The 272,264-nt window shown below is 38.9% G+C and overlaps 3 protein-coding genes across 4 annotated transcripts; 1 reads left to right on the plus strand and 2 right to left on the minus strand.

Annotated features, from left to right (window-relative positions):
* Positions 1-2,709: 2,709 nt before the first annotated feature.
* On the minus strand, positions 2,710-180,147 carry LOC124165309 (beta-1,3-galactosyltransferase 1-like). Of its 2 annotated transcripts, none has more exons than XM_046542662.1 (3): positions 176,246-180,147; positions 15,239-15,407; positions 2,710-7,471 (listed from the first exon to the last, which is right to left on the minus strand). In XM_046542662.1, exons 1-3 carry the CDS (start codon positions 176,360-176,362, stop codon positions 6,354-6,356), a joined length of 1,404 nt encoding a protein of 467 aa, XP_046398618.1. In that variant the 5' UTR covers positions 176,363-180,147; the 3' UTR covers positions 2,710-6,353. The 2 variants fall into 2 exon arrangements, with proteins under 2 accessions (XP_046398618.1, XP_046398620.1); XM_046542664.1 differs by lacking the exon at positions 176,246-180,147 and adding an exon at positions 16,425-16,651.
* On the plus strand, positions 90,410-98,363 carry LOC124165308. The gene is made up of 12 exons (XM_046542661.1): positions 90,410-90,667; positions 91,529-91,607; positions 93,198-93,322; positions 93,428-93,515; positions 93,871-93,989; positions 94,158-94,303; positions 94,498-94,564; positions 96,205-96,361; positions 97,120-97,319; positions 97,425-97,566; positions 97,678-97,814; positions 97,979-98,363. The coding sequence occupies exons 2-12, from the start codon at positions 91,538-91,540 to the stop codon at positions 98,324-98,326; spliced, it is 1,599 nt and encodes a 532-aa protein (XP_046398617.1). The 5' UTR covers positions 90,410-90,667; positions 91,529-91,537; the 3' UTR covers positions 98,327-98,363.
* Positions 180,148-268,373: 88,226 nt separating the features above from the next.
* On the minus strand, positions 268,374-271,547 carry LOC124165036 (larval cuticle protein A2B-like). Its single transcript, XM_046542274.1, has 2 exons — positions 271,482-271,547; positions 268,374-268,913 (listed from the first exon to the last, which is right to left on the minus strand). Exons 1-2 carry the CDS (start codon positions 271,491-271,493, stop codon positions 268,374-268,376), a joined length of 552 nt encoding a protein of 183 aa, XP_046398230.1. The 5' UTR covers positions 271,494-271,547.
* Between the last annotated feature and the right edge of the window lie 717 nt (positions 271,548-272,264).

The following is a 272,264-nucleotide window of genomic DNA, read 5'->3' on the forward strand; positions in this document are numbered from 1 at the left end:
AAAAATTATTTACTTTAAATTAATACTAAGTCTACCCCCAACATTATGTGAGATGTGGAGTACTGTTATTACAGTCTTTTCCTCCAAAACAAACAAAATGAGGGAATCTACAAACAAATCCATTAAAATGATTTACTTAAGCAATATAGTTGGTGGTTTTCAGCTATACCTAGTGGAATTTGTGGAAAATTTTAAATGAATAACTTAAAAACAAAGAAAATAAAACAATATAAGGATTTAGATGTCTGGGTCAAGCTGTCGAGGGTAAGGATAGTTAATGAAAGAGAGTAGAATACAAATAGAAATTTGAAGTGCATAAGAAGTTCCTAGGTCAATTATAACAGGAGATCCTATCACCATTTCCCTTACGAAATCATAACAAACCAGCATGATGTATGGCATCTCAAGAGTATGAATTGCTTCATTGAAAAAAACTTCCATGTAATGCAATCATTGAAGACTCTACAATACTGATTTGAGAAAGACTGATTGACAACTTTAGCAGCACAATAATCGAGGGTAATAAATCCAATTCAGAATTCAGTAAGATTGGGAAATACCTCCTAAAAACAAGGCACCCAAGAAGAGTTTTGAGGAGCAATCAGAAGCAGATCTACCAAAAGGGGAATTATTGCCCCACCTTCCCTCTCCCAAAAATAAATTATATCAGCACATTCCAAACTCCCTATTCTCCAAAACATCTGGTACATAGAAGACATTAGTTCCAATAGCTGAGATTTGAAGTGGGCTTGCTTCTCCTCTGTGCATCAAATGCCCATCCATTTATTCATTAAACATATGGTAGATAACTATGTGGCTCACACTCTGACCTTGATCAGAACTAATTATCCAAGAATCAAATAGATTTACCTTTTCACATGCCTTCACCTCTGAAGAAGCTCTGATTTAAAGGTGTAGTGCTTGAAATTTGTGGGAAGTTAAGGCTTTACATAATATAATTCTGAAGAAACTCTGAACAGAAAAATGAAACTTCACGATAAAACGCATCAACATCAACGTTGGTAAGGACACCTTGAGTTGACACCATGGTTGCTAACAACAAAGAATAAATGTAGAAAGGGAAGTAAATTTATCCTTAAAATTTGAACTCAAAACATTTCCATCATTATTCACTTGAGCCCTGGGTAAATAACTTTTTAAGTACCAACAGAAACACATGTGTAATTCAGACAAAGTAAGCACTTAATCACATAACAACAGCAATTTCTTTAGGAAATAACATAACACGATGAATTACATCCAACACAACACCCATAAATAGAAAGGAACTCGTGCGAGATCGAGGGTGAGATCTGTTCACGTCAAGAGAGCAAGAGATTTACAGAGTAACTTAAAAACAACTACAGCTTACATTAATTGTTAATGCACAAGTGTTTGACTTTCCAGATTAATAACGTCAGCAGTTATGATTTACAAGAAAAAGCGATCTTGGCCAGATGATGATTAGTCTTTTGAGTATGCTCACTGTCTAATGAGCATTTCAGTGTAAGAATTCATTCATGAAATTTAACCCATCTTTATTCCAATTAATTCACCAATGCATTGAATCAAATCAACTGATTTTGCAAAAAATCCACAGAGAAAAAATCATTCGCCTTGACTGGGATATGAACCCTGACCTCCCTATTTCCAAAGTGCTTTCTTTAGCCAGTTAAGCTACTGAGGCGTCATTCTCCCCTGTGAAAATTTGTGGACTATAGCAGACAAGGTTTTTTTCAAAACTGATTTTGGCGCTACTTGGTCGAATTATGTCAGTTGAAAATAAGTCACAAAAGACATTCCATCCCCATCAAGTGCCATCAAATTTAAAGGAGGATACCATTAACAACAACATCCTCCAGCAGCAAACATCCAATCAATGAAATGATATCAAATCATCAGAGGCAGCCTGAACATCATTGGAAGGCAACTTTCACGAGGCATCATTAGCTATGGGATCAAATTATTATACAAAACATACAGTATATGTCTGAATATAGTCCCCCCTTTTTTTCCAAAAATGCCCGTGGTAAAAGTTAAGGGGGGACTATATTCAAACGGACTACATATATTCAAACGCATTTTTTAACTTTTCCCAAAAATGAAGCCTCAAAATTAGGGGGGGGGGGGGAAATATATTCAGAGGGGGACTATATTCGGAGAAATACGGTATGTTTGATATAATAATTTGATCCCATAGCTAATGATGCCTCGTGAAAGTTGACTTCCGATGATATTCAGGCTACCTCTGATGATTTGATATCTTTTCATTGAGTGGAGTTCGGAGAATGTCCCAGGATTTGAAAAAATCACCTATTACTCATTAGCTGGCAGCAAGTAGCTCAGTAGTACTTTTTAGCACAAAATGTGATGGAAAAATCAGAGAGAAAATTATAAAGGAATAATAATTATTGAACTCACATTTTACGGTCATGTACATGTGCCATTCAATTTCACTCATCTCTGACAAGAGATGATTATAAGGTAAGTCAAGAAAAATAAACTTTCATGATGCAATAATTTAAAAATCAACAACTTTTTTGAACACAGTAATGGGTACTATAAAAAATAGCATGTATTAAAACAATTAATGGCACCTAATTACATATTAGGCTACACAATGGAAAAAGTCATGGGAGTTTTACAGGTACTTTCAAAACACATGGACTTTTGTTTGGCAAATCCTTGTGGAGATTTTTTGTGGCACAGACAATTTCCATGCCCCACAAATAATTCATTCACCTTTGTTTAGAAACCCCAATCGAAAGAACATGTGGCAATGCACAGATAAAGACACAAAATCAGTAAATGACAGAATGTTTTAAAGATTTGAATAGCATATCCAAACATACATTTCAAGCACATTACGAGGCCAAATGAAATTATTTAAATATGGGATTCACGATCACAAAGGCGTTTCACAAAAACAACTGAGAGAGGTGGATGAGTGAAACATTTTAAGCAATCGAATGCCTTTCCATCTTCACAATCACTGGAGCTTCGCATATTTTACCATCAATTTAAAAGTTCACTTATAATCCAAAAGAAAATGCTGGTTATGAATTCAAAAAGTCCTCCAAGGTGAACTAATAGAGAATTTGGATTTCTGGTTTACCATGAATGTTTAGGTGCCTTCACTTAGAAAATATACCAAACAACAGTATAGAATGTGAGAGATAAAAAAAAAACAAATATAGTCATTAACCAATGTATCAATGAAGGTATGATACTGTTCTGCACTTATGCATTTCAAAGATCTGTAAAAATTGGTTAATGCGAGTAAAAAAAAGCATTTATGTCTGGCTGTTCAACTCTTCAGTGGGCGTGTGGGACAAATGGGTGGCCCACACTGTTTCATTCGAGTGAAGTTTTTCTAACGATGGCATAATATACATGTGATTTTCAGTAGCTGGACATTATTTACTCCTCAAAAACCTTACACAATTGCTTGCAAGTAATCGGCACAAGATTAGCTATAAATAGCACTCAAATGGAAGCAGGTGGGATTGGGCAACGAACGTACGTGGCACACGCGCCCGTGTGACATTTTTCTGTCAGCGTCACTAGCTGTGCTGCAAATTTAGCATGACATTTGTCTCCTTTGACGTGTAAACAAAATTCGGCACGTTTACCTTCCTCTCAAGGGTACCTGGTGATAAAAAGTTCACTAAACAGTAAACAAGGTCCAAATTTATAATTTTTTTACAAAATGTTGAAAGCTTAGGGTCATAAAAAAATTGATTTTGGGCCACCATTGTCGCCCATGTGTCCAACTGCAAAACAAAATTAAACGTGTCCACTGAAGGGTTAAGACCAGGATACCCAATACGTACATACATTAACACAGACCAGCTTGCGTGTGAATGCATGAACGTGGGAATGAACAAAAAATACAACCAGTTCTAATTCGGCTCATGTATTTCTCAAACTGATTGTTGACGACTTGACATGTATTTCTGTTCTAGTGCTGATAACAAAAACCGTCATGCCAATGCACATGAACTCACAGAGGTTTATGTAACAGGCCAATCGAATCCAAAACAACACAAAAGCCCTGTTCATTAGAAGTGTTATGAACCATTTATCTGAGCAGAGATTAGCCCCTCCATGCAATGATTTTGGAATCTATGATTGAACGAGACAGATGGAAGGGGTAGAATTAAGACACAGCCACCACTCATGTAACATCTCCTTGAAGGAATTTCCCATCTGGTTTTCTAATGGCTCACAGAGAGGAAGCCCAAATGATTATTTTCTCATTGATTAAAATCTAATGCATTCCTAAAATTCCTGTAACATTTCCAAAATAGGTCAGCATTTTGAAAAAAAATCATGCTGCAATGCCGAAAAGATAGTTTACTAAAAGAATTTCATGAATGGATGGTAAAGATAAGTTACATTGAAAAAACGAAGCTTCCTTAATCCGACATACTCTCATAAGTTTAAAATAATAAAATGTGAAAGTTGCCATGCACTTTTCATGAGTTGGTGATGTCATTAGATTGCTGGTTCATATTTCACGAAGAGAGAACTGCTCATTGAGTGAAAGAATCACTCATTAAACAACAAAGAACCACACAATGCGGATGAGAAAGGCTAATGAGTGATTTGGACACTATGACTTGCTCAACAGTGATGACATCAACCTACAAATCTGCGAGAGGGTTATTATGGATGTAGCTTTTTTACCGCAAATAGCTCAAGAAGTAAGCAATGGATTAAAAAAGGAAAAATTTGGTTTCCCTCATTTTCTTATCACCATCTCCATTGACCATTCCTAAAATTAGTGAAAGAGCCCATTATCATTTGGCATTAGTGGAAGATATTTCTCATGATTTCCCCTAGAGTCAATTTCTTCCTTCCCCTTATCATGCAGGGGGAATGTTCTGTCACTTAATCATTCTGTAAACAATACTGACATCACAGATGAATGCATAATTCAAAGTAATTATGAATAACATATGAAATGATAAATTAAACCTTGATCAGTATTTGTGATCACTTGACTAGGCAAATCTTTTTTTTGCAGGGTTCTTAACAATATCAATTTTAAGTTATTCATCTCAGAAGAACCAGAGAAAAACAATCATGGATCAGTCCTGATATACATTTGAGTGAGAAGGGTCAACATGGACAATGATTTTAAATTATAGTTACAACAAAAGGAATTCCCAAACAACTTGATTTATGAGAAAGGAACCATCACAAGTGATTGCAAGGTAGGTACATTCATTTGCCTATAAACCTGAATAAAATCTATGCACAAGGGCATGACTGTCTATCACAACAAAGGCAAAACATGAACAAATATAATTTTTCTCATGACTGCTTCAACAGCTTGCATAACCATCAAAAACATGGCCAAGGCTGAATATTTATTCTACAAAGTGCATTACTTTCTTCACCTTCATAATTTTGCTGTGGATTTTGAGACTGATGATTCAAATTCATAAAAAATGCTTACAATCCAAGACCAGCATCATCAAGCTATCAAATTTCCACCTCTGACCCTGATTGCCTAGTTAGCGCACCGTCTACTATCTCCAAAGCTAAATATTAACAAGGGTAATAGAACGCTTGGCAATACCCGAAGGAGAATTTTTGCTTACAAGAGTCTGCGTATATACGGTCATTTATGACTTTTTGTTATTCAAGCATTCATGTGCCTTGGATTGGAAAATAAGTGCTGAGATAAATGGCATTAATTGCATGTAATAAGAGTTAGTAACTCCCGAGTAACAAGGGAGTTATCGGCAGAAAGGCAGCCTTGATAAGTGTAGGCATGCGTTATCACTAAACATGGTAGGAAATACATGGGAATGAAGAAATCTTGGTGTGTATTTAAATAAGTGAAAAATATACAAATACACAATCACACTTGACAGCACTCCATTTCATGGAGCTTCCTTCATCTCTCTCCTTCTCAACAAAATTGGCAACATCATTCTTTTTTGACTCATGGCACCAAATGACTTGGCTAGCCTGCCTGGCAACTGACTTGGAAGCCCAAACATCAAGCGCTGGCATACCTTGGAGTTGGGCATGATTAAGTTGACAGCCAAAACAGGCAAAGGGAACTCAATGCAGTCCCCTCAATGGAACCACTTAAGATATCACTTTTTACTCAAGACAAATAAAATTAAGGGCATGCACTTATATGCAAGGGCATACTTGGAAATACTTATTTTGATAAGTGAGATCTCAGGAGCGAATGGCATCACACAAAAAACCATCCGTGTAAACCCGCACGGGGTAGCTATTTACCCATTCAGTGGAAGCCGTCAGGGTGCTGCACCAAAGACAGCAAAACATTCGCCAAATCAAAATCGAACGAACTTCAGACGATTCCATTCTCAGCCACAGGAACCCGATCTCCGCCTCGGAGCTCCTGGTCGGCCAGTAGATGGAGACGACGGAGGAGGGGATGTCACGGGACAACGGAGGGTGGGAGACTTTATTCTGGACCACACCAACCTCAGCTCGGAGGCATCCAAGCGATGCGCAGTGAAGCTGTTACGATAGCCACACGGATCGTCAATCCTTCTCCTCTGATAGCTGAAGGCAGGGTGGTCCCTGGGATGGAGACCAGAGGCCCGTGCACACATACCCGTCACAAACACATCCTCGAGATGGAAGAGGGGAGTTGAGAGAGCTGAAGAAAGAAGTCTCCTCGCCACCGAACGAGACATGATGTACCCTGTTCCGGATAAGTAGTCCGGGTACACACGGCCTGAGTACATGTATCTGGGAGCGTACCACTTGGACCGCGTGCTCGAAATGGGCCTCGCACCACATATGAGGGTCCCCTCCAACAGCGTATCCTCAGCGTCAAAGGGCATGACACGGATTGCCCGAGATTGGCCACGCGCTTGGCCCCCCTCGGTCCCGCCTAACCTCCGTCTCCTCTGCCACTTCCTCCTCTGACGCACCCTCTCCCGTAGGTGTGCCACAATCGCACCCACGTTCACAAACATGTCGTCGTCAGTCTTCATGATGTAATGGGCTACGGGGCAATGCTGTGCCGTCCACTTGAGCAGCATCACCGACTTGAGAGTGAGGTTGTTGTACGTGTCCACGAAACCTTCCTGGATGATGTCTCCGTGGAGGCGACTCTCTTCTGCGACCCTGCTCTGGAGGGCCGCCACCGAGTGTTCGTAACCACCCTCTTCGTCATCGTCTTGGGGAGGGGGAGGGTGACCGAGGAGGAACGCAACACGTGCCGTCGGCAGCGCTGCTTCCAAAGCCCACGTTTCACGGATGGACTGCCTGGCTTCAAAGTTCGACACAGCAGAGCACACAATGACCAGAAGTAACAAACCGTCCTCGTCTCCGTCTTTCTCTGCCTTCCCAGGGTGCTGTGTGATGGGCAAGGTGCATATGTTGGGGGCTGGAATGATGGCTGTTTCATTGTCTGGCTGGACATACACCCGCAGGTCACGAGTCGTGTTGAGGCTCCACCCAAATATTGGAGCTGGAAATGGTGCAAAAATTACCATTAATTCCTTTAAGTTTTACATAAGTCTAATATTCAAATTGATTTACCAAGCTAAAAGAAAAGTCTATAGTATTTTATATACAAATCTAGTAATAGCATACAGGGTATTGACGTTTATCAATGTATAATAACTTGGTAAAAGAAAACTAATTTTCATATTTCAAAGAACCCAAAACATCTTTCATATAGAAAGAACTAGAGCCATCTGAAGAAAAAAAAATACTTTCAATTTCATTTAAAAAAATATTTCATTTCAATACTTCAATAAAAATTAATTAGCTAATAAAAGTTTCCAATATATCACATTTTTCATCAGCCATGACAAGCAACACAGCTGCAAATCACATCTTGAAAAAATTTCACGGCAAGCCCAAGAAGTTCTATTTATGATAAATGACTAATGGAAAAAAAGCACAAAACTATACTCTTCAACACAAATGACCTCGATTCCACTTGTACAAGCACTAAGCTTCAGCAGCTAATTAGAAATATTTTTACTGGAGAAAAAAAAATTACCTACCCAGCAAGAAATGGCAAGTGATTTAATTCCAATTGAGAATGCAAGTGCTTCACACCAAATGTAAAATAATTAAACCTCCATGACCTCACCTGGTTTAGGCTATTCTTCATTTTAATACCAAGATATTCATTTCTGCAAACATTCACCTATTGCAGCAAATGATTTTACGCTCAGTTTTGAATTTTTAATGGCTAAGTAAGAGATACATTTTTCATAAGAATCTTTCATCTTTCTATTAGATTAATTACAGAATTGTTTTTTTCCTGATTGAATTGCATATGATAATAATAAATAAATAATAAAGTAATAAATGATATTGCGTAATAATGTAAGTAACTAGTTGAATAATTTTTGTACTTATTTTGTACGTGCTTACCAGGCAATTTTTATTTTAACGAATATTATTTTAATTCTACTATTTTCATTCATGTAAAATGGTGTGACCAAGGATTAATGAATATATCAGATTTTTAAAATTAAAAATAGTATTCTAATAATAGTTACTGAATACAATGGTAAATGTTTACAAACAAGACTGATTTAACTGTTATAGGAATTTAAAATATTTTCAAAGCAAAATAGGAAGCAAAAGGTTTTCGTACACTATTAATAGACTAGCATTTTAACTTATAAATTTTCTACATGATTAATCTTTCAGCAATGATTCTCTCCCAGAAATCATGACACCTCACTGGCAATCAAAATAATGATGAGTTACAAGTAGATTAAGATGGTAGGATAGCTATTTGAAACATGGATAAACATTTAACTCATCCTGAAGAAAACAACATGGCACACAGATAAAACAAGTCATAAATCTTCAACTAAACATACTTGACAGAAGTATAGATTTACAAGGATAGAAAAATAATTTTTCTACAAAAAACACAGCAAATAACAATCTACCGAAATTTCACCACTGAGTAAAAACTTTTTACTATTACAGCATTAACACATTCAATGAGGGATCAAATGCATAATTTTTCCTCCATATTCAGACAAATTTTATTATTTATTTTTTTAAATTTGGGTAATTGGTAGAGAGGGCACAAGAGCAGTCCTGGAAAAATAAAATGTACATACTCAACTGTTGCTGAAGAGAAAAAGGTACTACATCAACATCAGAGAATTCTCAGTACGGTGACATAGTTGGACAAGAAATTCTGGCTGCCTAACACAAAATCATATGATGCAGGACAGTTAAAGTTCTCTAATTTTGGGAGTTATCTTTTCTGAGGCCAAAACAGACTGCACAACATGAAAGAAGGTAGCTAACAATGGATACGGAGGCTCTCAATGGGAATGCATCAAATGGTAAGATGATTTCTGAGATACACGGAATGGATGAAGCTAAAAATTTAAAATGAAATAATCGTTAATTAATGAACTCTTCATGTTGGTATAAACACTGAAAACATGAAGTGACACAGTCCACACTGAATGTGTTAAGTAGAAAGACGAAAGGCATGCAAATAATAACATCTTTCACGTTTTAGCAATTTGAGAATGATAATTACAAACACCAAGATAGAAAGTCAGCTAAACAAATTGTACATTACTTTAGATTCATAAGTTCAATCAAAATGAGAACATTCCACTGCAAAGGCATACCCAAGTGACGTTCAAGATTTCCTCCATCACTCAAAGCTCACGGCATAAGTAAACATCTACATGCCCACTGCAAATGCACACCTATAAACCATTCATACATAATATATATGACGGTAATTCTACCAAACGCTTAAAAAAAATGGAACTACAAGAAATTTAAAACATAAATGACAATAAGGTCCAAGTTTCAAATCTAGAGAGTCTGTAGTCAGGATTTAGGCCATATGTACACTTTCAAGTGAAACGGAGCAATGCAGGATTTCAGTACACATATATATCGTACGCAGGAACGTATTTCTCAAACAAAACACTCTAGCATGCTAAGGAGTCTTGCCCAATAAATACCTACTTTTCCGAGAGTTCTTGTTGAAATGAAACACTGCAACAGAAAGCAAGCATAAAATCTGAACTTCAGCAATTTGAGGAAATTCAAGTAAATCATGAAAACAATCTTTGAGCTTTTGTACCAACCACATGCAAAGGCTATGACCACAGAGTAGGCAACTATGTATGTCTTACGACTAACCCGGTTGAATTATGAACTCTAGTCAATTCCTGACAGGCAAAACGCGCATGGTAATGATGTAGTGTCGATGGCACTTGAGACAGTGGCGGCTAGTGCCAAATGTGCTGCTCCCTCCTTTCCTAATCCCCTCCTCTATCAAAATGAGTGCAAATTAAAATTTTCTCACTCATTTGCAATAAATGAAGAAACCAATAGCAATCAGGTTAAAGTATATCAAGACTAGCCACGGTGATAACTTATACAGGAGTCACCTGCAATGCACAATCGTGCGAAAGATCCACAGAGACAAAATCATCCGCCTTGACCGGGATTCGAACCCGGATCCCCCAATTTCCAGTTGAGTGCTTTAGACAGCTAAGCTACCTAGGTGTCATTCTTCCTTGTGGATATTTTTGGACACTACCGGACGAGGTGATGCTGGACTGCTGAGCATATGATGCCACAAGCAGTCCAAATCGTGCGCACAGCGCCACAGCCGGAGAGCAGGCCCATAGTCAAACTAGTCAAGAGCGAACACTTCTACGTGTTTTATGTCCGCAAATATCCACAGGGAAGAATGACGCCTCGGTGGCTTAACTGGCTAAAGCACTTGGCTGGAAATCGGGGGATCTGGGTTCGAGTCCCGGTCAAGGCGGATGATTTTTTCTCTGTGGATCTTTTGCACAAAAGCAATCAATCTTTCCTGCTAACGAATGTACCAACCACCTTGGCACTGGAGACGCCGTTTCCTTTTCAATAGAGAGCACTGCCAGTACAATTAGCCATTCCTCTGGCATGACAGTCTGCAGGGTCTGCAGAAAGGTCCACTTGGGTGATGAAAAACAACTCCATGGTTTAGGTTCTTGGATCTGTCAGCGTTTAATGCCTTTCTTTGAAGGTCATCTCAGATCTGTATTAAAGTTTGCCACTTTCATGCATTAGTATGCATGTAAAAAATAACATTCTTCAGTACACATCAAATGACCTAAACCACGGCCACAACACTAGAACTTGTAAAGAACAGCATCAAAACTTTATCAGGACTCAAAATACAGCCCTAGGTCCTAAACCTGATGGTTTTTAATGGGCTGCCTCCAGAGGTGAACAATGAGAGTAGGACTTCGGTCTTTAAGAAGAAACTACTGAAGTTCCTGAAAAAAAATCTATTTTATTCGGTTAATGATCTTCTGCATTTGTAACACATAATTTAGATATTCCAATTTAATTTTTATTGATTATGTACCTAAATTGAAGTGTCCTATATTTGTATTTTGTGCACAACCTACAGATCTCTGGACAAATAAAAAATATTATTACTAATGCTGTGGCATCTCAGGGAATCCTACATCATGGACCATCAATCATACAGCATAAGTCTTGAGGGATGGAACCAATATTCTCAGTCATATTACTTATTCTGTTGACTTCATGGATGAAAGTTAAAAAAGCAGATTTAAATTTCACAACAGCAACAGTTTTTGATTGCAACTGACGGTAGAGGATATCCACACACAGCATTAATTCAAGGAAAAATTTTAGCCAAAAGATGAATTCCTCATATTTTGAAGTCTGCTAAAGCTCCTTTTCTTAAAGAAAACATTCATTTGACGGTTTTTCTCCATGTTCAACATGAAATCAAACGAGTCTCTAATTTCATGTATGATGTCAACGTTGCATTACTTGATGTAATGCAGTAACATAGCCAGGATTTTGAATTGGGGGGAAGGGGGGGGGGGGAGTTAACTGGAGATTTTGGGGCTCTTCCGGGGTGTATGGAAAACACCCCAGGGCAAAGCGGCATTTTTGGCACTTCTTTTTAAGGCTCAGGAGGGGTTATAACCCAGATCCCCCTCCCCTCCATGGCTAAGCCATTGATGTTATGCACCTGGTTGAGATTCTCTGAGTAAATAGTATAAATAGTCAATATGTTTTACTGTGAGGTCACGGGTTTTGGCTATAAATAAATGAAACATCAGCTACCTTACTTCCATAATTAAAATGCATACAATTCAAGAACTTTCAATTGAATACTATTTGAAACCACTGTATTATAGATCGTTGACGGAAGTTATTTTTTCACAGGTAAAAATAATGCATGCTCAATATTGGCCCAAGAGAACTAAGTCACTAATAATGCCATAGCTATTTACTGTTGCCTACTATAGGGTTAATCCATCATGCAATGACACTTGCACCAGGCCATGGTTGTGAATATAAGACACCACATTGATCCACACAACAAATAACTAACTGCAATTAACTTTCTGTGTGACCAAACAGCAAGTTTAAAAAGTGCTGTCCCCCAGTGGCGAAAATGAATGCATATTCCAAGCTATGGCTATGCCGAGAGGTAGCCCTATCCAATGCACAGCACACTGTTTACCATGTGCAAAACTGCGTTTTATACCCGTTTTAGGAGAATCACAGCAAATTTTTGCTAGTTGAGAACTAGGCAGCACACATTGCTGAGTGTATTGTGTGATACTTCTCGCCCAAAGGGGAATTCTTAAGACTTTGATCCATGTACCATGCATCATTATTCACTCCAATTGAATTAAGAAGGATGCGGTTAGTCTTATTTAAATTATTTAATGCACTACAGCTCTTCAGCACACAAGCACCAGCCGCCACTGACTTTAGATGCTCCTCTCCTTAACCAAATACAATATATAATAGCTTTCTTTCTCCTAAACCATCCATATTAAGAAAGCAAAATTATTGCAGCAAATGATTAATGAACAGACATTGCCTAATTTCTACAGTAACAGTAAGGCATAGTAAAAATAACATAAAAATAGGTAAAGACTGCATACGAAAATAAGATGCCAGAATTTAGTTCTCAGTTTTCTGGCCAAAAATATGAGAACATCTGATCGTAACTTACCCCAGCCTCAGGAGAAGTCTTATTAAACCAACCTAGGAGTCAAAGCTTGGCAGCTTGAAATAAGCCATGAGATGAAGTTAATGCCATCCATGAAAGTTTTAAAGTGAAAACCTTTTTGTGTTCATTAAATTTTACTGGAGACACAAAAAATTATTATTCTTTTTTCTTTTTCTAGCCTTGTTTGTCAGCCCTAAAAGAAGCTTGGTAGAATTTTCCATTTACCAAAATACCAGGGTAATAAAGCAACAATAAAAATAATGTGAGATAGAGTATTCCAAATAGCCATTTAGAATGGGCTTCATGCACCAGGAAAAATATTCTGCAAGATTTATTTCCTTCGAGTAACAACCAAGTCTAGATAAAAGAAAGAAGGAGTTTTATCGTTGTATAAATTTGAAATCGCCATACATGAAGAAACTTTTTTTTGTAAAATAACAGGCTATTAAATGAAGTAATTTAAAATATGTATTCCCAAATATCGCGAATCAAAAGAGCTGGAAACAATCAATAATGGAATAATTCTAGATAATTACTCGGATGGATTCTCCTGAATGAGAGCATAAAAAAACCACAGACAAATACGAAAATAAAGATGGCTTATGGCTGCCAGAAAACTCTAATGATGCTTATAACTTAAATTTTGTGATAGAGAACATTTTAAAGTGTCATTAAAATGAAAATATGATCAAGAATAATGGTATAAAAACATTGAAATCAGCATGAACTCTTAAAGACCTGATAGGTGAATCCATGTAATCCCATAAAACACTCGCCAATATAAATATTCATAAAATTTCAAAACCATGAAACCAATTATTTATATTTTCTTCTCTGATGAAAGTATAAGAAGCAAAAAAAATACTGACAGCTACATAATTCAACTAATACAAAATTTCTGTCCTAAGTTGCTAAATGGCATTTCTGATAAACTCCTTTAGTGGTCGTTGCAGTACATCAACTGAATAAATCTTGTCATCCTTTCTGCAACATACCTTCCAATTGAAGAAATAACATTTCTTAACTTAATCTAGCTTTCTTTTCATCTCAACTTGCTCCACTGATTTATTTTTCTTTAAGTTTGATTCGTTCAATAAGGGTTTTCATGTGACTGTATTTCATAAGGCAAGAGATTAGCTCTCTTGAGCATCATATTAAGCTTCTTTTTGATTATTTAATGATTTTTATAAGTACAGATGCTAAAATTAGCTTTGAAGTTAATTACATACATATGCATAATTGAACCCTTATCCCTCCAGTGCAGGATCAAGGGCAATTTGTGCGTAGAACTTGCATGACCTAATTAAATGTGCTAGATCATTGATTTAATGGATAAAACAATGTTAGAATAAAAGGGTCCAAAGCAAGGGTGGATCCCGAATTTATTTCAGGGGGGGGTGGCCACAAGGGTCAAACAGGCAAACGGTCTTCTCTTATTTGAAATTTAAAATAGCAAACGTACTACAATTACTGTACGAAATGTTCTCTTTATTTTAATAAGAAAGTTATTAATGAGACATTAAATGATTGAGGCTGCAAAATACAAAAAATAAAATGAACGCAATTATAATGGTATTCAAAATCTTGTCTATTGTATAAACATCTTGGGGGGCAGGTCCCCCCCCAAATCTGCCTATTGTACGAAAGACTACTTTTGGATACAAATTCAGTATATCTTTACATTGTATTGTTTTGATGATTAAGAAGATTTCTTAATTCAAAAGTCACCCCTGACAAATGAAAACGAATGAATTTAACTACGACATCTCAAACAAATTTGAAGCTGATGAACAGACTCATAGAATGAGAATTCCCTAAATATATATGCTAATTATGTCAAACCAAGTGCACATGCTCCTCACTATTCATGGATCTCACAGTAGCTGCAAATTTTATCATATCTAACAAATTACACTAAAACAGTCAACTTTGTTGCATGCGAAAGAATGCATGCTGAATTAAATATTCCACAAGTCGCCATGGAAAAAGAGGACCGATGAGATTACACATACTTCAGGAATTTCTCACCACTAACATGAAAATTAATCAAATAATGTTACATCCTAATATTCATGAAAACACGTAAACAGATAAGCAGACTAAAGCTCACCAACTGATTTCAAGAACTGGAAAAAGACATTGACGCAAATAAAAACAACCACTCTATTATAGCAAAATGAAGATATTTAAGAATAATAAAGAAATAAATAAGAAACAATGGATTACCCTCTCGAACTTGAACTTGGTTGTACGCTGGCAGATAGAGCATGAGCAAAAAGAAGAGGACCAAGAAACAGAAGGCGAAGCAGCGAAGGTATTTCCGGGTGTGATGTCCAACTGAACCGGGACCTCCTCCCTCCCCATCGTCGCTGTCTTCATCGTAGCCCTTATCCATCTGAGAAAGGAGAGGGAGAAGAAATAGGTAAGAATAATTAAGCGAAACAAGTAATGAGACAATTGAACATGGATGAAAAAAAACAGACATGGAAAATGATACTGGAGATCAGCGTTTTTAGGCGACGTTAATTGTTTACACACAGTCACAAATAAACTGTAATTCAAAAATTTAAAGCGCTACACTGAAAAATATTCCAGGAGACAATTATTTTGGGCATATAGATTTCAATATCGTATTTTTGATTTAACAGTAGCTCATGATCAATCATTGCCACCGGAACGAAAACATACCAATCCAGGAGCAATAGGACATGAAACAAGTGGTGACAGCACTAGGAGGAAGATTCCGAGATCTGCACATATTAAGGATTGATGTCCAGAATGAAAAAAAACATTAGACAAGACAGAGCTAACTTTGTATCTAAGGAATGCATACATAAATGAATAACTCGACAACATTCATTCAACTCATATAATGCTTATCCTCCCGATAGAGCTGTGAATGCAAAGTGATGAGAAAAACGTTAACTTAATCCATTGCAACGCTTCGGAAATAAGACTGATGAAAGGTACTCTAACATGAAAAAAGACGCTGCAGCTATCTGTTGTAAGCATGCACATAACAGCTGGACTGGAGGAAATTAAAAATCCATTACATGCAAACTAGAATCGTGAATTGTATTCGCATGACACTTCGGCTCTGAAATTTCACTGCTAGCAACATGAAAGTAACAATTTCCTTGACCTAGAGCAAAGGGATTCTCATGAAATCACCAGCCAAAGTAGGCAGAGTGGAAAATTCTCAAGCGCACAGTCTCTGAATCACTACCGTTTAGAAAGACGAAACAATAACGCAACAAGGCGACAGCCGAGCCGCACAAATGATGCCCGCAAGCAGGCGATAGCAGCCACAGCTAGTAAAACGGATTTCACATTTCATTAGCCATTATATGATGTAAAATTCCATTCTCTACCAAATTGTCACACTATTGCTCCAAGTATCAGGGACACTCACCCAAAACAATGACGGATGGACCATTTGAAAATTGCTCTTGATTAGGCCGGAGTAGCTCGCTGTTTCTTCCGTCCCAACCCCCTCTCCACATCCATGGGACATTTGTAAGCTTTAGAAACACATTATTCACACCCTTAATATCTGACCTCCCCATTAATCCGATGATCAGCGTACCGGTGCCATCGTACGCCAACATCCCCCTGATGTTTTAACGCCATCTTGAGCGGGGAAGTATGCGTGCCATCTGCTGGCTGAAAATCCAACTATCACATCGAGCAACGAAAGAACGAAAGCAGTTTTATCTCTCCCGCTAAAATCAAAATGTATGAACTTTTCCTAGAATGACTTTCTGCCAATAATAATTTATGTCACTGATACAGCTTAAAGCAGTGGCTCGGTTTCATAAGAGAACCTAAAGCACAGTGGCATTGCCAAGGAGTGGGGGTCCGGACCACCCCCGAAATATATAAACACAATCATTTTCCTTCATAAAAGAAAACAAAATATTGAAAAATAATGAATTTACTAAATATTTCTTTTACAAATAAATATTTTCGATTATGAAAACTGTTGAAATTAGTTTGAAACCCTCTAATTAGTACTATGTTATTAAAAAATTTCCCCCCCTGGTTTTGGATCCCCCCGAACGAAATTCCCGGCTACGCCACTGCTAGATCAGTTGCACGTAGTTACAGAATTGTTTAAAGCACGGGGAGTTTCTAGCACAGTGACAGCTTTTACGTTTATCATCGTGTATCCATTACGAAAATAACGCCTACCAACGGAAGAAGTAGAGACGCTATTAAATATTATATATAAATATATTAAAAATTAATAATAAAAAATAAAGGGCTTCATAGTTTTCCGACTGATTTCATAAGACAAACTCCATTAAACTAGGATATCTTACCAATTGTCGCTAGAAATCATATTTATAAAAGAATAAAATCTTCGTGATCTCGAAAAAAAGAACTCCTCGTTATTAATGATTTACATGAATGTTTAATGATTTAAAAATGGCTAGCAGGCCCTCCGGCGTTGCTCGGGAAGGATAGCACCTACCCAGAGAAGAGGGAAACTTGGAATTCATTGTCACATGGCAGGATTTAAAAAAACCGGGGTGGAAAAAGTTTGAAAAACAGGGTACGAATTTGGGGGTTTTAAACTAATTTTAACAATTTCATTTATCAAATTTATCTTTTGCAAATTCGTAATTTTTCAATATTTCGTTTTCTTTTATGAAGGAAAGAAATTGTGCTTTTACATTTGGGGGGGGGGGAGAAGGGGACGGACCCCCTGGACCTCCCCCTCGCTACGCCAATGATCAGCTGATATCCTGCTCCAAAACATCGATCATTATGTGTGTCCGTGCGTGCAAAGACCAAAAACGTCTTGTGAGCACACACCATAGCAAAAAGGTTTGCACCAAGAGAATTAATGATTAAGTACATAATCCTTTGACTTATGTTTTCCCTATGAGCGTAGTGTCGAGATTTATGCCTACACGGCAGGATGACTAACCACAGAAGTTGCATGACATGACGTAACAAACGGTAATGAGGAAAACTCACAGAAGACTCGTAGGATACAAACAGATATAGCATCAGGGGCTTTGGAAACATGAGGTGCACCTACGATCTAACTTTGGTAGCAATCCGTCCAGCCGTATGGAAATGCGTAGCGGACAAACAAATAAGTGGAAGAATTCGAAATGAGGCGCTACCGAAGAATGATGAAGATAAAATAGATCGACCGAGCAATTAATGCGGAAGTGTTACGAGGAGTGGGAGAAAAGAGAAGTGTTGTGAAAACCTCAAGGAGAAGACAGGACAACTTAGTTGGCCATATAACGAGGAAAGATGGCCTGATGGAAACAGGTGGAAGGGAAGAAGGGCAAGGGAAGGCCCCGAATGATTTGCAAAGGCAGGTAGGTAATGAAGGATGTATGTATTAGAGAAGAAATACGTCGTACGGCTAGCGGATAGGAGAGAGAGAAATGGAGAGCTGCGTCAAACCAATATTACGATTGTTGACTTGTGATGATGTTCATATCGACAGCTCCTAGCAGTAAAGTCGTATCTCTGAAAATCATTCCATTCAGGCGAATTTATACTGCCAGTCCAGAAAATCTTGTCGGCATACCAGTCCACAAAGCTGTATCTCAAAAAATCAGTCCAGACGGCCGTAACTCGACCAATTATTTATTTTTCGTTTTGAAATATCGATTTGCATGATTTTTTCTAATTGTACACACTTTATGAAAAAAAACAAAATTTTCGTGTCTTATATCTAAATGTATTCTTTCTTCTCGGTTTTATAAGACTTTTCCACAAAAAGGAGTCAAGTTTTACTTGCGAAACTTGCATTCGGTGAACTGTTAGAATATTGAGATGAAACACTAAAAGACTTTTTCATAAAATATTTATTTTAACAAAAAATGAATGAAAATCGAGTTGAATAAACGAAAATTGAATTATTGACCGAGATACGGCTTTGCGGGCTGGTATTCTGACGTACAATTTTATGGACAAAATTTCAGTTACGATTGATGACATGTTTTTTTGATTAAATTGACTGCACTCAAATTTTACACTCAAGATTTTCTGGACTAGACACTAAAGATGCTCCCGAATGAAATGATTTCTTGAGGTACCTCCTTATGTCACGGCTAGGAGCGGTCGATACGTATTTATCGTACATGCTTTATCGATATTTAAACGGTCAATTTATCAAGTAGAACTCTTTCGAGTTTCCACCCGAAGGTCGGATTGCATAAATGAGCTTTGAAGGAGTGCCAAACTCTTCATATTCCCATTAAAACAAAGAGTATTTAACTTTCTCCGGCCTGATCTACTGCTCTACATTTTATACTATACATTTATTTATTATAACCGTCCGATTCAGTTAGAAATGGGTAGCAATATTAAAATTTATCGAGTGTTACTACAGGCATTTCCCAAATATCTTGATTTATTCCATCTTTTTTTCTCAATGACGCAACACGTGCAAAACATCTTCGTGGGACTTAGGGTAGAGCTCAGCTAGTACAAAGTGTGTGACTTCATTTCCAGAATAGGAGGGCAAGTCTTACCTTCGCCGAGACAGCGAGTTAGGTCTGCTACGACGGGCGAAGATATTAAGCATTATTTTCTAGATTACACGACGCAGAATGCTACTCTCCGACCAGGCATGAAAATTTTCGCCACGAAACAAAGAGCATCATGAAAGAACCTTGGTTGCATGCGCTTCCCAAACACGTCGGTTACAATGGGGGGTTGGGATCGAACGTTCGGCAGCATCACTACGTCAGGGAAACATGCAGTTAATTAACTGCACGTTGGAACGTGGTCAGCCGCGCGAATAATGCCGTCGGTGTCACGAGGGAAGGGACACACGTGTGAAGATCCACGGCGTGTGGAGTAATGAGGAGCGAAGTCACACTACATGCACGCCGCACCTAGATCACGTGCAAGCCTCCTTTAAGCCTGAATCACTCGATCACTTTTCCCGTCGAGAAAAGCGATCGCTCTAGTGATCATTTTTCTGAATCACTCGGTCCCTCCCGCCGTCGCCTTTCGCATCACTTTCAATATCACAGCTCGTTGTTATGGGACCCGCATCACGGAAATATACAGCGTGTTTGCTTATCTATGTCGTTCCCACGATTGTCAAACGTTGCGCTGCAATCGCTCCATGCGGTCATGCGTTCCGATTGGCTGATATGGGATTTTAGTGACGGTTTTAGCGACGGAAAAAGCGACCGGACGAGTAATGAAAAATAGCGATGGGAATTCTCATCGCGATCGCTATTGCGAAACACTATTGCCGGCGACGATCATTTGCGAGTGATCACTTTTCGCGACGAAAAAAATGACCGTGTGATTCAGGCTTTAAACACGCATCAGCCCAGGAATATCGTAAATCTCCTCAGACGTCCAGATCAGCCGATGCTTGTGGCGAGATGCATTTAAGCCTGAACCACACAATAATTATTTTCCATCCCATCCGAGCGATAGCTCCAATGACGGTGGAAAAATTACCGCTTCAAGCAATAATTTCCCTCAATGGCTCCACGGATGGAAATACCATCCCTTTCTCCCTCACTCGGCAGGTCCCTTTTTGCGTCGCTGAAACAATCGCTAGTGCCGTCTTTCAGCCAACAGAACGAACGGCCCTAAACAGCTCGCTTAGCAACGCCTCGCTTGTATTTTAATTGAACGGTAGATGTAAATATAGAAAGTGACGGAATAAGCGATGGAAAAAGGGACGCTGGGAATGATTGAATTATGTGATTCAGAAAATGATGGGCCGAGCGAACACTCTTTTGGTCACTAAAAACCTATCGTTGGAGGAAACCCTCTGAGGGAAGGAGAATGTGATTGCGTGATTTAGGTTGTAGTTTGTTGAGGCATGTATACGAGCTCCTAAAACCCCAACGGATAATGGCCATTTATTTGCCTTACTCACCAAAGCTAAGTGAATTGCAACACCCTCCAAGTGGAAATCTTTGTGCGATAGGTTATAGGTGGCGAGTAGATACGTTTTAGAAAGAAACATTCACAGAAGAATTGGAACTGCAGATTTGATTCCTAAAATCGGTTTTCGTCTTCGATGGAGCAGTACATTACCTCTTATAGTAATATCGATTTTGAAAACTGAACGCATGTGAGGCAGAATGGATGGCCTCATTCCATCGCGTTTTTGCTTTAATCATGACTCAATCTTCCTTTCATTGTTTACATCTGTATGCTTCCAAGTATTGTGTGACTCACCCCATTGTGCGAGAAAAGCCCATAGGAGAAATTTAAAGATACAAGTAAACATTGACTAACTTGCCGGGAAATGATAACGATCGTACAGAATATGGTCGCCACATTAAGACCTGAGACCTCACCGCTACTATCTGTTCCATGCCACCTCGAAACCACCAACGAATAGTAGTTTTCAAAACTTCCGACGAAGAAACGACAAAATTGTCCAAAGTGGGAGAAAAAACAATGGGATATTAGGTTCAATATAGACGCGAGGATCCTCAACAGAGGTTATTTTGTCCAATTATATCTCCCGTCAATTAAGGCACCAACACTCATGACTTGAAGAAATTTTCGAGGAACAGAAAAAAGCCTTACTTCCATACAGTGGCGTAACTATGGGGGGATGAGGGGGATGTATCTCCCCCCCCCCCCAAATCTTCAGAGAAATCAAAAAAATATTTAAAAATGTTGTCTGTATTTGGTAAATAATAACTGCCTCAGCTTGAAATTAAATTTTAAGTGCCAAAATGATGTGAAATGTATTTTCAGGCATTTTATTTTTCAAAAAATTTCCTGAATTACCCGTTTCCAGGGGAGTAGCCCCAACACCCCCCAAATCATATTTTTATTTACGGCACCGCTTCCATACATAAAAGGAGTCATGGATAACATAATCGATAAGTCCTTCTCATCGACTTCTACAAACAAAAGTTAAAACAAAAAATTAAAAAAATAGCAAATGGGGTTATTACTTTTAAGTATTCAAAACAGCACGTACTGATGCTATAAATTCACCATAATAAAATACGTCAGTAAAAATAATAATAAATAAGAGTAATAAAAAGACGTCAAATACTGTACCGCTGCTACCGTGATTGAAGAGATTGCTGTCACATAACTTTATGTGAAACTATACTCGTGTTTATGAGAGACATTAACGTAAAAAGTTATTTTAGAAAATTTAATTAATTTTATTTACGTAGTCTACAGGTAAATTAGGTTATTTTATTTAAGTCGAATGACTCTGAGAAGATCTTAGTAAAAAAGCAGTAGAATTTACTTTTTTGGCTAGAATGGTTATTAATACAATCAAGGATTCCCAAAAGAGGCAAGGAAGTATGCAAGTTACCATTGGGGTTACCAGTTACCAAGTTACTAGATACCAACTTAATTTCCATAATGAAAGGGGATAATATTCCTAACTAACGATCATTTTTATCATACTCCCAAGAATTAAAATGAATATCTCAAAATCAAATACAAACTTTAGTTTGGATATTGTAGTCTTGGCATTCTTTAATTTTAGAATTTATTATTAATTTTACTGTACCGTCAACAAGACTTTGATAAGAAATATAGCATTACTCCTGGGCCATTTCCCTGAGTGGGCAGTTCTACCATAAATGTGAATGAATGCATAAAAAAGCATTTTGAGTATTTTCTTCGACTTACATTATTAAAACGATAATCTGTTAAGTAAAGCCCTCGTAGCGTTCCAGCCACCCCGAATATTCGATCGTGCCCTGTCGCAATGCTCCGTTCGTTGAGTCACGATGTTCGATGACACATTATCGTCGAAATCGATCCGGGAAATTGAGGAGCTGTGCGGGAAGTACCAAGAAGTTTCATTCAACATGTTTAACGTACAGAATTTCCACGAGGTATCGCCTCCATCATTTAATTTAAAAGGTGACTTGTTTAGCTACGTTAGTTTAGTTAGTGAAGTTATAAGATCGAAGTATATCAGAAAATTAAACCATGGTACCTTAGGAACGGAAACTTTTTATGACCTAATTCAGAAAAATTCCTTGGTATGATTTGGTATTTTACCGCACGGTAGTATCGAGGCCATCTATGAAGAGACAATTGAACCCTCAACGCATCATCGCCTTTCACTTTGTTTTATTAGCTGACGATTTAAGGATTTTTTCCGCAAAATTCTACACAATTCTAATAAATAAATTGTTTCCAGAAACCATCGAGATAAGTCCTTCTCATTTTCTTCTACAAACAGAAGTTTGTTTTGTAATTGTTCATAATTGTTTTAAGAAATCGCTTTATAAACTTTTTGTTCAAAAAATCGATTCAAAAACACACGCATTGTATTTTCTACATTATGGCCACATTTTGGAACTTGTGATTTTGAGCATAATAAGATATAATCTACGAGAGCCAGACATTTTCTCGACGACATGAGGCATGTGTCAGTTCTGTTAGATGGTGCAGTCTACGTGGACCATCCCCATTGATAGATGGCCCATAGAGAAGTGAGGCATACATTTATGGCCACGAAAAATCCAAAACATGCCATTATAAATGCACAAACTACAAGAAGATTGGGCATTCCATGCAACATTCTCTGGAAATTGCGTATTTTGTACATCCTGTCTAAGCATCAAAGGGCGTTTCCTCTGCATACTCTCCCGCCAAAATCATGATAAAATCTAAGCGGCCTGATAGCGCAACTGGTAGAGCACTCGACCGGTCATCGAGAGGTTCTGGGTTTGCATCCCAGTAAGGCCACATTTTTGCTCTTTGACTTCTGGCCTTTTCCATATACCATAGCACCGTTACCCTCGCCTTATCTAATATGCATTCTTACCCCTTTCTTTCTTTCTTATCCTATGTATTTATTAGTAAATAGTATATTTGTTAGCGAATTAATGCAAAATTTTAACAATATTTTCATGACAAAAGAGTGTTTCAACCAGAGGGTTGGTTGGGGTGGGCGAGGATAGAGCCGAAACAGTGTGAACTTCACACCTTTAAGGTGGGGGAGCTAGGCCCTTTCCCTCTTCGAGGATTCTCATTCGGGATGTCCGAGGGCTTCGAACTTGGGTCCCGTAAGACCACAGGACATGACGATCATCCTCCTAAGACTTAAAGGAGACAATTTTTAAAATATAGCAACTCAATTTTTATGTACAACGGAAGTCCTTGTTATAATTTTAGCTTAAATTCATGCCGTATCCATTTCTTCTATGTAGTATATCAAAGAGGATGTCTGTTTGTCTGTCCACTATGCATTTCCATACGACATTACGGATATACACCAAAGTTAGTACATAGGGTCATCTCATGCTCCAAAAGCCCGCGATGCTATTTATAGTTGTGTCCGACATGTCCTTCGCGTGGTTTTCTCATTACAGTTTGTTACGTAACATCATACATCTTCCGTGGACATCCTGCCGGATAGGCACCCCCAATTGACAGGAAAAAACCTGGGGAAACATAAATGAAAGGATACTTATGTACACCTATCAATCCTTATGGAGGGAACCTTTTTCCTAGTGATGTATGATCTTAGGTTTTCCCGGCGTATGAAGTGCAGAAAAGTTTCTCGGGTTTTCCACCGGTTAATGTTCTCCATGTCTCCCTTGACGTTTCGAGCTGCGACTTGCTGTTCGTACTCAGGGGATCTTCTGATCTTCAGGAGACACGTCGCGAGACTTGGATAACATTAACCGGTGGAAAACCCGAAAAACTTTTCTGCACTTTTTTCTAGTGCATGCGTTCACACGAGGTGTTTGGTCTACGCGCGTACGGACACTCGTAACGATCAATGTTGAGGAGCGGGATATAAACTGATCCCGTGCGCTGTACACGGAAATAGTTTTTTTTCCATTGTTTGATGCAACATATGTATACAATCATTACGGATGCGTGAAAATCGCAAATGCGATATAGATGCGATGTGCGCGAATAAATGCGACGTATAGATGCCATGACTGGACTTTTATGATGTTTTTACGCAAATTTGCTCTTTCGACGGCAAAATTCGTACATTTTGTGCCGAGCGCAGTTTAAATGCTCCGCCGACACTCACCGCTTAAAGCATGGCGAAGTGAGCGAATGGCCAGCTGCTAGTTGGCTGGGACACTACGTGACTGCGAACTACAAGTGGGCGCGGGCAAGCTACACCTTTGTTATTGTTCTACAACATAATTATTTAAAATATTCTGTATTTTGTAATATTAATGTGTTCCACTACATTTTATCGTCATCTACCTCATTATGAAAATAAAAAATAGGCGCTACAAAATTCGATAAACTGTTATTGAAAGTTCGATAAAATAAAAATGAAAGTGCGATTGTCACGTATCTCTAATCATCATCATACCTGCTTTGTTTCTTTTCATAAAAATCGTGCCATGTGACCATGAATTCCAAGTTCCAAAATTCCCACTCTTCTGCGGGTACTATACTTCCCGAGAAACGCCGGGGGCCAGCTAGTTGATAATAAAAACAAAAAAATTAATGAAAGAATGAATATTGAATGGGAGGTGCGGTTGCCTAGTAGTTAGAGAGCTTGGCTGCTAATCGATGGGCCCCGGGTTCAAATCCCGGTCGTGTCCATTGGAAACCCTAAATTCAATCCCAAGAGTGTGCGATGGATGAAGGAAAGGAACCCAACCTACACGATATATATGTTGTCACACGCCTGTGAGGTTAGTCCGGGTTGAGCTCTATTCTCGCCTATCCAAACTAATCTTCGGGTTGAATCACAGAATAACAATCAAATTTTTTCCTTTTATCTTGACCTCATTTAATTAATGATAAAATAATTCTTGGAGTACAGGTCAAATGTATATGATGCTAAAAAGTTGCTAGCCAACGCTTCAGTTTATTAAAAACTATCACCAGCGCTGCGAATGAAAACATGAGAACGATATAAAATACAATGATAGACAATATTTTTACATACATAAAGGTTACGAAAGATGTAAAGATTCCTGCACTTTTTTCTTGTACATGCGTTCACACGAGGTGTTAGGTCAACGTGCTTAAAAAAATACTTTCGTAACATTTATTTATGTAAAAATATTGTATATCATTGTATTTCATATTGTTCTCATGTTTTCATTCACAGCCCTGATGATAGTTTTAAATAAACTGAAACGTCGGCTAACAACTTTTTTGCATCATTTATATTTGACCTATGCTCCAAGAATTAATTTATCGAGAATGATAATGATATGTACGAACGTAAAACATTTTATTCAACAAAGTACGTACACGAAATGCATTTATTTCGCGTTTCAGCTACGATTAAAACTTGATGGGAACAATTGAATCGAGCAATTGAGTTGCGTGGAAATGTCATCAGACGGACGAATACTCTCTCTCGCCGTGTTTAATAGCCTTCGACATCCTTTCCTCCGATATCGATGTTTTCGGCGAGAGTGCGGGATGCACCGTCAGTTGTTTTCTCTAACGTGCACCGCATTTTCAATGGGCGCGCGAATGGATTTCCCGTGAGCCTCTTCAGAAGATGAGAGAGTGGAAAAAAAGAAAAGAAAGAGTATTCTTAGGAATCCCATTCATTCCAAAGTCTCCTCGAAGGCGCGATAATTTATTGAGTCGCGATGCTTTCACTGCTGGGGTTTGCACTTCTCTTTTCCCCCTCATTATCACCCAATTACGCAGTGAGGCAGTTTAAGCAGAGCACACAAAAAACACGCCTCCTCATCTTGGTTATTAAGTAACTACCCTCAAAAGTCCCTACAAAGAAAAAAAAACTAGCAATAAATATGAATTAGGATTAACGAAAAATTAGCTTCATATCTTTGGGGCTAGTTTTGGGTCCACAGAAAATATTAGCGTGGACCGGACGCCATCTTCAGTATTACAACAGCAAAACGCCGAACATAATGTACTGTAACACACTGTAATGTAATTGTACAACACAATCCCGTCTTGCGGTAATCCGGCACGCCCAGTAATCCGCCATCACTACTACTTAAAATCATGCCATCATTCTAAAATAAAAGATTTTTCAATTAGAGTACTCTTCTCCACCTTGCATAAACCGTCTTAACGCATGAGCCTTGGTTTACCATCATCCTCAAAGCACATCATTTGTCATATTCTACGAATATACATTATTATAAAAGTCGTTACTATCGCATCGTTTACATCCACATATTCGAACTGCATATTTTCATCGTTTTTAGAGGGAGTAGGTTACGCGATAGAAAATAAATACACGAAACGTGGTTCGTCCACAACATTTCATTTCTTATAAAATGAAATATGCTATTCAAGATAACGCCTGTTTACGCGATACGTAGACCTGTATAAGTGAATGTGTAAATGCAGATCCGCGCGAATTCCTATCTTCGCCAGTTTTCGGAATTCAAACGCGTAATTTCGAATAAGAGCATTTTCAAGGATCCCCTAAAAAACTGAAAAAATAAACTAATAATACGATCAAGTTAAATGTTTCTTTCATAGTATTTTTATCATTGAACACCACTGGTTTCGCCCGCTGTGGCATCGTCATAGATTTACAATACTGAGATAATATAAAAAAATATAGCGGATAGAACAAAGATATTTTTAATATTCAACAATGCACACTTTATATGAAGTATCACCTAAAAACAATTGATTTCGATAATTATCTCAATAACACATACACTGGCGTATCAAGTAACTCTTCTATAAGTTTTTTTCTGCGTCTTAACCCCCTTCTAATCGTATGTTTTTAATTTAGGAGTCATAATTATTTTCAATGAAAAAAATGTGCAAAAAATATCAAAATCTTAAAAAATACAAAATCTATGTAATTCGCTCTCCAATTTCAAATGAAATTTGAAAAAATGAAAAAAAAAAGAAATTCAAAAGAAAATTACCAGAATGGTAACGCAACAAATAAAAAAATGGAACATATATCCGTTGGTGTTCAATGTTAAAAATACTATGGAAGAAACATTTTATTTTATTGTGTCATTATTTTTTTTCATTTTTACGGGACCCTTGACAACGCTCTTACAGGTCAAATTCTCAATTGAAAATTTTTATTCTTTTACATTAACTCTGAACTTAGTAAAAAAATTTATATTTAAGTTTCTCTTTCTCACAAACATCGCCATTTAAATTCACGTACCTTTCTTAACAGTCTGGTTGGGATGAGTTTTGGGCTTTTGTCGCGAGATTTATTTCGACGGATAAAACTCGTATGTTCAATCGAAGCCATCTGGATGAAATACGTTATTTTTTCGCTAGTGGAATACCTAACTGAACCCAGGCTTCATCTCTCTGCGCCAACATCCGAATTCCTTATCGCCCCACACTCCTTACCCAAGTGAAGAAGACATTTGGTCTCCGTGAGTGCTGGGCAATTAAATCCAGGAAGGAATGGCTTCGCTTCGGCTCAGAGAGCGGACGTGGCGGAGTGCACCACCGCAATAAAATTAAGTGATAACAACCCGTAACGTGCGCGGTGTTTCTGGGAAAGTTGCTGCCATTGAGGGCGGCGGGCGATCTGAGCGCCGCAAGGAGGGAAGCGGACACAAAGTGTACCATTTGACCACCGCACCCTTTTAAGCTAATTAGTACAATTAAGAAGACGCACCACATCCCCCCCCCCCATCGCTCGTGTTTTGTCTTTTTTTTCTTCGCAACGAAACAAAAAAAAACTTACGTAATTAACTTGAAATTTTCAGGGCATGCAGAGTTTGATATATATGTTTTGTGGCACGATATGGTGAAAATTATTAATGTTGTTTACATAAGAGAGTGAAAAATTATTCCATCGAATTCGCTCAACACACGGCGCGTTCAATTGTACTGTAATACTCGGTGTGCGCTTGAGATCGTTGCATAACACAAATAAACGTGTCGCGCTTGTGAATAAAGCACGTGGAAAAAATGTGCAATATCTTATTAAAACAAATAAATTGAAAGATTTTTTCAAAATTTGCCTGCATCTCAAACATTAATGAGTTTACACTTTATAAAAAAGTAAGGAGAACATTTTAATTTAGATACGAAATACCAAAATGTTTATAAGGATCTACCCTATGAAAGAAATATGAAATTTTAAAGATGATTGCGCAAGTTATGTGGCCTCTTGAGGGATGGGCTTTCTTCACCTGTCAAGAGACTTAATTTCTTTGATAGGATCGCCTCCGGGGAGGGAGGGGGTGGAGATGGCTGTCGCACCTATGAAAGTTGTGGAGGTTAAAAAAGTGAAATTCATACCACTCACTACGTGAGTCGACCCCCCGAAGGGACCCTGAAGATACGTATAGCTAACCACGGGTTTACAACACATGAGAGAGTTATTTTCCCAGGGCCACCTCACATTGCGAGGTCTTGCGGTTACAAACCAAGCGCTCCAACCAATACTACGCTCCTCTCACTGATTGAAAATGGACGATAAGTGACGCACGCCCACTAAAAATAGTTCCCTAGAAGAATACGCACATAATGTTTATAGAGGAGGGGGAAAATAATCTGTTAATTGCGTAACGTTTTCTAACCGAAGATTAATAGGAGCGCCCTGCCGAGATCAAGAATAGGGTAGTTTCCTTCATCAAAGAAAACGAAAGGCATTGTTTGCGATTCGTTACCCACCATTAGTGGATTCATAATATACAATTTTTTTGGTTTTAGCAATACCGGTTTAGACGAATGGCAATAGTCAATTTTATCCTCATTTGAAAAAGTCCAGATTGGCGCCCATTCGATGCCACTCCACGTGACGTCACAGGGACCTAGTTTCTATACGAGAAGATAGGAGTTATACATCATCTGAGATTACCAATTCATGCATGAGGCACAGATCTCAGGGAAACATCTCTTAATAATCACCTATAAAAATTGCCTAAGGTCGGAAAGTTTCCTTCGTTTGATAGGATATTAATAATCCTTATTTACACCAAGCGCTACCTGCTTGCAGGGTACTCTACGCTACCGCCATGCTCGGCAGCAAGCAGCCTGCATCGTAGCGGCGTTCATAGCCTCGCACCCAGGTGGCCTTACACTGCAGCAGCCAGACATCACACGGGTTTTTCCCAGCATTCATACATAGCCGTCGCGTTTTCGCGCGCTTGAAAATTTTCACTTTTCATTTAATCGCGAAGAATAGATATCGTCAGTTAAAAATCTAAAAGCGTGAAATACTTACTCCAGGAGTAATAATCTTTCGAATTAGGCAATAAAAAAATAATGGGAAACCACCCTATTGTTTCCTCCGGTGGGCGGCAGAAATGAGGAGAAACTTCACGAAAGACAAACAAAACTAAAGATCAACCAGGCAATTCATTTCCATAAAGCTCAACTACGAGCAGAACAAACCGACGTACGAGAATGACGACCCTTACGTTTGACAAATGGTAAAACTCGGCCGATCGTTGTGTCATTGTGGGCGAGTACAAAAACGCAAGGGTGCAACGCCAGACGGGCGAACGAGGAGGAGGGGAGGTTGGTTCTCCCTTTGAGTCATGAGGAGAGGGGAAATTAGGGGGTGAGAGGTTTCGTGGCTGTGGAGTGAGGGGGTAGGGAGCTTTTGCAGAGCCCTGGAGAAACTAGTATTCAGCAAGAGCACTGATGATACTATTGCATCAAAATATTTTCTGCCACCAATAAAATTTCAGCTGGAGGATCCAAAAATTTCGTCCATCTTCAGACACATATCGTAGAAGGTCCCACCTTGACCTGTCATTCTACAGAATTTTTTCCCATTTCAAATAAAATACAATTTCATACATGTAACGCTTCAAATGAATTATTTGATATCCATTAAGTGCCCACCGAATCCATAAAAAACTTTTTTTTTAAAGTCCTTTGAAAAAAAAACAGAATTTCGGTCGAAAATGATCAATCTCCTTGTAAGAATGTTCTATCATCACATACATCCATTTCCTATGAGATGACAAACCAGCCAAAATGAGTTTCGATCCAACGACTTCTAATTTAGCGAGCGCGGACGTTACTTCGCCTTATCCGAGGCCGGTATTCATTACTCCCTCTAATGGTTAGTGATTCCAGACTTAAATTGGAAAAAATAAACGCAAAAATACGGGAGTAAATCAATCACGGGAGCGGGGTTGACAGCGTAAGTCATGCGAAAGAAACGTCACAAATAACATTATAAATATTTTTTCCTGATGGATACGAACGCATTCACACCCATATAATGCAATAAAATTATAGTTTTCCAATGAAATATTGGACTTCACGCTACACCGCTTAAGCATCGCCATATTGTGTGCTAGAGTTACGTCAATAAATGACGATCAATAGGAAATATCAACCGGAAAAATTGGATCAAATGAAAAAAAAAACCTACTCTCACCCTTGAAGATTTTTACTACGAGAAAAATATCTTCTAACTCTAACTCACTCACTCACGCAGTAGTTCAATCCGAATCTTGTTATAGAAGGTGAGGGAGGGGCTTACCCCAAACTAAGTCGGAAACGTTTGAATTTTACTCAAACATGTTGGTCGGGGACGAGTTCCTCTCCCTGTTCACGCCGCAGTGCGAGTTTTCATGTTACGCTAATTGGGTCACGTGATTAGTCCATTAATATTTCACAAGCCATTTATGCCGCAACGATAATGATTACATGTCACCACGAACGAACAAAAAAACGAAAGTGACAATTAAAACACGCAAACAAACAAATGAAAGACGAGGAAACGGACGGATAGGTGGTGTAGTAATATCGGCGTGAGTTTAGGCGAATGAGCAAAGACTTTCCGAGCAAAGGCGACAGTTTCTAGTGTATTCATAACTTCATAACTGCAAACGTATAAGTAGGTACTACATGAAATGACCATGAATTCTACGAGCGGATTCCTTTACTAAGCATATAAATAAAAACTAATGTACGTGAATTACATAAACTATCGACAACCGCAAGAACAACTTTAGGGACAAAGTTTTAATATATTCCAGAAACACGTATTAGGCACTATAAGGTTTGGATAGTTATGAGAAAAAAATGCGGTTGCTTTCGCGAACAAAACTTACAATATCTGCTTTTGACACAAATCAGGCGAACACTTTCCAAAAAGATCGGATTAGAGATTAGAGTATTAACCACCTGCTAATTTTACTTCATCCCCATAATTTCAAGGGTAATATCCTAAAAAACTATGCATAACACTTTCCTAGACAATGTTATTTACACAGCGACCAGCACCAGTAAGGTAATTTTAGGATGGCCTTAGCATAGACTTGGCGACTCAGCCCAACAGTTGTTTTCACAATCTTTGAGCAAATAAGAAGAGCTCAGAAAATTCAACAGTGGAAGCATTCGAGATGAGGTGCTACCAAAGAATGGTAAAGGTAAAGTGGATGGACCGTGTCAATAATACGGAAGTGCTAAGAAGAGTGGGAGAAAAGAGACGTCTTCTAAAAACCGCTAAGGAGAAGACGGAACAACAACATTTTCAAAATTGAAAATGGAACCAGCTCCGATTATGCTAATATTCGTCGTGTTTTACCTCGTTTTTAGATATTCCTGGTTGGACAGCATTTTGAAGCCAATGTCCGCAAAAGCATTTATTTGATGGTAGCATTCGAAATGTGGTGCTACCGAAGAATGAAAGATAAAATGGATCGACTGAGTAAGTCATGAGGAAGTGCTAAGAAGAGTGGGAGAAAAAGAAGTCTTCTGAAAATCGCTAAGGAGAAGACATGGCCACATAATGAGACATGATGGCCTGATGAAAACAATCGTAGAAGGACAGGTGGAAGGGAAGAAGGGCAAGGGACGGCCCCGAATGAGTTACATAGGACAAAGGGTTATGAAGGATGTGAAAGAGAAGAAATATATAACTATGAAAAGGCTAGCGGATAGGAGAAAGGAATGGAGTGCTGCGTCAAACCAATCGTAGGATTGATGGCAAACGATGATGATTAGAGCACTTATAACTCACAATAGTGGATAGAAAGGTCAACGAATCAATCGGCCTATAGATTGGCCACAACGAATTAAAGAAAAGCCCATGTCACAAAAAAATGATTTGCATTACACAGAAAATTTAGATGAAACTGATTGATTTTTAATGAATTCGTTCATGCCCATATATCATGTGTTCCCACACAGTTAGTCAGTCAGAACCCTGTCAGTAATTCGTAGTAAACCTATATATCAGAAGGCTGATATGGCCATCAGGGAGTTATAACAATCATTTTATTTCTGTGAACAGCGTAAGATAAGGGCAGACGAAGCGATGGAGTGTCCGAAAACACACGCATCGCCAACTGCACCACTCCGCGGAAGCCAACATTTGAACGGCTTTTCATTAATTTATTTTAATTCTCATGTTACAATCAGGCGATAGACTACTTGTTGAAACATGCATCGAATGAATAAATAAATGGCCGTCACCTAGAGATAAATAACGACCCTTCTGAGGCATAAACTCATGTATTCGAGTAAATTGGTTTAGCTGATGTCACGGGGAGAAAGGAAGAAAAAAATCCTGGGAACAAGCCAGCCGTACATACAGATTATTTTATTTGTTTCGATTGCGAGTACAAATCCATGCAGTCCGACCGTTCAATGAAAATTGGAGGTGACACGTCAGAACAATTGATCACGGAGGCAATCGAGGGATTCCAAGATAACTCTGGAATCGGAAAATGCGTACGAAATTCGAATCGAGGGATTGTGGGGGGGGGGTGGAGGGGTTGAAACCGAGACCTACGCATGTCCGGTAAAGGATTAAACAACGACATGAAATACAGCTTAATTCCAGGCGTACGTTATAAATGGAAATAAAAACATGGAGAGGATGCTGTGTTTCAAGTTTCCTATTTCAATCCCGGAGGCCAAACCTCTTATTTATGATTGTTTTCAATTTGTAACCGATGTCGCGACCCATCGCTGAATTACAACGCGAAACAATTTTAGGATTACGTTTTTAACCCCGAATCAAAACAGCACCATTCATTACATCACTGACGGATTGGGCGATGTTTTTCATGCCACCAAAAATTGTTTGAAGCAGCCGAGATAGTACGAAGTATTTAAAAGTAGGAGAAATTCTTTAAAATGGGCTTATGAGGAGGAAAATATCAATTACGAAGAAATTCGTGTAAATTCGGGGCTTTAACGAGTCCGATAGATGAGAGGAAAAAAATACATGCACAGATTTTCCTGGTAGCGTAATCCAACTATAATGGAAGGGTACTAGACAACTTGATCTTTGATAAGCAACATAGGCCTGGCTATTTTGCACTACTTCATATAATGTTTCTTCGATTATTTTAGAGCTTGCTGTAATAAGAATTGCTTAGACCATTTCACATTGATCAAGAACGGGAACAAGAGCTATCTGAGGATAAGAAATTGCACTGTGGAGTAAAATCCGATAGAAAAAAGACCGGGAAGAAAACGAGTAAAAAATAAATCTGCATAAATCGCAGACAATGCCCATTTAAAGAGTTTCACTAGCATTTACACTGGAGTTATCGCGGCAGATAATTTAACGCCCTCGCTTGAGTACCGAACTCACAAAGACGTGGACAACGGCATCGACCCGGGGGTTAAAACATGGAAGCTTGCAGTTTTAAGTGCCTCGATAATAAGGTTGGTAAGTGCTCGACGATTTTCCGCGAAATTACCCTGATTTTACGAGCCGGGTTTTCAGCTGCCCCGACATTATGGAATTTGCCTCAAGACTAAATATCCATCATATCTCTTTCCCATTTTCAAACCAAAATCAGACTTTGATTCTAGAATCAACTATTATTGGCCCTTCCCACCTCCTACGCCGTATACCTCGGACAAATACTCATGTTAAATCGTTTCTTATCTCTATTTGCAATCTCTGGAATTCCGTCGTTATCCATAAAAGTATCTTCTTCTCTGTCCATTGTGAAAGAAAAAAATATTCAATCATTCTAATATTTCATCATTCAACCTCAATTTATTTTTATGGTATATTATTAAAAATCATCTGAGAAATTTTTATCTGAAATGTCTCTTCCTCCTGATTAACACTGTTTGTCCTCATTATGCACTTTTGCTGTCATTTACGTTTCCATTCACTTGTAGCGTAATATTTTTACTTCTTATTGCCGATAGAATTGTGCCGGGTATACTTTTTGCTGTTTGAGCAAGTGCCTATTTTCCCGATTTTGTAACATTACTGGCCATCACATATAAAATACAAATGCCGCCTCCAGGATCTCAACCTCCTTCACTAGGCTCCCGGCCCCCGAATGAACCTATCCTAGTTGTGAGCGCCAGAAGAACAAATTTGTTGGAGACAGCGTCCGTATTTTGCTTCGTGGGAGGAGGAGGGCTGCCAGCCTTCATGCCTACGGAGCGAATTGTTTACTAACAATTTCAAAATTGACCTCTAAGCATTAAAAAACGAAAAACTGAGATAAAATATAACTATATATACTCTGATTATAATTACTTAAGTGTCGAGACCTCAAATACTGAATTGAGAGGATGGTCTCGATCTGCTTTCACTCTTAAAAGTGGTTTCACATGCCGCCACTCGCGTCACTGACGGGCCGAATTTCACGGAGATGTATGATAGGATTTCAACCGGAAATAATGTTCGTGATCGTGACGTATCAAATTCTTGACGTTTCAATTGGCGATGCAAAAATGCCGATCAAAATTAAAAAAAAAATTGCCGATTTTTCGAACAATCGATTTTTTATCGAAATGAAAAGATTTTTCAACAAATAAATCAAATTTGAACCAAATGATCGAATAATCAAAAAATATACGGTTTTTTAATTAACCCATTAATGCCCAGAAGATTTTTTTCTAAAAATTTTACTTTTTTTGCTTAAATTATGATTACACATCATACCTGATGCGGGAAAAAATATTTTAAAAAATCTCTAACATTTGCATAGTACTTAATCCTACACGTATCTTAAGATACATCTGGGCTCTTAAGGGGTCAAAAATGCACATTATCATTTAATTGTGTTAATGCTTGTTTTTGCTATATTATTCATTACCCATGCCTTCATCAGTAGTTTTTAATACTTGAATTTGTATTATTATGCATCAAATAATATAATTTTTAGTATTATTATAGTATTATAACGTGAACAATTTACATTTGCATTTTTAAATTTTACAGCAGTGTGATACTGTATCCGAGTTTTTTATACCGTAACCATCCCTGTACAACTGATACATCCAAGTCTCATCTAAAATATTTGAACCACCATTTTTATTCCTGATTGTTGTCCGGTAATTTGCCAGGAATTGATCACACATGTCCACTCCACCCATGTGAGAATTGTAGTCCGCGATTGCCACTTGCATTTCGGAAACAGAATAACAAACAGGAGTTTTCATTTTTTATGCATGCTAATAGTAATCACTTCTGATATGAATAAGTTGTCAGCAAATATGTTTGTACCTAGTGGTAATTTTCACTCATCCACTAGTCCTAAAATTACATCTCCTTGACCAAGATCTGTTCTCTGAAGGTTGGCTACAGCATGATAGAGGGTGACTTGATTCGAAAATATACCATAATTTTAACCATAATCTTACTCGTTTCCCTCTAATACATTGCTTGCAGCCATATCTACCATAGTAGAGGTTAATTTATTCATCCACCAAACAATATTCTCCAGCGCTTACAATTTTGAAAGTCTAGTTCAAAACCTCAAACTAAGGTTGAACTTTATATAGCCTATCCTTGCCATCATTCTTCCCATTATAATAATTATCTGCCAGATGCAGAAACCTTAACATTTCTTCAAACCTGTTCCTTCGCATTCACTGAGAAAGTATTTCGATGGTGCAGTCTGGAGATGACCTCCGATAAAGCCATCAACTAAGTAGACGGTGACCTGAGAGAGGCAATATTCCAAACACTTCATAAATCACTTCGATTTGTACGTACGAAGAATGTACCAACATTTTTAACAATTGTTCATAAAATTTGTCTTGAATTATTTCTGCTGACAGCGCTGATGTTAGAGCTATTTCAGATTTGTTTCACCTCTGCTCCATCACTAAGGTACGTCTTCTCTTCTCAGCGGTAAATGGGAGCCCCTATGCTGTTTTCTTGACTTATGTAGCAAGGGGTGTGCAACAAAAGTAACAAAAAAGTATTTACAGAATAGACGGTTGAAAAGTCTTTAAAGCGCAGATTCCTCCTTATGTCAGGTATATCTTTCGGAGATTCGAACTTGAATACAAAGTACAGAGTTTTTGGTGATGGAGCGTAGTACAAAGTTTCCTTATCAATGTTCACCAAGTTACTTATTTCGTACACTGATTTCCGGCTTGCAAATAGGATATTATTGCCAGGGGAAAGTTGAACGAGAAACAAAGTAATCAATCCATTCCACCGTCGGCGATACAGAATACAAGTAATGCCATGACAGTGGCAGATACATATGGGGGGCGAAGGGGGAGCGCGCCCCCCTCTTACGTGGCCGCCCGCATTGCCTAACAGGGCAGAACCAAAATTGTAACTCTTTCATATCATAAGATGGCATTGCCTTCTATATATAATAATTATATAATATATATAATAATAATAATGTCTTGTTTATAATCATTTTAAATAAAACTTTCCTAAACTTTGCACGTGACTTGATTATTTTTCATTACGATACAAGTAAAGATAGCTCAAGATATCTTTTGTGCCCCCCTTGAATTCTTTTCTGTATCCGCAACTTTGCCAGGATAGGCAACTTGATATTGCGAGTATTTGCATTTCAAGAAATCCAATACGGACTCATTTTCTGCTTCCAATGAAGGTACTTCATCACAATTCAAATGAGGATACACAACAATTCTGAGAAAATTCCTATTTTGCTGTATTTACCTAATTGTTCAATATTATACTTCATGAAATGGCAGGAATATAAAACTGTCTTCGATCTATCACATAATTAGGTTTAAAAAATTTTTACTTGTTCATCAATCAATAAATAGAATGAAACATACCTATAAGTCAAAACTTGACTTTTTGGTGCCACAAGTGCCCAGACGTATCTTTAGATACGTCAAAACTTTATTGATTAGTTTTGTTATGAGCTTGAAAGAAAAATGAATCTCTTTAAAAAGATAATATTCCTTATACATTTAAAATAAAACAGGTCAAAACTGGATTCAGATAACTCAATGGTTTATGTGAAAATTTAATTTTCACATGACCATAATATAGCGATTTCTGAGTAGTTCATGACCAGTCATGTGTAAGTAAGCATAACAATTGCTAATATTGGCTTAAATAATCTAAATCACTTGTATACCATTTGAAGACTTTATTCTGTCATATTGCGTAAAGAAATCGCATTAACAACAAACCACAGAGTATTTAGGAATTTTTAAAGTGTGACGTATCTAAAGATACGTCTGGGCATTAATGGGTTAATTGCATTTCGCACAAAACCATGTTTGTCATTAATTCGAATGGCACTCAAAAAAGAAAAAATTGATAAGTACAAAAAAATCCCAATAAATTTAACCGGAATACATGATTGAATTATTAGAAGTAAAATTTTATAAATGTTCGCAGGTTAAAATATTGGGATCACCGCTTGCAATCATTCGACTCCGCCAAAATGTTTAAGGAAGATCAACTGATTGGGATGCTGGATAGAGGACCTGTCTTAACCAATTTTACCGGCCTTAGAGAAAAGTCTATCACTCGGGACGGATGACGCTATCATAGGCCGGTAGAGACGCTGCTGAAATCAAACGAAATTGTCAAGATCGAAGTCGAAAAATCGAGTTTGGATCGAAACTCGAAGATCATCTCTCGATCTCGAGTTCCTCGTTCTTTGACTGATTAAACTCGATTTTTCCACTGCTAGTTTCAATGCAATTATTCGCGATTGTAAATATTATACAGCAAATATGGGATATTAATGGGTATCTCTGTTCTGTTCCCCGCGTGGCGGACATTTTTGGAAACGGACTGCTATGTGCCCGAAGTGGCAGCAAACATTAATCTTCAATAGGACGGACCGGTACCCCCTCCATTATGTAATCCACTTGGTCGCAACTATGGTCCTTAATAAATTGTCAGTGTTGTAGGTACCGAGTGTATTTTATTTTTCTAGTTTTAAGCGTAGGCTTAGCGCTACTCACCTCTAGATAGCTGCGCCACTCTGAGGTATGCTGGATTCATCGCAAATCCGATCAATTCCCCACCATTTCCGATGCAGGTAAGTTCTAAAAATGGCTTTAAAGAAAAGCCTCCGATTCATTTTTTTGATCGGAACTACTTGCGGTCATGCAACCGCGAAATATCTCCACGGATGGAGTCCACGCGGTGAGGGGAAAACAAATGGGATCGATTTGATTTCTCATTTCGGGCCAACACAAAAATATTCATGCTTATCGCAGCGACCTTCCCAGAAGAATCGCAGCCTCAAAACGGCAGCATAAAATTTTTCAGTGACGTCCCTTTTTTTAACGCCCAAAAATATATGCCTGATATATATAAAGAATATACAATATAGGAAGTACATATTTTCAAAGCCTCGTTGATTTAAGAAAATAAACTACTGACCGTTATCGATATCGCACGGAACAAAATCATAAGGAAAAAAAGTATGGCAAGACGTGAGAAAGAAGATAGGATTATCCTTGAGCAAAAAAAGTTAAGGCAGAAGAAATTATGAGCTACGTACATGACAAAGGGAAAATAAACTGTAGAAAAAACCTAACGTAAAAAAGAATGCTATTGGCACTAACCGATTGCTTTCTCATTTCGGGCAAGCACAAAAATATTCATGTTCCATGCCTATCAGAGGGATCTTTCCAAAAAGATCGCAGCCTCAAAACGAAAGCTAATGGTGAGGCGATTCTTCGTCATCTTCTGGGGGTGACATGATTACATTGGTCCGTACCAGTGAAGATGGCAGTTCACGTGAACGATGCTTCTATTGCAATGAGCCCTAAGCAATGGGATATAAGTGGATAAGGTGTATTGCGTGCCTTCGCTGTACTCATTAACTTTGCGCTGAATGAGACGGCAAATCCTATAAAACCTATGCAATCCGTCGTGATTTTTGTAGTCAGCCCTAAGTTATGATCTAATATTCTATCATTTGTTTATTTGTTTTGCATTCATCACATATATAACGTGACTTAAGGGAATGCTCTTAAAAGTTTTCGTCTTGGAGGGTTTAACCCAAATTTATTTTTACTTGAAAGTAGTTTTGTTTAAAGATTGAGTTTTTACCTATGCTACATACATTTTCTTTATGAAACATTTAAATTAAATTTAAAATTTACTAAGCATAACAAATATTGATTTCCATTTCTCACGTGTTTCGCTACTGTTTGCACCAATTTAAATTGTGTTCTTTGGTACAATAGGTAGTGTTCCGAGGTATATGAACATGATGTAGCTATGAAATATTTCAAACACTTTTAGAAGTTTTTATTAGATCCATTATTAGTAAAGATAAAAGTCATCATCATCTTGTGGTGTTCTGCCCGTCGGCAGGTCCCCCGCGCCAATGCTGTCTCCATTCCCTCCTGTCTCCGGCCATCTCCTTGAAGTCTCGGTATCTTCCAATTTTTATGTTGTCAATGAACTTCAGCCTTCTCCTTCCCCTTCTTCTGACCCCTTCCACCGATCCCTCCAAAGCTACTTTCAAAATTCCATTCCCTCTCATCAAATGTCCCAGCCAGTTTCCCTTCCTTTGATTTATTTTGTCCATCAACGTTCTTTTCTGATCTATCCTATTTAACACTCGCTCCGTCGCTAACTCGCTCTCGCTAACTCGATCCGTCCACCGTATTCCCTCCATCTTCCTCCAAACACACATCTCAAACGCCCCAATCCTGTCCCTGTCTCTCTTCCCCATCGTCCAAGTCTCATCCATCCATACATAAACACACTCCACACATAGCATTTCACCAATCACTTCCTCAATTTTAATTCCAGTGCCTTGCTACACAAGGCTCTCTTCTTCTTCTTCTTCTTGAAAACTTCTTTCGCCATTCCTATCCTTCTTTTTATTTCTCCTATACTTTTCCAGATAAAATATAAAAAACGATAGATAGATAGATTTTTTAAGATAAAAGTTATGTGAAGTAATTCTAATGGATAAATTCTAAATTGCTACTATTAGACTGGATCTTCAGTAAATATATTTTGCTTTATAAAAAAAAGTTGAAAAATAGTTCCGTGGCACAACAACGTCCCCTACTTCTAATGGAGGAGACAGTACGCCGCGCGAGAAAAACAATTCTTAAAAAAAAACAATTCGTGTCTCAACAATTTCTTAAAATCTATTTATGACTAGCCACTATTTTTTAAATTTATTTTATTGAAATAGTAGGTGTGTCTACATTATAAAATAAAAGTTTTGGCCAATAATGATATTTAGTATTTGAGGAAAAATGATTGAAATTATTTATATATATATAAGCATGAAAATAATAGAAAATGACATTGAATGAATTTTTACACATGTATTGTCTTGCACAAAGTCTTAGCTTTCAAACAAGCCATAAACTATGGCTCTACTACTATTTGGTGGTAAAGGAATCATGTGGTTCGAGGCACTATTTTTTTTGCAAGAATGCAAACTTTATTTTCGAAAAAATATCTCGCAGTATTAGGTTTGAGGTGGATATAGACCCATTATAGAAGTTTCTTCGAAGTCTGAGAGCCCAAAGGAGAAAAGTACGTTGATTTGAGGTGGAATGACCCATATGGCAGCTGTCCTTCATTCGCGCTGCTGAACCAGTTTGGCTGGCGTCAATCCCCAACTCATCCGCTTTGCTCTGAGATGCCTGGCGTCTTGTTACTCAGTCTGAGACATATACCAACTCCTTCTTTCCAAAAATAATTATTGTTTTCAAAGCCAATTCGTTGCCCGGGGTTACTTTTTCGCCTCTCATGTCGAAAAAATTAAGAATGAGAATTAAAATTCATACTTTTGACGTAAATATTTTATCGGTTGATACCTAGGTCTCCGGGATTTGCTGTCTAGAGCCCCAATCACTACTACTACACTTGTCGAAACTTTAATTATTGTGAGCCGGACTCATCGATAGCAATTTCTTTTAATTACAGCTCAAACCGCCCATCAAATGTGAAATAGGTTACAGGATAATTAATAAATATGATTGTTTCTATATTCGAGGAACTATTTTCCTTGATACTGGTCAATGAAGAGATAGATTTCAGCTTTTCTCAACTAACGATAGTCCTGAGGAGAGATACTCCATTTTAAGACATGGCAACAAGCACGGAGGCAGCTAGTTCAGCTACATTTCGTATTCATCAACCGACCCTTTGTAACTCCCTAAATCGCGGCGAGAACATCCTCACATTCTCCAAGGCATTTTGTCAACGACCGAAAATGTCACCAAAGGGATTACACCAAACATTTGGAAATTATTCCATAGATTATTTCTTGTAAAAAATAATGCAAACTTGAAAAATAACGAATTCGAGCTTCGCAAGCTGCAGGCAATTTTGACACCGAAATTTTGAAAAAAGGGAAAGAAAATTGCGTGTACCAACACGCGATTGCAATGAAAAATTATCACGCTGATCGACATGACTTTGCGGACAACGAGGACCTTTTACCCTACCAGCTGGATTACAATTTAGAAAAAATAATTTTTTTAGTGAAGTCATTGGCTCTTTCTGATCTGATCTAATCTTTCTGATCTGAGTTACATCACTGTTGAATAGTCTCATGCGCTGCTACGGAAAAATATAGAAGCTATTTTTCATTAGAAACCGCAACACTCTTATGATAACGATGCTTAAGAGTGCTAGAAAAATGTTCCGGCATCATTTATTGGGTGACCGTGTTGGCACTGCAACCAACGCAATTATTTCATCAAAATTCAGCCAGAAGTCGGATAATTATATAGCGTCCAATAATAATTAATAACATATAATTATAAAATGTGCATTAATAATCATAATAAGTGAACAATCCTGATATTGAATACATCAAGGATGTAATCCTATTACTTGTTTCATGCATTACTAAGATAGGTTTGACGCAGCACTCCATTCCTTTCTCCTATCCGCTAGCCTTTTCATAGTTATATATTTCTTCTCTTTCACATCCTTCATAACCCTTTGTCCTGTGTAACTCATTCGGGGCCGTCCCTTGCCCTTTTTCCTTCCACCTGTCCTTCTACGATTGTTTTCATCAGGCCATCATGTCTCATTATGTGGCCATGTCTTCTCCTTAGCGATTTTCAGAAGACTTCTTTTTCTCCCACTCTTCTTAGCACTTCCTCATGACTTACTCAGTCGATCCATTTTATCTTTCATTCTGCGGTAGCACCACATTTCGAATGCTACCATCAAATAAATGCTTTTGCGGACATTGGCTTCAAAATTCTGTCCAACCAGGAATACCTAAAAACGAGGCAAAACACGACGGATATTTGCATAATCGGAGCTGGTTCTATTTTCAAATTTGAAAATGCTAATAATATGGCCGCGAAATTGAATGGTCCGAGTTCCATTCCCGTTCATGGTGATAATTTTCAATGGGTTACGACAGTTCTTCCACCAATACACACCTTCCTAGAATTAATTTACGCATACATTAAGCGTTTTTTCCTTGTTTCCGTGTTTCTCCTTCTGCATGCAATACATTTGTATTTGCGACACGGTTGCGTCAATAGTGAAAAAGTTGTGGCGCACTTTAGATTATGGACTATTAATTAGGTACCTGGGAAAAATTCGCCACGACATAAGGTTATTGGCGTAAATTGTACTAACAGTTCTGGGAAAAACGATATTATTCATGGATGTGGAATTGCAGAATAAAGAGAGGATTACTTGTTTTCTCCGAAACCTCTATGCTGTATTTTCACTCGTGGATACCGTCCTGATAACTTGTAATTCCTGGGAACATTCAATTCCAATAATAGTTAATAAATAGAAGAAAAAAATTATAACAAGCAAAGACACTTGAGTAGATCTTTACAAAAAATTCTTTTTCGAAAATTTACGATTTTGACGATTTACAGTTTCGAATAAAGTGGAAAAATGTAGCCTTTTCTTATTCACGAACACCGATAAGGAAACTTACACACACTATGATAAAACCAAAAGGTTGGTTTTGGATGGGTAATGGTAGAGCTCACTCAAGAGTAAACCACAGGGGTATGAATTTCACGCTCTGAGGATACAGGGAACGATTACTTGCAGGGTTTTGGTTCGGGACACACACACACAAAATATTATTCAAAGTAATTTGAATTTAATTCCATTTCGGTAAGGTGAGCCGGTGTTACAAGGTGTATCGCCGTGGGCGATATCTTATGCATCTCTGGGGTTATGTATTCGCCGCGCCTGGCACGTTCTCTCCCTCCCATGGAAATACGCCTGAGTCGGGAGTGCCCCATACCAACCCACTTTTCGGAGGAAACGAGGGCGGGCGAAATAATTTTATAACCGCCCTCCTGTGTGTGTGTGTGTGTGTGTCTCCTGCCTCCGCTTGCCAACCTTTAACCTTTCGGACGCCGACACCGCCGCCTTCGTTTCCTTGTGGTTCCGTCCCCTAGCACAGGGGGCGCAGGGGGGGAGAGGGTTACGGCTTGGCTCCCAGCATGCACTACGTATAAAGAGGCGAGGGATGAAAGTGGGGTGGAAGTGCTGGTCGTCACGCAATGCGGGGTGAAACGCAGGGAGGCGGTGGGAGAGGGGAGGAGGGGTTAGGGGAAGGGGTAAGGGGATGGTAGGGGGAGGAGGGTGACATAGAAAAGCAGGGGTTGAGAGAGGATCGGAAATGCTGAAGTAACTGAATAACCGATAACGATTACATCTTCTGAAAATTTCCAGTTTAATCGGTATATCTAAGAAATTATTTTTTCAATAAAAATGAAATTTTGCAGTTTTGGTCCTTTATACATAAAGAACATACAGCGGAAAATTGTGTTCCATCTGCAATTTTCACCAAAAAAGGAGGAGTGATTAGCTCCGTGGTACAAACAATCATGGGAGCATAATGTTAAACAGTGTTTTAAAATTTTCAAATTTGATGCAGAAAGAAAAATAGAGACGCGTCTTTCTCCGTTTTTTATTATCAGTTTTTTTACTATCCGTTACCTGGTCCTAGAGCTGTTCTAGACGAAACATCGACATGCTTTTGTAAGCCCTTTTCCAGATAAGCTGATGAAGTCACAGACTCATTCCGATCGGTTAACCGCTTCTCCTCAGCATCGCGCGTCCGTCTCGCGTATCTCGTTACATCGATCACAAGGAACCGCCAAAGATTGAGTCTCTCAGAACAAGTTCATCAACTCTCATGATCACACCAACTCTGGAAAAGTGGGCAGTGGCAACTTTTTCCTTTTTACTTTATCTATTGCCACACCATCGAAAAAAGCGCAAGTTGGCCTTCACATCGGGGTTTTCATAACAATTAAACGCACATCAACATCCAATAGGGGAAACCTAAACAGTAGGACGGATCGGAAAAATAGTTTTTTTTTCAATTCCATCTGGCCTAAGTATAATCAAATTATCATGATTATCGTCATCCACGGCAGCAGTGGAGACAACTGTTGCAATATTAAAAAAGATCTAAAATCAATTATCTCCCGAGTTTTCCATTCACTTCCGAGGAAAATCATGCGAGCCAAATCTCATTTTTTTTAAATCACAGCAATCGCAATTCAATTGTCAGCTTTCAATTTCTGGCCGGCATGATTCAATGTAAGACCGACAACGTATTTATTTGGCTTGTATTGCGATGGCTAAAGTAAAGTAATCTTGAACAGTTCTTAAAATTAAATGCACAAATTACTCAACGCGTTGAGGGCGTAATCTTTCAGCAACTAGGCGAAAATGTACACTTTGATAGCAAAACGCTTAAACTCACAGTTAAAATAGCCGGCTTCGGAGAAAACAAATTCTACTCGATTATTAATCAATATAGCGGTAAAAACAAATGAAATGAAAGAGCTCGTTCACAAATTAAAATCGTAAGCCGCAAAGAACTTCGTACGCAGCAAATGGCTTCGTAATTTAAAATAAGCTTAGTTTACCCGAATGCGTGAAGATGATACAGGGCTTCGCGAATCTGTATTCGAGGTAGGATTGGGTATCACTAATTTTGCTGCAGATATTTCACCCAATCATTGTTCTTCCCGCGGAAATCGCAGACAAGTGACGGATGGTGCAGCATTCGGCGAACCAGCGAGCCTGTCTATTTTGAAACGGCGAAAATTGAAATTAGCGTTTCGGGAAGCAGAGTTCGGTGTAGTTTAGCAGTACATGCATATTTTTTTTTGCTTTAGGCGACTTATCAAACGTCTAGCCTAACACTGCTACAGCGCTGCAGAATTTTTATCCATAAACTAAACGTATGACTCACAACCCATTAACACTAGGACTGCCGATGAAGTCATTTTGACTCCTCACGATTTTTATTTCTCTGCCATTACTAAAATTTTCCGAATTCCGGCCTGAAATTCCATGACTTTTATTCATTTATGACACAAAATGAGGCTTTGCGATTAAAAAAGTTCAAGAAAATAAAATAGTACACGTTTTTCAAAATTTACCTTTGACTACCAAAGGGAGTCATTTTGACTCCCTAATATATTTGGCTTGTCTTTTCACCGAATAGTAATATTTGTTCTAGTGTTTATTTCTTCTTATGTTAATAATTAATTTAAGTCAATCGATGGCTTAAATATATAATTATTTCGCTTTTTGGCCAATATTTGGGAGACTTTGAAGGCATTTCTAATTTTACGGATGCGTGTTTGGAACTACAAACCATGTGAAAGTCCGGGTATTATTTTACCTTGCGATAGAGTGGTGGATATGCAATTCATTCGTATAGATTTTATCCATAATCTATACGTATGAAACACAACCCATCAACGCTTAAAAAAACCGACTCACAACAGCTACTTAAGGCCTGGCGAAATATGGGACGGTGTGAGGCCACAGAGCGCCTTGCAACCAAGATTCGTACACCTACCATTTAAAACGAAATACTTAATAAAAAAGTAATAATTAGTAGGATATCACAACTCAAGAGTAAAATTACGTATTTAATGAGATGGCATCAAGGTACTACTCTGAGATTTACCGTGAAGTTGGCCTAACAATACCATCTATACCTGGAAATTAATTGGGACCAATATTTCACCAATAACAATAGTTTAAAATACTACAGCAAATAGCAAATTAATCAAGTAGTACTGTTTACATGATCGACGTATTTCGCACAAAACAATGACAAGTCACTTCCAGGAGAATTCCAGAAAACATCGCACGGCTGAGTTGGGTGAGTGAGTCCTTGCCTTCCGCGTGCAAAATGATTGACGTTCAGATTTCTATGAAGCAGACGGACAATATGGTGTCTCCAACCCTTTCATCGGATCCATTCGAGGGAAGAAAAATATTTTCGAAATCGCGGAGCTCATGAAAAAGGGGAAAAATACAGATGAATAAAAAAAAGATGGAATGAGAAAAAACGAAAACCCATCCGCGGGAAATAAAAAAACCACGAGGAAAAACGATCGGAAGATAAAAAAATAAGGAGAAGGGGTTTATCCGCAGACAATATCCCTTCACTGGCATAAAAATAACATTCGAGGAGGAAATAACGCCATCTCCTGGAAGAAGTTGGAAACATACCATAAGAATATGAAAACCTGTGTAATGTAAGAATCTTTATCTCGTCCATATATGTGGTCCGATGGGTGATTGTAAATCTCAAAGGTGTGTTAAGAAAATAACGGGAATTTTATTTTTTTAAAAATATGTATTTATTTATTCATCTGAATTAATGTTGTCGCCAAAAATAGTCCCCATTAGATATTATGCACTTGTACCTCCACTTCTTCCAATGCTCGAAACACTTTTCGAACTCCATCTTCGTGATAGCCTTTAGATCTGTCAGCCATTTCTTTTTTTGCTATCTAAGCTCGTAAAACGACGGTATCTTGCGGTTCTATTTAGTTTTGGAAAGAGGAAAAAGTAACACGGAGACATGTCTGGCGAATACGGAGTCTGGGACATGGTTACAGTATTGTTTATGGCCCAAAATTCACGAACAAAGCAATTACGAGCGAACCGAAAATCGCCGCAATCATAAAAACACGTCTAACCTTAATGGCTGCCACATTCAAAGTAAACAATGAACACGACTGGAAATTGTATCATTCTTCGAGTATGCCATCATAATGAAGCAATTTTGACAATGGGACTCTCCAAACTAGCGATAAAATAAAAAACATTAGCTCCCATTAATTTCTGAACCCATCTCGTACTACTCAACCGTTCACAACGTTAGACTGCAGTGTTACTTTTATATTTGCTGAAATGCGAGTATATTTGAAGTACCGCTTCAATATAATATGCATCTAATCGACATATTTACGCTGAAATGTCGCACGATGAATTCCCACACCGAAGCCTGTCGTTATCTATGAAACAATCCTCTTTTATTTTAAAAGAAAAACTATTTGATTAGTACCTCAGTCAGCACATACGTAAACCAATTAAATTTGTTTTTGTGGTGAGTTATTATAAATTATCTGGTAAATTTCTGCATGAATTTCACTGATCCCTTGATGGCACGTCGAGGTGGACGATGAAAATGATCGTGATAGTGAAATCTTTCTTTCAAACTAGCCAGAAAAACGATCTGTTAAATTTCAATCGCAATGCGGATGGCCGTCATTTCCCTCAGCATTGCGGATTGATTTTTAGAATGGGTTTATAAATGGACAATCGTATCTTCGCTCCTTCCGGGTCTTCATAAACCTTCGGAAGGAGGACACTGACATAAGAATCGAGACAATAAGAAGAATCCCCGTGACGTCCGCCGCGAGGAGCAGCGAGGCCATAAATTGACCACTCAAAAGGGTCACACGATGCAGCCGCCACCGATTCCTGCCAGGTCCAATCAAGGAGCTGGATTCCTTCTCCCCAACGCGTCCACAACTTCCCAATTCCCCAGCGCCGATTTCGGCGATGTAGAGAAATGAAAACAAATGAAGAACAATCGGCATCGATTCCCTTCTATTCTCCCTCTCTCCTTCATTTCTCTTCCCTCTTCGCCCCCCCCCAAACATCCTTTCACGTGCTTTCTCCTCCCTTGTTTTCCTGACGAATTCGTTTATCAATAGAATGTATGAAACGAGTAACGTAATATGCTGTCACGCTCACGAGTACAAAGTTATTTACACAAAGGATGAAATACGCCATTAATTAAAATCATTTAGCTCAGCCGGGATTCGAACTCGGATCTTCCGATTGTCGTTCAGATATGCCACTAGCTTCACAACCAAGCCAGCAACTTGTCCGGTAAAACCCAGCCTGAGATCCGCCTTAAAAGAAAATTGCTTGTGGTGAAACTGGTATATCTGACCAGCAATCGAGAATCAGGTTCGAATCCCGGAAAAGCTTTACGATTTTTCCATGGCGAATTTCATCGTGGGTATATATAGCACTTAAAATTTATGCTTAGATATTGAAATATTCAGGGTGTGTAAAATTCCTCAATAATTGACTAAATCTCAAAGATATAAATTCAAGTGCAAAAAAATAGGAAAAGCGGGCATTCTACGCAAAGAAGAAGAATGCACGAACAGCTGAGAATACAAGCATGGCAGCAAGGAAAGAATTCACCAGATGATGAATACGCACAGCGTGTTTCTCTATAGAGGCGAGTCTTGGACGTTGATAAGTGCAGAGAAGTCAAGAGTGGAAGCATTCGAAATGAGGTGCAACCGAAGAATGATGAAGATAAAATGGATCCGATCGTGTTAGTAAAGAGAAAGTGAAGAAAAAGGACAGGAGAAAAGAGATGTCTTCTGAAACCTTTATGCAGAAGGCGGTACAAATTAACTAACCACATGATGTAAATAGTGTTATAAAGGATTTAAAAGTGAATAAATACTTCGCTATGAAAAGGCTATCGGATACAGTGGCGGATGCAGACAGGGAGCGCAGGGGTGCGCGCCACATCTTGTGGGACCGCCCATTTTGCCAAACATTGCAGAACCACAATTGTAACTTTTTCATACCATAAGATGGCATTGTCTTGTATTTTTACATAATCACTTTAATTAAAAACTTCTTAAAATTTGCTTTTGACTTGATTATATTTGATCACGATAAAAGTCAAGGTAACTCAAGGTATTTTTTGCGCCCCCCCACCTGAGTTTTTTCTGTACCGCTACTGATCGGATAGGAGAGGGAAATGGAGAACTGCGTCAAACCAATCCCAGGTTTGACGTGCGATGATGATGGAAAGTTCCAAATTGAGATTCAAGCAAATGCTGAGACTGGTGCACATATATACCACTTCGAGCCCTCACGAATATATTTACCCTTTGACAGGCCTACCTACTTAAAAGGCAACTTGAGCTGACGTACATTGGGTCGACGATCGCTGCAGCCTACGTCACGCGGTCCGGCTCGTAAAATAGCGAAGAGACGAATCAATCACGCCAAAGCGAAGACGGCGACACGCGGGAGTGAAAACGAAGTCATTTGATGGCGAGGGGTGGAGTGGGGTGGTGGGGGGGGGGGGGGGGGGGGGGGGTAGACCACGGTCGTCGCCATGGGATCATCATCATTAATCCCCACTTTGAAATCTCAACGGACGACAGTTGTCCAATGCACAGACGGAGTGAGTGGCGCCATCTCCCGACCAAATTTCCAAATTCCCTCCCCTCCACATAATGCCATTATGTTTATGCTCCCCTCGTACACGATCCAGGGGCGGTCTGGGGTGATTGGGGGCCCTCGGTTGGGACTTATTATGAGCCCCCCCCCCTCCCCGGAAAATTTGAGGAAACCGCATGCCCGGATATGGATTTTGACGCTATTCCGGCTCTTAAAAACTAGATAAAAGTTATGAAAAAAATAATACTTCACAGTTTATAAACTGTAATAATGTATTATTGGTTCTATTAACTATTTAGCGAATTTCCTCCATGTGATCGCACTGTAATCTAAAAAATATCTAAATGACCTTTTCGAATGAGCGTGAGGTTCCCTTTTAATCTTCTAACGCCTTTATTTAATTTATTTTTATATTATATTTTTGGTATGTTGTAAATAAAGCCACAAATGAAAACGTAGAACTCTATAATTAAAAAAACAACTTTGGTTCTAGGATTCTTATTCTTTTTTTTAACACCTTTCATATAACTACTCTTCACAATGGACGCGAGCGTTGTGGGGCCCCCCTAAGCTTGGGGCCCTCGGCGATCGCCGACCTGGCAAGACCGCCCCTCACACGATCCGAGGCATTCCAGTGCTTTGATGAGTAAGGCTCCAAAACATAGAAATCTGTTGAGATTATAATTTAAAATTTTACATTAAGAACTTACCACTGATATGCTTTTTGAACTTCAGCTACTGAATGTGAAATAATTCAAAAATTGAAAAGTAAGTAAATAAATATTCCGAAAGCATTGTTGCATCATCGATTGTCATCAATCGTAAGATTGGTTTGACGCAGCTCCACATTCGATTCTCCCATCGGCTAATATTTTCATACCTAAAAAATTCTTCTGTTTTAAATCCTTCATCACCGCTCTACGAAAATAGTATGCATACCTCTACTATACTTCCCTTCCACCTGTACTTCGACGAAAATTCAATTACACCCTCATTTCACATAATTTCCACTCACGCTCTGATTTTTATGCTTTCTTAGTGGTTGTGTGTTCTGTGTGGGGGCCCTGTATGCTTTCCTCTGTGGTTCATTATTATCTGCTTTTCCTCCTTATCGTATCCTTTCTCTTTCATCGTGGCAATAATAGTGAAGGCATGAACCTGAATCTTGCAGCGTTGGAGGGGGTCCGAAATATTACCATTTTATTTGTAAATTGGATAACCCAGGGGGGATAACCCCCTAGTCCCTCTTTGGAACCACCCCTGGTTTTTACCAATTTCAACTGTATTTTCATTGAAGCTACCCATCACATTGTTTTCTGTAACGCTGTAATGATATAGCCATGACCTATACCGTTCAACAATGGGCATTTCGTATTTAAGTGGTACTTCTTGCATTTTGCTTGTGTAGTTCTGTAGACAAATAATTTTTTGGACACGATGCCTAAAGTGTGCCATCTTGATATTTTGTATGCGTGTAGTAAAAAGTATGAGCAATAACATATATTTTTATAAGAAAAATTGAAGAGGGGTGTTTAGAGATATTCAAGGTCAAAGGTCAAGGTCAATGACCTCGAGTATTGAAATTATTATAAATAGGCCATGTTGTATATCAATGTAAAGCCCTATATATAACCTTTCCAAAAAACATAAGTTTCATTTTTATACCTTTAATAGAACCGGAATTATAGTCATTTGCTTTTAGAGAGACACACTGAAATTTCGACAAATTCACAACATTTGCGGAGCTGTAACTTTTGTCAAATCATCATATACCTCTACAAATTGGTGTTTTTCCATCACTTACCAGTACCATTGAATATACCAAATTTGAAAGAAATCTGAGGTGGTCGGGTGGAAAATGTCACTTTTCTGTGTTGAATTGACGTGGACAATGGACATGGCCATCAAAAAAATGCCATCAATAGGGACAAAGGCCTCGATTTAAGCAATAAATGGAAGAGCATAACCACTACATAAGAAAACAACACCAATACAGAAAAAAACCAATCAGGGCCCGCTTGAACTTCATTCGAGGGTATAAATACCGACAAGAACTTGGCTCCTCGTATTACCCCTGAAGACGACGATAGCGCCGTTGAAACGTTGGCACAACACAGACAAATCGACACCCGCAGGAAAAAAAACCGAGAACTATTCCTGCAGACCATACGCCGGAAAAAACTTCAATTCTACATGAAAAACTTTCCTCGGTGTTTTCTCAGGCACGATTTTTATATAATTGCAACAATTCAATCTAAATGCTGAAAGGGGTCTACAGCAAGCTACTGGAAAATTTCAACTTGATACCGTTAGTTATTTGAGAACGGAATGAGAAAAAATGCGACCGAATAATGTATGAAAATGGGAAGCAAGATTTTCTCTTTTGTGATTTACAAGTTTTCCGCGACGGACGTTTGTAGAGGGCAGGTTCTGTTTGTCCGAGCTGATTATTTTTCTTGCGACGCAAAGGCATGTATATTTACTTTAGGGACTTCGCCCCAGGCGACGGAAAGTTTTGAATGCAAACATGTGCGCAACAACAGATACGAACACCGCGGTAAAGTCTGACGGCTCACCCCACCACTCTAAAGCCAAAGTACTCGATAAGGACCCCTCTTCCAATATTCAATGTAAAAGTGAATCATTTACTCGTAAGGATCCTTACAATCAACCTCCCATCTCTTCATCAATGGTTCCATTTAGGAAGTGACCTCAGTCTAGTGCTATCATTTTTTTTTAAATTATTTGACTGATGTAAATGGCAGATGACTACCTACCTCCATTCTCACGGACATTTCCATAGAACAATAAATATTGTAATGAAACAATTCATCAGATGCTACGTATGGAGAATGTTTTTCTATGGAAGCGAGGCTTGGACGTTGACAGGCGCAGAGAAGTCAAGATGGAAGCATTCGAAATGTGGTGCTACCAAAGAATGATGACGATAAAAACGATAGACCGTGTAAGTAATGAGGAAGTGCTGAGAAGAGTGGGAGAAAAGAGAAGTATTCTAAAAACCTTAAGAAGAAGACGTGGCAACTTAGTTGTCCACATTATGAGGCATGATGCCTCGATAAAAACAATCGTAGAAAGACAGGTGGAAGGGAATAAGGGCAAGGGACGGCCCTGAATGAGTTACGCAGGACATTTGAGTTACATGTAAAGGATGTTAAAGAGAAGAAATACAACAATGTGGAAAGATAAGCCGACGGAATGGTGGAATGGAGTTCCTTAGGACGGATTATTGATTAAGATGCAAAAGAGAAGGAATACGTCACTATGGAAAGGAGAGCGGGTAGGAGAGCTTCGTCAAACCAATCTCAGAATTGCTGACTTTCGATGGTGAAACAGTTTTGTCGCCCTCACTTTCGTTCTCCCCATTTTCATCATTCAAGGCAATGTACCGGTCAAGGTGAGTTTACGTGGAACATTTCACCAACCGGGCAACGCCAGGGGATGCGGCAGCGGTGTGGGGAGGCCACGGGAGCAGTCACCCTACCAACACTTCAAGAGGGTTTATCCCCCCGGAATCGTTTTCATGTAACCTCCTCGCTACTTAAATTAAGCCTCATTTATGATGACATGTCTACGTATCTTTTTTCTGTCCACTTTGAAACGCATTTAGTTGCAAAGGAAAAATAACTCCTACATTTCAATATTTGCGTGATTACAAGATACAAGATTTGCGTGGTATATTACCGAATTAATGAGGTTTTCTTTGGGTCAAGGAACACCTCTCACTTACGGAAACATTTTCTAGGGCCGTCAAGTGAGAGCCCCCCCCCCCCTCATAGACCAAATCCACGGCATCACAGAGTCCCCAAAGCCGCAATATTTAAGCGTCGCACTCGAGCAATGAAACCCCCCCTCGTGTGTTTACACTCACGGATGGAAATGATGGCGGCGATAATGGAGCATAATACACCTCGGCGAGGGCGACACGACGACTGCAGCTGATCGTCTCGACGCGGGCACGGCTTGTCACGCAGAGTGTGACTCTCTCGTGAGTCACGCCACGTTATAGTTAGCGAGTGAGGAGGCCACGACAACGAAACGACGAATGGAGCTGATATTTCGATTTATCTTTCTCTATACCATTCATGGACAAAGCATAAAAAATCGACCCAACATTTTAGCATTCAAAGCTGATTCGCAATTTTTTAAAACATTACTAAGTATTTCCAAAGAGTGGATTCGGGAGATGCGGGTTTGAATTCCGATCACGGTAAATGATATTTCCACAGTGGGATTTTCGAACTTAACGTATTCTTGCGGCTGAAACCAGTTAATGTACAATATTTCATTAAGGCACCCCCCTGGATAGACCGCGGATATTTCCTTGAATAAAACAAAACAGCCATATCAAAACCGTTACTGGGTAAACCTTTTTGAAGACGAAATCAGATCGAGGTTGACTTGGAGACCCCTAAGAGAGGACAGTTAATATCTATATTTTTAATTCGGTAATTCGCTCGACAAATGATAACGAAAACTGTAGACGCAATATGAATGAGGCAGGGCAAAAGACAGTCATGAAATATTCTTTCTGTGTTAAGATAAGATCGTCTTCAGGTCAGAAGTGACTTCGGCCCTGATCTTCTGTGTCGTCACCGATGGACAACGCAACGCGGAGGAACGCCCGAAAGCCGAGGCTCGTATACATTTTATTGTTTAATTCGGCGTTCAAGTAAACTCATCTTTCATTGGGATTTCCCGTAGAAGTGATCGGTTTTGCGATAGCTGAATAATATGTGTGCTTATCTGGGGGAATTATTCAGCCTGGTTTCAGAATCTAATATTTCCTCCCGGTTTTTTTATAGGAAACATTATGGAAATTCGGGGGGAGACTTGGGTTGTGTCCCGGAAGTTGCGTTTGTCCGCACGGGCATTGTACACATACAGGCGTCGGCAACTTCATTTTCCCACGTCACGGAGTACTCTTTCCCATGTTTAGATCATCCCCTCCCCCTGTTGACCAATCAAGTGGCGGGGACGGAAAGGGGAACACAGGGGGGCCTCGGGTCCCCCCGAAATGAGGGATTAAATTATTCTGGTAATAATTGTTCCAACTGTTGGACCTTAATTTTCTTAATTCACCATCAATTTAAATTGTCTGCCCTTCAACCAAATTTGTTTCCAAACGGCTGAGTTACGTTAAATCTTCAAATCGTTCTGCATGTTTTCGAATTGATATATATCGTTTCTAAATATTTTCAGGTATCCAAAAAGGAAAGAAAATATTATTGAAAAAGGCAGACGATTTATATTTATTTTTTTTACAAGGATAACCTTGCCTCGATTCTTTTTTTGACTTCTATGTTCATAAAGAGAGTGACGCGGCGGCGAATGGTTGGCTACGATGCCCAAATTGACGGTCTCTCCGAATTCTGCAAATGAAAACGAGGGTGCTCTGTTAATCCCTTTCGTGCAGTTTTGTACGAGAGGCGGCTAATATGCGTGGCGTGGAAGTTTCGCACTATTATTACGATGGGTCCTCTCAATAATGGGGGATACACTGAGGGGTTGGGGGTGATGTGAGTAAATTATTGAAAATGCGGTGATGAGGGGGTTCCGAGCGGGCGCGCTTTAAGCATGGCGTCGAATGTTTATTCACCCCCCCGCCCGAAATTTCCAGTTGGCCTGGACGGGGGTTGATAAGTTAGTCATAAGATTTGGGAGTAGTCTAGACAGCCATCTATCTCTCTCTCTCTTCATATTGAATGCGTTTATGGAACGGCGGTAAGGAAATCCCTCGAGGTAGAGAGAGCCGCGTGCAGCGAACGCAGCGAGAACGCTATTAATATTTTCGCTCCACCACTACCTGTCCCCCCCTGCCATCAACTCGCTCCGTCTTTATGTCGCGAATTTTAAACACCCCCTCCCTCCCCTTGACTACATTCGTGTGCGTCGTAGATTCGTTTCCAGACAAGTGGTACATTCACCTCTTTTTTTGTTTGAAGGAAACTTAATGCAGGTAATTCAAAATTTCTCCTCTTGATGCAAGGAGAAATATGGCTGATGTTATTTTTTTCTTAAATATTTTTGACTGGGGCAGTTGACTGTAGCCATCTCTTAAGCTTAATGAACAATTTTGTCCCTACCCGTAGAAATAGACACACTCCACTTTGTAGACGCAAATTCGGTAGGGTGGACGTCATGCGGTTCAAGCCACTTAACACCAGAATGCCGGAAGGGTGTCATTTTGCCACCCAAGTTAATATAGACCTATTAAGTTGCAGATTATATTCTTCATAGTCTCTACTGCTAATGTGCCAATTTCATCGCAATATTTGCTTTTGTTTCAATATATTTTCAAAAATAAATTATTTTAAGAGATTATCATTGAAGAAAAAAATATTATCCAAAAGAAATTATTCCTTTGGACTTCGGCATCCATCGAAAAATGCGCTGGAAGGTATAAGGACGCACCTAAGTAATAAATTGAGTACTTTTTTTTAATAAGTATTTATTGTTTACATACAAATAATTACATTTTATAAGCAAAAAACACCTAAAATTTATATGACAGAAAAAATTTTGTCGCTTTTTTCATTACTATTATTGTTGATTTTTTAACAGTTATTCGTATCCGAATGTGGAAATTTGTTTTAAAAGATGCAAAATTGCAAACAACAAAATCAGTTACGAGTATTTAACTACTAAATGTTCAAAAGAAAACACAAAAAATTTTAATAACACCAAAAGAAATCGAATACTTTTTAGCACAGACCTACAGAGAGCTTTATCTAAAAAGCAGATTCTTTAGATTTCTGGTATTTCCGCTGTTTTCGCCGCACATGGGCCAAATCTGTGCAAACTTTTTACGCCGCTAACAAAACCAACAGTTATTTTTTATTTGCATTTAATTTTTATTCGATAGTCTCCATTCAGTTCTGGATCTCGCTCTTCACACCCTTTCGAAGGTTGAAAAATATTTATGGACGCAAGCTCTTCTGCTCACTTGCAAAAACGTCTTTGGTCATTTTTGTGAAGTTGTTTCCTTACATATTTTTCAGACGTTTATAGCGGCAAAGTCAAGAGTATTCTGGGAAAAAAGGAACAAACGAAGAGGCGGCCATTGCCTTGTGCCAGTTCTGACCGAATACTCTTGACCCCATCCCCATCTGATCAATAATATCAACTCCAAGCTTTGTCTAATTATAACACCATATAAAGTTTCTGGTGATAACTTAAAGTTTTCACAAATGTCAACAAGAGGGTGAAGAGATATCAGAACATAAACACATTTTGTCGGTTTGCCCTGATAAACGGTTAGTGTTACGTCAGCATTTCTGTATAATTTAGTTTAATAAAAGTATTCCAGAGAAGCTTTTATTTCTTCAGGGATTTCCATCCATCCCTTATTTAGGGTTTTCAAAAGGCTTTTGCACTTTTCTGTGAGCAAATCCAGCAAAAGCGATGTGAGATAATTGCCAATAGTGACATTATGCCCTTGCTCAAGTAGGGCTGCATAAGTTTCAATATAACATGATCTGAAACGCGGTCGCCAGCTTGACGAGATTCGTCCTTGCCAAGTTAAGAACATTGCTTATCATATATTTACTGTCCTCATCTACCGCAAGCCAGTATTTTTGCCTATATTTATCAAGCTTAGATCTATGCCATGAACTGCGTCAATGGGCATCTAGCTTTGCAGGGAAACAGCTGTTCGTCAATGGTTACGTTTGACCCAGGCTATGATTCCATAGCATGGCCATCTCCCTCTGTGGCAGGATCCTGAACAAGAAGGTGACGTCGCGTCGCTTTGAAGTCTGGCCATCTCCCCTTCCACGTAGGCGCACACCCTCAGTGTCAGATGTCAGTGTTCAGATCCAGGTTCGTCTACAAACACAATGATGAACGCATTGCTAATACCGTACATAGTAGCAGATACAGCGACTCAATTGTATATTCGTATTGTAAAATAAATATGTGTATCTTTCGTAATTAAATTGCAAAAATGAAATATACAAAACATTGACGCTGACTGTGCTTACTATTTTCATCGCTTTCGGATGGACCTAACAGCAGCTACGACGAAACCCAACCTTGCGATGACTGGTTGGTTGGCTCATCAGACCCTATCTCCAACAAGTCTTCAGGAATATCTTTTAACACTGCAATAAATAATGTTCCAGTGTAACACGTCTATGCAGTGTCATTATTAAGATCGAGCAGCCAACGCAAGTGGAGTAGCTCGTCTCGACAAGTCACGATACGCTAGCGAGCCAGCCCGCCAAATTCCGGTCCAGACAGCGAGCCTGGCAGCCGAACAAAGAGGCTCACAGAAGCCGACTACATCGTCACGCGTGACTACAACTATGCTTCTTACGGAAAATAAGTGTCGCAGCGTAACAACTGGCTGGTTTTAAGTCCAATCATTCGCAAAATATTCTTAACTCACGGGAGGCAATGTATTATACTGTAAATTTTCGAAAAAATAGAAAAACCGATATTTATTTAAATTATGTAAAACAGTAAAAATCATGTAGGTAATATAATATACTGAAATATACAATACTATACATGAAGGTACTATATATTAAGGTAATATTCTATACTACTTCACAAATGATGATCAAACCGCATCCCACGAGAAACCTAAACCGCAGGAAGATATGATAAAATATAAAGGGTGTCAGGTTGACACCCTCCGCCATTCAAGGTAAATTTGAATTTTTGAGACAAAAAAATTGATGAGTGTACCCATAACACTGTCGTTTTGTTAAGTCCTAAAAATGAATAAATTTCACGAAAGATTTTTTTCTACGACACTATTTAAAGGCCAGCTCCGAAAAAATGCACGCGCAGGCTGTCAAAGGGACACCTTTCGGCATTCGAGTGCTAACCGAATGATACGCGCGGCTAATGTCTTTCTAGAGAATAATCAATGTAGCGATATCTTTTGTGATTCGTGGAGAAGTTTTCAGAGTAGACTACTTACTTATCTTTACTCATGATATAGTATCTTTGTTTAGTTATTTCCTTTATTTTATTATACCACTATTTTAATGTACTCTGTACTTGATTTTATTATGAAACTTATAATTGGGGATGCTTGTTTATTGTTTAATAAATAATAATTATTATAAGAACCATCCCTTTCCGCTCTGCAGGGATAATAGGTCGCCGAAACCTTTCCATTTACCATTGCCTCTAATACGCATGTGGAATATACTTTTTCTCGCAGATTTAATTTGCACCAGCTAGCACAACTTCGGAGTAGGTTCTTGACTGGAGTGTGCAACTGGGGATCTTGTTGGGGCGATATTAGGATATGTCCACTTGCCACGATTATTCCGATTTGTTCCTTTGATTTTTACCACGCAGATATAGGTCATCAATGTGGTCCTATGTTCAATTTCCTTTTACTAGTGGCCCACTGTTGCAATTGTTCCACAGATATCTTTCAGATGAGGTTTTCAATTTTTACCTTGATTACCGAGTTGAACCATAAAGTACCCAAGGTATGCCCTGCTTATAAAGTCAGTGGCAGTTTTTCTGTTTTCTTCAAACGTGCTTTCCCCACAAAAGTTAGAATACAACTGTGTAGCAATCCTGAGATGCCTGCGGTGCATCCAAATGTAATCCTTTAAGTACCTCCTCCTCTGCGTGATTGAACATGTAATTTTATCCAGCTTTATTCAAAGATAAAACATACGCGGAGTATTTTAATTAATTTATGTGTCAGGAAAATCATCATGGATTGGTGGTTGCGGCTACAATTCATTCCACACTCTCTCCGCACCCACAAAACATGCGTCGAATGCCGGTTGCACCAGTATCGATCGCTCGATCGAAGAAACGTCGAAGAATTCGGCATCGAAAATTCGGCGGATAATCTTAGTTAATTTAAACAGAGGAAGCCCTCAAAATACTCATATTTTAAGTTCTGTGATGCACACCAATGCCACCCATTATTAAAAAGAGTACATGAAGAAATTCTGGCACGCCATTTACGAAAACTAATTACCTTACGCTATTTTTTCTTATTTTTTTTATAAAAAATATTTAATGAATGTTAAAAGCTTTAATCATAGTAATATATTTGACGTAAAGGGAATGTAAGCAGGAATCTACGCCAAAATAATGTAATTAAAATATGTTAGTGGGTGTTTATGCTGTCATTCCCTAAATATCTAATCTACATTCTACCTCGCAAGCCGCCTAAAAGGCGTGTGGTAGGGGGTGTTTGTACACCAACCATTTACTAAATACCAAATAATTTGTATATTATGAATACACTAATGGTGGGTAACGAATCGCAATCAATGCCTTTGGTTTTCTTTGATGAAGGGAACTACCCTATTTGAGTGGAGTTATATGTTTGAAAAAGAGTTTTTTTTCGCCAACTATGCGAATTTATCTTTGCGGGCGTAGTTTTTAAAACGACAAATTGGTCGCCAAAAGAGACTTATTTCCACCGGTCGAGTGATGCGTTTTCTTAAAGGGTTCGACGATATGAAATCACTACATTATTAGTCGTGAACCATAGCAATAGCGGTTTAGTCTCTTGGAAAAGCAGGTGACCCTCATTCACACCAGGGCGAGATGAGAACCATTGAGATGTATTCTCCCCCATTTACGAGGGTCCTACCTGCGCTGCGCTGTTCGCACGATAGAATTCATCGAGGAATAATTCATGGCGCGTTCCACTTCTGAATGACCCTGGCGGTGTCGGCTTCTCGCGCTGGAGGGTGGGATGGACTTCACGTCTTCATCCTGGATTATATGGCAATCTATTTTGTCGGTTGACGGAATACTTTCTGTCAGTAAAATCCTTTATGTAAGTTTGTGAATTTTTCATTAGCTTAATATGGTTCCCTTATGAAACACCCTCAAATGGCTGAGGACAGGAGCATATAGTAAGGGAGGTGTTGAGTCGAAGAAATGAGAAATAGTAAATATGACCCCAATATTGAAGTAGCGCGCCACGGAGTGGAGCACACGACACAGCTTTTGGTCATTGGCCCATGTGATTTCAGAGTTCAAGGTGAAGCCTTTGGATGCCAACGTATGGAGTTTTCCCAATTCATCAAATATATAGGTCATTTATTTGTTCTAGTTGTGCCGTTTATTGGAGATATTTATCTTAAAATTTTGCTTCCGAAATTGATGACCAGGGTGTTATTTTCGATCACAAGTTCTCTTTCGTTCCGCACCTCAGTAAAATAAAATCAAACGCCATAACATTCCTGAGAGTTCTTCACAGATTCACCGGTGACATTGATCCTATTGCCATGAAATTCATATTCACTGACTGCGTTCTCCCAATCCTCGTATGTTGCTCCGATATTCTGTACATCGTCTGAGATTACCAATGCATGCATGAGACACAGAGCTGAGGGTAACATCTCCTAATAATCACCTGTTAAAATTGCCTGTGATCGGAAAGTTTCCTTCGTTTGATAGGGTATTAATAATCCTTATTTAAGCCAAACGCTACCTGCTAGCAGGCCACTCGGCTACCTGCAAGCAGCCTGCATCGTAGCGGCGTTCACATCCTCGCACCAAGGTGGCCTCACGCGGCGGCAGCTGGAACCAGAATGACGTCACACGGGCTTTTCCCAGAATTCATACTTATTCGCGCGCTTGAAAATTTTCACTTTTCATTTAATCGCGAAAAATAGATATCGTCATTAAAAAATCTAAAAGCGTGGAATACGCACTCCAGGAGTAATAATATTTCGATTTGGGCAACAAAAAATAATAGGAAACCACCGTGTTCTCGAACGCGCTGGTAATTTCTTCATTTCATGTGACCAATACAACGTTCATATCTTCGGTACTTCTTCAAGATCTAAAATAATGTCTGCCCCTTTATTGGCCCCAATATCCACCCATAAGAATATTTCTGATCTTTTTTCATTTACTCTGCCTTAAGCACCAACCCAGCTAAGTATTCCCAATCTTTTCACTCCACATTCCCGCCTTTCCTAACTAACACCTACCTATAATCTGTCTTTCTCTATCTCTCTTAGAGACCACATTTTTACATACCCCTGAATATATTATTTATCCCTGGATATATTCCCTGGCCTTTGGGATTTTTCTAGAGGTAGTTTCGAAAATCCTTTTGCTCCTGAATCTTAATCTCTTATTATTATTAATTATAATTTTAATAGTATATATTTGTTAAAGCTGCTGGTTAAAAGTTTTATATTCATTGCTCGGGAAAATTGGCTGTTTTTAAATAATTAAATATATGAATGAGTTAAACGATTTTTTCTGGTGTATCACAGGCAATAAGATAACACGTTACCAAACATATTTAGAGGGTTCAATTTTTAAATGAAAGTAGTTTAATCGCCACTCAAAGAACAAGGAATATATATTACCTGTTCCCAGTAACGTGAATTATTTCTCCAGTGGTAAGGAATAGGCCCCTCTATCCTGAATGGGTGAAAGTGTGACGTCTTTAGTTTAGTCAGTGGTGAGCTCTACCCTCCAAAACTTAACACCAGTCAACATTCGGGTTTAAGCACCGATTGAGTTCGACCATTTACAGTTAATTACTTCAGTTGCGAACGAATCGCTAATCAATACTTTGTGCTAAAAATCGATCGACAAAGAAAGGCGGTATATGACGTTGGTGGGTACGTCACTCCGGAAGTGATCGGTGATAAAGCCACAAAACCGTTTGGATGAGACGAGGCCCCGCGGTCTTTTGGCTGCTTGATTGGGTTTCCTTTTTAATCGAATCAAGAAGGACTAGTGCATGCAACGTACTTTCCTCTCGGGGAAAATGGACAGCAACCGTCGACTGGCTAACGATTTCCCAACTGAGCAGGGAGGAATGCTTTCTACGTTTCTGTTTTGTTTTGTTTGCGACAAGTGAAATCGAGGGGCAAATAGACAGAGGTAGACCACGGATGTGATATTCAAAGAGCTGGCTGATAGAGTGATTTCTTAAAAATAATTTTTCGTGCTGTCAGGCAAATACAGCTTGTACTTAGTCTTTGGTAATGTTTCTTATGAGATTATTAGTTATCATCGTTGTTTTCTGTAATAATTTTGATTTAGAATATTTCTACTTGTAATAGATACTGATTGAAAATGACTAGTAATTTTGTGAAAATTGTTTCTTTGAGTGTTGATTATTCTTGTTTGTGGAGTCTTTCCCTCATCCAGCAAGTGACAGACGATCGGAGTTCACTGTGTCTGGGGCTTACGTTCAGAATCAGGAAGATTTAAAGACGCAACGCCACAGGGTGATGAAGTACGTAAATCAGAAAAGTTATAGGGGCGCTAAAAGAGTGGTCGTTGGAAGAATGTTGTGATCTACGTCAAACCAAACTTAAGGCCGTTTTTACACGGGGCACGGATTGCGCGGGTTAAAACTGCATTCATTTCTAAAATGGCGTGGGATCGCGCGAATTTCATGAACGAAATTAGAACATGGGCTAGTTTGCCGTCTCAAGTTCACGCATCCTCGCATGTGTTCTAGCAATTCACCGCTCCATACACGACGCAATTATGACTGCGTCTTCGTACACACGTCAGATTGTGCAAGTACTTGCCCCGTGTAAAACGGCCTTAAAGATTGATGATTGTTGATGACGATGGATGTAACCAGTAGAAATGCTTTCGATCTTATATGAGTGGGTTGGAAGCCAAGAAGTGATTTTTTCTCAACAGAGTTAGGTAAAGTTAATTGTTATAGGAAATACACAAAAAATGGCTGCCAAGGGAAACGAGCCAATCTCCGTTATGTGGTGACATCGAGTGGAAAATCAAATGCACTACTAAACATCTAATTGATCTCATTTGTTTTCTACACCTAATTTATCCACCTTACTCTGTGTAGAAAAAAGAAATCACTTGTACCCCTTGAATTCTTACCCACTCATATTATGCTTTCGAACTAATAACTTAATGGACTGATACGTAATTTTCATAAATTCTCAAGGCATGGTAACACGATACATTTACGTGTACGAGTTAATGTCTAAATGTACGAACGCGCGAATAAACACGAAAATGTATCGTGCGACTTCCTAACTTGTGTAAACGCATGGACGGAAAATAGATGTTCCTTGTTCTAATTTGGTTCATGCACTCGTACATTTTGGGTTCCGATCCAAGGAAGTCATACCCACGAAAACAGACATTAACTTGTACGTGTTAATGTATCGTGTAACCAGGCCTTCAAAAGCGGTAATTATTCCTTAATTTATGCGGGAAAATATTCGGCAACAATTTAGGGATGTAAAAAATACAAGAAAAGTATAGAAAACTTACGCTAATAAAGGAAGGTGAGTGTCTCTGTTACTGCTTTGCTTGTTTCATACCGATATCTCAATCATCAACTGAGAAATCTGGGAGTGGTATTTTCTGACCATTTTTTTGGTCGCAATCTAGTCTTAATAAATTAGTATGCCCAGATCTGCTCTAGCCTTTTAGAGTCTTCTTCATTCCTTTCGCATTTACTTCTTTTGTGAAAACATGACATTACACTGAAAAGGCTTCTCCCTAAGTAACTCTCTGTCTTCCCTAATGGTCTTCCATCTCTTGAACATGCAAAGTAGGGAATTGAAGATGATCTCCTTAAAGGAATGGAGTACACGTGCAAGGCTATTATTGTCTCATATTCTTGATTTTTCTCAAGTTGTTAAACAGGGTCGAAAGAATTTTTGTTTTATGTATGCTTAATTTTTGTTTACGACTATTTATCAGTAAAAAATATTCATCGAGAGTTCTCTATGCCTCAAATTTTACAAACTGTAATTCAACGTATTGATGCTCTTTCTATAAATAATTAAAATGCATGGTTCATTTTGCGAAAATGGAAATTGTTGTACTTCCAATTTTGAAAGAGGTTTATGTAGCAGCACATGATTAATTGTGCACTTTTGCTGAGCATCTCATAGAATCAATGCGCCTTCATAGATCGATATTTACTTGCTAGTACCTACATATAATTAGGGAAAATATGAATTTTATGTTTAAAAGATGGTCCAGGCCCGTCAAGAAAAGTAAATTTTACGATGGTTTTGTAGATTTTGGCTATCGAAGTCAGAATATGAGTTCAGTTTATCGACACTGCACACTCGATACACATATTATGATGAATATTCAGAATTCTTGGCTCAATTAAAGATGAGGCGTTGAAGAATTTTTGGATGAAATCCTGTATTTTGGGGTGCTGTTTGGAGGAGGTTATCGACAGCTGAGGTCGAAAGAAAGATTACGAAAGGGTGAAGAGAAACCTGGCGTCAGTATTACAATTCCCTTGACGAAAGGCGCCAAGGGGACCACGGCTTGACGTCCCATTCGACGGACGGAGAGTTGTACTTGAAGTTCCCTCCACAATGCACTAAAGCAGCGGTCGGATAGCCTATGCAAAATCTATTTTCATCTCCGGGATTTGAACTCGGGCCCATGGTATGTAAAGCCAGCACTCCAGCATCAACACAAAGATGGCCCCTACTGTGAGAAAGATTCACAAGTCCTGCGGCTTAGTTTTGGGTGAGCTGAACCATCACTCGTGTAAACACAAGTCATTGCATACCACCAAATCTTTTATAATTTTATTTATTTGGTGTCACGTAAAATACTTCATTTAAATTAATCATCAGATTAAAACCCCACATGAGTTTTGAAATCAATTTTATTATAAGCGAAAATTATCATCAATGACCATAGGTACGCATTTGTTTCGTTAGTGTTGTCGCAATCGTTGCTATGCGTCCCTAAAGGCTGCGATGACGTATGAAGTTCGAAAAATGCAATTAAATCGTGTATTTAAACACGAGCAGTTCATAGGTGCAAATTGCTGTTCCTGTCAAACGTACAATATCTCGATCCAGAAGAGCAGATGATATTGAATTCAAGACATCGTCGCTAGTTTCCGTTGCGTCGGAAGGCTAATCGTAATCCTACCCTCTGATGGAATCAGTTTGAATTATTCAGATGGACTCTTTCTGACCTCGGTTTTTATTCCTGCGATGATGCGTCTCTCGTTAATATGACGCTGAACGCCGATTTCTAGGAAAAAATTCGCCGGTGATGGTACCCTTGTTTTAAAAACCCAATTTCTGTTTTTTTTTTGCTCCTGTAGCCTCATCATTCTCTGAACTTAATACCTATCATTATCATGTTGGCAACAATTTATCGCAAAATAAGTGATAATCATTCGTCATTTCGGTCTGAGTATGAATTCTGTCCTAGTTACTTAAATAGCTTTTCAGATTTATATGAACGTTTTTCTGTGAAGTAATAGGGTTTCCTTCATCAAAGAAAACGAAAGGCATTGATTGCGATTCGTTACCCACCATTAGTGTATTCATAATACGCAAATTATTTGGTTTTAGAAATCCCAGTTTAGGCGAATGGCAATGGTCAGTTTTAACAGCATTTGAAAAAGGCCTGATTTGCGCCCATGCGATGCCACTCCACGTGACGTCACAGGACCTAGTTTCTATACGAGTAGATAGGAGTTTTACATCGTCTGAGATTAGCAATGCATGCATGAGGCTCAGAGCGCTACCTGCTGGCAGAATACTCTGCTACCTACTAGCAGCCTGCATCGCAGCGGTGCACATATCCTCGCCCCAAGGTCACCTCACACAGTAGCAGCGGGACCCAGAATGACGTCACATGGACTTTTCCCAGCATTCACACTTAGCCGTCGCGTTTTCGCGCGCTTGAAAATTTTCACTTTTCATTTAATCGCGAAAAATAGATATCGTCATTTAAAAATCCAAAAGCGTGGAATACGCACTCCAGGAGTAATAATATTTCGATTTGGGCAACAAAAAATAATAGGAAACCTTCCTTGCACATTTTTTTGGTCATCGATTTTATTGATTTAACTGCAAGAATGGTGCTCTCTGTTCGTAGCAGTCGATGAAGCGCGAGGTCGTGTTCTAGCACGTGACCTTATGTGTCGTGCGTCCGTGGGGATAATTTCGTAATGGCGAATCCATGGAGCTTGCTGATGCGGAGGGTGGCGAAAGAGTTATCGGAAGAATGCATCCGATGTCTCGCCGCCCTCCCACCCCTAATCCCATTAACCATGGAGAATAACATCGCCACCAGTATACATATATATCCGTGCTCATATCGGACGCCTCCCGTTGGGTCCTCGGAGAGGCTTCGCGGCCATTGATCATCCGAATCGCGTCGGAATAATCTATTCTACTTCTGCATAGCAACTCTGGTACACCATCCCCGCGAGTCGCCTCGATTGCCGCATGTCCGAAATGTGCAAGGTCATCAGCCATTTATTTGAGTCGCAATTATTTTTACATTCATAAAAATGCATTAAAAATATCATGTTACATTCTTCAGTATGAAGACACAAATAACGCAGTGGTACGCTAAGGAGTCATACTAAAAATTTCCCTAGAAGAGTAATTCTGGCAGTACAATATGTGTAATCAGTTTAGGCCAAACTTAGAATAAGCTTGCGATATTCGTAATGAAAATTATTTTGTTCTGGTCCACGATATTTTAAAACGGGCACTACATCCCACAATTAGTGCCGTATCTATCCAGGAGAGGGCACTAAGTGATGAAACTCTGGTGGTGCTTGTAATACGTTTTAGTGGACTAAACTAAAGACATTTAAATTATAAATAAATTACATCAATCCCCTGGTTATTATACTCTGTAAACTGGTCAATCTGTCCTAATAAAAATTTGTTCAGCTGCAAGGAGGCTCATCAAAGGGAATTAACTCGCCTTTAATGTAAAAACCGGCATTAATATGCATTTTCAAGCACAAAACGTTTTAATATAAAATCCACATAGCGTACTAAATTTAATTTTATTAAGAGAACGCATCACTCACGCTCCTCCGGTCGGATTTACTGATTAATTACTTATTAAAAAGCTGCGTGTTTCGCTTTGAGATTTTTAAGGAGTTAGAGTAAAGGCCTGTATAGTGTTTTGCGGTTCGTGAAACCGTGTTTACTTACAAATTTCGCCTGCTTATCAGCAAAGGATACCCTCAGTCACTAGAGGAAGATCGTGATTTACACATACCTGAAAATAGAAAGAAAGTATGTTAATTTACCGATGGAATCAAAAAAGTAAACGACAAATATGATAAATAAGTAAAAAGTCACCGTGTTCATTGAATGGAAAAGATTGGACAGATGGCTGTTCGACAAAAATATTCTTTGCAAAATCATCATACGTTAATTACTTTAACTATAGTCGCTCCAAGGAATTCGATCATTTGGTTATCAAAAAGACAACCAATCTGTGAAGACCTTAAGATGCCTTTTGGATGAAGTGGTGGTGAGGTAACAGAGGGACCCCTTACGAAAGAATTATGCCTGCTTTTGTTTACATCTATCTGGTGACTGGGTCAACATCGATAGGTTTTCATTGATTCATTGAGAATGCGGGAAGATTTCATCATTATTTTTTTAAACATTCATTAAATTACTGAGGAAATCGACTTTGCTTTACTGCTCCTTTCTTTGCATGCATATGCTTTTGCGTTCCGGTTAACATCAAATACAGTCACCGATCTTTGAACTGGGATTTTAATTCGCTTTCACGGTTACATAACCCAATATTTTATCTTCTACCTTGGTGGTTGCTCCATCAAAAAATTCTTATTCATAGTTTTAGCGTGAATAGCTATGGCATTATTTTTATTTCCGCTAATATTGATGCCTCTCCGATGGAATCAATATATACATATAATCGATATATAATCATAATAAATTCAATAGATAATGTCATGTACCTATTGAGAGCCTGACTTAAAAGAGTTCCGAATCCCGTTCCGCCTTGCATCTCAATTTAAGCTCAACTAGTGTCTTTATTTTGTGAATGAATGGATTCCACTCAAGTATGTGGGTGTTTATCTTAAATGTGATCGACCATCTCTTAATTGACTAATCTGAGTTCTACGACCCCTAGTTGGACTCTTTGTAGGACACGATAAAATCATTCATTAGATATTATCATAAGTACTCTCTCGGATTAATATAACATATAAACGTTTTTGTCAATATCAAACAAATTGTAATGTACAACACCCTTACCTTTTGTATCGTACGTACTGAGCGTCATTGTCGCACCAGAGTGACAAAGTACACGAAACATATTTGAAGAAACAGAAACAGTGCTCCTTATAAGCAATTTACGTCGATATAAAACAAAAGCTACATTGGTGATGGATTCGTCGTCGTCTTGGAAATTTAAGTGGAAATGTGATTCCTGTTAATTTAATGTTATAAAAGATAAGGACCAACTCCTTATGTGCGTAAAATGTCAACCATAAATTCGTGTGTGACGGATCTTAAGTCATTACACTTGTGGATGTATATAATGTTTTAATTTGAGCTCGGCTTCGTAAATAATGAGTGCGTTTTTAGCTTTTGACCGTCTCACCGGAAGAGTTACAGCAATGTGGGTTGACGGCATTTCCGGGTTTTTCTGATCGTCCTTTTTAATGTTTTTCAAAAGTTTTTTTTAATGCAAATTATAATTTTTAAAATTTCATTTTCGTATGATGAAGCTAAATAGCTTATTTTCTTTAGAGTAGGGAATTGAAAACTTAAAGAAATTCTTCCCGGAAGGCAGACGATATCCAGTGCCAGGATTTTTTTTTAGAACGTCTTGTGACTCAATATAAACTCTCTCCCAAGATACCCCAGCAGTGGCGTAACTATGGAGGGTATACATCCCCAAAATGCTCAGAGAAAAAATGATATTTAAAGATATTGTCTAGTTTTGAAATGTAATTGCTGCTTCTGCTTAAGGTTAAATATCTAGTGCCAAATGATGTATAATGTATTTCCAGGCATGTTATTTTCCAAAAATTTGCCGTTGACCCCCACCCCGAACACCACCCCCCCCCAAAGCATAATCCTAGTATTACGCCACTGTACCACAGCGTAACTTGCGCCTTCGAAGTACTATCCAAGCCGAAGGGTGAGGGAAGTGATTAAGAGAGTGTCCTTTGGTGGATGTGGGGGGAGAGGAGAGAAGCCTTTGACGTTCATTTCCCCTTTAGACAGTCGCGTCGCTCGAATTCTCCTGGTTTCACTCTCTCGCCTGTTGAATCAAAGCCCATGCAAGGCCGCAAACGAATGAGAGCCACAAACGTACTCCGCCCAAGCCCACTTCCGCGTTGACACCATTGAAGCCACGATGGCGTTTCTCTGGACATTATATGCCGAATATTACAGAGATGTGGATAAATCCTTCACGGGATTCCCACCAGGTGAGCTGTTGCCTCGTTCAGATTACGATTGTTCCTGCAATCGTTGGAACTATCGTGCATTCACACGACGATGGTTAAAACCTGTGCTGCCCTCTGGTGCTGACATCTAAAGTGAACGAGAAATTGACGGTTAGCAAAGCTGTTGAGGTATGCAGGGACAAGATATTACTGTGTTCAACGTGTATTTACCGAATAAATTTTCTTCCGCCCATATTATTCCTTTTTTGGACCAATCCATGAGAAAAAAATAGAGTGAAGGGAGCTTCACGAGCTTTTCGTCTTTCTCTTGTCGCTTCCGTTTCCGGTCTCCCAGCGTCTAACCATCGTAAAGTGGCAACGTTTGGAATTACGTGACCTATTATCAGGACATGCATTCACACGGCTAGTTCGGCCAACTATCGTAAGGACGATCGCACGGACAATCGTAATGTGAACGAGGCATCAGAGCTAGGAATTAAGGCTACGGGGTGTTTGAGGGTGTGGAATACCCGCCAGGGAGAGCGGGAGGTGCGGGGGCCCGCACCTTAAATTTTTTTTTCAGATAAATGGTTCAAAATGGTTAGTTTTAAGGCCTTCTGAGGGATATTTTATAAATATTAACACTATTATATAAGTAATATTAATATAATTGAGTGAAATGGATTAAACTTCAAAATTTCTCTGAGCTCTGGGGAGGGGGGTTTATCCCCCAAAGCCCCCCTCGCTGCGCCGTGGGCCCTGAGGGGTTTAAGACTCAACGCCCTGAGGCAGTTGCGGATACAGAAAAAACTCAAGGGGGGCGCAAAAGATGCCTTGAGTTACCTTTACTTTTATCGTAATAAAAAATAATCAAGTCACATGCAAAGTTTAATAAAGTTTTAATGAAAGTGATTATGTAAAAATACAAGACAATCGCATCTTATGATTAGAGATACGTGAAAATCGCGCTTTCATTTTTATTTTGTCGCACTTTCAAAAACAGTTTATCGCATTTTGTTGCGTCTATTTTTTATTTTCATATTGAGTGAGATGACGATAAAATGTAGTGAAACACAGTTATATGACAAAATACAGGATATTTTAAATAATTATGTTGTAGAAAAATAACAAATTAAGGCATATAGTGGCGGAGGTGTAGCTTGCCCGCGCCCACTTGTAGTTCGCGGCCACGTAGGGTCCCAGCCAACCAGCAGCTGGCCAGTCGCTCACATGCTTTAAGCGATGAGTGTCGGCGGAGCATTTAAACTGCGCTCGGCACAAAGTGTACGAATTTTGCCGTCGAAAAGGAAAATATGCGTAAAAATATCATAGAAGTCCAGTCATCGCATCTATATGGCATTTGCGATTTTCACGCATCTCTACTTATGATATAACAAAGTGAAAATTGTGGCTCTGGAATGTTTGACAATACGGGCGGCCCTACAAGGGGGGGCGTCCCCTCTCCCCCATTTGTATCCGCCACTGCCCTGAGGACGATGGGATGAATGGAATCCCGTGAAGAATTTATCCACATCGTGCGCCAGGATAGCACCAAAATATTGTTACACAGATGCTTAACGAATTAGGTTGGGAGCCGCTAGAGACTCGGAAGCTGCGCTCTAGGATTAGATTGCTTGTATGATTGAGAACCTTTCAGAGCGACAGGGAAAACTTCATATTAGTACCCCACTGTATATCAAGATCTTACCAAAAATGAAATTAAGAGGGAGATATTATGCTGAACCGATCTGTAGAGAATTCGTTTCTTCCCCGAGCAATAAAGAACTTTAATAAATGCTAGGCGGAACTTCGTGACAGCATTACTTTTTCTTTCGTAAATGTGTGGTGTTCAGACACGCATATTGAGGCGGCTTACGAGGACGTATGTTTATGTAGAAATAGTTTCATAAGTACGGCAATGGGGTGCGAGAGTTTCCAGGAGAGAGAAACATTTTTTTCTCGAAAATAATTGCCAGCAGGAAAAAGTTTTTATGATCAGGAAAAGGAAAAAGGTGAGGAATTTCACGCAATGGAATGAGTTTAGCAACACTGTCCAATCCAGTCCATATTACAGTCCAGTTTTGGAAAACAACGAAGAAATAAGTAATCGATGGAAAAGACGAAAAATCGTAAAAATGTGAGAGAAATATTGTCCATCGGCAACTTTATCCTGATCCTGTAGAGGGCTTGTGACTGATTTCACCTTGTCGAAATATATAATCTTGAGCATTCACTTCTGTCGTAATGAAAAAATAGGCGCATGAAAATTTTAATAAAGTTTTATTTAAACTGATAATACACGTTAATAAAACAATGCCATATTATGGTATTAAAAAGTTAAAATTGTGGTTCTGCAATGTTTGGCAATACGGGCGGCCCCGCAAGTGGGGGGGGCGGCAATGTTCCCTGCGCCCCCCTATATGTATCCGCCACTGTCCTGACCATAGAGCTCTCCTCTATGGTCCTGACCACATCAGATTTGAACTCGAAAATATCTGCGAGTGCAGTCAATGATTTCGTCTCACAAATAAATGGACAGTAGTTTGCTGATTTTTCCATTTTATTGCAATATTATTGGAATGCTCTGGCTTACGTTTTACTGGGGCTAATTTTTCAAAACTTCTCACGATTCCTGAATACTGCTATCGTTTAAAATACCAAATTAACTCTTTTGTTAACCGATAAGTGACATAAATATATATAAAAAAATAAGAGTTGTGCGTAGAAAATAAAGTGGATGGTACCATTTCTGTCACTGCAAAATATTTCACGTAAATTGGGTTGACTTTCTCCCGTGGCAAGTGAGCTTAGTACATGATTGTTTAACTTCTACGAAAGGTTGATTCTTTTGGACGCAATCAAAACAAAAATTCGTTCGCATGAGGTGACAGCATTTCATTGTTCTCATTCTTGCAATTGAAGTCCACACTGTCATTGAAGCAACGAGCATTAAAGAACCGCTCATTCATTTACTGATTCTATCCAAGAAAATTCTGAGAATATTTCTGAGGAATAATTGCAATAAAAATCATCGCTGTGATTTTTCGCTGCACGTTTCCGCTAATTTTAGTCGCCTTCGATGTAATAAATGTCTACAATTTTTACACAGTACACAAAGACTTACGTTCTCAACTGTGTTCGAAAGCAATAATTGGGAAAAAATCCTTGAGAATTGATGGGAATGGGAGGGACACCCTCCCGACAAACATTCTAAATGAGGGATGAATTTCCGAGTATTGGCGACGCAAGTACACCTGACAGTTGCCGTGGTGACTCATTATTCCCGCAGAGGGGGTATGTAACCCATGTGTGATCTACGATGCACCTCTATGCCGCAAATACGGGAGACCCCAGCGGCCGCAATTGGTACTTCTTGCGTCGCTAATCGCAGAGACGAATACGAAATCTCATATCATCATAACCATTCAATATATTTCTGCCTGTTGAAGCGTCTCTATCTTGATCAAAATTGATCTCTTCGCGTCAACAAGCAATCTACTCATCGAAACGTTGAAAGGATGAATGGAAAACCTCACTCGGTGAAAAACCCGAGAGACTATGCTTCAATGTGAAAACCCTCACGGCTTTAGTATCAAAATACTCGCATGGATACTTCTTTTTATAACCGAAGCCCTGATGATGTCCACACTGAAGAACGGAACGTTGACGATAAGCTTTTTAATATTACCCTCTACCAAAACTCCATTATCTTTCTGAAGTAGTAAACAAACAATTTTTTACATGCCCCCTAATCGAGAAGCGCTTATGCTTCTTATGTAAAATTTATCTTTGTTATATTAAGTGAAGTAATTTCAACGAGTGACAGCTATAACTACTGATTACATTATGTGCGTAGTATATGTTTTTTTCGTATTAAATTCATCAAATTACCACATAGCAATGTAATATTATTTTACTGAAGGTGAATGAAGAAAGATTTGAAGTATGTTCTTTCAACATTCAGAGAGAAATATTCGGACTTGCTTGTAGATATGTATCACTCTCAATTCAATCATCGTCTTTTTTTGAAGCGTATGCGTATCCCAATATTGGCCTCACTACCTAAACAACACTTTCGGCATAAATAAACTTGTACCTATCAGTGTAGGAGTCCGCGTACTTGAATTTGCTGGTACGGTTATGGGGGCCGATCTCGCTTGAGACTTGCAAAGGCAAAGACGTGTCGGTACTTCATTCGAGTGGTTTTTCTCGACAAGAAAAGTACCTAATCTGTAGCCTCTGAAGTGATTGTTTCAGTCAAAACTATTTCCATATCGTCTATTTCCTAGTCAAAACTATTTCCATGTTTTGTGATAAGAATCGGAATGTTTCATAAGTCGAATCGTTTCTGTCGTGAGTGCTTGTCGTTTTCCTAAGTGCTTAATTGCCATGTGTCCGGCGAACGTGAGCGTTCCTGATTAAGGCTACTGGGATGAGTGCTGCATTAAATCGAAACTTGAAGCACGTACGTGGTGGAAGGGCTCCATATTAATGACGAAAGACACTTTGTTTCTTCCACAAGTTTCTAAAAATTTCTATTTCATGACCGGTTTCGGCTATTACAGTATTTGATAATGGTGTAATAGCCGGTCATGAAATAGAAATTTTTAGAAACTTGTGGAAGAAACAAAGTGTCTTTCGTTATTAATAATGAGTGCTGCACGTCTCGTGTGGAATCAACCCGTTCCACACACCCTCGTGGTCGCTGCACAGCAGATTAAAAAGGTATTCTTTTTACATAATGTTCGTGTCATTCCACCGCGATGTGCCGAGATGTGCAACTTTAGCTGATCGCCGTATCCTCAATGACCGGAGACTCTTCTTAAATATCATTAATGGCAAATACAGATCATCTGACCTTCTTTCTTTTTTTCCGCTTCGTGTTCCTTCGCGCACGACGAGGTCGAGTGACCTATTTCATTGTTTCACCCCCCGCCTTTCTGCCCATAATCGCTCTTTGCTATTCAGACTTCCTTCTTCCATTAACTCCCATGCCAAATGTGTTCCAAATTTTGATCCTTTTTCTCATCCCTCATCCATCTTGCACCATCCCCATCGTAATTTTCCCCCTACTCCTCGCACCACCCAATGAAATTTACTATTCTTTCTTATTTATTTGTGAATACTGTTGAATATTTTTTGTTCATTACTGGTTGCGTTGCTTAATATTATTAAATTATTTTTCCTGTTATGATGAGTCCTCTGTAATTGGCCTCGTGCTGTTTTGGGCCGGATTAAATAAATAAATGGAGAAGACGGTTCGTTAGCATAACATTAACTAACTTCAGGCCCGAAGGCAGCTGTTACCCCTAGTGTATATTAGTGTGGTGTATGTAGACTTTCACTGAAAAGATTCGATGTCTGTCTGCCTGATACTGCTTCCTTTGAGCTGCTGCATATTTTTTTCTTATTTTCCCGGTTTCATTTTCCTGACTAGCTAGTAGGAAATATTATGTGCTGATGGAAGCACTGAAAGAGGAAAGAGTTCGCTGTCGCTTAACTTCGTACTTGCCGGCAACCACGTAGGCATTGTGCATATTCAAGCGGCGGCACGTGGTGACAATGGCATGTCTAATGAGAGTTCCTCCTCTTCATTCAATGCTTCGCTAGTCGGTCGTTGTTTCCGGTGGCGCAAAGATCAAAGGGTGTCCATGGACAGGAAATCAGAAGTCCCTTCACGATATTTACTTATTTTTATTCCCAAACCACAGAATACAGCTCTCATAGACCATTTTATATCGAGGTATTTAACAAATTCAACAATTGCACGTAACAAACAACCATGCCCCGAATAGGGGTAACTTATTCTGGCGGGACTCGAAGCCGCGACCTCTTGTTTGGTGGGCGAGGATTTTACCCCGCCGTCACCGAGGCTGGCGAGGGATTAACGAAGATTCAAGGATTATATTTTTCTAAAGGCATCTTTTATGATCTCAATGCTTTCTTATCCCTATGAATTATATCGGACGAATAAGTGCTATTAGACAGGTTGGATTGGTGGTGATAACAATTTTGCGTCCGATAATAGGTGACTGCGATTTAAAACGGCAATCCCCGGTTATTGACAGCTTGTGACGTCGATTGCCATACTGCCAGATGAGGTGGAATACTGTTCGAAGCGCATTCGCCTAGGTGACGCTTAATTGCACTATGCATCTATTGTAGAAATTGCAGTAAACAATGTGTTCATTGCGCAATCCATTTGTTTGGTTGGTATCACGGTGGAGCGCTTTTAAAATTGGAAGCAGCATCTACAATTAGTGGAAAACCGACTTTTCAATAGTGGCACTGGTTACGCGCTCAGCAACATTTGGGAAATTACAAAATTATTAAGGCATCGCAGAACAAAAATCGGCGGCAACCAGTGGGAAGAGACCACAAATGTGATAAGAGTGCTTTGTCAGGTTCACAATTATATTAATTATGGGCACGACCCGGGTTTTGTAACATAGTTATATCCTCAGGCGACTGATCTTACATGCATCTTATATTCAGGGATGCCGACTTACAAAAATATTGGGGAGGGGGGCAAACCGGGGATCTTGCCCCGAGAAAATTTATAAATAGTGAGTGAATAGGACGTGCCGACTGATGAAAAAAGGGATGGCATTTCCATCCCTGGAGCCATCACTGAAAATGATTGCGTGAAACCGCTATTGCTCCGCCATCATTGGAGCGATCGCTGAAGCTATCGCACGGAAAAGACGGAATAAATGATCTACATCTACATAATACCCTGCGAGCAACCTCTAGGGTGTTTGGCAGGGGGTGATCAATCATCAGAATGCAGCATGCAATTGGACTCCCACATGCACACCGCACGGTCCAAAAAACGTCACGCATACTAACAAATTATACTACCATATGCTGTTAGAAATGAAAATAAAATTAAGAAACATGCATTAAGTTTTACTTAGGTTAGTAGGCTACACTACAAGTCATGCAATCTATTTATGAGTTCTATCGCTACCGTTATAATCTCTTATTGATCGTGGAAAAAAAGACATTCTGAATCTGTTTTTTCTACAATCTATCTCTCTTATTTTATTTATATGATCTGATCTTCCGTAGTATGTTGGCGTCCGTAAGATATGGTTATCTTCGTTAGAAAATCGCGAAAAGATGATCGCGTGATTCAGCTTTAACCTTCCCCTCTGTCTCTCCGCGAACTTCGCACGCACAGATTCATGGACGAGAAACTTTATATGCGACAATGGAAATCGTAAATATAAATTCGTCTGTGCTATCCATATGCAACATTTCGACAACCGGCTTTCGTAGAAGGGAGTGTTGCAGTTCCATTATCGTCCACTGCGCGGTGCCAGCGTGCTTTTTCGTGGAGGCCGTGTTTAAACAAAAATTACGGTATCCTTCAATCGGCCGATAGATGTGTAGTAACCCTCTGCTAATTAAAATGGATTTTCCTAAGTCGCTGACGTTATATCGATCCTAATTTAAAGGGAAAATGCTATAAAACTAGGGCTGTTAACCAAAATTTCACTATTGCAATGATGTGATCAATGGAATAGATAACCTTCCATAAATCCCATACCTCTTGAGTGCAAACACACAGTTACAAATATTGAGAATAAATAGATCGCTCCGCACTTAACGCCGCACTGCGGGAATTTTTGAAAGTCGATTAAAATGCGCCCTAAGCACGTGGCAACACAGATAAAGCTTCTACGGAATGGATCAGGGACTCCTCTTACGTATTCTTTCTCTTATTCGACGAGCTTGTGGTGACGTTGTAGCTGGACGCTGCGAAATTTCTCGTTCACCTTCCTTCGAAGAAGGTCCAAAGTTATCTAATGAACGATTTGTTCCCTGACGCTAGCGGGAAAAGCAGAGGAAAGCAGGAAATAACGTTACTACTTGACCGAGGTCCTCTCTCCTTGTCATCCAAAAAAAACACCTCTGTCTTCTCCTGCCCTTGACTAGCAGCGGAAACTGATGAAGAACAAAATCAGAAGGCGACCTTTACGTGTCGCCGAGCGCTTCCTCCCGAGCAGGTGGAAAGGTAAAAAAAATAAAAGCGAAGTGCTCCGTTCTGCTGACGTCGGTGATGTCGTAACAAATTGAGGGGGAAGGGGGCTTCGATTGTTGCCTCACGCGGCCAACGCGAGTCCCAGCCGTTCCGCTCTTGGCGGTGTGTGCGAGCGTCCTTGGGTGAAATTCCTCGTAAGGAGGTGGAAGAGGTGGCTGTCTTATGAACGAGTCGAGCGCGTGTCGTGTGTGGGGAGTGGAGAAAGAAGCCTTCCCAGTGCTCTAGCGCGAGTATATCTGCCCCATCGCTCGTCTTGTTGTCCCAAAGACTGAGGAGGTCCCAAAAAAAAAACGATATTCGCCCCACGCGCAACGGATCAAAATTTAAATAGAATAAAAATCCACGAATATCTCAAAAGAGAATGGTCTAGTAGGTCTCTAGGTGCGTCGTCGCTTACCGTTCTTATAAATGGGTTCGCAATACTCTCCACTCGCGTCGCTGACAGCCATAGCGATCCGAATTTTACGGAGAAATAGGCTGTAATCGGAATGAAAATCGATTTAAATGCGACCGAAGTGGCTGCAGAAATAAAACTTGTACGGAATGGAATTGGACCACCTCTATGTACTCCCGTTGGCAACATCTATGACCACGTGATGATGCTGCTTGCCTTCTACGCTTTCATGTTATCTACTCGGATTTTGAATATCATATCCATTGAATTTAATAATCAGGCAGAAGAAATATCATGGTTTTAATAAATACATTTATAAGCACTGCCTTAACAAACGTTTTCATTTAAGAAAATGCTCGTGAATTTGTGGTTTCTGCTTTTGGCTTCAGCTTTTGTTTACTGTCGCATTGAGTGTTCCTTAGGGCGGATCGCAAAAATCGATTTTTTTCAAATCCATCTGGCCCAATGAAAAAAAGTTGTGGGACCGATCAAAAATAAGGCCTGAAAAATTTGAGACCTGTACGTGAACCCCTGACCCTCGCTCAAATGCAATTTAGGGGGGGAGGGTCAAAATTCGAAAAATACAATATTTTATGGTCATTCCCTATAGATTTTGCCGAGTTCCTGCCCTTCTAAGGCAAACATTTCGTGGATTTTGACGTATCTGCCACCGTTTAGCCACAAAACGCCTAATTTGAGTCCTCATCCGCGAAGAAAATATTCCAACGCCCACGCAGCGTCGCGGATACCAGAGCCGCAGGCCGATCCCTTCCCCTCCACGCTCGCTTCTCCCCCTCCCACGCCTCTAATACAGCAAAATTCATCCCGCGCATGCTGCTAGGAGGTCGTTTGTCTTTGATAATATAAATCAGAAGATGGTAGAAGGTAAAAAGCGATGCGTAGTGAGACGACTTGTCCCTTATTTGGCGCCTCGTCGGCGTTAAACAAATCGATGTTACCAACTTTTAGAGAAGTTATGAAATAATTTTAGACCTGCGCACGCAGGAAAGGAGACTACGGTCTATGAAGACGCCTCTCGAGTGGCTATGAAGGTTTGGAAACTTAGGTTATGCATTTCTATTACGGTATTTTCCGACAGCTGTGACTAAATGGATGAATAAGGGTGAAGGCCGCCGGCGTACCCTCCCCGATCTCCTCTCGAACGCCCCAGATGCAACAAAATTCACACCAAGTGCGTCTTTCTTCGTTAGTCTTACTAATATTTGATGTATCAGCATCGTCCAGTGAGGAACAATCACGAAGGAATTACTCAATTACCTGCTTTCCAGTCTGTATTTCTTATGTTAGTGTCATTCCTCGTCTTTTACTGCTTTCAACAAAGTTTTGGTAAATTCTTTCGCGAATCTCTCGTCCATATGTATAATAAAAAGAATATTGAAATTTAAAATTTGAACTTTCATCAATAGATTTTTAAATTCCACAGCGCTAAGCTCAGATATAGCCGAAGGAACCGGAGTCTCTCTCCAATATATCATCAGCCTTTATGTCGATATTAAAATCCAGCAATTAAAAAAATCTCGGATTGGTCACCAAACGCATCCTTGCAGAAACGCAAATTGGGTCCCTAGATTACCCTCCCAACGTTTATGTCGCAAATCCAAGTCAACATAGTGCAATTAGCAAATAGACCACTGTAAGGGATGAAATACGATTTGATGCTTTCCCGGCGAATGATGTGGGTAAACTCTTTTCGGGGTTCAACAAAATTTATCCCTTAGGATGAGCCCTCGGTCGGAGCTTGAAATGTTGGCCATTATGGAAAAATTAACCCGGTGGGAATCCCGAGAAGAGTTTACCCACACTGCAAGGGATGTTGGAATTATGCTTATAGCAAAGGGATGATGCCTCCTTTTTGGGCGGTATTCGCTTGGTACCATCATAATCAAATCCTTTTTAATTCTGTGTACCTAATATTCACTCGGAAAGGAATCGATAATCGCAGATTTTATAACTTTTGCTAATCCTCCGACGGGGGAGGCAAACCTCCAAAAGTGGGACCCTGTTTCTTCAGCTAACACCACACATTCCCCTCTAAACTTCTATTGATAAGTCCACTTGCCTTTTTTCATCAGACAAGAGTATAGTCTTTCATTCCAATAAAATGGAACCCTTTGATGACACCCCTCTTTTCTTATTTACAGGAATTAGCATCTTTTTCTGTATACGTAAGTAATTCTGATACACTAGCTTTTATGTATCTTACGAAGTTATGACTTTTGCGTCAGCTAAAGTTGCGGGAACGAGCATTGCTGTTTCTTGGTTCTTGCATATACCTCTATCACAGTTGGCAGACGCATTTTCCCCGAAGAAGTTCCAATTTGAGGTTATAGTCCTTAATGTTTATTTCATGAGGAAAGTAGATATACAAATCGGCTAATTTCTCGCCAGTTTAATTTTCTTCGGATGAATTGATGAAGAAAATTTTTGATACTATTTTCCCGTACAAGAATTGACGATGATACGATGATGACTCAACGTTCTCCTTTGATTCCCTTTTTTCCTCAGTTGTCGAGCTTCTTTAGGGTTCAATCCAGCAGCCATCATCTTTCTTTTCGTCAGATTGTCTCTCAAAATACTTATGCTCCTCCATGCTCTTACACGCAAAAATATCGCATAATTTAAAATGTTCCTTTAAAATTGTTTGAGTCTTATACTTCAAAAAAACCCACTTTTGGCCTATTAGGATTTTCCATAAGTTTTAGTACTTCCTGTGGTACCGCTAAATCCATTTAGTCACAGCTGTCGGAAAATACCGTAATAGAAATGCATAACCTAAGTTTCCAAACCTTCATAGCCACTCGAGAGGCGTCTTCATAGACCGTAGTCTCCTTTCCTGCGTGCGCAGGTCTAAAATTATTTCATAACTTCTCTAAAAGTTGGTAACATCGATTTGTTTAACGCCGACGAGGCGCCAAATAAGGGACAAGTCGTCTCACTACGCATCGCTTTTTACCTTCTACCATCTTCTGATTTATATTATCAAAGACAAACGACCTCCTAGCAGCATGCGCGGGATGAATTTTGCTGTATTAGAGGCGTGGGAGGGGGAGAAGCGAGCGTGGAGGGGAAGGGATCGGCCTGCGGCTCTGGTATCCGCGACGCTGCGTGGGCGTTGGAATATTTTCTTCGCGGATGAGGACTCAAATTAGGCGTTTTGTGGCTAAACGGTGGCAGATACGTCAAAATCCACGAAATGTTTGCCTTAGAAGGGCAGGAACTCGGCAAAATCTATAGGGAATGACCATAAAATATTGTATTTTTCGAATTTTGACCCTCCCCCCCTAAATTGCATTTGAGCGAGGGTCAGGGGTTCACGTACAGGTCTCAAAATTTTCAGGCCTTATTTTTGATCGGTCCCACAAATTTTTTTCATTGGGCCAGATGGATTTGAAAAAAATCGATTTTTGCGATCCGCCCTAGTGTTCCTATAGATACCAGTTCTTTTGCATAACAGTTTTCGTCGTGAGGATTTTTGGCGTGTTTTTGGATTGGACTCTCATTCGAATTATTGCTTGTTAGATAAATGGATTTTTGAATCATGGAATGCTTGACGTTGGTTTCGCCGATGTATTCAATGGCCGGGAAACTATTCATGTTCTTAACGCAATCTCGGTTCGTTTCGATGATGTACTTATTAGAATGTTTAAAATGGGATAACGTGAGTAACGAGAAAGTGACGGCCTCTCTCGGTATCCACGCGGATTGTGGGGTAAAAACTACAAGGACCCTTCTCCTAGAATCCCCATCTGTTCCTCTTTCATACTCTATTTTTCACGTTTCTGGTGGTAGGCGTGTGCGTTTTCGGCGTAACCGTTATCGTTTCTTCGTACTCTATTCCGCTCGTCCCTATCATGCATAGTTCGCCGTATGAGTTTCCTGCGAAGTCATAACCGGCACTTTGCATTCGCTTGATTGAATATCTTATCAGTCCCCGAGCTTAACGAATCGTTCCGTCTTCACGCCTTTTTGTTACGATGCCTCCACGTGGCATAATTTTGTTTTGGGACAAACCTTTATATAGTTGTCCCTATTGCAGTCAAAACTCCAAGTAAAATACAATTGGTTGTAGTACTAGGTGTTTGTATAGTTAAGTATCTTTCATTTAAATTTAAATATGAACTCCTGACGTTTCGGGAATCGATGAGAAACATATATGCTGACGTTTCGGAAATTAATTTTCCATTTTTAAGGCTTACTTTATGAAAAGATTAGAGGTACAATTTATAAAAAATTGGTGTAATATAGAAAATAATTTTACGGCGCAAAAAATCCAATTAAATAATTGAAATAATGAAAAAATTAATAACATAAATTGATCTAAATACAAGCACAATATTGGAGCACAGCAACCTACTAATAAACAAACTAAGACTCTACATCTTAAGTATATGGAATTAATTTTTTTTCAATTTGTTTTCTTTTTTTGTATTCTAAACTATTTTTTTGGATTTTCATAATTTTTTTCTCTGTAAAATTAATTTTTTTATATTTGACTTCTTTTTTATTTATTTTACCACTCACATTTTTATATAGCAAGCCTTGAAAATGAAAAATAAATCGCCAAAACGGCAAATATGTGCTTTACAAATGCCCTCAACCTCGAGCGTTCATATTTAAATATAAACAAGAGTTTAAGAAAAAAGGAATATTTCATTTATCATGCGATTTACATTGACGAGCCACGCACGTGGGATCCACCGTTTTCTTTGGCATTTTATCAAGACGAAGGAGACCGATGGGTCGAAAGGTTTTGACCACAAGTGATCCTCATGTCCATTGTCTAATATATTTCCTATTAATTAATAAAAACAAGCCATGGGACGATCTGGATCTATGTTTCTTCGTGTCTAGGTAGTATGTGGCGTAAATGTTATTTTCTTAAATATCTACGCTTTGATACAGTATTAAAACAATCTTCTAATGAAATGTAATTACGATAAGTTTAAAGGCGTTGTTTCTATTTGAAAAAGATCTCCTTTAACTGCTGGAAATATTTATACGTGATTGGATTCTACCTCTCCTGACTCTTGTTAAATATTGAAAGACAGATGGACAGGCGATTTTTTTTCATCGTGAACGGCTTTCAAGGTCGAAATGAAATTTCAAATTCGTGTGATTGACGCTCCATCACCTCTTACATTTTGTATTCCATTCCATTTTATCAATTTATTTAGCATTTTTTTCATGATGTAATGGGATTCTCGCCTGTATACAATTGAAAAAAAACCGTTTTTTCCCAAGAAAGTAAAAGTTGCAATTCGAAGATCTAAAGAAGTAGAAATCTCTTGGTTGTCTCATCAAATTATTCCATGCCAGTTCCAGTATAAAATAAGTTTCTTATTTGGAGATATTTTTAAAATCATATTATTATATCGTAATATGGTTTTAAACTTCAATTTCACGTGTCCTGAAATCAGGAGGTTGTGTAATTGTGTCGTTTCCCCGAATACGTATTACATGTTTATAATTTTTGGTGTCATTCGTGTTCATTAGAACTATCAGTGACAGGATGAATGTTGCTTGACACATCTACTGGCACAAAGTCTCTCCAGGTACTACGAAGAGAGTCGAAGAATGAGACTAATTTATGCATTCATTCATTCAGTTCATTCCCTCGTATCTCCTGTGGCGTTTGTCTAGAATGTCTCGTCAGCATACCCCAATTCTTTTCTTACATATTACCCCACCTACCCTTTCAAACTATAGATTTTTGTCAGAGTTACTGCTCTTCCCTTATGAAGGCTCGTGAAAATGACGTGTAAAGTACTTTTAAAACTGTTGAGGATAATAATAAGTAAGGGAAATTAATTTGTCTTTATGACAAATTTCCGCGAGGTGGACTCGTTGACAATCGATATTACGTTAATCTGAATTTATTATTTCGAATTTATTTAATTCATAACACAGTTACGCACTGAAATTAGTGTTTCCTTGATTTATTTTCGAGCATGCAATTCTTTGGTAAAAATAGACCGGTATAAAGCTTATTAATGACAGTATCAAGTAAAAATTGTTTCAGGAAGTATGAAAAATTACGTCCCCTGAATTTGTTTGTGTTTGAGTGAAGATACTCCAAGTTCAATCACGAAATTTTCTTCTGCATCGGGATAACAGCGAGTTGACCCAAGATAACATATTGCCGATAGCAATCTAAAGATAGCCTCTCAAAATATCCGCACCTCTGCATTTATTTCCGCTGATGTTAACGTCTACGAATATTCGCGGAATTCAAAATTCACAGAAGTAACTGTTGGGATTAAAAAAATAAGTATTCTAACTCAGCGTATATTTTTATAAATTGAAATACGTGCCCTTGCATAACTGCAAGAATTAACTTAGTGTTGACGTGGGAAGTCATCGAAATAAATAATTAATGCCACATTAAATTCCATTGAATTTTTCCACACCGCTTTTTTAAGTTAATCGCTTGGTAACGCGGACTCGCAGGCAGGCCTCTTGAATCATTTTTAATTAGATAAAAAGAAGATTAGGGAAAAGAACCATTGCATACAATTCCGCTGTGAAAATGAAAGAGCCGGCTGAAATAACTGAAATATTTCCACCGGATAAAAAGAGGGGGCTCTGGAATGAGGTCGCTTGGCGCTTCGCGTTTTGTTTTTGTTCTATTCAGGATAATTTAATTCAAACGGACTGGGTGTCGTTTGACAAGCCTAAACCGCTTCATTGGTACCTGAAGAGTACCAGAGATTATCCATAATAATTAAAAGTTTTCACGGAATTATATGGAAGTCACCGGGATCGCTTCCTTCGAGCTTACGTTAATCGACTATCAGTTAATAGGCAATCATTTCCTCGAGTTTCTCAATAGTTGCTTTTGAAGGATGAAACCACCCTATTCCATCGATTGCGCAGCGCAACCCATACGATGGTGATGCATTGATTGCATTCCGACAATTATATAAAGTGGAAAGTCGAACGTCGTAGTAGGAACTGTTTTATAGCTATCGTTTTGTGTTGATATTCTTGAAACGTTTCTATAGGCAACATTAAAAGATATCGGAGGGGTTATATTTTTCTGTAAGTTTTAACTCCTCTTATAAACCCAGTTATCAACATAGAAATCATGTGACTCTACTTTGTAGTAGAAATTATATCATGAGATATTTTAATCTATATGTTTATATGAATTATTATTGTTTAATATACATGTATTATGACTGAGATATTAATCGTTATATCCATATCCAAACCCATTCACTTCAGAATATATTCCAAGCCAATTCTGTTTTTCCCTTTCTAAAGTAGCTTCAAATACAAATAGCACATTACTGATAAATTATTGCCCTACTTCAGATTTTACGACGACTAATCAGTGGTGAGATGGATTTTCTTAAACTAATTGCATGTCCAATGGCAGAAAATTCATCGATTTATGACCTGGTCATACCTACCTCAATAAGTTAAGAAGGCCCAGTGACAGCTGATAAAACTAGTGGACAGTTTACCACAATGAAATTGGAAATTGCATATCTATTTAACCATTCCGAAGTGAAAAGTTCCACCGCATGTACCGTGGGCAGTTGTGGGTTCGCTCCAACCTTTACTAAAATTTTCAGATTTTTTGAGTTTAAAGCGATTTTCATTTTAAAAATTAATGCTGATGAATCAGAGCATGTTGGGGGGCTTTATTTATGGTGGAGGAAGTTATTCGTGCTTCTATCAGCACCGTTCTCAAAAGGTTGATCGTATTATAATTTATATATTTTAAAAAAATCTATAACTCACGGTTCTATTGTTTTTTCCCGTTCGATCCCTCAGAATCTGTGGTGCCCGTCTCCCCAATCTTATTGACTTGGAAACCTTGACACTTCGATCGGGTTAATTTAAGAGTGAATTGTTGTAGGTTTTGTCTCTATTAAGCGTTTTCTGTGCTGACATGTCAAGAGGATCAACCCAAAAGGCGCGCAAAAAGAGAAACTCGAACCAGACTATACCTCAAGCCTGATTGGCCGAAGACATGTTCTCTTCACTAGTTACATTGGATAGCATCCCATTCAACGAACGCAAAATAGAGGAACATAATGCTTCTGCGATATTTTGCGCAGCGGAAGGGGCCGGGAAGATATTGAAAATTTTGTCCCCAACAAAAAGCTGATTTGTTAAAAAAAATTAGCCATAGATATACATTGGGATTAATGAAAAAAATAGGTTCAAAGGTTCGGGGCTAATTTCGAGTTCGTAGAAAATATTAGCAAAGACTGGACGCCATCTATGATTCTTCTGCGGAACCACAACAGCAAAATGCCACTACAAAAGATATTGAAATTAAGTGGAGCTGTTTCTTAGCTGCTTCGATTTCTTTTCCGGATTTTAATTCTCAATTCCATATTGTAAACCCGTTAAATTTAATTCCGAAGTGCCTCTGCCACGATTCACAGTTTTTGAACTTACAAAACACGCTTACTAAGCGCACGAAAAAAACTGACGTCAGACCTGCGTGATTCAAAGTCTCATAATAATAATTTTCCCTTTAATTCAAAGTCGACCAAACCCTACACCGATTATACAGAGCGAAGGTGGGCGGAGCCTCTTTTATGAACGAAGTTTGCGCTGGAGAAACTGGTTGAGTAACTTTGCTATTTCACAGGAGTGAAAATTAAGAGGAGAAGTGGTTGGAAACGGATCAGTGTAGAAAAATATGTATATTTTAAAAATTATATGAACCGGCCTTTACTTAACGCTTTACGCTTAAGATGATTGCTTGAGTGATGCGTCACGAAAAATAACATTTAAGCGACAAGGGATGCGTTTCTGCAAGGCTCGCTTGTCCATCGTATGGGGCGTAATGCTCGCGTGCAAAAAATTTCGTCGAAAGTGGTCGAATCGGTTGGCTTTTCCCATTTTTTTAATCCTTAATTTTCTTCCTTTCATTTACGTCAAAAGTTTGTCGGGAACAAATTCCCGCTCTGTTTCCACAGTGATCTGAATGCAGTCGAGTGACGCAAGAATCCAACGCTTTTGAAAAGCCGCCTCCACAGGACGCTTATGTCCTCTGGACACGCAAATTTTCCGTTTTTTTTTTTTTAAACCTCTTTTTTTTTAAATTTTTATACTCTCTTTGGCTTCACCAGCGTAGACATTGTGAAGGGAACGACTTGAACGACTTTTTTTTGCGGGTGGAGAAGATTATTTCGACCCCAAGCGGCTCTCGATCTGAATGGCCTGCTCACTTGGAACGTCGGGATAATTTTTCCGCGTATGTAATCCTGGCCGACCCCTCCGAAAACTTGCTTGTTTGAAAGTGACGTAATTTTATTAGTTCTCTTTTCCTCCGAAATGTTGTCAGAGGCGTTGAAAGGAGTGGAATTTTTAAATGACAGCATGATAGCCACCGGCATGTTTCATCGTGCATGGCGCCGACCATGCGATTAGCTCAGTTTAATTAAGCCCAATTGCGGTGAACTTTTTTGTTCGGATTTCGGAGTGGAAAATATTTACTAGGCACATCACGCATTAAACTTTTTTCGTGGGCAGATGTTGTGTGAATGAGATCATGTGGCGGGGCTCCTTCAGTCTTCCTTTTATTTCCATTTCCTCATTCGAAAGTCGCATGGAGGAGACAAAAGACGTCATTATTCACTTCGTTGCATTAAAATGTCGTGGTAAAAACGTTATAAGCTAAGATGTGTATCGCTATTTTTACATTGAAGTGAAAGGTAATTGTACTCAGTGGCGCAGCGAGGGGGAGTTTAGGGGGTAAAACCCCCCCCCCCAGAGCTCAGAGAAATTTTTAAGTTTAATCCATTTTACTTATTTGGATCAGTATTACTTATAGAATAGTGTTAGGATTAATTAAATATCCCTCAGAAAGCCATAAAACTCGCCATTTGAACCATTAATCGTAAAAATTTTCTGGAGGAGCCCCCCCCGCAACTCCCGCTTACCCTGGTGGGTATGCAATACCCCCACACCACGAAGTATTATTTGTGCCTAAACCCCCACCCCCCCCTAGCCTTAAGTCTTCGCTGCGCCCCTGGTTGTATGTACTTCTCCACAGTAATTTAATGCGTACGACGCGTTTCGGCTCACAGAGCCACCATCTGCTACAAGACATTATGTGAGGCTGTGGTGCCTCCTACAAGACATTGTAGGAGGTACTACATGAGAACATCGCATGGATACCTTTGAGGAAGGGGTGGGGGAGGATTTGGGGAAGGGTGGGAAACAGGCATGCAGTGTATAGAGAGTAAGAAAAGACACAACTAAAGAGATACGGGTAGAAGGAGGACTCTAGAAATGGAGAGTTGTGTAATAACGACACCGGGGAAATAACCATGGAAACGGGAAGGCCAAGGGGGTGGAGAAGAATAGAGAGGACAGGGCCGCGTGTCATTAGAAATGGAGAGGTGAGAGAAAGTAGCGAAGTATAAATATAAAAAGTCCGTTTACATCTATTTATATTTTTTGTGCTATCATTGTCATGTTCTCGTTGCATTTTTTTAATGACCGCCACTCTAAAGCCTGAATAATGAGATCACTCTTTCCGTCTCTTCAGAATGATAGCTCCAATGATGGGAAAAAATGACAGTTTCACGCAATCATTTTCTGCTATGGCTCCAGGGATGGAAATCTCATCCCTTTCTCCATCACTCTGTTCGTCCCTTTTTCCGTTCCTTTTCTCGTCACTGAAGCCATCTATGTTATCCACCGTCGTTCAGGCAATCGGAACGCATGGTCGCCAACTGCGATTGTACTCTGAAAAATATTTTTTCAATTCGTACAAACACTCATTTTCTAGTTCAGAATTTGCCGGGAAGACAAATCAATTGCGAAAAATAACAAATAATATTTTATCGCCGATAAATCTCGCTACCCGTGCAAACGTTATCCGTACCCTTGAATATATGACTCTAACAAAATCGTTTGTGAATTAAGCTATTGAATCTTATTATTGATCGCAATTGTCTTTCGTGTATATTTATTTTCATTGTTTTCTAGTTTCTGACGTAAAATGCCATGCAATCTATGATTTTTTGTTACAAATAAATGATGCATCACCCGAAAAAAATTGAAAATTTATTATATAGATACAGCAAAAATGGCATTACGCATTCAGCGGAAACTTCGTCATGAGTACCAATGATTTGCTGCAATAACGAACACAAGCGCCACGATATCGTACGTTACGATCGCAAACTCCTTTGATGAACCAACAACTGAAAGCCGAAATAACGAATGTATTTGCTTCCGCAGCGAGTGTGGCATCTGGCGGAGCAACTCGGAATTGTAAGCGGGATCAATGCGGTTGCGCTGCGAACGAATGAACATTGCTCGCGATGCGAATTCAAGGTAGAGCTGACGCCAGGGTAGACAACGACGTGGTGAGCTGTGCTGCGCCATGCTGACAAACGCGATTTGCTGCTAGAGCTTGGGGAAGGTGCCAACAGCAACTTATATTCTCACTGCAAGTCGGAAGTCTGAGAAGCTCGGAAGTCATCCTCATCCTTCCATTTGCGCTGTATGTGGTGGGAGTAAGGAGAACTTTTATCTGTGTGTGATAATCATCGTGCACCGTGAGTATTTGGTGCGTGTATTATTTTTGGATTTAACGTAACTGTGCTCCGGTGAATGTTTAGGGGAAATAAAGGTTTGGCTCCTTGCACACACATCGATTTTGGACGGCCGGCATAATATCGGCCGTCCATTTTCCATTGGTAAACAATTGGAGGACGTGTGAGCGTGCACACTGACCGACCACGCACCGATACCGATATGAAGTCAGTCGGCAATTCCCGCAGTGAATCACCACAACCAAGCAAGTAATCGTTTGTTCGGTTAAAATCCGGCGTATCAAATAGCGCTCCACTGATAAAATATCGGCCGGTTTTTTTTTCACCGTCCAAAATCTGAGCGTGTGCAAGAAGCCTTATGCGTCGGTTCAACATACTTTTTTGTGCATGGCAGTACCATTATTGAAGCTTTTCTATTTGCGTGGCATCAATTCAAACTTCGAAAGCTTATTGTTGATCGCAATAAAAATTATTTTCATGTGCAGTGCACCGCTTAAGGCCTGTTTACGCGGTACATTAACAAGTACTAGTTAATGTCTAAATGTATGAACGCGCGAATGAACACGAAAATTCACCGTGTAACCACCCAACTTGTGCGAATGTATGCACAGAAAATGGAACCTGTTTTAATTTTGTTCACGAATCCGTACATGTTCCACCAAAATCATTCATGGATTCGCACATTAACTCGTACGTGTAAATGAATCGTGTAAACAGGCCCTTAGCAGGATTAGAAATTTTACTGTAAATTACAGACGATTTTCAATAACCGGAGAAAGGCAAACAATATATGTTCGTACAAAATAAGGGGATCGTGTTATGATGTAATATCTAGATTCATTGATTGTTTTTTTTATTTCAAAGTGCATAAAGATGAGCGGAAATCTCGCGGATAAGTTAAGGAGGTGGGGACTTGGTGAGGAGGTCATAAAGAGTTTTCAAGGTAACCTCGAATTTAATTTGCTCTTGGCTTAAGTTAACTCAGAATGTGATGTACCTACATCATGTACGAGGTGCTTTCAAGTTCCAAGGCCCGCGTTTCTTTTTCTCAAGACTGGATGAAAACGGAAACGTGTATTGTTTTAAAATGAAAGTGAACTCTTTGTGATAATATGTGACGGAGATGGTTTCACTAAAAAGATCGATAAAACTCTTTCGGCAACATCGACAGTGAGAAGTTTTTTAGTAAATGAAATGACGTATCCCTCACACGAAGAGCATAAAATAATTCATTTTCTAAATTTGCGTGTGCGAAACCGATTGAAATTCATCGACACATCGACAATGAGGCATGTGGTGATGGAGTTCTGGATGTTTCAAAAGCGCGTTCGTGGGTTCAACAGTTTAATGAAGGCAGAACATCATGTGACTACGAACCAGAACAGTCTTTGCCTCGCTCAATCCGGTCTGACGTCATGATCGAGGAGAAGAATTGTTGTGGGGGATCACCCAAAGACCGTGTTGCAGTGTGCCTCCAGTATTGGTGTTTCCGTGGGCTCTGTGAACTCAAGTCCACATGAAGACCTGAAAAAGCACTGAAACTTCGCTGCAACGGAAAAGGCTGTGCACTAGGGGCGGTCATCAAACTTTTTTTCGAAAGTCAGAATCCAACATATTACAAAATGTAGCCCGAGGTGCCAACTGAGCAGAGAAAAAAATTTGTTCCTGTAGGTTGACATCCTACGGTGGCTCCAGGACCATTTATGTTTAGCGTAGGCAACCCGCAACACTTACCCTCTATGTACGCTCTTTCGGCGATAAATGACGTGATTTAAATGTTTTTTTTAAAGCCGATTCTGCACCAGTCATGTCTGAAATATTCGAGGTAAGCAACATAAATAGATAAATCACGTTTTTTATACAATCACCGCTATTAAAATGCACAGAAACGTAAAAAAATTAGAAATTTTCTTTATTAACAGCATATATTTTGTGTACTCGTACGGGCATGATCGAACTAATATGACCCTACCGTTTATATAGAACAACACTTTTCCTCTCTCCCATCCTAAAGCAAGGATCTCTTCATCATACACAGTGTGCGCGCGTGCTGTTTCACCAAGACAACATCGATCTTGCGTTACTCAAGAATTTCTTCGCGAAAACAACGTTCTAGTGATTTATCATGTTCCCTACTCACGTGACCAGGCTTCTAGCCAATTTTGGCTGTTTCCAACGATGACAGACTCTCTGCGACTGCATATTCACCGCCATGCTCCTATTGCTTAAGCGATTTTCCTGTAGTCAAAACAGACTCCTATAGGAACCTTGGCCGCGGCCATAGAATCATGGCGTCGATGTTATGAAAAAAATGTATTTCTGCAGGGAGATTACGTCGAGAAGTACCATTGTTTTCGGGTGTGTTGTTAGTTTTAAAAAATCGGAGGCCTTACAACTTGAATGCACCTCACATTGAATGGTATTGGAATGCGGGTTTAGGTAACCTTATTTCCTTGTTAATTGAAGTATTATTCCGTTATTTGTTAACCCATTCAATTACTAATCTGTCGTAATTAACTTTTGGTTTCTTTAGAGCAACGCATAACAGAAGATTTATTGGAGTTCATAGATGATCGGACGTTGGAACTCCTGATTCCTTTAGCTGGGGACAGGCTGAGGTTTAGATTGAAATTACGGAGCGAATTAAGGAAAGACACGGTTGGTATTTTATTTGTTAGATTTGTGAAAGCTCTAGTTTCAAAAATTCGATGTTTCAGAAATCAGCCTCACATAACCAATTGTAACGCATACGTTTACTTTCAGGAAAGTGCTTCACATATTTCAGAGGTTCCTGCAACTCCATTGGTGGATGTAAAAGAAGGCAGCCATAACAAGTCAAATCGCATTTGTGGTATCTTTATTAATTAACTTTTTGCATTTATTCTCGGTTATGATGGATTTCAATCTCGCTTTGGCCTATTATGCCAAGACTTCCAGCTAATCCTAATATGTTATGTTATTTAATGCAACTAACGCGTTGGCTTTATATAGATATTAATTTTTTGTGTTATATCTCGATTATCAGTGATGGCATTTCGTATTTATTGCGTGTGCCTTTGCTAAAATTGCGTTAAATCTTTCATCTTGTAAGCGTTTGCTTTAGCAATACTGAAACGCGTGTTTTTCATTTCATCTGATGTCCCACTTATTTCATTAGATCGCTGCATCTTTTGAAATTAATCGACGTTTAAATCCATTTTTTTCAGGAAGTTCTAAAGATATCTCTAACTGTCACTCTGAAGAACCTAGAGCAGAAATTCTAGTTAAAAAACATTTTCCTCAAAGTGGAGCGGCAGCTAGTAAACAGAATTTTGAGGAGGAATTGGTGAGTTTTAGATCCCCTTATCCTGTGGCCAGTTTTTAAAATGACGCATTCACATTGTATGCGTGTCACTTAAATGATTTTCCACGACATCATGATATGAATTTGCATTTATTTTATTGGTTACTATACAGATATGGTTTCATGTGATAGCCTTTTCGCTTTCGTTAGGATCTTGAAAGACTTCTTAGCTCGTCGAGTGAAGGGAATGTTGTTCTTGGGACATTCAAAGCGAAGGGCCATTTAGATAAGAGAGCACGAGATCTCCTGGCTGGGCGAATCATTGCCCATGAGCTGAGAGATAATCTTGATAAGAGGTATTTACCAATTAATTGTTTATTTTAGGCATGCTAAAAATGTGATGAGGGTATTCACAATTTCGTTATTACACTTGCTGTTTGTCTTAAATAATATTAAATGCCTTTAAATAAATTAAAATGAGAATTATCACAAATTGTAATTTGGGAATATGCATTTAAATAATATTGGTTTCCCTTTGATTGCTTTGCAGACTCTCACCTGATAGACTGAACTATTTGGCAAATAAGATTGTGGAACTCTTCCCCACTGAAAGCAAGGTAAGTGCAGCCTCGTGATGATCTTAATACACATTGCCAAATAAACCTATGGACATTATACTAACACAAAACTTTAGCTATCTCTTCGTCAAGAAGGAAATATTTTGATGGCCGCAAGTTTGCCCTGTTGCTGGATTCTCTGGACGAAGGCAAATGCAGGCAAAGCATTCGATCTCATTGAGTCATCTTTTGTCCAGAGCATCCGGCAAACTCACTGCCAATCAGAGCACTTGGTTAAAAGTTTCTGTGTGCAAATATATGAAATACGTATACGTGTGGTTTCTCGTCCCCTCGCCGATCCTCGACGACGTTCTCTTTGGAGCTACTTTTTCTCCCGGAAGATTGAAGCCATTTAATGGTGAGTGAATGTGTGAGTGACTGCTTATTGAGTGCATGTGTGTTTCCGCAAATCACTGGCTATCCCTAGCAGGCCTATCCTGTGAGGATTCCCAGTTTTTTTGTGGAGCAAGAATAATTTGTGGAGGTCCCTACTGCCCCCACAAAGTATCTTGTTGTGTATGTTTGTTGTGAGTGAATGTGTGTGTGATTTGGGCTTTATGATTGAGAGGCTGGTGTTTGGTCCCTGCGGTGAATTTCTCCCCCTTCCCGCACACCAACGCAGTGACAATTTTTACTTGCAAGGTGGACGAGCCGTTTGAGAGAATTATATGGCCAATTGAGTTTTTTCCTTTCTGCTAAAGTTTCTGTAGTTTAAAAATAGTGCCTTTTCGACCCAAACATAATTGGTAATTTTGGTTCCTACTGCTATCAGCTATCAAGGGTTAAAATTACGTGAGACAATTTTTCTCCAACCTTTATATTTCGCTGATCAATGCGGTGATATAGTTATTGACCAGTTTTGCTTTAAAATGGACACCATATATATTATTCCATTTTCCTCTAGATTGGCTCTTCTTATTAGTATTGAACACGAGTATATTTATCGATATCAGCTCTAATATTACAAAACATTGAAATATCAATTTCTTGTGATTAATCTTCTTGAATATTTGTTTCATTTTTAGTCATGTATAAAATCAAAATCATTAGTTGTTGCTTATAACTGATTTTACCTTAATTAATTTAATTATTTATTTACTATGCTTCTACCCTGTTTAATTCTTTAGTCTACTGTCATGATGACCTATATTTCCTTCCATGTCATGCCTCATTTTCTCCTAAGCAATATTATCCCCTTCCCTTCAGCCTCATTAATTATCTTTTACCAGCTAGTACGTTCTCAAGGTTATTATTCTGTGAATTTCGCACGCATTTACTCTACCGGTGTCGTTTTGATCTCAAATACATCAGAAACTTAGTCCTTCAGTCACCTTCCAACCCAAATGTCGATATTCCCAACGCCACACAATCTCAATTTCATCTACCTCTACAGCATTCAACGGGTACCAAATTTTCCATCATGAGACCTTTTCCAAGCCAATACTGCTTTTAAAATTTATTTCACGCGCCTTGTGTAAAATTTTATTCCTTATTACATCACATTTCTCTTTGTTCAAGGATTATTATAATAATTATTTATTTTTGGTATGGGACTAACATTTGAGTGGCCTAATTATTATATAAAATCTTTATATGTTATTGAACTATACTCAAGTGATATATATATATACATTTTACAGGGGTGCTGGGTATCTGTCGATTCCAGAGGAGTTTGTGAAACAGGGAAGGGGAAGCTTTACTGCAAGTGGTATAACACCCGCCGCTGTCATTCGAAGCTTGGTCTTATACGAGGGCGTAACAGGGGTGCAAAAAGATCACATGACAGTATCGATCAAGGTAATATGGAGTTGAGATGTGAAGATTGATAGTTATTAAAGGTTACAGTCAGAGTTTGTCGTAACTTACATGTAACATGACATTAGCCTTCACTCAGTAGGTTTTCGCAGGTTTTTCACGCCCCCCTTCTTGTGTGAGCGTTTTCCTGCAGTGGGTTTTTTCGCAGAAGGATACTACACTCTTATAAAAATAGATACCTTTTTTACACAAAATTTTGACATATACTTGCTTATCTTTTTTGACATTTCACAAATAGTGTATATTGCATATATTTTGTATTGTAAACGCTTATCTTCCGTTTTTAATTATGTTTGCAGTGACGCTATCGAGGGGTTAGGTGGAAGAGGGGAATTCATAGTCTTAACCTCGCCCGAATAAAGACATCTTATTAATATTATTATTATTATTATTACAACTGAAAGAGGATGCTTTTCTCAAGTTTTTTTTCGTTAAGTCAATTAAAAATGCATTCATTTATATATAAATCAATGGCTTACAGTATTCTCCTTCAAGGACTGGGAATTCATAACTTCGAAGCCATAAGATGACTAGTCAATTGTAGTGTCGAAACCCATATCTCATTAATAATTCATTGTAATATGTTCTTTGAAGAGTACACAAGGCTAAGCGTTAGTTCACTCTTAGCAGAAACTGTTGGTTTATGTTGGAGCCATTTGAAATTTTCAATATCTTTCCAGGCAGTCATTTTAAATCGTTAAAATATAAATACCCGCGTGAATTATTTATTAAATTTTCAGAGTTAGGAGTTAAAGAATATCAAGAGGACGATGACTTCCATCAGTGGCTAAAAGGTAATGCTGTTCCGTGGGTAACTGTGTTGGAATACTGGGAGAATACACACCAAATTAGACACAGTTGCCTTCAAAAAGATGAAAACTCTATTTACGATTACATGATGGAATATCCAGCTTTAAGATTGGATAAGGGATACATGCTGGTATGTCATCCAACGTTGTATTTTATGTGAAAACGTACATATAAATTTTTATTAACAAGCTGCCTTAGTTTGCAAAAATTTAATGCGTAATTAAAACTCTTACAGTTAGAGAAAGATTTTTGTCTGAGATTTCCGCAAAGCTCTATGAGCTTGAATACACTTTGGCCCAAGTTGTGCAACTTTATATTAGAGAGAGTTTGTGTTAAAGGGGAGCTGAAAAAGGCACTCGATGATGCCACTTCTCCTGGTGAGTATATGAAAATAGATTCTAAATTGTGGATGCTAATTAATGTTGGGATTTCTAGGCCTGAATATGATATTCTATTTTCATTGATATCATCTTTTTTATCACTTTCAGATGAAAGAACATCTCTAGCTCTATTGAATTTTAGTAGGGTGTTCCCGTCTATCAATGCAAAGAAGCAGACAAAATATGTAAAAGAGTGGAGACCATCCAAAATGGAGGCACAGGAAGCCTTTGTTTTGCACGTGGAAGTAAGCACTTTCGGTTCATTACGTTCTTCATTCATTGCCTTTTTTCTCTAATTGAGAATTTAGATATATTATTATCTAGATTAATTTAAAATATCATTATGTGAACTAACTATGATGTGGGAAAATTATTTTCAACAATATTTGTCAATGGACTACATCCGCAGAATACTGAAGAATTGGAAACGAAACTCGAGCTGAGGAAAGATAGACTGATGAAGTTTGGCTGCCAACTGCCGCCAGTGGCAGCTGTGGTTGGACCTTGTTGGAAGGAAATCCAACGGTCTTTCTCAATTATTGGCCCCAAATTCTTCGAGGTGGAGACTCCACTGAAGGCGGTGGATATTACATTCAAGGCGTTTCACGCATTGAATACCCAATATCCAACGGAGGCCAGCCAAATTTGGCAATTTATTCAGAGGGCAGTATTTGAAATCCCGCGAGATCCAAAGTGTGAACCTTATTTTAGCTCTGTGGAGACTCTACTGCAGGACTTCAGTGCCTTGAAGAGTTGAAATGTTTTGAACTTTTACAAAGTTACATTGAAGTAAGGGAACTTGAGAAAAATATCTAGTGTTCAAGTGCACCATTTAAATGTAATAAGTGTAAGATTGCATAAACAAGTGACATATTGTTTGTTGATGATATTACATGATTTTTCTCTTGATAATTTCCACATTTTGAGACCAATATAGGTTAAGGTCTACCTGTTCAGATTGTATTTGCAAATGGACTAGTGTGGTAGCCTTAACCGTAGAGTAATTCCACTATCACTCATTTTCTGTGAATTCTTTTTTCAACTTTTTGTCTTAAAATGCCATGCATCCCATTATTTTTTTACAAATAAATTTTGAATTAACAGAATATTTATTATTTACATCGAGGATGAACCGATAATTCTGCAATAAAAAATAGCAATGCACCAATGTCGTATGTTACGATTGTAAACCACTCGGGTAAACCAGCAGTTGAACGAAGAAATGACAAACAAAATTGACAAGTGAACAGAAATCGTTTTGTGTTTTACAGTTTGCAAAGACTGAATCTGTAGTTACTGTGCAACGTGTGTTGCATAGTAACCTCAGGTTCGCTCATTACGAGTGTTTACATGTCCACTGAGGTGGAAGTTGGATTCATCACTTGATACAACATGATCCAGAAAATCATCGTCATGAAAGAACATTTCCATGGTGAGGTTGGCAGCTAATGCGTGGTCTGTAGGCTTTAGAGACTGTAATAACTGTGAACGGTAAGGGCGTAGTTTTAAGAGTTTCCTTAAAACTTTCCAAGCGGTCGACACAGGAATTTCTAATTCACGACTAGCCTTCCGAACTGATTTCTTTGGGCTACGAGTGAACGACTCTCTCACTCGCTAACTCTTGGTCGTCCCGTGCTCTTCCCTTTACAAAGGCAGCCTGTATCTTCAAACTGATGATACTATCTCCGGATGTTATTGTCAATTGGAGGATCACAACCGAATTAAGTATTTGCAAACTGTAAACACAAAACGCTTTCTGTTCACTAGTCTTTACTACTACCGCTTTCTAGCGGATCGCGGCGGAAACATTTCACGCAAATAGGCATTGTTGCTAAAACACAAAACTGTTTGAGTTGCTGTTTCATTTGACATATAGTTTATTACTATAAGAATAATATAATTAATATTATAAACCGTTAAAACCCCGATTTTCATTTATAAACACCCGGTATATTGTAGCGGAGGAATCAACGAGAGCCATGGCAACTGTGGTTATCGGAAAGGAAAATGAACATGTAGGGGATTCAGAGAATGGTGTGTGTGGAGAGGCTTTAATGTAACTGTGTATTTATATTTCGGAATTAATGAGTTTAAAGTGTTTCCGCGAATAGGAATGGCTGTTTTTACACCCACGCACGTAAAAACATCTGTACTATCGTTGCAAACTTGCCCATGGGCGCACCCAGTGAGGGGCAGGAGGGGGCAGCAGCCCCCCCCCCCCCTGGAAGCAAAACTCGCAAAATATCTTGAAGCAAAATAATTTTTTTAAGCAAATAATTTTAGAAACTAACAAAGAGCTGTTACAGTCTCCTTAAAATGCTGATTTCATTCACCTTTTCAATGCTTAAATCTTTTCCTACAAAGTGAACAACCATGGCTTACCCCCCCTTTTTTTGATCCTGAGTACGTCCCTGAACTCGCCTGTATCATTATGCGTTGTGTCAGTCCTAATTACATGTTCATTAGAAACAAAAATAAGCAGTGCTGTAGTTGGGAAAAAAAATTTAGGCGGCATTCACCAAAAATTGCCACAATCTGAATATGTGTATAATACATTCGGCCGCGATTGAAATGTCAAACTCCAACTCTTATATCAGTTCCAAGTTATGCCACGAGATAACTATAAATAAGTAAATGATCAATTTCGATTTTTCTTTCTGAAATCTGTTGGAAAATTTACAGTAGGGATCTTTTTTTTACATATATAAGAAAGGTAGTTTAACCGGAACGCTTACAACGAGTTTGGATTTTAGGGGGTACGCCGTACCGGCCCAAATACAGCACTGAAAATAAGACAAGTTACGCCGAGTTAAGTTAAATATGGAGACGGGGTTTCACGGAGCGGCAGGAGGAAACGGGCTGTTTAACTCGCGTTGCCATGGGATACTCCCGCGCGCGCGCATTTGCGACCGTGAAACAGCGGACAGCCGCGGACACAAGCGGCGCGGCGGATGATGGGCCGGTCTGGCGGACTCGAAATTATCATTCCTTCTGACTCCCACCACGTCCTATCGCTCTCTTCTCCTCTACCACCCTCTCTCTCTAATTGCCGACAACATCGTCGTCCGCATTCCTCCCTTCTTTTTTTTCCTCTCCCATTCCGTTCCAAACACTCGCTTTCCATTTAACGCTTCACTTCGCGCCAGGATCGTTTTCGAGTCGTCCTGGCGATCCCTTTTCCGTCCCCCACACCCTGACTGCGACATCTTCGGGTGAAGGGTGAGGCGGACGCAGGGGAGAATTAAAGGGATCACTTCTATTGTGCCGGCATATCCAGTGCTGCTTCGAGATACGGAGAATTGAACAATTAATGGAAAATTTTTAAGTATATTTTAATAGTTGCACCCCAAAATAATAGGTTTTCTGTGCCATATTTTCTAGGAAGTGAATATCAAAATCCGCATTTTTGTAAACGTTCTCGTGACGATATCTGTCTGAACACGGGGAAAATTATGGTTAATGCTAGCTAATTAATCTTTGTATTTTCATAAAAAATTACTCAGCGTTCATGAAAATGTAATTTACTGTAGTTCACTACAGTGGCGTAACTTTGGGAGGGATAGATCCCCCCCAAAGCCTCAGAGAAAAAATATTCAAAACCATTGTCTAGTTTTGACTTATAATAACTGTATCTGCTTAAAGTTAATTTTTTTTGTGCCAAAATGATGTAAAATATATTTCCTGGGATGTCATTTTAAAACAATTTTCCCGAACCTCGCAAAGGGGGAGGGGGGAGTCACCACCCCAAACCACCCCCCCTCTCATCTCCCCCCAAAGCATGTTCCTAATTACGCCATTGGTTCACTACATTTCGTAGTTTCATTATGAGAAGATGTTAGGTATAAATCGAGTGTTTTAGTGTAGAATGGGATCAACGTTTTTCGTTGTATATGAATAAATTTATTTAGATACTCTGTCAGGCTCTTACTAAACTTAATGCATTCTTTTTAGTTCGCGATAAAACTTTTTTTCACGAAAAAATATTTTTATTTTGCATTATTATTATTTTACCCGTGGATTGGTTGAGCTTGGCTGAATCGCTGATCGCATAAATTCGTCATTTTTTCTGAAAAAGTTGCCGATTTATCCGAAATGCTTTTCCTCCATTTTGAGACTCCTCAATACGAGTGAGAAAAAAATACTGCGGGTGTTAATATTTGGAGGGATGGGGTTCGGCTGTGCGACATTGGAAGTTCGGGTAAGATCGCAACGGTAGGTATCACATGGCAGTTTGATTCTCAGTCCCCAGCTAAAAGCTGTCACCCGAGGATTTAGCAGAAAAATGATTTCAGGAACATAAAGTCACGGTGATTAATTAAGAGTCGTAGCATTATATTAGTAAATAATAGTCGTGGTATTAAGGGATGGGGATATGGGAGGGGTTCATGGCACATTTTGGAAGGCGATGCTTAGATTTCTATGGGGGTAGGTAGTCCCATAAATTTACTAAAAGAGAGTTCTCGGTGGCTTTGAAGGATATAGAAAAAAATTCTAGTGAGGTTTTGAGTTTGGATAAAATGGGTGTGATCTTTAGATCTTTTCTAATATTTTGGTTCTTTACAAACCAGAGTGTGCCGATGATTTTTCGAATTATTTTGTTCTCAACCGTTACGATTTATTTAAGATGAGAAGCAGCGGCGTAAAGCCAGACAGGCGATGCGTAGCTTAAGATGGGTTTTATTGTAGCGTTGTGCAGTAAAAGTTTCGTTTTTAATGGAAGCGGTGAGTTTGCTTTCAGCAATGGGAAGAGGGCGGCATGTATTCCAGTCGCTTTTTGCACGGTTTGGTGATTATGTTTCGACCACGTCAGCTCTCTGTCCATTGCCACACCAAGATATCGCGCGGAGTCATTTCTCGATATTCTTTTGTTTCCGTAGTAAATACGAGGTCCGACTCCGGCCTTCGGTCTTCTTGAAAATACAATGTGAGAGCATTTCGCTGCATTTCGGGTAAGAAATGCGTCCCATTAGCCGTCGGATTCTACTTTTCGCCGCGTGATATCGCCACCGTCTTTGGGTGCGGAATTCTTACGCGTGGAAACATAGGTGTCTATTTTAAAGACGTTGAAAAGTGATGCTGGGATACCAAGACTTCGGAGACGAGTGCAGAATGTGCCTTGATGATTTTACCATATTTTCTGCTCCAATTCTACGCAATAGGAGGGAACTTTACATGTTATAAGCGTAAGTGATAACGATAAATATCTCTTTGCGTTGCGCACATGTTAAACGAATTATGCTGGGAGCCACTGGAGATTCGGAAGCAACGCGCTAATCTTAGATTGCTTGAGGAATTGGTAATAAATAGATATCTTTGAGAGGGATACGGAGAGCATCATTTAACAACCTCACTGTATTTCCAGGGCCGGCAGAAACGATAAATCAAGAGAGATGTATGCTTCTCTTCGAAAGTGAGACATGGACAATGACAGCAACGGAGAAATATGGGTTGGAGGCTATCGAAATGTGGTACTACAGAAGAATGATGAGAATCAAATTCATCCACCGAGTAAGCAATGAGGAAATCTTAAGAATAGTAGGAGAGAAGTCTCGTAAAAACATTGGTAAGAAGACAAATCAACATAATAGGGTAGTTTCCTTCATCAAAGAAAACGGAAAGCATTGATTGCGATTCGTTACCCACCATTACGGTATTCATAATATACAAATTATTTGGTTTTAGAAATCCCAGTTTAGACGTATGGCAATGGTCAAGTTTTACCGTATTTGAAAAAGACCAGATTGGTGCCCATGCGATGCCACTCCACGTGACGTCGCAGGGACCTAGTTTCTATACGAGTAGACAGGAATTTTACATCGTCTGAGATTACCAATGCACGCATGAGTCACAGAGCTCAGGGAAACATCTCTTAATAATCACGTATTAAAATTGTCTAGGGTCGGAAAGTTTCCTTCGTTTGATAGGGAAATAATAATCCTTATTTAAACCAAGCGCTACCAGCTAGCAAGGTACTCTGCTACCTTCTAGCATCCTGCGTCGTATCAGCGCTCAAAGCCTCGCCCCAAGGTCACCTCACTTGCGGCAGCGGGAACCAGAACGACGTCACACAGAGTTTTCCCAGAATTCTTACTTAGCCGTCGCGTTTTCGCGCGCATGAAAATTTTCACTTTTCATTTAATCGCGAAAAAATAGATATCGTCATATAAAATCTAAAAGCGTGAAATACGAACTCTAGGTGTAATAATCATTCGATTTAGGCAATAAATAAATAATAGGAAACCACCCTATTGAGTGGAGAGCTGCGTGGAACCAATCTTAAGAATGTTGACCAGTGATGATTAGTGTTGCCGCGAGACTCGAGACGAGACCGTAGGGTAGAATTCGAGACGAGACTCGAGACGAGACCACCTTTTGACGAGACGAGACGATACCACTTCCACGAGACTCTCGAAAGTCTCGAAATTTAGATACACGTCCTTAATTAATATTTGGTATAGTTTTATGCCTAGAGGTTTATAGGTTTATGCCTAAAACTATATCCTTCAGTTAGGACGAAATACATTTTACGTTTTTCTTAAGCATTGTATTTTAAATACAGCTGAATAATAACTTTTCGATAGATGATCAAACTATAAACTAGAATATTTGCTGTAAAACCGATTTCTAAATGCATGAGCGACACTTATGGAGCCAAGTAAGGGAGTGTTAATGGCTGACTACTTTTCCTTGTTTCCCGGGATAATTAACTTGGAAAATTGGAGCCTTATTTTAATGTAAAAAAGTTCTGGCTAAACTTTCGAGAGCCACAGCCTTGTGTTGCAAAAATGTGTTACGTTGGGTGGTGAGCCCCTCGACGGTATCTTTTGCTTTGGGTAATTCCTGTAATTATTTCCTCTTGATTTCTTCAGGGTTCAAAGGTCTTTCCTCATTCTGCATTTGTGAAAGCATCGGTGTATCGTAAACAAAAGACTGCATTATACAAATATAAAATTAGGACGCATGACGAGACTTATTCCGCGTCGGTAAGCGATACTGCACAGTATAATAGATCGTAACGAGAACGCCAGAAATCGTGTATGGCTTTCGTAAATTGCAGTTTCCTTTTTCTTTCTACCATTTTTTTTTGTAGCAATCCATCACAAAATTCACGTTTATATTACTTCAGTAATAAATATTACTGCGCCCTTCATATCTAAATTTTTCCTAAGATTGCAACGACAGTATAATTTTTATTACAGCTGAGAGGAATCCTAAATTACCTCAATTTCATAAGGGACATAAACGTGTTTATAATTATATTCATTAAAATTCTTATATAGTTATTCAAGCTGAACTCCCCTGGGATCCTGCCAACTTCATTTTTTTCTTAACTAGGAAGTCTGTGGTGCTGTCATCGGCACTAAAATCTCAGTAGGCTGAAGAGTCATAGTATCCTCAATTTTTATCTCACTCATTTGAAGATACTCGGAGAAAATGAAAGTCGTGCGTCAGCATTTTAACTTTTCTGAAAGAAAAACTTCGAATCGGTTCATAATCGGTAGAGGGTATTTCGAGGTGGTATTAGTACCTTCGTGTATTGCGATCTCATTACCCTATTGGAGTTCCATCTCTAAGGCTATGTCCGGAAACATTTCACCCGCATGTTATTGCAAAACAATGTGGCTCGCGTGGATGTTAGCTAATAATTATTTCAATGTATTGCATATTGTAAGAACTTATGGAGAGAAAGTCGTACTTAAATATGTTACAATTGCAATTAATTTTTAAAATTTATGGTGAAAAAATGTGTCCTACACAGTTATTCCACACTTGAGATAATCCGGAAAAAGCCTGTGGCGAGGGCAGGAGGCTGCTGTTGGCCGCACCGCGATATACAGGGATATATATGTCACCATATTTTGTCTCCGGAAGGCGTGTAGGCAAGGATAAATATCTGAGAGGAAATTGTTGGTTCAAATGAAAAAACATCAACTCGGTACAATTATTTACTATAACCTGATGCCTTCTGGAATAGTTTGCGCATCATAGAGCTCACGTAAAACTCCTTTAATTTTACCATCATTTCTTTGGCCCAAAAATGATTTTCCCTCGGTATTCAATTAAAATACCATGAGGATACCACCAAATAAAATCAAAATATTTTTATTAGATATTTCTAGCTGTCTGCACTTGGTAGAAATATCTTCTTCTTCTGCGTAGCTTATAATTTCCCTCTTTTATTTCCATAAAGGTAACTTTTATTTTCAACTTCTTCCTCAGGAGTAATATTTGTACGACCAAGACCTCGCCATCAAATATTATCCCATCAGGACTAGCAGCCAAAAAAGTGCATTTTAATCAACAAAGACACCTCCGGGCAAACCTCTATTTTTGCTTGATCTTTCATATTCCCTGATGGCAGATTTTTCATTGGCATTCCCCCAATCGGTTGCCTAGATTCCTCTAAAGGAAGGAAGCAAAACATCGTCAGCCAATTTTGATGTTTGATTTCCTAAGATTACACATACGACCAAAGGAAGAGGCTTGAACCTATTCCACTTTTCTGACTGCCACGTCCCATTGAGCATTTGATCTCTAGTTTCCTTCACTTAATTTTCACGCCACCTTTGTTTCATTTTTACTAATGAAAGGAAATCACTCATTGAATCGTGGTTGGACAATTTTACGTCACTTTGAGCATCACGAAATCACGAATGAGTCTATAATGATTGTCTGATCCCTCTATTCGATGACGTTTATTTTTGGATGTTGCAGATAACTCCATACACGTTTCCTCATATATTCCTTATCCCTTTCTGAGAAAACAAATTTTTTTGTAAATTCTCCTCGGCTCTTGTCCATTAGTTCTTTGTGAAAAATGCACATTGTCTTTCACATTGGAAGTTACTGATGCAATGGGGCACCTAGTTTCGTAGGACCCCTTAGACATAAATTTACTCTCTTCCCTCTTATGTACTTTGCCACGTAAGAGTTGTAGAACTCCGCAAGATTGTTATTGACATTATATATAATAAAAAAATAGGGGACTGACTAGATAAGAGACTGTTAGCATAAACGATATCCTCCCATAAAAACTGATGAAATGAGGGATCAAGTTTTCCTCTCCTTCTTTAGGCCCTTTGCAATAATATATATCACATTTACCATGGTTTTCGAGGGTTATATTTCCTTTTCTTTAGCCGGTTACTCTCCGATATCTCCACTTCACGTAAATAGTCGGTTGTTCCATTTTCTACTTTCCCAGAATCAAATCACATTCGACATCAAGGTGGAAAAACAAAAGGGTCTCTCTCAGAGGTTGAGGAAAAAATACCCATAGGTAGTACCGAGAGTCCGGTAGTACTTGGCAGTATTTAAATGCGGTAATACCTTATCGATACTAGAAATACCGGTACTTGTATAGAGGTACTTCGACAGATTTGTCATTTTATGTTTTATCAATCAGCTAACTACTAAAGTAATTGAGCGTTGATAATATTACAAGCGAAAATAATCTTGAAGAACATAGCTATTAACAATGACGGCATAATTTACAGTACCTATTCATGACGATTTGATTACATGATTTAGATTTTTTCTGCATGTATGTTAAATGACCTTAAAGTATCAATTATAAATGAAAATATTCGAATTAAATATGACTTGCAAAGTAATTTTACGAGAATTTCAGCCAAATATCCAGTTCAAAATTATTACGTGTTTTGACCATGGCTACATGCTTCACTGCTTTGACTGTTTATCACTATGGCCATAAAAGATTTTTTAGCCACAGAAGGCAAGAGAATCAATGTTATTGAATCGTACAATGTATATATTTTTCTAAACTGAACAGAAATGTGACCTACACATCTAATTTTATTCGATCGCAGTATTTTAGGCATAACTTATTCCTATTCTAGAGATGTAAAAACTACTATACCTTTACATGAGACAAGTGTAAAAATATTTTTACACACATAAATACAGCAGAAATTAAAATGAAAAAAGCTTTCTCGGGCACCAAGTGAGTGGTTGTTGTATAAGTAGCCAAAGTTTGTGTCGTATTGCCACCGTCGGGTGTTTGAATAAGAAGACGTTCTGCTGTCAGTGTCTGACTCTTGTCTGAGAGAACTTCAAATTTATCATTCGCTAGGAAAACAACAAAAATTAAAACGCGTACTCCGAAATCGTTTGTATAACGTTGCCTTTGACAACTACATCGCTATCACAGTTCCACAATTAGATTATCGAGCCTACGATAAAGTTTTCCGATGGATTTTCGTATAAATGCCTGTGAATGACTTTTTCAGTGTAATCGTCCTGTATAATAATCTAATTTTCGGAAACACCTGACAATTATAATAGATTAATACGAAAGTTTATTTTCAACTTATTAACAAATTTTATAAATTACGAATGTACCAGTATACCGGTATTTTTTCGCCGGTGCAAACGAGGGAGTACTATTATTGTTATTTAACCCCTCAAGCGTGACTTTAAATGCCCGTGGTTGTTCACTCAGCGTGCGCAAAACCAACGTCTGCGTCTTCTGAATGCCAAGCCTCAAGCGTGAAAGACACACAGTATGAGTTTGAAAGTTTCATTAGGTATTCCTATCTCTTAATCTTCCATGTATGTACTTCCAGTGAGTATATATGTGAGACATATCTGCCTGATTTCGTTCTGTGCCTATTAATTGCCTCTGTGTGCTCGAATTTTTTAAGAATATTTTTTCCAGCTGATGCCAGGATACTTCATCTAGGAGCGGCGTCTAGTGGACACGCATGGAAGATAGTCTTCCACTTACGCTCCGATTTATGTGCTTTCTTAGCGATTGTGTGTTCCATGTGGGGACGCTGAATGCCTTACTCTGTGGTTCATTATCATCTCATCTTCTGTCTCATCTTTTCCTTTCTCTTTCATCGAGGCAATTATAGTGAAGGCTTGGACCGTCCAGGCATTGTCACTCAATAGTTCTTGGAGCCTCGAAGGCCTGCCAGCATCTGGTATCTTATTTATTACGTTGGAAGCTGACGGTTGGAGTTTTTTTCACGCTTACGTTTGCTTTGGTGGTTTTATTTTTTTAGGCCTTGGGCCCCTTCCGTACATGAACCCCTTCTTAGTTGAGCATGCTAGCTAGCTCTCGTGAGTGGTCCGATCAGTGTGTGCTTGACTTTCTGGAACAAAAGAGTGCAGAATGTTCTGATACGACTTCGTAAGTTTCAATTGGATACTCCTTTGACTCCAGGTTCGAAGATTTATAACATCTCATTTTTCTGTGAATTTTCAAGAAAACAATTGGGAAGATATCGGCTGTGAAGGCACGCCTGTAACCTTTGCGTGTGATTTAGTTGAAAAGAAATATCGCCTATTCGTGTAAAAAGGATCCTTGGAATTGGAGTTATTTTTCGAAGATGAAATAATTACAATTATAGTTACAGAGACAAACCGCTACGTGGCATAGTTTCTTTAAAATTTACAAAGAAAATTCCAAAGCAAAAAATGCGCTTTTAAAAGTGGGTTCCCACAACTCTGGTGGAAATAAAATTATTTCTAGGGTTGCTCATATTGATGAGAATAAATAAGAAACCAACCTTAGAATGTATTTTATCGGAAAACATGTATTCGAGACTCAATTTTTCTCAATGTAATGGGAAAGGAAAGGTTTTCATTGCTCACCAACTTTCTCTGTTTTGTAGATAGAAAGAGGAAGGAAGTTGTAAAAAAGATCCTTACCACTATAACATTTCGCCCATTATTGAATATTTGAATCTTAGTGAACAAAATTATAGCGGGACAGAATTTAGAACAGCACAAAGGACGGCTCTCGGATACCGATACGGAATGTGCTCGATCGACCAGATGGCATATTTTGTTCAAAAAACCCACAAATTGAAACATATAGGGTTGAAAGAAGAAAAAGTGTAGTGAGTGAGATAAACATAAAGAGATACGAGACAAGATACAGATGTAAAACTGCCCAGGAACCTGTGTTTTGAGTAACCCCACAGACTTTTCAGCTACTAATCACGGCATACAGGGAGCAGGCAAAAGTAATCGGCGCTGAAAATGGTAAGTACGTATTAATAATAATCAAGTTCAAACAATGTTTAAGAGAATATAATTTGTTGAATTTTTTTCGGTGATCGATTACGATTATGTCTACATTTCATTTTTAGAATTTTTTAGTTTTATGTTACTATTTTATTCATTGATTATCAATAAAATCAATGTTTTTAGCACCAGTTTGATTCAATTGGTGTCCAGATAAATATGTGTTTGCAATTTTTATTAATGGCTCTCCTATTTTTAAGACCTTCGATTCAGCGAATAAGCACGCAATGGAAACGACGCTAAATTTATTATGGGGTAAACGAGACGAGACGAGAGTCTCGTACGAGACTCGAGACCGAGACGAGACTGGGGTTCACGAGACGAGACTTGAGACGATACCAGAGGTCAGGAAACGAGACTGAGACGAGACTGGCGAAAGTCTCGTCTCGTCTCGTCTCGCGGCAACACTAGTGATGATGACATTGCCGATAGCAGTAGCGTAACTAGGAATATGCTTTGGGGTGGGGGAGGGGAAAGAAGGCCTAAGGAGGCGACCCCCTCCCCCTGGCAAACGGGAGGTCCGGTAATTAAAAAAAAAGACATGTGCCCGGAAATAAATTTTACATTATTTTGGCACTAAAAATTTGGGTTTTACTCGTGATTCCACAGGAAACCATGACAACAGGGAAAACAAAAGTGTCAAATATTTATCCATTTCTTTGAGGCTTTGGGGATGGGATCTATGTTTAATATTTTTCATTATAGGGGAAATATAGAGGAAAACTCTGTTATCCACATTCATTTTATTGGCTACGACACGTGTTTTGTAATGTCTTGGCACATTTTTTGTCTGTCCTTTTTTTCCCATGAGAGACTTGGCGGATTAGCATACCTTCCCACTCCGTTCACACAGACATACGGCTGGGCTACCTGCCTCGCCAATTCCGTAATCCACCCTAATCATTTTAACCAAGTTAGGAAGCACGAATCGCGTATTGAGGAAAACTAAACGAAACACCAACTTTTTTAAATCCATTATTTTATGTCCGTGGGGTTGAAAAATTAGTAAATCTGCTAAATATTTGAAAAGATTGAGCCAAAACCTGACGTTGATATGAAATAATGAGCTTATTTTTGGTATATAGTCACTAACCCCCTCCCCCATAGTTACGCCGCACGCCGAATGGATAGGTATGGGAATAGGGTGGTTTCCTATTATTTTATTATTGCCTAAATCGAAAGATTATTACTCCTGGAGTGTGTATTTCACGCTCTAAGATTTTTAAATGACGAAATCTATTTTTTGCAATGAAATGATGAGTGAAAAATTTCAATTGCGCGAAAATGCGATGGCTAAGTAAGAATGCTGGGAAAACTCCGTGTGACGTCGTTCTGATTCCCACTGCCGCAAGTAAGGTGACCTTGGGGCGAGGCTTTGAGCGCTGATATGACGCAGGATGCTAGCAGGTAGCAGAGTACCCTGCAAGCTGGTAGCGCTTGGTTTAAATAAGGATTACACAGGTCAACAGTGGTTTTGGTGCCGGAGGTTTTAAAGCTGATTCCAAGTATAATTGAGGTGCTGAATCCAAATATGATATTAGTTTTTTCCTATCAGCTCTAGTTTTCAAGATACAGATATGTTGTTACTTACGTAAAAAAATGTTCAATATCATATATATGATGATATTACATAAATGATAAAACCCACAAAATATAAAGACTTGATTTATTTATATGAATGTTAATTCACCTACAATTACAATAGTTTTACAATACAATTGAATACAAATAGTAACATTTTTTACTGAAATAAAACAATTTAAAGAAAAAAAGACGTAAAAACGTCACTCAACACTACGGAAGCTCCTTTTGCGCGATTTTCTTGTGTGCACTTTGTTAAAACAGTCTCGTTTTAAGCACCAGCAGTAATCTGCCATCATATGTTTATCCCATCTTCCTTGGTAGCGATCTTACATTGTTTTGAATACCTGGTGAAATCATTCGCCTTGTTTTTCACTTGTGTCGCCTAAATTTTCAGGAAAACAGTCTAAGTGACTGTGTATAGTGAACTTTTATGCTAATATTACATCCAAGTGGTTTAAAGTTAGTGAGAATATTGTTTACCAGTTCAATATAATTTATCTCGCTTGTAATTTCCCAGAAAAAAATTTGTTACCTAAACAAATGAAAGCAAACTGTTTTTTTTCAATCTCATTCAATGGCTTGACAAAAGCAGGTTCCTTTGTAAGTTGTCTGTATTGTGGCCCATCAAAACTACCAGTTTTTCTATACTTATCTGCGGCATTTTTATTCTTATGTAGCCGAAGCATGGTCCATCCTTGTCAAGAACCTTTACAAATTGCTTCATTAAGCCTAGTTTCACATGAAGGGGCGGTAAGGTGATTTTCTCCCGTTCACCAAAGACTCAGCAATAATGTTTTTACCCAATAATTAAGTTTTCTCTCTTTGACCATTCCTCCTTAATCCAGTGGTTTGTCTGTCCATGCTATTATAGAGACACAAGAAACAAGGATATTTTGTGTTGCCAAATTGCTGCCCAAGAAGAAAGTTCACCATTTTTAAATCTACACAAATCACTCAGCGAAGTTCCTGGTATTTTATCTTCTGTAAGACCAATACTATTGTATCATATTCTTCTTTCATTTCAGTTGAATGAGCGATTGGTATTGAGCCAAATTTGTTAGGATTGTGAAGAACACATTTTAAACTACGCTTGGAGCTATCAATGAACAAACGCCAATCACTAGCTTCATATTGCGGTAGTCCCATTCCTTTCAGAAGACTTCTAACGTCGTAACAAAATGTAAGATTGTCTTCTTGAGTAAAGAGGGGTAGCAGATCCTTTTCAATTGTGGGATAAAAATTAATTTTTGTACCTTGCTCCATTAAATTCTTTTCATGCATCCTTGAAGCTAGTAGTTCAGATGCTTCCTTCAGTAAGTTCAAATCTCTAACAAGGTCGCTTAGTTCATCTTGATTAAATAGTTGAGGATTTGTTTATACTGCCTCGTAGTCACTGTCAATATTGTCAATTGAATCAGGAATGTGTTCACATTGCTCATATTTATCCTCACATACATCTCGTAATGTCTGAAATATTAGGATCGGATTTCTTCTGAATGGGGTACCGGGTGTCTAGCTGAAGGCAAATCTGTATATTTCCATTTGTGGCGATTGTTACGATTAATTCCCGAAACATTTAGCATGCAAAAATAACAGTCGTCAATATGGTTTGTAGGTTCTCTCCAAACCATTGTCACACCAAACTTTAAACTTTTCCTTTTTCCTGTAGTTCAATACCGCTGATGTTCTGTACATGTTTTACACACAACATGCGGTGCCTACTTTTTACCTTGGTCACCAAGCTGAACACCAAGATATCCTAGGTATGCACGTTTCACAAAGTCTGTAATGTTTTTCCTATTTTCTTTTAAAGTATATTCCCCACAAATTTAACAAAACACATCACAATGATTTACACAGCTTCTTCGAATTGAGCTCATTTTTAGAGGCTGCTTTACAAAAACTTTGAGAATTTGACCATTTGTTTTCGGAAATCCCCTTACTGATTACTTACTCCCTCTGCCTCTCCATTTTCAAAGACACACTCTCTCTTTACCTTATCCCCCCTTTTTTACTCTTCTCCACTTATCTGTGATTCTTCCCACGTGTCGTTATTCTACAGATATGACAAGGGTCCTTTTCCACCATGGGTTTCCCACATCCCTTAGTTGTATCTTTTCCCACTGCCTCCGCTCTGTACGCCTGTCTCCCCCTTCTTCAAACACTCCAAATCCCCCCCAATCCCTTTCTCAAAGGTATAAAGGTGATTTTCAGAGTAAATACTGCAGAGTGATTATGAATTAGTTCATTCATAGATTGATTTAAATTTGAAAAATATTTTCTGAAATATATCAAAACTTTGAAATAATATAATCATAAAATGCGCCGTATCTAAAAAAGTAGAGCTGTTACATAAAAACGGATATCATATTTGGATTCAGCTCCACTAATATTGTTAATATCAGCTCAAAAACTCCCGGCACCAAAAAAAAAGTTTTTTTTTGTTGGCCTGTGTTATTAATACCCTATCCAACGAAGGAAACTTTCCGACCTTAGGAAGTTTTAATAGGTGATTATTAAGACATGTTTCCCTGAGCTCTGTGACTCATGCATGCATTAGTAATCTCAGACGATGTAGAACTCCTATCTATTCGAGTAGCATGTAGGTCCCTGTGACGTCGCATGGAATGGCATCACATGGGCGCCAATCTGGCCTTTTTCAAATGCGGTTTCAAATGCGGCTTGACCATTGCCATTCGTCTAAACTGCGATTTCTAAAACCAAATAATTTAATATTATGAATACACTAATGGTGGGTAACGAATCGCAATCAATGCCTTTCGTTTTCTTTGATAAAGGAAACTACCTTATTCGTCTTTCCCCCGAACAATAAATGACTTAAAGAAAATAATAATAATTTATGTTTGGCTAAGCAGAGTACACGCATCTCTTTCCATATCTTTCTTCTTCTTTTATTTTGTGAAATTCTGTTGTCCTCGCACCCCCCGCCGCACCCCCGTTGAGTTGGGTTTGCGGGGTAGAATTTGGGGGAATGGGGGGATGAGGAGAGGGTGGTAATGGTTAGATGGATGGAGATAGAGGGGTGGTACTTGACCTGGGGGGTGGAGAGGAGCAACTTTGGGAGGAGATAAGGCAAAGATGAGTGGAGGCGGGGACTCTTCTTGACGGCGCAATGTCGAGTAAGCGGGAAATGTAGTGAGTGGAGGATATGGATGGGATATATGAGGAGACAAAGTTCGCATGCCAGCCCGAAAGAAGAGAAAGTGAATGTGAGATGAGAGTCAGGAAGCTTTAAGGATGGATGGAGTGGTTTTTTTCTTCTGATAACCATGGATTGTGTGAAACCTGTCTGGTATTTCGTATTAAATTTTAAGATGAAATATGCGAAAGAAGTTTGACTAGCCCATGAACTCCTTCGTTAGCGTATCCCTTTGCTTGCGGAAGTATTACTTCATGAAAGAGAAATTTAATATTTTCTGAACTTGAATTCATCATCACTGGTCAACAATCCTAGGATTGGTTTGACGCAGCTCTCCACTCAGTTCTCCTATCAGCTAATCTTTTCACTCCTACGTATTTCTTCTCTTTCACATCTCTCTTTACTTGTTCCATATATTTTGTTCGAGGTCTTCCTTTTCCATTCTTGCCTTCCACCTGTCCTTCGACGATTGTCTTCATCAGGCCATCATGTCTCAAGATGTGGCCTATAAGGCTGTTCCGTCTTCTTATTAAGGTTTTCATGAGGCTTCTCTTCTCTCCTACCCTTCTTAGGACTTCCTCGTTACTAACTGGGTCGATCCATTTGATTTTCATCATTCTTATGTAGCACCACTTTTCAAAGGCCTCTATCCTTGCTTTCTCCGCTGTGGTCATTGTCCATGCCTCACTTCCGTATAGGAGCATACTCCAGATGTAGGTTCTTATAAATTGTTTCTTTACATCCATATTTAAGTTTCCCGCTGTAAGCAGGTCTCTCTTTTGGTGGAATGCTCTCTTCGCCTGGGCTATTCTGCTGATAATTTCTTTCTTGCTTCTCCCGTCACTAGTTATCTTGCTCCCCAAATAACAGAATTCATCCACCTCTATCAGTTTTTGCCTCCCTATTTTAATGTTGGTCTTGACTTCTTCTCTTCTGCTGCATACTAAGATCTTGGTTTTCTTCGTGCTTATTTTCAGTTGATATCTATTCATTACCCTACCCATATTAAGCAGAATATTTTTCAAATCCTTCTCTGTTTCTGCTATAACGGCTATGACATCGGCAAATCTTAGCATGCTAATTTTTCTCCATGGATATTCACTCCCAATTCCTTTTCTTTGATTTCATTAATGGCTTTTTCAATGTAAACGTTGAAAATTACGGGTGACAATGTACAGCCTTGTCGCACTCCTTTCTTAATTCTTGCTTCTTCACAGCTGGGCCCTGATTTTATCACGGCTACTTGGTTTTTGTATAAACTGTGGATGATTCTTCTGTCATTATAAAGAACCCCAATTTCCTTTAGGATTCCAAGCATTGTGCTCCAATCCACGTTGTCAAATGCTTTCTCTATGTCCACAAACGCAACGAATGTTGGCTTGTTTTTTTCCATTCTCTTCTCTATGAGCAGTCTTAGGGCCAATATTGCTTCCCTTGTGCCTTTGTTTTTTCTGAATCCTAATTGGTCCTCATCCAAGTACTCCTCTGTTTTTCGTTCTATTCTTCTATAGATGATCCTTGTCAGTATCTTTGACGCATGTGTAGTAAGGCCTATGGCCCTAAAATCTTCGCACTTCTCCGCTCTTTTCTTCTTAGGAATAGGGATTATAATGTTCCTCTCGAAATCCTTTGGTATCTCACCTGTGGTATACATTTCACTAATGATTTTGTTTAGCTGGTTCAACGTCTTCTCTCCTGAATTTTTAATTAGTTCTGCAGGAATGTCATCAATGCCAGACGCTTTATTTATCCTGAGGTCTCTTACAGCCGCATCAAATTCCGATATTAAAATTGGGGCTCCCATGTCATCGGCATCCACTTCCCTCTCGTTTTCGATAGCATTCGTTCTGAGGCGACTTCCTTTGTACAAATCTTCCAGATATTCCTTCCATCTCTTCCCTTTTTCTTCGTTTTCTATCAATAGTTCTCCATCCCTAAGGGTATTACATCTTACGCCCCTTTCCTTAAAGTGGTTCCTCACTATCCTATAAGCGGCCTCTACTTTTCCATGTTTAAGATTGTTTTGCACGTCTTCGCAAATGCTTTTCATCCACGTTTCTCTAGCCTTCCGCGCTTTACGACATATTTCGTTCCTTATTCTCTTGTAACGATTCTGTCCTTCCTCTGTTTTCGCAGCCTTGTATTTTCTTCTTTCTTCAATGAGATCTAATACTTCCTGCCTGATCCATGGTTTTTTCATAACGACTCTTCTTTTACCAAGAGCTTCCTCAGCTGCCGCCTGCAGAACACTTCTAATTGTTTTCCAACTCTCTTCCACTGATTTATCGGTATCCTCCCCTATTCTCTTTTCTACAGCTTCTTTAAAAGCCAGTTGATGCTGAACCTCCTTCAATTTTTCAACCTGCCATATGTTTTTCATGGCTTTCCTCAATTTTTTTTAAATTTAAGGTGGCATTTCATCATAACTAAGTTATGGTCACTATCGATATCTGCCCCTGGATAACTTTTGCAGTCCTTCACCTGGTTCCTGAATCTTTGTTTCACTAGAATGTAGTCGATTTGGAATCTTCTACGGCCTCCTGGAATCTTCCACGTGTATCTTCTTCGCAGGGGATTTTTGAATAAAGTGCTGGCAACCACTAGCCTGTGCTCCGTGCAGAATTCAAGTAGCCTTTCTCCTCTTTCATTTCGGTTACCCAACCCATATTTCCCAGTTATTATTCTGTCTTGACCTTCGCGTTCCAGTCACCTAAAATAATAAGATTTTCTTCCCCTCTTCCCTGCTTGGTAACTTCCGCTATATCTTGGTAGACATCTTCTACTTCTTCGTCTTCATAATCTGACGTAGGCATGTAAACCTGTACCACTACAGTAGCTACGGGTTTAGTATCTATCTTCACCATTAATATCCTTTCATTAAACTGCAGGTAGCTTTTAACACGCATCTCGGCGCTCTTTCTAAGCATTATGCCTACTCCAGCATTACCATTTAGCGATCCCGTGTGTATCATTCTGTAGCTTCCACACCAAAAGTCTCCTTCCTGGGGCCACTTCATTTCGCTGATGCCTAATACATCGAGGTTCATTCTTCGCATCTCCACCGTCAAGTTCTCTAGCTTACCGCAGGTACGAAGTGATCTGACGTTCCATGTTCCTATCCGTAACATTCTATCTCGTGAGACCGACTCTCGAGTAGTCCCCGCCCGGAGATCCGAATGGGGGACTAGTTTACCTCCGGAATATTTTACCCGAGAGAATTCCACCATGTCATTATATAAATTGAGTGGAGTAGCTGTGACTCCTCGGGATGATAATGTGGTGGTTTACCCTTGCCTTCCACATCGCAGTACTACAGCCGTTAAAGTAAATGTTACCACGCCCGTAGTGGAATGTGTGTCGCTGTACCGACTAGTATGGTCAAGGGGGCGACATACCCATAAGGATAATGCGTATAGGTTTTGATACATCAGTGCCATCTATGCCAGTGGTCCAACGCTGCCGCGAAGTTTGAATGCACATCTCGGCGCGTGTTCTTTTATGCGTCACGATAGGGCGTGCTATTCAGGCTTAATAATGCGAGAAACTTAAAAGTAATGAATGTAGGAAAATCTTCCTGAAGAACTTCCCCAGGTTACTAAAGCAGTAACCATAATACAAGATTAATGTACAAAGTCAACTGGCGATCTGGTGGTTGGTAAGAATAATGATCTCGGAAACTTACTTCAGTGGACATTGGTATTTATTGATACAATAACTGGTAAAAGAAATACAACAATAACAATTTCAATATGACATACTAGAGATGAAATCTGTGGAAGTTAACAATTCTACAAGCACATGAGATGCACAAACAACAAATATCAATTACAACATGAGATGAGCAGCCTTTGCGTAATAAGAGAAAGATTCCATTACTTAAGTAAACACTCCACAGTTATAGACAAAGAGGGTGACCCAATTTTCCTTGAGGTAGATGTATCTTGCAATAGCTCTGGTACAGGGAAAATAATGCTAATCCTGAAACCATAGACCATAACAACACTTCACTAGAAATAAGCATGCAAGTTTGGATATCATTTCATGGAAGATAATTATTTAATTATGAAAGGAGGACATTATTTCGTAGGAAGTTGTTCATGATGAGTACCCATGAAGATATACAACATATCTTGGAAGAGGAGTCTTAATATGAAAGGTTCTTATAAGTTAATATCCATCACTTATACGAAAGAAAATATTGCAAAAGTAGAAAACGAGAAAAGTGAAGAATATTTTATACGAATGTAGTAGAAATTAAGTTCTTACTTCAAAAGGAAAGAGATTAAAGTTTTAAGAAATGTAAACATCGTATAACACTTAATGAATAATGCTCAATTAATGACAATTAAACAGTTGAAAGGACAGAATTGAAATAGCAAATTACATACATAATCAACAAAAAGATTAGCTTTAAACAAACCAAAGCATAGCACTAGCGATAAATGAGTAGTTTGAACACTAGAAAAACTGCAAGTACAATGAAAAACATATTGAAATATAAGGAATAAAAGACACCATAAAATTTTGAAAACATGAGAAAAGGTTAGCTAACCGCAGGTTTAAATCAAAATGGAATAATAAAGGAAACAGAATTACTCACATTTTCATCACCAAATACATTTCATACCCACGCAATTTTGTAATAACCAAGATCATTGAGACTCGTATCCTTCATCGAGCACATTCCAAAATCGTAAGGGACACTGTAAGGAATAAAAAAAAGTCTGCAGTTGACACTAATGACTATCAATAAGCCTCAATATCACGTTTGTTTACAGCGAGATTCAATATGGCAGCCCACAGTTCATTACTGCTGAGAAAAACAGGCTACACCAGCGCCTCTATGTTCGGTAGGCCGTTGGACCACTGGTGCTCCGGAAAAATCAAAACAAAAGAGGTTTTCCATACGATATATCGCAGTTTTGTCGCCCCCTTGGTATGGTCTCCACCTTCGAACATGTGAAGAAGAGCTGCTGCCCTCTCCCCCGGGTGATGAGAGGCATAATTGTTGGCGGCCCCCAGTCGCCAAGTCACGGTATCTTCACAGGTTTTGGTATCTTTTAAATGGTCTACCTTACCCAAGGGTAGCCCAATACCCCCTCAGAATACCGCCGCTTTTTGTCCACGACTGCTTATTCGACGAGAGAACTCGCTTATCTCGCAGATAACCTCTATATCTAAAGGTCGACCCACCATCCGCAACCCGGTGGACGCACTCGGTGGCTTTAAGCTCAGCCGCGAGGAACTTGAATTAACCTTCTAAAAATCGATTAGTTATCTCTAATTAATGCCATTGGTAATATAATTATTTTTTTCGTAAGCCGGTCATATAAGAAGCTGAAACATTTACATTTTCTTAATACGTGCATAATAATTCACTCACTTTGTCATTCTACCCGAAGGTTGGTTTGGATAGATCGTAACTGGAGTACGATTCGTGCAAAAGTTAAACAAAAACATGAATTGAAATGCAAAGATTTACGGAACACTTGAGCATTGGCTATGAATTTTTATAGATGAAAAGCTCGCATAATTTAGTTGATAATTACAACTGGATGGAGTGAGGACTCATACAATCCAAGATACGCATGATATATTTTGTGCTTATAGTGGACTAATGCATACTTGTAAAATAAATCATAATTATCAGCGAAAATAAACTATCCAACGCAATTTCGCCCATAACTGAAGTCGAAGATAGAAGAATCGGTGTTGTTTATCGTATCGCGTTGGTTGTTGATATTTGATGTTTTCCTAATATTGAGTGGATTATAATTAAAGGGAATGAATAAAGCCGTTTGTAAGCGTTTTACTGGTGTTTAAATGGACGTATGTGATTGCCAAATTTGTACGTATTTGAGACGCATCTGATGTGCGTGTGATTTCAGCATCTCTCGGAGCATTTGTGTACATTGATCCGGGAATAATATAATTGAACTATCTTCATCATTGTAAAAGTAAAAAAACCACTGAATGTGCAACGATCTATCTAGTGTTAGCGATGATCCATGGTCCGAAATGCACCTATCGACACGAATATTGAAAAAAAATTGCAATGGGGTTGCTCACGAGTTTTGCATCGCCGATTTTAGCACCGTTTGAAATGTACAGAGACCGGTCCTAAAATGAGTTTTTCGATCCGTCGATTAGTCCTCCAGCTATTGTCAGCGAAAAATATACGGCTTTAAACTAGGGATGGACGGATCCAGGATTTATTTCGGATCCGGATTCGGATCGGATCCTTGATTTTCGGAGCAGGATCTTTCGGATCGGATATTTTCTGATCCAAACGCATTTTCAAATTCCTGGCGCTGAGATTCCCCCGATGATTGTTCAATCTCTTGGGAAGAGTCACACTATGTGCCCGTTGTATTTTGCCTTTTTTATTTTCCACGGCTGAAATTCTCCTACGTAACCTCTGCGAGAGCTTTCAAACAAAACGGTTCATAAGTAGGACAAGAATCGCATGCGACGGCGCATTCGAAGATAGAAGCGGAACAATTCCCACCCTTATTCGCTGGCTATATTAGTATTTTAGTATTAATACTAGTATTTTACCACCGGCATTCGCTGATGCTATTGTGAAAAATTTAGGATCCAGATCCGATGTCTTCCACAACTTTGGATCCGAGGTATCCGATCCGACCATCCCTACTTTAAACCATTCGCAGATTAAGTGGATGACGTCACGCGCTCCTGGCGAGCGGGCGACAACATTTTAGCTACTCATCATCATCCTCGCGTGGTCCGCTGTGTTTTACATCGATCGATTCCTTCGCTCAATGGGCGATTCCCCCCTAACGACTGAATGAAGCAGAACTCTGTATTACGTCACCGACTCATGGCAAGTGGGCCCTGGAAGGTTTTCCATTATTTTTTACTTTAAATTGTAAATTTATGAGAGAGTGAATGGTGCAGCCGAAAGATTGGATTTTTTTTTCACCGAAACTAATCTTTTCCTTCCATCAACCGAATTCATTCAATGCGTTCAGATTTCCATCCCGAGTGAAATCTCAATTCGCCCAATAGATTAAAGGCAGAATTCCATAGAATATAAAATATTAAATCATTTGTACGGAATATTCAGCGCTTAGCTTTGAAGAATTACTTTTAAATACAAATTTCTATCTATCGCTATTTTTATAACTAAGCGGCTTTTAATAAGGGACACAGTTATTAATATTTTACCTCAGTACTCTGTGGGTCTTACTACATTTATGTAATGAAATTTAGGTTATTGGGATAGTTAAGTGACGGCATAGATCAAAGAAAATTTAATTTTTTGTGAAAATTCAAAATCTTGTGAATGCACTTTATAATTTATTATCAAACGAAAAATTGATTTCAAAACTCTATTATCTAAGAAACGCATTTTATGTAAAAATTTCCGCTTCACTTATTCTAAGCATTAGAATTAATTACAAAGGGATTGAAGCTATCGCTTGGGTAACGTAATAATTTGTAAATGAAGTGTCTTTAGTAACGAAAAATTCGTTAAACCTTCGGCACTTCACCATGCTAATTTTCAAAAGGTTTTTTTGAGTAAAACATGTTCAATGTCAGTATAATGAGTGCAGTAGGTATTAGGATGGAATTACCCATATTCTTAGTACCTTTACATAGCTGTTGTAAGTTCAGCAGACCCTTGCCTTGCGATATTAATACCTTTCGGTGGACCGATCTCCGAGCGAATTACGCGTCTTGAAGCGGGATCGACCGTGTGTCGAAGCAATGCATCGTATTTGATAGCGAGAATGACAAAAAAATAATGTGTGCGAAAAGTTTTATTTTGTAACCGCGAAGCCCCCGTCCTGTCTGCTTAAGCAAATGCCGAGGGAAGTCGTGCCGTAAAAAAAGCCGCACGGTAGGGTAAAATTAACGTTTACCGCGATGTATTTACCTAATTAATATGTACCTACTGTAATGTCAGACGATTGTTTTTTCCAAAAACTTCTTCATTGTCTTCAAATTGCATTTTTTGTGTGTCTCACTCCTTCAAGCAACTTTCCCTTTTCCTTTTCTTGCAGACAAACCCCCTATCCTCTTTATCAACAGCATCAACAACTCCATGACAACATCACAAGAACCAGTATTTAAATATCAAACCTCACTCAACGTAATCTTGTGTTCGTTCTGGGGATGAGGCAGGCGGTGGATTGATGACAGAGAGAGAGAGAGAGAAACCGCGGATCGATACCTCTCGTATCGCACACCTGGAGTTTAAGCCGTGGTGAGACTTTGACGTGGATGTGATGGACGCGGAGGTGTAGTACCGCGGAAGCAGTGCAGATGGCGCTGTGAATCATCCACATACACTATTAGCCCCTTCCTTCGTCATGGCTCGAGTCGGTCGAGCGTCACACATTATATCGGATGGAAATGGATATATTTTATCCTACTCTCACTGAGTCAACACGAAGGGTGGTTTGGATAGGTCAGGGTAGAGCTCACCCCGGAGTTATCCCCTGGCAAATTAACTCAAGGGGAGTGCATAGAGGCGGCCCAATTTTATCCTGTAGAGGGCCGATTTCTTTTGTCACTTCTATCGCATTTTCTTAATATTTAGGTGTAACTAAAAGACAAGCCAGAAGAAGCCTGATTATTAATGTCGCCGCTATGGTTTCATTCAAGTAGTAGTTTCATTCAAACATTCGCCAGACCGTGATGATCCAGCGCTGCCTTATGTGGGCCGAAGTTTAGAAAGAACCGGAAAAAATTCAAATAACCTCACTTGCCTCTCTAGAAAATAAAGGTTTGTGTTTTACTCAAGGATGAGGTCCACCTTCTTCTCGCTGAAGCTTTTCCCCCGATCCACTTTCGCTCTCAATTACTCTAAATGATCACATCGCCCTTCTCTTCATACTTTCTTCTCCTGTCTCGTGTCCAAATTCATCCCTCAGCATCCTTTTTCCATCCTATTTCCTCTGGCGTTCCGCAAGGCGCATTTCTTTCCCCAATTCTATTTAACCTTTACGTCAATGATACCCCAACCCCTCCTCAAACCCATCTGTATCAATTTGCCGACGACACAACTATTTTGGCCCCGGGATCCGATCCACACAGAACCGCGGACAACCTCCAAGATCATCTGGGCGAGTATGAAGATTCATCAATCGTAAAATTTTCAGATTATTCAACATAATATGAAAATTTTACGATTTTGGAGTAAGTTTTAAACAAGTTCATGTTGAACGAACACGAAAAAATTAGCAAAATTCCTTAGGCTGATGTTTTAACTGATGCTACTCGAAATTTATTTAGAACATTTCTTTTTTTATTTATAAAATACTGGTGTCCCAAAACCCCCCTCCACACACCTATTGAGGCGCCTTTCGAGGTAGTATGTAGATTATACGACCGTGTATTCGATCCAACAGTCTAAATCATCAGGTGATCGACAGTCAAACAGTCGACATCATCAGTTACCTAATGATGTCAACTGTTCGAAGAAACCATGGCAGTTAAGTAAATCCTCCTGTGGAAGTTTACGAAGTGTGTCTCTTTGGATCAACGTGAAGTACAGATTCCGCAAAGCTACGCAAGATATCCTCTTATTCTCTAAGTAAGTAGCAACTAAAAAAGAAAGGTCCAGTTGCAGTGATACGCCCTTTTAATAACCATGATCGCTATTTGTTTGGGAACTGCGATTGCAGTATACTGTCTGGTGGAACGCAAACCCGTCGGAAAACACTGTTCACGAAAAGTTTTAACTTATTTTTTTATTATCCTCAATCCTTCCGAAAGCGAACACGAAAGTTCAGTTGCCGGAACCGAAAAGCCATCATCATTATGTCCACCTTTTCCGTTAGGAGTGTATTTTCCTTGAGGCCCAGTGCCGTGAACAAAGCGACCTAATTGTAACATTACGCTAATAGATTCTGTTCCAAGCCATAATTAAATGCAATGCTCCTTGTTTTATTTAGTTTTTTACTCTAAAATAGCAGTCAATGTTTAATGTAAATAAATAGAAGAAATTCCCACGGAAGTAGGAGCACAAGCAGTTAATTGTATCTCGGCATCAAATGAGAGATTATAAAAAATTGGTAACGGCTACTTTATTTCTTGAACCCGGTATGAAAAATTGAATTTGCACGATGTGCCGATTCAATTTTTCTTACAAAGATTTAAAAAATGTTTCGTGTAAAAACGTTAATATTGCTCTTTTAGGCCTGCATAAGATAAATAATTGAAAAAGAACGATATACTTTCAATAATAAAGTAGCTCTCCTCTTTGATGTATTCACGCGCAAACAAAATATCTTTCGATGCGTGACCGAGGACAGAAAAAGGAGTACACAAATAATCTCAGCAGCTTTCTCTCCCTACACCACCACCCCATGCAACCAACAAGCTCAAGGCTGCGTGTAAACGGCAACACGTCGCGACGTCCCATTTCATTCAGCACCGTTGGACTGCGAAATTGCTTGAGCCGCAACGCGAGTGGTTGGGCGACCTGCCGCTTTCTGGGACCAGTTTCTTCCGCCAACAACAACCGCCCAATTCCTCCTCCACGTGGACGGCCCTCTTGGAAAGCACCCGGAAGACAGACAGCCCTTAAAACTCCGTCTAGTTCGGGTGTGGCGACTGAATTCCGAAGGACATTTTCGCCGTTACGGTCAAGACTTCGGAGCTCAATCGGACACTCGATCCGAGCAACGGAAAAGTTTTCCATTCGATTGGCATTTAATTTTGTCAAAAGAATACGGATGACATTGATTTTTTTACTGTACCTAACCACAGATAATATTGGAAATTTCGTGAAGGAGAATTAGAAAGACAGGCTTCTAGTGAGCACGTGCAAGAGCACTCTAAAATTAAGAAGACTACAAACTAAACGGCGTCGGAAGCTGGGAACGGCCCTGATTGGCCCCAAAATGACGCTTCAAAATTTTAACAATTATTTTTTAAATTTTCACAATTATTTCATTTTTTTGTTGCATGACAATGCATTTTTTCATTTTATATTTTTTTTGTACATATTTTATCATGTTTTATCATTTTTTTCTTGATTTTGAACAATTTTTATATTTTTTTTGTTTTAAGTATTTTCATTTTTATCTTTTCAAACCACAAAATAATATTTACAATTACAATACTAATAATTATTTGAAAGAAAAAACATAGGAAAGAATTCGGTATTAGCGAATTAATATTTCTTTTGTAAGTCTGTAGCTTTTGAATCGTTTAAAATGTATAGGGTGATCCCATACGGCCGTATTCATAGTTTCCTTAGTAAGCTACTAACGCCCAAGTAGCGTTCTAAGTAGTAGCATACTAGCAAAATGGTTTTCATAGATCGTTAGTAAGGGCTACTAAGCTTAGTATGCTACTATCTTAGTAGCCGGTTCTTAGTCGCCCTCCGGCCTTGTCTAAGGGAGCTACTAAATATGGCGGACCGTTGTGGATGATCGAACTCCGGTTTTATTTGTATACTGTTATAGAGTTTTTATGCATTTGTGCCAAAATGGAATACGAGAATCCATTCTTCAAGTAAGGCAGGCAAAGTATGTAGTGTAATTGTTGACAGTAATTGAAAGTTTTTCGTAGCTGTGAGGAAGCTACGATTTGCAGTGAACTTGTGCCTCTAGTGTAAGTGAACACAATTTGTACATTCAATGCGCTCCTAAGTGAATTGATTGCATATAGACGATGAAGTAAAGAGTGAAGCGACAAGTGAAGTGATTTGTGAGTGTATGAGCTACGACAAAATTATTTATTTCTTTCATACTGGTTTAACCATTTCGATCAAAGGTATCTACTAGCTGTTGCGAAGGGGATATGTTTCATATTTGAAGCAGTTGTTCTTTAGGGATACAGCAAACGATTATAAATTTTCATTCGTTTGTGCGCTTTTAATTTGTGTTTGATTATATTTCTTATTCTAGTAACTTTATCGTGAGCTTTCGGCATTGTTTACATTTCGCTTATTTCGTTGCGCTGTTGTTTTTGTTTTGGTTACGATACGAGTGATAGTGGAGAGTGAGATTGGAAGATTGTTGATGTTACAATTTCTGGTTTAAAAATTTGTTTCAGCCTATTTATTTCATTGTCTACGTAATGGTAATGTGAAATAACATCAACTGATTCTAAATCATTAGTGATGAGTGGGAAGTGAGATGTGAAGAATTCTTTCGAACGTCAACGAGTGCAAATTCTTTTGGTGTGTGCAGAGTGATTGTAAAGCTGATTATCATTGTTTACTAGAGTTATGTTATAGTGTTTTAAATTAAGTGTGAGTCAAGCTTTTCATTGAACCAGTTGATTCAGAATGTACGGATTATAAGTGTCATAAATACAGCTCGTGAAATGTGAAGTGAAATATTGTGTGCGTTGTAGTGCTATTTGTGATATGATCAGCAATAAATAAGTAAAACAAGTTACGTTAATTATGCTTTGTTTTTTACATTAACCACCTCTAGTAAACTATATGCCGTATATTTCCGCACGCTGTCAATATTTGAAATATTTAAATGTAGCGAAGCGGATTGTTGTTTCCTTGACTAACATTTTAGGAGTTGCAAACATATGTTACTAATTGCTCGCACGTAGGTGTTTGTAACGTAATAAATGTGTATCATTCACACATTTATCTCAATGTTATTTTCTTAACGTTTCATTTCTGCATTGCAAAAGTTTGAATTTCTACTCCGACATTGAGGTGTATTTCTGCTTTCCGAGTAAAGATATGTATAATACTGACGTTGCTAGTTATGTTTTTCCATACTAATCACGCATACACTAATGGAAACAAATATCGGAAGTGCAAACAATACGCATTGTATATGATCAATAAATATACGGCCGTTTGTAAAGCAATAACTGCATCTCAAACATACAAATGCTTCTGTATTACTCATAAATCTACCCTTTCCCAAAGGTATTGCATAATTTTTGTGTACAGCAATAAAAAAATATGTCTGAGATGCGATATCACATCGAATTATCCATTATGAAGTAAAAATTTCAATGCATTTTGCTGAATCAATTTCTTTTGTTTGATAGTGTTACGAATTTTCCGCGTCGCGGAGGAGTCAGATGCAGTGTTGTCAAGCGTAGCCTAGCGGGTTGAACCACGACCACCGAGAGACAAGGCCTGAGCGCTGATGCCTTCTAATTGTCTGACGTCACGAGCCGTAGGTTATCAACCACGCCTTCCGACAATGCTTGCAGTTGTTTATATTTATAAGCCATTGCGGTGAAAATGGTGATTAGGTTGTTTAACGCTAAGTTATTTGGAGTTTGAAAGCTTTTGCGATGGTTTTGTGGGCAACAGTATTGAATATAAGTGTTCAAGAAATGGTGTACTAGTTTTGTGTGCCTCTGTGCAAAGGAAAATACACGGAGGAAACGAAAGTGTGCGTTTTCAAATTTCCTAAGGACGAAGAGACGAAGAGGAAACGAACCTTGCCATTCCAAGAAAAGACTTCCAGCTGACGAAATATTCCAAGGTGAGTTTTTATCTTTTTCTTTCTATTTGGAAGGCGTGATTATTCAGGGAAATGTTAGTATAATGCATTATTGTTACATATGTAAATGTTGATCGTCATTAAAAGTGAATTAAAAAGATATTTGATACAAGCATTGACCGGTAGACGAATTGTTATTGGCTTCTTGAAACAATTCTACTCTCGAGTGTATTTGCAGGTTGATTTCAATATTATTTGCGTTATAGCTTGAATAATTAATGGTTTTAATTATTTCACAGTACTTAAATGTCTTTGAAATTCTCGCATATCAACGCTAAATAGAATACGGCGATTATCCTCGTGTTCTAAGGTGCGGTTATTAAGAAGAACTTGATTTTTTGAGGGTGTTATGAATAGTTTTTGTTATTAGTTAATTGTGGAAACATGTGAAACACTCGGGGTGAATAAATGGGATACCTACTTGTGTAATAAATATGACCCATTCCTACGATGGCATTTTACATTATTTGTATGTTTACGCATGCATAGGGTAGTATTACTGTTTTAGAAAAGAAGATTTTTTTGCATTAAGTAGTTCTTACATAGGAAATATGTACTAACTAATCGTGTTAATCTGAGAACGATTGTGTAGAGAGTGAAATCTTAAAGTCTTCGAGAGTATTAACTGAATGATTCTTCAGTAGTTAATAAATTATGGAAACATGTGAAACGCTCGGGATGAATAAATGGGCTACCAACAAGCGAGATAAATAAGGCCCATGTCTAAGTTGGTATTTCAGATCAAGTATTGTTAATCTAACTACCATTGTGTGCAAAGCGAATTATTTAAGTCTTGTTTACTACACCCTTAAGGTAAACGAAGGTATTCCTCACTTGAAATACAGTTGATTTTCCGTCTACCAATAAAATTATCTCTATTTTTAAGGCATGTATCCGGCATTTTCTGTTTGAAGATGTGCTTCATTAAAGCTCCTACTTCGATGAGAAGTCAGGAAAACTGCTGGCTGTACCATTGAACAGCCCAGAACTGAGGGATTGTGCCATGCCAAGGATCTTCCCTGATTGCCCTGGGTACCTTACCACTTCAGAGCAGACCAGGGATGCGCCATCAATGAGGGAACAGTGTCTTGAAAGTGCGACTGTGGAAGCTGCTTTAGCTGATAGTTTGAAAACTCAGGAAGCATATAAGGCTTAAAAAAGCTAGAAACTCAGAAAGCTCTTTCGGTGGAGCGTAAATTCTCTGGTGAAGATGAATAAGTATTCAGCATTTTGGGATGTGGTCGTGAAGCCGTGTGCTATAATATTAAAGCATTTGGAAGAGTGCGCACCACCTCTTATTACTTACTCATTATATAAATTCATAATAATATCAAAGTATACCACTGAAAAAGGGAATTAAAAGCAATAGGCAAATTCACTCCACTTTTTCAAGCCTCTTTCATGTATGAAAAGTACCTATGATGTGTTGGATAGAATTTAAAAACTCCACAAATAATGTAAATATTTATAGCGATATTGTAGCTTTATTGGAAGATTGCAAAATTAAAGACTCCGTAAATTAATCTTTGAATAACTTTATCAAATCACAAATGTCCCTTGTTCCAGAAAAAGGTAAGTAGGTTCAAGAAAAGAAGGTAAGTAAGGTGCATCTGTGATATATTTGTATTTTCTGCAATATTTTGTTAGTATCTCCTGAAGTTCATAAATTTGTTCTCAATTCTGTTAATTTGGTTTTCCCACATCCAGTTACTATCAAAAGGCTCTGCTCTTCTTTTAAAGTTGGTCCAATTAATGAGCATGGGTTTCTATCTTACGTAAAGCACCGAGTATCTCATTACAGAGCCACTAGCGTTATATCACCCATATGAAGGATGACGTTCATTTGAAACCCCTTCTTGACTACAAGGGCTGATGTAAAGTAGAACCTGCATAACTCCAGCAGTTTAGCTTCTAGTGCTCATGTGTTCGCGGTAGAGAACTTTCTATATTCATTTAAAGATGTTATCCATATTTTGCCTGTGAGTACTCTGTCAGCCTGCGTTCTAAAAGATATTCTGAAGAAAGTCATCATTGGTCTCGAAAAAGTTGGTCTGGATGTGGTTTGCGTTATAAGTGAAAACAAATCCATCAACAGGAAGGCAATATCTCTCTTCACCAATCCATCAAGGCTGAGTATAGTTTATCCACATCATTCTCATCATACTTGACCATTACTCTAAAGGCTTGACTCTGTCCATATGTTTAAATGTATTCGCAACAACTGGATCAATAAGAAAAACTATTATTTTCCCAACTGAATGCAATATATGCTACATTTCTGTGTTATCAGGTAGGACAGTATTTTTCCATTCAAAATAATTTCCCCAGGTACTTTAAAGTAGCAAATCCTAGTCACCGTTTCTTAAAAGGTTACAATTCACCCCATTAAGTGCATAAATTGCCATGAAATTATAGTTTGCAGATAGGTATAATCAAAACAATCCCTGTGTAATTTAACAGAAGCACAATGTAGTTTTATCCTAATCTTGCGCATGTGTAAGAACATAACTTTTTTATTTCATCATCGTTTAATGCAGCGATGCTGAAAAAATAGAAGCCCCGTGAAGGATGTAAAAATCCTATGACTTCTATGTTATAAGTACCGCTGATGCGTAAAAAATGTTTTAGTGAATATAAGACTTTTAATGATATTCTCGAGGTTTCGAATGCATTTGGAAGCAAGCTGTTTCTCTTCAAAGAAGATTTTTCGGCGAAGGCGTTGGTCCATTCGAAACAATTATGTTTCCCGAGGTAGGGATTTACTCTTAACATCATTTAAATGTAAGTACATATGATATTATATAAGGAAAATTGTAGCCGGAGAAATGTCTGTTCACATATCGTTTGGTTTTCTTACGCATTCCCCACCAATCGGCGCTATCAATGGCAGTCTTCGCTACTCCCTCCGTCCACCTACGACTCGTGACGTCACAATTCAGCGCTCAGGCCTTGTCTCTCGGTGGTCGTGGTTGAACCCTAATCGCTACCGAGTATCGGCTGCCGAGCTGGCTAGTAGCATACTAAGTTAGTAGCTCTTAGTAGCTCACGTAATACAATCCATGAATACCATATCTTAGTAGGCGACTAAAAGGTCTTAGTAGCCGACTAAGTTAGTCGCCCTACTAGCGTGTTTTAGCGGAAATCTATGAATACGGCCGATAATGTTTTTGTAACCGTGTTGCGTGGAAGGGAGTTCTAGAGTCTCACAGCTTGTGACTTGATGAACTCGAGTATATTTTGGGTACATTGTGAGCGCGTCTTATTTCAGCAATTCGAATGAGTCTGCGTTGGTTTGTGATGTAGCTCAGAGTACGATTCTGGAATGTTTCTAGGCGTTTGATATTCGTAAGGGAAGTGCTTCCGAACACTTCGCACCCGTAAAGCAGCCGAGGTAGAATATAGGATTTGTACAGCGTCACCTTGTCCTTTCTAGCGATCTCAGATCGCGAATTTAGCATACAGCTAAGAGCTATCCTAGCTGCAACAGCTGATTTCATGGCTTGCTTTACGTGCGCGGACCAGAGTAATTTGGAATCGAAATGTAACCCTAAGAATTTGTGTATTGAAACCATTGGTACTTTACAGGAGTTGAAGGTAAGGGAGTTGGTGATAGGTTTTTTTCGCCGTTGAAACACGACAACACTGCTTTTGGCAGCGTTGATTGTCGTCTTCGACGAAACAGTCCACTTTTCAAGAAGAGAAAGATGGGTTTGGATTTTACGCAAAGCGTAAGTGCCGCACCAGGATTGAGCCGCTATTGCGGTATCATCGGCAAACATGAAAGTTTGAGTTTGTGGAGAAGAAGGAAGGTCATTGATATAGAGGTTGAAGATTGTAGGTGACAAAATGGCGCCCTGGGGAACGCCACAGTTCGTTTCTCTCGCTTGCGACAATTCACCGCCTTCGGCTACCTGGAATTTTCTCTCGTGTAGAAAACTCTGAATGAGTTTCGAGGGATTGGGCGGAATGTTTGCCCTGCAAAGCTTAAGAATTAGGCCCTTGTGCCACACTAGATCGAATGCCTTGGCGACGTCGAGGAAAACCGCTGCCGTATACATACGGCGTTGAAAACCTTGGGCAACGAATTCAGCTAGTCTTAGGACTTGGTGCAATTTTGAGATTCCTTGGCGGAATGCCATATACTCCGGGCGGATTATGTCATTTGTCCGTAAGTAAATGTCGAGACGTTTTTTCATGATTTTTTCGAACATTTTTGAGATGTTCGAAAGCAAGAAAATTGGACGGAGGTTGAGGGGAATGGTAGGATCTTTTCCAGGTTTAGGAATGAGGACTAAGCGCGCTGCTTTCCATACAGATGGAAAATAACTGGCGGCCATGCAGTTATTAAACAGCGCTAAGAGATGGAGAATGACAGGTCTTGGTGCATTCATCAATTGTCTGTTCGACACCTCGTAGAGTCCAGACGCTTTTCTTGGATTGAGATACTTGACGAGTAATCTCAATTCCGTCTCTGTCGCAGGAGTGAATGGAGGAGATGGAGTATTCGCAAGTGCGGTATACTCTATTTCTGCTTCTTGGTCGTCGTCAGTCATCGACCAATCAGCTTTCAGCGTCATTGTGGCCTGAAGGGCGTCAGCTAAAATGACGCTAAAGACAAAGCAGAGCGCATCGCAATGGCATGTTCATCCATGACGCTAAAGACAAAGCTCTGATTTGTCTTTAGCGTCATGGATGAACATGCCATTTTGTCGCAAAGGAACCTGAGAAGGCCCTTTCTTTGTCAGGGAACGCGTCAACTTCCAAATGGAGTTGTCGTCAACGGAAAGAGAATTAATCTTGTTCATCCATAATTCCCTACGATGTCGGCCAATTTCTTGCTTCACGCGGTTTTTGTTATTCGGTTATCGTTTGCGGTATTCGTTGAGCGGTGGACTCGGGGGGTTTATATACCCTGACAGTCGGCACCCCTCCAGACGGTGGGCCGGCCGTCGCCGATGCAACATAGTATGTCTCACCCAACAGTGTATGCCTCCCGCAACATTTTATCCTAAGTCGCCCTCAGACAGCGCTGCGGGTCGGGTGTCGGCGACGCGGCAACAATGTCCTCACGACATCCACATTTAGTCCAGGAAATGAAGCTCATAAAAGTGAAAAACCTTGCAATTTTTTCAAACTGAATCGATTTGCACCAAAATTTGGGATTAGACTAATTATACCCCCTACTTCAAAATCTATATTATGCCGAAGGGCGCTTTTTATTTTTTAGGGGTGAAAACTACCCCTAAAAGCTAAAACTTAAAATATTATTTTTTAAAGCTAAATACGAGTAAAATTTAGTTTAAATTATTTGTATAATTATTTTTTTATGTTTGGAAAATAATTTTAAGGTGTTTCAACCCATAATAATCAACCCTTATAGGGGTTTAATGTAAAAAAGAATTTTCAAACTGAATCGATTTGCATAAAACTTTGTGTGTATACTAATCATACCTCCTTTAAAAATTTTTTTCAAACCGAATCGGTTTGCATAAATATTTGGGATTAGACTAATCATACCCCCTTCTTCAAAATCTATATTATGCCGAAGGGCGCCTTTTATTTTTTAGGGGTGAAAACTACCCCTAAAAGCTGGAACTTAAAAAATTATTTTTTAAAGCTAAATACGGGTAAAATCTAGTTTAAATTATTTGCATAATTATTTTTGGTTTGGAAAATAATTTTAAGGTGTTTCAACCCATAATCATCAACCCTTATTGGGGGTTAATGTAAAAAAGAATTTTTAAACTGAATCGATTTGCATAAAAATTTGTGATTATACTAATCATACCTCCTCTAAAAATTTTTTCAAACCGAATCGATTTCCTTAAATATTTGGAATTAGACTAATCATACCCCCTTCTTCAAAATCTATATTATGCCGAAGGGCGCCTTTTATTTTTTAGGGGTGAAAACTACCCCTAAAATCTGGAACTTAAAAAATTATTTTTTAAATCTAAATACGGGTAAAATTTAGTTTAAATTATTTGTATAATTATTTTTTTTGTTTGGAAAATAATTTTAAGGCGTTTCAACCCATAATAATCAACCCTTATTGGAGGTTAGTGTAAAAAAAATTATTTACCCTAAAAATAGAAATTAATTATCACATTGTATCTTCTTATACACTTTCTTACTCCTTTTACTATGTATTCACTTTTTTCTCTCATGATTTTAATCGCAGTACAGAAAAGATATAACAATAGGATAGACAGAGCAAACTTCGTCATGGTAACATAAACAAATAAATGTACATTTATGTAGACATTACATGAAAAACATATAAACGGAGACTGTATGGCTTCCAGTCTTCCCACCACATGCATGCTCACAGGTCACTGTGAGCGAGAGCACACATGCTCACATATGTGTATGTAAATATACATCTTATGGGTATGTGTGTTTATTTTGTAGCAAATTTGAGTGTATCGTTAGCATCTAGCGTAAAGTACACAAAGTATATGCCCATTATGAGGAATATTATGCTCTGAATTGTGGATTTCGAATTTTTCGAAAATAAATTTGATTGGTATTTCAAACATAGCTCCTTTATTTTTTATGATAGAAAGGTCATTTAAATTGTATTTTGTAGGGTTTTTACTGAATACAAGGTCATGTGAATTAAATATTTTTCGAGTCATTAATTTTGAAAGGGGAAGGATTTAAGGGTTTAAATAAGGTGGAGCTCCTTTGGAAATAGAGGTTTTAATTACCAATATCTCACCAAATATTTATTGTATAGAAAATTAAAACACACTAAAATGTTTGAAAATAAAGAAACTACAATTTATTACTCCTGAATTTTTTTCATATCTCCAGTTTTTTTGGAGTTATTTTGAAAAAAGAGCATTTTTAACGAAATTGTAGAAAATGACTTTTCACTTATTCCTCCAATTTTTTCAAAATTTCGAGTTGTAAATTAAAAAAACTTCTAGGATCAATTAACAATACTTAAATAAAGAGAAATACTGAAGGGCATTGATCACTTTTGTCTAGAGTGGTAATAAGGAGTTGTTTTAACTGATTTTTTCGTACAAAAAAGTAGGGACTGATCTTATTTTTAATCATAACTCGCTAAAATTTCATGATAAAAAATATTTTTTCTCATTTTAAGAAAGTTTTTTAAAAACACTTTTAAACAGATTACATAATTTTTCCTCGAAAATTACATTTTTCCCGCTATTTGGTATTGAATCTTTCAAATTTAGCGTATGACAAACAATAGATAACCATCAACAAGTTGTAGCTCGGTCCGAATCGGTCACAAAGGAAATATAAAATAAGATTTTTATTTAATTTGTTACAAGCTACAGTTTTGTAATTCACAATTTCCTAATAAAATTAATACTTTTCAAGTTATTTGCCTATAAGCGATTAAAATCGTTCATTTTTTCGTCAAAAAACTGTTACTTTCAGTCGCAAATAACTCGAAAAATATTAATTTTACACAAAAAATGAAAAGAACATTTTTTTCTTAGAATTTATTTTTCTATCGATTCCTTTGGTCAAAATATAATTAAAATTTTCCACCCCCGAGATGGGGTGGAAACCACCCTAGAGTAAAAGCGCCCGTCGGCATGATATAGATTTTGATTGTTGGTATATTCCCTACTTATTGTGAAAATTTCAAGGAAATCGATTCAGTTTGAAAAAATTGCAAGCCAAAATGCTTCATTTCCTGGACTAATTGGTCCCTACACATCCCTGTTTGCGTGCGAGGGAGTTCTTTTATTATTATATATCCGCCTGAGGTTGATGGTGACACGTTCGACGTGTTTCATTCCTCAAACAAATGGTCACTCTGCGAAAGTGTCCCTCCATGTTTGAGTGTAGGTTGCGGTGCCATTTTGGCTCTTAGTCCTTCTTTTTTTCACTTTTATTTGCTGTCCTTGGGTGGGCCGCGAAAATCTTCTCTGAAAGGCATTAAACGGAGCGCATGATTACACCTTAACACCTACATCTACTTACTGCCCCGCTTACCAATCTTAGGCCTACGAAGGGAATTGGAAGTGCTATGAATAAAAGAATACCCCGAAAGTATGACAATACAAACATGGTACTGCATCACACAGATTTGTATTCTGCAACCCTCTATATCTCCCTGTTTCCCCAAGCTAGTTCTCCCCCCCCACCCCCCTAGGCCGCTGCGTCTCATCACGTTGCCAATCCACCGTGTAATTCTTTAAAGTTATCCACAATGTCCTTTTTTTCTCTAATTATTCTATATCTTCTATATAAATCTGCTCATTTCCACCCTCTCCATCCATACGTGGTGAGTCATGAAATATCATGAAAAACGGCAAAAATGTCTGGATAAATAATCTTTCCTTAAGCAATCAAATGCGGATTTTCCTCATCCTGTTATATCTTTGATTTATGAATGACTTATCCCTAAGATGTAATTCAGGCCGTGCGACAGATCTGTTAAAAATAATTTCTTCAAGTTAGGAAATTCATTAATTTTATACAGTTCCTTATAATACGTAATTATTTTTGTCCACTGTAAAGATATTCTGTAAAATTAATATCATAATGTAATTTGTAAAGTTGGGTAAACAATCCGGTGAGTCTGGAAACGTCAGTGAATTTTACGTTGATACTTTAGTGGCCACACTGTAATAGTAAGTGCGGTGGAAAAAAGCGCAGGCCAATTGGGATAACTCAGATTCCCACAATCTATAATCCAGATAGTGCGAGGGAGCCCAAGGAACTATTAGCCTCCTACCCAGAATACGTGAAAGTCACCCCTGAACCTTTGTTTCCAGTGAGCAATACCAACCAATATGTCCGAACCAACGATAGAGTGTGATCACCGATTGAATTGATTGACCATCCTGTTAGACTGAAAGCGGTTGAAAGAAGCGGAGTGACGATTGAGACAATAGGGTGGTCTCTTGTTATTTTTTTATTGCCTAAATCGAAAGATTATTACTCCTGGAGTACGTATTTCACACTTTTACATTTTTAAATGAAGATATCTATTTTTCGCGATTAAATGAAGAGTGAAAATTTTCAAGCGCGCGAAAACGCGACGGCTAAGTCGCGTTTCCCTGAAGTCTGTGCCTCATGCATGCATTGGCAATCTCAGACAATGTAAAACTCCTATCTACTCGCATAGAAACTAGATCCCTGTGACGTCACGTGGAGTGGCATCGCATAGGCGCCAATCTGGCCTTTTTCAAATGAGGTTAAAATTGACCATTAACATTCGTCTAAACCGTTATTTCAAAAACCAAATAATTTGTTTATATGGATACACTAATGGTGGGTAACGAATCGCAATCAATGCCTTTCGTTTTCTTTGATGAAGGAAACTACCCTATTCAGGCTCTCGGGGGAACATTCAATGGTTCTCCGCCCGTTTCATTTCCCCGGATATAAGTACTCGCGTCTTCGGTGGAAGGTTAGGAGTGGGATGGGTTAGAAATGGCGCCAAGAGTATAATCATAGAGGGGAGCAGATGGTTGAAAAGAGCGCCCGACCGCCGGTGCTCAAAATAACCTCTTTTTGAGTCTACTCGATCAAAGGACTCCAGCCATCGGGCCCCCCCTTCTCCCATTTTAGCCCCAGGGAGGAAATGCGTGTACTTAGCCCTGCGAAAATACTCGCTCAATCAACCCTCTTGTTCCCTTGGCACTGCGGTAGTCGCGTGTGTTGCTTACGCAGGACAACCAGACGTTCTACTCAACCCGAGCGTAAATCCACGGCTTCCGGATTGAACTCCTTGAAAAATGTCCTTAGAGTCTTGACCTTTGAAATAAACACTTAAGGTTACCCTAAGTCGTACGATATATTCTCTATTGGATAAATTCAACCGAATCATGCCTGACGTAGTGGGAGCTCGACACATCAAAATAATATGTGATGGCACTTTCCACAATTATTTCAACGTTTACGACACGTTTCGACTCACAGTGTCATTCTGTGCCTTATGCCTTCTACCAGATGATGGCTTTGTGGGACGAAACACGTCGCGCGCATTGAGACAGTTATGGATAAATGCGGTTACAATTTAGTTTCTCTATTGAACATATTTAGACAATAAGCAGCCAGAGGATACGCCGAAAAGATTTCCAACTACTGACTGGACAAGTTTCTTAAGTATTCTTAAGATCCTCTAGTTGGAATAGCAAATTTAAGCTAACTGTAAGACAGAATTTTATAACTTAAAATTGCCTCGTGCTCTTGGATTGAATGTTTATCTATAAGAGCTTTTAAAAATTTTCAACGGAGATAGCAACTTCATACTTTCAGAAAATGATTGAGCTTGTCGTTCTAAGACTGTTGTGTCTATTTTATCTTTCAACCTTTGATCTCTGTGCGTGTCACAACTTTGTCCATAGCCTTACTCCTTGGGACTTCTGTTGTTATAGCTCATTTTCCGTACTCGAAGGCCTCTGGTAATAAAGGCAATTTTTATAATTTTTGTTTATTGGATATGGTCTCGTAACTTACCGATGCAGAAATATAGCGATGCAAACATATCATTTGATCGTTTTGGCAGTACTTTAGAAACTCACTCAAAGTTGTAAATGTCTTTGGGAAATATGAAATTGAACTAGTCTCTGCCGTGACTAATTTGCAACCCAAGGAGCGAAGTTGACCATTTTTTGGCGGTTTTAAACCTTAACAAAGCTTAAAGCGGCGGCTAAAAATGCCCGATGACGACTGTGTATTCCTCCCAATGATGTGGCTGAGCCATTATTCTCTCGAATCCCTCCTAAATATTCGGTCTTCACTTGAGTCCCGCGGGCAGCCTTTTGGTCACTTCACTCCTCTTTTCGGGCTTGATATCTTTATGGGGCATCTGGAGTTTCTAAAAAAAATATTTAAGTTGACTGCGTGCTCTGTTAGCTGGCGTCGCGATTAAAGTCTGGAATGTTGCTTGACATCATGGTTCTCATTTTGCCCGAACTCGACATAACTCACCAGTTTTATTTTATACCATCCAGCCAACACGGAGGGAATGTGTGGTAATTATTCGTTTAATCCACTTGATGGTATGATATTTGGGGGGAGGGGGGGGGGGCGAAAGCCAAGGTCATTTGCGCCCTGAGTTCGGAAGGAAGGGTGGAGAGAAACCCGGCGTCGGCATTAGCAAAAGGCGCCAAAGGGTTTAACGTCCTATCCGACGGACGGAGTGCTGAGCTTGAAGTGTCCTCCACACAGAACGCAGAGATCGGGCAGTCTTCGTTAATTATCTACCACTGCTGGGATTTGAACCCAGGTCCACGGGGTAGGAAGCCAATCACCACTTTTCACTCATTTCTTATTCTTGTCACCACACCACCTCGACCTCGACAAAGAGGTTTACCATCGCAGGAACAGATTTGCCGATTCATGATGACTAGAGATGCGCGAAAATCGCAAATGCGATATAGATGCGATGTAGAAGCGATGTGCGCGAATAAATGCGACATAGATGCCATGACTGGACTTCATTATATTTTTACGCATATTTGCCTTTTCGACGGCAAAAATTCGTACATTTTGTGCCGAGCCCAGTTTAAATGCTCCACCGACACTCACCGCTTAAAGCATGTGAGCGACTGGCCAGCTACTAGTTGGCTGGGACTCTACGTGGCCGCGAACTACAAGTGGGCGCGGGCAAGCTACTCCTACGCCACTATCAGTGGCGGCTTGCCCATAAGGACTCTCGGACGCCGCCCCTCCCAAATATTTGAATAAGTAAAAAAAATAAATATCCATTAATTTATAATGATACATCTAATTAATCAAAGTGTTTTTTCAGTCCCATACATCGAAAGTGTTGGAAAACACGAAAAGAAATAGCGCGAGAAGTTCGTATTTGTAGCCGTGGGGCGCTGGTCAGAACGTCCCAATCCATCCCCATGCAGTTATATGGAGAGTGGTAGTGGTGGGGGCTGCTGGTGCTATGACGCGTCTAACCTTGTGTCTTATGGAAGTCTTGGGATGTCGTCCGAGAATGCGCAGAGCGACGAGTGAGTTGACATCTCTGCGCCGGCCGGCGGGCGTATAATCTGGCGTCTACTTGGTGCTGCCACAGATAAGGGACGTACGGGATCAGAATGGCCACTGTACTGGGTGTAGTTATACGATTTTAATTTTTTATTACTGGTAGGTATTGCTACAGAAAAGAAATTATCCCATTATGCTTGCGTTTTTTGGTGTTTGAATTCCGGAACACATAAAATCCAACCAGTTAAAGGCCGTATTGATGTAGGAAAACTATTCTCGAGTATTTGCCACAGTTCTATTATGATTACGAATTTCAAGAAACTTGGGGAAACTAATTTTATAATGTTTAGGCCTGAACAATGTATTCATATCTTCCCGATGTTTAGAAATGCGGTACCTATTTTTCAGATAAATTTATCAAAAGACCTGCAGTATTAGGAAAAATCAGTTAACATTCCCCACTGATTTATAATTTAAGAAATAGGCACGTGCGTGATAGGGTGAAGGATTAAACATGATTTAACCCGTAAAACGTGACTTTAAATAGAGTTGTTCAATGAATGTCAAGAAGTTCCGCGTACAATGCACCTTTTGTGTGTAGGTTCATCATTTTTCTAGCCGTCCTTGTTCTATTAGTTCATGTCCACCTAATTCCTCAGCGGCAGAGAAGTAGCTGTCCGACGGAAAATGTCCACTTGGGTCTGATTTAACTGGCTTCGAAGAGTTCATATCAGTGCGGAGATCCTTACAGCTCCTATCTGTGGTTCAGAGTCGTCTTCTTTTGCGATCTAGAATTTATATTCTATTATATCATGGCAATGATTTCGAAGACATGGTTATTCCAAGTGCGACCCGTTGGCGTTTCGTGTGTTTACCACATATGAATCTTAGACTCAAGGAGATGGTCCGTGACGTCTTTTGTTTGCTTGAATGCCTTTGCTGACCTTAAATTCGTCCCTCAGCTGAATCAGCATTAGTGGACCACGACTTCTATCTCCCTTGAGTCTTCCTTATAGTAACGGCAAGACTCTCGGAAAGAACGGAGTGAAATGAGTTCAGACATCATTTTTGAGGAGTTAACTGTGCTTAATTGCCGATTAAGAAGTTTCTTAGTGCTGTGTGTACATTCAAGAAGACAATTTTGAATTAATCAACAGTGCTCGTTTTTGTTTTAGGGAAATATAGGGAAAAATTGTCCCCAAATCTGTGTCCAGGCACCTTGTTCTTTTTGGTCGTATTTTTCGTCGGCCCATTTTGTGTCGTCCCTTGTTTATTAAGTCCCTTGTTTATTTATAGACTAGTGCCCTTGCCATGTGTTCAATCGGAAAGAAATTGTTGTCCGGCGCTGATTTCAACGAACGTGTAATTGATCACTTTGCTGGGAAAAAGGAGAGAAGGATGGACTTCTGCAATGTAACTAAAGGAATGTGAGTATTTCAGATTTTGTTAAAAATGTGTGATAAATGTTTAATTATTGATTTTAAATCATACTGTATTCATTTAAGCAACGCGAACACCGCAATCAAAGTTTACATCTGCAATAGCAAAGCGCGCGCATTCTAGTAGTGTTTGTTACCTAGTGGAAGACAGTGACACTCCCCTCCCTCCTCAGGTGTTACAAGTGTCATTGCTACCTAAATATTTGCAAATGTTCAATAGATTTGACAAATAACGCATTATGCTTGCAAAACGAACAACATAAGTGTATTGCGGGCATATCCGCACGAAGAATGTAGGCGCTAAAACCTAAAGTTACGTATTTTCGTTTGAATATGAAAAATATCGCAGCAAATATATTTTTATTCTTCAAGATCATTGATCAGTATAATCGAGAGTCCGGACTAAGCCGATCCGTATGACCGAGAGTCTACTGCATTTAGTATTTATTAATCAAGCTTTATTAAGAAAACAAGGTATTTTTGTTGAAAAAAACGGAACATATGGCATCACAAAATTTTATTCCTAGATTTCCATAAAAACTTAATAAAATACACGAAATATTAAAAACTTATGACCCCCCGGTGGAGTGCAGTCGTCTAACGTTGAAACCATGGTCGTGAATAAATATTAATGTGAAAGCACAAAGTTCTTCTTTTTAATATAATTCTTCTAAAATGCTTAAAAAAAACTTAAACTCACTACCTATAAAATTTCTCGGGGCAAGATCCCCGTTTTGCGCCCCCCCAATATTTTTTGTGAGTCGGCATCCCTGCATCCATGCGTTCTCTCATGCCTTGTGGCAATTTATCGCTATAGACGACGCAATTTTGACTGCACCTTCGTACACTAGTTAGATTGCGCAATTCGTGCCACATGTACCACGTGATTCATTGCTTCGATGCAAATTATCAAGTTGCAATTCATGTCCCTTTCATCAACGAACCCTGACGAGCACTTCATGGTCACTGAGAAACACGGCCTTTAGTTACTTACTGATAAATGCCATACGGATGCCTATAAATACGTAACTAAGCGACATTGTGGGGAAGCAATTAACGCGAATTAATAAGTAAATAAACAACGATAACCCACCACTCAAAAATAAATTTAAAAATGAAAAGGAGACTTCGTTGATTTCCACTGATTTATTTCGTCCGTACGACATGTTTCGAACCATAGAGGTCATTATCAAGTACAACAAAAATTTGAATGGTAAGCAAACATACCCTTCAAAGAGTATATATGTTTGCTTACCATTCAAATTTGTTGTACTTGATAATGACCTCTATGGTTCGAAACATGTCGTACGGACGAAATAAATCAGTGGAAATCAACGAAGTCTCCTTTTCATTTTCATAAATTAACTTCCACATAGTTGAGCCTAATACCATGGAAAAAATTAAGAAATTGTGAAGCCGAGAATGGTTTCATCGCGAGCACCATTGCCTAACCGTGGCGTCATATCTCTCATCTTAATTTTGTGCTGGCCAATAAATGCTGCTTTAAGGATTATAGGGAATACATCTCTTTGAAACTCTTGCGACCCAGTTATGAGTTACTAATGTTTATGGTGTTGACTGCGTCTTGGTATTAAAATACGGAATACAAATTCTTCTCCAATGCCGGAGACTTCCTTACGGCTTATGTCTAGGCTGATGTCTGACATCAGCCGTCTTCATGTAGGGAAGAGAAACGTCTGCTCTATTTAAACCCAAAGGCGGTTATCGCCTAAAATACTTTAGCCAGTTAAGTTACTCATGTATACCAAAGTTCATGCTTAAATTCCAATTAATTTGGAGGGAGGATTAATGGTATATACATAATATTATTCAGTTCCTCTAAAATAAGGTGGAAATACTAATATCACAATATCATGACGTAGAGGTACTTTGGTAATACTGATGTCAATTTTTCGGGATATGATACCGAGGTATTCATGTATTTTTTTCCGGCTCACCAGAGTCTGTTAAAAGCGATCCATCAAACTTGTTCAGGGAATTCGGTAAAGTTAATTCATTGTTTTCAACAAAAAATACAAAATACAGAATTTATTACAATCGGGGGTAAAGCTGGGTTGCTTCCAAGGAGAAGCTGGAGTATAGGAAGCTTCCAAGGAAGCTGGAATTCTTTATTGTATATTCTTTGCTAAGGCTTCTATTTATTCCTATAAAAGTGATAGTAGAAAGTGAAACTTTCATAAAAGAGTAGCAATGAATAATAAATACCATTTACATCCTACTCTTATATCTGATATGAGTATAAGTAGTAAGCAAAGAGTATTTTTTAAAGAAAAGGATCTCATTGGTAAATGATAAGCATATTTAATGTAGCGTCGTCCCTCTCAGTTGTTGTTGGATCTTAATATAGGTGACAATAGGGTAGTTTCCTTCATCAAAGAAAACGAATGACATTGATTGATTGCGATTCCTTACCCACCATTAGTGTATTCATAATATACAAATTATTTGGTTTTAGAAATACCGGTTTAGACGAATGGCAAGGGTCAATTTTAACCGCATTTGAAAAAGGCCAGATTGGCGCCCATGCGATGCCACTCCACGTGACGTCACAGGGACCTAGTTTTTATACGAGTAGATAGGAGTTTTACATCGTCTGAGATTACCAATGCATGCATGAGGCACAGAGCTCAGGGAAACGTGTCTTAATAATCACCTATTAAAACTGCCTAAGGTTGGAAAGTTTCCTTCGTTTGATAGGAGAATAATAATCCTTATTTAAGCCAAGCGCTGCCTGCTAGCAGCCTGCATCGTGGCGGCGCACATATCCTCGCCCAAAGGTCACCTCACACGGCGACAGCGGGAACCAGAATGGCGTCACACGGGCTTTTCCCAGCATTCATACTTAGCCGTCGCGTTTTCGCGCGTTTGAAAATTTTCACTTTTCATTAATCGCGAAAAATAGATATCGTCATTAAAAAATCTAAAATGTAGTGCGTGGAATACGCACTCCAGGAGTAATAATATTTCAATTTGGGCAGCAAAAAAATAATAGGAAACCACCCTATTGAGGCAACATCTCTCGTTTACTTTCGATGTTTAGCGCCTTTTCTGGCGGCGGCAAAGCATTGAAAGCCGTTACTCGCCTCGAAGCATTCCCCACACGCCCCGCACCGCTGACATTCACCTACTTAAAGAGAGCCACTCCACATAGCGGCCAATCCCTTTCACTGCCCGCGTCATAGCGAAGTCTGGGAAGCAGTGACCGCGGGCGTAGCGGCGACGAAAGGCATGCGTGCAAAAGCCCAAGGAGAGAGTGTATGACGAGAGGTGATTACAATAACTTCAATACACCTCACGCCGTTCATTTACACGGCGATGATAGAGTACCCGAAGATGACGCACGAACGCGTCGAAACTAGTTGTACGAGGCAACATATTAGTGGACATGTACTACATCCTTTGCTTCTTTTATTCGACTACAAGACACTGGCATCAGAATGGTGAACTATTCCAAAATGCTCGATTTAAAGATGGAGAATATTCTGAGAAATATTTACCAGCTGAAAGATTTTAATAATGTAGGCAAGCAAGGAAATGTGGACGCATTTACTAAGGAATGAGAAGATCTGAAAATCTATATATATAAAAGAAAGTCGAAAATCGTGTTAGTTAGAACACTTATAACTCGAGAACGGCTGCACCGATTTCAATGAGATTTGGTTCTTTGGATTCGTCACAGGCGGGGTTAACATATAGGCCATTAAAAAAAGGATAATTTCACAAAAAAAATTCATCTCTTTCCTATGGACATGCATTTAGGAGTTATAGTAACACAACAATTGATAAGTCGGTCAAAACTACAAATTAAATAATTAGTTTTGTTTTTACCACTTTAATAACTGAATTTAGTAACAATATAACATTTTAATTACTAAATATATTCAAAATATTAATTAAATTGAAATTACATTTTTAAAATTTAATTCGAGCTGATTGTAAGCCCAGCCGTGGCCCAGCTCGAGTTGACACTTCACTACCGTGTTTGTAAACAAATCTCCAAGCAATTGTTGACAAACGGTAATGTCCGTGTTCCTGTCGAGGAATCGAGTAGTTTGCTCATCAACAAAGAGTTCCAGAATATGATTGATCACCAAAAGAATCAAAGATGGTTGATTTAGCGAGCAAGAACGAAGATGTGGATGACTAAAACGAGGTAAATTCAAATAGTTCGTACTCTGCATGGATTCGAATCTTTTAAATGTGTAACAAACGAAGACGAAATCACCAACTATCTATCTGAGTATTTTAAGTCCGTGGACGTACCTGGCTTACCAAGGCACGATTTACAGAAAAATGCAGTTTCTGTGCTCATGATCTTTCGAAGCCTAAACCAACCATAACTATCCAACGGAACGTGTTTGATCATTAAAAAAATTGGTGATGAATGTGATTCACGCAACTTTACTCAAAGGAAAATTCAAAGGTTAGGAAGTCCTCATTCCGTTGATTCCATGATCTCAACTCATATGCCCTTTTGAGCTAAAACGTATTCAATTTACAATTCGTGTTGCATTCGTGATAACGATTAAAAAATCGCATGGTCAGTCTTTCAGTTTTTGTGTTGTTTGTGCTCATGTGCTAATGAAAACCCATGATTTTCTCATGGTCAATTTAGCGTGCTATGTTCACGAGTCGATAAACCATCCTCTGTATTTCATCCTTCGCTTCAAGTGCGTAGCTAGGATAGGGGGTTTTGGGCGCAGCTAATACCACGGGTCTGTAGGGTATAGAAAACTCGCTAAGGTAAGCGGGAAGTGTGGGGGCACTTCCCTCAGACATTTTTTGAGATAAATGGTTCAAAATAGTGGGTTTTGCGGCTGTGTGAATAGTTAAATATGTTTTGTTTGTTAGTCATCCGTCCCCCTAATATTAATAACAAAATCTTTCATAAAAAAATTCTCTAAGCTCTTGGGGGGGGGGGGGGGAGGGGGTTATCCCCCAAAACCTCCCCTCGCTGCGTCACTGCTTTGCTTCGCTATATTTATTTAGCTTCATCCGCTTCATCTTGCGCCTGATAACAAAACAAAAACTGTTGTTTCTCAGAAGGTGCTTGACGCAAGACATTAAACCCGAATGTGTAGGGCTCACCGTGGTGCGTTTACGCATGCAGTACGTTTACGCAGTGCATTTTTTCCAAACAGAGATACTAAAACTGGCGCGCCTTAAGTCATTTAATGCGAATGCTGCTTCATAGGGGCTTTTCTTGCACGATTTTGAGCATCAGTCAAGCGTCGGTCTGGGGTCGTGTCAACCTGCCCCCTGAATGGGCCAAGTGTATGCAACAGACTTGGACGTAAAAACATTTTTTTACAGCTAATAACGCAAATAGCCAACAACTGAATGCGTATAATTTTTATTTCATGAACTGCTTTATTAAACCACAATGCCCAAAATTTCTTAAGCTAAAACGTAAGAAAATTTGTTGAAAAAATCCGCGTAAACGTGCTCCGATTCACCCAATTTAGATTCAATAAAGAAAATGTCTTTCTGACAAGCAATTTTGGTACTCATTTACGTAGTTTTATTGAATTTGTACCCTTATTTTATTATAATAAATTAAACATGATTAAAAACGATACAGCCGCTCCTGATTTATAAATGGTGTAAGTAAACTGTAAGTTCATTGATTGTTAGGCGGTACGAAGTTCGCCGGGTCAGCTAGTACTATTATAATCTTTAAATTGTGAATTTAACGATACAGATTAAATCATTTTAAAAAAATCACGGAAATGATTTCTTTCACTTTGTGAAGGGTCCCTGTTTTACAGTTGTTCTGATCGCGAGAAAGAGGAACAAAAATCAGACTTTTATTGGATTACTTTGAAAATTGCACTCTATTTGTGCATTTTCCTATCTGCTGTTAGTTTTATGAAAAAAACTCATTTTAGAAGATGCTGTGATACTATGATTTTTTAATTGGCTAATTATAGTGCTGACTGCGTCGACACACACTAGGTATGATTAAATATGAAAGTGGATAAGAATTATAAAACATAGTATGGTTTACTGATCTTTGGAATTAATAATTAATAAAAAAACGGCTAAAAGTAAGACTGCTGGGCTCACTGTCTTGCTTTCAAGAAGTGCGATGTTTTGACTTCCTGAAATACTGTTGTTTGCACTAAAAGGCAATTACTAAATAAGTATCAAAATAGAATTTGATTGAAATTTAACTGTTTCATTTGGTTAACATCTTATGGTTAACGTCATATCCTCATTACAATTAATATCATTCAACATCTTCTGGATGCCATCCGTCCCCCGCTTCGCATTCGCTCTCAGAGTCCGGGATTCTTGTAATAACATGAGATCACGAAAGTCCTGCAGTAGATATTTAAGACCACGGTATTAATTTAATTCAGCCCCTTATGTGGTGATATGAGGATTCTATGATAGGATGCGTTGCTACCGTCGCTTCATGGCTTTATGGCCAAGTCATGAAGCCTCCTGCTTCCGTGTTAAAATCTCTCCCAAATATATTCGAGTTGGTAAATAATTATTAATCGACAATCCTCATAGAGTTTAAAATCATTTTCTTAGAATTCCGGACGACCTAATAACCCGTTTCTCAGTAATTTTGAGAGCTGTATCCACTGGGCATCATGTAATTTGTACGGTTTTCTCAGCTTAATGCCTAAAAACAGCAAAAATCTACGTAAAAATGTATCCGTGGCATCAGATGCCACCAGTTATTCACAAAGTTATAATACTTGGTTCGAGAATTGTGAAAATGCAATTCATCCCATTGGACAGTTTTCCAATGAGTCGTTGGAAGAATGGCACAAGTATAAAAGGAGATAACGTGAAAAATATGCCATAAAAGTGTCTAGAATTACTACAAGCCATGACCTTTACAATAGGCTTCTGCTTACATCAGATCCTTTTTTTCTCGCTCCGCTGGGTTTCCCCTTAAAGTAAAAAAATATCATAGGAGTTAAAAATCTTCTGATATGAGAAGAAAATATTTTGGAATATGAGAAATCTTCATCTTCTGACTCAGAGTAGCAATGAAAGCGGCACCCCTCAGTTTTAGAGCAATTGGAAATAAAAATATTTGTTACCTACTGGTATATTTTTAATAAAATTAGGCTTTAATAACCAAAATTTCAAGACTTTAATGACCTAATACCAAATTTTAACCATCATTTACTTTATGCGCAAATGTTTGATAGCTTTAATATTGATGATAATGGAAGAAATTCATTTTAGACTTGCCCCTGGAAACTATGTCGTCCGCACCACTTTCCCCTATTTTCATTTGTTATCGGCCTCCTAAACCTCCTAAGCTCCTGTGGGCTGCATTATCCTAAATAAGATTCATTGCATATTTACAACACACGAATCGCAAAAACTATCATTAATTTATCAGCATTTAAGACTACAGCGATTTTTGTCCATCTTTTTTCGATTTCAGCCCACTGTTCGTCGTAGGGCCAGTGGGTTACCACTTTACCCCTGTTTCGTTGGTGGAGAGAATCCCCAAGTATGCGGTTGCCCTGTGGTCCAAAAAGATCAAACATACTTTAATAAAAATAGTTTCTGTTTTATCTAGTAGTAAGGAAGATTTCTGTCGGGTCATAGGCTTTCTCCCGCTTTTCGTCTTCAAATAAAACGAGGAACGCAACCAAACGGGGAACCATTGGCATAATTCACTGCTCGTGTCGGGGTGGTGTCCCTGCAGGGGAAATTTATTCAATCCAGCCCGCTTCTCCGCGTACAGTGAGCGAAAAACATGCGTCTTCTCGGGCGGAAGAATGCAGGAAAGGAATGAGTGTGAATGCGTGGTTTTGGGCGGAAGGTCGGCCGGTTCGTGAGGTGTGCAGCGGATTCAGACATTGGGGTAGCACGTCACACGGATCCAATATCGAAATTCATTGAAAGAATTGTGAGAATTGTGGGATAAAGTTACAGCGACAAAAATCTTCCCCTTTCTTCCCCTCAATCGAAAGTTTTGCGAGTGGATCAAGAAAACGCAGAAGTTGCCGCCCATTTTTCACGAGGCGGTGACGTAATTTGAAATTTGGGGGTAACAAATATTTTTATTTCCAATTGCTCTAAAACTGAGGGGTGCCGCTTTCATCGCTATTCTAAGTCAGAAGATGAAGATTTCTCATATTCAAAAATATTTTCTTCTCATATCAGAAGATTTTTCAACTCCTCTGATATTTTTTTACTTTAAGGGGAAACCCAGCGGAACGAGAAAAAAGGATCTGATGTAAGCAGAAGCCTATTGAAAACGTCATGGCTTGTGAGACCCATATAGACCTTCCATGTTTCACATTTCATTCATGAAATATCCATGGTGAAACCAATCTGAAATAACTGTTCGAATCAAAAATCTGTTCGAAATGACAGCTGATCGTAATAATTCCGAATAGTTTTAAGCACACACCCTCGTGGTTCATTTATTATTTTCAGAGAAAATCCTTCATTGACGAAAGTATTGGCTCAAATGAGTGTGGAAAACAATGAACTACGCGAGGCAACGCCAACGATTAGCTTTGAAGCGGTGGCACACTCGGCATGACCTCGTTGACGTCATCAGCTCATCTGCAAAAGGGTTAACACAGTCGATTTTGAGTGCTGAATACCTCGAAAAGCTGGCGAACAAGCAATGTGTTGCATATTTTTACTGCCCATGGAATTAGATTAGACACACCTTTGGTATTTTGCTGTCACCAGAAATGGTTATTGATATGTTTCTATGATTCCTACATGCAGTTGGTAAACTTAGTTGCTTCATCTTGTCCATGGTTACCAATCATATGTGTCATATCATGTCTTGCCTCGAAAAAGATTCGGTTACGTCTGAAATCTGCACTGGAGGAGTTCAATCATGTTATGAATCGTGGTCGGCTTCGGTATTGTGGCGGGTTTAAGTCCTCAGCTGCCCAACCGGAAGTCGCAGGTTCAAACCCCGCCTAAATACGTTGTCTCTATCCATTGTATATGTGTGTGTGAGTAATTGTCCTAAGTTGTTAATCGTTATATTTCCCCGCCGTAAAAGCCTTAATTCTGCTCTTTTCGGGAATATGAAGATAATTAAAAATAAATTAAATGAATTAGAAACCAGTTGCATCTACGATAACAAATTTTCAATAGTTTTCGCTTTCTATCTAGGGATATCAAGACATAAAACATTTCTGAAGATGAGTTTCCCTCAAATCCACGCGTCGATAACAAAAGAACTCCTGCCCTGAGACCTGAAAAATCTCCTTAACCTATTGGGCGCGACCAATACTCACATCGGAGGCCTCTGACATAGTAATGGAAACACTTCTACGAGCTGCATGTGCCGACCGATGCCCTTTGCAACCTTATCTTTCGAAGGAGAATCAATAGAAATAAGAGAGAAAGTACTTGAAAATCATGCAAAGCCAATGGAGGATCAAAGGTTTTCCCGGCGAATAGAATGGAGGAAGAGTTCTCGGGTTTTCAGCCGGGTCCAAGGGTTTGTCAGCTCCAAAGGGTTCAGGTGCTGAAAAACCCTTGGACCCGGCTGGAAACCCGAGAACTCTTCCTCCAATCTATTCGCCGGGAAAACCTTTGATCCTTCATTGGTTTTGCATGATTTTCAACCCATATAAACCGATGTACCCAGACAAAATCGTCCCAACTTCTAATGCTTCAGACAGTAGCCATGCAATAAAAAAAAAATAAAAATGGTGTTGTATTGTGTGATTAATTTTTGAATCGCTGTTTGTTTTGTGATTTTTCGCAGATTTTCCGTGTTTTTTTTTTTTTTTTTAATGTTTCAAATTCGTTCTATCAAGAGAACGTTTCGAGGGTGTGAAGGAGGAATTGATGGAGAAGAGGGGATGGTCGAATGGTGGATGGTCGAATTTTGGGATAGAAGAGATGCGCCTCGGAGCTTCAGATGTTTTAAGGCTGTAATCAATTTTTAGTCGTCGTCTATTGAATCCTAACCTATTCCGAGGCTCTCTGTGAAGCTTAGGAGTTAAAGAATTTTAGGAATGGCATTTTTAGGAAGCAACCCGATACGAACAAAAATTTATTGAGGATCAAGTCTTAGAGCAAGTGTCGCACTTCCAGTACTTAGGATGCGATATAACATATGACGAGGAAAATGATATTATAAATAAGGTCAACACTTTCCAGAGAATATGTGGCACAATTAGAAGAACTCTAAGAAACAAAACAAGAAAAGAAACATTTAATTCATTGTTTTCAACAAAAAATACAAAATACAGAATTTATTACAATCGGGGGTAAAGCTGGGTTGCTTCCAAGGAGAAGCTGGAGTATAGGAAGCTTCCAAGGAAGCTGGAATTCTTTATTGTATATTCTTTGCTAAGGCTTCTATTTATTCCTATAAAAGTGATAGTAGAAAGTGAAACTTTCATAAAAGAGTAGCAATGAATAATAAATACCATTTACATCCTACTCTTATATCTGATATGAGTATAAGTAGTAAGCAAAGAGTATTTTTTAAAGAAAAGGATCTCATTGGTAAATGATAAGCATATTTAATGTAGCGTCGTCCCTCTCAGTTGTTGTTGGATCTTAATATAGGTGACAATAGGGTAGTTTCCTTCATCAAAGAAAACGAATGACATTGATTGATTGCGATTCCTTACCCACCATTAGTGTATTCATAATATACAAATTATTTGGTTTTAGAAATACCGGTTTAGACGAATGGCAAGGGTCAATTTTAACCGCATTTGAAAAAGGCCAGATTGGCGCCCATGCGATGCCACTCCACGTGACGTCACAGGGACCTAGTTTTTATACGAGTAGATAGGAGTTTTACATCGTCTGAGATTACCAATGCATGCATGAGGCACAGAGCTCAGGGAAACGTGTCTTAATAATCACCTATTAAAACTGCCTAAGGTTGGAAAGTTTCCTTCGTTTGATAGGAGAATAATAATCCTTATTTAAGCCAAGCGCTGCCTGCTAGCAGCCTGCATCGTGGCGGCGCACATATCCTCGCCCAAAGGTCACCTCACACGGCGACAGCGGGAACCAGAATGGCGTCACACGGGCTTTTCCCAGCATTCATACTTAGCCGTCGCGTTTTCGCGCGTTTGAAAATTTTCACTTTTCATTAATCGCGAAAAATAGATATCGTCATTAAAAAATCTAAAATGTAGTGCGTGGAATACGCACTCCAGGAGTAATAATATTTCAATTTGGGCAGCAAAAAAATAATAGGAAACCACCCTATTGAGGCAACATCTCTCGTTTACTTTCGATGTTTAGCGCCTTTTCTGGCGGCGGCAAAGCATTGAAAGCCGTTACTCGCCTCGAAGCATTCCCCACACGCCCCGCACCGCTGACATTCACCTACTTAAAGAGAGCCACTCCACATAGCGGCCAATCCCTTTCACTGCCCGCGTCATAGCGAAGTCTGGGAAGCAGTGACCGCGGGCGTAGCGGCGACGAAAGGCATGCGTGCAAAAGCCCAAGGAGAGAGTGTATGACGAGAGGTGATTACAATAACTTCAATACACCTCACGCCGTTCATTTACACGGCGATGATAGAGTACCCGAAGATGACGCACGAACGCGTCGAAACTAGTTGTACGAGGCAACATATTAGTGGACATGTACTACATCCTTTGCTTCTTTTATTCGACTACAAGACACTGGCATCAGAATGGTGAACTATTCCAAAATGCTCGATTTAAAGATGGAGAATATTCTGAGAAATATTTACCAGCTGAAAGATTTTAATAATGTAGGCAAGCAAGGAAATGTGGACGCATTTACTAAGGAATGAGAAGATCTGAAAATCTATATATATAAAAGAAAGTCGAAAATCGTGTTAGTTAGAACACTTATAACTCGAGAACGGCTGCACCGATTTCAATGAGATTTGGTTCTTTGGATTCGTCACAGGCGGGGTTAACATATAGGCCATTAAAAAAAGGATAATTTCACAAAAAAAATTCATCTCTTTCCTATGGACATGCATTTAGGAGTTATAGTAACACAACAATTGATAAGTCGGTCAAAACTACAAATTAAATAATTAGTTTTGTTTTTACCACTTTAATAACTGAATTTAGTAACAATATAACATTTTAATTACTAAATATATTCAAAATATTAATTAAATTGAAATTACATTTTTAAAATTTAATTCGAGCTGATTGTAAGCCCAGCCGTGGCCCAGCTCGAGTTGACACTTCACTACCGTGTTTGTAAACAAATCTCCAAGCAATTGTTGACAAACGGTAATGTCCGTGTTCCTGTCGAGGAATCGAGTAGTTTGCTCATCAACAAAGAGTTCCAGAATATGATTGATCACCAAAAGAATCAAAGATGGTTGATTTAGCGAGCAAGAACGAAGATGTGGATGACTAAAACGAGGTAAATTCAAATAGTTCGTACTCTGCATGGATTCGAATCTTTTAAATGTGTAACAAACGAAGACGAAATCACCAACTATCTATCTGAGTATTTTAAGTCCGTGGACGTACCTGGCTTACCAAGGCACGATTTACAGAAAAATGCAGTTTCTGTGCTCATGATCTTTCGAAGCCTAAACCAACCATAACTATCCAACGGAACGTGTTTGATCATTAAAAAAATTGGTGATGAATGTGATTCACGCAACTTTACTCAAAGGAAAATTCAAAGGTTAGGAAGTCCTCATTCCGTTGATTCCATGATCTCAACTCATATGCCCTTTTGAGCTAAAACGTATTCAATTTACAATTCGTGTTGCATTCGTGATAACGATTAAAAAATCGCATGGTCAGTCTTTCAGTTTTTGTGTTGTTTGTGCTCATGTGCTAATGAAAACCCATGATTTTCTCATGGTCAATTTAGCGTGCTATGTTCACGAGTCGATAAACCATCCTCTGTATTTCATCCTTCGCTTCAAGTGCGTAGCTAGGATAGGGGGTTTTGGGCGCAGCTAATACCACGGGTCTGTAGGGTATAGAAAACTCGCTAAGGTAAGCGGGAAGTGTGGGGGCACTTCCCTCAGACATTTTTTGAGATAAATGGTTCAAAATAGTGGGTTTTGCGGCTGTGTGAATAGTTAAATATGTTTTGTTTGTTAGTCATCCGTCCCCCTAATATTAATAACAAAATCTTTCATAAAAAAATTCTCTAAGCTCTTGGGGGGGGGGGGGGGGAGGGGGTTATCCCCCAAAACCTCCCCTCGCTGCGTCACTGCTTTGCTTCGCTATATTTATTTAGCTTCATCCGCTTCATCTTGCGCCTGATAACAAAACAAAAACTGTTGTTTCTCAGAAGGTGCTTGACGCAAGACATTAAACCCGAATGTGTAGGGCTCACCGTGGTGCGTTTACGCATGCAGTACGTTTACGCAGTGCATTTTTTCCAAACAGAGATACTAAAACTGGCGCGCCTTAAGTCATTTAATGCGAATGCTGCTTCATAGGGGCTTTTCTTGCACGATTTTGAGCATCAGTCAAGCGTCGGTCTGGGGTCGTGTCAACCTGCCCCCTGAATGGGCCAAGTGTATGCAACAGACTTGGACGTAAAAACATTTTTTTACAGCTAATAACGCAAATAGCCAACAACTGAATGCGTATAATTTTTATTTCATGAACTGCTTTATTAAACCACAATGCCCAAAATTTCTTAAGCTAAAACGTAAGAAAATTTGTTGAAAAAATCCGCGTAAACGTGCTCCGATTCACCCAATTTAGATTCAATAAAGAAAATGTCTTTCTGACAAGCAATTTTGGTACTCATTTACGTAGTTTTATTGAATTTGTACCCTTATTTTATTATAATAAATTAAACATGATTAAAAACGATACAGCCGCTCCTGATTTATAAATGGTGTAAGTAAACTGTAAGTTCATTGATTGTTAGGCGGTACGAAGTTCGCCGGGTCAGCTAGTACTATTATAATCTTTAAATTGTGAATTTAACGATACAGATTAAATCATTTTAAAAAAATCACGGAAATGATTTCTTTCACTTTGTGAAGGGTCCCTGTTTTACAGTTGTTCTGATCGCGAGAAAGAGGAACAAAAATCAGACTTTTATTGGATTACTTTGAAAATTGCACTCTATTTGTGCATTTTCCTATCTGCTGTTAGTTTTATGAAAAAAACTCATTTTAGAAGATGCTGTGATACTATGATTTTTTAATTGGCTAATTATAGTGCTGACTGCGTCGACACACACTAGGTATGATTAAATATGAAAGTGGATAAGAATTATAAAACATAGTATGGTTTACTGATCTTTGGAATTAATAATTAATAAAAAAACGGCTAAAAGTAAGACTGCTGGGCTCACTGTCTTGCTTTCAAGAAGTGCGATGTTTTGACTTCCTGAAATACTGTTGTTTGCACTAAAAGGCAATTACTAAATAAGTATCAAAATAGAATTTGATTGAAATTTAACTGTTTCATTTGGTTAACATCTTATGGTTAACGTCATATCCTCATTACAATTAATATCATTCAACATCTTCTGGATGCCATCCGTCCCCCGCTTCGCATTCGCTCTCAGAGTCCGGGATTCTTGTAATAACATGAGATCACGAAAGTCCTGCAGTAGATATTTAAGACCACGGTATTAATTTAATTCAGCCCCTTATGTGGTGATATGAGGATTCTATGATAGGATGCGTTGCTACCGTCGCTTCATGGCTTTATGGCCAAGTCATGAAGCCTCCTGCTTCCGTGTTAAAATCTCTCCCAAATATATTCGAGTTGGTAAATAATTATTAATCGACAATCCTCATAGAGTTTAAAATCATTTTCTTAGAATTCCGGACGACCTAATAACCCGTTTCTCAGTAATTTTGAGAGCTGTATCCACTGGGCATCATGTAATTTGTACGGTTTTCTCAGCTTAATGCCTAAAAACAGCAAAAATCTACGTAAAAATGTATCCGTGGCATCAGATGCCACCAGTTATTCACAAAGTTATAATACTTGGTTCGAGAATTGTGAAAATGCAATTCATCCCATTGGACAGTTTTCCAATGAGTCGTTGGAAGAATGGCACAAGTATAAAAGGAGATAACGTGAAAAATATGCCATAAAAGTGTCTAGAATTACTACAAGCCATGACCTTTACAATAGGCTTCTGCTTACATCAGATCCTTTTTTTCTCGCTCCGCTGGGTTTCCCCTTAAAGTAAAAAAATATCATAGGAGTTAAAAATCTTCTGATATGAGAAGAAAATATTTTGGAATATGAGAAATCTTCATCTTCTGACTCAGAGTAGCAATGAAAGCGGCACCCCTCAGTTTTAGAGCAATTGGAAATAAAAATATTTGTTACCTACTGGTATATTTTTAATAAAATTAGGCTTTAATAACCAAAATTTCAAGACTTTAATGACCTAATACCAAATTTTAACCATCATTTACTTTATGCGCAAATGTTTGATAGCTTTAATATTGATGATAATGGAAGAAATTCATTTTAGACTTGCCCCTGGAAACTATGTCGTCCGCACCACTTTCCCCTATTTTCATTTGTTATCGGCCTCCTAAACCTCCTAAGCTCCTGTGGGCTGCATTATCCTAAATAAGATTCATTGCATATTTACAACACACGAATCGCAAAAACTATCATTAATTTATCAGCATTTAAGACTACAGCGATTTTTGTCCATCTTTTTTCGATTTCAGCCCACTGTTCGTCGTAGGGCCAGTGGGTTACCACTTTACCCCTGTTTCGTTGGTGGAGAGAATCCCCAAGTATGCGGTTGCCCTGTGGTCCAAAAAGATCAAACATACTTTAATAAAAATAGTTTCTGTTTTATCTAGTAGTAAGGAAGATTTCTGTCGGGTCATAGGCTTTCTCCCGCTTTTCGTCTTCAAATAAAACGAGGAACGCAACCAAACGGGGAACCATTGGCATAATTCACTGCTCGTGTCGGGGTGGTGTCCCTGCAGGGGAAATTTATTCAATCCAGCCCGCTTCTCCGCGTACAGTGAGCGAAAAACATGCGTCTTCTCGGGCGGAAGAATGCAGGAAAGGAATGAGTGTGAATGCGTGGTTTTGGGCGGAAGGTCGGCCGGTTCGTGAGGTGTGCAGCGGATTCAGACATTGGGGTAGCACGTCACACGGATCCAATATCGAAATTCATTGAAAGAATTGTGAGAATTGTGGGATAAAGTTACAGCGACAAAAATCTTCCCCTTTCTTCCCCTCAATCGAAAGTTTTGCGAGTGGATCAAGAAAACGCAGAAGTTGCCGCCCATTTTTCACGAGGCGGTGACGTAATTTGAAATTTGGGGGTAACAAATATTTTTATTTCCAATTGCTCTAAAACTGAGGGGTGCCGCTTTCATCGCTATTCTAAGTCAGAAGATGAAGATTTCTCATATTCAAAAATATTTTCTTCTCATATCAGAAGATTTTTCAACTCCTCTGATATTTTTTTACTTTAAGGGGAAACCCAGCGGAACGAGAAAAAAGGATCTGATGTAAGCAGAAGCCTATTGAAAACGTCATGGCTTGTGAGACCCATATAGACCTTCCATGTTTCACATTTCATTCATGAAATATCCATGGTGAAACCAATCTGAAATAACTGTTCGAATCAAAAATCTGTTCGAAATGACAGCTGATCGTAATAATTCCGAATAGTTTTAAGCACACACCCTCGTGGTTCATTTATTATTTTCAGAGAAAATCCTTCATTGACGAAAGTATTGGCTCAAATGAGTGTGGAAAACAATGAACTACGCGAGGCAACGCCAACGATTAGCTTTGAAGCGGTGGCACACTCGGCATGACCTCGTTGACGTCATCAGCTCATCTGCAAAAGGGTTAACACAGTCGATTTTGAGTGCTGAATACCTCGAAAAGCTGGCGAACAAGCAATGTGTTGCATATTTTTACTGCCCATGGAATTAGATTAGACACACCTTTGGTATTTTGCTGTCACCAGAAATGGTTATTGATATGTTTCTATGATTCCTACATGCAGTTGGTAAACTTAGTTGCTTCATCTTGTCCATGGTTACCAATCATATGTGTCATATCATGTCTTGCCTCGAAAAAGATTCGGTTACGTCTGAAATCTGCACTGGAGGAGTTCAATCATGTTATGAATCGTGGTCGGCTTCGGTATTGTGGCGGGTTTAAGTCCTCAGCTGCCCAACCGGAAGTCGCAGGTTCAAACCCCGCCTAAATACGTTGTCTCTATCCATTGTATATGTGTGTGTGAGTAATTGTCCTAAGTTGTTAATCGTTATATTTCCCCGCCGTAAAAGCCTTAATTCTGCTCTTTTCGGGAATATGAAGATAATTAAAAATAAATTAAATGAATTAGAAACCAGTTGCATCTACGATAACAAATTTTCAATAGTTTTCGCTTTCTATCTAGGGATATCAAGACATAAAACATTTCTGAAGATGAGTTTCCCTCAAATCCACGCGTCGATAACAAAAGAACTCCTGCCCTGAGACCTGAAAAATCTCCTTAACCTATTGGGCGCGACCAATACTCACATCGGAGGCCTCTGACATAGTAATGGAAACACTTCTACGAGCTGCATGTGCCGACCGATGCCCTTTGCAACCTTATCTTTCGAAGGAGAATCAATAGAAATAAGAGAGAAAGTACTTGAAAATCATGCAAAGCCAATGGAGGATCAAAGGTTTTCCCGGCGAATAGAATGGAGGAAGAGTTCTCGGGTTTTCAGCCGGGTCCAAGGGTTTGTCAGCTCCAAAGGGTTCAGGTGCTGAAAAACCCTTGGACCCGGCTGGAAACCCGAGAACTCTTCCTCCAATCTATTCGCCGGGAAAACCTTTGATCCTTCATTGGTTTTGCATGATTTTCAACCCATATAAACCGATGTACCCAGACAAAATCGTCCCAACTTCTAATGCTTCAGACAGTAGCCATGCAATAAAAAAAAAATAAAAATGGTGTTGTATTGTGTGATTAATTTTTGAATCGCTGTTTGTTTTGTGATTTTTCGCAGATTTTCCGTGTTTTTTTTTTTTTTTTTAATGTTTCAAATTCGTTCTATCAAGAGAACGTTTCGAGGGTGTGAAGGAGGAATTGATGGAGAAGAGGGGATGGTCGAATGGTGGATGGTCGAATTTTGGGATAGAAGAGATGCGCCTCGGAGCTTCAGATGTTTTAAGGCTGTAATCAATTTTTAGTCGTCGTCTATTGAATCCTAACCTATTCCGAGGCTCTCTGTGAAGCTTAGGAGTTAAAGAATTTTAGGAATGGCATTTTTAGGAAGCAACCCGATACGAACAAAAATTTATTGAGGATCAAGTCTTAGAGCAAGTGTCGCACTTCCAGTACTTAGGATGCGATATAACATATGACGAGGAAAATGATATTATAAATAAGGTCAACACTTTCCAGAGAATATGTGGCACAATTAGAAGAACTCTAAGAAACAAAACAAGAAAAGAAACACAAATAAAATTTTACAAAGTGATGGCAGTCCCTACTGTACTCCATAGATCAGAATGTTGGATACCAAAAAAGAATGAATTAAGGCAGAGAGAATCATCGGAAATGAAATTTTTAAGATCAGTGAAAGACTGCACAAAACTGGATAAATTAAGAAACACTCAACGAAGAGATGAACTGGGAGTCCAGGCAGTCACTGATACAAGGCTACAAACATAGATGGAAGGAACATATACTTCAAATGCCTAATGAAAGAATTCCAAAACAAGCAATGGAACATCAACCATTTGGCAGGAGAAGTATAGGAAGACCAATAAAAAGATGGTAATGTGGAGCCGGAACAGGCTTAGTAGCCTAATACTGGAAGGAAGAAGAAGTAGAGGATCAATTTTTAGTCCCTTTTAAGTTTAGATAGAATGAAAAGAGAAAGGCTGACACTAGTTTGTAGAGGACAATTGTGAAAATAACTTATCGATGACTCTCAAAATTCGTCGGGAATATATACCAGAAAAAGGTCTAGCTTCCGGTGAGTATGTTAACCACCCCTTCAGCGTGAGTGAACGCGCATTTAATCGCACTAAGGGGGGAAATGACACGACAAGAGTATAAGGACCAGTGTAACCTTTCCAGAGTTAGTGAAGGGGAATATGAAAGAAAGGCTACTGGACAGCGCGTTCAATGCACACTTAATCTTAGAAGATCTAAAATTAACCGACATCGAAGATGGGGAATGGACCGTTTACACGAAAAACATTGATTTACAATACACAATTTTTCAAATATTTTTTGTTACGTTTTTAAGTATGTTTTTTATATTTTTTTTGGATTGTCCTTATTTTTATCATTTTTTCTTTTGTGCTACAGTTGTACACTACAACCTCGGATAACGACCACAATCCATTCAAGAAAGCTGGTAGTTATCCGAAATGTTCGCTATCCGAAACAAATTTCCCCATAAAAATAAAGGAGATAGGAATAATAGGTTCCTAGCTCCTATTGACTCGCTATTATATGAAAGTTACAGGCTCTTTGGTATTCTATTACATTATATTACTTGTAGACTTACTATTGTAGACATTGTATTACTTTGTATCCCTTTGGGATCGCACAGCACCGAACACAAACATGTCCGCTACACATCTGTTCGCTAACCCAAATTTTGTTCGCTATCCGAGGCAAATTTTTAGCGAAACTTTTGGTCGTTATCCGAATTGTTAGTTATCAGAGGCGTTCGCTAACCGAGGTTTCACTAAATAATCATTTTCTAATTTTTTTAAAATTTGTTTTTGATTTTTCGAGTCTGCAATTAATTATTAGATTGCTTGTCATGTTATTTTCGTTAATTCATGTCATGTCTCACTCGTTTAGCATGTCTTACTCAGATTAAAATACTGCAATATTAATTCACAGGGGACATGTCTGGGCTTGAAGTTATATGTGCGTTGAAATTGAGAGACCTTTTATGAGAGTGTGAAGGTGCTCCTAGGTAGCGGGGTCGAATCGCAGCTCGCTCAAGGGTCTGACTTCGAAATTCAATATTGACACACGTCGTCGCAGCCAACGGCCCCCGCGCAGATTGAGGCGTAGCGTAAGAAGTGGCGATAAGTGCAGCGATAACGTTCGAAGGCATCGTTTCCCGCATCTCACACCTACGGAATGTCGGAAGCATTTTTGTCTCGGTGCTGTCTTGCCTTGATTGGTGACGAGGAGAGTGAAAGGTAAAAGTGGCATGCTATATGTATATTGCATTGCGCGGCGCTTCTCATCGCAGGATAGGTAGGTACTACAGGTAGGTGTCCCTCACTTAATCGCTTCCACTTAAATTTATCTTCTGAATATCGTGCTCCAATCCTCTATTTATTTTTTCTGTGGTTCTTTTTAAGTGTAATGATAGGCAATGAAATTATATTTTGTTATTTGTAATGAACGCAAAACAGTTAAAGAAAGAAGTTATTATTAACCGTCGAGAACGCAGCTATCGCTAATCATTTTACTCCCACCAACGTATCATATTTCATGAAAGATGAGTTCTATATTGTCATTATGGATATTTTTTCATTGTATGGCTTTCAAAATATTTATATTTTTCCCCCTAAATAGTGCTAACTATTAGAATCTGATGACGAGCTTCTCCCGTCATTTGTCATCGGAAGTTCATGGCGAGCGAAACTCGTCATTTCAGTTCAAGGGGTTATGGCTACAGTTATGTTCCTAAAAAGTGTCGTGTTAGGTGAGAGGTGTACATGAGGTAATATAATCTACAATTTGCGCCAAAGACTGGCTTTTCTGAGACTATTTCACGTCCACGGGCATCGATGCGGTTAATATGTTTGTTTTGCGGGTAATCCAAACTTCAGGCTGGGAACGAATTTTTTGTAATAGCTCTTTTTTCTCTTTCGTTGAATGTCTAATTTGGATTTTCTACATGAGCATATGTATTAGTTTTTACGTGATTCAGCTGTAAGCCACCTATATGAGAATGTATTCTCTGTATTTGTCACTACATACGAACTAGAAAGTTTCATTCTCATGGTTTGGATTACTGATTTGATGTTTTTGGTAAAAGCAAAGAAGTCATTTTAAATACATAATAAATTGGAAAAAGTTCAGCCAAATTTTGAGGAAAAAGCCAATGCAAGATAGAACTTACATAGCACTAACCCTAACCCTCTAATTATCTGAATCCCATCTCTAGTTTAGTTTTTATTTCCCAGTAACAGGAATATTACGGATAATATTGAGGAAAGATGCCAAGAAAATCCATTTCAAAATCTACAAAAAACTTTAAAATTACTTTTTCATTCGTTTTTACGACACGAGAATATTTTTGGGGCTTTTTAACAATATTTGCTTGCCTTACAAGAAAATTTCAAGGTAATAATTTGTCTATAGAGTTATTTCCACTCACTGACTTTTATTAATGGGATTGAAGTTTATTACGTGCTTGAGAGAAAACAGGAAAAATAAATAAACCAAAGGTTAACCTTTGAAGAGCTATTTTAACCCGACTCGAATAAGATAATGGTTTGAAAATTTCCGGCATCCGTTTTCATTTCAAGATACATACAGCAGCAAAGGCACTGCGAGTGAAATACGAGCGTCAGAGCGAAGAAGCCGACTCTTTTGTTTCTTGCGTCACCAAGGTGGCTGTTTACCAACATGAATAGCTAACGCGTGGTTTGTATCGAGGCGTTGACGACAAAAGTGTGCGGTGTGTAACTATGTGTAACGCGTCTGTCAAGAAAGCGGCGTTACGAAATTCCGCTCTTCACTTTTTTTCCGCTTTGGGATGCCTTCATTCGAGACGCCCGAGGTATGTTGGGACGAAACACAAGTTCCGCATCCTCTCATCCGAGTGATTTCTCAAACGTAACTTTGGATACCATTTCGTACTACTTGGTTCTGCCATGATTCCTTCACTGCTCTGTTGTCCACAATGTGATTAAGTTCGTTCTGTGTGAGAGGACTCCCGACTTACTACAGAGGGATATACTGAGGGAATCATATTAAGAGTTCGTCACTTCCGAAAAGACTGCGTATCAAATTCATGAAAATGAACCCTTATGAAAGAACACTCTTACCCAAACCATATTTGACGTCGTTTAAAAGATGCTCTTTTTTGTATGTAGGACCAAAGGTATGCAGAGTATTACCCCATTCATATACTCTTTCAAAATCTGTAAACATTTTTTGGAAAATGTATATTCATGGCTTCTCACCAAAGAGAGTGTAGAGCAAATATTTCTATAAATAACTGATATGACTTATAAATAAACTGTTAGTATGTAGCTCTAACACGCACTTACACTGGGAAGGGATAGTCATGGTGTCACTGCACGCGTTATATGCATCTTTAAGCAAAAGCAAAATGCATAATTATTTGATGTTAGCCTTACGAATGTTCTTCTTCAAGGTTACCTAAAACTACTCGACAATTTTCGTTGAAATGAAATTTGGCGTATGGAGTAATGAAACTTATTATTATTCCATTCCTAAATTTTATCATAATGCTATAGGTAATGGAATGGCGACAGTAAAAAATGGGGTTTTCTTTGCTTTAATTTAACTGGAAACTATTTGAGAATTTGAATTTTTATAGTCCCTCATGACGACGCCGATACGAAAAATTCTGGTTAATGCTAAAATATATGTGATGTAATTTCTGATGAAACCGGTAAATTATTTTTCGCAACGTAAGAATTCCGATGTAATTCAATATAGTCGTGCCATCCAACCACATTTTGAGTTTATAGCAAATTAAGTTAAGGCACGCGCATGATATTGGCGCAACGGTCAGCAGACAGCCTTTGGAAGTGTTTTCATTATTACAGAGCGCCGTAAGGCCAGAGAGTCAGATTAAAAGTAGAGGGCACGTAGATAGCTATCCCTCCTGGTGAGCACGTGTAGCCATAATGTGTTGTACGTGAATTGGGAAAATTACACTTCAATGAGCTTAAGAGAAAAAAATTAAGCACTTAATGAAATGAAATACAAATTATTTAAATTTACTAACCATTGAAAGGTCAATGAATGATTTTTCTTGGCACCTCATTGCACAGCAATTATCCACACTTTCGCTTGTCGTGTACTAGTCGCGTGACACTACCACGTTACCATGGAGACACTCGAGGGGTGTTGGGACTAAAATTGGTGACGTCACTCGCTCTCTACCTCTATCCTTACTCTAAGCCGAGGGCCTCAATGTAAATACTGGCCACGCCCGTAGAGAAAGGGAATTTATAGTTCTCACGGGAGTTACTCCTTTTACGACTCACTGATCTGCGTGAAACTTCGCTGAAATCCACATTATATTTACCTTTGTTTTGATTTTTTACCTCCATGGGTCCAAATGAGCCCAAACAATCTAAATCGCTCGTAGGAATGTATGTGATGTACTTGATCAATATTTTTTTACGGTGTTCCCCACGTAGTTATTCAGTTCGTCACCCGATGTTTCGTGGCCGTTGCTAGTCACTTTTTCTGACGGAATGAAAATAGTTTTTCCGTGGAGTGTATTTATTTAAGGGTTCATGAAGGGAGAGGAGGGGGTGAAGGAGTTGTCATTTTATTCATGAATAATTTCAGAGAAGGATACCACGCGTGTCTGATTTTTAAGCCACACGTTTTGCGACCAGAATTCCAACAGGGATTGTTTTATGTAGCTGTTTATTTTGTTAGCCTAATTCTATTTTTTAGCATGACATTTGGGTAGTAAATGAACAAATATTCATTCATGAATACCATAATCTCTAGGTATATATCCCTGACCCGCATGTACGGGTAGTACACATAATTAATCCATTCTCTGTGATGTACTATTTCTGCGGTAACTGTTCAGTCGTGTCTGATTTCGTCGACGCTTTTTCCATCCGACCGCTTCGATTCCTCCATCGTGAGCCGCCTAGCCTAATCTTGCAAAAGCACCGAAGGGGTGGTGGTGTTGGGGGGGGGGGGGGTTTGTCGTGCTCGGAGAATTGTGGGGGGACGGGGTTGATCGGTCCACTCGATTCGCCGAGGGGGAGGGGGATAAGACGCGATTTCACAACGCCTCGTTTCACTCCCCCATCGAGATTTTTCGAGACATAACGCGCTAAATAATAAAGTCTCCCTGTTCTGGCGGCTTCGTTTCGCTGAATTATAGCACGTCAAGGTTCGATATTTGCATCTATTCACGTTCGAGTTCTCTAGCCTTCCGCTGGTGCTGGAAAAATGATAAGAAAATTGTTGCTCTTCCTGGATGTGAGCAATGAAATGAGGAATTTCAATTCAATTGTTTTCGACTAGGTTTGCAGTTTGGGAAACAGTACACGTGAAAAAGTAATGATATACCCGTATTACTTCATTTTTTTAACGGCCACAGGGTATTCGGTTTTAGATTTTCATCTATGATCAATGATCATACATTTGATAAAAAAACAGGGTACCTGATGGACTCTAAATGGGAAAGAAAATAAAAAGCCGTCTTATGTCGGTTTTTTTGGTTAAGTATATTTCTCTGGGTTAAAGTTTTAAGTTTTCATTGGAGGTGAACTCCTTTGCTTTCGAAGTGAGTTGAACTCAGAAATTTAATGCTGTTGATCTTATTTTTCCAGGAGAATGTTAAGACTAGTTTAGAATGATATATTTTAAAGTAATGTGTGTACTATTTTCTGGAATTTATGATAGATTTGCAATTTTGTAGGCGTTTATTTCCCTGCTTCTCTATTCTGGAAGTATTTCTGATGCTGCTGTGACAGCTGTTCGCAGTTCTTTGCGTTTTCGTGTGATAACTGGTAGTCATAGTGATGGACCGCATTGGCATTAATGATTAAATTGAAATGTTTCGTAATGGAATCAACAACCTGCTGGATATTATAGAGGACTATATATAACGGAACGGAACATACCTATTTACTCGTTTTATTCGCCTGGTAAACCCTAAAAGAAGCCCTATAAATGACTTCTCCTTAGAATCTAATGCTCGACAAACCCTAAAAAGTCCTTTTCTGTTACGTTCAACTGATCAAACGGCGAGAAATTCTTTTTTCTAACAATGGAGGCACGACTGGAGTCGACTTGCCCATTGTTTCGTAATCACTACATAGTTAATTCAACGTCAGCATCAAAATGAAGGCACGGTAAACAATGTAACTAATTAAAAAGTGCACACTGTACAGGCGTAATATCTGATCAATTATTACGCGTAGGTGTATTCAATTTCATCCCCACAGCTGCAATCAAACTAAAATTTACCCTTAGGAAACTTTAGTGCGCTGAATTAAATATTTGATTTTTTGGGATGGAATTTGATGATAAATATTTCATATGACTTGTTCGACTAGTCTGTAAGTTTATACGACCTCTGAAACTCCACCATTAATCATTTTACCACTTGCTTGCGACGAGAGACTTTTTTGTCATTTGGAGTATAATTCGTGTAATTCGTGGTAATTCATATTTTACTCTTATATTCCCTGAATTTCTCTTCTTTGTATCCTGATTAATGAATTTCTCAGTAAGTATTGATTTCCAGCTAAACAGGAGGGACTATGAGTCCAATGACAGCATTTTATGAATGCGACCCCGCGATGACCTCGTCCTTATCTGAACTGGCTGGAAGTATGTAATCACTGAATTGTATCTCGACTATGGCTTTACGAAAGTGAGTGCTGTGTTGACATTTATAACACCACCATTTATAAGTTTTACCTTCGATAAACAGGAGATTAAATTCCGTGGGCAACGATCGTTCGGTTGGCGCTCCTATAGTTTCTGTTTGTCTGATTGCGAGTTTTATTCTTTTTATGGTCTATTTTGTAATGAGAATGAAGTCAATAATAACATGAAATTACGTGAGAAAATTTTGAGAAACGATGAGATCAATTTATATTTCTCTGATTATCTCTTTCGCACACAAGGTGTTCTTGGTCGAGTTCTGTCCGCATACTTCGTTGCAGCGCATGTACTTTTATAAATTCAATCCAAAAAAACTTACATTTCTTTAATTATTTGGATCGATTAGCTGAATATAACGTTTTGAGCAGGGATGCCGAGTTAAAAAAAAATATTGGGGGGACCATACCGATGGTCTTAGCCCGGGAAATTTTTATAAATAGTGAGTTCTAGGTTTTTTTAAAGCATTATAGAAGAGTCATACGATCAACATTAGATCGCTAAAACCCGACTCTCGATATCTGGACACTCCGGGGAAAATCGACACGCCTGACACATGTTTTCCTCACCCGCATAACGAATTTTTGAGGGAGCCCCCTCGGGACCCATGGAGTCGAAGCCACTGGTTTTGAGGGACCTCACGGTTACGCATAGCGTTTGTGAAAAAAGGATAACAGGTCGGTTCTTTACTACAATCGGCAAAATGCCTTTAAAAATCCCATATTATCTTAGGTTGTAGGGTACCTACAAATTTATGTGCTATTCGTCATGCCATCTTGTATCAAATATGTGCATCTTTTTTTTCTGCATCCAGTATTCTTAATCATATTTATACGTGATGTTATATTGACAATTATTTTTCTTAACTTATTGATGAAATTACAAAAACTTCGCGGTCCACGTTCGTCAATGTCAAGATTGTGAAAATGTCCAACCTTGAATCTTCTAAGCCACAGACCTCATCATGCTGCATTCTGATGAGGTTTCTTCCTTGTAGTGATGCGAAAATTGAAAAAAATCTCTGAAATATGTTAAAATTGCCTCCCATTAAAATATATTTTTAAATAATAATAGGAAAATATGTTGATAATTTAGAATGGAAGGGCAGTATATTTCGTTTATGTTCTATGTAGATACCTTTTCTAGATCACAGCATTGTTCCCCCCCAATAAAAACTCATAGAATTTAAATTCGTAATTTATTTATATCGAAGCAATGAAGTATTTAGCATTTTACTCTTCCATACTTAATAGTAGCTTTGAGAAAGGAATTATATGGTCGGTAGGTCAACTTTTTTTCTTTATATTGTTAGTTCTCCGTCAAATTGCACGTAGTTGAGGAATTTGTCCCGTTATTATCCTCGAACATCAATTAATTATTATTGCCTCGTTTCTTGATACGTAATGGATTGTTTTCCTGACATAACTGTTCATTTTGTATTCATTTCGTTTTGTTTTGGCACGGTGTCAAAGAGACAAAAAGTTTTCGAAACCTCCACTTTTTAAATATGTACATATAATTAAAATTCTTCTCCCAACTCCTAATTATTAACTCGTGTGACCTAATTCCTAGATTTCCTCAATTAATCACTTTTCGAGGGTTTGGTATTCAGCATTCATTATTAGGTGTCAAACATATTTAATATTAATTCGTAATTGGCGGCCTATGGCTCCGAGATTTATTTGGCAAACATCAGCGCTCAATTTTGCCCATATTTCATCGAGTGTTTTCAGTACAGAATTTCACAACGTCATTTTTCATAAAAGCTTTACCTTTTCTTAACCTTTGTCCTTCATTTCCAATTGTCTTTCAGTGATTATCCACATTGATTATTTTTCATGTTTATATTTCATTTAAATTCCGCTATTAGCTAGACATCTTTATTTGTTTTTATTCCAAATGATCTGAAGATTTGCTTCTAAGAATTCGACAATTGAGCCCACGTCCATTCGCAATGCAATTGCGGTAACTGTGTATCCAGTTATTTTTCACTTTTGCTAGTAATCGATGCGTGACGTGATTTTTGTATTATGCCGTTATTAAGTGATATGGCTATTTACCATGTATTATTGTGTAAAATGCGTTATTGCTTTTTGCAATTCAGTGTATTTGAAGTATGAGTTCTTACTGTAACTAAAAAGTGGTTGTAATAGTATGTTTTGCGGTCTGAACACAGATCGTTCGAATAATTTGGCTATTTTTTTTTCGTTCGACGTTTCGTTTCGTCGACGTAGTGTAAGTGGCTTAATTTTGAGGATTTCGTTTCCTTAAGCGTTGCGGACGAACCAGGGGGCGGTCCCCCGTGATTGCGATTAATTTCTTGTTCTGGATTGCTGTTAGTCTGAGAAAGTGTGTATTCGCCGTTGAACCCCACGCGGGATAACCGCGTGCGAATATTGACAAGATCATAGCCGTGCATAGAATAGGGTAGTTTCCTTCATCAAAGAAAACGAAAGGCATTGATTGCGCTTCGTTACCCGCCATTAGTTTACTCATAATGTCCAAATTATTTGGTCTTAGAAATCCCAGTATAGACGAATGGCAATGGTCAATTTTAACCACACTTGAAAAAAGTCCAGATTGGCGCCCATACGATGCCACTCAACGTGACGTCACAGGGACCTAGATGCTGTATGATTAGATAGGAGTTTAACATCGTCTGAGATTACCAATGCATGCATGAGGCACACAGCTCAGGGAAACATTTCTTAGTAATCACCTATTAAAATTGCCTATGGTCGGAAAGTTTCCTTCAGTTGATAGGGTACTAATAATAATCCTTATTAAAGCTAAGCGCTACCTGCTAGCAGGGCTGGCGAGCACGCTAGCGCCATGCTCGCCAGCAAGCAGCCGGCATCGTAGCGGCGTTCATAGCCTCGCACCCAGGTAGCCTCACACAGCAGCAGCCAAACGTCACACGGCCTTTTCCCAGCATTCATATTTCGTCGCGTTTTCGCGCGCTTGAAAATTTTTCACTTTTCATTTTCACATTTCATCGCGAAAAATAGATATCGTCATTTAAAAATCTAAAAGCGTGAAATTTTTACTCCAGGAGTTATAATCTTTCGATTTAGGCAATAAAAAAGTAGTAGGAAACTAGCCTATTTCCTTGATTTGAATCGTTAGGTGCGGACTTTTCAAGGGGTGGGAGGGTATGTTGCTGCACCTTTCGCCGTTTTGATGGTTGCCGTGGTGTTGTCGAGACGCCTCAGTTTGTATTGTAGAGTAGCACTTAGGAATTTTTCCCAGTTTCTGCGGCTGATTCTGCAGGTTCCGTACTAAATATGGAGCGTTTGGTCTTCCTTGAAAACTGCAAATGCTTTTTTGAGGGTTAATTCATTTTTTCCGGGTTGTCATCCGAACTTCTGCCGCAGGAATACATGTCTTACTTGTAACTGATGACTTCAGGATTAAATGCGTGAAACCTTTCCATTATAGAAAACGAAAGAAGAAACGTTGTATGGTTCACTAATATATTTGGAAGAACACGGCCCGGGTTTCATCACATAGTTACATCGTCAGCTGTAACTTTGTCATGAAACCTGACGATGTAAATATGTTACGAAACTCGGGTCATGCCTTTACAAATACATTAGTGAAGTGACAAAGTTTATTCTTAAATTTTCCATATTTATCTTGATTACTTGGCACCTCGACCACAAACGCATCTTCGACCTATTTTTTTAAATCATCCGTCCATGTAAAATTCTTCGTATATTCACAGTGCACTTTCTGCGCTGAAGTTCAATACCGGTTGTGATAGAAAAAAATGCTGCTAAAAAAAGGAAGGACGAGGTAGTAGCGAGGATGAAATGGTCGTTGAGAAGGTGAGATCCGTCAAGGTTGGAACAGCCGATGCGAAGACAGAACAATTTAGAGGACGATTTGCATTGAAGCAGTTGGGCGTGGAATAAATTTATAATTGTTCTTCCGTTCACGCTGAATTGAATGAGTAAAGGTTTTTGCACCAGAACTCCTTCAGAAACCTTCCACAATCTTCAGTGGGCTCAACCGTGCAATCAAATGACAAAAAGAAGGACTGGTGGCCATGAACCAAGACTATAAAACCATGTCCGAAGCCAGCAAATTCAAAGGAATAGGTATAAAAATAATCTTCCAGGACAAAATACGGTATCCCAATTTGGCGCTTTTTGAACTAAACACCAATATGACCATAAGTAATTACTTTTAACGCTAAATTTCTAATTAAATCGTGACTGGAAGCACGTAGGTACGTGGTGGAAGGGTTCCATATTAATAATGAAGGACTCACTTAGTTTCTTCCACAAGTTAAAAAAAATGTATTTTATTACCCGTTTCGGCAGTTACACCATTATCAAATACTATCAAATTATAATGGTGTAACAGCCGAAACCAGTAATAAAGTAGAACTTTCTATAAAATTGTGGAAGAAACAAAGTGTCTTTCCTTATTAATAAATTTCTATTTCCTTGGCGAAAACGATAATTCATTGAAGTGCCTTCCGAAAATCAAGTTTTTCTATGTCACTATTAAGTTAGCAGAAGACAGACTGCAGACAAATTCATCAGCATCATAAATAATTGTATGCAAAACGATGAGCACACTGAGACATTTCCCTCTTCGCCGAGGGTAAATTATCGGCCCAGAACATGAGAAACTCTGTGGGAAACGTTGGAAGCGAGTTGTACAACTCATTCGATGTAATCTGTGCAAATACTGTTGTTACCATTCCCCCTTGAATCCAGAAAAACAGACCGATAAATTACAAATACACGTGACTCGACGTCCCGTAGATAATGAATGGTATACCATATTCTACGCTATCATCACGGTGAGGCCAATACTATGGGTAATTTTATCAATTTCGATCGGACTCAACGCTATCCTAGAGCAAAGATTACGGCGAATTCCCTAGTTGAGTAGTAACGTCTCAGGGTATAGTGGACCTATTCTCCGAGACGTTAATCATCGCTAAAGAATTGAGGTCAAGAAAAAGAAATCGTTTTAACTAGCTGAGAAGTTGAGGAAGACACTATCAGTGGACAAACACTGGCGATCGTTAGAATACAACGTCTCTATACCGAAGGAAATGGTATAACTTACTTAGGGAGACATTTACGGCTAGCACTACAATATTGACTGTACTACTACTATGGGTGCTTTCCATTCAGGCGACTCTCGTGTCTCCTTGTGTTAACTCTAGTCAACTCCTAGCCAGCCACGAATGGAAAGTACCGTATGCGCAGTAGTTGATGCGCGTAGAACTTGGCAGAATACGAGTTTAGAACACCGGGAAATTTATCCAAAGGGAACGATGTAAGTGATTCAGAATGAAGATCTGGAATGTTTTTTTGTAGTGGTTACTTTCCTTTAATGGAATTTACTCCTCATAAAATGGGTAGACTTTTTACGGGGAAAATAATGTTTCAATTTACGCAAATAATTCGATTTAGTTATAGGCATGGCAGGTATATTTAAAAGTAATATCACTCAAAATCACAAAATTTTAAAATAACAATAAGAATCATCTCACAATTGTATAATAACTACTGCAAATTTAAAAAAAATGCATTATTATCCCTGCATATATCCTATTTATTTAAAACGTCATTACTTGAACATATCGCACACTTGCCAATGTTTTTTTTTTAGAGAAAGGTGGATTTGACTGATATTGTTCATGAATGTGAAATAGCTCAATTAGGTGCATAAATCATACTAGGGGAGACATTTTGGGAATCGAATTCAACGCTACGTGAAGTCCTTGAATAAATTATGATAGCTTTCCATCCATGGAGGCCAGAGTCACGACCCGTGTCCGCCAGGGGTCCTCGAAACAATGTCATGCTATCCCCAAATATATACACTGTTTATCATTTCAAAGCTCTAGAGTAATAGCGTATTATATTAATTTTGTGACCAGGGGTCGTAGCTTAAATTTAGTGCACCTGTTATTTTTTGAAACAGATATCTCGCAAAAATACTGGATTTGCGCCCTCCAAGCATGTGCCAATTTGAACAAGGGGGTAGCAGCCACGAAAGGATTGCTGGTACTAGTGGCGCAGCGAGGGGGGGGGGTTAGGGGGATAAACCCCCCCCCCCTCAGAGCTCAGAGAAATTTTTAAGTTTAATCCATTTTTCCCAATTGGATTGATATTAATAATAGAACAGTATATGGATTAATAAAATATCCCTCTGAAAGCCGTAAAACTCACCATTATGAACTGTTTATCTTAAAATTCCACTGCAATTTATTAATCTCGCACCTACCGCTCATCCTGTTGGGTATTCCATACCCCCACACACCCCGGTATTAGTTGCACTTAAACCCCCCCAACCTTAATTCCTAACTGCGCCCCTGGCTGATGCCATCCGCTAGGGGAATGAGTGGTGTGCAATGGTTGGATAGATCCGTCGGAAACATAAAAAAACGTGTTTTCCCTCTTTTATTTACTCCGTTTGAGGATAAAAAAACATTATTTTCGTACCAAAATATTTCAGGTGCTGGTAGAAGTTATGATGGATATTCTCCCTTGCGTTGCCATCCTTGATGGACCGCGAGGGCCTAACACCTAGTACAATGAGGCTCGGTATAATTGCCATGAGAATTAAATAACATGGATAGCGTAGTGGTCTGCGCAGTGGCCCGGAAAGCCAAAGGTCCGTGGTTCGATTCCCAGTCCAGGGGAATTTTTTCTCATGGCAATTCTTGTATATTTCACCGCCGTTCACGCGGCAGGTTAAGAAATATTACATGATGGAGGCTTACTTGTTTATAACTAGCTGATGTTGTTTGTTGGAATGCGGATCGGATTGACGAAAATAATGATAACGTGATCTTGCGAGTGTTGGGATTAAGTTGCACTCATCAATGCGGAATTTCGAAATTGGAAAGTGCTGTATGTGATCGCAAGAGAAAAACGCCCCGCGGACTCACCGCAAGGAAAATATTAACTTAAGCGGTCGTTGAATAAGGTTATTTCGGGTTTGAAAACGGGTGAAAGGGTCCATTTTCTCCAACTTTTCGATGTCCATTCTATCTCATACATCTAACGCCTTAATAGCTGTATTCCTTAAGTCATAAATGACATGCCGATTGCACTGTTATCTTCTTACTACCCTAAGTCTCTGTTTTATCGCGTTCCCAGTATTATTGGAAGGGCTGTGACACCATATCGGCTGAAGAGGTATCGATTCTATCCTTAATCCAATTAACTACACAAAATGGTTATGGCTAAGAACATCAAACCAATAAAGTAAATTATTTCTTTATTTTTATCCTCTAAGAATTAATAATTGTATCATCATCAATTGATTTCACAGGCAGATGTCCCAAACACCGAAGTCGTGTACAACTCATTTTGTACATGGCCTCCTCTTTCGCTTTTGTACAACCTCCTGTTTTGCCTCCTCTTTCGTTTCCTTATACTTTCTTTTTAACCTGGCTACATCTTCAGCCTTCTTATCACTCATATCTTGTCCCTCTCTGTCCACTGTTCCCTTCTGCTGTTTTATATGTACATGCACAAGCGTATTAAACCGCATGGATCATCTCACCCGGATGAAAACCCGAGATAACATTACTCATTTTATCCGCCGGAAAATTACCAGATATTTCTCAAGCGGCCGTTGTTTCGTAATGAGGCGCCTCTTTTCTGAGAACCTCATCCGTGGAGCGCTAATTCCATCCATGCGAATGTTTATTTATCCGGAGAATTCTTCTCGAACTGTGCTTCCTCGGAGCGTCACGCGAGGGAGCTGAGAGCAGAGAGGTCCTAATGAACCCAGACGAAAGGGTTGAGGAAAATCGAAACTGCTGTTCGGTCGCGCGGCTTGGATTCGATCCAAAAGCCCTCCTCACCGCCAGACTCCGTCGTAGACCAACCACCACGTGCAAAACTCGAAAAGTAACGTGCAATGCTGAGGACACCTATGACGTACCTATTGCCACCACTAATGTGTAAATTCCTGGTGTGTAATGCTTTGAAATGGGCTTTCGATTCTCCTTCTGACATGTTAGGCCTTTTGGAGAAACACGTAATGGCAGAGGCAAATAATGTATTTGTGAAATCCAAAAGGACACGCAGCAGCTGCTGTTGTTCAAATCCAGTTGTAAATTTCGAAAACAATGCGTAATGGCAAATATCGCTTCTTACTAAATCAATAATATTTTGGTGTGTAACGAATCTCTTATAATATATAATCTTGCTGCACTATTTAATGAGAGAACTTGAATTTACGGGTTTAAAATTTTATTTTCGAATAGATTTGGAAATGCAATCAGATGCTGAAATTTTTAAATCAGCGACATTTTAATATACATAAAGAAATTCTACCCGGTTATCGAACACATTTTCGAACTATAAGTTAACATATCCAGCGAGTGCTAACCTGAGATGATAACCAAAACAGCGTATTTATGTGTTCAAAATGCTGTCATTTCCGTGTAAGCTTCAAGGTTCAACTTTTGTCACCTTTACTCAAACAGCTCCATTCATTTTATGAATCAATTTATTTCAGGGCATCGTATAAAACGGTTCAACCGTAAAATGGCGAAGGTTCGAACTGCAAGGCATTCAATTTCGATTAGAATGATTTGTATTCCTTGCTGTTGTTTCAGTCATGATACGAGTCCGATGTGACATTGTTAGGATACTGATCATTTTCTTGTCTGCGCGATGCAAGGAAAGTCAGTATATCACTGAAATCATACTTCAAATAGGAAATACTTAATGTAATCATAGACCAAGTTGTCAGTTAAAACCTTGTATCGATCTGTATCATAGATAACACTTTCGCGTAGTTGTCCTTGTATTATTACGTATAATACTTATCGACAAAAGGGCTCCACTCTATTCAGAGCAAAATCAAACTTACTGTGCTAAATAAATGACAGCCTTCATATTACGAATGCTGTAAAACTGAAATCCGTCTTTCATTGTTATCCTGTAATTATTCAGCTATATCTATTTCTGTTTTATTTTTCAAGTTCCGTAAGACCTTTTTTGGGGCCAATAATCGCAAATTGTGCTTTTTGCTCCAAAGGTGATGCTCATGGGATAATAAATATATTATATTGTATTATGTATTTGGGGTTCATTCAGGTTCTTACGTATCTTAGGGTTAGCTACGGTGATCTTCATTTGTAAGCGAGCTAACTTTCTGGAATTTTTTCTCTTGGTCAATTAGACAAGTTGTTTTTTTTTCCATTCAATCACGTGTCAATATCTAAAGGAAATTTCCAAGATGTCAGAATTTCAAGAATAGGAAATTCCTATTTCCTCTTGAAAATGAGTCGAGGGTGTTAAAACCGGTCGAGGTTTAAATGTGTGGATTGAAAAAGTTATCAACTTATTTAAGTAACCATTAGTGACTGTTCTTGCACGAAGGTCAAGAATCAACAATCGTCGTTAATTTATTGGCCTACGTCAGTTAGCGACGGTCAATGATGACCAATAATAACGCGTTAATTCCTACCATTGTTGTGCGCGCGGATAGAGAGCGTTTGATTTTCATCGACTCACCCGCTGTATGATCTCGTCGTCGATGTCCTCTGCCAGCAGCGGGTCCTCTGCGTAGCTGATCCAGTCTTCGCTCGGCAGCCTTGCATCGCGGTACTTGACGGCCCTGTGGAGTCGCATGGCGGCATCTGCATCGGCCCACTCACTCGCTGGTCCTCCCCGGATATGTCCTTATCTGCGTCGTGCTCCAGCCGATCTGCCTTGGGTGGTCACCAATGAAAAGAGGGGATTGTGTCCACTCGGCTGTTGAGCGTTAGATAAGAGGCGGCTTGGAAATCCGGTCTGTCGTAACCCCACCGCTGTTGGTGACTTTGTTTGGGTGCTGTTGTCGGTCACGGACACGCTTCTTGCACTTTAAACCCACTCGCATCGCCGTTGCACTGATTTGGGCGAGGACTCACAAATTTCCTGTTCATGGAAGTAAAAAAAGGTCCTTACTGAAAACTTATTTGAGGAGGTTTTTTTAAAACTCGTCATAAACACAGCATCGGGCTCTTAGAGGTGGACATACACGTGGTCTCCCTGATTTGGAATGTTTACTGCCTATTTTAGCCCTAACATCACCGATTGCATTCTTTGGGGAATAAAGGTATTTATTAAAACGCTAAAAAATGTGAAGGCCGACGCTTGTCCTAATCGTAAGAGGACGAACTTCGCAAATTTAGTCCTGATGTCAGCGATTGCCTTCCTTCAAGAGTGAAGGAAGGAATTTTTTTTAAGATGTGAAATGGTAAACTTGGACCAGGGCACAAGTGAATATGAACTGTGATTTTAAGGGTTCATTAACAACTTGTGACCCGACTCCGGAAAAGTGCGTCGGCGCTCGCAACCACAGCTATTCACCGTTGCAGTCTTCATTGGCGGTGACGCCGCTGTTGCTGAGGTTCGGAGGTCGATTTCCTGGCTTCCCTACCAAGTTTTCAGCCCTTTTCCGGAAGGCGTGTGTTAGCGCTTGAAATCACAGCTACACACCGTCACAGTCTTTGGCCACACGCACGCGTTGCGGTCGAGGGAGGGGGGAGGAAAGATGGTATTTTTTTTAGAAAAACTTGAGCACGTGCTCGCATTGGGTTTGCATGGGATGTCTTCGCTGTGTAAGCGTCCTTCGAAGGGCGAAGGTGTTCTCCCCCACCCTCCGCCGCTTCCTCCTTCCGGTCGCGGCGAAGGGTCTCCTTCTCTCCCGCGATATCCTCGTCGTCCGCTCGAACGAAGAAGCGGAGTCTCCGGTGGGTTGGCGGTGGGACCGGAAGTCAGGACAGTAGTCTTCTTGTCACAGCCATGCGTTCCCATGACCTTCCGCCCGCGACTCCCCGCGGACGATGAAGCGGGTCACGGCCGCCGGACACCCTCGTCCAGGCACCTCGGTGGGTTGGTGATGCACGCTCGCGAGCTATTGTCATCTCACCGCAGAGCACGCGGGATTGTCACCGAGGAGACGAACAGCGAACCGTTCCCCCCGAGCGGAATCCACTCATTCACACCATGTGCAACCCCTCCCATGTAATGCAGCTTTCACAAAATTCCAATACTAGAGCTATCTTGTGGACGTGCTGTAGGTGTATTTTCAATCAAGTTTCCAGCCACGATTGTTGACTATTCACGGCAACAATCACAGGATTATCACACTCTCCGCCGACGATAATACTCGAGTCTAAACAATGCGTAAATCCGCGTATTCCTTTGTCTATTTACACTCGTTGATGGCTATGCAAAAGATTCAACAATGGTTGCTAATGGGCGGGAATTTGAGTTGTAACTGTTTACCAATTGTGTCACATTTCACGTGATGCACACGCGCTCTTATTCTCTCAACAATGCAAATGATCATTCTTAAAAAACGCCGCGAACTGAAGGAACTGCAATAATTATTTAGTCAGGCCGGTTGACCGAGAACTCTTCTCCGCAACAATCGCATGTTCCGACGACAGCAATCCTCTCGTTTAGCACGGCGCCCGTGCGAGTCCGTTTGCGAATGGAAATGCGTTCGCCGTGTGGGGTCGTGTGCGAGGTGTCGTTGTGGAACCTGCTCCCGCTAGCTGTGCGAGCGTGCGACTGACGTATCGGCGGCTATCACTCGGCGCAGAGGGGGACGGGGGGGTGGCGAATGGGGGGCAGAGGCAGCGGGGGCGCTTGAGGGCGGAAAACTGCGATAGCCGCAGTCCTTCCTCAAGGAGTTTTTCATCGACGCACCACTCCGCGCCAAATTTCAAACACGATTGCGCTAACCGATCTTTAGGCGTGAAATACCTCTCGCGAATTTGTGGAATTCCTTTCGTTTTCACGCCTTCTTATTTTCAGCAATCATTTCCCTTTCCTCGACGTCATTTAGCATTTCGCGGGCCCCGAAAAACTTTCAACTTTGCGCAATTTGAGTATGATGACCACTTTTTCCTTGATATTTTTCACAAAGTTGACCAATTCTCACGGCTAAAGGAATTATTGGATTCGATTCCTCGAATTATATTCCATTTAACTATGACGCATAGCTCTTAAGACTTTCTTTCTTTCCTCGTTGGACATTTTTATCTATTAGGTCTCGCAGCAAACTTAAACACATGCCTAGTTCATGCATGTATTGACGAACTTAGGTGAACTTTTTATTTACTTATTCAATCTGCACCATTTCAAATGAATCCGAAAATATTGTAAATCGACTCGGCGCCAAATTTTAAGTGACAGCCTGCACTACGCGAACATTAGTTTCCTCACGTGAGTGTAATAATGGAGCCCTACTTTATTAACTCTAGGTAGTTGTGCGCTCCTTTGTTAACTTCGGGGTTGTCTAATGGTTACGAATTTGAAACTGAATCCTCTGCGAAGCTCACTTCAATTCTACAATTCTCTGAATGTTGCATTTTACGACTATCCGTCCTCAAACTTCCATTTCTCTTTATAATTTTTAGCCGCTTTCTGCATTCCATAAACTCCTTCTTTCCGGAGAACACCGTGATTTCACTTCTTCGCTTTCGGTCGCTTGATTCACGGAGCTAAGCAAAGTTTCGCCGATTCACTCACATTTTCACTCTCAAATCCATTCTTCGATTTCAAGCCTGGCGTGTGTTGAGGTGTACGGAGCGAATAAGGGCGACGAGGCAAACGCCGGCCACGAGGCATACAGTGCTTTCACTACTCATTCGAGTAACAGGGTCGAAGGCCGTTATTAAGCTCGACCCGAACCACTCCAGGATGTGGTATTGCTTGAAAGACACTCAGTGGTGCGGTAACTGTTCCTCCGCCGAAAAAGTTGAATTCCATGCCGAGATTCGCCCCAATCCAGTGGAAGATGCGGTATTGTTGGAGAAAAACACAGAGACGATGTTCGTTCAGAAAAGTGGCAGTAGAAGTCCAAGTGTTGAATTCATCCGTATCCACTCATAGATATTGCTGTCACTGTTCTTTCGCGGTGGAAAATGAAGTCCAGTGTTTAATCTTGCATCAAGCCCCAAAACGAAGGCGTATTGTTTGAAAGAGACAAGTTGGCACAGAAACCGTTCATTCGCTGAAGAAGTAGAGGTCCAATTGTTAAATCCGCAACAATCCGCTCAAAGAAGATACGAAGATATTGTTATAAAGACTCACTGTTATACAGTCACTGTTGATTCGCGAAAAAATTTGGAAGTCCACTGTTAAATTCGCACCGACTTTTCTTGAAGAACATTCGATAGTGCTGTTGGTAGTGGAGGCATACCGGTTTGGCGAATGTGATGATCTTCCCTTTGACAGGCCTTCGTAGATTCATCCACGCGACGTTCTTATTCGCCCTGTATTTTTTTCACCCTGCCGCACTTTCCGAGTGTCGCAACGCATGAAAATGGACCCGGCGACCTTTTGCGCTGCCCTCCAGCAAGCAATCGCTCCCGGCGCCGCTCCGTAGCGTGTCTGACGACGCGACGTGGTGGAACGATTTCGGTTGGACCTGCTCTCTCTGGCTCTACTCTCCACTGCTGTGTAAGGCGGGTGAGGGGTGGGTGGGGATTTGCTTGCCATGCGCATCTGGGCTCTGCTGGCGGGGGAGGGGTGGCGGCGGAATGATCCGGGAGTGGGTCAAGAGGGGAGGGAAGGGGGTGAGTTTTGGGCCCACCCTCTCCTACCACCCATATACTACCCGTACATATATCTCCCGCTGCAGTCGCAGGCGGGCGCTGGCGCTAACTCAACCGGCCACGTACTCACTCCATCTGTACGTCTGCGCTTCTCGTTGACAGACGACTTTCCGTTGCTGTTTTTTTGTTTATTTATTTGGACTCGCTGAATAGTCTTTAGGCTGCTTTCTGGTGGTTGATCACCCCCTGCCAAGCACGCTAGAGGTGTCTCGCAGGGATGTAGATAGATAGCTAGAAAAATATATATTGTTCAGGAAAGAAATTCGAATGAAGAAAAGTGAATTAGTACAGTTTGTTGTATTAGATGTAGGCTGTGATAAACGTTTATATGTTACCTCGCGTTCTTCCTCAATTATTGGTTGGCGGTAGGTGCTAGGCAACCAGTATTTAACGTGTGCGAGAACACTTAATATGTAAAAAAGTTACCAGATAATGGGGACCATCAGATAAAATGGCACAGCGCCAAATTAATATGCCGCTCCAACAACTTCTGGGACATACTTTCTAAGGAGGCCGCCAAGAACAGGATTAATGTTAATGCTGTTAATCGGCACACGGGGTGTAAACTTAGAAATGCTTGGAATCCTATTCCAAAGAAAATAGAAACAGCTTCTTTTTATCCGAGTTGCCCTGATAATTCCGGACAATCAGGGGTAATCTGATTGTTGTGATCGTTTAGATTTACATCTCAGCGTTTTTTGTTCAGTCAAACTTATTCATTCACCCTGATGATGGGCGAGTCGTCCGTTGAAACGTTGAGGATATACAACCAATGAAACCGGTGGAAACCCAGAGAAGACTTTGTAAATACAGCTGCACCTTGTAGGACATTTGTCGTATTGAGATCAAGTCTCTTATTGTTGAGGAGATAAACGAATTCGTACAGTTATCCGTCCGACTTACAAGTATACTCGTTAGTATCTTTCTCACTTAATCGTTTCTGTCCCATTTGGAAATATAGTGCGAATCGAAATTGTTTTCGGTGTAACTCCGAAGGATGTCAGCCTCTAATTGTTCAAGCCATCTGATCCTATCACTCATGTTAGCCCCCGAGAATTTAGTGGTACCCAACGTAATTTGTGTAACAACTGTGTGACGCTCTTCTTTAACTCTTTTAGTGCCGTCATTCGATCTGAAAATCACCTGTAACCTCTTGAGTTCTTTGAAACTAAAGAAATTGAATTAAAGTTAGTAAATAATGAGTCAAGAAGCTTTATTGAAAAAGCGCCGATTTACGATACACATTTTTTACCGCATAAACGTGGCAAAAATATACTACGACCACCAAATATTCTATCCCCATAACTTAGCTCAAAGAACATTAGCCGCTCTTTTGTAGCAAACACACCGAAAACATTCGTAATTGCGACGAGCATAGAGCACGACTAAACGGCTAAAATTCACGACGGTTCTGTAAGTTCATACGAGCAAAAAGGCTTCCCATAAAAATTATACCATTCCATGCAACCGATATTACTAAATGGCACAGTGGCGCCTGCACTCCATGGGGCCCGAGGGGGCCCGGGCCCCCTCAAAAATTCGTGATGGGTGTGAGGAAAAAATGTGTCAGGCTTGTTGATTTTCCCCGGAGTGTCCAGATATCGAGATTCGAGTAATCAGGGTTCTAATGTTGATCATATGACTCTTCTAAAATGCTTAAAAAAAACTTAAAACTCACTACTTATAAAATTTCCCGGGGCAAGATTTTTGAGGATTTGAAGAAGAGGTTTGGGCCCTCCCAATATTTTTTTTGTAAGTCGGCATCCCTAAAAAAATAATATCTGTGCGAGAGAAAACTGAAGATTTGAAAAGCTCCAGTCCATCGCATCCTCACCCCTTTTCCTCGCAAGTATTACGGTATTACGGACTATATAAGGAAAACAATACTCAGTCAATGTTGAAAGACGGTAAAATTTTAACTCGAAAACGCAAGACTGGTTGACACGTAGATCACGACCATCGTAATGAGAACCAGGCATAACAAAACACGGTCCGAACTGACAAAACAAAGCCGAAAAACGTAAGAAAACAATTGATCGCGGCACATAGCGTTCCAAATTTCGCTCTAAATGTCGCGTTAATGTAAAATCGACCTTTGAACGCAGTCATTGATGCATGGATACCGGAATCTCACTCGAAGTTCTTCACATTGGATGGCCGCGCCGAACGCGCGCTCAGTTTTGGCGTACCGGTGAGTCCACCTCAACCAGGCATTTTAAAATAATACATTTTAATGGCGCTCATTTACCGTTGTGGTTTTAATTATTTTGTGTGAAGACGAAGCTTAAAACTAATGACTTGACATCAGCACAGTAACAAAGCATTCAAATTTATGCAGTGATAATTTTTTGGCATTATGGATACTTTACAATTTTTTATTAACCGCAATGATAATTTTATTTCATTTTCTTTTTGGTTTGTTTTATATTGTTTTTTATAATATTTTCGCATATTCAATTCAGTGATTCGTTTGTCTCTTTTTGCATTTGTATTAATTTTTTTATTATTTTATAAATTTGAAATAAAACATTGATAATTGGTTACCTATGGTTTGAAGAAGGTTAAAACATAGAAAGACTAATGTAAGAGTAATTTGTTGAGGCAGAGTGTAAGTAGTTGGGATACTTGGATCGTAATCCCAAAGCTGAGTATCAAAGATTTCCACCGTATCACGCCGGAAACTATCGTAATCCCAAATGACTGTAAGAAGTGCATTATCGGCGCCCTTTAGCCTGGACTTTAGCCTCGTATGGATACTTTATTGCACGCAGGTTTAGCCAAAGAGCCGGTCTTACGTATCAGAGCGTCCGCAATTCAGATGCAATGCGACAAGAAATTAAAGGCCAGAGTCAACACCGGATGCAGGCACGTCGCGTCGTCACAAGAGCTCACTGTGACGACAGAGGAAGAAGGAGCGTGAAATGACTCCATTATCCACCAACACAAACGAGAGAGAAACACACACGTGGCGTCGCTTTTGCTATCGACGGAGAGCGAAAGGGAATGAATGCGAGGATGGATGCTCTTGGTAAGGAACTTAGACCATATAAGAACTAGACCCGCCATTCCCCACCCCTACCCATGTCTCGCCGTGTGGCCAACATCTCCCCTCCGCTCCCTTCCTTCCCCACCCACTTTTAAAGGGGCGTGACGTAACGGTTGGGACGCTCATCGTCGTAGCGCATGGCAACGAATGGGGATTCACTGTATCACTGCGGTATTTTGACCATTTTCTTCGCGATTTTTCAATTAAAAGTACTAATATATATTGCGTTATGTACGAGAAGTATTCTCTCAGCCATGGTTGGATTGGTGAATTTACAATTAATGAACAGTGGTTTTTTTCGTCATTGGCAGGGACGAAAAAATATTGTGGCAGTAAAATGAAGACAAAGCCCTTTGTAAACTTCCGCAGATTTTTTTCTTATCTCGTTAGCGATCTAGCATCATTCGGAACATCGTTATAAAAACATGAAATCTTGCACAAAAGTTGTAACCGGGGGAATTTTAGAGAGGAAAAGGGTCATGGTGTAAAGAATATGCCGGTCGTCCACGAAGTAACGCGGCAACGCCTTCGCATATAGTAATTTTTAAACGGTAAATTATGCAATGCAAATTGAGCTGCGCGCTAGCGCTACTAAAAAGGGATGTCAACAAATCAGCATTCATATTATTTAGGTAAGTAATTTAGTTATTTCATAAATGCATAATTTTTTACTTAGCAGACAGCTCTCGTGTTATATATATTTTGCGATGGTGGAAAAAGGTCGCCGGCTTTGCAAGTGACACCTACGATTTACGTACGCTACGGAAAATTCTGGGAATAAATAATACCTATTAACATATTTAAAATTAGAAAGAAAGAGAGGATTGGATTAAAATAATTTTAAAAATAAATTTGCTTTATAACAATCAATTATATTTAATATATTGAATAACTTATTAAATATTTTTATGTAATTTTGTACGTATGTACTTACAGAGTTTTCAATTAAATTCTTTAAACAATTTACGACATAATTTAATTTTTTATATTCTTGTCACAATACGTAAGAAAAGAGGATGTGGATTCAAAGATCATCTAAGAAGTGAATCTCATTTTATTAAAAAAATCCAGACGCGATTACTCTGTCAAATGTGTGAAATGTAACGGATAAATTTCTATTTTTCACGGCAGTATGATATTTCGAAGCACTTGGAGACGCAAGACCATAAAAGATACTTAAATACTGCTCTATCTTCCTCCAAAATACGGAAATTTTAAGTAAAAACAATTTATGAAAACGAAGAAAAGAAACTAGCATTAGCAGAAGGATGTATTTCCATTCTATTTTTTATAGTCATTCCTTCAGATCTAAGGTCTGTACATCACAAGTTATCAAATCGGTTTTGCAGCGCACATTTTACATAAGGCCGTTCAAACAGCTGCTGTTTTGTTGCCCGCAGATGTGGAAAATATTGTCATTAAAATATATTTCTATTTCTACATTACACTGTGCGTCTTCAAATGCTGAACGAATTTTGTGAAAATGCGGAAGTCGCATGTATAAGAAAATACTTGGTTACAGTAAAACGCGCTAGTTACCTCTTTCGTCAGCTGTAGATAGAATTTTTAAATTATACCACACCATGAATTCCTACTTTCTATACCAGGCTTAATGTCCTAGAATTGTAGAAGAGAGTTTTGAAAAAGAATCCTCAAATTTAGCTAGAGTTTAAAAACAAACAATCACCTTTTTTTAAATGCTATTGAAGTTATTGAGGGAGATAAAATTTGGTAATCGAAGTAGCGAATGAAGTTTAAAATATCTGAATCGAAAGCGGTCAGAAAGTCAAAGCGGTCGACTAAAATCTCTATCACCTTTGACCCCCATTATGACTTTCGGAGGTCAAAATAAATTGTTGCACGGATGAATGAACTGCGTAACCGACTTTGGGACCCTTCAAAACCTATGGTTTGACACGTTGGTTGTCATGATGGCCAGACATTTAACTCTATGACCTTTGACCCCCATTGAGACCTCGGTGGTCAACAAATCAACAATACGGATCTATTAACTGAAAAATCGACTTTGGCACCCTTGAAAACATATGGTTCGAAACCTGGGTGTCACGATGGCCGGACGTTTACCTCTACGGCCTTTGACCTCCGTATTAACCTTGGAGGTGAATTAGTGAATAATACGGGTATTTGGACAATATCAATGACTTGGGTGCCCTATAAAATCCATGGATCGACACCTTTGTTGGTATGCTATTCTTTTTGCCACCCTTATGACCTTGACGGTGACCTTACTGGGTCAACGGTTGAATTTTCGTAAATTTAAGTGTTTTTTCGGGTTTCTTGTGTCCGAAAACCCAAGAATTGACATTTTTGGTCAATGAAATTTAGACATTTTTCAATCTCGATTTTTTACATTAAAACCACATAAGGCAAATTAAAATTTTTGGTTTGGACCCACATTGCGAGGTCAAAAGGTCAAAATTGTAAAAATTTTCCTTAAACTCAACAAAACTTAGGACCTTTCCCCATAAGTGTGCCAATTTTTATGAATATTGCTCGATGCAAAGTTACTAAAATTACGGGTCAAAAATGACACACGACCGTTGGGACAGTCTTAATATTCATTTTCTGGGAATGTCACCGTTATGTTAATCTACTAGTAATAAGGAATATTTCAAAAATAATTTTGCCTTTTTATGGACCCCTCCCTTCACCCTTTGTAAAATATCGTGGGATTTTGCTCCACGCCTTCTTTTTAATCTCACGTAGGACTTTTCAAAATGCGTATTTTCAGTGTAAATACGTTAATCTAGGCTTCATTGTACTGGGCTTATAAATAAAACGATTTGTTTAATAGTTTTTATTGAAGATTACCGAGATCGCAATAAACTGGTTTTTGCGGAAAAAATTACGAGATACTTGCCATGACCCCTTCTTTTTACCTAGAGGGGGTGAAAAGGTATGGTCTAGGGGGAGGAAAGCCATGGTCTAGGGGGGGAAGCCATGATCTAGGAGGGGGGGGGGGCAAGCCAAGTTGAGACATTTTAGCATGGAAAAGATGAATGAAGGACATTATAACAGCGCTTTATTAGTTTATGAGATCATTTCCTTGAAAAAATAGTTTTATTTCAGTTACTTAACTTATACTAATACATATCATTTTTCGTTGGTTTGAAGAAAATTTGTTGAATACTTTCGTTCCAATTCAGTACTGATTTTGCTTAAAGCATTTTGCGATTTTTGCTTCTATGGGGACAGCTGCTCCCCCTGGCCTTCGCTGGGTACGCCCATGTTTACATATGACATTCTTAATCAATTTATTTAATACGATCGCTTCTAGCTTTATCTTGATTTATTTAGCTTTTTGCGCACAGTCAAGGCTATAAAATGCCTTAGTTCATCGTAAAAATATATTTATTAAGTGTATAATCATTTTGCGTGCCCAATATCGTCACTTTTCGGCGACTTTGCAGCGAATGAGCGTTAAAATATCTCAAGCGCGCATACGGAATATCGTCTGCAGTCCCAACCGTGACGTCACGCTCCCTCATCCCACTCACTTCCCCGCCGTGCGATGTTGGCCACAGCGTTCCGCCCGAATGGCACGTCTACTTACTTAAATGGTCTAAGGTAAGGAAGCCAAACAGTTGACGACCTAGAGGCGGAGGAGAGCGCACCACGCGAGCAGTCCTTGACTCGCTATCGGCCGACGACGGAGCGAGATTCAAAACTCTACCGCCGGTGACGCTAGCGGAGGGTGAAGATGACAAAGGAGATTTATTGCTACGAGGCAGCAGCGATCATCCATTCTAGAAATCGACACGAGAGAGGGTTAATCTCAGGGTAAATTCGCAAGTTTACGACCAGTTTCAACGCTTTATCTACTACTGCATAACACCCTGCGAGCCACCTCAAAGGTGTTTGGCAGGGGCTGAGTATATATCCAACATGCGATACGCGACGTCTTCGTAGTCGAAGAAAAGGCACATGCACTTGCGAGCTGGCGGTGTGAGCGATCACCTTTCATTATTAAATTATTCTCGATCAAAGATGACATAAATCATGCAAAAATACAACATTATTTAGTGGATAAATATCCGTGATGCTACATAAAACTAGTTAGATGCCGAAAAGGAAAACTAGGAACTACAAACTCAACCTAAAAAAACGGAAAAAAGAAAAAAATTGATGCGTTTGGTCGAACTAGCGGGTAAAGATATTAATTACCGACCTGAGTTATTCTAATTTCAAGAGGTCATTAACAGAGGTCAGTATAAGAAGAAATCTGCATAGAGAAGCATTCTCAGCCCGTTCCACAGAAGATTCACTCTCGCTCATACTTGAATTCACTAAATTTTACACAAATGGACATTCATTAGATCGCATTAGAAAGAACTATTCGAGCACTATAAAAAAACTTCACTATCTTTTCACACGTGAAATCAATCCTTTTTTCCGTTATTAATAATCGAATGCATCGAGTATTCACCAAAAAAGTTCCTCTACCACCAGCCATATCTCGCTTTCTATTCAAATGAAATATTTTTATTTAAAAATCTTTTTGTTCTTTTAATCGGCTACAATTTGGATGATTGCACCTTTCTTATAATGTGCATATCATATCAGTTATTCGCTGAAACCCCTTTTGGAAATGAGTTTTCCATAAAATTATATTCAAATGTGAATATCTCATGGATAATTTATTTTTTTAATTAGTTATCAATCAATTTCCGGGTTTATTTTAAGAAAATAATCCCACCGCCTTATACCTTTTTGTACCGCCTTTAAAGTGGCCTTTTTGCAAAAAACGTGACTTTAATAATATGATTCCTTCTAATTCACCACTAGATTGTAGTAGAGCCGTGATGGATAGTATACTTTTAATCGAAGACTTTGCAAAAGACAGTGAATGCGTAAAAAATTCATTAAAAGGCCTTTACTATTATTTTTGTACGTTTTAATTTTTTTAAATTGACCTACCGTAATTACTCTTCCTCAATATTGGCCCAAAATTTTGTTTCTTAATCTAGACACATCTTCCTTCTTACTCAGAGACACAACCCTAAGGTTGGTTTGGATTGGTAAGGGTAGAGCTCACCTCAGGGTAGGGTGGCAGTTCCTTTCCACAGGCCACTTAGCACATTGAGGGTTTTGTTTGGGGATATCCAGGGGTTTCACTCGGAATTTGAATCCGATAACCTTCGATCAGCAGCCAAGGGATTCACTCGATAGGCAGCCAAGCTCCTCTATATAGGTGCACCTTTCCATTCCCAAAATAAAATTTAGTGGCCACTCATAAATAGATTTTAAGCAATTATTGAGGTATTTACATTTTTCTCCCGCGCGGCGTTTCGGTCTTTCCATTAGAAATACTTACAGTGGGCTTATAATGCTAGTCTGTGAAAGTGATAAGTGCTCTAGAACATAGTTATACGACTCAGAGCTTCATTTTTAAAGTATCAACGACGCCAATGTTCGTATTTGTGTTATTAACAATATGCTTTTGACGAAACTTACGCGAGAGCTGTGCTGTAGATTTGGATCAGAAAGGTAAGTTTATGGGAAGTTTATTCATCCCATAATGGCTAATTGAAATATCATTTATTGTTTTGAAAATACGCAAAAAATTAAATTTCCCATAAAACGCTTAATATTTTCGCAGAATGGAGTGTTTAATTATTAAATTAAACACTCCATTCTGCGAATTAAATTATGCCCAAGCAGAAGTTTTCATCGAAATCGGAGACGTTAATGGACAAACGTTTTGTTGAGTTGAGGTGCGTTGGCCGTAAAATTTCAATTTTCTTCCGATACGCTTTTAGCACTGCTCTGTTTTGTCTCCAAATTATGTGTGAACTTTTTTAGATTTTTTTACGCTTTAGGGCTTAGGTGGCAGTGGTTTATATTATTATACGATATGAGATACTTTTCTTTTGCCCTCAATTTTTAACGTTGATTTGTATCATACCTTTGAATTCGAAAATACCGAAAATTTAGATTCAGAAACTAATTTAACCAATATTTTTTAAAGAAGTGATACTAAGAAGAATTTAACTAAAGAACTAAAGAAGATAAGATCAGACTTCGGCATTTTAGCAAAATTTATTTTTATCTAACAATTCAAGATTGATTGGTAGCTGTGACATGTATTGGCTTAACTACAATCAATAAACAAATCAAATTCATTGCAAAAAAGGTGTCAAAATTCTTGTCTCCCCTTTTTTAATTAATTTAAAATTGAAGTATATTTCTTTTTTATTTTATTATTGTTAAACACACTGTATTGTATTATTGTAATAACTTTTCATTCCTTAATGTATCAAGTTAATGTAATCCAGTGGCGCAGCGAGGGAGGGGTTTGGGGGATAAACCACAGGAGCTCACAGAAATTTTTAGGTCAGATCTATTTTACTTAATTGGATTAATATTGCTTACAGAATAGTGCGAGGATTAATTAAAATATCCCTCAGAAGACCATAAAAATCACCATTTTGAACCATTTATCTTTTTTTTCCGGCGGATTTTTTTTCCCGCACCTCCTGCTTACCGTGGTGGGTATGCAATACTCCCAAGCCCCCCCCAGTATTAGTTGGGCCTGAAACCCCCCTAGCCTTAATTCTGAGCTGTGCCCCTGATGTAATCGTATTGTTTAATACCATGGAGAAAGTATAAAATACACAGAAACATTGGGGAAAAAATGTTGTATTCAATTCTTAAGGACCTACACTAATAAATGTTATAAGATTTTAAGAAAATCGGATCGTAGACGTGAGTAATTAAAATTTCCGCGCGGGGAAAATTTGATCCGGAAAAAATGTCACGACCCGCCATTGATGCATGGTACGTGTGGTTTGGCCCCTTTCTGATGGAGCTTATATTTCGCAAGTCCACAGCGGGAGGTCAGGAGGAAGGTAATAAGTTGTGACTCACTTCTTCTAGCCCTTCCTCCTTTCACCCTCTCGCCACCTTTGCACCAAACACCCCCCTCCTGCCCTGGCCATTATCTCTGGACGCCATCTCGTCAGTCTGTCGCCGTCTCCGAACGAGTTATATACATTTTCTTGGAGTGGCAGTGCATGTTGTGTGGAGCGACCCAGAGCGCTGCTTTTTCGAAATATCAACCACGCCCTCTCCTTCCCGTTAAAACGGCCGAACCTTATGACCCGACAAAAGGGTGCATTTAAGAAAAATGATATATTTTCACTCAGATTTCTTTCGTAGGTTTTAATCCGAACGACTTTTATGAAAGCGAGGTGATATCATAAAGATTGTGCCCTTTACTGTTGTTGTATGTTATCGCTGCCATGTTGAAGCACATTTTTTAAAGGTTTATAATGGTTACAATGTTTCCTTGGTCGTGTATTGACTGAGTTTCTCTAATCTCCGTCTATTGGACGGTGGCCGCACGCATGAGTTAATACAGGGTTATCAAATAAGAATAGTGAGGTTTCAGTAATTCGTTGAAAGGTAGTTGGGATAGGGTGGCAGAGATTTTTCAGAAACTCCCCGAACCCTGCTTGAGGAGGACAAATGGAACGAGACTCCTAAGGCGGGCTCGCAAGGATAGTACGCTCCTTGGGCAGGGTCTGTAAGCGCGAGATTTTTACATCTGCACCGTAGAAGGGGGAGGACGGGAAGTAGAAAGGAAGGAGGCGCCGCCGCGATAGGAGCCCGAAGACGCCTCATGGGACGGGATAGGTAAGGAAGGGAAGGGACGAGGAATCCCGCACCGTCACAAAGGCAGGTGGGTCCTACCACCAGCGAAACCAGGCAACAGCCATTGATATTTTGTCAACTTCATGAACTTAGTAACTCAACCTAGGGAAAACTACCGGTCCAGTGCCGGTTACTAGGAAGCAAAGTTTCTCGCGCAAGACATGGAAACGCAGCATTCCTTCGCTCTGGCATATTTTTTAAATGCCCATGTATAATCTATACTACATAAAAATAATTTATTTTCGGATCATAGAAAAATTGAAAATAAATTAAGAAGTTATGCTATCAATTTTATTTTTTCTTTCGTGGTAAACTGTAGGAACAGATAATGTTTAAACATTTTCACTATTTACCACAAAATATGCGCTCTTAAAATACGCAAAAGCCATTTAATCAATCTGCAATAATTTTTGCAACTTTCATTTTTCTAATTAAATTATTTAACAACAGTGTTAAATTTTAAACTATTAAACAATGGAATTGATAAAACTTCATAATAGCAAACATAAAGTGTGTAATTTCAATTTCCGCATCTTAAAAATATACCTAACGTTTGCATTATATTTTATTGGGGGGGGGGGGGGATGAGGGGCAGAGGAGAGAGCGGGCTCTTTGCGCTCCGTGACAACACTCCGGCGGCCCTGATCTCATTGGCCGGGACTTGAGACAGTAAAGAGCTTGGAAGAAGTGGTCATGAAAGTTATCACGTTTATTTAGTATCGTTTGCCTTAGTGGCATGGGTACCCAGAGTCAAAACTAGGGGTGGGGGGAGGGAGGGGGTGGCTAAACTAGCCGTGGTCGTTCAAGTTGAACTTTTTTGCACAGAAAAGGTTAATGAAACCAAAATTTTAAGGAAATTATGACAGCAATTAATTAGTTTTTATAATTATTTGCTTGAAAAAAATATTATTTTTATTTTATTTCCATGTATTATACTAATATCATTTTTCTTCCAAAGGAAAATTTGTTCGTTACTGTTGTTTTGAAATTTATTTATTTTTGCTTCTAGGGGAGGGCCGTTACGTCCCTAGCCTCCCGCTGGGTACGCCCATGATTAGTGGAGGTGTGGGATACGATGGAGAAGGACGCATTCGATTGTATGTATACGTATATGTCGGTTATGTATTTAGCCACCGGAACTCCGGTATTGTATTTCCACTTCCCCTCCCCTCTTTCCGCTATATCTCCCTCCCCTCCCTCCCCCACCCCTTTACAGTTCAGAGTCAGCTGATTGCGTGCTCTCTCCTTGTCACGCCCTCCGACAGCTAACTGGAAATCGTGACCGTCACAAGGTCACCTTGAGCTGAAGTTTTCCCCGTTCACTTTTCTCCATTATTATTTTTTATTATGCCATCCTACTTCAACTGCAGCGGTCGTTCTTTTTTCCTGTGTTGAACCTTCTTCTCCTTCTCATTGTTTTTATCACGATGCGTTTCTTTATTCTTCTGCCAAACCACGAATATTGCAAAATAGGATCCTCAAGTAGGCCTCTAAATGTGTTGTCACCCACCGCGCATTTAAATGGGTTTACAAAAGTCGCCACTCGCGTCGCTGACGGACAAATTGATCCGAGTTACACTGGTAAATAAGCTATAATTGGCGAAATCAACCGAAATTTATGTACATGATGATGTGATCTATCAAAGTCGTAGTTTTTTAATACTATTCCTCGCAATGACAAATATTATACTGAAAATTATTGGAAAGAAGTGGATCGCATTGCACTCATCACCGCTTCGCGGATATTTTTGAAAACCGATTAAAATGCGACCGAAAAGTCAAAAGAAATCAGCCTTCTATAAGAGATGAATTGGACCTCCTCTATGCATTCCCCTTGTCCCAACCTCTGCGTTTTAATGCGACGATCTTTTTTTTCAATTTTGCAAATAAATACATTTTTCGTATAAAAATTAAAGTAACTGCTAATTGTAAGACCGAGAAGCTTCAAAAAACATAAAAGTGATTTGCCAGACGTTGAAAAAAATTTGTCTGGTTTTGAAAAAAATAACCGTTATATCGTGGTAAATAGTAAGGGGTTGAGGATACGTTTGGTATACTAGTATGTATGAGAAGCGATCGGAGGTGAGGGAAGCGGGAGCCGTAGGAATTCTATTTTATGTTTTTTTTTTACGTAAATCTTACATTATCGACCGAGTATTCGTAGCAGCGTAATGTACCAAACCATGGATTGTATTTAACTTACAGTCAGGGCGTGGTTGAGATTTCTGTACACTCTTTCACTGCCACGGGTTTCCCCAAGTTAAGCCGCCACCGGAACAGAAATGGGTCTGCTTACAAAAACAATAAGTCTGTTCGAGGTTTGCATAGAAATGTGAAGGCCATGTCTATAATGTCATCTCCCTCAATTTTAACGTCTTAACCACCCATCTGAACATTATGACTCAACCGTCCGAAACTTAGAAAAAATATATATGGGAAAGAACATGAAAACTATCTCTTATTTCTCCATTACTTGTTTCTTTAAATAAATGATCATACCTTTTGTTATATTGTGAGTCATTACGTTCATTTGAAGTTTATTAATGTTGGCTACCTCTCAGCGACAGTTTTTACGTTTCCGCGAAATACGCCCTCACGAATAAGTTTTGAGTGAAATGAGTTGTTATTGACAATTGCTACGTATAAATAGCATTCGATATGTGTGCACTTTCGAGGACTCTTTTGGGACATCAACAATATGGGTAGACTTACCCGAGCTAGGCATGCACACGATTATGGATCATGGTCCAGCCAACCATTTAGTTCATCTAGGCGTTTAAACCTACGACCAACGGGAAGTTGCAGATGCAGCGAGCGCATGGGATCCGGCGCAGAAAGACTTAATCCGCGAACTGAATAAAATACAAAGGTACAAATACAATATGAAGACTACGCGGTTCGTCAAAAACCGCTACGGTCGTACAGACAGCGTCACGCAAATCTTAAGCGAATTAGGCTGGGAGCCGCTGGAGACTCGGAGGCTGCGTGCTAGGCTTAGATTGCTTGAACAATTGATAATTGATATCTTTTAGAGCGACACGGAGAACATAATATAAGAGCCACATTATATTTCCAGGTCCGATAGAAGCCATAAATTGAGATGTTTTGCCGAACGGATAGATATTCGAATTCGTTTTTTCCCCAGAACCATAAGGGATTTCAATAAATGCTAGTCGCAATTTCCTTAGAGCACTTCCTTTCTATTTGTAAACGGCTGGTGTCCTAACACCCCCTGCCACACGCCTTTTAGGCGGCTTGCGGGGTATCATGTAGATGTAGAAGTTCAATCGCTGGTTCAGAACCCTTCAATTGAGGGTGAGTGTGATGGACAGCGCCAAAGAGATTTTAACTTTTGAGATTGCTTTTATTTTTATTCATTAAAACCTGAGTTCTAATGAATAAAAAGAGTTTTTTGTTTTTAATTTAAGCTATGTAACGGGAAAGAAATATGTTTCTTTAACGTATTGAAAAAAATGAAGCGTGGCATATAGTTATAAAAGAATTTCATCAGAATTTATTCGTCCAGCCGCAAGCAGATAATGCGCAGAACCTTGTTAAGATATATCTTTCCTGAAATTTTCTCTAAAAACAATGCTCTCAATTAAATAGTACACATATCGGGAAGTATTTCTCAAATTCATCTACCTCATGGTTTTATAGTTCTTCGCTGTCATAATCACAGGGAAATAATAATAATAATTAAAATGAAATTTCAATAAAAGAGCAATTACACTAGATAAAGCGAAAATAAAGTTCTATAATCGTAAAATCGAACTGAAATCCCATTCCAAATTCATTCTGTCTGCAGAATAAGTTAAGCGGAATGTTAAATCAGTCATTATTAGGTGGTAGTAATATGTATAGTTGGTTGTTCCTCTGCAATTTAATGAATGCATAAATATAATATTGAAGAAATCTTCTCACATTCTCAATATGTTAATGAAGTCGACTTTTGTAAACATCAGTCACGTGATGTTTACTAAAGTCACATATTTGTTTCTCAAGGGGTCCGGAAACTCATCCCACTTTATGTAATCAATATTTACATCTGCAGAAAAACCCTTTGATGCACCTCTATGGTGTTTTACAGGGGCGATCAATCACCAGCATTCCAGAGGATTCCAACATGCACACCACACGGTCATAAATATGTTACACATACCAACTAATTATTATTTCTCATTCATGTAAAGTCAACACTTGCCATCTTCCACCAATTAATTTGACTTGGGTCGCTGAGCTGCTCATATTTATCCGCACATACACTCTTCGTAAGCCTTTCACAGCACTGGAGACAAAATACTTCAGATCGTGACTTTTAAGTAATAGGCCGCCGAGATGACGTAAGAATGAAATGTCTTTTCTCAATGTGGCCGTAAAATGGAATGATGAAACCAGGCACGGAGCAATACGAAAAAATTCTGCAGATTAATTATCTAATTCACGAAAGCAAGAAATAAAAAAAACAAGAAAAATCTAATATTTTATGCTTTAAATTGCTATTAAATATACCTTCCAAAACACGTTTTCCCTATGATAGTCCAATCATATAGGACTAAATATCCTGCCCTTAGTTTAGCGAATGCAACATCTTCGGCTTGAATCCAAATCTGCTCAAACTCGCTGAAAATACTCCAATACGCCAATTTATGCCACGGTTTTTTTTGTATTCAACACTTCAATGCATTTAAATGACCCCAGATTTAAAAAAAATTCGTTCTTTGAAATGGATTCCCTGGTATGAAGGCAGTGAAACTAGAACATGCAAATATCCAAGGTCTTTAGCGATTGGTGCGACTATAGAGAGGTATTACGTTGGTGTAACTTTCTGCTCATTCCTACCTTCGTACCCACCTTGATGCCGTCCCCAGTTGATGGCTTACTCTCCGGAAACAGTCCCGGAAAAGTGCGGTGGCGATCGTCTGCAGACAATGGATATTCCCCTCTCTCTCTCTCTGTGCGAATCAGTCTCTTTAATTTGTATGGGAGGTCGACCTTGAGTGGAGTGGAGGGTGAGTTTGGCGCAAGCGAAGGGGGATGGGTGGGAAGTCAGCCAAGGACGTCATTGGACGCCGGATATTGCTTTTGTGACAGCCCCCTGTGTGGACAGAGAGCAGACGCCGCCGCGCCGTCAAAAGGGAGGCTGATGGTTTCCTTACTATGAATACATACGTTTTTCGGCGACTCTGAGTATTATGATCATAATTTCGCACACCTCAATAATTTTAAGATAGATTATCAATTTTTTTCAATTACGAACTTAAATTATGAATTAAGACTTTACTTGACTGGTTCTTACTTTTTAATGCCACCATTCTGGGAAGCACGAGACTTTCTTCATTGAGACTGCAAAGCTATATTTTCCGTTACCATGATTTTTTTTGTAATTGCTTCGATTCTTACGAAATTTGCATAGCCGCTGTTGATTTAAATTAAAATATTTAATTTAATTTTCCTTACTTGAATGTATTCAATCAAAATTTTACCTTACCTCTTTAACGAAGTTGGTTTGAGGAGTTACTTTGTGGAATTTATTCATAATGAATGAAAATTAAACTTTGTTCTTCCACATAAATTTGTGTATAAATTTGAGTTTTTCTCAAGAAAGTTAGTGAACTTTATTTTAAGGTATCATTAATATTTTCCATAGACCAACTGACGTTTATAAATTGACGTCTCACGCTAAATATTTTGGTAGTTAATGTAAAACAAGTGACTGTATACAGAATGTATTACAACAATACATGAGAGTTCACATAAAAATAGATTCTGACAAAAAATGATCTCATTTGGACAAAAACTGAAAATACGGGGGTTACGGATATTATGATAACAACCCCCCCCCCCCCCGGTCGGGGGGGTGTTATTATCATAATGTGATTGAGGCTAAGCAGCTCACCGAATATATAAATTATTATTAGCAAAGTTAAACTTGAATCGCTGTAAAAGGTGATGATTTGAAGTAGTATATTGGCTTAGTTTTGTTGCAATTCTGATGAAGAGTACATACCTTCCTCGTTATTGTTGTTATTGCTTCCCCTTTTTAGGATTTCATCACAACTTCGATGGCTGGGAAACAGGTTGGACAGGTAATAAACATTTACAACCGTTTTGTAACTGACACATCCGAGAGAATTATTCCCCCGATGGAAGTGTAAGTCAATAATATATTTATATATTATTGACTTACACTTCTTCTTACACTATTTTTTGATTTTAAAGAAAATGAAAATCATACAGAAAGAATACCAATTAATAGTACACTTATAACTATAAAAATGAAACAAAGAAGATAATAAAATTACAAACCAAACATTGACAAAACAAAGCCACAAACCAATATGGTAGTCATATCGTCAGTCAGTATTTTGCAAGTAATTTGGTTATTATGCATTAAATGAGATGATACCTAGTCAATAATTTTTTTAATTGAAAAATAGAAGGGATCAATAATGGTCGGGAGAGAATTTATTGAGGCGGGAAGATGGTAGAAAAGTAAAACGTTTAATTATTGAAAGCGCTGGTATTGTGAAAGTGGAGTTAAAATGATATAGTCGCAAGTGGTAATGACTCTGCTTTCCCCTTCAGAAGTAGAAAATTCCAATCTGGTTTGATCACCTCATAATGTTAACCAACTCAAAACATTCAGTGAAACTTTAAGATATGTCGGGGGTTGCTGATATATTTCTTAGTCGCCCCTGCCCAGCGTGAATTAACCCCCGCGAAAGTTATTCCAATATTAATCGCAGTCAGGGAAGAGCTCGGAATACACTTTTATTTTCTTTTTAATGGTCGTCTGCGGCATGAACTTCGAGGAAGTCGAGATCATCGCATCCTTTGGACCGCGGCTCGAAGTCTTTCGATTACTCGAGTTCAGTGCGATTTCTCAAAATGGAAAAAGGTCAGATCCAATGGTGCGCTTTTAAAAAAGGAAAAATATATATATTAACTCAGGAAACCTTCTTACGGTCCTTCCTTCTGTTACTTCGCGAAAACTTCGGGGCGGAACGGGATATGAGCCTCCGTCGGGGAAAAATAACTTCTCAAACATCCAGCGTCCATTTTTCCTGGATTCCTCAACTCACTTTTATTGTTATTATTGTCCCTCATAAATCTCCCTTATGACTCGAGAACTCTTATGTTCCTCCTCCTCGTGTCCGCCAAAGTTATCTCGCGGGGGATGTGACGATGTAACTGGGGACAAAATTCTTGCTCGCTCAGAACAGGATACAAGTACAATAAAGATGGGTGCGAGGCAAAATCTAGTACACGCACTGAAGGGAAATAAAAACCCGATTCAGAGTTGGGAGGAGAAGAATGATGGTCGTTGTTGCATCTTGTCGGTTTTTCTTACGTGAAACTTATCCTTCAATCGCAGCGGAGATTTTGTGTCAAAGGAGTGGTAGCAAAGTAAATTAAAAATGTAATATTCAAAATGTGCTCCTGAATGTTCATCTTATTTGTCTTTGATAACGATATTTGATTATCAACTTATCTTTATGAGAAATGTTTTAAGAAAAGGGTCGTTTAATCTCCTCTAAAATTTTATTGACTGTTTAAGGCAGTTTTTTGTTAAACAATAGCAGTGTACGTTTCAGATTGAATATCGGTATCATTTCGAAAAGATGCTGATGTAAGGTAGATCAAATTACTATATTTATTCATTGTAATACAATTATAAGGTTGATAGACTACACTCTTCCACTTCAGTCGTGTAATGGTAAGTATCGGTTTGAAATTCGTGGATAGCTGAATAAGCTTTTCGGAATATGTGTTTTGGGTTCAAATGCCTTCAATAATAGTTGATAATAAATGCTCTTGACCCCATATATGTCTTAATAATCCTGAGGAGATTGGTGTGCTGCAACCGTCCGATTATCTCTTGCGCTAGTCCCTTACGTTCTCCTTTATCATATCCCCCTTATCTACCCACCCTTACGACTTGTATCTTGGTCTTCCTCAAGTGACATTTTCCTCACTTTGTCCCTTTATTGTATTTAACAGTTATACTAATACTACTACCTCTACTACTACTAATAATAATAATAATAATGTTAATAATTAGGTTATATATCCCAAGAAAGGAAGGAGGTAGAGGCCTAATAAATATTCTCCGACAATGCCGATCTCAGGAACAGTCAATGAAATCCTCCTTAAAATCGTCAAAAGATGCATTAATGAAAGCGGTAATAAAGGCTGACGTGGGATACACACCATTGAATTTTGGAGAGAACCAAGATCGGATTCAAATACCAGACCTAAACCAACAAAAGCAGGAATGGAAGTCTAAAATCTTGCATGGAAAGTTCCCAACAGTCATACAGGAGGATTGGGTTGACAGAAACGCCTCTCTGAAATGGCTCCAAGATGGCTATTTATACCCGGAGACTGAAGGGTTTGTGATGGCAATTCAAGACAGAGTTATACGAACTCACAACTATGAAAAAAATATATTAAAACTTGAAATTGCAGATAAATGTAGAAAATGTGGGAAAACGGGTGAATCCATTGAACACATAACTTCGGGGTGCTCAGCTCTTGCTGGTAATGACTATCTCAATAGGCACAACCAGTTGGCCAAAATTATCCACCAAAACCTAGCAACTACCTATGGACTTTTAAAAAATACTCCACCATATTACAAATACCATCCTCCCGCCGTACTAGAGACAGATACACACATCCTATACTGGGATAGACCGATACTTACAGATAAAACCATAGATTACAATAGGCCTGATATTTTATTGATCCACAAATTACAGCAAAGAGCAAACATAGTCGATGTAGCAGTGCCACTAAATCACAATGTTGAGTCTACGGAAAGAGAGAAAATACAAAAATATCAGAATTTAGCCGGTGAAATAAAAAATATTTGGAAGTTGAAAGACGTCAGCATACACCCACTGATAATCTCTGCGGAGGGAGTCTTGTCTAAAAGATTCAAAAAAGAAGTTGAAGACCTGGGAATTAAAAAACAACTGATTAATCTCGGGCAAAAAGCTGTTTTACTACAGACCTGCCAGATCGTGAGAAGATTCCTGGGTCGGGCATGATCGGACAGTGTAGGATAGGGTGAATTCTCTTCCTTAGCATCCGAGCCTAATCCTAAATTGACCTTGGGATAGGTGAATATTTCCAGCTGGTTTTAATCAGCTGAGAAAGTGCAATTGAAAAAATGTTAATAATAATGTCATCCACCAGAAATTAGCTCTAAAATATAAATAAATAGAAAGTGCGGTGCCCTACTATAAAGACGCACATAATACCATCCTTGAAAATAATTTATTTTAGGTTTATTATGACCAATCAATTATCACCGATAAAAAATCCGTAGAAACAGACCTGATCAGGTGCTGTACGGTAAAAACCACAATACAGCTTACTTGCTGTCAATGGCGGATCTATAGGGGGGGATCTAAGGGCGGATCTGAGGGGGCTATAGCCCCTCCCTTGGACATCCAGTTTACACTAGATAGAATGGCAATTTTTGTTCAGACCCGCAATATTTCTGGGGGTTACCCCATACCTATCCCCCCTTGTCCCTATCCTGGATCCGCTACTGCTTGCTGTACCTAATACACACAACATCACGAAAATCTACATTACCAAAATGGAAAAATATGAAGAACTCTAAGTGGAAACTAAGAGATTATGGAAATTAGAGTAAGTACACAATATACCAATTATTATTATCTCTTCCACGGGTGTAGTACCTCACTCAATGCATCAATGTCTCAAAAACATTCGGATTGCCGAAAAACTTGATAATTACCGTACAAAAAGCTGAAATTATACATATTTGACGAATTTTCAGAAAATCTTTAAACTCAGAATGAAAAGACGAGAATGCTAGGTGTAACCCGTACCTCGCCGGTAACTAGAAAAAATGCGTTGGAACAAATAAAATGACAATAATAATGGTGAATATAATTGTCATAATTATTACTATTATACCGTAAGACTATTTCAGTCACTCACATAATTAATAGCATTATTAAGTTGTAGTAGAATTAAATTAGGCATCCCTGAAGAGCAATCTTATGGTGGAGTTACCATTTAATGCATATGGAAGCACAGAATAACAAAAATACCTAATCATCGAGGAGAGTTTTCGGTGAGAAATGTGCTAATCAACACAAAAATATCAAAAGCAGTGCACAAGAGCCGCAAAATATAAATCGTTTTTCCACAAAAATTATAGACATGAATTGCATGTGAAATCAATCCCTGACAATTTCTCACGCAATTACTGCATCTTGTGACATTGTTCACCTACCGGGTACTTCTCATGGCTTCTTATTGTGCTACACAGTTCCATTGTGTCCCCTATTCTACGACACACCACCTCGTTTCTCCACCCATTAGTCATTTCAGCTCCCTCAGTAACGTTAGCACCTGATCTCGGAGGCTTCTTTCCAATCCAGATTAACTTTTACAATCGTCCATGCTTATGATTCGAAGGGTTTCACTGCCCACACGAATGCTTCCACCTGGAAATTGCAATATTGACGAAATGAAAACGTAGTCATATCACTAGTCGACTGAAGTCAAAACGAATAATTCAATTTATCGCGCTTCACACGTGTAAATTGCTGGTTGTGCTGATATTATTAGATGGAATTTGGTGTCATGTAGCACACTATAACATGCACATTGAAATTTAATCTGAGGTTTCAGGCGAGATGGAGTGGAAATGTGACAAAATGAAAAATGAAAAAGCAGGAGCAATTTCCACAATTTTATGGAAATTGTGTGGTAAAATTGTGGAATTGGCTCCTGCTTTTTCATTTTTCATTGGACATTGAAAACTAAAATATTTTATCGATACATTTGGCATGGCTTCAATATGTTGCTACCCAAAATTATTACCCGTAACTTTTCTGATATGAAAATGCTGTTAACCCATTGATAACTGCATTCAATTAATGAAATGCTTTTTTTCATAATACTTGTTTTGTGGGACAAAAAATTTGCTTATTACCCTCATTAATTTTTTATAATATCTTGCACTTATAGTTTTTCATCCCTGAAACGGATGAAAAACAATTTTTTCTTATAAATAGTTCACAATGGAATTAAATGTGAACATTATACCGGTAAATGAATTATGTACTAGGGAAACGGGTACATTTACATAATTCGTTCAGGTGGTAGACTCCCAATAAGTGAATACGTTTTGTACTCATGTAATGAATATACACTTTTCCGCTGCTAGCTATTTACATTGACATCCTCTTCAGCGGCGGTTTCGCTTCTTTATCATGCTGAAACAGGAATATTTACCCACGACGATCGTCGTAGAAGTTCCGTGACAAGAGGAACTGTCACTTCTAACGGCCAAAGGGTCAGGACAATGAGTACAGTGTGTAGGAGGACACTAATGTGGACAAGTGTTCCATCTTTCCGGATTAGGGGTCGTTGCTTTCATATCGTCTCGCGTTGGAATTCCAAGGCTATTATATATTTGAGTTCGATTTCCTGATAGAACCACTCGCTCTCGTTCAGTGAAAACCTAGGGATTTCTTAAACCCGCTGCCTAGCTTTGGCTGGTGCTGAGGTGTCCAAAATAGTTGAATATTTATGGTGCTGCCTCCTGAGTTGATGATTCAAACTCATTGGTTCATAATTCAGTTTACTCATTTGCCTCATTAAAAGCTCATCATTATGATTCCAACCGGAATTGGTTAGTTTTTACACAGCTACATCTAAATAATACCCTGCGAGCCACCTCAATGGTGTTTGGCAGGGGGTTAGAACACGCCTTTTATTATTATAATCTTTTCTTCATATCTGGTGGTACCCTTAAAACTTCTCGAGGTTCGATTGTATGCCACTGCTATTCCATTGTATGCATTGACTTAATATATCATGCAGTTACCCTTCCTGGAGGTTGGCTTGGAATTTCTCGGGTATTTTTATCGCCATTCACAGCTTCGGGCCTATAAATTTCACGCTTTGAAGCCACGGGGAACCAGTTACATTTCCTGGGCCGCCTTGCACTTTAAGCATTATTTTTTGGGCATCCAAAGGATCCACTTGGGATCTGAAATTCTTTTTTGACTCTTCGCATAGTACCTTAAAGTACCTTCTATTCAACGGCCCACTCAGTCCATTGCCCGCTCCTGTGCGCGTTTACTGGTTCTCTCTTATCCATTGAAGCCTGTTACTTTATTCAAGGAGTAACCACAGATTAGCCAATGGCGTGCGTTTACAGAGTCAACCGCTATTCCACTTGCAGTGCCATAATTTCACAGAGAAAAAGTCATTGAGAATCGAACCCATACTTCCCGAATTATTATTGATGGGTATTTTGACTCTTGAACTGACATCAATGGTATCAAATCAATGGTTTGCGAGTTCAATTTGTTGAATGGTGAATCAATACATTCAAAAATAAAATCTATTACCCATATTACACACAGAATTTATTAAAAGAACTCAACCGGTTTTATCCTGAAAATAACGAAAACGGTTTCAGTTTTTTAATAAACACTCTGTGGAATTCTACACTTTATTTTTGAACCTATTAAAAAATGGTATCTTTTCACCGGCGGAGTTTTTTTGGCTTTTAGTGGGAAAGTTGGTTTATGCTGCCGGGAAAACAATGCCACAAGAAAGCACGACCATGGGAACAGCATCACACTCATAAACGACCTTTAAGAAGCTCTAGAAAGCTACTTTGGTTTGTCATCTCGATTGAACTTGGTTTAACTATTGCGTTCTCAAGCTACTCGAAGGGAGGAGTGCCTGGGAATACTGATATGTTTTGACTGGATCGCTCTGATGAGAGAACCTCCTCAAAAGATTTTGGGGGGGGGGGGGGGGGGGGTGAACACCCTTTGGGAGATCGAAACTCGAGACAGAGAGAAAGGGGTCATTACCATTCCTTGACGAGTTTCGGGATAGCGCCACTGTGAGCGAAATGAGACGAGGGCCGTGGGGGGAAGGAGAACCATCCCAACCCACCCCCAATGAGGGGGAGGGTGACGCAGGGGAGGATGGAGGGGGAGGAGATGTCTTCATTCTCGCGGCGACTTATTCGTTTGCGGAAGAATCGAGGATGCTCGTGTCAATATCCTGGGTATTTAGGTGAGGCAAAAATAGCCGTGTTGATCGAATACTGTGAACTATAAAAAAATTCCGCACGAGCGAGTGTGCGATGCAGTTCATCCCTTACGATTTGTGTGAATACTTGTAAATTCTCCACGATTATAAAATGTGTATCGACCTAGGCTTCACTGTTTCTTCATTATCTTCAATAATGAATATATAATGTCGGAAAATTGCAAGTATTTCTTTCAGTATGAAAAAAGTCCACTCCATCTCCCTTGGATTTTCGGATTCCATCATTCCACTCAGCGGAGTTATTTACGGGATATGCAGTGTCCATCTTTGATGGTAACAGTCTCCCCGCCATTACAGCTGGCTGGCTAAGACGATAAAGTGACTTCGGCCTGAAGGAGCCAGCTGCAATGGCGGCGAATCTGTCGTCTACTAAGTAAATGGACACAGTGGGTGCTTATCCCGTGAGCCTCTCCACTGAAACCACACCGCGAGAGCCTAATCGAGGACTTCATCATTCCATCACTAGCCGTGCTCACGCGCATTCTTCCCTCGCTCTTTTATCTGTGCAAACAAATTCTCGCATCGGCAAAAACAACGGAATTAGTAAAAATATTAAAATTAATGACGGTGATGTAGGCTGGGTAAGCTGCATGGCTGGTGGCAACTCCCATGGAGCAATTCATGCTCATTGAGGACTCACAACGCCTGCTTGCATGTGAATGTGTTATGGCGTATTTTCCATGGGCACGAAGACGAAGCGTATTGCATGCTACATGTTGGTGTAAACTCACCCCCTGCCAAACGCCCTTGAGTTGGCTCACATTGTATTTATGTAAATATAAATGATAGGGAAGCGTTTGCAATTTACTTCGAAGCCCGAAGACCTTTGCCTCGTAAGTGACGACGTAACTGCGCTAAATGGTAATGACCCACATTTACGTCTATATACTACCTTGATAGCCATCCAATAGGGTGATTGGCAGGGGGTGATTAATCATCAACATCCTGCGTGTAATACGCCATATGCTCATTTCATAGTTACGGAAATTATTAAAAATAAAAATGAAGAAGACACAGGTGTGCAGAAAGCGTGTGCTATCTCCTAGAATGCAAATCCTGAAAAACGTATTCCATACATATCCGATCGGCGAAATATCTCTCTTAATTTATCGTTTCGGTAAAACCTGGAAATATAGAGGGGTGCTGACATGATATTCTCCGTGACGCTCAGAAAGATTCTCATTATCGCAAGAATCTAAGGATACCGCGTGGTATCCCAGACTCCAGCGGCTCCCAACCTAAGTCTTTTAAAATCTTTGTAACGGCCGTAACAGGCCCCATTATTCAGATCTCCTTGGGATTTTATTACGTTCACGAATAAATCACGCTAAGCACGTCTTCATGCTTAGAGCTGCTCCCGTCCCTACATGTCCATTACCAGTCTAGGCATTAGGACTGCACGAAGACCAGGGCATTAGAATGTCTGTCCCATTGTCAATTTCACCGGTGTAAACTACAAGAATGAATATATTGCCATGAAAATATTTTTGTTAAAGGGTTAGCGTAAGGTTAGTGTCAACTAATATGGAAGCCCTTTTCTGAGACTTTTCTAGGAATGTCGTGTTATATAATATCCTATAACGAATATAATCATTCGGAAGACAGGATTTTGAGTCAAGTTCGAGTGTAATAACTATTCTAACGGATTTATGAAGTACCTTGACGATACCGTAGTGACATCGAAAAATAGGAGGTAATAAATTTTACAATCCTGGAAAATTGGAATTTTTATCTCAATATAGATAAATTCCTCTCCATCACGCTTGAATGTTCGGAGTTTTATTCTAACGAAGTTTTTGAGAAAATATCTTGGAAATAATGAATCAGGGGTGAGAGTTTTCTATGATTGGATCATTGTTGATATTATTTTTAACTCTTCGAGGGCTTCAAAGCGTTTCGTGATAGCGTTATATCTTATGCCGTGGGCGGTTTCTCGTGGGCCTAATAGGAGAGAAGGTTCAAAAGGATTCTGCGAAGGTAGTGTGGAGGTTGGCGACGGAGTTGGAATGTTGGCTTCGGACGGACCCGCAGAATCTGTGTGCACTTCTAAAGAGGAGAGGGGGGAGAGAGGGCAATTAGTTTGTGCGGGGGGTGAGAGGGTGGTTGTTGGCACTGATGGAGATGGGGGCTGAAGAAGCGGAGGTTAAAGAGAGCGAGGGATTGAGCTAAATACATCCAGAGGGGATGTAACGTGTTGCCAGGGGAGACGAGGAAACACACTTTGTTTCAGAATAATCCATATACCATAAAGCCCCTTAACGACCACTCATTCATTCATTCACTCACTCATACAAATGTTTGGGGTGAACGAGATGCGATACGGCAAAAAGTCTTATGAAGACCCCCTCTAAAATTGACTGAAACCCTAGGAAAAATTATGAAAACACTAAATTTCCAATAATTTATCTGTCTATGCAATTAAAATTGAGTGTGGGGATTAGTTCTAAAAATGGCCACCAAATTCCAATGGCGGCGCGGCAGTCATACAAACAACAGAGTCCTCTATATAGCCATATTATAACGACATGAGGAGAGGTAGTGATGAGAGATCAATCTAGAGGACTCTGACAAACAAAAAATCATAGCAACATCTTTGTTTATGCATACAAGGGAAGCTAAATTGGAAAAGAAGATAAAGGAATTTAAACGAAAGGATGATAAAGATTAGGTAGGATATTTACTAAGTAATTTTTGAAGTCATTCTTTTAATAGCTTCCTTCCAAATGAACAAAAATTTGATCACATTATAGCGTATGCAAATGAAAAGCGGAGAAATGTAAGGTAGGAAATTACTCATTGTTTTGGTATATTACATCGAAAGTGTGGTTGTTATTAATTTCATAGTTTACAACTGCATATAATGCCATTTCTAAAAGATTATTCGTGCTGTTGACTGTAGTTCGTGTCTTGTTGGCGATACATGATAGTATAGAAGGACTTTTGAACAAGACTTCCATAAAATATAGGTAGGTAAAAATGATTTTATTTTCATTGTTTGTGATGGCGATAACTTTTCTTTTTTGGTTACGTTCTCATTTCCGTTAATGCCGTTTTTAATGTGCAATGTTTTCCGTGGCCTGGTGCATTAGGCAGTGAATAATACGATATGGAGGGTAAGTGCTAAAAAGGTATTTCTTATTCAATTATTTGTCTTACGAAAATCACGTTCGTTGAGTGACTAAGTTATTTAGCTGTAAACATTATCGAAATCTGGCAGAGCCCCCCCCCAGCAAGCAAAGCGAGCATTATAAAATATGTCTACTTAGATCACTGCAACACTTTTGTCCCAAAAGCATTTAAAAAACAAGGCAAATGCAGTATTCGTATGGATCGAAATAATGGGGCAAAATTTCACACAATAGGTGTATAGATTTTCCATCGAAACGAAATTACTCTTGCAAGCATATCGTGAAAAAATTTTCCTTTTTTAGGTACTAACAAAAGTGCATTCACGGCTGTTTGCAATGAGACATTTTTTTGTGCCACATAATATCTTTTCATTTTCTTTTCTATCTTGAATTCCTACTGCTTATTCAATATGAAAATGGTTTTTTATACGTAATTTTTTCCATTTTTAAAAGATTATTGAATACCAGGTGTAAAATACATTTTTACGAAGATAGCCTTCACGCATTTTATAATAATTTTTTCCTGACAATAAATAGCTTTTATTAAAAAAAATTGATTAATATTTTCCCGGATATTTAAGGTTTTCTTTGAGGTAGACATGGTTTTAATGCTCACTGTCATTCTGACTTAATCTCCAGTGTCCAATTGGTTTACAATGCCATATGCCTATTGTCATAAGCAACGCAAAGTAAGTGAAGCTAGTTTTTGAGGCCGATGTATACTTTTCATCGATTATGAAGAAAGCTGCATGTACTGTAATCACTGAAGATTTCAAATTCAATGTTTGCACTGAATTTCTGTCTGGGATATGTGCTTAGTGTCGGGCATTCCATGTGCGATGTGTACAAGCGAAATATGGCCTATGCTAGGACTTAAACTCTGAATTGGTTTGTTTGGCAAATCATTGAAATCATTGCATTGCAAAACTTGACAATCATGAGTGGCCGAGTTGAATGAAATTTAATGTATAAAAGTGCAGTGGAAAAACTAAATTGGAGTTAAGAGTACATTACCTATGCAAATCTGATTCGCACTCATATCTTTGGGATATACGCGCAGCCGTGGATGAACTAAAAAATCCTCTTTCTCAATGCGTATTTGAGGTGCTGATGTGAAGAATATTCTATAACTTCAAATATTCCTTTTAATCTCTCCTTTTGAATTTAAATCTTTTTTACGCTTTATAACTTGCTGTATTTTCACCTTGCATGTAAGTTGAGGAGTCATTTCTATCTACCAAAAAAACAGTTTTTATATTTATCATCGCATTTAATTCTTTCTCTTGCTGAGTGTATGCATTTTGCGAACTATTTCGACTTTGGTATCTAAAGCGGTGTCGAGGAATCTTGGTTTCGTTGGCGATGGCTCTTCTTGCTGTATAATTGCATAATTTCTTAATTTGATTCACTGAAGACCTATTTATATTACTTGGTATCTCAAATGTTTATTATAAATTTTGGTCCATTTTTAAAAACCCTTGTGCATGCACTAAATATGAAAGAAAACGGCAGGGATATTGTACCCATTCGTTTCTAGGAATATCAAAAATATTATTTGCACATTAAAATACTTTAGATTTTCTACATATAATGAAAGTGGAATATCGTGTATTTAGAAGAGGTTATTTTGAAATTATCTTGAAAATCAAATACTTCATTTCTTGAACTGAACTCCTCCCGAGTTGACTCATTACCGCGAATTATTTTTCTCTTATAAAGACTGTGTATACGTTGTGATACTGAATGGTTTCCACCTTAAAGAGATGGATGTGTTGACGAGTGGGGCGTTTCGTGCACGTTTCTCTGCCTCGGTGTGAATTGAAAGGGTAAATGCAAAGACGAGAGGGTGCACGGATGAGAGAGAGCGAAATAAAAAGACTTTTTCTTTCTCATTTTTTGTGGATGTGTTGTGATATGCGGATGTGAAGAATGGCCTTCTTTCCTCGCAGTTCTCTATTTTCTTTTCTCCTCTCCTCTCCTCCTGCCTCATCCCCATCCCATCCGGAGCCACCTCCTTTCTGCCTCTTTCTCGCCCCTCTCGCATTAAAGGGGAGAACTAGAGATGAATATCCTACACTTCCACTTCTGCCCTACCGGTGATGATGGCTGGTGTCGATGGTGCACCTCAGATCCAAGTAAACCATGGTTACGGTTGATAGGGGTTGTTTATTTCATAATTCATATTTGAGTGAAACTTCATGCGCGTAAAACTTTGCGATGGGGGTGGATAAAAGAAGAAAATCCACGTCGACGATTTTAATCTACATCTACATAATACCGTGCGAGCCACCTCTAGGGTGTTCGGCAGGGGTGATCAATCACTAGCATGCAGCATGCAATAGGACCGCCGCATGCACACCACACTATCATGAAAATATTGCTCATAATAACGAAATAATACGTACACACTCCTGAAAAGGCAAAATTTCCCCATGGTTATTAATTCCTATAGAAAATCCATGACAGATAGAATAATGGAAAAAAATAAAAACATGCGATGAGTCGACCTAGCGAGTGACGCCATCAATTATATTAATCGAAACATTTTAATGCATGCTATTCTCGATTGTAACGGTTGATTTGACACGTTTTGGCATGGATTTCTGCACATGTCAATTTAAAACCTACAGAATATCTATTGGGTAAGATATTATACGCTTAGTTTGGTTGTAAATGTAAAGAGTTCTGCGAAATTTACCAATTTTATCTATTAAAAAGGCTAAGATGAATACATCTTTTTATAACATCATGAAGTAATTATAAACCAAAGTATTCATCAAAAGACAACGAATAATAATTATTGTGTGACTTCCGTCGCGACGAGGTTGGGCAGTCCTAGGTAGTAATTTTATGGTCTATTTATTGCATGGATCTAGCATTAATTGGATACAGTAATTAATTAAATAATATTAAAAGTTTCTCATTCCTCATAAAGAATAATATTTGTATCGGGAAGAAAAATGTGTGACCGAATGTAATGTGCTGATTGAATGCCCTGATGGTGATGCAGTTATCTTAGTCATCGTTCGTATTTTAGCGGAATTTGGAAGTTAGCACCTCCAACCTTCAAATAGCCTCATTAATAATAGCAAGATTTTTACTTCCATTTTCAATGGTGTTATTTTGAGCAAAGGAGACTTGATTTGGGCCTTCCATTTTCATCAAATAGACGTTTTAACTACATTTTGAAATAAAAAATGCCATTCATTTATGAAATTCAACCTTCTGAAAAATTTGTTAGCATCTTAGAATTACCTATCGCATGACCACGAAAGGATATGTTTATTATGGTTTTATTGGTCATTAATACCCGTAAATATATTAATTTTGACATTAAAAATATTAAATTAATTTTACCGGAGGTATTTAATCTCATGTGATATATATCTAGATGCTTTTACCCTTATATGGTCACTTTTTAAATGGGCACTTAACACACAGACAGGTCTATACCATTCTTTTTTCAAACTGACTTCGCATGCATTTACATTACATTACCACCTCTAAGCCTGTGTCAACAATTATGATTAAGTCATGTGTACGAAGGTAATCACGAATTTAACAGTTCCCCCGGGCTATTTCATGCAATAACTAACTTTCATTAAAACTAATTGGTTTATGTAATCCTTGTTTTAGAGAGGATTTAATTGGCAATGACACTGTCACTCCTACGGTGTTTTTAGTGTGGCATTACTTGATTAAAACCTAAACTATCGTGTTAAAATTATCCCTGATTTACAAATGTTTGCTCAGTATTTTGCCCGAGTTAAAATATTTATACATGAGATTCAGGAGAATGGCGAGGGCCCTCTTTATCCAAACAAGTAACAAATATGAAATTTTATCCAAACAAGTAACTTCTTACGTTGTCACGCCCACGATTGCATAATTGTATATATGTATACACCAAGGATGAAATCTGCCATGGAAAAATCATGTTCCTTAACCGGAATTCGAACCCGTGTTTCTGTAAACCCTGTCTGAGATTCACTGTTAGAAGATGACTTGGTGGTATAAGTGCATACTTGATGGCAGATTTCCACCTCTTTATTGTCTAATTAATTAATAGTAGCGGGAGTAACTTGGTGGAAATCCATAATCGCATGAATAGAAGGATCAACAACTTTGCTATTTCCACATAGTAATTTATTGACACCGACCATGGTTTCATTACAGCTTGATAATGTTAAGTTGTTCCTTTATAAGGTCCTTGATAATGCTACGCTGTAACGAAACCATGGTCGGTGTCAATAAATTACCATGTGGAGATAGAAACGTTGTTGATCCTTCTATTCCTGTCTTTATTGTTTGTTTCTGAAAATTTCAACATTAATTATGGAGTGATGAAGAGTCTCGTGTAATGGCAAAAAACGATAGTTTGAGAGGTATTGATAATGTCGTCTTAATGAAACGCTACCATCCATACGCTGTACCTTCCTACATACGCTGGATAAATAACGAACGCCAGATGCGCCACCACCGCATTGTTTACATGAATTGCCTTTAGAAAAAAATTCCTCGTTGTCAGGAGTTGAAATGGGCTTTCCGGGCCTCTGCGCAGACCACTAAGCTATCCAATTTTACCGAAGCTCATGGTACTAAATGTTAGGCCCTCGCAGAATAAGCAACGCGAAGAAGAAAGGACTTCTATGAAGACACCACCGGTCTAAAGAATTGAAGCTGCTAAAGGCGGTTCGATTCGCGGTCCTGGGCAATTCTTTTTCAAGGCCACAAATGTGAATTTCACCGCTGTTCACGCAACAGGATTGAAATAATACATGTCATGCCTTGATATAATATCCTTTTTTGACCGATTTAATATGGTAGACGCAAGAAAATAAATAAAATAACTACAAAATATTGAGTTTAAAATGTGTTTCTTGCCTCATACTATTGAGGATAATAGCGATGTCTCCGTTAATATAAACTAATGGTTTCACTCGCCTGGACAGCTCACTGCATGGTTATATGTTCTAGCCTTAATATATTTACTATAAGAATTACTAAATGTTGGCAAGTTTAGCCTTTGCATGAATCTGCACGCACTTTTTTTATTATTTTGCGAAATACTTTTTTAATGACTCTGTGGTGTGCATTGTCTTCCATACTGATCTCTTGTGATTGATCACCCCCTGCCTAACACCCTAGAGGTGGATCGCAGGGTATTTTGTGGATGAAAAGATATAAGCTATCATTGGAGGACGTTGCCCCACGCGCCGCAACCGGTACCAATTAATAGTGATTGCACGAATCCCTATCTATGCATAGCCTTGAAGGAGAGAGTATTTGAAGGGGGCGAACGTGAGAAGATAAAATATTTCCCGCGAATCCATAATCAACATGATGAAAACTTTTTTCCCTCCTGAATATTACTGGCCACTCGAACCGATCTCCGCGATGGATTTAGTGTTTTCGCGGGAGAACATATGTGAGTGAGTGGGTTTCATCGCCGTGATCTCTCTCTGCTCGTCTTTAATTCATCGTCATCTCCTCTCCTTCGGCGTTCATCACCCTCCTGCCGCACTCTTTTTATCCCATTCCCTATAAGTAGTGGAACGAACTCCTTTACTTTTCAATTTCACAGCCGCCTGACTCTTGACTTGCGGGGTGCGGAGGGGAGGAACGCTAACGGAGATGCGTGCATGGAAGGGGTCTTGCTGTGAGTGTGAATCCCTTCTTTTTTCCCTTTCTTTCCTTTTGTTTTTGTCTTCCAATGCCTCTCTCTCGTCTTTTCCTCCCGTGGGATAATGGAGGGGGAGAGGCGACGTGTCATTGACGCCGGAAATGCATGACGACACCAGCGCCGCTGCGACGCAACCACTATCTCCCCCCTCTCCTCCATACCGTGGCCAAATGCTTCACTCACACAGCGATGGTATATTTATGTTTATCCTCAGACGAAGTATATTTATTCATCCACTTAATGACTAGTATTTTTGCATGGTTGGTGTGAACTTGCACGGTGCAATGCATGATTGCTAATATTATTTAATACCAGGAAAGTGGGACGACAAAGTGACAGAAAGCAGTGCTAGACACCATTTAGGCTACACTGCCAGTGTTTGGGATCCTCATTAAATATGTTCAAAAACGGAGTTAGAACGCGTGTAAAGAAGATCTGCTAGGTACGTGAAAAGTCGTTACGATAGTCTCGTTAGTATAACTGACCTCTAAGATAAACTCGGATGGGAATCTCTGTCGGACAGTAGATTGAAAAGTAGACTAAACCTTTCAGATAAATTCAAGAGCAGTACATTTTCCGACGAAGTTTGCCGTATCTTACTAACGCCAACATGCTGAGGCAGATCAGATCATACAAATAAAATAAGAGCGATAGACTGTAGAACAGATAGATTCAGACTGTCGTTATTGAAAGTCATGATAGTACTCATGCAAATGTATGTCTTTACCCATCCTTTTCCCCTATTCTGGCGTCCGTTTTAAAACTCATGAAGTAACTAGGTAACAATAATAAGGTAAAAAAATCATAATTTGCGCCTGAAGGTGATGATGATTCATCGAAACCCGGGTCGCGCTCTTTGAAAAATAAGTGGTATAAGTAATTGTGCGATATCCAAGAAAACTTATAATGGAATACCACAAAGTTAATAATGAGTTAGTGAATTTATTTCGTACGTCTCGTGGGCGACTATGCTTCAGTTGATGGCGATTGTTATACTATTGGTTGGATTCATGATTCCTTGTATTACGTTATACTTTTCATTTTGAGTCAACTCTATCGTATGGCGCGGTGAGGGCCATACGATATTTTCGATATACTCGATCTTTTATCCCTCGCTTCACAATATATTTGGCAATGCTCTCGGAGGGAAGAATCACTGTGGGTTCCGTACGAAGCCGTCAATGAATAATCGCTAGTATTAACACGTGCAGATAACACGAAGCATCATTCCCACTCAACCGGACGTGTTTGCTTCGTTGCTAAGGATCGGAAATAGCTGTGAACCGTGGTCATGCACTAACCGTAGGAAGAGCCCGTGTCTTTGGGCCTTCGGCGTGACGCAATTCAGAGTTGAGGGCGGAGAAATTTTCGAATCAGAGCGAAGCCACTCAGAATATAGTTCAGTTGCTGGAAAGCCATGTGTTGAGTGAGTTGTTGAGGAGGTGAATTATGCATTCTAATCTCGTAAATTGTCCGTTGCGCATTGTGAATAAGTGCAGTGGTCTATGTGGAGTAAGAAAAAATCTGAGTTTGGAAATCACAGCGTCAGCACGTGCCATAGTGTAAAGTTTGATCGATGGTGTATGTGTGGAAGCACTTGTGGTGATTGTGTTGCATTGAGAAGTTTGTTGTGTTACCGTGAGTGTTACAGAAGAGGAATAATAATTCAAACGATACTCAGGTTTTAGTATTTGGGTTCATTCATGTCGTGGAAAAAAGTAAGTGGCTCCAAATCCAAAGAAACAACCAAGTAACGATACCGTAGTTTTAATCTTTTAAATCTTCTTAATTAATTTATCTGTGCAGTTGCTTGTGAGAAAAACATTTTAGGCAACCGTATAGTTTTATCAAATCGCCAATTTTCGTCGGATCTTCACCAAAATTAGTATACATAACTTATTTCACATTCTAAACAATCCTTGGGGTGGGCGAAAGCGCTTCCAAGTACCAATAAAAATGACTAGTTCATTACTTATCTTGGTGTCGGATGGGTAACTTAAACGTTGCAGGAGCCATCATAGATGAGAAAAAACGATCGAAAACAAACTGTTGCTAAGGTTTGGGTATAGACGGGGCATGATGTGCCTTGTAAAGGATGCAAATTTTCCTCCCTACATTTTGTACAATCCATGCGAATGAATGGCTTATTCCTAGTGTACGGTCGTAGGACCGGAGGGGTGGGTTGGGTAGTGCACGACTTCTTTCTTATTTATGTGTCGGCTGACTACGACAGTCGGGCTTATGACAGCATTAGCGAAATTATGTGGGCGGGTCGGATTATGTCAGGGTGGGTCGAGGCATGGTTTTTGTATTAAAAACGTTAATTCGTCCCTCGAAGTTATATCAAAACCCTCTGATACGATCTAATTTGTTCACCTGAGCAACAGTTTAGTTTTCGATCGTCTTTTCTCATCTATGATGGCTTCTGCAACGTATAAGTTACCCATCCGACACAAAGATAAGTAATGAATTCGTAAATTTTTATTTGCATTCGAAGCGCTTTCGCCCACTCCTAGGATTGTTTAGAATGTGAAATAAGTTATGTATTCTAATTTTGGTGAACATCCGACGAAAATTGGCGATTCGATAAAACTATACCGTCACTACATTTTACTTAAGAAATCACAGTGAGTGTATTTAGAATGATTTCATTTCACGGTGCAGGATTCGCATATACAAAGGAATGAATCGGAAAATAACGTATTTTTCTGAGTGACACAAATGTAGGTTTTATTTCCCATATATTATTGCACTTTGCGCAACATACGAACCCAATTACTTATTTTCTGTTCATCGTTTGTTATTGGTGGAGAGTCGATTCGAAGTGCCCTGCCTTCCGCCCTTGTTGGAGTGAGGATTAGCCAGGGCGAGTAGATAGCGCCCTATGCACTAAACACGCTTGCACACCACATGTATCAGGTGACGTGGGAAATACAAACATCTGTGGGCGCCGGAGTAAATATTAAGCGCGCACAAAATGAAATGCAACATATTATGATATTTATAACTTATCACATTAACAGATGGCCACTAAAATTCCCTTAAATAATTTTCCTTGGCACCAAATTGTGCAGCAATTATCCAATATTCCGCTAATCATATTTAAGTTACGTGTTGCAAGCCATGTTACTATTGACGATCGAGGCATGTTGGGACCAAACTAGTGACCTCACCCAACCTCCATCAATCCATCCTGTAAGCTTTGCTTCGATCATGTCTATAGTCATTTGTTTTTAAAGAATGCATATCCTTATGCATCCTAACTCGCACAATGTTTAGTTGACGTTCACAAAGTGAAAGAAAGAGACTTTACAACAACGGTACAGCGTTGTTTGTAAAGGTTTTCCGGTTGAAATAGATTCGAATGGGATACTTTACTTACCATCCCAGCATATAATACTTCCCTCATCGAATTAGCTTCGGATTAAAGTTTTTAAAGAGGGCTGAAGAAATAGCAAGACAGTTGTATCTACCTAGGAAATAAATTGAAAAAAGTCCTCTAAAATCAATTTCGGGATTGATGCGCGATTAGTTCTGTAATTGAAGGAATGAGTCATTGATTGTTATGAGCCATAATTAGCCAAATGATTAATTTTTTTGGGAATAAGACTTCAGCATTGCAATGCATTAGAGGGTCATTATTGCGACCGTAAAAAACCCGGATACACATTTAGCGAAAAACAAGTTCACGTGGATATAATTTCCATGCATAAATATAAGGTTATGCCTGATTCAAACACTTAGTGATGAATACATATCAATTCCAGTGTTTTGAATTTCGTGCTGTGTTCTATCGTTTCTACAATTCTGTGTTCATGCTATGCTCCACTATCCAGTTGAGTGAATCGGGAAAATTTTCGGCAAAATCTCTCGGTGGTTGGCACATAATGCACGATAACTTAGGCCCTCGCCGGAAGGGGCGTGCGTCATCCAGATCCGATGAGGAAGTCTTTCGATGGGGATGGAATATCTGGGGTGAAACATCAATTAAGTCAACAACGAGCCACGGTGGAAAGATTAGCAGTCGAGGAACATCGCGTCCGCGCTAGCATTTGTCTGAGTTTCATCTCGGTTCGGATTAACATCGACTTAAAATTCTGTAACTCTAATTAGGATACTCATTACTTGATATTGGGTAAAATTTCGCTTGAAATCAGCTGGTCGTAAGTTAGATAGTTTTACCTACGAAGTGAAAAATATCCATATGGTATTATTTCTTCCATAATCAATTTCAGAATTGCTGCGTGGTTTGTTTTTTGATTGAAACAAGAAGTCATCGGTTATTCTGATCTAAGATTAGTGCAGTGATTCAATTTGTTTGTGAGCAAGGCCTTATCATTGCAGTACAGTAGATGGTTATTGATACGAGCGCCGAAAATCCGGATGCACATTTGGCTAAAAACAAGTTCACGTGAATATAATTTAAAAATACATGAATACGTGATAAATTCACATGAATTCATGTACTTCAATGCCTATTAATCACGTGTATTGCAGCCAGCCCATGTAAGGATCAGCTGGCAGCAGTAAACATGCAAAAAAGACTGTCTAATGACTGGAAAGAAACTGGGATTGGGGATTTGCAGTTGGAGGCAAGGTCATTCACTCAAATTTAAGGTCGTCGGATGAGGAAGGAGTTTGGAGGTGGGGACTCAAACGGTTCATCATGAATGCGCTGATAACTAAAGGTCATTGGGAATGGGTCGGATAGTCGCTCCCATAAATATTGTATGCATGGTTATATAATTCCTATGGTTGATTGTTAGGTCTATGAATTGCGTTGGCGGACGGCATGTGCCAAAATAAATATTTCGGTCTATTCCTTTAATTGTACGCGAAAGCCGCGCAATCACTTTAACCAGTGGGCAACGTTGTTGAAACCCCAAGATCGGTATTAATGTTGAAAATGGCGAAATTTTGCAAGAGGAATAAATAGAAATAGAATTTGTTGACAAATAAATTCGTCTCGCAAGAACGAAACCTCCGCAGGCATTCTCATTTAAAATTACCCTCTTACCCCTCCTAAAATGCATAGAGCTATATAGCTTTCCCGAATAATTTAGGATAATTAACCAAAAATGTGGAATGTTGCCTTAAATGTCACTTAAGGTTGGCGTAGATGGGCACTCATTAGAAATAGCAGGCCTATTGAATTACAAATTAAAAGTTACGGATGTGAGTATTCTGTATTTGGGGGGTATAGTCGTCCTGTGTGTGAGGGTGAGCCGTTACAGAGTCAGGGAGGGGATTGGTACTCTTGTTTAGATTGAGATTTCACTAGAATGTTCTTAAACATTATTTTTTTACTCACCTAACCTCCATTATTCCCGTGAATTTCTAATCTACTGGCGTGCAAAGTGTCTGCTCCAAATTTCCTTCTCACTTCTTGCTCATATCCGTGACAGCAGACACGACCAACTCTAGGATCAATGCGTAGAAAAACGCTTATTTCAGCATCACTACAAAATAACGCAAAAGAGAACGTCATGAGAGAGCTTTTTGGAAATTGGCTTTCCTGATAATCATTGCATGAATCCCATAGTTTGAATAAATGTTAAGCATTATCGTTTTCTAGATCACATCTTGGGAATATATTGATAATATGATTAAGTAACCAGTTGGCACCAGGAAATGTCAAAAACTGACTGCATTCTTTCAATTAAATTTCAATAAAATCCTGCTGAGAAACTGGGACGTAACTCGAAAAATGAAAGAAATAATTCAAAACTTCCACGGGACTGGACATAAAACAATGCTTAAAATAGATCCAATGAAATCCAATAAATATTAAGAGAATATCAATTTGGTGTAGAACTACATTTTCTAGGATTATAAAAATATAAATAACGTCATCGCTCAATCAATGCTTCAACCCGATTACGATGTTCAACCACTTTCAAAAGTCGCTCCTCAGGAGCGGCGCGGCGCAGACATCTCCGGAATTTTCCGAAGTCGACCTTCGCGTATTGCTATAGTGAGTTCCATTTCTACGAGGAGTCCATTTGAATTGCTCTGGCTATGCAAATCGTGCAATTTGACAACGTTACCCACGCTAACCAGTCCAATGCATGATTTCAGAGACAGAAATCCCTCGTGAACACCTTTCCCCAGCCAAAACATTCCAAAGTCGAAGAAAACTGACCAGAATTAACGGTTTACCTGCAAGTTACCGTCAACGCGACTAAGACAGACAAGCATCTGGCTATGAGTCTTCCTGGGGTGGCTGGTAAACCTAATGCAGTTTATACTTTTCAAATATAATTGTCATCGAATTCACGAGGCAGTGCTCTAATATTTTTTTCTATATTCCGTTTCAACAAAAGCACGTAAATAAACACGCTAGTTTATTTTCGTTAGCCACACGGTTACCATGCGTCCTCGCGTTTTCTCTCGTAGGCGTTTTCTTTTCAGTAATTTTTCGAAGTTATCAAGAAGAAAATACTTACTTCCCTAATTTCAATTCTTAGAAATACAAGAAGCATCTCATTTTTGAAAATAGGATAAAGATGTAATGATTATAAAAGGGAATTTCTATTTTTTACCCGGCCAAAACAACCAGCTAAGCAATAGTTTTATGAGAGGAGATAATGGTTTTACTATAATTGCCATGTGATCATCTAGATTGCATTGAGTTTCTTTTAGGATAAATAAATTTTTTCACCGAAAGAAGTAGCGGTATATGAGCAGTGAAGGAAACAATGGGTTTTTACCCCTCAATGCGTCTTAGGAAGGGATGACCTTATATTTTCGGGGAATACATTCGTATATTAGAGTCATTTTGTTTTTTTTTAAATAGAAACATCTGCGTGGAATAATTATTTTGAATTAAAGATTTATGATGGCCGTTGTCAGTGGCGGATCCAGGATAGGGACAAGGGGAGAGGAGCTCAGAAGGGGATAAAAATTCCAGCTGCAGTGGGGGTCGGAAAAAATTACCATTCTATCTAGTGTAAATTGGACACCCAAGGGAGGGGGGTATAACCCCCATGGACCCCCCCCCCATAGATCCGCCACTGGCTGTGGTAAAACATAATTCATCTACCTCTGAAGAGAAACAGAAAGTCTAGTAGGTTAATATTGACGGTATTCTATCTTTTAACATAGGTAGGTTTACATGGAGTATTTGCGACTCTCTTCGCATCCCCACCTCCCAACTTGAGTTTCTCTCTTCAATTCACAGCGAGGCATAACCACATTTATTGGCCCTTCCAATCTATCCATATCTTTACTCTCTTCCAACCCCTCCTCCGCAAACTTATTATCTCTGCTTCTCAACCACCATACATATCACTTCTTCGTTACTTTTCCTCTCCGTCCATCTCATCTCCTCCATTCCCTTTTTTACCCTCACATCTTCATTATTTTCTTTTCCTTATTCCTTCACGTCCAAGTTTTTGAAATGTAAATACCCACACTATATTTGGTATCTGATAAATACAATTCTTATTTCTTACGCAGAAATAGTTAACACCTGTCTCATATTATTATCGGTCGACTACGTCGCATGTGTAGTTTTGAGTTGTTTTAAGCCAAATAAGAAGTATTTTTTGCCCATAAAAATGCCATCGGATATTCATCTCGCGGCTGTGATATCCAGTATCGATGGTGAATTTATTATCATGTTATATTCTTGTTTGTATTTTGCATAAGTTGTTTCATATGGATAAAATACACCGGGTTAAAATACATACAGATGGATGAAATGTAAATGCTTCGGATGCTTTTCTTTAATCATAAAAATTATAGTTATGAAGACTATTTCGAATTTAAACCTTTAAATGGATGTAAAGATTTGGTTAAATAACATAATTATAGCTGCAATATATTTGGATTTTAAAACACTGATTACGTATTATTGATAGTTATGACTGGAATAAATATGATGTAAAAATGAAGATATTTTATGCGCGTTCAATAAGAGCTATTTAAATGGTTTTATTTTAAGATGCGCTAAGGCAATTAAAAATCTGTGGGGAAGTAAATATCTCAAGAAAATAATACGGGAATGATGAATTCGCTCATCAGTGTCGGTATGTTGTACTTATGCGTAAAAAAGATGTTATCTTTTAGATTATTATGCACGTAACATTATCTTTCAGACGAATGTTCTGATATTTTATTCTTCCTTGAATTTCAGTCGTGACGCAGATGCGGCTCGGTATTCTTTTAAGATACACCGGGTATGCAAATCGTAAATTATGATTTATTTAAAGTACTCATGGAAAATGCGATTTCAAGTAAAAGAGAGATGTTTTTAGTGTTACGTGAGACCTCATTTGGAGAACGCCGCTTGTGAATGCTTGGGACCCGTGTGAAAAAACATTTGTTCCGAATACAGTGGGAATACAGAGGCAAGCAGCTAGATTTGTTAAAACTTTTATGATAAACGTAGCGAATAGTGTAACCGAATTAATTTATAATTTAGAATGGAAAAGTCTAACCGATCGAAGGGGGGAAAAATAGCGAAATCTTTTTCGGAAATTTCAAGTAGTATGACTTTTGGCTGATGCTCAAGATATTTTGAAAGAACCCATTTATTATTGTAGAAACGATCAAAAGGATAATATTTGGGAAAAAGACTGCAGTACCGGAACATTAAGGATGACGTTTTTTCTGTGTACTATAAGGGATCATATAACTTGCAATAGTTTAGCTCTACGACAGCTTGATTAGGACTAGGTATAATAGGCTCTCAATTTATAGTTAATAATTATTTGCAATTAATATCTATACTAGCTATATGCAGGCATTTCTATTTTATTGGTATGTTTGAATATTTTGCTACCCTAACTTTTCGTTTTCTATTACTAACTAATAGTTGAATTCGCACGGTATCATGTTTTAGTCTTCAGCACCCTCCTAGTTACAGCCTGTCTCTCTTATTTTATTTATATGATCTGATCTACCGTAGTATCTTGGAGTTCGTTAGATATGGTTGACTTCGTAAGAAAAGACACTGCTCTTGAATTTACATTACGGGTTTTGTCTATTTTTTAGTCTACGGTCTGACAGAGATTCCTGTCCGACTCTATCTAAGAGGTCAGTAATATCAAGAAGACTGATGTAACGAATTTTCACTTACCTGGTAGCTCTTCTCTGTAGGCTTTGTAACTCTGTTTTGAAGGCTATTTCATGATGATCCCAAACACTGGCAGCGTATTCCAAATGGGAGCTATCGATTCAGAAGAAGCTGATTTCTCCCACTTCGTCGTCGCCATTTCCTGGTATTCTTCCCGTGGATTTCTGCTCCGCACGCACGCCCGCACCAAATGTTCCTCTCAATCCGTTCTCACATTCTCTGTAAGCAGTCAAGTAGACCAAATTTAAGTATATTAAGATCGTTGCAAAAAATGAAAATGAAGACCGCTGAAAAATGCACATAAGAAACGAATAAAGTAGCTTTTATTGGTATTCTTGAAAATCTACGGGTAATATCAAAGTTTGAAGGAATATAAGTTTTTTCCTTCCTTGAGGAGCTATTGAGAGAATGGGTGCCCAAGGAAATTGCACCGTAAAATGCCAAAAACTCGGCCATATTATATTTTTCTTGGCGGTAATATACGTTGCACTAAGCAATTGAATGCGAATTGCAATGGCAATTAAATAAAATATTGTACTCACGTGAATTTCGTCCCAGCCAGCCGCTGTTTGCGCCAGGTTATCTTCCAACTCTAACCTCAAATACACACATTTTTTCACGCCTTTTCAAATGTCTCCAGCGTATGCCGTATGTGAAGCAAGTAGTCGTGTCCTTACATCCGTGTATCCTTTGGGCCATAACACCGATGTTGCTGAAGTTACAGACGGTGGTCCGTGATAGACACTGTTCCGACAACGGCGAAGATAGAAATGACACGAGAGAACGAATCATAGTCAGCTGACGGTGAACAAGGTCTTTAAGCTGGGGTGGGGAGGATTAACGATGTAAAAATACCTGGTTGAATTGAGTCCTGAAATCCATCGGTCAGTCAAAAGCGCCCTGGCACTGAAACTAACGAACTGATTGCGTAAGACAAGGAAAGTAGGCGATATGACGGGAAAAAAAATGACTATCGGTTTCCAAAAATTAAACCAATAGTTGGCGTTGAAACAAGATGATCAGAAAATTATATGATTGTAAATGAATATAAATAAACTATTCCAATTTAAAAATAATTCCAGTTACATCCTATTTATCCATTCAACTTAAACTTCACTTTTATTGCTTTAACGAAAATACATCTGGCTTATTTTTCGTGACGTCATAGGTGTTAGCCACTCACGTGACGATGCTTTCTCCGGATCTCCGATTCTTGTCAGTTTGTCGGTGACAGTCTTCGTGTGAAGAGGTAAGTGAGCAAGCCTGGTTTAAGTTATCTTATCCCGTTTAGTATATATGCCGTTTCCATTTCATGACACTGTTCAGGGTATCATTTCATTCGCTGTAAATAATTCCGATAATTATTCTTGAGTTCGCTGCTTTTTTTAGCTTTATTTCGCCTAAGAACGTGGTTTAGCCTTCACGAGGAATCCCAAGGTTTGAAGGAAGTGTTTTTGTAAAGTACGTGTTTCTTCGCCAGTAATATTTGTGCTTTCATTGTTCTTGTCAGAAAAGGGCGATAGTGTGAATTTTCTTCGAAATCGTCACTTATTGTTTTCCGCTTATTCACTTTCACACGTCCGATTGCTAATGTAAATCGAGATGAGACTGAATTGTTCATAATTGAGTTGGTTGCCCAGTTTCAGTAATGATACCTACATGTCTCTCGTATCAGATGGTGGTAAGTTGTCCCGTGTCGCGATCCATTGTTATATTGTGATGATGTTGTCGCTAAGACGTATTCAGATTAATTTTTCCTGATTTGAGTATTTGTGGTTCTCTAGGGAAGTGCTTTCCCCAAGGTCAGACGTATGTGCTACGTGGGCGATTACTTACAATTAGAGAATTGCTAAAACTTAATGACATGTCTCCCACCGTTGGCTGATAGCGATTTTAATCAAGTTTTAACGTCTTCGTTGCTCCTTTGCTACGAAGACAAATCTGAAATAGTTTTCGTGGGCTTTACGCCAAGATGAGTGAATTTTTCGGTATGACCGCACATTGATATGTGATAAGTCGCCTATGGTTACGCTGAGAGCCTCCAAGATTCATTTAATAATAGCTTCAAGAGTTGAAATAGATACGTCTCCTTTCTGTAGTCTGCGCGTGTTTGTAATTGCTTTAACTTAGCTCAATTATTCCGGGATTCCATCTGCATTCAACCAACCAAGACCTTTCAGTTTTCTACTTTAGTTTTCCCATTTTGGCTGTTCACCTATATGGTCATAACCATCGATATTGAGCTTTCATAACCATCAAGAGCTTTTCCTACGTAAGCATTTCCGTCGTCAAAGTAGTCGGATGTTGTTACGATAATATTTCATAATTCTTCTTTTATGCATTGAGTATTCTCGGTACGTACATAATGACAGCATTATGTTAATATGTGTCTTTTTCTTATTATTTCCAGTAAATCGAGTTCGTGTGAAAGTGGTGGCTTGTCTGTTATAACAGTGAGATTTATTGAAATTCTTCTACATTGGAGAGAGATACTTGGAATTAATGGTAAGCTTATTGAATTTTTTTCAATATTATATACCACTTTATTATGTTATATGCCAAGAAATTGATTTTGCTTATTATTGATCTTTATTTGAAATAGAAGCAAATTTTTTTTACTTGTGTGGGGTTATATACTAAAGTTTGCGAAGTAGCACTTGAGTTTTGCTTGAATTGTTCCTCCGTGAGTTCTAAAAAAAATCATGTACTAGAGAAAATACTGAATTGGATGAATGGAACTTTTTTGGTTCAAGTTTTCTTGATGCAGGTCTGGAGCTGGAGGATTACGGATTTATTTTAGTTTTGCGTAGCATTGCGTTCTTATTTCAAAATTTACCATAAGATCTCTTAGCAGCATCTAAAATCATACCTTCATTAAATATTCGTAGTGAATATTAGCTTCTTCTGAATACACTTTACGAGTGATCTTCCGGGTATATATGCACTTCGTGAATGGTTGACAATATTAATTTCGCTGTTGTTATTTCTTGGGGCAGTACTTAAATTGGTTCCTTTGTAACACTAACACGTTTACGTCTCATTGTTACTTGTTATTATTGGTTCTCCTGCTCTTAATCTATAGTATATTAAACTGATAAAGTAATCTCGATAGTCTTGCTTCGTAAATATTCACTAAAAATCTATTAACTTTCAATAAGCTCTCTTCTTTGAAACGCCGACAGCTTTCGATATGTTCTTGCCTTGGTATCTTGAGGGTGGTTAATGGTGTTGAAAAGGCTCCTAACTTAATTGTTAACTTCTTCCGAATGTCTTTAGTTCACATCTACGTCTACACCATACAATGCGAGCCACCTCTTGGGTGTTTGGCAGGGGGTGATCAATCACCAGCATGCAGCATGCAATTGGACTCACGCATGCATCCCACACGGTACAAAAAACGTCACGGGTACTAACAAATTATACCACCACACGCTGTTAGAAATTATAATAACATTCAGAAACATGCATTAAGTTATCCATGCGTTAGTAGGCTACACTACAAGTCATGCAATCTATTTATGAGTTTTAACGCTGCCGTTATAGTCTCTTATTTATCGTGGAAAAAAAGCATTCTTAATCTGTCTGTTCAGTTATCACGTCAGTTAACGATTCCGTGCAACTAGGATATCCCTTCCATAGATAATGGCCTGTAACGCTTAATATCCTTTCCAGCTGTTTATTTTGCCCTTAAGGACACCTGTCACCGTCACTTTATTTTTTTCCAACGTTGTTTACGTGGGAATTTTTGAGTCGCATATTTCCACTGGATTAATTGCCTCCGTAATAAAATAGAAAACAATGTTATGAAACATAAGGCTGAAAATGCGATCAAATAATTGTAACATGGTTGCTCCCTTCTGAGCTATGCTTCATGAATTTTGCGGAAGATAGGCGATCATCATCGGAGTTATTGACGTGAATTTTAGTCTTCGCAAAGCTTTGGCGTCCGAAGATTGGTCTGCTTAGGTCCTTCTTTTGAAGGTTACCCTTGTTGCTGCAGGGATGAATTCCAAAATTACTCCATTGTCAACCTTTTTATTGATGTCATTGTTATAAATCAATACCATTTTCATCGGCGATAATTCTACCTATGACATTCTCGATCGTCCTTTGTCTTTAGCCAATAATATTTCCTTATGTAATATTCTGCATGGAGTCATAAGAGTCGTACTAGCTGAAATTTTCCATTAGTTCATTTTCTACATGGACTTGGTGTGCCGGTACATCTAATTCTTGTAACCCTCCTCCAAAATCACTCTTCTCGCAACACATCTGATGATCGCATTAAATACCAATGAATTTCCTTTTGCTCCACTTTCTATCGCTGTTAAGTTTCAATTTTCATACATATTTTTTATTGTATTATTTGTAATGCTTCGTCTCAGATTTTCCCTTAAGTTTTTATTTCAATTTATACATACCTACCATACTATTCCGAAGTGCGTTAAGTTGGTTCAACTGACTCAACTCAGCATAGGTGGTGAGGTCGAAGATAATCATCTTATCATCTGTCAAAGTGGCTCGTGGATCAAACAAATTATTTGAAAAAATCATTTTTCTTAGTAGTTTAGCTCAGTGCACTTGCTAATGCATGATATTTTCACCTGCAAATAACTTTCAAAGTTAGTGGTATTTTCTCGTTAGGAGAAATTGCTTTTGTGGTCGGCGTAGTAAAAATGTCCTTAGATTTTCCTTTATTAGAATGATTATATTCATTGTCAATTTTCCCGCGTTGGCACGATAACAGTCGCGGCTCTGAAAAGAAAATATTCCACTTTTCGTCAAAGGGTCGAATGCAAGAGGACTAGATGGAAGAGTCATGAGTTCGTCCCATCGATAATTGATTTGGTTGGCTAATAATTTTTCTCCTTAGGCTTTTGGGGGGGGGGGGGGTCTATTCCCCTCATCCTACCGTAGTTACGCCGCTGGGTGTATCTATTATTCGGTGTAGCCAATTTTTGATGCATCATATTCAATGATTCTCATTTATCCGCTGTAATCATCTGTTGAGAGAGGCGTTATGATTTGATGGAGGATGAGGGATTTAAAAGGCATTTACTTCTAGCTATAGTTATACTTAGCATGTATTGAAATGGTGTTGTCGCAATTGGTGGGTTTTCATTGCATTTAGAACGAATTTCTATGGTAATTTAATGTAATGAAAAGGTCCAAATGGTTGAGTTGGCTTTTCTTGTAGCCAAGTCATTCGTTAAGGCAATGATTAGGGTATTTATTACTTTTAAAATTAAACCTTTTGTCTGATTGCTGATCTGAGCGCCCACATAATACTACGGCATATTTTCTCATTATCTATCCCTCGTAACGTAAGCGTTTACATTAAACGTTGCCGGGCGAAAAAAAATCCATTTGGAAATCGCCCTTACATAAAAATTCCTCCTTGTATAATTGTGATTGGAGCGCCCATGAATTAGCCTTCTGCCATTTGTTAATGTTTCAGTGAAAACTCTTTTTTGAGTAACGTGGGTATTTAGCGGATAATTTCCTCGGGAACTGCTTGTGCCTTTATTGAATCGATCACAAGATCCGTTACCCTGTACTGCGGTACGTATGTACATCAGTGAACTAATAAGAACTAATAATGTCGAAGAAATTAATCTTAATTTCTTTGGGAGTTCCATATATTAAATATTCTGTACGAGTTCCAAAGTATTTTTAATGCTGAGTTTAGTTCAAAATGTTGAACAGTAAATAAATAGCATGCGTGACTCGGTGCACCGGGACTAATGTGCCAGAATAATTGCTCTAATAAGTCGATTAAGTTTATGGTTTTTGACCAAAACCATTGAGTGTATAATTCTAGTTGACGACTTTTTTTATACTATATATATTACTATACTATTTTGTGTAGAGTATTTATGACCAAAACATACGGACGCCCGGGCTCACTGTGTCTTCATGTCAAGTCATCAACATCATCATCATCCGGCCTCGATCAGATGTAATTTGTTTGACGCAGCTCTTCACCAAAGTCTGATTTTCTCTCCTTTTAACGCTAACATATCTGATTCTTTAGATTTACATCCTTCGACACCTGTTCTATGAATATCATTCGAGACCTTCCTCTACCTTTCTTCTGACCCACCTGCCCTTCAATTATAATATACTTCAAACCAATGTGCCGCATGACATTCCCGGTTAAATTTTCCTGTAATTCTTGTTCTGTCGTCGGGTAGCTGTTTTGCTTTAACATCCTGATGGAGTAGAAAAAAAATGTCCATTCGTTATCTTGATGCATTAACAAATATTCTCCAGGTCGTAATAAACTTCTTACTTACTTCAGCACTTATATTACTGGCTGTTTTGGTACTCCTCTTTTTGAGGGATGCCCTGTTTGCTTGGGCTTTCCTAATGATGGGCCAGTTGATTTCTGAGTGTGAGTAAAACTTCCAAGCTTGCTTTCTCCCGTTTTACTTCTCTTAATCCTCCTATGGCCGTCTCTCCATCCAAAACTTGTGCTAGTGAATAATCCCCAGCGCCTTGGACATCACTGACTGAATGCTTATTCAGGAGGAAAAATACCTTCCTATCGAACGGTAGCAATTGTTTGTTTTTTGGCTACGTACACTCGTTTCAAACATATCACACGAACTTGCTAAACAGACGCAATCACCTTGAAATTTTCAGAGAATATAGAGTAGCCATACCATTTCAGGATTTTTCTCTCTCCCAGCAGCAAACCATTTGCGCTTAAGAAAATGCCAACGCAAAGTGTCTAAAAGACTCTAAAAAGGGTTGCGATACTCTGAGACCACCTGATGATTGGGACAGGTTGTAGTTGACGCCGTGATTCATGCCCCTCATTGTCAGTGGAATTGTAGCAGTAATTGTATGCAATCAACTTCCTAAAATAGAATATCACTAATTTTAAGTCAGATAAGACTGTAATGTATTTACGACGAACTACCATCCTAGTCGGTTTATCTCAAAGGTTTTATTCAGTTTGGAAGTAGAGTCACTACTGTACTCATTGAATAATAATAAAAGGTCTCGTAGTAATTGCCAAATACTGGTTATAAAGGGTTAATGTAGGTTGTTTATCCGTTTGAACTTCTTCCACTGAAAGTGTTTGAAAACATTTTGAATTAAATTTATCTTATCCTCGGTGTTTATGTCGCATTTTCACTTGAAAAGATTGAGTGCGTTCTCCAATCATTCCTATACCCTCAAATCATTCAGCCTTATGTGAAGTAGTTATACAGATTTCCAAGGGAACAATTTTGTTGATAAATTATTATAGTGCAAAATTATACCTTAACGTCCAGGAAATACTTATGCGTTGATGAAATTGAAGAACCATGATTAATTTGTTCACCAAAATCCATCCGAAGATTGGTTGGACGCAGTTTTCGACTTCCACTCTCCCCATATTTTCATATTTGGGCGTTTCTTCCGAATTTTTCCGTTCTAATTTGATGCATTTTACTCATTCTCGATTTTCCATTATTTATTTTGATCCTTCTGATAATTCTTCTCTAACTCCTTATTTCCCATAATGCCACCTGTAACTTCTCTGCTGCTGCCAACATCCACCCCTAGTTTCCATGCATAAACATGCTCCATGTGTAGCAACTGATCCGCTGTTTCCTTGCTGTTGTGTTACCATACTAACACTTTCCTGCCTCATTCATCGCTGCTGAATCGGCCTCTGAGGTAGCAAGATCATTTTACGTGTTCCATATTTTGTTTTCCTAGCTGAAAGTTATTTTGCTGTATATTCTAGTTTTATTTTTATTGTTTTTTCGCTGATATTTGAGAGTTTACTTTTTCTTATTTATCAGTCTCATCACTACCATGTCGTCCGCTAATCTCAACGTTAGCTCCAACTCATCCTTGTTAGACATTGACTTCTGAAGCCTTCTCTTTGATTTCTTAATGGCATAATCGATGTATACACCGCTTTGAGGTGAAAAAATGCCCCCTTAATGTCAATTGTAAAAGATTCAAATATGTGAAATCGCAATCATCTTAGCTAATGCAATGCTATGACCGTTAAAATCATATTAATTTATGGTAAAGTGCAACATGTGCCTATAGCAATAATTATATTAGTCTTTTAACCATTACCTTCGCGTCTTGATTATATCTTTCGCGGCACATGCTGATTAAAAAGTGGCATGCGTGTGAATGCCGCGTGGTATATCGGATATTTTGCCCCGACGTTTAGTGACCGATTGCTGGTCACTGGGAATGGCGCTGGTGGCGTTTTATTTGAAGTGTAAGCGGTGGGCGGAGGAGGTGAGGACAGGAGGGGAAAGATGGGGAAATTTGTGAATGATCATGCGTTGCTGATTCTCAATCCAGTGTATCTGTTGGAATTATTTTTGTTTTCCTTTATCTCAATTACCTTACGGACGAGTCTGGGTTTGAAGTGTTTCACTTTCGCGATGACTTAGGGTTTTTCTAAATAGGTCGCGTCGGAAGGGAGGGAGGTTTGTAAATCGTATCGGAAGGGAGGAAGGCTTTCTTTTGGCTGAGGATGTTTCGAATCTTTGGATGTATTCCTGTTATCCCCGGTAGCAATATTTTTAATATTGCGGGATGTAGGTCCATTGCCGTGGCCGTTACAATGTAGGATGCCCTTAAGCTTAATAGTTTTTGAAGGTAGATTCTTCTTGTCACTCAGTCGGATCGAACGATCGTTACTGAGGTGTTATGGCCTCGTTTAGATGAGCAAGGTGATTACCAGAATTAGCATGTTGACGTCAGTTTTATGTATACTTACGGTGTGCCCTAGGTCGAGGAATGGCAGTTTTCCTACCTTTTATATTTCCATAAGGACCTTCGATCTGAAGACGCTGACCTGCAATGCCAGCGAAACTGTTGTCACTAAAACACAACGGAGGCGGTGAAAACCCGAATAGAATGCAGAGATGGTTCCATAGCTGGAGAGATGGGATATCCCGTCGTCGTCCCATTTGTTCGTATAACTGTTTCTCCACCGGAAGAATGTGCTGAGTAGAAAAAATTATTTCAGAGAAGCGATATTCTTGTCAGAATTTTCTGATATTAGTTAGGCTTCCTCCTCTAGGTATGTTCTTAAAAAGTGATGTGACGTCGAAACTGACTATGGTGTCCGCCTGGTTTACCCGTATGTCTTTTATGATTTGTAGGAAATGTTGTGAGTTCTTTACGAAAGATCTCTACTTTCGGTTGCAGTATTTTCGGTAATTATATGGCCAGCCGGTGCGATGGGGCGTGTATGGTGATAACGATAGGTCTCATGTCAGTGGTGCAGTCTCTTTCAAATATCGGTCCACAAATCCGGCGCAGTCGCCTCAATAATTTTCCGGAGTCGACCTTCGTGTTTGGCTAGTGAGAGCCATTTCTAATAGGAGTCAATTTAACTTGATCTGTCAGTGCAACTTCACTATTTCACTCTCCCCCCAACCAAAAAGTTCCATCATCGATTAAAGCGGAGAAGAGTTTAAGGTTTTTTCGGCGAGTAACTCATCGCGCGAAGAAGTGAGACGAACATCCGAGTCGTCTGGTAACCTTATACAGCACGCAGAGTGCAAGTAAAATTTCCAGGGAGTTTCGAGGATAATACTCTAATATTTTTCTCCACACTGTTTTGTAAATACGTAGCTTTATACGCCAGTGTTAATATTATCGTTTCCCTCTCGGTTAACATCTGCACTCGCGTTCACTTGTGTCGGCGGTGAAGGATTTTAAATGTTTACAAGTGGAATAGCGGCTACTCCCTAAGTTTAAGTTCATTTGGTATACAAGTAGTGCCTAGATTACGAATACCGCAGCTTATTTCTATCCTGAAAATAGATAATATGAAAAAGTATTTTAATTAGTAAACTGGCAAAAACTACAGGTAAAATAATTTTTAATTAGGGAATATCATTTTTTCATTACTTTTCAGATGAGCAATCGCATTGCCTTGGATTGCTAATAAGATAATTATAAACTTTTACTAAAAGAAATTGCGAGATATTTATGGGCATTAAGTAAAATAGGCTTTTAGACCACAATGAGTCGTAGGAAGTGTTGTCCTTTTCTTTCTGGGGAATACTCGTACAGTCACTTTCAAAAAACGGACCCCATACCCGGCGCAGCCGTCTGCGTTATTCTTCGAAGTCGACCTTCGCGTATTGCTTCCACGTTCCTTGTCCACTGGGGATCGATTCGACTCAGGTATTACAAATGGTGCAACTTGACTACTTTAACCGTCATCAAGAGCCCCAAGCACGATTTCAGAGGTAGGAAGGCCCCGTGAACCTCCCCCCCCTCCCCCCCACACAGCCAAACAATGTCGAAGAAAGCGGAAAAGAATATAAGGATTTTGCCATCAAGTAACCCATCGCGCGAGGGAGAGGGGAGACATCTGAGTCGTTTGGTAAACTCATACAAAATATATAAGACAAATAAAATTTTCGGAGCATTTCGAGCATATTACTCCAATATTTTTTCTCCACATCGCCTTGTGAAAATTACCTAAATATATACGCCAATTTAAATATTGTCATCTGCGTTACGGTTACCATCCGTGTCGGCGGTTAATGATTTTCAGTCAATTTTTCAATGTTTATAAGTGAAATAGCAGTTACTCCCCAAGTAGTAGGATATTCGGACTACAAGTAGTGCCAACCTTTTGAATACCGCAACTTATTCCCATACTGTGAATAAAAAATCAGAAGAAGGATTTTTAATTTTTTAGCGGTCAAAACTACCGGTACGGCATTTTTTTATGGGAGAAAATAATTTTGCATCATTATTTCGGATGAGCAATTGGATTGCCTTTAAATTTTATTGAATTGCTCTTAAAATAAATATAAATTTTCATTGAAAGAAGCAGCAGATATTTATTGGCATCGAGTAAAATAGCAGGCTTTTAGACCATAATGCGTCGTAGGAGATGTTGTCCTTTTCTTTCTGGGGAATGCTCTTACATTAGTATTATTGAGTGTTTTTTTAATAAAAATAGTACGAGCAACATGAGCGTTATGATGGTGAGTCAACCAGTTATGGCGGTCATAGAAAAGCATCATTTACTTGCCCTTCTGAAATGAAGATTTTACGAATCACCCTGCCTGCGCCCTTCCCAACTTGAACTCATCCCTTTAATTTATGATGTAAAACCACTTACACATAATAATGTGAAGCACATTGCCGTGCATGATATCACCAGGCGCTAATTACGACAGTTTTTAGCAGCAAAAAAGACACAGAAAAGGGTGAAGACTTAGGTTAACCTCTCAATGAAGGGACAAAGATAAAACATGTTGCATTAATGTGCCTTCATTCTTTTCTTGTCCCTCTTTCGTCGTCGTCTAGGTTTCCTGTAAAGCGCTGCACTCCAATCAGTATATTTGGCAGCTAATAAATATAATTTGTATCAGAGTGCAGAAATAGTCATCATTTACCCAGCACAGTATATTTTTATCGTATAAAAATTATGCATGCGTAGTTTTGTGTTTGTGATCATGTGATCAGCATTTGTTCGCCCACGAGACTAAGTGAGTTCATTACGTGCGTGTAAGTTCCATAATTGCTGTGAAACCACTTATTATATAATACTGTAGAGTACATCGATATGCATGATATCATCATGGATTAATTACGACTGATTCTAGTAGAAAAAAGAAAAGAAAGTAGGGAAATACTTAGTTTGACCTCTCAATGAAAGGTGCAAATATGTACTAAAGTGCCTTAAAATAGTGAGAAATAGGCAAAAAATCATTTAATTTATACTTTCGATGGTTTTTTAGTATCGGAAATATATTAATGATAACTGTTAAGGCATTCAAACTTTCGATGAACATGATGTGGTTTTTAATACCTTATTGATACCTGGAATTCATTAAGCATTATTTAAACATTTGCTTAGGGAAATGTTAGTAACGACTGGAATAAATATGATACCGAAGTAGACTTAATAATTTAGCGCGCATTAGTATTTTTGATTTCTCGTGTGGTGAGGCAACTGCAAAACTGTAGGATATTATATATCCCAAGAAAAATAATACAAGAGGAATAATGAGTGCGCCGATCTGAGCGCCGTGAAAGAGTGTCTAAAACACTTCAATATGCATTCAAATTGTTTGGTAATCATGTGTTGAAGGCATAATTTAGAAGGGTATTTCGTTGTCAACTTTTAGAATCCTCGTTCATACGTAAATTCCAATTTTCGTGTCATCCTTATTTGTGCGTTGCGACCCATCTACGTCTCGGTGTTTTTTAATGCAAGCCATACTTCTCAGACTATTTATCCCAGACTAATATAAGGGTGAGATCGCATAACTGAGAAATTATGCCTCGCCTTGTGTTCTTGCACCGGGGGGAGTCGGGGAAGTCACGAAAAATTTAGGAATACTGAAGAGTGCCTCGTTAATACTTTAGCGGACGGCGAGAGTAAGTCAAACAGGCCCTTTCAAGGGCACAGAAGGCATAGGCAATACTAGAAGTTCGTGCTCAGCGGAATACGTTGTTGCTCGTGGTGGCCATGGGGACAGATTTTGAAAGTGACTACGTCTTCTACAGGAAGGAAGTACATCTTCTTTTTGGACAAACCATAAATACAACGAGTTTTAGGGTCTTTTGGTGCTAGCTTCTTTGTAGCTTCTGGTTTACCTTTGTGTTTTTGGATAGCTTCTGCTGTTATCCTTTTGTAGTAGTTCGGTCACGTTCATATCCGGTTTGGGTCGTCCTTAATTACCCCTTCTCCGATGATACCACTCTGCTGGCCCAGGGATCCGATCCGTACAAAACGGCTGATATACTTCAAGATCACCTGGATGCCTATGAGGACTGGGCATCAGAATGGAAGCTTAGCGTCAATGCACAAAAATGCAACCACATCATCTTCAGCAGAAGACCAAAAGCCGGCGATGGCCACGATGTCTACTACGGCAACAAACGCATCCCAAAATGCACCACGGCTAAATACCTAGGCGTTCTGCTTGATAAACGACTCACCTGGGCAAACCATATCCAATCAAGCATCAAGAAATCGAATGGAATATACGCTGCCTTATTCCCGTTGCTGAAGTCTAATTCACCGCTAGCGCTCAAAACCAAACTTCTGCTTTATAATTCATCCATCAAACCGCTTTTAACATATGCCTCTCCCGTATGGCTCCATGCTGCCGCCACCCATTTAAAACGCATTCAATCTTGCGAAAATAAAATCGTCAGGAAAATTATTGGAGCCCCATGGTTTATTAGTAATAGACAAATACGAACAGACTTACGAATTACCCCTATTTTAACATTCCTAAAATCTGCAATAGACAAATTTCAATACTCTCTTGGCAAAACTAATAATGAGCTAATTATGAATCTCTGGGATTACGTAATTCCGAATAAACCCAAACATAAAACCCCTAAATTTGCCCTCCATCCTTCCCACATCACTTTACCCTAACCTAAAGCAATGGGACTGAAACTTCAACTGAGAAGCAAAATATAGTATATAAACCAACCCCGTTCCTGATTCGCTGAGAAGACAGCCCATTGGCTGGAAGCTTAGAAGAACGTATAAAAGAAAACTCCGGTGCGGTACCCCTTCTATCTACTTAACTCAGTCCTCTATATTTAATTTTACCGTCGCATTCCCCTCGTCTGCTGGTCGGATAATCAGGTCCTCGTTCTTCCCAAGTTCTTTAAGAGCCGTTCTCTCATCTTGGTGACGTTGTAACATGCGTTACTATTAATTTTCGATTGATTTTGAAGTGTTATTGGTTATCGTAAGCAAAAAATACTCTTTCTTATCATGGCATGGTATTTTTTTCATGAATGGTATGATTATTCCGTGGCACATAATAATTTACATTTAATATCTCCCTTTATGATGCTTTCCTCTCGCAAGTTGTGATATCTGTGAGCCTGGGAAATGGACATTCGGATTATTCTCCTCGGACGGCCAAAAACAAGCAATACCTATGTATTTCATCTCAACCACAATTCCCGAACAATTGTCTTTCCACAGTCTCCATTAGGACGTATTGCCTCATTGTGTGGCCAACTAAGTTCTTCCGTCCTGTTAGGGTCTTTAGAAGACTTCCTCTTACTCACATTGGCACCTTATCGAGCTCTTTCACCTGATTGACCTGGGAATACAAATCTCTAGTTCGGTTGCGTTCGTCTTAACATTTCTTCCGAGACCAGGGACTGGCACGAACACTCACCAATGTGTGATAGGACGTAAGCGAGGATACACATACTCAGGGACACTTTTCAGGTTCTCAACAGAAGTTCTTGATCCCTAACTATATCCCGTAATTATAGTGGCGAAAGCAATGACTCACAATCATCATCCGACCAATTTTGGCTGAGAATGCAAGTTCTTTTGACGCGTCGTGTATTAGTTTTAGTGTTCCATTTGAACTGGAAAAATTGCCTCACAACAAACTAAATCATTATCCATAGCCACCTGGACCTGATATCAAGAAAAACAAGGCTGAATTTCTAAGTTTTTTTAGGCCCAGGAGGTTGAAACTTTGATTTAGCATCTAAAATTTATTGCCGCACGATTAGAGGTATTTATTTTTATTGTGTTTGCTCATTAATGATAGAATGGCCCTGACGTTAAATTACGTAAAAAACATCTATATTATATATTCGGTTACTTATCACAATGAACGTGCTACTGTATTTAATTGATATCACAGAATTAAAAAAACAATGGCACCATTTACTGACACAACTATTTATCTATCAAATGATAAGGGCCCGAAGAACAAAGGTCCACATCTGATGATTCTTTCACGATTGTATTATTGACTTGGTACACATCATTGCAGAACATGATATGATTTTTTTTGCTGTTGAGTAAATTGTGCGCGATGGAAGGTCTAGTAACGGGGTTGCTAAGAAATTAGCCTCATACTTTCACTAACATTGCAGTTTCAAGTTTACCGTTTCATTCACGACCAGTTGTCGTGCGAACGAATGGATTGACACATTGAACGATCTCGACTTAAATGACATTATAGCGCATTATCTCTAGTTCATTACTCCACACATTCTCTCAGCCACCTTGCATACGGAAGTTTCTTTACGTGAATAATTGCTGCGAATGAGTTTTTAGGAATTAAAATAGTATGTGATGGCTTCACTTTCCCAGAGTATTCGGGAGATAAGACGGTTCGCGAACATCGGGCAAGTGCAGATTCAATGTGGGAGGCATTAGCGGCTCCCAGTAACTTGTCAGGTAAAACAAATTCCTTGCTGTCTTTTTCATGTATATATTTATCTTCTCGTATATTTAACTATACACATAATAGAGGATGTATGTTCGACTGTTCGGTATGCGTTTCCTGCGTGCAAATCATCGGATTGCTACCAAGGAAAGTACATACATAGGTGCATCTAATGTTCCTGAAGCCTGTAGTGCTATTATCCACCTTTGTTAAAATAGTTCTTCGATATATTGCTGGCCCTCCTGCTAAGTTGGTCAGGTTGTCTGATTTGTAGTCTCCTTGCTCTTTGCCGCATGCCTAGGAGTGAATCCCATCGATACCTGAATTTTAAAATTTGAAAAAGTCAGTATAAAATTCTTTCATATGCACAGCAGACTTTATGGTTTATTGGTCTTTTCGCTATTTTTATATCATGTCTGATTAGCCGGAATAAGCTCCAGGAGGGCTTGCGAAATATTTTTATGCAATTGAAACAAACACGGTAATTCCGGATAAAGAAACAGTCACGGTGTTCGGAAATTTGTTTACGAATGCAATTGTCAGAATGGAAGATAAGAAAACAATTCTAGTGGGCCAATTTAAATACTATTGTCTTACATGTCAAGTTCAATTTTTTGATAACTTGATGCTGAATGAAATGAATGAATGTTTGTGACCATAGGCTTGGTCTCATTATCAATCGAGCCAGGCTCCGCGGAGAAAAACTGGTTCAGAAAACGAAAAGTTAGGGTAGCAAAATATTCAAACATACCAAGAAAATAGAAATGCCTGCATATAGCTAGTATAGATATTAATTGCAAATAATTATTAACTATAAATTGAGAGCCTATTATACCTAGTCCTAATCAAGCTGTCGTAGAGCTAAACTATTGCAAGTTATATGATCCCTTATAGTACACAGAAAAAACGACATCCTTAATGTTCCGGTACTGCAGTCTTTTTCCCAAATATTATCCTTTTGATCGTTTCTACAATAATAAATGGGTACTTACAAAATTACTTGAGCATCAGCCAAAAGTCATACTACTTGAAATTTCCGAAAAAGATTTCGCTATTTTTCCTCCCTTCGATCGGTTAGACTATTCCATTCTAAATTATAAATTAATTCGGTTACACTATTCGCTACGTTTATCATAAAAGTTTTAACAAATCTAGCTGCATGCCTCTGTATTCCCACTGTATTCGGAACAAATGTTTTTTCACACGGGTCCCAAGCATACACAAGCTGCGTTCTCTAAATGAGGTCTCACGTAACACTAAAAACATCTCTCTTTTACTTGAAATCGCATTTTCCATGAGTACTTTAAATAAATCATAATTTACGATTTGCCTGCCCGCAAATTTCCCGAATGTGATTGCCCCACGATAAGTCCTGGGTAAGAGTAATTAAATGCCGTCATCATAGATTAGCAAACCGGAGATTGATTTGACGCAGCTCTCAATTCCGCTCTCCTTTCAGTTATCATTTTCATACTAACGCATAGTCACTTCCTAAAAGTCGGTCCCCACGTCCAGCAAGAGCAGCTGGGTTCTGCGCCCGAACTGAATGCATGCCAATTCCCTGTGTGCCTTGAAAGGGACAGTTTAACTCACTCCACGAAAGTGCACTTCAGTCTTATAGAGTCATTATTAAACATTCCCAAATTTCACGCGTTTCTCCCGGACCCTTGAGGTAAGGCCACAAGAAAAAGCATTGCTCCCCCAGTTAGGCTCTTCTCAGTCTGATAAGTTGTATGGTGTATCTTAAAAGAATACCGAGCCGTATCTGCGTCGCAACGCATATTTAAGGAAGAATCAAAAATCAGAATATCGGTCTGAACAGGAATACCAAATGTTACTTGCATAGTAATCTAGGAAGATAATATCTTTTTTTCGCATAATTACAACATACCGACACTGATGAGTGAATTCATTAGTCCCTTTAATTTTTGAGATATTTACTTTTCCACAGCTTTCTATATGCCTTGATACATCTTAAAATAAATCAATGATTGAACACTCATGAAATATCTTCATTTTGGCATCACATTTATTCCAGTCATAACTAGCAGTAATACGTCAGCGCATTCATGACGAATCGTTTGAGCCCCTACCACCAAACTCCTTCGTCAACTGACGACTGTGAATGTGATTGAATGACCTTGCCTCCAACTTCAAATCCCCAATCCCCCGCCGTTTCTTTCCCGCTGATTATGTTGATCCAAAGCACAGTAGAGTGTCGCTGACCTGACTTGCTGCGGGACCACATCAAAATTACCAAAAAGTAAGGATATACAAAAAAAAGCAAGAGGCAGTTTTATGCCTTTAACAAGAAAAAAATGTGCTTCAATAATTGTAAGTTACTATGCATGGGCGTACCCAGCGGGAAGCAGGAGGGGGCACCTGTCCTCCGCCCCCCCTCCCCCCCCACCCCCCCCTCAGAAACAAAAATCGCAAAAATCAAGACTGAATTGAAACGAAAGTTATGAACTAACTTTTTTTAAATCAACAACAAATGATATAAGAATAACATGTAACTAAAATATTTTTTTTTCAAACGGGTAATTTTAGAAAGTAATAGAGGGTTGTTATAATTTTCTTAAAATATTAGTTTCATTAACCTTTTTATTGCTTAAATGTTTCATCTTGAACGGCCATGGCATGCCCCTCTAGATTTGATCCTGGGTACTCCCTTGTCACCATGGTTCTGAAGTTAAATTGGAAGTGTAGTGTAGATACTAAATTATGAAGTGATAATGTTAAATTGATGTTCCACTTATGATGATTAATGATGATAATTATGATGATTAAGACTTTCAAGGATGAGGCTTAATGGATATGTTTCGGTTAGGGATAGAAATCATCATGAGACAGTCTTATTTGGACGTTTACTGCTGCCAGCTGCTCCTTACACGGACTGGCAGCAATACACGTGATTAATAGGCATCGAAGTACATGAATTCATCATGTTATCATGTATTTAAATTATATTCACGTAAACTTGTTTTTAGCCAAATGTGCATCCGGATTTTCGGCGCTCGTATCAATAACCATCTACTGTACTGCAATGATAAATCCTTCTTCAAAAATAAATTGAATCACTGCACTAATCATAGATCAGAATAACCGATGACTTCTTGTTTCATTCACAAAACAAACCACGCAGCAATTCTGAAATTGATTATGGAAGAAATAATACCATATGGATATTTTTCAATAGGTAGATAAAACTATCTGACTTACTACGAGCTAATTCCAAGCGAAATTTTACGTTATATCAAGTTACAGAATTAGAGTTACAGAATTTTAAGTCGATGTTAATCCGAACCGAGATGAAACTCAGACAAATGCTAGCGCGGACGCGATGTTCCTCGACTGCTAATCTTTCCACCGTGGCTCGTTGTTGACTTCATTGATGTTTGACCCCAGGTATTCCATCGCCATCGAAAGACTTCCTCATCGGATCTGGATGACGCACGCCCCTTCCGGCGAGGGCCTAAGTTATCGTGCATTATGTGCCAACCACCGAGAGATTTTGCCGAAAATTTTCCCGATTCACTCAACTGGATAGTGGAGCATAGCATGAACACAGAATTGTAGAAACGATAGAACACAGCACGAAATTCAAAACACTGGAATTGATATGTATTCATCACTAAGTGTTTGAATCAGGCATAACCTTATATTTATGCATGGAAATTATATCCACGTGAACTTGTTTTTCGCTAAATGTGTATCCGGGTTTTTTACGGCCGCAATAATGACCCTCTAATGCATTTCATTGCTGAAGTCTTATTCCCAAAAAAATTAATCATTTGACTAATTATGGCTCATAACAATCAATGACTCATTCCTTCAATTACAGAACTAATCGCGCATCAATCCTGAAATTGATTTTAGAGGACTTTTTTCAATTTATTTCCTGGGTAGATACAACTGTCTTGCTATTTCTTCAACCCTCTTTAAAAACTATAATCCGCAGCTAATTCAGTGAGGGAAGTATTATATGCTGGGATGATAAGTAATTCGTTATAATGTTCGTGATAAGTAATAGTCGTTCGAATCTATTTCAACCGGAAAACCTTTACAAACAACGCTGTACCGTTGTTGTAAAGTCTCTTTCTTTCACTTTGTGAACGTCAACTAAACATTGTGCAAGTTAGGATGCATAAGGAGATGTATTCTATATAAACAAATGACTACACACATGATCGAAGCAAAGCTTACAGAATGGATTGATGGAGGTTGGGTGAGGTCACTACTTTGGTCCCAACATGCCTCGAGCGTCAATAGTAACATGGCTTGCAACACGTAACTTAAATATGATTAGCGGAATATTGGATAATTGCTGCACAATTTGGTGTCAAGGAAAATTATTTAAGGGAATTTTAGTGGCCATCTATTAATGTGATAAGTTATAAATATCATAATATGTTGCATTTCATTTTTTGCGCGCTTAATTTTTACTCCGGCGCCCACAGATGTTTGTATTTCCCACGTCACCTGATACATGTGATGTGCAAGCGTGTTTAGTGCATAGGGCGCTATCTACTCGCCCTGGCTAATCCTCACTCCAACAAGGGCGGAAGGCAGGGCACTTCGAATCGACTCTCTACCAATAACAAACGATGAACAGAAAATAAGTAATTGGGTTCGTATGTTGCGCAAAGTGCAATAATATATGGGAAATAAAACCTACATTTGTGTCACTCAGAAAAATACGTTATTTTCGGATTCATTCCTTTGTATATGCCAATGCTGCACAGTGAAATGAAATCATTCTAATTGTAAGTACACTCATTGTGATTTCTTAAGTAAAATGTAGTGACGGTATAGTTTTATCGAATCGCCAATTTTCGTCGGATGTTCACCAAAATTAGAATACATAACTTATTTCACATTCTAAACAATCCTAGGAGTGGGCGAAAGCGCTTCGAATGCAAATAAAAATTTACGAATTCATTACTTATCTTTGTGTCGGATGGGTAACTTATACGTTGCAGAAGCCATCATAGATGAGAAAAGACGATCGAAAACTAAACTGTTGCTCAGGTGAACAAATTAGATCGTATCAGAGGATTTTGATATAACTTCGAGGGACGAATTAACGCTTTTAATACTAAAACCATGCCTCGACCCACCCTGGCACAATCCGACCGGCTCACATAATTTCGCTAATGCTGTCATAAGCCCGACTGTCGTAGTCAGCCGACACATAAATAAGAAAGAAGTCGTGCACTACCCAACCCACCCCTCCGGTCCTACGACCGTACACTAGGAGTAAGCCATTCATTCGCTTGGATTTAACAAAATGTAGAGGAGGAAAATTTGCATCCTTTACAAGGCACATCATGCCCCGTCCATACCCAAACCTTAGCAACAGTTTGTTTTCGATCGTTTTTTCTCATCTATGATGGCTCCTGCAACGTTTAAGTTACCCATCCAACACCAAGATAAGTAATGAACTAGTCATTTTTATTGGTACTTGGAAGCGCTTTCGCCCACCCCAAGGATTGTTTAGAATGTGAAATAAGTTATGTATACTAATTTTGGTGAAGATCCGACGAAAATTGGCGATTTGATAAAACTATACGGTTGCCTAAAATGTTTTTCTCACAAGCAACTGCACAGATAAATTAATTAAGAAGATTTAAAAGATTAAAACTACGGTATCGTTACTTGGTTGTTTCTTTGGATTTGGAGCCACTTACTTTTTTCCACGACATGAATGAACCCAAATACTAAAACCTGAGTATCGTTTGAATTATTATTCCTCTTCTGTAACACTCACGGTAACACAACAAACTTCTCAATGCAACACAATCACCACAAAATGCTTCCACACATATACCATCGATCACTCTTTACACTATGGCACGTGCTGACGCTGCGATTTCCAAACTCAGATTTTTTCTTAATCCACATAGACCACTGCACTTATTCACAATGCGCAACGGACAATTTACGAGATTAGAATACATAATTCACCTCCTTCATGCTGTTGGAAATCGAGAATAATTACTTCACAAGGCGGGAAAGGCACACTTCTTCTGGAAATTGATTCTACACTCTCGTCACATGGCTTTTCAGCAACTGAACTATATTCTGAGTGGCTTCGCTCTGATTCGAAATTTTCTCCGCCCTCAACTCTGAATTGCGTCACGCCGAAGGCCCAAAGACACGGGCTCTTCCTACGGTTAGTGCATGACCACGGTTCACAACTATTATCGATCCTTAGCAACGAAGCAAATACGGCCGGTTGAGTGGGAATGATGCTTCGTGTTAACTGCTCGTGTAAATACTAGCGATTATTCATGACGGCTTTGTAGGGAATCCACAGTGATTCTTCCCTTCGACAGTATTGCCAAATATAATGTGAAGCGAGGGATAAAAGACCAGCCCTCACCGCGCCATACAACAGACCACACCCCATAGATAGACCACATAAAGTCACTTGTTCCCTGCAGTGATAAGAGTTTACTCCAAATCAAAAGTATCTCTTGCGGGCTAATACGTGTACTGTTGACATGCATCATAGCGACATAAGCGCCACTATTCACGGTGACTGTTGATAACAATTGGAATCGCACAAGTGGAGAATTCGGAATACAATATTTATCGACCTAACCTTAATAAGATTAATATAGCGAAGCTTTCCCTTCAGTAAACAGGTGTACCCATAATGTCTATCACGTGATGTGAGAACTTTAAACATCAATGATCCCGGGAGGTTGAATTAAGCTCATATCAAAACGAAATACAAATATTTAAGTACCTTTAACATTACTCACCCATGAAAGACCGCTGAGCGTCCTTTGAATAATTTATCTTAGCACTCAAATGCACAACAATAGTTTACCTGTCAATTGTCTTGAAAAAATTTTTTTTTCCAACCCATTTATTCTTGTGGGGAAAGCATTGAATATTATGTAGATTCTTGTAATTTCATTTTGCAATTGAATATGGAAGAAATAATACCCGCTCTTTTAATCTCATTCTATTTCGTTTACTCGAAAAAGCTTTTTGCTAAATCGATCCCTAACACGTAGACAATATTTTAATTTGACAATTCATCAATAATTGCAGATACCTATCCTTGTTATCGTATCCTTGTAATCGGCTTTGTAACATGCAAGCATCCTTAGTATATCGGCTTTCGGTGGTTTCCTTTGTCACGAGAGATTGATGAGTAAGGATTGATTTTTTCCAAGTTAAAGTGCGATGAAAACGCCGGCGAACGGACAAATAATTTTTAATTACTCAAGCAGTTTTTCAAGGAAATGACTGAGTACCTATAAAATTGTTTCTAGAAAATAAGTCATAATATTAAGGGGGAGGGTTATGATTTTATGTGTAAGGGATACAGGAGCGCTTTCATTACCTCTTTTCTTCTCCTCCGTTGCGATCCACGTGTGAGTAGGTTGATACGTGGTTTATGTGCACGTGTTTAGGTATTCCGGAAATACCTACTACGCCTAAGAGACGTGCCTGCTCACCTGTAAATCTGAGTAGAATGTGTGTGTTGTAACGGATGATATTTTTCGCATTTCTTCCAATCTACCACCAAACTTTCTATTGCCGATGGATGGAGACGGAGCTCTTTAATTCTTCCCGAAGCCTCTGCTTTTAATTTCCTCACCTCGGAGAAAGGCTTTCTCAGCGGCGTCGAGGGGAGGAGGTTGTTGCCAGAGATTAGTTGAAGACTCGACGGTTTATGGAGGGAGTAATCAAAAGAGAGGAGGATCTTCTTTCTATAGCCGGGAAACTTTAAAAAGAAGGAAAGTTGGTTCTGTTGGTGGGAGTTCTAAAGAAAGGTGGGACGCTTGAGAAGTTCAGAAAGATTTCGCTGAATGGGAACCTTTTTGAGTGATGGATCAGCTTAGTGAAGACGAAACGTCAAAGGCTGGAATTCAAGCAAATTTTGATAGTATTTGACGCAAAAATAACCTAGTTACTTGATATTTGAAACATTCCCTTATACTTTTTAAGTGGTGCTGGTATTCGTATTTTTGTGTTTCTTGGAGTGTTTATTCACGGATAAATTCGCCGATGGTAGTAGCACTATCGCCGGTGGACAGGTGATCGGTAGTGATCTATATGGAAATAATACCCTGCTAGCCACGTCTGGGGTGTTTGGCAAGAGATGACTAATCACAAGCATGCCAGACAATGCCCACATGCACACAACACGGTAATAAAAATATTACCCATATTAAAAAAATACGCCAACATTCATGGAAAGGTAAAACTTTTCGGCAGTTAGTAACTGCCACAGCATATATTACTTATACAATAAAAATATGCTATAATATATCTAGTCAAAGTTAGAACAATGAAAAAATGAAGGTCGGTCTTGCGAGTTACGCCATTAACTTTACTGATCCAGACACCGTAGCCATTCCTGATAGCACGAGGAAAGAAAGACATTTTAAATCTCTCTGTTTTGTGGTCTATTTCCTAAGATTTCCTATCGTGATCGCGTCTACCATTGTACGACCTAAACGAAAGATATTTTTCACTTCGTCTTAGGTAAATTCTTCTCCAAATTAACTTAGTATTTACTTTAGCCTATATTTTGCTCTGTGCTACTTTAAATATTCCCATTTGAACACTCCTAAGATATTGGACACGGCTAAGCGGATGAAGTACGCGTTGACGACGTATTTATTTGTTTAGGTCGTACAATTTGAGAATATATTTATTGGAAAGCCACCTCATAAAATATTGATGAAATTCATTGAAGAATTTCCCCGGACCCTGTGAATGAATCTCTTAACGGCTTATTGCATGCGATTACTCCTACAAAGGTTCGATTTTTGTCCACCAGGTGTCAGTCACTTTGCTTTTGTTCGCGTGCTGACTTCCTATCCTAAGAATAAATGTAGAAAGGCTGATGTATTCCAGTAGGATCCTTTTCCAGGGTTTTTCTTGGCTGGTGGGCTGGTTGCCAGAGCGCTTGATTGCCTAGCGGAGACTGGTTTCCGAATTAAAATCTTAGTGAAGCCTTTGGACATGCATGGAGTATAAGCTCATCTGTATATACAGTCGTATAAAGTTTAGCATCCATTGCTATTTGAATGAGCTAAGTGCGGGGCTCACTAAAGTAAAAGTTTTTATTGTGGATTGCTACCGTATTGGAATTTAATTTTCAATAATTTTAATACTCAACCATTAGATGCAAGTTAACTAACATTGAACCTAAATACGCAATAGCTATATTCGTAAACGTGGTCATTTCACTCCCAATGATCAACTCTAAATTAATTAATCCGAAGTCACGTTCAAAATTAAACGCATTGACTTTAAACAGGAAAACGGAGAAATGAGGAACTATGGAAACAGGGATTTCCATATTATCGTTGTCATTTCTTGGAAGCGGCTAGTTTAATTTTGCGTAATTTCACATTATTAACGGATCTATGGCTCATCATGAAAAAATGAACATATTTTACTAATGCTCAGGCCTTACAATCATGAAATAGTACGTTATAATTCTTCGGAACCTTTATTTTAACGAGTCTTTCTCTATAGTTTCGGATATTCATCATTAGTAGTGTAATATTGTTGAAATGACACATTGCAATATTTCCACTTATAGATTTATTTTACACTACGCGTTTCGTCGTTACAGCGACATTTTCAAAAATAAATCTATAAGTGGAAATATTGCAATGTGTCATTTCAACAATATTACGAACTTCCACCACATCGTGCCTAACATTATACAAGATAGTAGTGTAATAGTTGGGAATACGGCACTGTCAGTGGACGAAATACCTCCTAATAGTTGAGAATATATTTTTTCTTTATCTTGACCTCAATTTTAAACTTTGATTGCAGTCTTTGACTGTAGATCTTTTATGCATCGAAAAATTAAGCAAAATTTATTTTTACTTCATGCATCAAAATTGATAGGTAGCTATGACCTAAATCAGCTAAGTTGCCATCAATCAAAAAATCATATTCATTGAAGAGAAGGTGTGTCAAAATTCTTGTCTCGTCCTTTTAATTGATTCACAATTGAATTCTTTTAATTATTCGTTTTATTAACGTACAAAACATTGCAATAACCTTTCATGTCTTTATGTATCAAATTAGTGTACTCATATTAATTCATAGCAATAAAGTACGTTTTAACCTTTACCGAAAAATTGGCAAAAAATTTGCATTTTATTCTTAAAGACCCAAACTCCAAAACATTAATCAACATTGAGCATATTTTTAATTTATCATGACAATGACATCAACGGACCAGCTTCCTTTCAAAGACATCGAAAAACTCGCAACCCTTGGTTTAGGGCTGAATGTAATGTTCACTGTTGCGTAAATAGAATTATCGAGGTGTTAAGGGGGCAAGTCGGTAGACATATTTTCGTATCCGACCCACTTTGTAGCGATCGTCGGCTTTGGTCCAAGTGTCGCGTCGATGTCTCGAATGCTTCTCTCGAATACGACCGCCCGAGTCCTCTCTCTTCTTCTGCGAAATTGCGAATCTATCTGCTGTCACGCGCACGCTAGAACAACGCACGCGGTGATCTTTACGACATGCACGTTTCCCCCGCTTCTAGATAGCATGCGAAAAGCACGTTCGGTTGTACCGATTCACTACCGAAAGCATTCCAAGACACTGGGTGCAGTAAAACAAATTGTCTTTCAAACTTATTTCATGAACTTCTTTGTGCGACGTAACTACTGTCAAGGAATTACACTAGAAATGTAGAATGGGTTGAAAAGATTCCATATGAGGAAAACATTCTGATGTCGAAGCTGATATTGATGAGAAATGAGAGGAAAATATCGATTGTCGGGTGGAAAATAGATAAGTCACGGTGGATGACATTTATTGGCTGATTGCTTGTTGGTATTAATGCTGCATATATATTTTCTCAGATGCACTTGGATGCGAGGTATTAAGGATGGATGAATGAATATTGGATCGGAGGCACTTAGTTCTCAACATTTGTTGGCATGAGGATTTATTTATTTTTCAAAAATACCTTGTCACCTGTAAAATTTTATAAAATGCGATTGCAGTGTAGCGTTTTACGGTGCGGAAACGTGGCCACTTAAGGAATGAGGACGAGAGAAGACTGGAGGCGTTCGAGATGTGGGTGTGGAGAAAAATGGATTAAGTAAAGTGGACGGAAAGGAGGACGAACGACGAAGTGCTGGGCATGGTGGGTGAGGAGAGGCAGCTTGTTGAGATACAGAGAACGATATGCATTGAGCGAGTACTAAGCAGGGATGGGATGTTTCAAAAGTGTTACCCGGTGGAGTGTTGGGTAAACGTGGGAGCGGATGGAGGAGAATAGGAATTTTTAGATGGAACGTCAGAGAGTGGGCCTTATTGCGAATTGAAGAGGGAAGTCTATGAAAGGAGGGTATAGTACGTATGTAATACTAGATGGAAAGCTACCTTAATTGGTAGAATACTGTCGATCTAATCCACCGATGCTGTCTCCATTCATTCCTATCCCACGTCTCCTCCTTTGTCTTCGTGAATTCTCCCATTTTAAGGAGACATATCAGTCCCGCTTACCCGATCCTACTTTGTATTTTTTGTGACAAAATAATCTCGTATAACTTACGATCTCATATTTGAGATTTTTATGGTATGTAAACACTGCCAACATTGTCAAAAAATTAATTTTTCTTAGAAAAGATATTTAGTCAAAACTTTCATATAAATGATACAGGTAAATGTTGAACGGGCTCTACTTTACATACCCTGAGTAAAAATCGGGGGTGGGGGGGGGTCCCTCGCCAGCCCCCTAAATATAGTAACACAATTACTTTGATTCATCATAACAGATATCAAAATATTGAAAAATCTTGGATTTAATGAATATTGAATAATCTTGGACAAAAGAAATTATTTGGAAAAATGAATTTTGTGAAAAATTCACAGAGAAAAATCACTCACCCTGACTGGGGTTCGATTTCCAGTCGACTACTTTAGTCAGTTGAAGCTACTGAGGCGTCACTCTCCCATACAGAGATTTGTGGACTATACCGGACTTTTTTCTCTGTCGATTATTTACACTATTTGTACATTGCGAATGACTCCGTAAAGTTATTACCGGGATTAGTTCCAGTACACTTTAATTGGAAAAATAAATTTATTTCCTTTATGAAAAGTGCTAAAGTTAGGTAAATAGTCCTCTTTTGAGTAGCCTGCTTTTAAAAAATTTCCCCCGAACGGTATTCCTGGCTACGCCACTGCAGGTTGCGTAAATTGTAAGCAAGCAATATTTCACGAAATTAGAGCGCTAGAGCGGTCCCCTTCACATCAACCATAAGTTATTGTCAACAGTCCTACCTACGTTCTGCTAACCCTACCTTGTACTTTCGAAAGCGGTCATCCTCTGTCCTCTAAATACGTGACCTTGGCAGTTTTATTTTTTATTATGAAAACCGTTGAGTGATTTTCTCCATTGCACCATTATATGGAGAATTAATGTTTATAATGTTATATTATGCCTAGATGATTGCGTGTTTTTAAATTAATTTCCGATCTGCCCTGCTCGGTAAAAATGAGTCAGCAAATCAAATGAAATTGTGGGGGTTCATTCTCCTGAATTATTAGTTCCTAAAAAATACGTGGAAGAGGAAGTTATTTTTGAGACGATTAGCAATCCGTTTCTATCCTTAGCTTGGTCTGCCCTCCGGCCTTTTGAAGGGCCTTTTCCTCTACCAAAAACTGAATCAGTCGTGGTGATCGCTTGCATTAGTTCTCTATCCTCCTATAGAAACATCCTCCGCATCATGAAGCCGTCTTTTCTTAAGTTTGAACCCCTTATTTGTAGGTGATTAAAAAAAGGTAATTATTACGAATAGATGTGTAGTTAAATAAATTTTTAAATTCGTCGCGATTCATTAGAGCTTAGTAGATACCTAGTCGTTGATTTATTTTAATTTCAATGGACGTTTTTTGGCGAGTGTCTAAGTTAACCATCCATGCTTCGCTCCATCCAGAGGGGTTTTCTTTACTTTGTCTCACTCGTGGTAAATTACGTGATTTGTGTTTCTTTGGGAGATGTACAAAAAAGAAAAGTTTTGAGTTTAATTGTATGCTGGAAGTTAGTTCCTGCTTGAAAATTAGGCGTCTGCGTAAGTTTCTTTGCCCGTTCTTCTTTCCATTCTCTCCGTCGCGAGGGCACCTTATTTGCACTACACGAGGAATCGCAGGGCCCAAGAATATCCTGAAAAGAAAGTTGTCTTTCCTTTTCCTGCACGGTTTAATTATCTGGTCGTGAAACATTAATTTTATCCAACTTCCTCAAATCTAATTTCTTCGTGGTTATCAAAGTCCTCAAAGGTAATGCGACCCTCACGGCCTTGTATTAAAAAAGCCGCTTATTTGACAAAAATGAAAGTCCAACTTGCACTCCCATTCGTCTGAAAATGTTGAAAAATACCTCTGAGATTAAATATTGATATTATTATCCATTTTTCTAGACTGCTTTATTTATGCTTTGAAGCTTACCTAGGTAACTTTGAACAACTGGTTGTAAGTAATAGGTCAGAAAAGCCTATTGCCATGGAGGGTGAAGAGAAAAGAATCGATAACGGGACTACCTAATGTTTTGGAGTCCGCGGTCTTAAAAAAATGACATACATGGCCTCGCAAAATCTCATCAAAACTTTGAATACGTTTCTATTAAGACCAGAAAACTTTCATTAACTCATGAAGCTGGTATTCAAATGTGCATTATTTAGGAACCTAGACGTTGTTTAACTAGATTGTCATCCATTTTTTCGATAATACACGGATAAAATAACTTTAGACCAAAAATACGGCTTTACTTATGGATGTAATCGTGATATTTCTAATTTGATGTCTGACAGTGTAGTTTCTTGTCTCGCTCATTGAAGTAAGACCCCGACTATGTATAATTTGGGTCTTTCCTCTTTGTGTTTGGTAAATCTTATTAATTACAGTAGTAGTGGTGGGTTGTAAATTACTGTCTGGCTTATCAGGTTAGATGGATAAAGTTATCTAGTTGAATATTTATGGTGGAAGCAAGTAAATTAAATTCATCCTTAATTTAGGCGTAGCAGGAAAAAATTACAGAAAATAATTTTAATTCCAAATGCGAATCATATTTTTCACTCTGGGCGTGAAATGAGATTTTTTTGTCCTTTATTTTTTTAAGAATTAAACTACGCTAAAAATATCGCTTAAAAGATTTCGTAACTTTTTTTCCTGAGGAAGGCTACTCACTTATTGTGGATAATGCTGAATGAAGTGGAAAATGGCTGGCTTATACTTCGTTTAACATTTGGTATCAACTTTACAATACATCGCATTGAGGTGAACAACAATATAAATTATGTCATTTAATTGGAAAAAATTCCGTTTTGTGCCATTTTGAGCCATTATTTCTTAATCCATGAATTTATGGCTTGCATTTAGAATTAATTTCACTTCATTATTGCCAGATGCGCTCGCAGAATTCTCTTCACCTTCAACTATAAGTGAATTTTAACACCTTCAAAGTTTTCGGTTTTGAATGACCATTTTGGCCCTATAGGTAGATGGGTTGAGAGGAATGTCTTTTACTGAACCCCAATCAAATGGGAAAAATGCAACTGAAATTATGTCGTTATTAGATTTCATCGTCAACTGAGAACAAGTGGAAAAAAGAAATTCGTAATTTTTTAGCGTTTAATGTCTCTTGCACCATATTAAAAAAAATTCGCATGCGATAGAGCTTTAAACACATAGGGATCGTAATCATTACGTCATTACATCCATAGCCTTCTCCTACGTATATATACGTATATACATCTACATTATAGGCGTGCCACATCTAGGGTGTTTGGCACGGGGTGATCACATACCAGCGCACAGTGAGTGGGCGGAAATGGTAAAGAGCTGGCTATAGCCCAATTTTTTACCATTTTGTATTGATCCAAAATTACATAATAATGTTCTAGAATGCCTAGGTACCCAAATACGTCAAATCATTTTCATATATGCTACTTATGTGTGTATTATATGGTATGTGTCCATCAAAAAGTGACAAAAAATCACGAAAGTCCAAAACTACATTTTTGGCAAAATATCTCAATGTTTGTTGCCCTGGAGTGCGGAAAAAACGCAAATATTTTTCTATTGGCGAATAGTATGTATCTATTAGATAGTATAAAGCTATGATTCTTGGATAATATCACTTTCCGAATGGCCATTATACATTAATTAAAAATCAACTGTTTTTCGCATTAATGTTTACTAAATCAGAGATAAAATTACTTGTCTCCGCGGTGATATTTTCATCAACAGATAGAGCGATGTTTATTCTATGTAAGGGAACAATAAACTGCTGCGAAAACTTGAAACTTTCCGATGTTTTCGTGATAAAGCAAATTGATGTCGGGCGGTTCTCGCACCCAATGACCCGCAGTACACGGGGTAGGCACTCGGGAACTTTGGGTTATATGCGTAGCAATCCGTTTGAGAGACTGGATTTTCCCTAACTCCTGAGTGCATTGCATTCAACTACATATCATTTGCGGTGCCTTTATTGTATATACCCTCTTCTGACGGTTTTACCCTTGATTCTTTGCGCGGAAGCCACGTTCGGACGGCAATAAACCTAACGGTTCGCGCGCCTTTGTCCTCGGCGGCTGCCCCTCTATGTACCCAGATTTGTTCTTTTAATTTGAAAATGTGCAATTTTTTCCATTCTACAAATTGGGTTTTCCCATAATACACCGTCTTAGCTATTTGGCTCGCTCATTTCCAGCCGAGTGCTCAAAATCAGTCTCCCTTAAGAATCCCTTGTCGAAGTTCGTGGCGAAGGACAGTCACGGTGTATTGGCCTAGTTATGGATAAAGCGAAAGTTACTCGCCAAGATTTACATAAGGTCTTGGCAAATAGAGGTGGGTCCATGAACCAGAAGAAATCATTCGTGTTGGAGTTTTTACACAAAAAACTATTTTTGGAAGACGAGAAATTTAAAACTTTGATTGTAGCCTAATAAGAAAATATTTTTTTCATCTATGTTTCCGAAATTGTGACGAGCTCTCCAGAGTGAATAGTAGATTACTGAATTTAAATAAAATTTGGTTTAAAAAGTCAGCAAGACTTCCTGCCACTATATTAAAATATCTTTGAGTTGGTAAAATAATTTCTCGACAATCCTAAGAGAGTGCAATGATGAATCCTTTTCTAAGAATTTCGGACGACCTAATTACCCGCTTCTCAGTAATTTTGATAATTGTATCGGCAATACTTGATATGATACGTTTTTTATGTATGATACGAAATGATACGTTTTTTTCAGTTTACTGTCTTAAAACAACTAAACTGTACGCAAAACTTTATCCACATGCCACCAACTATTTACAAATTTTTAATACATGGAGCGGGAATAGTCAAATTGGACATTCTTCCTATTAGAAAGCTTTAAGCAGAGACGTTGGAAGCATGAAACAAGGATATAAGAAGATAACGTGAATAACATACCAGTAAAATGTCTAGGATTGGTATAAAGAATGACATTTTCTATAGGCATTCTGCTTACATCGGATCCTTTTATTTCTTGTTCTGCGGCGGTTCACCGTAAAGTGAAAAATTACGAGAGGATGTGAAAAATCTTCTGGTGATCGAAGAATATATTTTGACAGATGAGATGTCTTCATCCTCTGACTCAGAATAGGAGTTTAAGCCTTTGTTTTTGAGCAATTAGCAATACAATATTTCTTCATGGAATTTTTTATATTATTTCGCTTCAAATGCCAAAATTTCAAATTTAAACACTCATTAGCAATTTTTAATCCTTATTTACCCTTTTCGTAGCTATTTGATAGCTTTAACGTTGTTATCAGTGGAGGAAGTACTATCTTTCCGTTGATATTAGCGTATCAGAAATTTCAAATTGCCCCTGAAAAATATGCTTTCCGCGTCAGTTACCCTCGTTTTTTATTTTCACCGCCCTCCTAAGCAATTTTGTGGAATAAATAATCCTAATAAGTTTCTCTGCATCTTTAAAATACAAAGTATGCAAATTATCATTAATCTAGCCATAATTAAGGGTGCAGCGAGTTTTGGCCAGGTTTTTTCGATTCCCGTCCACATGTGCAGCGTTCAAGAGGATTCCCACATGTACACCACACAGTCGTAATAGTGTTATGCTTACTAGTAAATTATGCTACCAAATTCATGCAAAGGCAAGCATTGCCAACTATTAATGAAGGCTATCTGCCTGTGAATCTAGAACTTGCCAAACAAGACGTTAGATATACTGGGAAAATTCAATAACATGCATTAAGGAAAGTTAGTGGGCTAAACTTCACGTCAACTAACCTATTTGTAAGTCCTGATGCTGCCGTTATAATCTGCTATCCATAATGAGAAAACTACATTCTGAATCTATCTGTTCTGTCTATCTCTCTCATTTTATATTTATGATCTGATCTAGCGTAGTATGTTGGCGTTCGTAAGATATGGCTGACATCGTCTTATCGATCTTTTCACGAGGTAAAATCGACGACCCTTCCGCAAATAAGTTGATGACGCAACGAACTTATGCTAAAGGTGTTTACGCTTTTCATTGTCGGCCACCTCTTGGCCTTGGACCCGGATGTCGCGTGATTTGCTATCGTTAACAATCTGGTGAGCTATAAATTCCCTCAGTGCAAGGTTTTTCTCGATCGCGCAAGTTAACCAAAATTCAAATGACGTCAGCAACTAATGGATATTGGGTGGAAAGTTTTTCCCTTTTTTATTTTTCATATCACGAGAGAATGGCTGAATTAGGTATTAACTTATTATTTTCGTGTCACCTACCTGAAGTATTTAAATTATTTCCGGTCTGAGTGAGCGACTCTACTGCTGCAAATTTTCCATTTCCTTTGCGTCCCAGTGTGACATGCTCTAGCGATCGGGGTCTTGCAATCATCCTTTCGCAGTGGACGTTCGCTTCCGCTCATTCCCGCCATGATGTCGGACACGATATCGTTCATTTGTTGCGGTCGCGGCTCAGTTGGTGGCCGCTCACATCAAGCAACGTGCCAACGAATCTATTGATTTCTTAGTCGCCGTAAAAAAAGAGGTTCGCCTCGTGGCTATATCCTCTTTGGAAGGACACGTCATCACTACTCGACCTTGATTCTTTTTTCCTGACATATTGGCTGCTGCTGTCAGGTAGGGTGTGACCGTGGGTGGACAGATTGGCTGCTGACGGCAGTGTCCCTAGTTCAAATCACCATTGCCCCAAGTAAATAACCTCGAAGTCTATGGTGGCCCAGGGAAATCCCCATTCCCTTTTCCCCTGAATATATAACATTGATATGTGTTACATGCCTGTGACTTGATTTGGAGTGACCTTACCCTCTCCTAACAAAACCAAACCTTCCGGTTAAGTCTTTGAGTGAGTGAGTGAGTTTGCTTAAAACTTGAGCTGTCGTATTGAGTTTGAGGGAATTTATGCGAATCATTTTAATATTTGTCATCTATTCAATTTAAGGGATCTTAAAATTAATAAAAATATAAGCCCGAAATAAATGAGAGCACCGAAACTCAAATACAAATCTGACAGCGATGTCCATTGTCATATCGTCAAAGCCAGAATGAATGTGTATTTTTTACAAATTAAATTAATTACGTAGAAACGATGTAAGAGTGATTGCAAATAAAATTTCAAACTCGATAAACTATAAAATAATGCACTTAGAAATATAAACTATTGAAAAGCGGAGTTTGGACGCCGTATATACTACAAAAAAATTACCTCCGATTTTTTCCGAAAAATTCGAGGTTGGAAAATCATATTGCTGTCACAGAATAATGTTGATTAGGGTCTACACCTGCTGTAATTATCCTGAGTTTCAATTACGCTGCTTAATAACGCAAGGCTAAGGGCAACATAAAAACCGCCAACTCCGGCATAACTCCGGGACATAGACTGTGTGTGCAATTGAGATTCTTGAAGATGGATTTTATTGCCACTGTGATACTTCTCTTTCGTCGTCAGGGTTTAATGTAATGGAGATGAAATTTCCAATTAAAATGAACTATTTGTTATCATCGGTATCAGGCATTCAGAAACATCGCGTGATATCAGTTTACACCTTTTCAACCTAAAAATACTTGCATGAGTATCAGCCGATTATCGCAGTTCATATCCTAGTTAGTTCATATTTACTCTGAGGCTGAAATACGGGAAGATCAGAAAGGATTTTAGATATCTTCTAGGGGAATAGGGACAACATCATATGAGAACTTCTCCCTATTTCCAGGTCCGACAGAAGTGACAAATCAAGATATATATTTTGCTGAACGGATAGGTATGGGAATTTGCTTTCCCCCGAACAATCAAGGAGTTCAATAAATACTGGGCAGAAATTCGTTAGAGCATTTATTACCTTTTCTTTGTAAATGACCAGTGTCCTAACACCCCCACCAAACGCCTATTGAAGCACCTTGCGGGGTAGTGTGTTGCTGAAGAAAAACAAGGTGAAGGAGTGGGGTGCGAAGTGAAAGACAGTGGGTCAGTGTTTCTTTTTTCCCTTTTGCCCAAATGTGGATTTTCTCTCTTGCTTCCTCCCTCTCTCTCGTATCGATTGGTCGTATCGTTGCATCGAAAGCGGTCCCCGGTCGACCTCTACCCCCTCTCCCCCTGCATGTCTACCCCCTCCCTCTCTCTCCCACCCCTGGAATTTTGCTCCCTCTTTCCATTCACCTCCTTACGGTCATTCTTCAGGAGCCAAACATTTTCTCCTCCAGAATTAAATGTGTATGGAGTTATAAAGTGTTTTGGATTTCATTATGTGAAGGCGATTCCATTTAAGTCACGCCCTAGACAGCAAATTGCATCCCCTGACAGGGTTATCTTCAAGAGAATTTTGTCCCTTGGAGATGGAACTACGGTAGATTTACGCGTTACTGTCAAAGGCGAACAGCTCAACTTCCCTGTTAAACTAATCATTTATGTTTCATCGCGTCTGAACAACTCTAAAATTTTCAAAAGAAAACAAATCGTAATCGAAAACGTGGGAATTGAGATCTACGGCCTCAAAGATTTAATACGGAATTGAAAAAAGCAAAAAAACCTCAATTGGTCGTATAACTACTCGGTCAATTGCATTTCCTTTCATTCCTCATTGAATCGAAGATATCCATTGTTGATAAGGAGGGAAATAAAAGCACTCAGAATGTGGGCAATCAAGTGAGCATTTAATTATGAGATCGGCAGCCTCATGAGCTTGGCTGCGGAAATATGGTTTCCGGGTTCGAATTCTGGATGAAGTCCTCGCGCATCCCCTAGCACCATCATCGAACTGCGAGAGGATCCAGCGAAAGAAACTGGCCCTTAATGTGTGAAATTCACACGTCTGTGACTAATTTCGCGGCGAGCTCTACTCTAGCCTATCAAAACTAACCCTCAGGTTGAAAATCTCATTTAGTGAATTGCTTAAATAATGCACTTTCTAGAAATAAGGAGCAACCGTGGTTTCATTTTCATGTAGCTCTATCATGGTTGAATTCAGTTACAGTATTGATCTAGTAATAAATGCTAACTTGGTGTCGTTCTTTAGTTAACTAGGGAAATGGGATATTCCAATAGTCTTAATCAAAACTTTCGGCCGAGTATGGAACAGTGTCAACGAAGACATGCTGCCTGTTGGTGCATACTCACCCCCTGCCAAACACCCTTGAGGAAGAGTATTATTTAGATGTAGAAGTGATGTATGTAACCGAAGTAACTCATGCTTGTAATTATTTTTGTCCTTGAGTAAAAATTCATGACTAAAATTTACTGCAGTGGATTCCTTTGAAACATTTCCATGCTGAATAGAGTTCCATGTTCGTAAAGCCGTCGAACATGTTGTATGAAACAAACCAAATTTGTCTTTTCTGAATGCCTATTTCCTCATAGGTACCGCTCAAATTTCCACGTGGAAGTACCTCCACATGTTTCTTCCGTTGCATCAATAATTTGCTATTGAATTCCTTGCATATTTTTTATTGAATATTATGATCATTTAAATACATGTCTAACCACGGGCGGAACATTTCTTTATGTGATTGAGGTATAGTGGGACTGGCCACGTTGATAACTTTACGGAGTCACCCGCAATACTCAAACTGTGCGGAAATCCTCTAGACAAAAAAATCATTCGCCTTGACCGGGCTGCGAATCGAAGGCGAATGGTTTTTTTCTCTGTGAAATTTTCGCGAAATGTCATGGTGTGTTAACCCGAATACTTTGATTAAGCAATGTGAATTTTAAGTATTCTAAAATTGTGTTAAAAAAGGATCACAGATGCGAAAGCAGTATGTATCGCTCAATATGAGCAAAAAATTGGAAATTTATATTTTTTTAGAAAAGTACAGCCACTTAAGAAGATCATGTTCTTATGAGGACGTTTCACTATCATTCGATAGGCCTTTTTCGCGACGATTTGCTCGTTTAAAATCAAGGGAAATAGGTCAATTGAAATATTCAAGGGAAATTAACTATTTTCAGCATTTCCCTCTGCACCAAATTTGGAAATTTATCCATAAAAATGTCTCCGGTGTATGCTTAAAATTTTTTCGTAATTCAGGAATAATGATAGAAAGTTTTTTCTTTATCTTTTTAATATGGTAACCTATGTCTGTAACGAGTAATTTATCTTTAAAAAGACAAAGTATGTTTGGAGTGTGTGATGCGTTCTTTGAAGTGAATATGCAATTAATGCGCGGAATTGAATTAGCTTTTTGGCGTAACCATTTCAAAATGTCCACGTTCAAATGTAAAATACCTACGTTAATGTACGTCTGCTTGCATTGAAATAAAGGATGTACCGTTGCTGTAACGCTGATCAGCAATGCATTTTCTCTAGTGTTGCGTTAACGAAGGAAAACAAGCGTTGGAGTGTACTCGTTAGCACTTGCTGTTTTCACATCTCCTTTTTAAGAATGAGGGAAGCTTTAGGGAAACAGCCGAACCACCGTCGCGAATATTTTTTCTATCTAGTTCATCGATTTAATTGATTCCACGAGGGCAGAGAGATTCTTTGTAGTCCCACGAAGCTCTTCCTATTCTATTCCTCTTCGGACGAGGCCTTGGATTTTTTTCCGGGCCGAGACGTGCTTCAAGTCTGAAATGCTAGACAATGGGTCCTATCACGGACGCTTGGTTCAGTCAACGCGATGGATAATATGCACTGTGGATGCTTTGACCGTTATTTTCTTTTTAAGTCCCTGTTTTACGAGTTATTTTGTGCTGTGACTGTTTTCAGAAACACATTCGGCTCTATATATACAACTATTTACTTTTTACTGTAGAATAAGTTCCTACAACCTAGCTTTTTTCCAAATTTTCAGATTGAAAAAAAGGAGTCGAGTCCAAATAAAACTTGCCCACCGGAATCAATATAGTAGATAATAATAAATAATGTAGTGATTGTCGAAATAGTACATTCATATTTACCTAAAATATATCCATCGTCAGGAGAGGGCCAGAATATTTCTAATGCATGAGGTCTTTTCTAATCTACTATCAATCTTATAAATCTATTTGTACTGAATGTCCGTGAATTATTTAAGAATTATTACTTTCTTTCATGACGTTGTGTTGAAAATAAATCATTGTGGTAAAAAATTTCAGGAACGCTTTTCTATTTCTACTGTTACGAAAAAGAAACGTCTTTGAAGCTGGAAACATAATAAAATATACAGTGTTTTGTGATGTTCCAAGGAAGTTTCGACCCAAGTTTCGACATTACATTATGTCATTTTCAAAGGTGAAAATACCTAAAGGGCATAGCTGAATAAGATGGTGAAAAGTCCCCCCTCCGAGATTTTACCGGACTTATGGCATAGGATTTGGGATCAAAAAGGACTAACCTCCCCACACTTCCAGCCCCCTAGAGGCCCACTAGGGCCGGCTAGCTCGAAAATTCGATTTCCACTAATTTTTAAATATCTCGCGGTAGAAAGTGCACCAATGCAGTTTACGGCATTTAAGGGCTTTATTAATCGAGCAGATGCCTATTTTTTCACAACTTTTCAGCGGCATAAGGAGAAATGGGGTCGATTTTAAAATTTCAAGCGCTAGTTTTCATAGAATATTTTTGAGAGGACCACAAAAAAATGTGTTTCGAAGGAATATTTAAAAACATATCGACTAATATAATGAAAAAAGAATATTTAGGTGGTGGAACACCGCGAAAAAATAACATATGCAATTTTAGCCATTTTTTGTTGTTTTTTCCACGACCTATGTCCCCATAACACTCGTTTCATACCACCTTGCACATATTTCGTCCTCTCACCAACGATCAAACTCATACCGATTGTAATTCCAACCACAAATGACAGAATTTTTTGGATACTGCATTGAAAAATACGCTTTCTACCCCGAGATATTTAAAAAACAGTGGAAATCGAATTTTTGTGCTAGCCGGCCCTGGTGTGCCCCTAACGGGCTGGAAGAGTGGGGAGGTTAGTCCTATTTGATCTCAAATCCTACGCCCCAAGTCCGGGAAAAATCGCGGAGGGGGGACTTTTCACTCTCCTATTCGGCTATGCCCTTTGCGAGCTTATTTATACCTGGGAGTGGGGCAGGGAGGAGGTGGTGATGGTGAGAGGGGGAAGAGCCAACGAGGAAATTGATTCCTCAAGGTCAGTGGGTTTACGTGCTGAGTCCAGGAGAACTGATAATAAAGGAGAGGAGTGGGAGGGGTACAAAAGGTACATTTTTATTGCGAAATGCTATTAAAATTTCTAAATGTCCAAGAAAGTTCAGCTTTTTCTCTTTCCAAGGATTGTAGAGAAACTTGAAATTAAAAATATAGGAATAAATAAATATTAAAAATATGGTGGGATGTTAATGAAAGAAAGGCGAAAGGAAAAAAGTATTTGATTAAATTTCCTCAGTGAAACAAGTCATCTGATCAGGTATGACTTTATTGGAGTGCTGCCATTGTAAGATCGAGAGAAAAAAAAGCTGGCGATCGAATAATGTCGGACTAATAATTTTAGGGCTAAACAATAAAATTGGACTATTTAGTTGTAAATAAATTGTGAGAAAACATCTGTTATTTTCACCTCGTGGCCGCGATGGTACAGACGACGACCCGTTAACTGACGATAGAGAACCAGTTTTCTGATGCATTATTTTCTTATTTTACACTTTGACTGCCGGCCGCTAACTTTAAAGCCCTACTGAAAAATAATCCAGCCCTTTTTACTGAATTCACAAATTTTTTAAAGCATTAGTATCAAAAATATATTTATATAGATTTGTATTTCAATAAAAATGGACTTTTGGATTTTTGAAATAACAATTTTAATAATTTAATTTCAAATAATTGGATTTTTGAAATAATAGAACCAATAAGCTATAAACTGTAAAAGTACCACGGGCGAAATATTACGGCATTACGCAAACAAAGTCAATAAAATAGAGAGCCGTCCATGGCAATCCTCACAAGGATTAGCAGGACGTAATATTACGTCCATGGCACGCAAAGTGTTAATATTACCGAAGATACCAATTCAATATATCGGTGACTTAGATTTCTGGATCGTAATGTTACATCGGAATATGGATCAATTGACGTAATGGTTGGCGGACTCCTCCTTTCGCCATCAGGAAATATTTGACCGCTCATAAGCATGGTGTCGTAGTGAAACTGGAAGGACGAGTGGACTTCGTCGTGTGTGACGTACAGTCTGGTTCCAGTTTAATTGATTCCGCGAGGACAGAGAGATTCTTTGAAATGGCATGAAGATTCTAATCGCCTTGATCCAGTTGATGGGTTACAATGACTCCGCGAAACGAGGAACACAGCATTTAAATTACTGGATGGAATAGAAACTTGATAGAGTAAGCTCTATTCCGTCCCAATGAAGAATGATCTATGCAGCCTCTGTAGGTTGCATTTAAAATAAATCCAAATGAAATCCGCAGTGCGGCGTTGCTTGCAAAGCGATCCATTTCTACCCAATATTTGTAATTGAATATTTACACTCGCAATCAGTACCATTTAGAGACTATGAATTTCATTGGTTATATTATGACACATATGAATTTCGCTTGGCATCAGTAATTATATGGTATTTTCCCGTTAAATGAAGGTCACTATGCCATCAGCGACGCGATTTCGTAATTCCATGTGAGAGCATTGATGAGGTTGAAGGGGCCGAGGGGGGGGGGGGGGGCGAAGGGGCAGATTCAGTGGTTGACTGGAAAATTCTTATATTCATAATGTTTTTAAAGTACAACTGAGGTATATGAGGTTCGATTTTTGGTGATTCTTTCTCTTGGCAAATGTACGCAAAATATTGTTCTGCGAAATATGTGATAGCTTTTAAGGTGCTTGTATTAACGTATTTCAAAATATCTCACTGGGAGAGAGTTACAATCAAGAAATGTTGCGATGCCCAATACAAGAGGGAATTCTTCAACGAGCGTAATGCACTCACAGCTGAGAATGCAAGCAAGGGAAATCCGGAGGCAAGTTATCAGTTACGACTTGAATCCGGCGTCTAGGGATCGCTACTTGGAGGTGGTGAGATATGCGAAGTCAAAGCAGTGAGCAGCTCAAGGGTGGAAGCTCACGAAATTCGTTTTGACAGAAATATGATGAAGATCAAATGTATCCATCGTGCGAGAAATGTGGTAACCAGGCCTGAGACAACAGCATTCCTGTGAACGAACTTTGTGGAATGTCACGAGGGAATAGGTTGGTGCATTCATCGTGAGGGTTTTAATGCGTGAGTAGAGAATTCAGGTGTATATTACCCACTGGAGGAGGCCTATTCATAGACTTTAGGTTCCTTACCTGCGTTCTCGGATCTAAACATATTTCATCACTTCTCTAAAAGTTGGTAACATCGATTTGTTTAACGCCGACGAGGCGCCAAATAAGAGACAAGTCGTCTCACTAAGCAACCTTTTTTACCATCTTCCGATTTACATTATCAAAGATAAACGACCTCGTAGCAGCACACGCGGGATGAATATAACTGCATTCGAGGCGTGGGAGGGGGAGAAGCGAGTGGGGAGGGCTTGGGAGCGGCCTGCTGCTCTTGTATCCGCGACGCTGCGTGGGCGTTGGAATATTTTCTTCGCGGACTCAAAGTAAGCATTTTGTGGCAGATACGTCAAAATGAGCGAAACTTTTTCTTTGAAAGGAAAGTAACTCGGCAAAATCTATAGGAAATGACCATAAAATAATATATTTTCCGAAATTTGACAGTCCCCCCCCCCCTTAATTGCATTTGAGCGAGGGTCAGAGGTCCACCTAAATGTCTCAAAATTTTCAGGCCTTATTATGGATCCGTCCCACAGCTTTATTTCATTGAGCCAGATGGATTTGAAAAAAATCGAATATTTCGATCCGCCCTATTACACCCTAAAGGATGGGTCAAATAATTGGATTGGAATGGTTGAATCGGATTTGAGAGGCATTTTGCGATAATGAAAGTTCTTCTTTCCTTAACATAATCTAAAATCCTATATGCCTTACAAAATTTCATATGGGCATCGATTTATTCTTCGGTAGATTTATTCGATAAAATTAGATAAAATAGAACGTGAAGGTTGTATTCGAAGGGTAGCCTACCCTCCCATCACGACCCCCAAACTCGACCCCCTTAAAATACCTCAACCCCAGAACCATTTTTTCAACGATTTTTTCGTAAGCTTTTATTTTTATCGGGTACCATGTTTTTTTCCACACTTGCTGATTTAGCATAAAGTACTCCCGATTTACGATGGATTCGACTGATTCGACCTGAGCTATTCTTTTGAGCACTTTTTTAAAATTTTACCGTTTTTCCACTCGGGCAATATACATCCATTAATCAGTTCTAATTCGATTTAGAAAACACATTTTCAACAAAACAACAGTTGAATGAACTGTTGGTTTTTAAACCAATTCCTCGGCCGGCAATAACGCCAATTCAATATACGATGGAATTCGCTATACTATCTGTCTTCCATAACAGATTAATATCCTAAAGCGCGATTATACAGTATGCACTGTACTTTTTTAAATTCCTATTCAGTTATAATTTTGCAAGTCCCTTAAAAATGTTAATAGCGTACTGTGTTCTTCCTTCTCTTGGGAACCACTTTGTTTGTTATTTGCTACTCCATGGGCGTTTAGACTTCAATCGAATAAAAATATATAACTAGATTCCCTTCGTGAAACAACTCTTCTTCATAAGATATAAATTCATTAGTGTAGTTGACTTGCACGTCGGCTGTTGTGGTAAAAATTCTCAATTTATAACTGGAGGGCGAACATAAAAGTGTTAGGAAAGAAAGTAATTCGATTTCGTGTCGCATTTATCGATTATTCTAATATGTTGCCATATCTGAAATTCAATATCCTGGCCAATGTTTATTTGGAGTTTTTTCACGAGTGATAATATCAAATTATTCGAAACCGTTGTAGAAAACTTTGAAAATTGTCAAATATTATTTTTTAAGTTCAAGGTTATTCTTCATTGATTGTTTTCGTCATGGGGCGGTAAATTTTACCAGTTGGTGAATTGTGGCTCAGCGTAGAAAATGTCTCTTGGGTCGATGATTATAGCTCTGGATCCATGAGCCGCTATTCCTTACGTGGTGACTCGATATTTTTTCTTAAATTATTCCTGGTTTTTCTTTATCTTCTATTTTGGAGGGGTGACCTTTGAATTTTTTTAAACCACTTAATTCCTGTGGTGGTACATCGGGGTTATTGTAATTCATTTTGCTGCTGTAGCCACTGTCAGAGAATTTTCTCTGTGGCTTGCGCTATTATTCTGCACAAGTCCCATGATAAGTCGGTGAAATCACATGGTTAGTGCAAATGGAGGTAGTTTGAGTCAAACTATCAGTTTTTGTAATCCATTCAGAGCTGGTTAATAACATTTTTGGCCGTAAAAAATGTGAGCTTTGCCTGCATGTGTACTCAAAATTAATTTTTAGGGGCGTGGAACTTTTTCAACTTCTCAGATTTTTCCCAAAATCAGAATCCTTCTGGAAACTCTCATTATCTCATTATCACAACTTTTCCTCCTTTGATTTTCTTCATTTCCTTCCTACAGTCAGTTTTATTTTTTCTTTCCGAAGACGCTACTTTGAAAATCAATGGAACTCGGGGATCACTTATGCATAGGTAAGTTATCCGTAAGCATCGCGTGTAATCGGCAGTAGGAGCTTTGAAGTCTCTCCTGCCAAAATCGTCAGCCCTCATTACATCACGTACGCTAATAACTCGTTGAATAAGCATTTATTTGTGTGATATGCATGGATTTAACTACACCAAGTTTCCTTTCTGCTTCATGTGCTTAGTTTTCCCTTGTTTCCTCCTAGTTAATCCGCTTTAATGATGGTTAATTTTTTTTATCTTTGGTTCGGTGGTATCTTTCCAATTTTTTCTCAACTTTGTTTGTGCCTAAAATTAAAATAATGATAGCCTCTAGGTTTAGGTCCTTTCATATAAAAAACATTTGCCAGCTTTACATAAATTTATTTTCCATTTACAAGGCTTTTCATTTGATAATATGTTTGGTTCTTGGAGTAAAGAAGCGACCAAGTTTTGAAATTTATGTTTTTCGATGCAAAAACTATCCAATAAAACTTTTAAACAAATAGATTTAACATTTAAATGAAATTTTTAGGATAGTGAAGTGACGTGGATACATTTTATGTTTTTTTCTCTAGGTTGCTTACTTCTTGCCATATTACAACATTATAATTGTATTAATGTGAATATTATATATCGCCTAAAACCACTAATGTCAGTTCTTTTACTACAGTGTTTTGTGTATTTGCTTGCATAAACCAATTACTTAACTAATCTTTTTAGATTTTCTTTTTTCTCTTGTCTCTTTAGATCATTAATAATCTTTTTTATTGATTACATTTCGTGTGTAAAATTTCGTTATTACCAAAATTGAAAGTGTGGTTCTTATTAGCTGGCTTTAGGCTTAGTTGGTTGGTATGGCAAACAAGTGCGCAGAACAGTAATTTATTTATGAAGGTTAAAGTGTAAAGTAAATTTCCTAAACGTCGGCAAATATGTTTTCTTTTCCATGAACGACCCAAAACTCAAGAGTTCATGTTAAAATATATAGAAGAGATAAAGAGCAAAATAAATAATATGTTGTTAGCCGTCAGGTTGTCTCCGCATCAGTCGCCATTACCTCCCTTCCTTTAGGAGCATGCATACTTTCGCTGTAAAACGGTGCTTCCCGTTCTCTCTCTCTCCTGGGATCTCTTGCCCCAACGATTAACGCCCACGTGAAAACCGAGCTCTCTCTCCCGGAGGAACGCAGGTACTACATGCCTACGTATGCATGGATAAAAAAACAGAGTCCCTTGACGCATGTTAAATGCAGTGGACGCCACTCAACGGAGCAGGACTTGAAGGACTCGTGCCGTACCACGCTGCTGATGCGAACGTTTGCCCCAGTTCACTTGGAACGCGCGCCTCGTCCTCTTTTTTTTCATTGGGTCGTAATGCACTTCCCTTTTTTCTTTCTCCTCAACGCCCGCGCGTCAAGGGTTTTCCCTACCGGAGGAAAAAAAGGGGTTCAGAGAACTTGGCAATAAATTGTTACCCCTTGAGAAGGGATCCTCTTACTTGACGACTACCCTTGCAGAGAGAGAGAGAGAGAGAGAGAGAGAGAGAGAAACATGAGTTCCAGCATAAATAACGAATGCGTATGGGTAGGGCCGCTTTTAAAATGATGGATGGATATCCAAGGGGAATTGACGAAGTGTCATTGAACTTATTCCCTTCTCCAATGACGGTCTATCGGGGAATTATAGCAAAAAATAGAAGTAAAATTATAGAATTCGCTTCGTAAGTGGAAACGTGTACGGTGCTTTACGCGATTAAAAAACTCTCGACGCCTCTTCCCTTAAAATACTCACTCTGAGGAAAGAATGATGTAAAATAAAGTAGAATATCGTTCGGTAATTGTAGTGACCATAGCTCACGTTGACTTTTTTCCTAGTATAATTTCTTCTTTAGCAACCAAATGAAATTTTTCAAAAATATGACAAAACCAATTTGACGGTATAACTTTTAAATTTTCTCAATCATAACATGTAATTATTATGTAACAGTTTCTGGCGTTGTTCATGTGGAAACTGTTAATATTTAACTTAATGAAATCGCAATAAAATTTTTAAAGATTTCATAGTGATTTCATCATGTTTAGTAAAATAAAAAGTTAGATCGCATGTTTAGATTAGATCATTCTGAAGAGGAATAACGATTCAAAGAATTAATTCATGATCAATTTTGGGACATGTCCTGTTAAAGGTTTAATTATCCTTCTTTCATATATTTATGATATTTTCCTAAAGCAATGGAGGTACAAGTTCCAACTTGCTGGTATTCAGCGCGATGCAGGGGATTGAGGAGATCACGAAGAATATATTTAGCAGAAAACTTGGGTGAAGTCCCCAGTGGAAGTACACATTAACATTTGAAGTTTTACACACTTAAATCAAACACAAACCGACCTAGGTTCTAACGTAAGTCTTTCATTTTTAAGGTGAAAAACTACAGAAGTCTCTGCGATATTCCATCATCATGATTGAAAAAATTACACCGAATTAAAGCTGATTATATTGTTTGTATCCTTGAAAGTGAAAGAGAAAAGTGTTAGAAAACCAGTTGTGTTCTATGGGTTCATGGGGTATGTTTTGGTTGGGTATCCTAGGAATAGATACAGTATGGACGTAAAACCATCTTAGTAAATAGAAAAAGACAAGTATTGGAGAATATATATTTCACTTTGTGTGAATACGCAAGGGTACACGGGGCCTTACTTACCTACTTTATCGACGTTTCTTTAGGAAAATTACCATCCTCAGAGCAGCAATAAGTTGTGCAGGGCCTTCATCAAGGCGTAGCGGAGATTCAAAGGAATGAACACGACAGAAATATGTTCACTTACAGCGGGAAGTGGAACTTTGGGAAACCAAGGGGACGTAGGATTTCTCTCGTGGTATTTTAAATAAAAGAGCAATATTTCAAAAAATGTAGGACAACATATATTTCACTTTGTACAACTATACACGAGTATATTACATGATTTTAATTTTTGCGGTCGTTCAGAGATGGTTTTTTTTAGTAGTGGAAAACCTTCTGGACGGCGCTGTGGGGTTTATAATGGAAGGAAGGGTTGATTTAGGCCCAGGGTGCGTGGGAAACAGCGGCGGTGGCCCAGGGGGCGTGTGCCACAGGGGCTGAGGCCCAGGGGGCGTGGTAGACCAGGGGCTTGGCAACAGTCAACACTGGCTTGGCTACGGCCACCACTGGCTTGGCTACGGCCACGGCGATGGGTTCCCTGTTGATTACGGCGTTGAATCCGTTGACGTCGTCAGCGGTGTACTCGACGGTCCTCCTGAAGCCATCTGGGTCGACGAGGGAGTACATGCCCTTGATGGCTCCGTTCTCCAGGGACTCTGTCTGGGACTTGTCATCTCCGGTGGTGGCGTCCTTGACCTCGTAGTGGAAGCTGTATGAAGGGTTGGGGTCAAAGGGCTCCGGCTCGGCTGGCTTAGCGACGACGACTGGCTTAGCGATGGCCACTGGTTTGGCCACGGTGATAAGTGGTTTGGCCACTGCGAAGGTGGGAGCGTGGAAGGCGAACGGAGATCCGTAGTATCCGGCAGATGGGATGACGCCCGCCTGGGACACGGCCACCAGAGCAAGGAGGACGAGGAACTGATTGGAGAAGAGGAGGAGGAGAAGAAAATATTGGTATTTAAACTGGTTTTATGATAAAGAACATATTGGAGTTATCAATTCAATCGTTCTTAAAGTCGTCTTATCTTGGGGAGATAACTGAGACAATATTTTTGCGTTGTAGGTTACATTAAGGAGATGAGTAGTTCGGTTATGTTGTTTTTTATAAATAACTGTAACACCAATTATGAAGATAAGACGTAAAGTGTACGAAAAACAATTTTAACCTGCCTGAATCTGCCATCTACCGGGTTGAATGCTAACAGTTGTGACTACTGAATAGATGTGGCATACGTAAGGTTTTGAAGGGTAAAGTATTAATAAGATATGCAGTGCAAATATTTCGTTACTCAATCTGGTATGTTAATTGGACTAGATTTAAAAAAATTTAAATCCATGCAATGCATTTGGGTTCGTGCTTGTTGCTGACCACATGAGTACGGCCGTCTATATTTTTAAAAATCGAGCTCTTTGTGTCCTTTAAAACACAGAGTTTCAAAATTGGAGGATTATAATGAATAAAAGGTATTTCTATTACTTTGTCGAAGCAAAAGACGGGAACAGATTGCCTGAGGATTAGTTTTAAACTGAAAGAAAAAGCGCTGCCGACGACAGTGTGAGTAGGTGTCCGATAGAAATGGGTGGGATTATTATTAATGCTTATGTGGGGAATACTTTCGATTCGTGGACACTTTGAAGGTGGATGCCGTAAAAAGTTATTCCTGCCCAAAAAATGCAAACGGTGACGAAAACGTGGTGGTAATGGGAAGTCAGTTGAGATACAAGAAGGTGAGAAATATGAAACGAGATAATTGATGGAATGTGAAGTCATTGGAAGAGGATGAAAGCAGAAGGAAATTCGTAGCTTCCATTGACGATATCCTGGAAAATTAGAGGGGGGCTAGTGAGCGTGGGGAAGGGAGGTTGAATTGCTTTAAGAATACCATCACAGAGGTAGCTGAGGAGCAATTTGTGAGAAGGGCAGTCGAAATCAAGAGTATATGGATCGCTGATCACATCAAAGCTTTCATCGAGAAAGAGAGGGAGGATAAGAGAAAGAGTAGATGAAAAAATTCGTGGTCCTCTAATACTCAGAATCTTAGACCACCGAAAAAAGGAATCAGAAAAGAATACAGACCTTTTAGAGCTGTTGCTGGAGGCGGATTCTGAAGACAATATGCATGGATATGGAGAGAAATGAGCAGATATTTTGAAGAATATGAGAAGAGAGAACACTATGGATTACTGTGAGATATAGAAGAACACGTTTGCTTGGTCACGTAATAAGACACAATAGGTACGTGGGAATCATAATTCAAGGAAACATTCAAGGAAAAGACCCTACAGGAAGAACAAGGGACAAGTACATATTTAGATCAGCTCAAGAAGGATGAAGGGAAGAATAGTCATGGAACGAGATTGAGATAGGGAGAAATTGAAGGCTTAAGTATGTGTACCAATGATTGCAATAATACATTCGTATGGGAAAATGTGTGACGTTATTAATCGGTCCGGTCTGTGGTAGATTGAATCACAGGAGCGCATTTGAGCTCGGAATAGAATAACTCTAAAATTAACTCGAACGAATAATACATAAAAACTAGAAAATAATAATATGCATGTTAAAATTAATGCACCCGAAATTATTTCTTTTAGATCTTATGTCCTGAAAATAATCTATGAAAATAGATGAATATTTTTTGCCGTTCAACTATCTATTCTCTTGAAAAAGTACTAAAGGTTTTATTGAATGTTTCCTGTATTTTCACTGTTTACAATATAGTATATTACATCTTCCCTGCGATGTCAGTCACAGCATAACATTTGTAAAAATATGCTGTGTTGAGATTTCGATTTTGGCATGTAAATAAATATAGAAAATATTCCACTTTGTACAAAACATGTTCAAAGAAGATAGAATTAATTTTTATCGGTAATACATATTGGGGATGCCCGGCTTCTGGCCTCTTAATGATTTCTCATCAACTATTTTAATTTGGCGAACCTTGTGAGATTAAACATGGTATTTGCCGATTTTAACATGATATGCATCGCTTAAAGCTCCTTAAAGCACAACGTTGTCCAAGGAAACGATTCCCCCCTCCTTCCCTGTTTGCATGAAAATTCACACGCTAGTGGCCTAGTGTGGAGTGAGCCCTATCCTCACCCATCAATCTCCTCTCAGTTGAATGAGTGAGTGAGATTTATGAAACGTATCTGCTGACTTATTCGGGGGACCATTTTATCCGATCGAAATGAATCTCGCTCGTAGATTAAAACACGGATTATGTCCAACCAATCAAGTGATAGTGTCCTATTTCCCTGTTGATAACTATATCGTTGTGGAGTATCGGTACAGCTAAATTCATCAAAAAATATTTACTCCACATTAACCTATTTACTTTCGGAACCAACTTGAGGAAGACTCACAGAGCACATTAATATTGGTTAGATCCCGCTTTACGATAGAAGGAACGGCTCCTGGACAATTTCTCCGATAAAGAAGATAGTAATTAAAAAAAGGATGGGGGGTTTCAGGTGACTTACCTTAGCTGCCATTTTCGCTGGTTGAACTGAATCAAGTGCCTTGTTGGACGCGGTCCTCAGCTTATATACCCGCTCGTCTTGTCTTGTCGAGGGAAGACCACACCCCACAGGGGGGCTTAAGATTCCCCTCCACTCATCTCACTGGGACGCACGCGTCCATACCTTGCTCCCGACATAGGTTTTTTTACCCACGCATCTCAAAAAGTGGATCGCTATGCCGAAATACATCCCCTCCCATCCTTACGCAACGTGGAAATTAAGAGGATGAGAAATTTCTCCTCGCTCGCCGCCGGAGGTTATCGGACGGCCGGCAGATGCCCGGGTTGTCGCGCTAAACCAGTAGAGGCGAGCAGTGTTCCATCCCCAACGAAACGCAATCATTTATTCGAGCAAGGTTTTTAAATGTGGAGTCGGTTAAGTATTTAGGACTATTTCTTACGTGGGACTTATCCTGGGGGAGAATATGCAGGAAATTAGCGGGCAGGGGAATCGTAAATTAGGATTTATAAAAATAATTCTTGGAAAATCCGATGAAAAGTTAATTAACAATTTTATTATTCTCTCTTGAGGCCTTTTTTGGAGTGCACCGCTTGTGTATAGGATGCATATAGATAAGAAATGGTTTCGCTTGTACATAGATTGTATAGGCGAGCAGTAAGATTTGTAAAACATTGTTACGGTGAAGATAGTAGCGTAACAGAATCAATTAGGAATTTAGAATGGGAAAGTCTAATCGAACCAAGGGAAAATTAGTTTAAAACTTGTGCAGAAATTGCAGGTAGA

The sequence above is a fragment of the Ischnura elegans genome, chromosome 9, assembly GCF_921293095.1.
Source record: "Ischnura elegans chromosome 9, ioIscEleg1.1, whole genome shotgun sequence".
Taxonomy (NCBI): Eukaryota; Metazoa; Arthropoda; class Insecta; order Odonata; family Coenagrionidae; genus Ischnura; species Ischnura elegans.

Bases quoted from the DNA above. Each gene is read 5' to 3' on its own strand.
- LOC124165309 (XM_046542662.1), bottom strand. From the start codon at position 176,362: ATGCGACTCCACAGGGCCGTCAAGTACCGCGATGCAAGGCTGCCGAGC. The intron at 15,408-176,245 runs GTGAGTCGATGA...CTCCTTTCTCAG, and splicing joins ACGACGAGATCATACAGCGG to ATGGATAAGGGCTACGATGA. The intron at 7,472-15,238 runs GTAATCCATTGT...CACCATTTCCAG, and splicing joins CCAAGTTCAAGTTCGAGAGG to CTCCAATATTTGGGTGGAGC.
- LOC124165308 (XM_046542661.1), top strand. From the start codon at position 91,538: ATGAGCGGAAATCTCGCGGATAAGTTAAGGAGGTGGGGACTTGGTGAG. The intron at 96,362-97,119 runs GTAATATGGAGT...TTAAATTTTCAG, and splicing joins ACATGACAGTATCGATCAAG to AGTTAGGAGTTAAAGAATAT. The intron at 97,815-97,978 runs GTAAGCACTTTC...CTACATCCGCAG, and splicing joins CCTTTGTTTTGCACGTGGAA to AATACTGAAGAATTGGAAAC.